Source organism: Bos javanicus, chromosome 3 (genome assembly GCF_032452875.1).
Source record: "Bos javanicus breed banteng chromosome 3, ARS-OSU_banteng_1.0, whole genome shotgun sequence".
NCBI classification, from domain to species: Eukaryota; Metazoa; Chordata; class Mammalia; order Artiodactyla; family Bovidae; genus Bos; species Bos javanicus.
The window spans coordinates 2,971,477-3,204,409 of NC_083870.1; the positions used below are offsets into that span (position 1 = coordinate 2,971,477).

General features: G+C 41.9%; 2 protein-coding genes and 3 long non-coding RNA genes across 11 annotated transcripts; 2 read left to right on the plus strand and 3 right to left on the minus strand.

The window, feature by feature from the left end:
* Positions 1–23,478: 23,478 nt before the first annotated feature.
* Positions 23,479–148,980, minus strand: UCK2 (uridine-cytidine kinase 2). 3 transcript variants are annotated; one of them, XM_061399690.1, is made up of 7 exons: positions 148,861–148,980; positions 45,564–45,723; positions 44,690–44,786; positions 37,463–37,605; positions 31,085–31,182; positions 29,009–29,057; positions 23,479–27,710 (listed from the first exon to the last, which is right to left on the minus strand). In XM_061399690.1, exons 1-7 carry the CDS (start codon positions 148,963–148,965, stop codon positions 27,571–27,573), a joined length of 792 nt encoding a protein of 263 aa, XP_061255674.1. In that variant the 5' UTR covers positions 148,966–148,980; the 3' UTR covers positions 23,479–27,570. The 3 variants fall into 3 exon arrangements, with proteins under 3 accessions (XP_061255674.1, XP_061255684.1, XP_061255667.1); XM_061399700.1 differs by lacking the exon at positions 148,861–148,980 and adding an exon at positions 101,260–101,358; XM_061399683.1 differs by lacking the exon at positions 148,861–148,980 and adding an exon at positions 100,647–101,249.
* On the minus strand, positions 90,503–99,225 carry LOC133237567 (uncharacterized). The gene is made up of 2 exons (XR_009733249.1): positions 92,981–99,225; positions 90,503–91,734 (listed from the first exon to the last, which is right to left on the minus strand). It is a non-coding gene; the product is annotated as an uncharacterized LOC133237567 (long non-coding RNA).
* Positions 101,730–146,178, plus strand: LOC133237557 (uncharacterized). Of its 5 annotated transcripts, XR_009733244.1 has the most exons (6): positions 101,730–101,817; positions 102,830–102,924; positions 104,172–104,285; positions 106,956–107,158; positions 144,162–144,302; positions 145,973–146,178. It is a non-coding gene; the product is annotated as an uncharacterized LOC133237557 (long non-coding RNA). The 5 variants fall into 5 exon arrangements; XR_009733245.1 differs by lacking the exon at positions 144,162–144,302; XR_009733246.1 differs by lacking the exons at positions 144,162–144,302; positions 145,973–146,178 and adding an exon at positions 108,734–109,006.
* Positions 110,183–148,384, minus strand: LOC133237563 (uncharacterized). The gene is made up of 5 exons (XR_009733247.1): positions 148,290–148,384; positions 146,947–147,036; positions 127,800–127,989; positions 118,762–118,995; positions 110,183–114,475 (listed from the first exon to the last, which is right to left on the minus strand). It is a non-coding gene; the product is annotated as an uncharacterized LOC133237563 (long non-coding RNA).
* Positions 148,459–204,327, plus strand: TMCO1 (transmembrane and coiled-coil domains 1). Its single transcript, XM_061399712.1, has 7 exons — positions 148,459–148,700; positions 149,114–149,191; positions 157,778–157,837; positions 165,940–165,986; positions 167,582–167,649; positions 184,333–184,477; positions 203,743–204,327. Exons 1-7 carry the CDS (start codon positions 148,631–148,633, stop codon positions 203,839–203,841), a joined length of 567 nt encoding a protein of 188 aa, XP_061255696.1. The 5' UTR covers positions 148,459–148,630; the 3' UTR covers positions 203,842–204,327.
* Positions 204,328–232,933: the final 28,606 nt, after the last annotated feature.

Sequence of the window (232,933 nt, forward strand, 5' to 3'; positions counted from 1 at the left end):
TCAGCACTGGGTTTGAGCTCCCTGCATCATATAGCAAATTCTCGCTGGCTATTTCACATCCAGTAATGCGTGTGACTCAGTGTTGCTCTCTCAGTTCGTCCCGCCCTCTGTTTCCCCCGCTGTGTCCACAAGCCTGTTCCCCATGTCTGCATCTCCACTGCTGCCCTGCAAACACGTTCATCAGTTCCATCTTTACAGATTCCATATATATCTGTTAATAAACAATCTTTTGTTTTTCTCTTCTGACTCACTCACTTCACTCTGTATAACAAGCTCTAGGTTCATCCACCTCATTAAAACTGACTCCAGTTCACTCCTTTAATGGCTGAGTAATATTCCACTGTATATATGTTCCACAACTTCTCTATCCGTTCATCTGTCGTTGGATGTCTAGGTTGCTTGCATGTCCTGGCTATTGTAAATAGTGCTGTTATTAACTCTGCACATGTATCGAAGTTCACAGGGTACGTGCATCTTTTTCTCTGTTGTTCATTTTTCTGTGTTGGGCCTTTGTTGTGGCATGTGAGACCTTCACTGTCTCGTGGGAGATCCTTCACTGCAGCATGCACGAGGCTCGTGTGAGCAAAGGCTTAGTCGCGTGTGAGATCTTAGTTTCCTGACCAGAGATCCAACCCATGTCCCTTGCATTACAAGGCAAATTCCTAACCACTCTACCACCAGGGAAGTCCCCATGCATCTTTTTGAATTATGGTTTTCTCAGAGTAAATGCCCAGTAGTGTGTTTGCTGGATCATATGGTAGTTTTATTCCTAGTTTTTTAAGGAATGTCCGTACTGTTCTCCATAGTGGCTGTATCAATTTACATTCACATCAACAGTGCAAGAGGGTTCCCTTTTCTCCACATTTTCTCCAGCATTTATTGTTTGTAGATTTTTTGATGATGACATTCTGACTGGTAGGAGGTGATACCTCATTGTAGTTTTGATTTGCATTTCTCTGGATGAAGCACAAGCTGGAATCAAGATTGCTGGGAGAAATATCAATAACCTCAGATATGCAGATGACACCACCCTTATGGCAGAAAGCAAAGAAGAACTAAAGAGCCTCTTGATGAAAGTGAAAGGAGAGTGAAAAAGTTGGCTTAAAACTCAACACTCAGAAAACAAAGATCATGGCATCTGGTCCCATCACATCAAGGCAAATAGATGGGCCAACAGTGTAAACAGTGTCAGACTTTATTTTTTAGGGCTCCAAAATCACTACAGATGGTGACGGCAGCCATGAAATTAAAAAGATGCTTGCTCCTTGGAAGAAAAGCTATGACCAACCTAGACAGCATATTAAAAAGCAGAGACACTAACGTTGCCAACAAAGGTCCATCTAGTCAAAGCTATGGTTTTTCCAGTAATCATGTATAGATATGAGAATTGGACTATGAAGAAAGCTGAGCACCAAAGAATTGATGCTTTTGAACTGTGGTGTTGGAGAAGACTCTTGAGAGTCCCTTGGACAGTGAGGCTATCCAATCAGTCCATCCTAAAGGAAATCAGTCATGAATATTCATTGGAAGGACTGATGCTGAAGCTGAAACTCCAATACTTTGGCCACCTGATGCAAAGAACTGACTCCTTGAAAAGACCCTGATGCTGGGAAATATAGAAGGTGGGAGGAGAAGGGGACAACAGAAGATGAGATGGTTGGATGGCATCACCAACTCAATGGACGTGAGTTTGAGTAAACTCCAGGAGTTGGTGATGAACAGGGAGACCTGGTGTGCTGCAGTCCATGGGGTTGCAAAGAGTTGGACATGACTGAGCGACTGAACTGACTGAATAATAAGCAATGTTGAGCATCTTTTCATGTGTTGGCTATCTGTATGTCTTCTTTGGAGAAATCTCTGTTTAGGTCTTCTGCACATTTTTTGCTTGGTTGTTTGCTTTTCTAGTATTGAGCTTTTTGAGCTGCTTGTATATTTTGGAGATAAATCCTTTGTTAGTTGCTTTATTTGCAATTATTTTCTCCCATTCTAAAGGCTGTCTTTTCATCTGGTTTATAGTTTCCTTTGGTTTCCTTAAGTTTAATTAGGTCCCACTTGTTTATTATTGGTTTTATTTTCTAGGAAATGGGTCAAAGAGGATCTTGCTGCAATTTATGTGAAAAAGCATATTGCCTTTGTTTTCCTCTAAGAGTTTTATGGTATCTGGCCTTACATTTAGGTCTTTGATCCATTTTGAGCTTATCTTAGTGTATGGTGTTAGGAAATGTTCTCATTTCATTCTTTTACCTGTAGCTGTCTAATTTTCCCAGCACCACTTATTGAAGAGACTATCTTTTCACCATTGTATATTCTTGCCTCCTTTATCAAAGGTAAGGTGCCCATAGGTGTATGGGTTTATCTCTTGGCTTTCAGTCTTGTTCCATTGATCTATATTTGTGTTTTGTGCCAGTACCATACTGTCTTGATGACTGTAGCTTTGTAGTATAGTCTGAAATCAGGAAGGTTGATTCCTCCAGCTCTTTTTCTTTCTCAAGTTTGCTTTGGCTATTTGGGGTCTTTTGTGTTTCCATACAAATTGTAAAATTTTTTGTTCTTGTTTGGTGAAAAATGTCATTGGTAATTTGAAAGGGATTGAATTGTATTTTAGATTGCTTTTGGCAGTATAGTCATTTTCACAGTATTGATTCTTCTAATCCAAAAATATGGTATATCTCTCCACCTGTGTGTCATCTTTGACTTCTTTCATCAGTGTCTTATAGTTTTCTGCATATAAGTCTTTTGTCTCCTTTGGTAGGTTTATTCCTAGGTATTTTATTCTTTTTATTGTAATAGTGAACAGGATGGTTTCCTTAATTTCTCTTTCTGACTTTTTATTGTTAGTGTATAGAAATGCAGAGTACCTTCGACTGCAAGGAGATCCAATCAGTCCATCCTGAAAGAGATCAGCCCTGGGATTTCTTTGGAAGGAATGATGCTAAAGCTGAAACTCCAGTATTTTGGCCACCTCATGTGAAGAGTTGACTCATTGGAAAAGGCTCTGATGCTGGGAGGGATTGGGGGCAGGAGGAGAAGGGGACGACAGAGAATGAGATGGCTGGATGGCATCACTGACTTGATGGACGTGAGTCTGAGTGAACTCTTGGAGTTGGTGATGGACAGGGAGGCCTGGCGTGCTGCAATTCACAGGGTTGCAAAGAATCGGACACGACTGAGCGACTGAACTGAACTGAACTGGCTGATAGAAATGCAAGGGATTTCTGTGTGTTAATTTTTAAATTTTTTTAAATTTTAAGTTTTTTTAAATAAAATAAAACAAAATCAGTTCAATTGGTAGAGAACCTGGATTGAATTTGTGATCAGTGAAGCTAACAAATCCCTCCTGCATTCATGCATGGCACTTTGGGCCAAAGGATGTACCATTTTTAATTTCCAAGAATCACTTGGGAGACCCGAGGCAGGTGTGATTCTTATCTGTTACAGAAGAGGAGCTGAGGCCCAAAGAGGTTAGGAATCCTGCCTAAGCGCACACCACAAGCAAGTTGCACAGCTGGGTTCTGAACCCAAGTTAGTTGATTGCAAAGCCCAGGTTCTTACTACCAGCTCACAGGGGAGACACTTTCTTGCCACTGGAAGCAGAGGCACTGGATAATGATCTTGACCAATGGGTAATGTGTCCAGTTTTCAGGGCAATTTCTCATGCATTATCTCATTTTATTCATTCAACTATTTAACAAATATGTGTTGAGCATACCTGTATGCTGGACAATCGGCTGAGGGTATGGCAAGAAGCAACCCAAAGTCCCTGCCCACAAAAAGCATACATTCTAGTGAAGAGACAGACCTCAAAGAATTATCCATAGAAAGAAAGACAGGTAGGTAGATCTAGGCCTAGCCATAGACAATCTCAATGAAAACACGGAATCAGGATTAAAGGATAGACAGAGAGTCTAGGATGGCAGCTCTGAGTGTCACATGCAGTAAAGACTCAAAGTAAGTGAGAGAATGTGAGCATCAGAGGAAGGGCATTCCAGGCAGAAGGAACAGCCAATGCAAATTTCTCGAGAAGGCAGTAGTACAGTGATCAAGGACTAGTAATAGGACACTGTGACTGCAAAAGAGCAAGAAGGAGGGTGGTAGGAGGTGAGGTCTTACAGCTGGGGAGGTGGAGAAGGGAACATGTAGCCTTACTAGTCACAAGAAACACTCTGGATGTTTTTTCTTAAATGTGTTGGAATCTGGGAGATTATGGAGGGATTATGGGCCAAGTGAGTGGCTTGATTTGATTTAAATTCTTAAAACCACAACTGCAGCTGTTATGGTGAGAACAGGTTCTAAAGGGTAAGAAGTAAGAATGGAAGCAGAATCATAGTCCACTTATAAAACTAGAATATTCCATCTGACAAATGAGATTGGAGATGCTGGGAAGTGTTTGGATTCTAAATCTATTGCAAAGGTGGAATCAACAGGACTGGGATTCTCACAACTCACTTGTGAAGGCAACAGGGTGGGTTTTATCTGAACAAGCAGAAAAGGAACCCAAAGCCTAGAGCAGGGAAGGGAGGATGAGTGTGCACACAGGAAGTGACGGGTTCATGAGAGCTGAGCCCCCCCTGGAAGCAGCTCCCTGACCCCGCCAGGGACCTCTGCATCAGAGGTATCAGAGCAACCACGATGTCCCTCTGGAAGCCCAGTAACCAGCCTCAGGCTGTCCTTGGTCCCCATCCCTCCCCCATTAAGCTGGTAGGCCAGATGCACCATCTAATGCTTGCTGCGTATTTTTCAAGTGACATTTCCTCAACAGTGAAAACGCCGCATGCCACGTTAATGCAAGATGATAGAGCAAAGGCCCAAGGCTGGGGGAGGCGCTTCAGTGCCCTCACAGTCCGGGAGCCACACTATGTGTCACACCAACAAGCTGGTGATGCTTCATTTCAACTCATGTTTCTGAGCATTTGCTTGCCAAGTGTTGGCTGGGGGACACTGTGCTTGTAGCCTGGTGGTAGCAAGAGAGGTTGGGGGACACAGGAGAAAGAGCAAAGGATGACTCCAGGAGTAAGGGAAAGGGCCAAGAAGAGAGTGCCCTGAACAGGACTAGGGGGACAACAGTGTGTGGGCAGAGGCACCCAGGTGTGCAGAGGCTTGGGCCCCAAGAGTCCTGTGCAGGGGGGCTCTGTGGAGCCTGAACAGTGGGAGCAGAAACAACTCATTCTTCCTGAGCAATGTTCCAGGCAAGCCCTGCACAAAGAGCTTAAAGGTCGCTTGGTCCTCCCTACAGTAGGAAGCAGCCCCATTGTAAGGGGTGAGGAAATAGGCTCAGAGAGTTTAAGTGACTTGACCAACCAAGATTACTTACTAAAAAGTAAAATTTAAATTTAAAAAAAAAATTTATTGAAGTGTAACACACATACAGAAAAGAGTACAAATCCTAAATGTTACAAAACAGAAAAAACAGACTCACAGACTTCGAAAACAAATTTATGGTTAGCAAAGGGGAAAATGGGAGGGGGGATAAATCAGGAGTTTGGGATTAACATACATACACTACTATATTTAAAATAAATAACCAAAATGGACATACTATAAAGCACAGGGAACTCTACTCGATATTCTGTAATAAGCTAGATGGGAAAAAGAATTTGAAAAAGAATAGATATTTGTATATGTATAACTGAATCACTTTGCTATACACCTGAAACTAACACATTGTAAATCAACTATGCTCCAATATAAAATTAAAAATTAAATTAAAAAATTTAAAAACTTGTTGAAGAATAACACAATTTGAAAAGATTACAAATCCTAAGTATGCTGCTGCTGCTGCTAAGTCGCTTCAGTCGTCTCCGACTCTGTGCGACCCCATAGACGGCAGCCCACCAGGCTCCCCCGTCCCTGGAATTCTCCAGGCAAGAACACTGGAGTGGGTTGCCATTTCCTTCTCCAACGCATGAAACTGAAAGTGAAGTCGCTCAGTCATGTCCGACTCCTAGCGACCCCATGGACTGCAGCCTACCAGGCTCCTCCATCCATGGGATTCTCCAGGCAAGAGTACTGGAGTGGGGTGCCATTGCCTTCTCCGAATCCTAAGTATATAGGTAGATAAATCATCACAAAGAGACTACACCCAAGTTACCACCAGTCAGGTCAAGAAACCAAATCTCACCCTTCTGAAGTCCCTCTCCAGCCCCTTCCCCAAACTTTCCTTTCCCTTCTTCCCAAAGGTAAGCACTCTGCTGACTTCTGACTCCACAGATTCATTTTCAGAGTTGAGATTTACACCCAGGTTCGTGGGAATCCCGAGGCCAGGGTTTTTAGTGGCTGCAGGCATACGCAGAAGGACTTTCCCGGTCTGGCTGGGTCTGTACACCATCACCAGGACTGTTTTCCTCAGCCACATCCCATCCTGTGCCAATCTTCTTGCAGGGTCATTGGTGTCACCAGAGGACAGGGGACAGCTCCCACACGTTGTTTTTAAAATAGACTCTGGTGGCAAAAAAAAAAACAAGCTGAGAATCCCCACAGGGGCTGGGGCAGAAAAATAACTATGGTGAGTGTGTTCCTTGATGGGACAGGAAGGTAACTATGGTGACATGTCTCCAGGCTGTCCCCTTCCCTTGACTCTGGGAGCTGCCTGCCTCCAGCCCAGAGTCCCTCCCCGGGCTCGGCGATAGGATCTGCAACTAGACTGTAGGTCAGTGAGGTTCCCCATATCCCATCTTCAGGAACACATGATCTAACAAGTCTGTCCTTTAGGAAAGAGCAAACCAACAGCCCTGAGTGGTGTCCTTGAATGGATTTAACCATATTCTCAAAGCTAAGAGTTTTATTTTGAGAAACATGAAGAAATCTATACAGTCACTGCAAAATAGAAAGACTCCAGTTTGTCAATAGGACATTATGACACACTCTCCGTTCCCCCATCGAGCCCCCTAGTCTATGTTCTGGTACAAAAACAAAAAGAAGCATAAACTTTGCTGAGACAGTGATCAGCTCGGGTTCTTCTGAAACCCTGAGTAACACAGCTCTGACTCATGCCCTGCCCCTTCACCCCCAATCATATTTTGGCCAAGTCCTTAATGCAGAATTCTGTGGTCCACTCACTCTTGACAAATCTTACTTTTTGTGTGTCCTTTCACTAAGAACCAGATCAACCCCTGACTGTCTCAGGCAGCACCCATCAAGGCCCTGCTCCCCTTCCCTGGCCATCCTGACTGGAGTACTGCTGGATGGAATCAGTCTAGTGAAGGACTATTTCTCCCTGTGAAGCCATGGTGAGTTCCGGGAGGAGCCACCTGAAGGGAGACAGGCAAGACACAGAGCTGAGTAAAGTAAAAAGACTGCAGATGGCGTTGGAAAGGGCAGTGAGAAAGAACTTTAACGTGCAGTTGTAATGGATACTGTCCCAAACGGGGGTGTCCTTGGGAACATGAGGCCTAGGTCAGGGGGCCGAGGTAACTGTTTCCTGGTTGGGCGAGCAGGGGCCTCCGAGGGGCTGGGTGAGTGGAGAGCAGCAGAGCACTTGTCAGGCTATGCAGTGGGGGAGAGTGGGGGCAGTCCCTGCCAAACGCTGGCAAGAACCCAGCCTTGGGGACGCAGGACACAAAGGAGGCAGCAGAGTGTAAGGCGCAGAATTGAAGCTCTGCAATCAGGAAAACACAGGTTCCAACTCCAGCACCTCTGCGCACGGCCAACTTAGCATAAGTTACTTAGCCTCTCCTAAACCTCAGTTCCCTTATGGAAAGTGGGGTAATCTGATCCACGTCGTAGAAGTTAAGTGAGATTGAAAACAAAATGATGTATTCAGGTGACAGACATGTGGTAGAGGCTAGGTACGTGGTTGATGAATGAAAAGATTAGGAGAAATTTCAATTTCGCCCCCAGTGGAATTGTGAAGCCTAGCACATTGGAGAAAGGAAGGAGATGGTGTGACTGTAGAATGTCATGGCCAACACACACACTCACTCACACCTAAATGTCTGCATGGAAATCTCATTTTAACTAAAGTTTTAAAAACACTGATTGTGATCAAATGGATTCACACGTTGTTTTTAAAATAGACTCTGGTGGCAAAAAAAAAAACAAGCTGAGAATCCCTACAGGGGCTGGGGCAGAAAAATAACTATGGTGAGTGTGTTCCTTGATGGGACAGGAAGGTAACTATGGTGACATGTCTCCAGGCTGTCCCCTTCCCTTGAATCATGGGAAGATACCTGGTGTCTCCCATCAGGACTTGATCCCCTTCCTTCTATAGTGAGTGGGATAGGAAAACCGTCACTAGCCTTTATCACTACTGCTGCTGCTGCTAACTCACTTCAGTCGTGTCCGACTCTGTGCGACCCCATAGACAGCAGTCTACCAGGCTCCCCCATCCCTGGGATTCCCCAGGCAAGAACACTGAAGTGGGTTGCCATTTCCTTCTCCAATGCATGCAAGTGAAAAGTGAAAGTGAAGTCGCTCAGTCGTGTCCGACCCTCAGCGACCCCATGGACTGCAGCCTTCCATGTTCCTCCGTCCAAGGGATTTTCCAGGCAAGAGTGCTGGAGTGGGGTGCCATTGCCTTCTGCCTTGAAAAGGGACAGTGGCTTTTCCTCTTGAGAGCTTGTTTCAGGGGATAGGACGGCATCACACTCCACATACACAGCCCTACCCCACCCTCGATGTCATTTTCTTCAAGGCCCCTGCCTAGGGAAGGAAAAGAGACCCTCTCCCCAGGCTGAGGCAGACCCCTCCCACAGCACCTGAAATAGGAACTCCTGCCGCAGAAGACCCCCTTTCTTGGACCAGGCTGCACCAGGTCCGGGAATCATTAGGGGCTTAGCCCAGCACTTCAATGACACTGCTATCTCCTTAGCTCTGAATCAGCTGGTACACATTAACCAGTGTTGGGCCTCCTCTTCCAGAAGAGTTTACATTCTAATCCATCCAACCAATGCCCAAGTGGACCTAACTTTTCCTGAAAGAATTTTAGAGAATGCTGTATGAACAATGATTTTAATGCCTCCTAAGTCTATGGCACTTATGAATTTTTAAAGCATTGTAACATTTATTACTTCACTTAAGTGTGACACAACTCCGGGAGATGGTAAGGACCAGTACTGTTGTTTGGTTGCTAAGTCATGACAACTTTTTGCAACCTCATGGATTGTAGCACGCCGGGCTTCCTTATCGTTTGCTCAATCTCCCAGAGTTTGCTCAAATTCATGTCTATTGAGTCGGTGATGCCATCCAATCATCTCATTCTCTGTTGGACCGGTATTATGCTCCCTAAACAAGACTGAGGCTTAGAGAACAGTTAATCCAGGGTCACATAACTAGTCAACAGCAAAGCAAGGCCTAGGAAGAAAACCTGATGGGAACAACAAGATATATAACATGAAACAACTGTGTGAAGACGTTGGGTGAAACTGGGAGGGGGTGACCCACTACCAGAGGCTTCCGTCTCATAAACTGACCAGCCTGAATCCTGAAAGGAAAAGATCAGTGGTTCTTCCTTCTTGAGACTCCTTGGGTGTAATTTGAATCAATCAACTCTGTGTCTATACATGAGTGACTACTGGCCATTTATGAGATTCCCAAAAGCAGAAAAGGATTGGCAAAGTATCTGGCACGTGACAGATGTTCGATGTTTTTGAATTAGCTGTCTTTCAGTTGTTCTGAAAATTAAAGCCGGACTTGTGTGTTGTGGCTCATTCTCGCCATCTAGTGGCCAATTCTAAGAGCAATAGAACAGACGGAGCTGAGCTCCCCTAGCCAATCTGCAAGATGAAACCAGTCAATCCTAAAGGAAATCAACCCTGAATATACGTTTGGTCTTTCCCAGGCTCAAGCAGTAGAGAACCTGCCTGCAATGCAGGAGACACAGGTTCGATCTCTGTGTCAGGAAGATCTCCTGGAGAACTAAATGGCAACCCACTCCAGTATTCTTGCCTGGAGAATCCCATCTACAGTCTGTAGTGTCGCAAAGAGTTGGACACAACTGAGCAACTAACAATTCAAAAATTCAGGGCCAGTGCTAGCATGAGATGCACACACATTTTTAAAGTGTCATGGAAATCTGAGCTTTTCCTGACCAGAAGAGTGGGCTGTAGCCTAGGTGTGGCTGTGCTGCCAGATTGGCTTGTTGCTATTGTTCAGATGCTAAGTCCTGTCCTACTCTTTGCAACCCTATGGACTATCTCCTGGAATTTGCTGTCTTTCACTGTCTCTTGGAGTTTGCTCAAATTCATGTCCATTGGGTTGGTGTTGCAATCTAACCATCTCATCCTCTGCCACTCCCTTCTCCTTTTGCCTTCAATCTTTCCCAGCATCAGTGTCTTTTCCAATGAGCTGGCTCTTCATATCAGGTGGCCAAAGTATTGGAGCTTCAGCGCAGTATCAGTTCTTCCAATGTAAACACACATGGGTGCTCAGTCAAGTCTGACTCTTTTGCGGCTCTATGGGCTATAACCCACCAGGATCCTCTGTCTATGGGATTTTCAAAGCAAGAATACTAGAGTAGGTTGCCATTTCCTCCTACAAGGCATCTTCCCAACCCAGAGATCAAACCCACGTCTCCTGTGTCTTCTGCGTTGCAGGCAGAGTCTTTAAAAATATGTGTGTATCCCATGGCAGCACTGGCCCTAGCTCCAAAACAAAAGTCAAATAAATAGCCAACTACTGAGAATCAATTATGTGGACAAGTGTTGATACTATGCAGGAGCACATGAAGATACGAGAAAGGCACATTTCCAGCTCCTTTAATTCCACACCCTAGACATCCCAGCACCCTCACATGCTTAGAACAATGGAAGTTTTAGAACTCCAGGTAAAATTCGGTCCTGTAGACAAAGCGAAATTTTTTTCTGGAGAAAAAACATTTGAAAAGATCAATAGGATACTTTCATATTCAGAAAAATAGAAAACTCTCTTGTTATAAAATACTAGAAATTCTAGATAAAATACAAATATATATATATATATATATATATATATATATATATATATAACTTAATGCATAGTTGAATACATAAGAAAATTACAATTTTTTACAGTGGCCATGAATAGAAACTGAAAATATAAGGATAAGACACTGAAGAAAATCAATAAACAGATTTGTAATAAAGTGAAATAGTTTTCTAAAAGCTAAAAATATGGTCAGCAAGGGAATTCTCTGGTGGTCCAGTGCTTAGAACTCTGTGCTTCCACTGCAGGGGGCACAGGTTCTATGCCTGGTTGGGGAACTAAGATCCTCATTGATGCACGGAGGTGGTCTAAATAAATAAATAAAAATATGGTCAACAAAGTTAAAAACTCAATGGGTAGGTTTTAGACAGCAGAATAGATCTGAGACCCTTTGCAAAATTGTAGTTAAAAAGAAGAAAAATAGAATGGGAGCAAGAGACTCAGAGGAAAGAATAAAAGGTCCTAATATATGTAACTACAGATCCAGAGGGAGAAAGGTGAGGGGCACGTTAGGAAAGATAGTAGCTATGAACTTTCCAGAAAGTATGACACACATAGATCTTGCCGATCAGGGAGCACAAGTAGGATAAATGAAAATAGATCCACATCTCAATACTTCAAGGTGAACTGCAGAACATCACAGACGAAAAGAAGCTATTCATTAAAAAATATATATATAGCAGAAAAATATGCTCAAAATGTTGAGAAGAAATATACGGCTAAATTATCTTTCAAAAGTGAACGTAAAATGGAAAGTAAAATAGACGTTTTCCAACAAAGAGCATACCACTAACACCCTTTGTAAAAGTATTGCTAAAGGGTGCACTTTAGGGAAAAAATTTAATCTGGAACTAAGAAGAACAATGCAAAATGAAATAGTGAACAAAGGCATCAATAAAACTCAGTGAATATAAAACAAGCGCTGACAGCATAAAAAAGTAATGATTTTTAAATAAAATAAATGATTATTTAGGGGGTATAAAAGCAAGGTGGACGTAATAGAAAAGATCTGAAAAAGAATACATACATACATATATATCTATGGGCTCCCCTAGCGGCTCAGACGCAAAGAATCCACCTGCAATGCAGGAGATGAAAGGTGGATCCCTGGGTGGGGAAGATCCTCTGGAGAAGGAAATAGCAACCCACTCAGTATTCTTGCCTGGGAAATCGCATGGACAGAGGAGCCTGGTGGGCTACAGTCCATGGGGTTTCAAGAGTCAGACATGAATTAGTGGCTAAACTATTACCACTAACATATATAAATATACATATGTTTTGAATCACTTTGCCTTACATTTGAAACATTGTAAATCCGCTGCACTTCAATAAAATACTTAAAAATAAACATTAAAAAAATTGTTTTTATTCAAAAGTGAGGTGAAGAGCTTCCCTGATGGCTCAGTGGTAAAGAATCCACCTGCCAATGCAGGAGACACAAGTTCAATCCCTGCTCCGGGAAAGTCCCACATGCTGTGGAGCAACTAAGCCGGTGAGCCACAACTATTGAGCCTGTGCTCTAGAAGCCAGGACCTGCAACTACTGGAGCCCTTGTGCCCTGGAGCCCGTGCTCCACGAGAGAAGCCACCACGGTGAGAAGCCCAGGCACCGCAAAAGAGTAGCCCCTGCTTGCCGCAACTAGAGAAAAGCCCTCGAAGCAACGAAGACCCAGCACAGACAAAGATAAAATGAAATAATAAATGAATAAAATTATTTTTTTAAAGCAAGATAGAAATAAAACTCTTAGCAATACTAACATGTAAGTTGGACTGTGCGGAGTTATTCATAAAACTCTCTAAAGCTCTTATACTGTTTGATAGAAGATTAGAGATTTTTTTCCATTTTAAAAGATAATCACCAAAGTAAGAAAAATATGATTTCCAAACCTGTAGAGATGCTGAAAGACAATACAGAAATTTTAAGAACTTTTCATTAAATATTGTAGATGGAATCAGTTTTATTTCTGTTCCCTCCTGAAAATACTCTAAAAATAGTATCAACATTAATAAGTGAGTTTAGCAAGGTGGCAAGATAAAAGATCAGTACACAAAAATCAATTCTATTTCTATGTGCTGGCAACAAACAATAGGAAATCAGAATTAAAAAAAATACTTCGGGGACTTCCCTGATGGTCCAGTGGCTAAGACTCCATGCTATTAAACCAAGGAGCCCAGGTTCAATCCCCTGATCAAGAAACTAGATCCCACATGCTGCAGCTAAGAGCCAGTGCAACCAAATAAATTTTTTAAAATACTATGTAAAAAAGCACCAACAATTATGAAATACAAAGGAAAAAAATCTGATAAAAGTGTATAAAATCTGTAAACTGAAAACTACAAAGTATTGCTAAGAGAAATCAAAGAAGACCAAAATAAGTAGAGATATATACCTTGCTCATAGATCATGATGACATATTTAAGATCATTTAAAAATCAAAATGAATAACTGTGGTTCAGGCATTCAAAATGGAGCCAGATGGCCACTGTGGATGTGGTTTCAGTCATGTTCTTGCACCACTGAGAACTTAAATTTTCTGAATTGTATTAAACTCAAGAACCACCAGTCCTTTTCAAAACAGTATCTGCTATCAACTTCCAAATGCAACCTTGTAACTGTGTGATGGTTCTAGATCCTAATAATTTCTTGTTTAACAAGTTCCCTTACTTCTTACCAGTGGCCGATCCTAATTCTTAAAAAGCAATTTATATAACTTTGCGGTTTTTGCCTATATTTACCTCCCCCGTTTTGTAGTTCATAGAACACAATTCAAGTGCTTCTTGAATTTGCATCTCCCAGGCTATAGTCCTCAGCTTGGCTCAGATAAAACTCTTTTCTATTCCTATTATAGATTGTTTATTGATGATTTATTGACAGTAGAAAGATACAATGTTGTTAAGATATCAATTCTCTCCCAATTAATCTAAGTATTCAATGCCATCCCAAATAAAGTTCCAGCAGGACTTTTTGTAGAAATTGACAAGTTGACTCTAAAATTCATATAGAAATGCAAAGGACTAGAATAACCAAATCAATTTTGAAAAAGAACAAAATTGAATGGCTTATACAACCTCATTTTAACACATTATAAAGCTAGAGTAATCGAGACAATGTAGTACTGCCATCAGATAGATAAATACATCAGTGGAGCAGAGTCCAGGAACAGAACCACAAATATATACAACTGATTCTTTGCAAAAATGCAGACAATTCAATGAAGCACTGTCCCCTCAACAACGCTGCTGTTGAAAACTAGCTGCCACACGTAAAATAATGAACTTCCATCTCTACCTCACACCATACACAAATATGAACTCTAAATGGATCACAGACCTAAATGTAAAACCTAAAATTGTAAAACCTGAAGACAACCCAGGAGGAAATGTGACATTTGATTATGCAAAAATTTCTTAGATGTGATACCAAAAGCAATTTTGACTAAAAATTTGATAATCAGACCATCAGATTTTTCAACATTTGGCACATGGAATGACACTGTCATAGGAAAACAGAAAGACAAGTCAAAGAGTGGGAGAAAATACAACTGACCCATGAATGACATGGGGGTTGGGGCACCAACCCCCCACACAGTTGAAAATCCATGGATCACCTGATAGTCAGCCTTCCATATACAGTGTTGTGCATCTGTGGATTCAACCAACTTGGGAATCTTGTGATACCTTAGCATGTATTTATGGGGGGAAATCCATGCGTAAGTGGACCAGCACAGCTCAAATCCATGTTGTTCAAGGGTCAACTCAACTCACAAAGAACATATTTGAAAAGGATGTGTATACAAAATATTCAATTTATTTAATTCTAGAAAATACACAGTAAGTAGTCTATATTGAGAAAGTCTAGGAGGAAGCGCTTCCCCGATAGCTCAGTTGGTAAAGAATTCGCCTGCAATGCAGCAGATCCTGCTTGGATTCCTGGGTTGGGAAGATCCCCTGGAGAAGAGATAGGCTTCCCACTCCAGTATTCTTGGGCTTCCCCTGTGGCTCAGCTGGTAAAGAATCCACCTGCAATGCAGGAGACCTGGGTTTGATCCCTGGGTTGGGAAGATCCCCTGGAGAAGGGAATGGCTACCCACTCCAGTATTCTGGCCTAGAGAATTCCATGGACTACTGCCCATGCGGTCGCAAGGAGTCGAGCACGACTGAGTGATTTTTCACTTTCACTTTCAGAGAATATATTGGATATATATGGATATATTTACTATCTCGAATGTGATAATGGTTTCACAAGAATATACATGTCAAAATCTATCTAATTGTAAACTTTATGTGCAGTTTATTGTATGTCAATTATACCTTCGTAAAGCTCTGTTTAAAAAAAAATTTTTTTTTAATTAACAGCTGTCATTTATCTAGAGCTCGGCATGCTTGGTTGTTTTTCTGGTTGTATTATGTTTGCATGTTTCTATTTTATTCAGAGTAGGAACGACTCAGCTAAAAGATCACACTTCCCAATCTCCCTAGGTGGTAGATATAGACATAGATTAAGTTCCGGCCAATGAGATGTTGGCGGTATATTCTACCATGGTGCACTTCTGAACAGTCTTTCTTAACAATAACCCGTGCCTTACGTCCCTGGTGGCTCAGACGGTAAAGCGTCTGTTTACAATGCGGGAGACCCGGGTTCGATCCCCGAGTTGGGAAGATCCCCTGGAGAAGGAAATGGCAATCCACTCCAGGACTATTGCCTGGAAAATCCCATGGACAGAGGAACCAGGTAGGCTACAGTCCATGGGGTCGCAAAAAGTCGGACACGACTGAGTGACATCACTTTCACTTTCTTTCTTGTCCTCTCTGTGGAAGGCAGACTTGCTGACTAGTCCAGCAGACTTCTTGGAACACAAAATGATCTTCATGAGAAAAATAGACTACCTTGATTAAAGTTAATTATTTGGGGCATGTTTAGTTTTCTGTTGTTGTTGTTATATTCAGCTGAACCTAATCCTGATAGAGACTCTTTCAATGATGCTTAGCATAGTGGAGCTACTTCGCCGACTTTGGAAAGGTTAGATCTTGTGACAGGTTGACACTTTGTAACCAGAGGTAAAGAAACAGACATTGTCTTCATGCTTCCTGCAGACTCGCAGACACTGTCCCAGAGGCATTCTCTCCAAGTGGCTGACACAGCTTTCACTCCATGAATCCACTCTGCTGTTTCCATCTGCTCTCAACCTCCTTTCCAGAGAAGGCAATGGCACCCCACTCCAGTACTCTTGCCTGGAAAATCCCATGGACGGAGGAGCCTGGTAGGCTGCAGCTCATGGGGTCGCTAAGAGTTGGGCACGACTGAGCGACTTCCCTTTCACTTTTCACTTTCATGCATTGGAGAAGGAAATGGCAACCCACTCCAGGGATCTTGCCTGGAGAATCCCAGGGACGGGGGAGCCTGGTGGGCTGCCGTCTATGGGGTTGCACAGAGTCAGACACGACTGAAGCGACTTAGCAGCTGCAGCAGCAACCTCTTTTCTGGCTATGTACAACAGCTTATTTTCCTCACCTGCAATTGGTCTGAGTCCAACTTGATCATTTCTTAATACTACTTTGGGCCAGTTACACTTTCCACTGAAAACAAATAACACATTTTATGTTGGACAGCTTTTATTGCTCTAATTCATGTTATAGCTATTATTTCACGTTATAGCTATACTTTCACATGATCTACTAAGCCATTATGTTGAGGAGGGCAGAGAGGCCTGGCAGGAGAAGCAATATGACTTGCCAGCATCCCAAGGAAAGAGTGGACAGAACCTCAGACCAGACGAGGTTCCCTGACTCTGTACCCATCCTGCTCTGCACGCAGAGCTCTCCACCTTTATTTGTTTATTCCTCCCTTTTAAAAAATTTGTCAGACACATTCTGTTGCAGAACTATGCCGCCTCAAGCACTGGGGATCCTAAGTGTAGCCAGACATGCTCTTGGCTCTCAACGAGCTCCCCCAAGCAGGAGACAACTTTTTACACATGCAGACAGCATGGAGGATGAGCGTGACTGAGCTGTGGTTTATGACAATTCATTGGTGTCTACATAGTGACTAAGCTGCGGTTTAAGACAATTCTCTAGTATCTTCCCTTGTCTGTTTTTAGTAAAGAACCAGAAGATTCTAGGATTTCCCCCTTTTCTCCTTTCATTATCAGTCATTTCCACCTTCTATTTCATAATCATCACCTTTGAACCTCCATGGGATAAACGGATTTTTTTAAATATGTTCCCCAGCTATTCACGATTATCTCAAAGATTTTGCCTTTCCATACTACTTATTGACAGTTTTCTTTTTATTTCCCATTCATTTCTGAATTGGTCATTTCATCTTCATCCATTGCTTAACCAGCATATGTTCTTCCTGCTGTGAGGTGACCACCGCCCCGCCCCCCCGCAACCATTTCTGACATCACCAAATTCCCCTTCACTCCCGCATGATTTTCTCTCATTAGCTGTTTTTCTGGCCTTCTTCACTAGGCTTTTGGAGAAAGCACTGGCAACTCTTGGGCCTCTCTTTAAGAACTCAAGGCCTTTGGAACTCAGGGCTGGAAAAAAATGTAACCTTTCCTGTAGGGCAACTTGATGGCAGACTTCCCACTAGACCAGGGCCTAACACAGCCTGGCTCTCTAGCTAACTAACCAGGACCTTGGGCAGATTGCTTCCTCTCTGGGCCCCAGGACCCATTTTGGTAAAAGAAGATTTTATTGGAGCCCCTACCTGGCACAGACACAATGTAATTCTAAATATACTGACTTGTGCTGTCCAATAGGCAGCCATTAGCAAGGCCACTGAGGCCTTGAAATGTGTCCAGTCCAAATTAAAATGTGTCCCAAGTGTGCAATAGACACTGGATAACAGATGATATGAAAAAATATATATAGATTACACATTGAAATAATAGTAATTTGGATATACTAGGTTAATAAAGGAGAGGGCAATGGCACCCCACTCCAGTACTCTTGCCTGGAAAATCCCATGGATGGAGAAGCCTGGAAGGCTGCAGTCCATGGGGTCGCTGAGGGTCAGACATGACTGAGCGACTTCACTTTCACTTTTCACTTTCATGCATTGGAGAAGGAAATGGCAACCCACTCCAGTGTTCTTGCCTGGAGAATCTCAGGGACAGGGGACCCTGGTGGGCTGCTGTCTATGGGGTCACACAGAGTTGGACACGACTGAAGTGACTCAGCAGCAGCAGCAGGTTAATAAAATATGTTAAAATCAATGTCACCTTCTTCTTACTGTTTTAAATGTGGTTCCAAACACATTTTCAATTATACTGGGGTTGCTTATTGTGTGTCCACTGGCCAGCACCCAGATAGCTGTCACACAAGAAGCCCAGCACCATGGCTGGAGCCTGACTCACCCAAGACACGTAGTAATAGTACCTTAGTCACCAGGTGACCTGGAAGATATGGATCTAGACCAGGGTTTCCCAGTCTGAGGATTAAGGACAGAAGCCTTGGGCAGAATCCAGGTGGTCTATGAACTTTATTTGTATTTATTCGGCTGTGCCAGGTCTTACTTGTGGAATGAGGGACCTTTAGTTGCAGCAAATGAACTCAGTTGCAGCATGTGGGATCTAGCTCTCTGGCCAGGAATATAGTTCCCTGCATTCATTGAAAGCACAGAGTCTTAACCACTGGACCTCGGGGGAAGTTCCCTAAACTTTAAAATTTACATCTTTATTTTCACTAGTCTCTACCTGAAATTTTACCATTTCCTTCCATTATGAGTGTAGGCAACAAGCCACTGGAATATTAGCCGTACTTGTTTCTCAGCAGTAAAAATCAAAGTTATTTTCCTAACGCTTTACAGTTGTTGTGGGATTTCAAAATACCACTTAATTTCATCACTACAACACCATTGTGGTAGTTATAAGACCTGCCACTGGACCTTATTATCGGGTGTGTTAATAAAGAAGCACATTTAATACTGTACCATAGATTTGCTTTTATATTTTGGTAAATATGTCTCGGTATAATTTATTTTCTTAAATGTTTTTTGGATGCTATTTCATATGCATAAAAACATTATTATTCTGAGAAGTGGTCCTTAGACTGCTAGAGGGGTCCATGGTGTGCACACGCACACACACACACACACACACACACACAAAGACTAAAAACCCAGTCAAGGAAGACAAGCCATTTTCATTGGCAGGGGTACCGGCAGGCAGAGTGTAAGGGGAACCCCCACCATGAAGGGGCTGCCAGGACAACCTATGCTGCCCCTTGGAGACGCCTGGTGCCCTCAGTGTCTGCCCCACGGACGCTTCAGTTACAGAACAAGAGAGCATAGTATCGGTTCCCTCCGGTTTGGTGCAAGGACGTTTTGATAGTCGCCATTTTGCGGTCCTAAAGAGCAGACCATCAAGTATTTGAATCCATTTTAGGTCACTAAATGATTGTACAACAGACATCCTTCCTATTCCATCCCTAATCTGTCTCCCATCTCAGAGCCTCACACTGGGGTCAGGGTGAACAAGACGCCCAGGAATGGGAGGGTTTACTTAGCATGGACATCGTCACCCTGCTCACTTAATTTAAATGCAGAGCACATCATGAGAAACACTGGTATGGACAAAGCACAAGCTGGAATCAAGACTGCCGAGAGAAATATTAATATCAATAACCTCAGATATGCAGGTGACACCACACTTTTGGCAGAAAGCGAAGAAGAACTAAAAACTAAACTCTTGGTGAAAGTGAAAGAGAGTGCAACAGTTGGCTTAAAACTCAACACCCAGAAAACTAAGATCATGGCATCTAGTCCCATCACTTCATGGTAAATAGATGGGGAAAGAGTGGAAACAGTGAAAGACTATATTGGGGGGCTCCAAAATCACTGTAGATGGTGACTGCAGCCGTGAAATTAAAAGACACTTGCTCCTTGGAAAAGCTATGACCAACCTAGACAGCATATTAAAAAGCAGAGACATTACTTTACCAACAAAGGTCCATTCAGTCACTGACTGACTGAACTGTTACTTAGCAGGCAAGCAGGCACAGCATGCAATGTTCTTAGCCCCAGGGCTGGGGTGGGCTAAGGGTCTGAACCCTTTTGGGTTGGTCTGTGCATGACAATAATCCTGTTTTGGTTTTGCTAAACCCTCCTCTGGCAACTAGCCTGAGGGCAGGGCTCTGACAAAAGCTACAGAGAAATATGGTTGAGGGATTCTTCCCCATCAGCCAACTTCTCCCAGGTACCCTGAGCTACTAAGAAAAGGCCTTCGAGGAACTCGGCTGCACCCATGGAGCTCAACTACTAAGTGTATAAAGACAGTTGCCCCTCGCAGGACACCATATGCCCAGGCAGTCCTGCCTCTGTGAACCAGCTCTCATTCAACACAGAGCAAAGCAGGGGCCCTTATCCCTACAGCACAGCTTGCCCTACACCACACAGCCGTTACGTAAAGCAGCCAACATTTAAGCTAAATCCGTCAACTCCAGAGTGATTTCCCCCAACAGGCTACCTGAAACCAAACAACACTGAAATCAATGGGCAGAAGGTGGAAGCCCTTTTACAGAACTCAGCTGACCTCCAACTAACCAAATGCAATTTTTAAAAGAGGCTTGATTTTGTCTCCTCCTTCTCCTGTTCTCCAAGCCAGGCCCTGCTTCCTGTAGCTGCCAAAAAGAATCAGTCCAGTAGCAGCACCTCCACTTCTGCTACCAACACTGCCCTGGAGAAGCCCTAAAAGAAAAAGGGGCTTTTGCTTCCAATCCCAAGTCAAATCCACTGCAGACCTACAGCCCAGTAGTGGGATCTGGAGCCAGGCATTTTGCCTATGGGCCCTAGGTTCCTCATCTGTGGAATGAAGGGATTGGACTTCAATGGATGTGAAAGTTGGACTATAAAGAAAGCTGAGCGCCGAAGAATTGATGCTTTTGAACTGTGGTGTTAAAGACTCTTGAGTCCCTTGGGCTGCAAGGAGATCCAACCAGTCCATCCTAAAGGAGATCAGTCCTGGGTTTTCATTGGAAGGACTGATGTTGAAGCTGAAACTCCAATACTTTGGCCACCTGATGCAAAGAGCTGACTAATTGGAAAAGACCCTGATGCTGGAAAAGATTGAAGGCAGGAGGAGAAGGGCACAACAGAGGATGAGATGGTTGGATGGCATCACCGACCCAATGGACATGAGTCTGGGTGGGCTCCAAGAGTTGGTGATGGACAGGGAGGCCTGGCGTGCTGCACTCCATAGAGTCACAAAGAGTCAGACACAACTGAGCGACTGAACTGAACTGAGTGATGATGGCCAACTTTGGGAAACACCACAGTAGATTGTAGCAATAGAGAAACTAACAAGTAGGAGCTGATGCTCCTGTCTCCCTAGTGAAGACTTTATTTAATAAAGATCTTCCAGACAAAAAAAAAGTCTAGATTTCTAGGCCCTGACAGCTCTCATAAAGAGCACGAGTCCAACAACCCAAGGCCATCTCCTGGTGAGAAATGAGTTCTACCACTAGATGGCAGACGTGTGCCAGGCAGCCTCATCCTACAGCTTGACCCACTTCCTAGCTTCCTCTGTAAAACTGGAGCAGGACCACATTGCTTACATACTTGGCAGGACTGAAGACTGGTAAAGTCCCAGGAGTTATCATCAAAGTCAGGAATTTCAGGAACCTGAAAAGAGTACATGGTGCACAGGGCACGCACTGATAAAGAGGAATCTGGAAACATCCTCAACTCTAATGCCCTTGGTGAGAGCCTCCTGGGCCTGTCAGATAAAACCCCATGTGACACATGAGCCTGTAAGGAGAGGTTAGGCTGGCTTTCCCTGGCCCAGGGCAGTCAGCACTCAACTGTGGTGAAGGCCACTTCATCCTCACTCAGCAACACACCATGGGCACCTCATTGTAAAAGGGCATGCCAAGCATAGATTGCCCTGTATGAAAAATCAGTTTACGTAACGCACAATTTCACATTCTCCCGTCCATTCATTCGAGGAGATATGTCTGGATAAATCTTTGCTGTTGTTTTGTTGCTAAGTCGTGTCTGACTCTTTGTGACCCCATGGACTGTAGCCCTCCAGGTTCCTCTGTCCGTGGGATTTCCCAGGCAAGAATACTGGAGTGAGTTACCATTTTCTTCTCCAGGGGATCTTCCCAGCCCTGGGATCAAACCCCGTGTCTCCTGCATTGACAGGTGAATTCTTTACCATTGGGCCACCAGGGAAGCCCCGGATAAATCTTTAGTCCTGGCTCAAACTGATTCCACTGGCTAATTTGTTGTTTCAGTTCATGGTTTATTGAGAAGATAAACCATGGATAGTTAACTTCATGTTGGGTTTTAGCAAATGTGTCTCAACTGTTTTAAACTGCCCTCAGCACCAGATGATGACAGAAATTGATCTCTGTGATCCCCTCCTCTCAAAGCTACCGTCCCACATCCTAGGTCTCCTTCCTCACCTCTCATCTGTAGATCTTTTATGCAGGTCCTAACAGGTTTCTTTCAATCTGAGTCGAGGTGGTTTGACTCCAGCAGCACTTACTCACTCATCAAACTAGTGAGTCCAGGCTGTGGAGCAGCAGGTGGCTCAAAGGACATTGTGACAGATGGGTGCGGAGGCAAAGCGAATGGCTCAAGAGCTCCACTAGCCTGCACCACTGCCCCTCCAGTTATAAGGAAGCAGAAAATGAGCAAAGTCCCAAGCAAAGCATCCAGCTCCAGACATGGTACACAGATCGGGGAGATGTGAATGCAATGCACAGAGAAAACTGGATTACAGCTAAAGTGATTGTAAAACCATGGCTCACAAGGTCTTCATCTGCCCGCAGATAATCACCAAGCTTGATAACACACACCTATGTGTGATTTAAAAACATACCAGCCTTCTGGGACGGATTCCTCTGAAATTCAAGTTCTTTTGGACCCAAACTCCTCCGTGGGTTTGCTCTGTCCTTGGGACAAGTGGCTGGAAATAGCAGGGCCACTCTGCACGCAGATGAGGGTCATGTAGTGCCTGGGGACAGCGGGTGAAGGGACACGAGAAGGTGGGGGGCGAGGGGGGGCTGGGGTGCTACAAAGAGGGCAAAAGCCAATCATTTTAATTATTTTAAGATCTCTGGTGGTGGGTGGCCTAGATCTTTTAATATTGAGGTCGATGGTTATCTGCATTGATTGTATGACTATACACTAAATAGATATAGTCACTTAAGGTAATCACACACATGGATGTATGTGTATTCAGCTTGAAGTTGTTCATTGTTATAATGCCAAGTTTCCTCCAGCCAATAAGGGTTTAGAATGTTTTGTTTTGGCTTTTATTATTAAAGTTGAGGAAGGGACAGCAAAGGGAGGGGAGGGAGGGAAGACACTGCACAAACTGGATGACCTCAAAGGAAGCAGAGCCAGCTAGAGCTAGAGAACAGAAGCCTCCCAGGGACATTGGCCTGGCTTTCAGAGATGGAGCAGAAGTGCACGCATGGAGGCCTGCAGCGCAGCAGAGGATGGGGAAGCTTAGCGACAACAGGCTGGTGCCCATATCCAGCCAGCGAAGGCCTAGAGGGCTACCCTCCCGTCACCCGCTGGCCTCAGTCACTGTTCCTCCTGCACAAGCACCACAAAGAAGGCAAGAGTGGGTTCTTTTCTGTTCAGTCTTTATTTACAGCAAAGTACAGAGTATGTGGTCATTTAAGTAAGTGCTAACAAGTAAGTGCAGGGCAGTAGAAGGAAAAGGGGAAAGTGCAAGCATCTGAAAGACCAAAAAAAAAAGGCCTATGTCTCTATTTACCTACTCACCCTGTGCCTGAGGCAGGACCAGCCAGGCACTCACCACCTCTATGGGTGGCGGAACACTGCCTTGAAGCCAGCCCGCTGCCTGAGGAGGGCCACAGAAGGCGCAGAGACCAAGCTCAAGGCGGGGACTCAGCTCCAGACTCGCCCTGACGGTTTCCCGAGCATGCTCGTCTCACTCTCATCTGCTGGGACACAGACTTTGCCCCTCTACCCTCAGGTCAGGGGGAAGGGCAGGAGTGGCAGAGAAGCCAGCCCTCTCCCGAAGCCCAGCCCTGAGACCCGGAACCACCCTTGCCTGCCTCACCCACGTGGTCATTGACAGGCAGCTGGGAGACTCCAGGGTAGAGGAGAACATTTCCCTGCAAGAGGCTACTAGTTCCTGCCAATGGCTCTGGGCCCTGGAGCAGGTCAAGTTGCTAAATTAGGAACGCCGCACAACAGCAGCAAAGGAGGTGATGCACCAACCAGCTGGGCTCCGGCCCCTGCTGCACACAAGCCTGATCTCAGAGCCTCCCAAGAGGCTGGCATCCCACCCTGAGCACCACGACAAGCGTCCACGCCAGCCCAGAGAGGCAGCAAGCCAAAGTCCTTGACCGTCCAGCAGCCAAGACCACAGTGGGTTGTTGCGGTTCACAGGCTCTGAAGGGTGAACTGGAGACTTCTGCGGTACCCTCCAGGGCCTGTTCTTCACAGACCATCGCTTCTCGAGGGCCCACCCTATCCACTCCAAAACCGATGACGCCTGAGGTAACAACACTGCATCTTCCTTACACACACTCCCAGCTCTCTGCTCCTGTTGGTTCCAGGGTGGCAGAAGTTCCATTAGCGTGAAGGCGTGTGGGACCAGGACTTCCCACGACACAGCGCCTGTTGCCTAAGCACATGGTTCTTGGACAACACCTGCACAGCGGGAGAAGCAGGCGCCACCGGGCGTCTCTGAAGGCAAGAGACCCCCATGCGTACACTACCAACACTGCCCTACGCCGCTCATCCGCGTTGCCTCCCCAGACAGTGAACAGTATCCATTTCTGGCCTAATAATTATATCCGATGCTCCAGCAAAAACAGAGATCCAGTGGGCTTCCCTGGTGGCTCAGAGGGTAAAGTGTCTGCCTGCAATGCAGGAGACCCAGGTTCGATCCCTGGGTTGGGAAGATCCCCTGGAGAAGGAAATGGCAACCCACTCCAGTATTCCTGCCTGGAGAATCCCATGGACAGAGGAGCCTGGCAGGCTACAGTCCACGGGGTCGCAAAGAGTTGGACACAATTGAGCAACTTCACTTTCTTTCTAGTGGCTCTTAAAATACCAATTCCAGGATTTGCTGCATAGAAAGATCAAGTTCAAATAGATACCCAGTTGGCTAAATGCTGGGGTCCCCACAGGGTAGAGCTTCCTATCCCCTCCTTGCCCCAGACTTTCTGTGTCACAGAACCAGAGGAGTCATTAGCATGGCCAGCGAGCCCCCAGCCAAGAGGCCAAGATATCAAGAGGTGGGGCTTCCCTGGTGGCTCACACAGTATAGAATCTGCCTGCAGTGCAGAAGACCCAGGTTCAAACCCTGGGTCTGGAAAATGCCCTGCAAAAGGGAATGGCTACTCACTCCAGTAGTCTCACCTGGAGAACTCCATGGACAGAGGAGCCTGGTGGGCTACAGTCCATTGGATGGCAAAGACTCAGACACCACTGAAGGACTAACACTCTGACTTCACCAAGAGGCAGGGCAGCCTGAGAACTGTTTCCTACCAAGGACAGGGCTACTCGGAGACCCTGGAGGCTTGGTCCCAACACCACGAGTGGATGAAAAAGCAGCTAAGTAAGTCAAGGCTCAGAGATGAGAAGACTCCATCTTCCAAGGCAGTAGGATAGACAGCCAAGGCACTGAATGGTTTGGCACCTGGGAGCTTCAAGTAAAGTTGAGCGTGCTACCCACCCAGGGGCCAAGGCTCCCCGAGACAGGGAGCGGCTGCCCCTGAACACAGACAGGCCCCAACAAAGCAGGAGGCCCTTGGGTCCTCAGGATCCTAACCCAGGCCTGCCATCCACCCTTCACCTCAGAACTACACAAGGCATGACTGGAAAGATAATCAATACTGGTTTGGAAATGCGCACTTCAGAACTCAGCCAACCCACGGGGCACTGGCCTTCAGAACAGGCACCTTGGGGGCCTTCCCTTGCTCCAACTCAGCAGTTGCTACTCTCAGGGGCTCCTTCCAGAGCCTATAGTCCAGTCTCCTGAAGGTCTCAGGGGTGGCAAAGCCCTGCTGCGGATTAGGTTTGACTTTCAGACAGAGCCCAACAGAGTTAGAGTCAAATGGAGTCCAGAAAAGGGGAAGCAAACTGGGTGAGGCTGAGCCTACAGGAACAATTCAATGTGACTGCAGTTAATGGTGTTGGATTTATCAGAATGGCTCCAAGGGGCTACAAAAGCAATGGAAAGAAAAGGGATCCCAAAATGTTTCAGGCTGTGGCAGCCACAAGGGTAGCCTATCGAGCTACCTAAGGGCGATAGAGTAAGGGCGTAGCCTATCGAGCACTGAGATGGTCAGACGCCGAGATTAAAAGGTTCTGGCTCTTCTGCAGTTAAAAGATGAGGCTTTAGAACAGTATACTCACAGCTCCTCCATCTTACTAGGTCCCCTGCTTCCTCTAGCCCTCCCCACCAAGAATCTTCAGGAATCTGTACTGCTTCCAAAGAAGGAAGTCTCCACCAAGAGGGAGCCTCAGGGAAAGCTAGAATTCTCCACCCCAAATGTTTTCAGCCTAAGACTCCAACTTGTAATTTAAAAACGCTACTCTTCCTCCCCGCCTCTGTGCCCAGCGGCCAGGTGACGTGGCTGCATGGTAAATAAGTAAATCGGCGTGGCCATGATACTGCCTGTCATGGCCCCTGCTGTCTTCACCACGCTGCAAATCCCTCAGGGTGGGGAAGAAACGCTACAGCTCCCTATACAGCTGAGCTCTCTGGCTGCCCTGGGAGGGGCTGGCTGCCAGGAGAGGTCCTCAACCAAAGTACAGGCTGCTAGGGTCCACTGTGCACCCCACAATCTGGGGGAAAGCCTGAGGACTATCATTGTGACCTCCCTGGAAGACGTCAGCATCTCAGATGCTACGATAGGCACAGTCCCTCTTTCCCCACTCTGTCAGGAAGCAACCCCATCGCATCCCCACCAGGGAAGGAGAGAGAAGCCGCTCTGGTTTTCAGAAGTGGGTGAGTAAGGAAGGAAATAGCGAGCTGCCTGAGCAGCCAGGGGTGGGGTGGGGGCAAGAAGAAAACACAGAAGACTCGTTCCCCTCTGTGGGCTTCTTCCCTGAGTTTTTTAATTGAGGTCTTGCCTAATTTCAACTCAGAAAAAAAAGAGAGAGAGAGAGAAGAAAAATAAAAGAGGATCTCTTATCCACATTATCCTAAAGCTCCAGCTCCAAGAAGGTAGCATCTGGCAGGGGAGGTGATCAAAGGTCCCAAACTCCACTTCCAGTGAGTCGCACAGACGCGGAGAGCCACGAGTCCCGAGCCTCCCTTCCAAGGCCACCTGAGCCTGCCCCACCAGGCACACGCTGGGTACCAGGCCTCCGGTGAAACCCCAGGTCCAGCCCCAACACACTCAAGGACAGGCCCTCCTGCAGAATACTTACGGCAAACAGCTGTACAGTATTTGTACATTTACACAAAAATAGATCCTTTTATATATATATATGTATTTATAACTGGTTACACGTTGGACTCATAATTAGGCATCACCAGTAGTAGTTGGCACAGTTTGTCATTTAAGCTCAGGGTCAACTTCTGTTTCATTTCGTCGCTCCAAAGTACCAAAAAAAAACAAAAAAAGGCATTTCATCTCCACGGTGTTTTCTTAAATACAGCAATGTCACAGGAAGCCACGTGTATAGATGCACAGTGCCTCCTGCCCCTCCTCCGGCCCTTTGGAGGCGGGGTCAGTGCGGCCGGCTGCTGGACTCCGAGGCCTGCCTCTTGCGGGAAGGGGTGTAGCCGTTGAGATAGCCATTGGTCTGTCGTTTGGAGAGCCCCCCGTTCAGGATGTCCTGGATGTGCTGCACGATGAGGTTGATGGCCACTGTGGAGCAGAGAAGGGCAGAGTGTCAGGGGCACATGGGGGTGGGGGCGGGGCTGCGGGTCTGTTTGGGTGGAGGGCACACAGGAACCGGAGATGAAAAACCGCTCCAGGAAGCCGGCTCTGCTGCTTGCGGGAAGTCACCCGAACTCCCCAGACCTCTATGGGGGCTAATATAACCCCACAGCAGAGTTCTCAGAGTAGGACAACCCGGGACACAGTAAACCCTGAATGTGAGGCTTCTCATCAGGATGCGATCAGAGGCAAGAACTGGATGGAAGCAATCAACCCAAATTCTGCAGATATGAGGACTGGTCTTTGTTCTGACACCATTTCACCAGGGAACCTACCAGCTCCCCACCCCAAAGACAGGGAACCCCACAGAAGGCCCTCTCCTCCAAAGGTAAGACTGGACTCTCCTTCCTTAGCCTTAGAAATAAATCATATGCTTCAAGCACATGATCAATGTTAACATCACCAAAAACAAGACAAACATCAAGTGCTTTCTGGGGTGATGCCCCAAGAACATGGCCCCCCCAGGGTATTCTCCACGTTGTATGAGCTGAAGCCAACCATGAGGACACAAAGGCAAACCCAAGCTGAGGGCTGTTCAATAAAAACAACGGGCCTGTACTCCTCAAAAATGTAGCGTCACAAAAAAACAAAGGCTGAGGAAGGTTAAAGGAGTCAATATTAAGTGTCCTGGATGTGACGAGTGCACTGTGGCTTGAATGAAGTGAAATTTTCATTGCTGAGACTAACTCCCAAATGGCTCAGCAAAAAAATTACCTTTTTAAACAGAGGAAAACTGAAATAAATTATAAAGAGAATAGGAAAACAGGGTCTCCCAATTCGACTCTGCCCCATTACGCCTAAATCCAGAGATATTCCTACTTTCTAGACAAGGCAAAGCTAATGCATAAGTACACAGTGGTAAAAATCCTTCCCACCCCAGGAAAAGCTACTTTGAGCTTTCTAAATGAAATTAAGAAGGAACTCTGCTTTTACTAAAAAACGGCCTTAGATACAAGGTGCCCAGGTATCACTGGGAACAGCAGCAGAAGGTATCCACCGCCAGAGGAGCAGGAACAAGTTCGCGTCTGTCCCCGCTGATGTACACGCATAAGCACAGCGGCCTGTCCTTGAGGCCAGGTGTGTAGGTATGAATCCCTTTCTGGCTGCAGCAGCGGCCGGGGCCTCAGCCACACCTACATAGCCTTGTTTGGTTACCACATCCTATCCAAAGTATAACTGACAAAGGGAGGAGTCGTGCCCATGCATGGCACCCCACGAGGACTCACCGAGATTATCTGCACCTCTAGGAATGATCACGTCAGCATACTTCTTTGTCTGTAGAGAAAGATATTTATAACACATTAGATGGATTGCAATGCGTTAAAGAGGAAAGCTGGCCCAAGCCCTTCTCCAAGGGAATGTGGAGAAAGGGCCAGCCTTCACCTACTAATCCCAGAGGGCAATAATCTGTCACTTCCAATGTAATATATTTTATCCCCTTTATCTAATTTGTAATAGATCAGCTTTTTCCTGAGTTCTCATTAACATTTAACACTTGTTCAGCTTACAACCTGTACAATGAACATGGTCTTGGAAACTAAATATATAACTGCCTCTTCACCACTATGAAAAGCCTCAATTCATAACACCCAGACTTAGGAAGAAGCAGTTCACCTTGGACTTCAACAGTTTGTCTAGTCGGAAAAAGTAAGTCCCACTGATGACCATTTTCTTCAGCTCGGTTATGACACAGTCTTAAAAAAAGAAAAAATAAAGCGCACAGTTTTTGGGTTTTTTGGTTTACTAAGACTTGGTGAACCATTTTACACACTACTGTGTCCTGGTGAGGCTGTGTAAACAATGCCTTAGGCCATGGGTCGGTACCCTGCACCATGTCCATACTACAGCTGTGGAAGGCCAGAGGCCCAGCGTGAACTAGGCAGACGATGTATCAGGCCCAAGCTCACACAGACTGAGCTGCTCTTTCCTGAGCTGAGTGGCTGCACAGTGGGAGCTAGTAGAAACAACCTAGAAAATACTTACTTAAAATTCTGAGTTCTACTACAACAAAGTTAAACAGCAGAAAGTTGGCAGTAAACTCTAATCTATGTCCAAAAAGAATACTTTGTATTTTTATTATTAAGCTAGAAAGAACAGAGAGGTCCTCAGATGGATGGGTAGAACTTCAGAGCACCACAGCCACCTCTGCCCCCTCCCCAGAAACCTAATCCTGTGACCCAGGCCTCTCCAGGGAATGAGCAGGGCATCAGGGTTACTCAGGCTGACTCACACAGCCCGCCTGGTTCCGGATCTGAAACAAAAGTCAAGTCGGTTTTGAAGCAAAACCTACTAACATACTTGAAGAAACAAAGACAGCTTGGGATCTTATTTTTCCAGTACAGAAGAAAGAAGTTAATTATTAACATTAAGAGAAGTAGAAAAATCCCCACCCTACACTACTTCCCAATAGCCCCACACGAGCCAGTCTCCCTAAAGGCATCAGCCAAGATCTGGCGAAGACCCAGCCTCTCTCACACTCTCAGGACTGAACTCTAAATTCTCAAGGAGTGAGAACATGGTTTAGCCAACGTGAAAAAGATGTATGAGGAGGTATGAGTCTCCTGAGCTGAAACTCTTTCCAAAGCTAGGTTCTCTCCCATGCCTTCCTCTTTCACACCCCACCACTCTACCTCTTGCCCCTGACAGCCTTCCCCAAACTTTCACCTTACTTTCCTCAGGAAGCTGGGGTGCTTCCTAGGCTGAGGGCTGATTCACTAAAAGCTGAACACTGCCCAGTCCCTACTCTTCCTTCTCTGAAAGTCATCTCACTAGAGAGTTCCCAGCTCATGGGGAGGCCTGACGAGCCTGGGCTAGGGTAGACATACAGGAAGCCTGCTCCTCCATGGTACACCTCCCCAAGGGGAACTTACATAGGGACAAGCTCAAAATAGGGCTCAAAGGTGGTGGCAGAAGAGATTCAGAAGGGAAGACTCTGCAGCTGAGGTCTCGTGCACCAACATGCCAACCGTCACAAATCTTCTGAAGACCCAAGTGGTCAAGTCTGTGCTTGGATACGATGCCTCCTTAATAAAATGCCTCCCCATGAGCTCACCAAGTGAGAAGTGTACAGCTTGCAGGAATATGGGACAGCAAGATCCTGAAGGACCACCCCGAAAAAGAGTGGCAGGGCAGAGCCCCGTGGTAGGAGGCAAAGCACCAGAGACTGCCCTTTCTTAGGACTCGACAGAGGAGCAGTCAGAGGAGCGAGTGAGATCCTGGCCGGGGAGCTCAACTGACAGACCTTTATTTGTTTCATTACATTTTAAAGACTAAATTCAATGAAAAACAAGAACACAACTCACTGGCAAGCAGAATTCCTCAAAGGCAGGCTTGACGAATGTAATGTACTGAGATAAAATCTGCTCAAGGTCCCTCCCTCTTTCGCTGATGTCCCTTAATACTAGAAGAGAAGGAAAAACAAGAATCAAGAAAACGGTGCATGAGTCAACACATGTCCGCCCTTCGCGAGGCTAATCAGGATCATACAAGCTCCACGAGGACTCTGGATGATTCACATGCCGGATTCCTGAGAGATCAAGAGCCGGTCAGCAGCAGCTTTGGGGAAAAACAAGTTGCATTTTCAAGTCTTACTACAGTCAAATTCAGCTATGGCAAAACACTCTCTGAAATAAAAGGTTTCCGGGAAAGGCCATTAGTCTTCTCATTTCAAGCAACACTTGCCCCAAATAAAACTTCATTGTGAACCCTCCCAAAAAGGTAGGACAAACTCATAACAGGAAGGAGACTGGGCCGAGAGAAGTGGTGGGGCTTCCTGGCAAAAGGGGCAGGTTGCCAGGAGACGTCTCCTTTGCCCATCCTCATCCGATTACCCTTGCACGCACTCACCTGTGTTCAGGCTGGCAACCCTCTGTGGATGAGCCACCTCTGTCTGCCTGGCTCCCGTCCACACTGGGCCCCCCCCCCCACCGGGTGGAAGTATGGCAGAGGGCCCAGCTGCGGTCAGCCACACCTGCCCACCTCAAGCACAGAGAAGACCACTAAGAAAAGATGAGAAAACTATGGTGTCAGAAACCATGGGCCAGAGCTGTGAAGCAGCCCAGAGGGACCCAAACTTATCATCTTCCACCTTCTTCCTCCTTGAGGGTGGGGGGTGCTTTTAACAGAGTCTTTTGTCAAAGCACAGAAAAGAGACCAGAATCCTGGTTCTGCCTCCCTGGGCCTGAGTTTCTCCCAAACTCAGCAAGTGAGTTTGATTCCCATATCAAAAGCAACCCCTCCCTACAAATGTTTTCAGTCGTGGCTATTAAAATCTTTCCTCCCACCCCCAGAAGGGTATCAATTTATCTACAATCATTTGCAGTGGACACTTGGCTCCTCTCAATCACTTGTCAAGTAATCGTTTCAGCATGGGATGAAACTCACTGTAAACAAACACAGGGAACACTTGTGAGTGCACTGCTGGAAAGTTGTGTCTGTAAATAATTCTGTGGACACGTATGCACGCACACAGGAACACACGCACGTGGGGAGGGGCGGGAAACAGAGCTTCTGCGGTTACAGTACAGGCTGGCGTGAAGTCTGTAAGATCAGAAGGCTAGAAAACTGTCAGGAAGACCCCATTCCAGAAACCCAGGTAATACACTGCTACCACCACTGACTTCCAGCTCCGCGATTCACAAGGGTCTTCCCCCCATGGGCCCTGCTAATAAAATGGTTGGTTGGTCCCTAACTTGTCAGGATTTGCCTCACAAACCCAGCTGCCTGCATGCCCAGCCCAGCCAGGAAATGGTCTTCTCGGGCATTTGGACATGGGGCCCTGCTCCAGCTGATGCCGCTGCTCTGTCAGGGACATTCGGCGGCCAAGTAGAAGCTCCAACAGCTGCCACGTGGCTCAGCCCCACGGGCCTCCAGAGTGCGGGCCTGTGGGCCAAGGGGCTGAGCTCACCAAAACACACAGCTCCAGAGCAGAGGAGCCCGTGTGGCCTCCAGCTCTTCACATGTCTCCAGATAAAGCCCAAAGGAAAAAGGAAGTCAGACCAAAAGGGCATCAGAGCTGGGGGGGAAAAAAAAGCAAGCACATGCCTGCACTTCAGCAGCTTTGACTCAAAACCGTATAAGAGCTTGATGTCGGATTTGTTTTGCAAGACATGCATTTCCCACAATTGCTGACAGCCTCAGCACCGTGCAAATCTCCATCCTCCCCACAGGACACACACGCACGAACTCTCCCCTTTCACAGTGCTCTGCCGCCGCCCTCAGCCCACGTCTGCAGCTCTCCTGTGCCTTGCGGACCTAGAGCATCACCTGTCATGTCACAGGAGTGAGGAACAGGAGGGGAGAGAGCAGGTGGAGCAGGTGAATCACACCTGCCTCTGCTCTGGAGCCCAAAGCTGCTTCTGGCCCCATCATCTAGAGTGATGGGGGCAAAACTGACCCTATTTGAATCCTGACCCCATTAACTACTACCTTTGTGGCCTCAGACAAAAAGCTCATTTTTCTTAAGTGTAAAGCAGAGACCACAATAGCAGCTTGTCTCACAAAGCTGCCACTTAGGAAGACTGGAGATATGCATAAGATTCTTCAGCACCATGACTGGCACGTGGTGTGCGTTCAGTAAGCCTAAGAGGCACGCTCATGACGCTGACCGGACCTGAGGAAGCTCCAGGAGATGGATGGCTCCCTGATAAAGCAGACCATCAGGAGGACACGAGCTGGGAACTCAGCTAAGCAGGCTGGACCCGGTGGGAGGTGGGGGGTGCAGTCCCGGGAGCAGCTGGGAAGGAGGGGGTGGGGCTTCAGTGCGGAGGGGAGGGCAGACACGTGGAAAGACAGGATGGCGGGGGGAAACAGGCAGACGGGAGGAGACGTCCCGCAGCTTCCACGCTGGAACAGGAGACGGCAGGGGGTCAGAGCGCCGTCCAGACACATGAACACGCAAAACAGAAGGCTTCGCCCACCTCTGCTCCCAAGAGCCTCCCATCCAATTACCACCTTAGACAGACGGCACCCCTCCTTGAGCCCGGGACAACTTGGGACCAGCTAGTTCACTACTCTGAAGTGCCCTCCTCCTCAGAGTCAGGAAAGGTAACCAAGCCAACCACTGAATCAGAACAAGGTCTTGGCACAAACCGGAAACTCCAGAGACTCAAAGCCGTCTCTGACCCCGGCACACTTGCTGCGCCGGGACAGGTCACCTAAGAGCGCCCTGCCGGGTGAAGGGCAGGAAACTCCAGGCCTGCTCTTCCCTGCCTGGCTTCCGCTCAGCCCTTCCAAATCAGCCTGTGCTGCTTCTGGTCAGCCAGAGCCAAGAACCAAATGCAGAAGGACCAGAATAAACACAGTTCCTCCACGGTTGTCAATTCCCTTTAAAGATCAGTTGAGGAGATGTGTTATTCTAGTAAAAGAACCAACTGCCTATGTCAAGGCTCAGTGAAGCCCTAATTCTGTGTAAGCTGGAGAGAGGGCCGTGGCAGGCGGGCCTGAGGCCAGCGGTCCCAGGGCCCACTGCAGGCCCTCTCTGGTCCTGGTCCAAGGGTAGGTTACACTCACACGGAGGGGAGGCATGGCAGGCTTTGCTGGGAGGAGACCAATCCCCTAGACATCAAGGGGCCCCCTGGGAAGGAAGGAAGTCCTTCCAAAGGCTGTGAGACTCCCTCCCTTCCACATGAGGGTCAACCTGGAGTGTGCCCGGGAGGATGTGACCCACAGACAGTAAGACCATGGCACTCAAGTCCCCAGGAATGTTCTGCTCCCCAGCTCCTGACTAATCCTCCTTCCCTCTCCCTTACCCCTACCCCGCCCCAGCCCACAAAGCATGTTCCCCGGCCCTACAGAGACAGAGAGTGAGTTTGTAGAAACAGCATTTGGGAAGCCCCACTAGACCAGCAGAAGGGTAACTCGGCAGTGGGTGACATGACAGGACGCAGGTCTGAAAGAAGGCAGTGAGCTGCCGCAGGGGAGGCAAGGGGTGCAGAACTGGCCCTGAGAAACCCCAGCAGAGGCTCTCCTCCATGTCACGGAAGGATCCTAGGATCAGGTCTTACCTAATCTATCCCAGAATTATCCATCTAAATCAGACGTGTCACACCACAAAATGTGGTTCCAATTTCCACATTTTTGTACTCACTTCTCTCTCTCAGGCATCACTCCATCCCCTGGGACGTTAGTACCACCTGCTGGACTAATGAGAGGACATGTCTACTGAGGTTCTGACAAGTCCTGACAGAACACTAGGGAAAACAGAACATCAGCTACCCTCTCAAACGAAGCAGGTTTCTGATCTGCCACGTTGACATTTATCCGCTAAAGCCGTCACCAGGCATTGCCTCTCACGGCACAACTATCCTAGGAGTACTAACCAGTCATTACATGATCCACCAGTAGGAAAGTAAGGTGCAAACTGATTAGAACACAGCCTGCTCCAAGTCACACATCGACTAAACAGTGAAAAGTGAAAGAAACTGCAAGTGTCAGTCGCTCAGTTGTGTCCAACTCCTTGCGACCCATGGACTGTAGCCCGCCAGGCTCTTCTGTCCACGGGATTCTCCAGGCAAGAATACTGGAGTGGGTTGCCATTCCCTTCTTCAGGGGATCTAAATGGTGAAACCAGAATTAAAATAAAGTCCAGTTCATCTGACTCCCATTTTCCCCCAGTGATGCCTCCCAAATCTGGCAAGCTAACATGGATATCCGAGCAGATGAGCTGGGAGTAGAGCAGCCTAGGCAGGACCTGGATTCATGCATGAAGTTATAAACCAGACCCTGGGATCAGGTGCATAAGAGATTCTCAGGCTCTAGTCTCAATTATCTGTCAAAAAAGACCATGTAATCCTTATCTGGCCTGTGTCATGACCCTAAAAAACAGGACTGTTTCCTTCATATTACCTATTAAAAAAAAAAATTGCCTAGGAGGTCACCAAAGTCACAAAGCTAGGGGGAGGCTCTGCTGGGACTAGAATTCTCTTCATTCCATCGGATTACCCTTCCCGCATGCCACCTGGGAGGCGAAGTACAGCTTCCCTGACTTGCAGAGTATGAATCCTATTACTTCTCAGGAGGGCAAATCCCAGGGACTCATTTCTCTAGACTCTGCCCTTTCCACTTACAGTCCTTGTGATAAGCACACTAAATTGGATAAACACCAAATTTGTTTCATGAACTGGAAAAGGGAAAACTTCACACACTTTGAGGTTGGAAGGCTTTGGGTTGGGGCTTACGAAATCTGAATCTGCCACTGACTTGCTCTGTGACTAAGGGCTAAGCCTGGAGTATCCTGTGTCCCTCCTCCTCCAAATGATGGGGACTCAAACCTTAGTCACCCTTCATGCCTCCCTTCAGTCACTTCCACCGCACTGCCTAGGCTGTGTCCTGTCGGCTCCAACTCTGCTGGGTTCCCCATCTCTCCTCAGTGGTTCATGCCCCAAGATGCCACCCACAGACCTCAGCCCTCCCTGTCATCCAGATCAGAAAACAGTCCTAACCAGCCACAGTGTCTATTTTTGCAGCGAGTGCCTTCTCGGGTTGCCTACACCATCAGCCCACCACATCCACGTCCAGACTCCACTTCCCCCACAAGCCCTCTGGAGCTCTTTGCTCTGAGCCCCAGGGCTGAGTCCATGGACTCTGCTTCCCCCACAAGGCCTCCCGAGCTCTCTGCTCTATATCCCAAGGTGAGTCCACAGGCCCCACTTCCCCCCACAAGGCCTCCCAAGCTCTCTGCTCTTCGTCCCAGGGTGAGTCTACAGGCCCTGCTTCCCCCACAAAGCCTCCTGAGCTCTCTGCTCTGTGCCCCAGGGCTGAGTCCATGGGCTCTGCTTTCCCCACAAGGCCTCCCAAGCTCTCTGCTCTACGCCCCAAGGTAAGTCCACAGGCCCCACTTCCCCGACAAGGCCTCCCGAGCTCTCTGCTCTATGCCCCAAGGTGAGTCCACAGGCCCCACTTCCCCCACAAAGCCTCCCGAGCTCTCTGCTCTGTGCCCCAGGGTGAGTTCACAGGCCCCGCTTCCCCCACGAGGCCTCTTGATTTCTCTGCTCTGTGCCCCAGGGCTGAGTCCACAGGCTCCACCTCCCCCACGAGGCCTCCCAACCTCTCTGCTCTGCGCCCCAGGGCTGAGTCCACAGGCTCCGCTTCCCCCACAAGGCCTCCCAAGTTCTCTGCTCTGCGCCCCAGGGCTGAGTCCACATGCTCCACCTCCCCCACGAGGCCTCCCAACCTCTCTGCTCTGTGCCCCAGGGTGAGTCCACAGGCTCCACCTCCCTGCCAACAAGCACTTCAGTGTCTTCCGCACACGCTCAAGGTGTTCAGAGGGAACAACCAACTGTGCTCCTGAGCTGGCTGGACAGAGTGACCAAAGCTTCACAGAACTTTCTGGACAGCAAAGGGCAACCGGAATGGGCAGATGGGACCAGCTGCCCAGAGCTGCCAGCAGAGGGTGTTCCTGCCCCAAGATGTGCTACAGTGAGTCCCCATCTTGACTGGACACCTATGGGGAAGTCATAGGGAACTAAGCACTTAGCCAAACTTCTCCCCAGCAAAACCAGAAGGTAAACTTATTTCATGTCTGTGACCTCACAAACCTTTAACAAAACAGTGAGTGAAACTAATCCCTTCTCAAATGTCACTTGGGCAGCAGGATGTCCCTGGGGCAAGGCTGACTGGCCTGGGCTGGGCCCCAGGGGCACGAGGCCACCGATGCGCTGTTGGCAGCTTCTGGGACGCACCTCTGCGGGAGAGCCGGGTGTCCGCATCTGTGTCCACAAAAAGCTTCATCTGGAACAGGTCTCGCACTTCCTGGGAGTAGAAGGCCAGGATCCCTTCGAAGAGCACCACGTCTGCGGGGTAGACAGTAACCGTCTCCTCCTTCCTGCAAACCAGAGGGCAGAAGAAGGGCTAGGTCAGGTGGGAGCAGCAGGGGAGGGGGAGTCTGGAGTTCCGTCCCCTGGACTGAAAGCGGGCTGAAAGGGTTTAAGCATAGCCTCACAGAGCGCTGGGACCACTATGACCTAAGAATGAGCGCCAGTGCGGCTGGGCCAAGGCCTCCTGTAACCAGCTCTTTGGAGCTTTCACTGTAAAACAGAAACAGCAGGCCTACATCCCTTTCCTTGGAATAAAAAAAAACCTGCTGCTAAATGAAGAATAAAGACAGACAAAAGGAGACGTGTGCACTTTCCCCCCACCCCCCCGGAGGCATCCCTAGGAATGCTCTGAGTCCTGTCATGTATGGAGCCTCACACTCTGAACTTTCAAAAACAGAAATTCAGTTTTCTCCCAAGAAGCCCATCCCGTGCCCCTCCATGCTGAGGCAGCTGGGAGGAAGACAGAAGGGGCCCAGGGAAAGGTGCGGATAAGAAAGCTTTAGACAAGAGACTGGGAAGGGGAAGGGTCTCTGTGGAAGGAGGAAACAGCCCCAGACCTGCCTGCTTTGGCTCTCTTCCTCATCAGCAAAGCAGAGACACACAGTCATCCATCTACCCGCAGGGTTGGGAAGCCCAAGGCAGAGAGATACTAATGTAAACATGACTTCTCAAAAGCCGGGGCAGTGAAAACAGGTGGAGGGGCCTGATGGCGCCTAGCTCTGCCCTGCCTCAACTTTCACTGTACAGTTTTATCTTTTGCTTCTGTCCTAAAACCACATTGCACCTCATTTCAAAATTCACTGGAAGAAAAGTAAGGATACCACTGAAGGTTTACCACTGACCCTGACTGGCAGAGCAGCAAACATTTGTGAAGAAAACCAAATATTTATTTCAAAAGCTCCTTAAGATGATAGGTTTTATTTGGCAAATATAGGGAAGTCAGTAGCAGCTGCCCGCTAAGGAGGAACTTCCTTCCCATAAACATGCTTTGATTCTTTACTGGCTCAGTTCCTTGGGCTCGGGTCTAAATTTTAAGGGAGCACTGCTGGAGCAGCTACCAAGGTAGCAGAACATGGAGCATAAAAGACGGCAGAAAAGGGCCAGGTTAGAGCAGTTAGGAGACTCTAGAACAGTGGTGTAACTCTTGATGCACAAAGAATCAACTGGGGAGCTTTTAAAAATATTTATTCCTGGACCCTACTCCCCTGGGGCTCTGATTTCATTAGTCTAGGGTGTAGCTAGGGCATCAGTACTTTTTAAAAGCTCCCCAGGTATTTCTTTCTCTTTTTTAAGTCATGAAACTTTATTTACTTAACAGCAGAGGTTTGCAGTATATTGAGCAGATAAAAATACCAAGAGAAATTGCATCCACATTCATATTGGAGATACTTCTAACTTCTTTATTTTAGAAACTGACAGATAAAGAAGGAAATGGAAAGTCTGAATAACACAATTAACAAAAATATGTGGTTTGAGCATACACACGACTTTGTACAAAACTTTGAAATACAACTGCAGCAGGCACAAAAATTAACTGTCAGGCCACAGTGGAATATTAATCAATTCCAAAAAGCAGAACTCACTTGTACTTTTGTTTTTTATCTATCCTGTTTGGGATTGTACGGCATGAAATCTATGGATTTGATTTCATTAGTTCTGAAATAAAATTAAGCTGGTATCTCTTCAGATATTGTCTTTATTCTCTTCACTTTCCTCTGATTAAATATTTTTCAGGTCTGAACTATCTTCCACGTCTCTTAATCTCTTTTGTTTTTTTGTTTTTTCTGTCTTTTTCTTTCTTCATCCATTAAGGCATTCATGCATTAATGGAGGATTTCTTCAGATCAATCCTCTATTGTCTGAATTGAGTTTTTTTTTTTTTTTTCCATTTGGCTGCTAATACATCGACTGAGTTTGAAAATTTTGCCATTGTGTTTCCCATTTCTAGAAGTAATTTCTTTTCTCATACTTATACATTATTTTTTTAAAATTTACATTTGCTTCTTCCAATTTTATTAAGATATAAAGCACTGCATAAGTTTAAGGTATACACATAATGATTTGACTTGTATTATGAAATGATAACTGTAATGGGGTTAGTGAACATCCATCATCTCATATAAAACAAGTATCGAAGAAATAGAAAAAAAATTTTGTGATGAGAACTCTTAGGATTTACTCTTAACGGCTTTCACCCAGAACGTACAGCAGTGTTATCTATATTGTATTGTACATTACATCCCTAGTTCTTATTTATCTTTACAAGCTGGAGCATGGACCTTTTGATGATCTTCATCTAATTCTCCCTCCTTCACAAACCCTATCTCCTCGTTCCCCAACCCCCTATGGCGGTAGCAATAATCTCTTTTTCTATTAGTTAGTCAGTTTGTTTTTCTGCAGTATAATCAAGCTACAATACTATGTCAGTTGCTGGCACACAACACAGTGATTTGATATTTCTATACATTTCAAAATCATTACCATGGTAAGTCTAGTTATCACCTGTCACCACACAAAGATATTGTTATTGAGTAAATTCCCTACACCGTACACTTCATACCTGTGATTCATTTATTTGGTAGCTGAAAATTTGTACCTCTTAACCTCCCTGACTATTTCTCTTTCCCTACTCCCTTAACTTCTGGCAACTACCAGTTTGTTCTCTGTACCTATCAACTCTTATCTGTTTTCTTGTTTGTTCATTTGTTTTGTTTTGAGACTCTACATAATACATAAAATCATACAGTATTTGTCTTTGGCTGATTGATTTCACTGGCGTAATACCCTCTAGGTCCACCAATGTTGTCACAAATGGCAAGATTTCAGTCTTTTCCCCAGCTATGTCTGCAGCCAGGGTTGAGACATATCAGTCTCTGGGATAATGTCAGGTACTGGAAAACAGTGCCCACTGTGGTTCAGGATAAGGGACCAAACTGGGCAGAATTTAGAAGCAAGATGGACAGAAAAAGAGATCAACAAGTGAGTGAAATAATGAGTAGTCTCTAGACAGCTGGCCTAGGCCAAGAAGAGGGCGGAAAGGCTCTGCTGGGAAACAAAGAATATGTGTTTTCCTGGGATTTCTAGGGTTCCATCTGGAAAACACACACACTGTGCTTACACAGACTGACACTGTCTGGCAGTGCTGATCGGCTTGCCTAACGGATAAAGACTAAAAAGACTGTTGACTGTTTCAATTCAGTCATGCCTCTTCAATCCTGGGACAGTAAGGAGAACAGAACTGCATGCCCCATGGGTGGTGCTCCCGGAAGCTGGAATCAATCACTTCCCTAATCTACATGAAGGTCTGGGTGGGAGAAAATTTTGAAGCAGTTTAGAGCTAAAAGCAACATTTATTGAGCAACTACTAGCCCAAGATGGAGAAGGCAATGGCACCCCACTCCAGTACTCTTGCCTGGAAAATCCCATGGACGGAGGAGCCTGGTAGGCGGCAGTCCATGAGGTCTCGAAGAGTCGGACACGACTGAGTGACTTCACTTTCACTTTTCCCTTTCATGCATTGGAGAAGGAAATGGCAACCCACTCCAGTGCTCTTGCCTGGAGAATCCCAGGGACGGGGGAGCCTGGTAGGCCACCGTCTATGGGGTCACACAGAGTCGGACACGACTGAAGCGACTTAGCACTAGCCCAAGATGTGCCAGAAGCCACATACGGCGCAAGGTCCTGTTTAGGAGTTTGGAGATGGGCTGTGAGGTTCACATAAGAAACCTGGAGTATTAGAGCATTTAGGATAACCTAGCACAACCTTCTCACTTGAGAATTATTCCTTACAGTAAAGAAGGGGAAGATCAGAGAAAGGTATTCACAGAGAATAGGAGACTTCTCAGTTTTCGCCCGACATTCATTTGTAGTCATCACAAAAAACCCAAGGCTGGAACGGGATCAGTTAACCCTGAGTGGCTGGGTCCCTCACAAGTGGCCCTTGAGAGCTGGGGGACTGTTGGGGTCTTAGATGGTCACAAAGCCTCAAAGAAGAGTTGGACTCTGGGCCACTAAAGAACAGGATTTTAAAATAAAAGATATGAGAGCAGAATTAGGAGAAAAAAGTAAAACATGTCTGGATGTGCAACTCTGTGGGGTTTTTTGTTACTCCGTGAACTTGACGGAGCCCATGCCAAGAAGATACTCATCTTCACCTCTTGCACCTGACTACACTGGTCAGGCCTGAACTCCTCCCAGCTCCCCTCACTCCACTCCCTTCCATCGGGCCCTTATCGGTGTCTCACCTGGGCCACTCCAAAGGGCTTCATAAACAGCACTGTGCATCTTCTTTTCCTGCCACAAGAATGACCTCTCCACTCCTACATAATAGCCGTCTTTGGCTCCCTACCCCCAACACATTTGCACCCTGGCTCCAAGGTCTGTGCCCTTCCTGATCTGAGGCCTATCTACCTCCCAGCCTCCTCCACCTCCTGCCACTCTCCCCACATACCGACCCCCTTCCCTCCATACCCAACCCACTGCAATCTCCCACCAAGCTTGCCCCTGAAATGCCTCCCTACCCATCACCTTGGAGATCCCTTTCCCCATAACTTCTCATGCTTTTCAATACACAGTTTAAGTATCACTTCCTATACACGTACCTGCTCTAACTACTCCAGCCTCCTTCTTCCTTTACATCCCTCCACGGGCCTGTGCCTTAGCTGTCAGGCTGCAGGTTAATTCTGTAGTAGTGCCCCACCCTAGACCTGAAAAGGGGGTGGGCTTGACTGTCTCTTGTCATCACCAATCTCTGCTAAGGCTGCTGCTGCTGCTGCTAAGTCGCTTCAGTCGTGTCCGACTCTGGGCGACCCCATAGACGGCAGCCCACGAGGCTCCTCCATCCCTGGGATTCTCCAGGCAAGAACGCTGGAGTGGGTAGAAACTACAATTTCCAGAATCTCTTTCCCTAAATGGTCCCAGCTACTTTGCCAAAGGAAAACTTAGAAGATGAAAGTGAAACAAAATCTAAAATTTTTAGGAGATCATAACAGCTAGACAAGGAAACTGTGGACACTCCACACAGAGGCTGTGGGGACTTCCCTGGGGGTCCAGTGGCTAAGACTCCACACTCTGGATGCCCCCCTGAATCCTTGGTCAGGGAACTAGATCCCACATACTGTGACTAAGAACCTGGTACAGCCAGGAAAAAAAAAGGCTGTGGGCCCAGATGCAGCAGATTCATGGACTTGGCATGAACACAGTTTCTCTTCCAGGGGCCTAGTCTGCCATCAGTGGGAACTGACTTCTCTGATTCTCCACCTGCAGCCTCCCAGATCCTCACTCTCCCAGCCCCTCATTATTTATGTTAGTTCCAATTTCTATCTAAACATCCCTCTATTCCTGCACAGTCTGTAGAGGCAGATACAGGAGGCGTATCTTGTTCTTTGAATGTCAGTAGAACTGGGTTCATAATAGGAAGTGCTTCCATAGATACCAGAGAGGTATGAAGGTGAGCACCAAAGCAGCTGGACTTGCCATCACAATGTGCTATCTCTTTTCTCCTCCTCCAACCAAACCTCTGCCACACCCTCAAGTTCTGAGAAAGTTCCAGAGAGCAGCACAGAATGTGTGAGCTAAACTGCATTAAAAGCTGAGATGTGTCCTAAAGGAACACACAGAGAGATAAAGATCGGGCTTTTAAATGGAGAAGCAGACATAGAGAATAGACTTATGGACATGGGGAGAGGGGAGGCGAGGGCGAGATGTATAGAGAGAGTAACATGGAAACTTACATTACCATATGTAAAACAGATAGCCAACGGGAATTTGCTGTATGTCTCAGGGAACTCAAACAGGGGCTCTGTATCAACCTAGAGGGGTGAGATGGGAAGGGACGTTCAAGAGGGAGGGGACCTATGGCTGATCCAGTGTTGATTCACACTGATGACAGAAAACAACAAAATTCTGTAAAATAATTATCCTTTGATTAAAAAATAATTAAACAAGATTAGGTTTTTAATCATAGAAATATTTGGTAGTAACAGTTGCACAAGATCTAATTTCCCATTTAAGGGGGGAAAAAAAAAAAAAAACTCAAGACAGATCAAGATAAAGGAACTAGGAAAGAAAATGAAAAGTGGGAGGGAGAAACTTTCAAAAACACAGCCCAGAGCTGAAAGCAACACTTACTGAGCCATCACTAAGCCCAGGATATGAAGCAGCTGTACATGGCCTAACACACCACTTGGGAGTGTCAGCTGTGCCTGGGAGGCCTCAAAGTAAGCAGAGAGCCCTGGGCAGCTCTGAAGGAGCTCTAGGCCAGCAGGAAGGAAATCCTCCAGAAGCCCCTTTTCACTGCTCAGAGCGGAGGAGGCTGTGATGAAGTCAACCCACTCCTCTATTGATCAGGAGTATTACTGCTGTTGCTCAGATGCTCAGTGTCCAACTCTTGGCGGCCCCACGGACTGCAGCACGCCAGGCTTCCCTGTCCTTCACTATCTCCCAGAGTGTGCTCATACCCATATCCTTTGAGTCGGTGAGGCCATCCAACCATCTCATCCTGTCGCCCCCTCTCCTCCAGCCCTCAATCTTTCCCAGCATCAGACAGAATCTTTTCCAATGAGTCAGCTCTTTGGATCGTATGGTCAAATTATCAGAGTTTCAGCTTCAAACAGAAGCATGGAAACTGACAAATGGAAGGACAAATCTGACCTGACTGAGAAGATCCCTAGAGGGCCTAGTCCTGGTGACTTCAGGACTCTCACAGCTCTCCACACAGCCCAATCCGAAGTGAACCAGAGAGCAGAAGTAACAGCTTCCTTGTTCTTCTTCCCGTTCTTCCTCCACTCTGCCTCGCTTTTTATTCTAGGAACATCTTGGGCATGTGAATAAAGATGAATGTGCAGTCCCTCACCTGAGCTCAAAATCACAGATGCGTCCTTCAGGGTAACAAAATAGGATGATCATGATCGGACTGTTCCAGGAACCACCTGGAACTGTTGGAATTCCTGACCTGTGTATCTGCGGACACCCTGACGTCACTGCCCCACCACAGACAGGATGCAGTGGGCACCAGGCGGCGGGAGGGGCCAGGAGACTGGCACTTCCGAGGAGCAGCAGGCAGCAATCCCCAGCCCAGAACAGCTCACTTACCGGGAATGGGAAACAAAGTCGTACACGGGAATCTGGACAGTTTTCCCTTCCGTGATTTCTTTGAGTGTCTTGAAGATGAGTTCATTGTCAAAGGCATCTGAAGGAAATCAAACTGTTAAGATGTTTGCTAACTGTAAAATGATTTCTCCTATAATGATGAACAGGCATCCCTTTAAGCCTGTTTTCTACCCATATATGCATCACACCCTAGATAAGCATCCCCTCTCCCCAAAAAAGTCTAATTTCAACCCAAAGCAGGATGCAAACTCCCTACTTTCAAACCAAAATGTGTGAGTTCTGAGAACTAGAAGTGGGTTCTTTTCTTTTGCCTTAATGTCCCATCCCTGGCCTGTATCTCTCTAAACCCAGCATACGAAAGATACCTCACGACTAGGTGAGGGCAGCAGGCACTACAGCAGCTTTGACTCAACTGAAAGAACCCTAAACCAGCTTAAGAGGCAGCGTGCTGACCTGGGACTGTCAGGGCACTGGACCCTCAGTCTCCCTTTCTGCCTTTGGGTGAGTTTAACGCACAAGCCGCATACACCCACATGCCAGGCGGTGGCAGGAGGCGGGGCCACAGGCTGTGTAGACCAGAGGAGGCAGGAGAACCAGCTGTCTGGCCTGTGTCTGTCCCGCCCTGAGTCATGGGTTTTTCCAAGAGTCACCCTTGTTTAGACACAGACTCAATCAGTATTTAAGGAGGCAAGCATTGCAGAAGCCACAGCAGAAGCCCTTCTTTACTATGAGCCCACAGCAAGCCTGCAAGGTACCCAAGAGTCCTCCATTCAATGACTAGGAAACAGACTCAGAGAGGTTAAGCCACTTCTTCAATCAACACCTCCACATAGGCCCTTTCAATGCCCCAGCTCACCTGGGTGATCAAAGTTGAACTGGCCCTTCAGGGCTTTGGCCTTCTGCTCTGAAGTGAGGGCGCGGTAGAAGCTGTCCTGGCTCAGGATGACCACCTGCTTCTGGCGATAGTCCACCTCGTTCTGCCCCAGAAGCTGCACGATCTTAGCACAGACGGAAGACTGCAAGGAGAGAAGAGAGCAGTGCAGACCACAGGGTGAGGCCCAGTCACCGAGCTGACTGTGTGTGTCCCGAGCAAGGGCCTTTGCAAGGAAGAATGCAAAGGCTACCACCACGGATGATGGAGTAGGGGAAGGGAGGATATGTCTGCTGAGAAGGAATTCAGGGGGCCCAGAAGTCTCTTCCTCCCCCATTCCTTAACACAAATTACTATGCTGAAGTATCCACAGTGATGACGTGGGGACGATGGCAGTAATCTCTGCTTCTATTTCATAAAGCCTTCCCCAAAGCCGCAAATAAAAGGTGATGCTATTTTATCCTTTACTGCCACCCTAGTATAGATACACAAAAAAGACAGCAGAAATTAGGGAAAGGGCACAGAGATGATGTGCTGATGGGCCAAAGGGCTGCTGGGTCATGAAATGACTGAGCATTTTCAAGACATCTCAGCCCTTACACATCTCTTTATATCAAAGGAATCTCAGCTGGTTGGCAGTGAGGCCAAGGCCTTGGCTTCCCTCCTACTTCAGTCTTTCGCTCTGGCCTACAGCCACAGTACACAAGGCAACCTTCTCACAGATGTATGCCCCCACTTATAGAGCTGCAGACATAAACATCACCAATACTGCAAACAGTAGGGCATCCTAATTAAGAGGAGGGACACCAGCTCCCAGTGAACTTGAACCTACATACTTGTAATACACATATCTGACTTCTTTTCTCTTCAGTGAACACACACTCTTTGTAAAAGGAAAAGTATAAAAACAAGTGCATTCAAAAGAATGAGATATTCGGGACTTCCCTGGCAGTCCAGTGCATAAGATTTTGCCTTCCAACGCAGGAAGTGTGGGTTTGATCCCTGGTCAGGGAACTAAGATTCTACGTGCCTTGTGGCCAGGAAAACAAACAACAAAAAAAACCCATAAAACAGGAGCAATATTGTAAAAAATTCAGTAAAGAATTTTAGGGCTTCCTTGGTGGTTCAGTGGTCTGCCTGCCTCTTACCATGTTCGATCCCTGGTCCAGGAAGATCCCACATGCTGCGGAACAACTAAGCCCCTAGGCCATAACTACTGAGCCATGCACACTGCAACAAAGCCTCCCCACTCACCACAACTAGAGAAAGCCCACACACAGCAACGAAGATTTAGTGCAGCTAAAATTTCTTTAAAAAATGAAACAAAAATTTTTTAAAGAATTTTTAAATGGTCCACATCAATAAAGATCTTTTTAAAAATGAGATAGTGAAGGACTGTATTTATCAAATAACTGACTTCTTCCTCATTTGCTACAAAGATTAACTGAAAAATAAGAATGTCTACATCACAAAACCTCTAGAAGATGTAATGGAAGTCCCCTTATGGAACTGGCTGACCTGATTATAAGCGATGAAACAATGAGCACAGTTGAAAGATGAAAGAAGGAGAGGTTTCTTGGGCTCACCCTTAGAAATCTTACAGTTGAGACTATTTTACCAATTCATTTTAACAGGGAAAAGCCAGGGAACTTTTAACTAAAAGTTACAATTCATATGAGGAATGTATTCGATTCGTCCAAGCATAAGGAAAACTCGCTATTCCTGTTGTACTACTCAATGTAAATCAAAACTATTTTGCACAGTATGTCCTGTTGTATAAGTTGTGAAACATACTGGCATTTTATAAGGATCTGTGGGAGAATAATATTTTGGCTCAACTGTTAGAAAGTTATTTTACTTTGACATTTTTGCATATTAATACACAGATAAAACATTTAAACTACTTAGGATTTTTGGAACGACAGATGTGCCACACAAAAAAAATCATAGGAAGATATGAAGCTTGCACATGACTTAAACTAGATTCAAAAATGAAAATGCTGTAACAAACCAAGGGTTCTATGCGGTTAAAAACTTTTTAGGTTTTTATAGTTGTATAGGTCCATAATTTTCTTTTCCTAGCTTCCATCTGCTTCTTGTATCATAAAGCTATGAGTGGGGAACGCTTATACCTGCAGTTTTCACTAGTAAATAGAATTCCTTCTAGAAGTCCAAAGAACTGGGGCTTTCCTGGTAGCTCAATGGTGAAGAATCCACCTGCCAATGCAGAAGACACAGGTTTGATCCCTGATCTGGGGAGATTCCACATGCCTCAGAGCAAATAAGCCCGAGCGCTACAACTCCTGAGCCTGTGCTCTAGACCTCATACACCTCAGCTACTGAAGCCCACGTGCCTGGAGCCCGTACCCTGCAACATGAGGCGCCACTGCAATGAGCAGGCTGTGCACCACAAACAGTGAGCAGCCCCCGCTTGCCACAACTAGAGAAAAGCCCACTCAGCAACAAAGACCCAGCATAGCCAAGAATAAATACATAAATAAAAAATTTTTAAAAGAAAGTCAGCGGGAGGAAGTGAGACAAATTTGGAGTTTGGGGTTAACATATACACGCCACTATATATGAAGTAGATAAACAATAAGGATTTACTGTATAGCACAGGAAACTACAGTATCTTGTAAAACCTACAGAGGAAAAGAATCTGGAAAACAGAAGTATAACTGAATCATTTTGCTGCACACCTGAAGCTAACACAACACTGCAAATCAACTATACTCCAAAAAAAACAGGTAATCAGAAGTTTCAAGGCAAGGCTCCCTTGGTGGCTCCTTCCTTACTTCCCTGGAATAAGGTGGTAAAGAACCCACCTGACAATGCAGAAAACACAGGGTTCCATCCCTGGTCCAGGAAGATCCCACCTGCAACCGAGTCCCTGCGCCTCAACTATTGAGCCTGTGCTCTAGAGCCCGGGCGTTGCAACTATGGAGCCCACGTGCCGCAGCAAGTGAAGCCTGCACGCCTACAGCCCACACTTCAGAACAGAAGTCACCACACAGCTCCACTGTAGGAGAGCAGCCTCACTTCCTAAAACTAGAGAAAAGCCTGTGCAGCAACAAAGACCCAGCAGAGCCAAAAACAAATAAGTAAATAAACAAAATTAGTTTTTTTAAGTACTAAAAAAAGAGAGAGAAAGAAAGTTCCAAGGTATACGAAACCCTTTATCGTTCAGGAGATAAATACCACTGCATGAACGAGCAAAGAAACACCAGCCTCTAAGTTAATCTACATTTTTCTAGTATTTTCTTCTCCTTGAAACTTTTGTTAAAAATGGGCCCAGAATATCTAGATAACTGCTGAATCAGGGAGAGGTTCATTGTATTATTCTGTCTTCTGGCGCTTAGGTCTGAATCTTTACACAATCAGAAGGAAGAAGTGCTACAGAGGACTTCTGCAATGAGTAAATACTTAAGTCCCTCCTTTTATGTCTTCTTCACTTTTAATTTCCCTTTTCTCCAATCCTGCCCTCTTCAAAAGGATGAAATGGAGCTGCAAGGTGTCTTCTTCTCTTAGGAAAGGGTTTGAGATAGGAAAAAAATTAATGACTAGGGCCTGGAGAAGGGAAAGTCTACCCACTCCAGTATACTGGCCTGGAGAATTCCATGGACTGTATGGGGTCGCAAAGAGTTGGACAGGACTGAGCGACCGACTTTCACTTTCTCCAGTACTCTTGCCTGGAAAATCCCATGGATGGAGGAGCCTGGTGGGCTGCAGTCCATGAGGTCCATAAGAGTTGGACACGACTGAGCGACTTCACTTTCACTTTTCACTTGCATGCATTGGAGAAGGAAATGGCAGCCCGCTCCAGTGTTCTTGCCTGGAGAATCCCAAGGACGGGGGAGCCTGGTGGGCTGCCGTCTATGAGGTCACACAGAGCCGGACACGACTGAAGTGACTTAGCAGCAGTAGCAGGGCTTGAGAAGAAGGCAAGCAATCATGAGCTTCTAGAATGCTAAAAATGGGAGATGGTACAACTGCTGTGGTGAGCTAAGACTTATTAATAACTATAGTTACAAAAACACAAGTACCATATGATGCCACTTACATGAGGTATCTAGAGTAGTCAGATTCATAGAAAGTAGAATGGAGACGGCCAGGGGCTCGGGGGAGTTGCATAATGGATATAATTTATTACAGGATGAAACAGTTCTGGAGATTGGGGCCCAAAGCAAATATACTTAACATTACTGAACTATATGCTTAAATATTATTTTTAAGACAGTAAATTTTATGCTATTAGGTTGGTGCAAAAGTGGTTTTGCATTGCTGAAAATGTGGTTTTGCATTGCTGAACTTTGCTTTTTGATATTGGAATACATTCTTAAATGCAGTTATGTTATATATTATTTTAATGCACATTTCTCCATTTTTACGCTACAGGAATAAACAAACTTATTTCTTGTTGGCTAATATGTGTTAATTATAATGGTTCCTATTTTCATTCATAATGATGTGTTTGACCCTAGTTATAATGATTTAAAATTCACTTCCTAAAACTGCAATTACTTTTGTACCAACCTAATATGTATGTTTTATCACAATTAAAAATAATAATTCATATAAGAAGAATGTGCCTTTAGAGGTAGTTTCTTCCTATGTGCTAGTTTCGTGATGTGTGCTCAGTTGTGCTGGAATCTTTGTGACCCCATGGACTGAAGCCTGCCAGGCTCCTCTGTCCATGGGATTTCCCAGGCAAGAATACTGGAGTGGGTTGCCATTTCCTCCTCCAGGGGATCTTCCCAACCCAGGGACGGAACCCAAGTCTCTTGTGCCTCCTGCACTGGCAGGCGGATTCTTTACCACTGAGCCCCCAGGGAAGCCCACACTGGGCTCAGTATTTTTAAATCATTCCATTTCCTATTACAACTTTGTATGCTGGCCGTTATTATTATACCCGCTCGGTGCAGACTGAGGTGAAGAGAGGCACAGCCCAAGGCCAGCTGCAGGGGAGCCAGGACTCTCACCAGGAGCCCCACTCTGGACCTACTTACTCTACTTTCAGCTAAACCTCACCAGCAAACTGGCACTGCTCATGGAGCTGGGAGGAAACTTAGTTGCACATAGTGCAATGTATCCTGAACAGACTCTGTCCCTGCCACTTTTAGCAGGCTATTTTAGCGGGGGCGGTGGGCGGCGGGGGGGGGGGGGGGGGGGTTGGTTTGCAGGGACACACAATATAAAGTCAGCTTAGGGTTGCTGTCTGAATACAAAATTAAGATCAATATGAGGTTACTTTTAGAAAAAGAAAAAAGATTAAATGGAAGAATCAGTGAAGATAATTTACAATTTCTTCACTACTATGCCATTTTGAAGATATTATCTCACTTAATTCTTTTACAAAAGATATAGTTTTATCTTTTTTTCCACCTTAATGAGGAAACTGAAGCTTAGAGATTTCAATTAAGCCAAACAACTTGCTCAAAGGTCATGGAGCTGAATCTCAAGCCTAACTGCAGATCTTCTAACTGCAAAGGCACAATTATTTTCACTATTCTAGAACTGAAGCAGCTTTGGCATCACCCCCAATATTCTATATAAATTTACTCCACTTCCAGAGAACAGGGAGGGAACTACTTAGACATGTAATACTGTTTTGTCACACTGTATCATTAAAGTCAACTTTCACAGAATATCAAAAAGAAGCTAAAAAGCACACACACACACACATATTCAAGGTATTTAGTCTTAAGGATTGTGCTCAAAGAATCCAGCCAGTAATGTTGGGGGGCCTAGAAAATTCTTCGAAGAAAAGTCTATAGGATTAAGTCTCACAAACAGCTACTCCGGTGATAGAGAACCACTCACAATGCCTTTCAGATTCCTTCCTGTGCTGTAGTTTCTAGAACATGCCAACCCTGGACTTCATCATTAGGCCAGTGCTCAGATGTGCTGACCAGTGTGGCAGTCTCTCTTCCCAGAGACACCTCTCACTCGGGAAGCCCCAGGAGAGCTCAGTCACCAGCGAACCAATGGACCCTTCCAGCTAGTGGTTTCCAACAGGGCGGCTATTGGGTCCTCACTGGTTCCCATTTTGCTCCAAGCAGTACAGCGATTTCCTAAATTGATTCTCACAGAGGAGGGGGCTCAGATAGCCTAGACACTAAGATGGTGTCTAGAAATGTCTAGTGTGTCTGTGTCTTCCAAGATCTTCCTTAAGATCCTCTGGTCCAACCCCAATACTGCCCAGTGAGGAAAACAGAGCAGAAGAACCGCCAACCACTCCAACACACAACCTGGAAGAAGCCCCAGCTGGTCAGCTCAGAGCAACTCAGGTCAGCACTGCAAGGGCTTCGGGCTGGTATGTCCTCAGGAGACGGGGTAGGTATTTCTCAAGGCAACTTTACAGGAGAGTGCAGGATTCCGTCAAGCTGTCTGTGCTGCTCAGAGGAAGCTGCGTCATCATGAGAGAGAGCTCAGATGGAGGAAAGTCTAGCACTGTCACGGCCTGGGGCTTACAGCGGCCAGCCAGCTCCAGGTGAGGCGCCTGTGGCATCTCTCCCTCCCAGCCCTTCAGGATGGGTTGTGGATATCAGTTAATACCTGCTCTGACGGCACCATCCAGCAGCTAAGAGTGCAAGAAGACCCTATCTAACTCCTTCACTCTGGGACTGCGTATAAGTCACCTCAATAAATCTTGACAGAAGCTCTCCCTGTCACTATCATTAAGTAAGAAACACACCACTAACCTATATGGTGTCCAGCATGCCCCCAGACATTACATCACTCCTTTGAAGGCAGGGGTTCCTCTCCATGCAGCTCAGAAGCTCTAATTCACAAGTATGAGAAAACCAAAGCCCCAGTAATCTGCCCTGAGACAGAACAAAGCTCAAACCTGCTGACTCAATTCCTGGTCAAACCATCTATGCGGAAGCAATAGGGAGGCGCCACTCAATGCTTCTGTAAGGCCAACCAACCGTGGGGCCATGGATGACCCCAGAACACATGCACTGCTAAGTTGGTTCTGCTAGCTCCCATACAGTTATACACAAACACAAACAACTAAGATCTGAACCAGAAACTCACTAAGTTGCTATATAACACAATAACTAAGAGCTCCTGGAGCACAGCGACCAGTTGTGACTCGGCTTTTATTCCAGGGCTTGGCAGGCCTTGGCACCTGGCAGGCTCACTCAAATCTGGTTAGATGAATGACCACAGGGAATGTCTGAATCAAGCAGAGTACCTTTTTCTTTTCCCTTCAGATCTGGAGTTTCAAATATATAGTTTGCCCTGTTCATCCTTAGCATCAGTCTTGACTCCATGCTGTAGTACATAACATACTCAGAGATAACTAGTTGTGTAACCAAATATCAGTCCCTGAGTTTTAGCTGAGCACATGACCACATTTCCCAGCTTCCCTTATAGCTTGTGATTGTACTAAGTTCTGACCAATTAGACAAGTAGAGGTGTGAAGCAGAAGCTTCTGGAATCTCCTGAAAGGATAAGGGTCACCTTTTGACTCTCTCCTTCCTTTTGGCTAGAAGAAAACTTGACGGCTGGAGCTCAAGCAGCCACTTTGTAAAATCATTATCATGCTAACTAAGGTAGTGGGGCAGCTAAATAAAGGAGCCACAGACTCCAGATCATAGAAGTAATACAGTAATGAGGTAAATTATCTTGTTTAAACCCTACTGTTTGAAGTTTTCCATCACTTTCAACTTAAATAATACTAATGTCAACACCCACATATCCAGTATATCTTAGTGCAAATGTTCTCTGGAAAGCTATGGTAATTCTCCTGTCCTGGGGCAAGAGGGTGCCTTATTCATCACAATTTGCCACAAGCATCCCCTCAACCAAATAATTTCTTTGTATTAAAAGGTGAGGTGGGAACATTTGCCTCGACCAGTGTCCCAGACCACTGGGTACATTTCTGCCACCTGCTAGCCTCTCTCTGTGTATTCACCCTGATGTGTCAGAGTAGTATCATCCCCATCTTTCAGAACCTTGCTTGTGCTGCAGGCCAAGCTCTCCACAGAGGAAGCCATGACTGGTAGGGGTAAAATCAGATTATAAACAGCACTAAATGAAAAACTTCCCAGAATAGAAACTCTTGGTTTTAATTCCTGATTTGTGTTGGTAGTAGAAAGGTAGTCCAGCCTAGAAAACCCCAGGTGTTAGCCTGCACCTGAGAAAAACTCTGGTTGATCAACAGTCAGCGATATAAACATATTCCCAGGACTTTTCAGTGAACTCGGGATCCAAGCTCTACTCCTAGCAAAGACATTTAAAATAATTCACGTCTAGGTTTGTAGAATTATAGTTGGCTCTGTTCTCTTTGGAGTCATGAACCCTGACAGAGAGACTCCCTCAAAGAATACTTACTCGTGAAACTAAACTGGTTCAGAATCAACTGAGGGATGACGAACAACAGTGAACATCCAAACGCCAGGGGCTGTTCTAAGGAGTTTACATTTACTACGCTATTTAATCTTCAAATCAATTTCATGAGGTGCACGTTCTTCTTATGCCCATTTAACAGAAGAAATGGAGGCACAGAGGGGTAGATTAAGTGACGTGGCCCAAGATCAGATGCCAAGAGAGCAGCTGAGCTGGTCTTCAAACTCACGCAGGCTGGCTTCAGGATGCCAGACCTCAGCAACCACACACACCACCTGCCTTGCCACTGTGTCAGAAGGGGCCGCGGACCTCTTCTCGTGAGAGACACAGTGCAGTGGCCACAGTGTATAATACAGGAGCTGCTGGGAACGAACACTCTCAGCAAGGCTCGGTAATTTCCTTTCCTTGGGCTCTGCAAAGCACAGGCTTGCTGGACTTCCTTAGAAGTTAGTTTTCCTGAGAAATATTTTACTAGGAAAACAGTAAGACAAGTCACTTCTGATCCACACTCTGCTGTACATGTGAAACTAACACAAAATTGTAAAATAACTATATTTTTTCCTATTTCTATATCCTATTTTCTATTAGGAAATAAAATATTTCCTACATTTTTCCTATATAGAGAAAACTCTATATTTCCCTATTTTTCAATAGGAAAAAAAACAGGAGAGGGACTGCTGCCCATGGTCCTTATGTGAAGCCAAGTTCCACTTTAATCCACAGCCTGGTGGCAGGTATTAACCTGCCACCAACACAGGTGAAACATTAGGCAAGAGACGGGGCCCGTGCGCAAGCGGTGATGCGGGCCTCAGCGCTGGCCGACACTCATTCAGTACAAAACAGTGGCTGACTTCAACCTCCTGTGCTGATTTTGAGCCTGAATATAAAATCTGTGGACACTTCTTTGTATTCCCCACAGGACATACACAAAAGACACCACCTCCACTCTCCCCTCCCCCCCCAAAATTGAATGCATCTCGGCTGATTGCTGGCTTTGATGAATTTGCTCCTCGTGAAGCCCTCTGCAAAAGACAGAAGCCAAGAAGGGGAGTGCTGGAGGGTCAGCTCCCACTGCCTCGTGGATACACGTGAAGCTGGATCTCTTTCCTTCCCCTTTTACTTGAGGGGTAGGAGATAAGCAAGGAGGGTAAAACCCAGACGACCGAACTCCCTGTTCGAGGGAAAAACAAGCACATCCTTGGACAAGGTGTACCAAAACCTTTGTACAGTTTGGCTTACGAAGCAAGGATAATATGCCTGTTGCAAAAATTATGGCCCAAGACTTGAAGTCCTTCTGGAGAGAAGCACAAAAAGAAAGGCGACTCCCTTCTGTTCTTAGAAAAGTGAACGGATACAGGCAAGCACAATGTGCCAGTGGGATCCCCGGCTGGATCTCTGCAAATTGAAGCCCACACATGAGTAAACATTTAACAAGGACTTAACAGCACAAGAGTGCTTTGTTGTACGAAGTATACTTGAGTTAACTCTTCCTTTCCAGCAGTCCTTATCCAAATTGTGGAAAACCACAAGTTAGACTATCTGGCTCTCAAAAGATTGCTTCTTCAATTTTCTCTTTAAGTTTCCTCCAGCACCCCTGTCTAACTGCAGCACAGCAGGGGGAGGAAACCGAAAGTGTGTGCCAGGCACCCACTTCCCCTTCTTTTTGGAAAGGCTCTTTCACTGTCCTCGAAAACCCAACTTCCTATTCATCCCTCACAGCCTCTGAAGAAAGGGCTTCAAATCTGTTAAGAGATTCAACTTCCTCAAGTTGTCCTTTCCAGATTTTGACGTACTTATCATTCATCAGCCACCTCCTTGGTCACCAAACTCCTCTGAAATCCAAAAACAAGTTAATAAATAAAAGAATTGTTACAGACCATGTTACTCTGAAAAGGAGTATAGTGAAGGGACTTCCCTGGTGGTCCAGGGATTAAGAATCCACCTGCCAACGCAGGGGGCGCGGATTCGATCTCTGATCCAGGAAGATTCCACACGCAGTGGGGCAACTAAGCCTGGAGCCACAACTGCTAAAGCCTGTGCTCTAGAGCCGGTGCTCCAGGAGAGAAGTCACCACAGTGAGGAGCCTGAACGCCTCAGCCAGAACGTAGCCCCCACTTCCTGCAACGAGGGAACGCCGGCATGAGTGCTGAAGACCTAGCGCAGCCAAAAGTAAGAAATTAACTTAAAAACTAAAAATAATTTTAAAAAAGAAAAGAAGTGTAAGTGGCTCATCTCCCCAGGAAAACAATTTGACACTTTCTTTAAAGACTAAACATGCATCAACCATATGATCTTGCAATTGTACTCCTTCCTGGGCATTTATCCCAGAGAAATGAAAACATGTTCACACAAAGACATGTACACATATGTTCACAGAAGCTTCAGTCCTAACAGTCAGAAGTTGGAAATCACCCAGATGTTCTCCAGTAGGTGAACGCTTAAACAAACTGGTGTACCCACACGACAGAGCACCACTGAATAATGAAAAGGAATGAACGTCTACCCGTAGCAATCTCCAGAGAATTATGCTAGGGCGGAAAAAAGGCAATCTCAAAAGGCTACGGAACGTATGCTTCCATTTATATTAACATTCTAGCAACGACAAAATTATGGAAATGGAGAAAGTTCCTGGTTGACAGGGATGAGGGATGAGGCAGAAGGGCAGTGGTGGGAGAAAGCAGGGATGGCTAATAATGGGCAACACTGAGGAGGGATCCTGTGGTGATGAAATGTTCCGTGTTTTCACTTTATCCATGTCAGTGCCCTGTAAGATCCTACAAGATCCTACCACTGGGGAAACTGAGTAAAGGGTACATGGGATCTGTATTATTTTTTTACAACTGTAGTATGAATCTACAGTTATCTCTCACAAAAACTTTATTTATTAAAAAAAAAAAAAATCAATGACCATCCATCTTTTGTGATTCAACTACTGCCATGGGTTGAATTGTGATCCCCCAAAAGCTATGACCATGTCCTAACCCCTGGAATCTCAGAATGCGAGACCTTATTTGGAATAAAGTTCTTTGCAAATGCAACTGAGACTGCGGATCTCAAGATGACGCCATCCTTGGAACGGAGGAACCCTAAACCCAGTGACAAGTGTCCTTGTAACAAAGAGAAAAGAAAGAAACAGACGTGAGGGGATGCCAAATGAAGATGAAGCTAGAGACTGGAGAGATGAGAGAAGCTGGAGACTGAGGAACTCCACCAGAACTAGGAGAGAAGCATGCACCAGATTCTCCTGCAGAAGGAACCAAGGCTGTCTAACATCTATATTTTGGACTTCTGGCCTCCAGAAATACAAGAGAATAAATTTCCATTGTTTTAAACCACCAACTTTGTGATGATTTGTTACTGCAGCCCTAGGAAACTAATACATTTGACATTTTTCAATGAGTGGGTTCAATTTCTCTCTTTTTTTAAATCACAGAAAATATGAGCAAGTCCTTAACTTCTATTTATGTATATTCCTGGACATAATTTTTCCCGCCTCCCCTGCAGAGGATATAGGCCGTAAGGACATGTATCATTTCACTCTACAATCTTTTCTGCGGTGTTTTCCCTGGTATTTTGTTTGTTCTAACTATAAACTATTACTAGGTGGCATATAGGAGTGTCCACTCATCAAATATCCTGGTTAATAATTATCATACGTGCTAAACAGGCTCAATCAACTTTCAAAGGTTCCTTAAAAGAAGCCATACTGACTAACAGGCTAAGTCTACTGTTTCCTTGGTAACTAAGAATTTGCTTTTAGATCTTGCAATGTGCTTCAGGGTCTTCAAAATGAGTAGTAATTACTAGGCTGAAGATACACAAAAAGTACTGTTTTGTATCTTGAGAGAAATACCCTAAGCTTCTGGCTTCTGAGCAGGCCAAGATGGACAAAAACTACCCATTAACCATGAAGTTTTAAGAAGGTGGAAAATGGATCTTTTGAATCAGGCTTGATTTCTGACTGTACCGCACCAGTTATGTTCAGAAAACGTGACCTCTTAGACCGTAACTATCCCTGCAGTACACGGTGGGACTGACAGCCATTCCGCAAGTGGGCTGCAGGGGTTATCAAGTTAGTGTACACAGCAGTGGCTAACAGAAAATGCATGCTCAATAAAAATTATTCTTGTCTCTAAATCTCCTTAAACTTTCATTTATATATATTTATACAAATATGTTAAATGGATAACCAACAAGGACCTACTGTATAGCACAGGGGACTCAGCTCAAAGTTATGTGGCAGCCTGGATGGGAGGGGAGTTTGGAGGAGAATGGATATGTGTATATGTATCACTAAGTACAGGAAACTATCACAACATTATTAACTGGCTATACTTCAATATAAAATTAAAAGTTTTAAAAAATAAAAAACAAAATCTGAGCTGAAATTCCGGGTTATATTTTCTCTGCTTTTAGTTTTTAATCTTGTTTTTTTTTTTTTTTTGTACCTACTTATTTCTATTACCCTTTTCTAGGCAGTTAGGTTTTTAAGAGGCAATATCTATGGTACATAGTACAAGATCTAAAAGGTATGAAACAGCAGAATGTGATTCGCCTTTTTCCCACCCCACATCCAACCACCTTTGACTTCCTTGAAAACTGTTTTCAGTGTTCATATACATCGTTTGAGAAGTGGTCATGTCACATAAAAACATAAGCGTGTACAATTCCTAAAAAAAAAAAAAAAAAACCAGTATAATGCAATGCTGTGTGTACCTTCATTTACTCATATATCTTGAAGATTTTCCCAGTGCATTTAAGGCCACTTCCTTTACAAGTACATACATTCCACTGTAAGAAGGAATTGCAGCTAGTCTTCCACTGATAAGGATTTTAATTGTGCTCAACTTTTTCTAAAACAAGCACTCTGTATGGCCATACGTATATACCTGTGAGAAATGGGATATTTCCTGCCATACCAGTAAACAAAGAATGTTACAGTCCCCAGCAATTACAGCCACAGATGGTGAGCTGGTGACCCCTGAGGGAACTCAGGAAGGAAAGAATACCTGCCATCCAGCAGTCATCAGACTGCTGCCACTACCTACAGTGAGTCCTGAGGAAACTGAAGGCGTGAAAACAGGGTAATGAGGGACATATCAAAGGAATGGCTTCAGTGAGCCCAGATTCTTGCATCTTCCCATACACAGAAAAGCACTACATCCGTTAACTTGGGATTCCTGGTTTTCTTTCACTAACAACCATCTTTTGGGACTGTGCTGGTAGTGCAGTGGAGAAGAATCTGCCTGCCAATGCAGGGGACGCAGGTTAGATCCCTAGTCCAGGAAGACTCCATAGACCAACGAAGCCCACGCACCACAACCACTGGTCCTGTGTTCCAGAGCCCAAGAGCCACAACCACTGTGCCCACGTGCTGCGACCACGGAGCCGCAACTACTGAGCCCACGCTCCAGAGCTCGAAAACCGCAACTACCGAAGCCCACGCACCTAGCACCTACGCTCTGCAATGAGAGAAGCCACTTCAATGAGAAGCCTGTGCATCCCAACCAAGAACAGACGCTGCTCATCACAATGAGAGAAAGCCCAAGTGCAGCGACAAAGACCCAGTACAGCCAAAAATAAATAACATCATCTTTTGATACTTTTTGCAACTCTGTTGTTGCAAAACTTCTATATAACAGGGATCTTCTTTCGCTGCCTCAGCGCAGCTCTCTCAGGGTTACTTGAGATGCTGCTTCCCAGGCTCGAAGTCCTAAATATTCCCACAGGATAAAACAAAATATTCCCATGGGATAAAACATACTCGTCAACTTTTAAGTTGTGAATACTTTTTTTAAGCCAACAACTATCAGATTAATTTCTGCTACTGGATCTGCTAGGCAAAGAATCTGTATTTTTTAATTTCCATACATAAGCCCAGATAACCCCCACCATCAATGATTTACATACACCTATTTACTCATATCTGAAATTCTAACTTAATCCTCTCTGCTGCTGCTGCTGCTAAGTCGTTTCAGTTGTGTCCAACTCTGTGCGACCCCATAAACGGCAACCCACCAGGCTCCCCCGTCCCTGAGATTCTCCAGGCAAGAACACTGGAGTGGGTTGCCATTTCCTTCTCCAATGCATGAAAGGAAAAGTGAAAATGAAGTCGCTCAGTCGTGCCCGACTCTTAGTGACCCCCTCTCTACCTATTTAATTTACATTTCTATTTCATATGAGGCAAAGCATCATAAGCCTTCTGTTATTCTTTTTCTGAAAACTGTCTGTTGATATCTTATCCTCACTCTCTGTTAAGTTGCTGGTCTTTTCTCATTGAAAAGACCTTGATTTCTATTCAGAAAACGGACTCATTTCTCATTTGTATCACAAATATCCTTTCCAGTGAACTGCTGTTTTCCTTTAAAAAATGTGATGTTTCCTAAAGAAATTTTTTATTTGTATAGTTAAATTGACTAGCTTTCTAAAAACTTTTATCATGTTCTACTTTAAAAAGTTGCATCTATGGGGATTCCCAGGTGGCTCAGTGGTAAAGAATCTGTCTGCAATGCAGGAGACGCCCCAAGACACCACTTCTATTCCTGGGTCAGGAAGATGTTCTCACGCAGAAATGTATAGTAAACTCTCCCATATTTTATTCTTCTCAGGTATCCTTTCTTTCTCTTCAACTCCTAAGATGGAACCAGCTCAAAGGAGGACCACAAGAGGGCACCAGTCCAGCGGCTCTCTGAACCCTGAAGCTGCAGGCCAGACACCCAGGGCACACCCAGGGCAACAACGGAAAGGAAATGAGATCTAACCAAGTGGGTTGTAAGGAACTTCCTGTGCTCATACAAAGAGCTACAGAAAAACCTGCAGCTGTGTCCCTCTGGAATTCATCCTGAAAGACACAGAAGATCTGTTTTCAACCCTCTGGCCCACAGCTGCACACATGGTGAGATCAGACTTGAGCTGTGGCACAACTTCTAGGGCAAAAATCTGCAGCAGGTTTAGAGTCCATCAGAGATCAAGGCCATGTGTAAAGTGACCTTTCTTTCAAACACAAGGTATGTCTTCCCACCTCACACAGGGTATTCCATTAAAAGTGTGAAATCCTGTTTCTTCTCTACTGGGTCAAACAGCTAATGTAAGTACACACATCCTCACAAAAAAACCCCTCCACAAACTAATGGGGAATTTCAGGCCAAACAAACCTCCTATAAAGAACACATATATAACTAAAAATAGAAGATTAAGAAGCACATTAAATATCATGTATTCTCAAGTTATTTTTTTTTAATTTACTTAAATTGGGAGAAAATTGCTTTACGATATCGTGTTGGTTTCTGCCATACAACAATGCAAATCAGTCATAATTTTATATTTATATATATATATATACACAAAAAGGCAAAATGGTTGTCTGACGAGGCCTTACAAATAGCTGAGAAAAGAAAATAAGCGAAAGGCAAAGGACAAAAGGAAAGATTTGAATGCAGAGTTCCAAAGAACAGCGAGGAGAGAAAAGAAAGCCTTCCTCGGTGATCAATGCAAAGAAATAGAGGAAAACAATAGAATGGGAAAGACTAGAGATCTCTTCAAGAAAATTAGAGATACCAAGGGAACATTTCATGCAAAGATGAGCACAATAAAGAACAGAAATGGTATGGACCTAACAGAAGCAGAAGATATTAAGAAGAGGTGGCAAGAATACACAGAAGAACTATACGAAAAAGATCTTCATGACCCAGATAATCATGATGGTGTGATCACTCACCACAAACAAAGTGATCACTACAAAGCTAGTGGAGGTGATGGAATTCCAGTTGAGCTATTTCAAATCCTAAAAGATGACGCTGTGAAAAGTGCTGCACTCAATATGCTAGCAAATTTGGAAAACTCAACAGTGGCCACAGGACTGGAAAAAGTCAGTTTTCATTCCAATCCCAAAGAAAGGCAATGCCAAAGAATGCTCAAACTACCGCACAATTGCTCTCATCTCACACGCTAGCAAAGTAATGCTCAAAATTCTCCAAGCCAGGCTTCAACAATATGTGAATCGTGAACTTCCAGATGTTCCAGCTGGTTTTAGAAAAGGCAGAGGAACCAGAGATCAGATTGCCAACATTAGCTGGATCATGGAAAAAGCAAGAGAGTTCCAGAAAAATATCTACTTCTGCTTTATTGACTACGCCAAAGCCTTTGACTGTGTGGATCACAATAAACTGGAAAATTCTGAAAGAGGTGAGAACACCAGAGCACCTTAGTGGCCTCCTGAGAAATCTGTATGCAAGTCAAGAAACAACAGTTAGAACTGGACATGAAACAACAGACTGGTTCCAAATCAGGAAAGGAGTACGTCAAGGCTGTATATTGTCATCCTGCTTATTTAACTTATATGCACAGTACGTCATGCAAAACGCCAAGCTGGATGAAGCACAAGCTGGAATCAGGACTGCTGGGAGAAATATCAATAACCTCAGATGTGCAGATGACACCACCCTTACAACAGAAAGCAAAGAACTAGAATCTCTTGATGAGAGTGAAGAGAGGAAAGTGAAAAAGCTGGCTTAAAACTCAACATTCAGAAAACTAAGATTATGGTATCCAGTCCCATCATTTCATGGCAAATAGATGGGGAAACAATGGAAACAGGGACAGACTTTATATTTTTGGACTTCAAAATCACTGCAGATGGTGACTGCAGCCATGAAATTAAAAGATGCTTGCTCCTTACTACAAAAGCTATGACCAATCTAGACAGCATATTAAAAAGCAGAGACATTACTTTGGCAACAAAGGTCCGTCTAGTCAAAGTGATGGCTTTTCCAGTAGTCATATATGGATGTGAGAGTTGGACCATAAAGAAAGCTGAGCGCCGAAGAATTGATACTTTTGAACTGTGGTGTTGGAGAAGACTCTTGAGAGTCCCTTGGACTGCAAGGAGATCCAACCAGTCCATCCTAAAGGAAATCAGTTCTGAATATTCATTGGAAGAACTGATGCTGAAGCTGAAACTCCAATATTTTTTCACCTGATGTGAAGAACCGACATATTGGAAAAGATCCTGATGCTGGGAAAGATCGAAGGCGGGAGAAGGGGATGACAGAGGATGAGATGGTTGGATGGCATCACCAACGCAACAGACATGAGTTTGAGTAGGCTCCGGGAGTTGGTGATGGACAGGGAGGCCTGGCGTGTTGCAGTCCATGGGGTCGCAAAGAGTTGGACACAACTGAGGGACTGAACTGAACTGGTATATATCCCCTCCCTCTTGAGCCGCTCTCCGCTTCCCCCGTCCCACCCATCTAGGTCATCACAGATAGCCGGCTGGGCTCCCTGTGTTATACAGCAACGACTCATGAGCACTCCACTTTACACGTGATAGTGTATCTATGTCGATGTCACCCCACTCTCTCCCTCCCACACTGTGTCCACAAGTCCATTCTCTCCATTTGCATCCCCGTTCCATCCCTGCAATAGGTTCATCAATACTATTTTTCTAGATTCTATATATATGTGTTGATACATATTTATTTTTCTTTCTGACTTACATCACTCTGTATAACAGGCTCTAGGTTCATCCACCTCACTAGAACTGACCACTGTTATTAAGCCCCACATCTTTCTTGCCCGTCCGTCTGCCGATGGACGTCTAGGTTGCTCCCAGGTCCTAGCTCTTGGAAACAATGCTCCTGTGAACACTGGGGTGCATGCATGTGTGCTCAGTTGCTCGGTGGTGTCTGACTCTTTGCGACCCCAAGAGTCTGCTCTGCCCGTGGATTTTTCAGGCAAGAACACTGGAGTGGCTTTACATGTGTTTTTTCAATTATGGTTTTCTCAAAGTATACGCCCAGTAGTGGGATTGCTGGGTCATATGGTAGCTTCATTCCTAGTTTTTAAGGAATGTCTATACTGTTCTTCATAGCGGCTGTACCAATTCCCAACAACAGTGCAAGAGCGGTCCCTTTTCTCTGCATCCTCTCTAGGATTTACCGTCTGTAGATTTTTTTGATTATTGTCATTCTGACTGGTGTGAAGTGATACCTCATTGTAGTTTTGATTTGCATTTCTCCGATGATTAGTGATGATAATCTCCTTCTCTTTCCCCCTTTCTCAATTGAAATAGCTCCTGCAGATACCCAGGAAACTGCACAGAAGTTCCCTCAGGGAAGCCTCCTGGAGTGTGCTCCCTCACCAAAATGCAGTGAGAGGCTTGAATCACTTCCTCCCAGATCATTCAAACAGAACCTTCTTGCCAGAGACCGTGACTCAGTAACTCCTGTGAGTTGCAGCTAAGCATCTTCTTTCCTATGATAAAATTATCTTTCAACTAACTGTATTAAAACGAAGATGTATAATCCTACCTTATACAATATACCAAAATTAACTCTAAATGGAACCAAGGCCTAAACCTAAGATTTGATATGACAAATCCAAAACTCTTTCAAGAAAACAAAGGAGGAAAGCATCCTGACACTGGATTCAGCAAAGATTTTTTTGGACATGATATCAAAACCACAAGCATCAAGACAAAAAAAATAAGATGGACTTCATCAAAGGTAAAACCTTTTGAGCATCAAAGGACACTATCAACAGAGTAAAAAAGCAGCCTAAGGAATGAGAGAAAATGTTCGCAAATCACATATCTGATTAGAGATTGGTACCCAGAATACACTAAGAACTCTTACAACAAAAACCAGGAGGGAGGAGGGTTCAGGATGGGGAACACATGTATACCTGTGGCGGATTCATTTTGATATTTGGCAAAACTAATACAATTATGTAAAGTTTAAAAATAAAATAAAATTTAAAAAAAAAAGACAAAAACCAATTAAAAATTGATCAAGAACTTTCCTAGTGGGCCAGTGGTTTAAGAATCCACCTGCCAATTCAAGGGACATGGCTTCAACCTGGTCCAGGAAGAAGCCACATGCCCAAGTTTCACGACGACGGAAGCTCACACGCTCTAGGGCCCAAGGCCGTAACAAGAGCAGCCACCTCAGGGAGAATCCTGCACATCCCCATGAAGAACAGCCCCTGCTCACCACAGTTAGAGCAAGTTTGCACACAGCACCGAAGATACAGCTCAGCCAAATAATAAACAAATAAATAAAACTGGTGGGGGGGGGAGTGAGATATCAATAAAAAAATTTCATAAAAAAAAGATCAAGAATCAAACAGACACTTCTCCTAAGATTATATGTGTGCCCAATAAGCGTGTGAAAAGATGCTCAACATGACTAATCATTAGGGAGTGATGCCTCTTCACACCCATTAGGAAGGCTATTAGCAGAAGAAAATAACAAGGGTTGACAAGGATGTGGAGGCAGTGGTGCCCTGTGCACTGCTGTAAACTGCAGTGAAGGACTGCAAAACAGGGCAACCACTGTGGAAGACAGCACAGTAATGTCTCAAAAACTAAACACAGAATTGCCAGAAGATCCAGCATTCCAGGTCTAAATATATACCCAGAAGAACTGAAAGCAAGGAACAGATATTTGTACATTCATGTTCAAAGCGCACTATTCACAATAGCCACAAAGTGGAAGCAATCAAAGTATCTATCGATGGATGAACGGATAAACAAAATGTGATGCTATATTACTACACAATGGAGTATCTGTTTACCCTTAAGAAGGGAGGCAATTATGACACATGCTACAACATGGATGAACCTTAATTCCTGGAGGAATTAAGCCAAATGAAACAAACCAATCACAAAAGACAAATACCATACGATTCACTTATGACATACTTAGAGTGGTAGTGGTCTCCATGGGCTGGCTGCTGCTGCTGCTGCTAAGTCACGTCAGTCGTGTTCGACTCTGTGCGACCCCATAGACGGCAGCCCACCAGGCTCCCCCGTCCCTGGGATTCTCCAGGCAAGATCACTGGAGTGGGTTGCCATTTCCTTCTCCATTGCGTGAAAGTGAAAAGTGAAAGTGAAGTCGCTCAGTCGTGTCCGACTCATAGCGACCCCATGGACAGCCCTACCAGGCTCCTCCATCCATGGGATTTTCCAGGCAAGAGTACTGGAGTGGCTTGCCATTGCCTTCTCCATCCATGGGCTGGAGGTAAAGGGAAATGAGGAGTTATTGTTAAACAGGTACAGAGTTTTAAGCTGGAGAAGGTTAAAAAGTTCTGGAGATGAATGGCGGTAATGGGTGAACAACAATGTGAATGTATTTAATGCCACAGAACTGTTCACTTTAAAATGCTTCAAAGGCAAATATTATGTTACGTGTATTTAACCACAATAAAAACTTATCTACTTATATTACTAATCTCTTATCGTCAAACTACATAAATTATGGGCAAGGGTCTGAGCTCTTTCATCTTTATACACCTATCCCAGTGCCAAGCCCTCAATAAAAGTATACTGAGTCGAAGTCACATTTCTCAAGTAGAGTCTAAAACCAGGATGTTTTCCAGGTTCAGAGTACTGAAAGGTAACCCCTGAAACCTTGAAGCGGAACACACACACACCATATCACATCACCCTTTTCTCAGTTTCAGACATCAATTCTCTCACCAACAAATATTTAACAAAAAATAAAAATCAACAGCTTGCATTGCTATTTATCAACTTAAAGCCAAGCTCTTGCATGCGTGCTAAGTCGCTTCAGTGTCTGCCTCTTTGTGACCCTATGGACCACAGTCCGCCAGGCTCCTCTGACCATGGGATACTCCAGGCAAGAATACTGGAGTGGGTGGCCATGCCTCCTCCAGGGGATCTCCCAGACCCAGCGATCAAACCCCTGTCTCTTATGTCTCTTGCATTGGCAGGTGGGTTCTTTAACACTAGCGCCACTTGGGAAGCCCACTTAATTCCCAGTACATCCTAAAAACACAGTATATACTCCAATCTTGCAGAGTTAATGTTCTCTTCCAGGAAGATTTGAAAGATTGCGCCTAGAAAGTGCCCTTCCCCCCTCCTCCTCCTTTTTTCCCTCTCCCTACTCCCCATACGAGCTAACCAGTTTTCTGCAACCCTTCCTCAGCTTCCAGCCACACACCAAGTCCTATGAAGAAAGCCTGGATTACTGAAAAAGGATAGATCTTTCTGCTAAGGAGGTGGGAAGCAGCAGGCTTGGTCTCAGACCTATATAAAAGCAAAAATCTTGGCACTGAGTCCTGCCACCACTGGTGGAAGTAAGTCTGATGAGATGCGTGCTCTATAATTAGTTTTTATGGCTGCTGTTACCCGAGTTAACCACCCACTTGCTTTTCCAAGTTCTTTCACAGGGTCTTTGGTTATGAATTCATTTGTACCATTTTTTTTGATTCTGTATGTAAGTTACATCATATGTCTTTCTTTGTCTGACTTACTCCACTTAATATGATAATCCTGCTATATTTAGAATGGATAACAAGCAAGGACCTACTGTTAATCAGGAAACTCTGCTCAATATTCTATAACAACCTAATGGAGAAAGAATTTGAAAAAGAATAGATGCATGTATGTATAATAAGTAAATAAAACAATATAGGTCTCTCTTTTCACATGAAAAAATAAGGAATATATAAATTAGGGTTGTTTTCAAGAAAGACCTTATCCCACCCCATCCCCCAAAATTGCAAGAGTTTTTTTCTAGCTCTTTCTTCTGAGGCGCTCACCATGCCTGCCCGGGAAAGCTTACAACATTGCTGTCCCAGCAGCACTGCATCTGGGCCCCAGCTGTCTTGAGAAACTACTCTCAGTGGCACCAACAGCAAGCACGAAGGACCCCGCTCCCGGTTTGCCAAGATATGAAAAACGTTCATCCTTTTAACCTGTAATTCAACCTGAAGGAATTTACCCTAAGGAAATAATCAAAGTGGAATGCAAAACTTGTAAAGATGTTCATCACTGCAAAAAAGTTGATGACAACCTACTTAGTCAACAATGAGGGGGGTGGGTTTATTAAATAAATCCTGGAACACTGCACATACAATATAATACAGGTACCAAGCCATGTTTGCAAAAAATAAATTTGGTAATATGGGAAAATTCTCAGGATACGTTAAGTTTTAAACAGCTATGTTTTTCTCAATTTTGTCCAAAACCAAAATAAGTTCCATGGACATATATATTAAATTCAGAAAGAAATTTAATAGTTTAAACAATGGTTAGGGGTGGATGAAGCAAATACAAAACACTTTTCTTCTTCCTTATACAGTTTTACTTATTTTTATACATTAAATGATAAATTTCAAGCAGAACCCATAAACATAAAATGACATTTGTTTCTGAAATGTTACTTTGAAAAATCTGTCTATTTATTTTGGAAAGATTGCTAAAAGGAAAAGTTGTACACTCTGGTAAGGTTTACAATCCATTATCACTAGGACAGGTAGACATGGAAAAAATCCTATGGTTTCCTATTCTCATTTGGCACCCTGAATCTGTCCTTCAAAAAAGCCAAAGAATGCACAAAAACAGGAGGCAGATCCAGGACCCAGAAATGAGGGGTCACTTACCTGGTTGTTGGAAAAATAAAGGAGGAACTATTAAAAAATAAAAGACACCACTTTTTATAAGGTGATTGCTGTATTTCACAAATACATAATGTAACTGATGTACACCATATAAACTTTCTACAGACACTCAGAACTTAGTCTTTATTACAGACCAAACCGGTTTGCAAACCAGCAATTAGGAAGCATAAGATGATCTCTATGATCCTACTACTAATACTCTGAATTTCTAAACACTCTGTTGGAAGTCATTCAGGCTCAACCATACTACAATTGAATCCAAAACTAATTTCAAGCATGCTTTTTTAGCATCTGGTTCCAATGACTTCCCTTTAACCCACAAAAGGTCCTGGCTTTCTGGTTTCCTTCTTTACAAAATACCCTACAAACAATCCCCAAACTTACACACACACACACACACACTGCCACCAAAAAGTTCACTGGCTGTGCAAAAGTAAAACACATTTTTCCATATAAATAAGTGAGGACTGCGTTCCCAGTATAGTTTCTATTGTCATTTAACCTAACTGATGATCTCCCTACAAATAAGAAAAAGCACTGCTGCTGCAATTCTAAACTTGAGTGAAGAAGGCCAGTGCAGCTGAGCGCCTGCTGGCGCCTGAGGGCACAGACCCATGCTTCTGGGGCTTTGCTCTTCATGCCTCTCACAGCAAAGGGCCAACGTGACTGGTTCTCCAATACTCAGTCTGGCCATAGGTCTCCAGAGGTCCCTACTCCAAACCTCTCTGCCTCACTAGCTTTCTGTGTGCCCCCAGAGATGAGCCCTCAAGTGCATAAACCCCTCTCAGGGTCAATCTGCAAAGCACATCTCTAGCACAGGAGGGAGCGCGCTCTAGATGGAGGTCCCAACGGCCACGCAGTTCTTGCCTCGGGGCCCAAAGGCTCACACATAATTACATGTTTCCCAAGTTCCAGATCTGGCTGAGGGCAGCTGAGAACCAGACAGTAAAATTATCTCTAAGTAGCCACATGCCTAGCAAGGTCCCGGATTTAGATAAAACTCTGCTTCTTCTACACAGGGAAATCCTCAATTATAGTTATTTACTCTTTCTTTTTACCCACAAAACTGAGAAGCTTCCCTTCCAGAATTCAGTTCAAAGGGATAGTAACAATTGCTGAGTGCCTCTGTGTGGTACTATTTTACTCTCACTTAAGCCTGTAAGTGCCTTGTCAAGGCCACTGGCAATGACTCGGCCCATGACCTGAAACTCGACCCCATCTGGTGGCTCTCAAGTCCGAGGTGGGCAGAGTGGGTGCCAGGAGCCCCAGCCAGCTGAGTGTACTATTAAGGTAGTTAAAAAAAAAAAAAAAAAACAGCTGACACAAGTCTCGGACTGCAGCAGCTCCATTCACGAACTGCTCCTGATGCAAACAAAGGATGCTGGAGATTTTGTCCCCTAAAATTAAGTTTTCCCAAAGTGTTGGTACTTACCTGGGTTTCTCTGAAATGTGCCAACCTCGAGGTCTGGGGGAGGGTGGTGCTGGCGTTTTTACTCCAGAGGACCCCATACTCCTACTAGGCATGACAAGGCACCACGCCCTGAGCAGCGGTGATGCGGCCAGGCTAGAGTCCTACGTTCACTCAGCCGCACCTGCTCACAGTTGCAGCAAGCTAATCTTCGGTCTTCCCTGTGGCACATGAGATCTTTAGTGGGGGCACAGGGGGTCTAGTCTCCTGACCAGGGATCGAACATGGTCCCCCCACACTGAGAGCACAGAGTCTTAGTCACCGACCAGCAGGGAAGTCTCGGCCCTACAGGGGCCGTCAATGCGGACGCAGCCCTCCTGGCCCTTGCTGCCTTAGCACGGGCAACCTCAAGCTTCCCTGAGTATTAGTGAAGCAGCAAGAAGAGACACTACAGAGACAGGTGACAGGACGAACGTCTGAGGATTATACCGTCAGAGATCACTCAGTAGGAAGGGAAGACAGAGCGAGAGACTACGCATATGAATAAAGAGACCAAGAACAGCACACACCCCAGTATCTAGTAAGGATTTCCACCGAGGCTGACAAGAGGACTTTATGGCTTCCTCTTCTATAAGCAAGAGCTTTCAAGGGGGAACATTAAAGAATAAAAAAAATGAGGAGGGTCTCTATCAGAACTCTCTCTCGAGGGCCATTCAATAATCAATCAGTTTAATGAAAATGATAACATAATTTACTGAAATTTAAAAGTAGCTTCAGGAAATTGGGATGTATTTCCTTGGAGGCAGAAGAGCACAGTGAGGAGAAAATAGGCTTGCTTGCAGATCTGAGTTTGAATCCGGATGTGGATGGCTGACCTTGAGCAAAAGCACTCACTTTCTTTAGCCTCAGTTTCTTCATCCACAAGATGGTCAGGTAGGAGACACCTATCTTATAGGAATGTATAAGCATTCAATAAACCAGAGCTAATTCATTTTACTGGTGATAAGACACAACTATACTTGACAAGTTCCTTTCTTTTTTTAAAAACAAAAGGAGTTTTAAGCACTTACTCTGCCTGGTAAAGTATGGGGCATTTATGGAAAATCATGTAGAGCTTATCATCACAATCCCAAGGATATTAACAAGGGATATTGGATAAGATTCGATTTTAGATAAGATTAAGAATTTACTCTACATAAACATCATGTGTAATTGTAGGGAGGTGAGCTAGAGACCTCTGGTCATAGTCCTCCTTTTAATAACACTGAGAAAACTTTAACAGAGCAAGAGACAGCTCAATGGCGGTGGTGTCACAGCCTTAACTTCAGGAAGGAGGGGGACAAAGGTGGGGGAAAGAATGACTAAGAAGTGGATCCTGAAAGGCAGGTGGTTAACACAGCAGACAGTGGCCCAGGGCAAACATCTCAATCCTGCGAGCACAGCAGGAAAACCTGGAGTTAAGGCACAGAAAGGCTTCAGATCAAAGTCCAGTGCTTCCTTGGTACTGGTGAGGTTTTCCTACTGCTGATGTGATGGTGATGTAAGCTGACCCAAACCTAGGAGTGACGAATCCAGACAGCCCTGGCCCCACACCGCAACCTACATGGAGGCTGGGGGGAGGGGGAGGGGAGAGCTACTGTCAAAGGCAAGACAAGGTGGGCAGGGAAGGCAGTGTTCACAAGAGAGGGTGAGGGACCTTCCCCCAGATTTGAGTTTGAAAAGGACTTTCTCCTTCACTCCAGTTGATCCTGCTAACAGGTGCGATTTGGGTCTGAAATGCAGGGGGAGGCTTGAATATAGAGATTTATATAGATTTCATTACAGTCCTCCAATCACTGTGTCATAAATGTCACAACCCTGTGAACTGCCTTCTCTTTCTCAGCGTTCAAACCAAAAGGCAGGGAGTTAGCGCCAGCATCTCTATGAGCTTGTAGAACGGGATTTGCAATGGACACTGCTAGTTCAGCAGATTCTGTGATGCGTCCAGACACTTCTGCTTCAAGGCCTGGTGTAACCTTCCTGGACTCGGCCTTTCCCTCCAGGGACAAGTTCCCAGGCCTATCAGAGCAGCTGCTGCTGGCTCGTTCATCTGGCAGCAAAAACCAGCTAACGTAGGCAAGACCGCCAAGGGGGCAGACTGAGGAACCGCAGCTGCCTTCTGCACGACACCCAGGGCCGCACTGCCAGGCCCGCCGACACCTGCGGCAGGCACAGGGCATGTAGGAGAGGTGTACAGACCCACGAGCAAAGCCCTGGGTCCACCCCGTACTTGCTGAGCAACTTCGGGCAGGCTGCTTAACCTCGCTGAGTCTCCACTCCCTCCCCTAAAACAGAGGACCAGAACCTCCCATCTCAGGATAAAAGTGAATGGCAGCTTTTCATCCTTCGGTGCATCCTGCATGCTGCCTAGAAAGCTCAACGATGCTGGTGGTGGCCCCCACACCAGCCTCATGCACACACCTCATGTGCCCACCCGAAGATTTTTTTTGCGATGGTCTGTCCTCTGCCCATTCACCTTCCTCACTTTCTCAGAGTGCTGATTCTAGAGGCCAAGACCCTCAGAACTCCTCCCGTACGCTCTCCCCAACCCCCAGGGTACACACACGCACAGGGACAGAGCTGGCCTGCTGAGAGGGTGTCTAATGTGTTAGTCACTCAGTCGTGTCTGACTCTTTGCAACCCCATGGACTGTAGCCCACCAGGCTCCTCTGTCCATGGAATTCTCCAGGCAAGAATACTGGAGTGGGTTGCCTTTCCCTTCAACAGGGGATCTTCCCAACCCACGGATCAAACCTGGGTCTCCTGGATTGCGGAGGGATTCTTTACCATCTGAGTCACCAGAGAAGCCCTGGTGTAACCCTTTAATGTGGGAGACTGACATTGACAGTCCAAGAAAAGGGCTGGGAGAGGGGGGTTAAAAAAGGAGGAAGGAAAGGGAGACAGGACAGTCAGACAACAGCCAGAGCAGCAGGTAAAGGACATGTGGGGTACACTGGCAATGGGACATCACTCAGACGCCTCCGCTTGGCACAAAGAGCTGCCAAGCTGGCGCCGACCGGCTGCTCCTGCCACGTACCGGGCATGAGCACACACTGCTGTTCCCAGCCCTCCAGTTCTGTCTGTAACACCACCCTGCAGGTGTCCCCCGACCGTTCCAATCTGGCAAACTCTTGCTCGTCTTTCCTGCTTCAGCACAGCCATCGTCCCCGCCTTCTCCAACTCCCCAGCCCGCATTGACGTCTCCCTCTGGACGTTTCCAACGTACTCTGCACTCCACACTATGTCACTTACCAAACTGCACTGCCTGCCGTCACTTGCATTTTATCTGTCTTCTCCTGTTCCCTTACTCATCTTTGCTGGCCAGATACAAGGGACTCAATAGGTTCTCAAATGGCTGAATAAACTGATGACTCAGGTGGCACTCAGTACCATAGCTTGCCTCCTGCTCTGTATACCCATGGCTGATTCATGTTGATATCCAACAGAAAACAAAATTCTATAAAGCAATAATCCTTCAATTAGAAAAATAAATCCCTAGGTGAGCCCAAAGCTGAAGAGTTAGGAAGGTTAACAGTTAAATCACCACCTGGGCAATTAAACCAAGAGTAGAATGGTTAAAAAGAAGAAAAGTTTTGTTAAACTCAGTGCCTTTAAAGATCATTACAAGTTACTCAGGGGGAAAAAATTGAAAAAAAGACAACAAACAAAACTCACCTAACACCTAAAATGCCAGGTATTAGGGACACAAGACATTGTTGGCTGAAAGAGTATCAGATGGCACCTAGTACTCCTAGTTGCCCACCCCTCTTATGGAGCCTGATTAGCTTAGAAGAAACCGGGTTTCAAAGGCAAGATTCAAGTGCTAGCTATGCCATCTACTAGCTGAGCAAGCTTCTGAGCCCTAGTTTTATCATGTGTTGTATGCAGGACAGGTACCTGTTTTATAGACAATTTAACGCACTGTTTAGAACACATAATGGGGCTTCCCAGGTGATGCTAGTGGTGGGAGAAAAAAAAAAATCCGCCTCCCAAGGCAGGAGACATGAGACACCGGTTCAGTCCCTGGGTCAGGAAGATCCACTGGAGAAGGGCATGGCAACCCACTCCGGTATTCTTGCCATGGATCAGGAGCCTGGCAGGCTACAGTCTACAGAGTCACAAAGAGTAGGACACAACTGAATTGACTTTGCACGCAGAACATATAATACCCTCTACACTAAAAAACACCCATCGCTTTATCATGGAGAGTTCTTCAGGGTTTTAAAAACATTTTCATATTTCACATTTTATTTTCATTGGCTCCTGGATGCTATAGTCAGAGTAGCTTCCTTTCCACTTTATAGAGATAATCAAACATCTGGGGATACAGTCAGCCTGTACCACAGCATACCAGAGGCTGAGCAGACTGCAGATTCAGAGCATTTTGACCTCTCTGCTCTGTGGATCTTCCCAGGAAGCAGAGTTCCAAGCCTCTCCCAACCAGGCTGGCTCTGGGAGGCTGCACAACGCCCTCTCCCACCCCCGCTGCCCCACTCTGCTCTCACCACATTCCATGTTCTACATTATGGGGTGGGGGCGGAGGGGGGGCGGTGGGGGGGAGGCACGGGGTCCCTGCCTCCACACACCAGTCTCAGACCCCAGCACATCATCCAAAGCAAGTCTCAAACAGCACATGTTCTACCACCCCACAGGTGTTCAGACATCTTCAGAAATCCTGGGGTATGCCAATTCTGCTGACAGAGGTCACATGAGTCCCAGTCAAGACAGAAGGCCCTTGTGACAGAAAACACAAAGACTGGGCAGTGACTGAGCCCGTATGTGAGCACAGTTTTACTTCCCACCACAGCGGATTCTGCGTCGACTGAGAGGCATTCAACTGTGAGCTGTTCTGAAACAAGATGCGAGGAAGTATGATCTGCTGCTGTGTGTAAGTGCCTCATAGGAGGTCATCTTTGCTGCCAAGTAAATGGAGATTCAGAGGGACTAGAAACAGGCGTCTATGAAATGAGTTCAGAAAGCCTGACTCACTGGAGCTCACCTTTACACACTGAGGCCCACGATTCATGGAAAGAGGTCCTGAAGAGAGCTAGCTAGACCCTACATCATTCCAGAGATAAATACCTAGCAAACTATTAATTATACCTTCAGAAGAGACTTACATGACTTTTCAAACCCAGTTAAAATCTTTTCAACCATGTCTTTCTAAAGGAGGCTCCAATAAGTGCTGAGGATCTAAGTATAAAGGAAAGAATTTGGGGGCTAAAATAAAGCAAGTAAGGTATTATTTATAGACTCAAAAAGATATGGCACAGCCAAAAAAAAAAAGAAAAGAAAAAAATATGGTGAAGTAAGAGCTGTGGATGCAGGGAGCTGCTTCAGGATGAATAGCTGAACAAAAATCAGGACATCAACAGAGCATAATACAGATTTCTTTTTTTTTTTTTAAATCTATAAAGATTCAAAAAACACATCTTAAAAAAAAAAGAGAGAAAGGAGGGTGAGTTAGCAATGTACAGTTTAAGAGGCGGGGTGGGGGCTGGGGGAGGGGACACAGCTACACCAGTTGGAATGGCCACAGGGCCTCACACCAGCAGTCGGTTCTCTGGTGGCCCCTAGAGCTCCCACACTCAGGACGGGGACCCAGATATTCACATGACATGTAACTCACACAACGGAAGGGGCCACTTGGGAGAAAAGAAACTAGCGCCAGGGACCCTGGGAGGAGCACAGCCTGGGGAACAAGTCTTCAAGAGGGAGACCTCGCTTTGATATTTGAGAGATCTCTGACTCAAAATCACAAGAGCTGTACCGGCTTGAGTTTGATTCTCATCATCCTCTAAGAGGACTTTTCAGAATGTCCCACTTAAGCCAGACTGTACCAGGTATCCAGTTTGGGCACTGAAGTCTTCCCTGAAAACCACACTCAGATCCAGGAAAACAAAAACCAGGGGCACAAAACAAAAGCTTCCGTCCAAACATTCAAAAGGAAACTAAGACAAAGGAAAGAGCCTGAGAATCTGCGTGCTTATGAAGCCAGGAGACAAAAAAATAAACCAGAGAGAACCATCCTCACAACGCTTCCCCCAGGGGATGACTTAATCTCAGATACAGGTGTGCTGGGTCAGCTCCAAAAATAAGACACATCACAGAGGGAACAGAATCTTGGGTTTACCTTCCCTAAAACTTGGTACTACATGACCTGGAAGGGACTTTTAGGGCTAAATTCCTAAGCAAGGAAAGTGTATATTTGGAGATATGGAGCAATCTCAGATTCTTTTCCTGGCTTTCCATACTGTTTCTGGGTCATGGCAGTCACACCTCTCACCTGTTAATCCAGTCCATCTCTCTGAATAATGAGTGTTCATAATTATACCTATTTGATATGGAAGAGGGCTTCCCTGGTGGCTCAATCGTTTAAAAAAAAATCTGCCTGCAATGCAGATGAGATTCAATCCTTGGGTCGGGAAGATCCCCTGGGGAAGGAAACAGCAATCCACTCCAGTATTCTTGCCTGGGAAATCCCATGGACAAAGAAGTGTGGTGGGCAAATTCCATGGGATCACCAGGACTCAGATGCAACTTAACAACTAAATCACCACCACCACCATGATATAAAAAATGACCGACCAAGTTACAGACATTTATGATTTACCAGTAACTATTCAGAAAAACCTGGTAAAGGTTGGATGAAAAATGTTGAGGAAGGCATCAGCTCAAGAACAGAAGGGCAAGAACTACTGTGAACCCACACCTACTGTGTAGCCCTCTGCTACTCACTCCAAGAGACATGCTTTTCCAGCTAAAACCAGCTTTTCCTGTGTTTACAAACCCTCACTACAATCACCCAACAAAACTGGTCACTAACCTCCAACACAAAAAGGTTAGAGCTAAAGATGAGAAAAGTAGAAATGAATCTCGTGTTTCTCTCTCAACACTGGATCTGACCATTCTGTATAAAACAGTAATTAGTACCAGACCACTGGCTTCCTCCTCTCTCCACCTCACCACCGCCATCGCCCTGCGCCTTCCCCTCTACATCTCAGAGGTCAGGATCCCTTTAGGACTGCTTCATTAACTGCAACTCCAGAGAAAAATTCTGCTTTGGTTGTGGTTTTTCCCCACTCCTCTCCTAGATCCAGAACCCACAATTTCACCATGTGCTATACAAAGAGAATGTTTTGTCTCCAGCTGGGATTCTCAGAGCAGAGGCACCACACTGCCTGACCTCCTCTGTCTGGTTCGTTGGTAAACACTTGAGATCCACAAGACCACAACTCCAGCTTTGTCCTTTTTCTCCGCCCCTGCCCCCACGCTGGGCACACTGTACCAGTAGAGGTAAATCAACACGGACATTCCATCTACGAGAATCTGCCTCGCCGTTCTATGGAGCGCCCTTGAAGACGCAGCTTTCCCCACTATCATTCGTATTTCCTTTTCACAGTCGTGTTACTTATCTGTCTTTTCCCACACTGGGCTCATTTCATTCCGCATCCACCTAGGCAGTCCCAACTTGTATTGTACAAGTCCCAACTTGCACAATACAGGCAGACCCACTGTATTTTCTGAAGCCTAAGGCTAAGGCAGCTAGCAACAAGAGCTGACAGACCCACAGACATCCATGTCTGCTCCAAGTTCCCAGTCTATCTAAAACCCAGCATTTCTTCTAAAAGTTTAACCTCTACCAATTCTTTCTCAGATTCCAGTATGGTCATACAAACAAACGAGGTAAAACTAAACAGCTGAGGAGAAATAAGCAAGTCACAAAATAATTCTGAACAGCCAGCAACCGTATGACAACCTTTAACTTCGTAAGCAAGACCAAATTGACAAGAACCTAGTCATTTTTTTTCAACTCAGCAGAGCACTCAAAAAATCCAGTAACACCCAACACTCTCAAACATGATCCCACAACGCAGTATGAACAAAGTCTATATGATCATAATAATACGAAACTCTAAATGTCGCTCTAACCAAAATGATACACTTAACTATGTTAGAAGAGACACAGGGAAAGGTTAAGTGTTAGCTAAAACCTCACAATCTACAAGAGGAAGTCAATAAAGCACACTCAATATTGAGAGGGGAGAAAAGCAGAAAATATCAGTGAAAATGTGATTTTTTCAAACAGCAAAATAATCAAAGGAATTGGAAGTGCTTGTCTGTGGGGAGATGGGATGGAGTGGAGGAAGGACTTATTTGGGGTTATGAGCTTTGCTGCAGGGGTAGTTACCCTCATTGCCATGGTCACCATCATCTCCCTAAGAGCTAACACTTACTGGCTGTTCACTATACACCAGGTAACATTTCAGTGGCTTGCTCTGTATTGTTACTGCATGTGTTATTTCACCTCTTTCGAGAGGTACCATTTTGGTGCCCATTTTACAGATGAGGAAAATGAGGCACAGCAAGCAACTCTGCCCAAGACCACTGCTCTAGGTAGCAGCAGAGCTAAGGCAGGGCTATTTGTCTTATATATCAAACGCATTTTTTTAACTTTTACCACAGTAATATACAGGTTAAATTTTCAATCAGATACCTGCACACAAGCAGCAGCATTTGGAAATAAAAATAGCCAGTTAACTGTGAGGGTGTGTGCTATTTCCAGTCTACATGATAGAAGGCTCAGATGGGGACAAAAGCAGGCACGACACTGCTATCACACCAAAACGGTTGTTTAACCTGAACAGGTGCCCCCTGTACACAGGCCGAGTCCACACATTCCCTCAATCAGTGAGAACCTCTGTGCCCTAATGAGGAAAAGTCCAAAATACCCTCTCTGAAGTTTTACTCACACACACCTCATTTTCTCAGACTAGGAAATATACTTCTAATCTCTAAATGAAGTCAGCCTCCAGGATCCCTGTAGCCAGAGAATGAGTGTGTGTTAATACCCATATCAAAAAGGGCTTTTTGTGTCCTCACACTTGATTGGGAGAAGGCAATGGCACCCCACTCCACTACTCTTGCCTGGAAAATCCCATGGACGGAGGAGCCTGATGGGCTGCAGGCCATGCGGTCACGAAGAGTCGGACACGACTGAGCGACTTCACTTTCACTTTCATGCATTGGAGAAGGAAATGGCAACCCACTCCAGTGTCCTTGCCTGGAGAATCCCAGGGATGGCGGAACCTGGTGGGCTGCCATCTATGAGGTCGCACAGAGTCGGACACGACTGAAGTGACTTAGCAACTTAGCAGCACACTTGATTCTAGAAAGCTCCTCCAGCAAAATATGCACACTTAACAAGATGCTACATAGTTTAAGAAATTGATGGTCTTCTGGCAGCTGACCCCATGCTCACCTAAGAGTCCCTATCCCACAGGGAAACCCTCTGCTCCCACTGGAGGGGAACAGAAGGAAAGATAAGAATCACTTCTCAAACATTATTATAAAATGTTATTACACAAAGAAAAAATAATTTTAATTTTTAAAAAATGCATTTGGCTGTTCTGGGTCTTAGTTGCAGCATGCAAGATCTTCAGTTTTTGTTGCAGCAGGCAGGCTCTCAGTTGTGGCATGTGGGATCTAGTTCTCTGAGCAGGGATCCAACACTGGCCCCCTGCATTGGGAGTGTGGAGTCTTAGCCCCTGGACCAGTAGGGAAGTCCCACAAAGAAAATTTTAAGCAGTCTTTCTCATCAGCACCAACTATAGGAACTGGGAAAAGATCAGAGTCAGTAACCACACACTCAAAACTCCAAGTACATATGCATGCTAAGTTGCTTCAGTTGTGCCCGACTCTGCGACTCCATGGACTATAGCCTGCCAGGCTCCTCTGTCCATGGGATTTTCCAGGTAAGAGTAGGTTGCTGTGGCCTTCTCCAGGGGATCTTCCCGACCCAGGTATCAAACCTGCATCTCTTATGTCTCCTGCATTGGGGGGGGTTCTTTACCACTAGCGCCACCTGCGAAGCCCCTTCCAAGTAGGTAAACCCTCAGAATTTAGCACCATTAATTTTCTTTACAGGGATGACAACTCGCAGTAAGAACCAACAGAAAGTAGGTGACAGCAGCCATCTGGAGGAGCACTCCTATCCCCAGGATATTGCTGATGAAGCTAAACTGTCCCCCACATCTCAAGGAAACTAACATTTAGGTAAAATAAAAATCTCAGTCCTGTCCATTCTTTCATAGCTTAGACAATGTCACATCTCAAGGGACAGAGTCCCCAAGTGGTTGTGGAGGAATAGAAATGTTTCCCAAGACGGTAATGTTTATGTAAAAGGACTTTGTCTATGAATACTGTATGCTTATAATTGAAAAGAAAACGCTTTTTGAGGAAAACAACCAAATTGCCCTGTAGAAGGGTGCTGAAAAAATACTTCATTCTTACTTTTTGTTTGGTATATTTCATGTTCATTCCATGCACCAGTGCAGAGCATCATGCTGGGAGCTGCAAGAAGCAAGCCGCCTGCCCTATAGAGCTTATACTGAGATTCAGCAGAGCAGAGTAGGGTTTGGGACACTGGAGTCAGGGGTGTGTGCGTGTGTGTGTGAGAGAGAGAGAGAGAGAGAGACACTGGAGTCAGAGGTGTGTGCACGTGTGTGTGAGAGAGAGAGAGACATTGGAGTCAGGGGTGTGTGTATGTATGTATGTGTGTGTGTGTGTGAGAGAGAGAGAGAGAGATACTGGAGTCAGGGTGCATGTGTGCACACGGCTCAGTCACGTCTGACTCTTTGCGACCCCATAAACTGTAGCCCACCAGGCTCCTCTGTCTATGGAATTTTCTAGGCAAGAATACTGGAGTGGGTTGCCATTTCCAACTCTAGTAGGAATCTTCCCAACCCAGGGATCAAACCCTCATCTCTTGTATCTCCTACATTGACAGGAGGATTCTTTACCACTGAGCCACCAGACATGCTTCTTGGATTTAAATGTCATTCCCACCATATACTGTTTATGCACTTAAGACTTACTTAACTACTCTGTACTATAAGCTCCTCACCTGGAAATCAGGGATAATTACAGTAACTTACCTTTCAGGGCTCTTAAAAGGATTAAAGGAGTTAATACATATATGACACTTGGAACACACATAGTCAGTGCTCAGAAAAATATTCCCTATTATTTGTAAAAGTGTTTTGAAAAGAAATTGATAAGAAACACACATACAAATAATTTCAGATAGTATTAAGTGATATAAGGAAAATAAAATAAGGTAGTACAATAGAGTGACTGCAGGCACTCCAACATGTCATGTCAATGTCTTACAAGAGCATGTGTTACTTTTGATTAAGAAAAAAAGAAGTGACAAAAGATAAGTTTGTTCTTTCTAAGAAATTATAAGACTGTGCCACCCTCAAAATACTTGAGCCCAACAATTTGAAACTGAAATATCTACCTAAGAGCACAGAGAAAAGTAATGGCTTTTTCCTATAAATACAGAGTTCATTTAAAGCTGAATTTCTTTTCCAGGTCACGTATAGTAACTTTTGACATGCACTAGTAGCTCTTGGATTCACAAGATCACAGTTTTGCACACTAGTGCTATGTTCCAAAACCTCAGTGCACAGTCCATCTGCCGTCCCAATGCGTGCTCTTCTCCCTTCACAGCTCAACACTCATGTGGCAGGCAGAGCAGGGGGTCGGCCAGATGCAATGTCAACAAGCATGGCTCCTGCTAGTACAGGTCCTACATTAGTCTAACGTTCAGCTCTGCAGAGAACAAGTACCATGAAGATCAACCAGGAATTATATATATATATATATGCAAGATTAACTTTTCAGACCTCAAATTCTGATGTTAGAATGAAAAAAAAATTTACCCAGATAAATCCATACAATAACTTAACGTTATCAGATCAGATCAGATCGGTTGCTCAGTCGTGTCCGACTTTTTGCGACCCCATGAATCACAGCACGCCAGGCCTCCCTGTCCATCACCAACTCCCGGAGTTCACTCAGACTCACGTCCATTGAGTCAGTGATGCCATCCAGCCATCTCATCCTCTGTCATCCCCTTCTCCTCCTGCCCCCAATCCCTCCCAGCATCAGAGTCTTTTCCAATGAGTCAACTCTTCACATGAGGTGGCCAAAGTACTGGAGTTTCAGCTTTAGCATCATTCCTTCCAAAGAAATCCCAGGGCTGATCTCCTTCAGAATGGACTGGTTGGATCTGCTTGCAGTCCAAGGGGCTCTCAAGAGTCTTCTCCAACACCACAGTTCAAAAGCATCAATTCTTCGGTGCTCAGCCTTCTGTGTTCACAGTCCAACTCTCACATCCATACATGACCACAGGAAAAACCATAGCCTTGACTAGACAAACCTTTGTTGGCAAAGTAATGTCTCTGCTTTTGAATATGCTATCTAGGTTGGTCATAACTTTCCTTCCAAGGAGTAAGTGTCTTTTAATTTCATGGCTGCAGTCACCATCTGTAGTGATTTTGGAGCCCAGAAAAATAAAGTCTGACACTGTTTCCACTGTTTCCCCATCTATTTCGCATGATATTGTCACCCTGTTTATTTAACTTATATGCAGAGTACATCATGAGAAACTTAATGTTATACTCATGGCCAAAAAGGGGGGGGGGGGGGGACGGGACTCATTATATTCACTCAAGTATTTTGAGTACCTATGACCTCCTAGGCACAGATAGGTAAATAGAGATGAAAGACATTGCTCGGTCTGCTGGTGGCTGGTGGTTCAAGATGACGGAGTAGAAGAACATGTGCTCATCTTCTTCTTCGAGAGTACCAAAATTGCAACTAGCTGTTGAACAACCATCAACAGGAGGATGCTGGAACCCACCGAAAAAAGATACCCCAAGTTCAACGACAAAGAAGAAGCCACAACAAGATGGGAGGAGGTACAATCATGATAAAATCAAACCCCATACACGTCAGGTAGGTGACCCACAAACTGGAGAACAATAATACCTAAGACGATCTCCTATTGTTGTGAAGGTTCTGAGCCTGGGGATCCGGCAAAGGGACTAGGAACCCCAGAGAACCTGTCTTTGAAGGCCAGTGGGACTTGATTACAGGTTTTCCACAGGACGGGGGACAGCGAACACCATGCTAGAGGGAGGAGAACGGAGGATAGGAACCTCAATTCAGAGCACAGTAGACAGAGAACACCTCCTTTTGAAGAGAACAGACCAAAGTGGAGGGGACAACAGAAGCAGCCACACATCCAGAAATATGGTGGTGAGCTCTCTGAGATCTGGGAACTGGAAGCTGATGACTGGGTAGGAAAGGACAGGCATGGTCTATGGGGAGACACAAAGTAAGGCTGGAAAGACTAAGCCATAAGCTTAGGTGGGAGGGAATCCTGGCAGCAAGGCTGAAGGCAAAGAAGAGCCACACACTAAGCATTGTGGGGGAGTGACAAGCATGACCCCTCCTGGAAACTGGAAAAGGCCAGTTTTCATTCCAATCTCAAAGAAAGGCAATGTCAAAGAATGTTAAAACCAGCACACAAGTGCACTCATCTCACAAGTTAGCAAAGTAAGGCTGAAAAATCTCCAAGCTAGGCTTCAACAGTACATGAACTGAGAACTTCCAGGCGTTCAGGCTGGATTTAGAAAAGGCAAGAGAGTTCCAGAAAAACATCTATTTCTGCTTCATTGACTATACTAAAGCCATTGACTATACGGATCAAAACAAAGTGTGGAAAATTCAGGAGATGGGAATACCAGACCACCTGACCTGCCTCCTGAGAAATCTGTATACAGGTCAAGAAACAATTAGAACCAGACATGGAACAACAGACTGATTCAAAATCGGGAAAGGAGTACATTAAGGTGGTTTATTGTCACCCTCCTTATTTAACACATGCAGAGTACAACATGCAAAATGCCAGGATGGAGGAAGCACAAGCTGGAATCAAGAGTGACAGGAAAAATATCAACAGCCTCAGATATACAGATGACAGCACCCTTATGGCAGAAAGCAAAGAAGAACTAAAGAGCCTCTTGATGAAAGTGAAAGAGGAGAGTGAAAAAGCTGACTTAAAACTAAACATTTAGAAAATTAAGATCATGGCATCCGGTCCCATTACTTCATGGCAAACAGATGGGGAAACAATGGAAACAGGGACAGACTTCATTTTTCTGGGCTCCAAAATCACTGCAGATGGTAACTGCAGCCATGAAATTAAAAGATACTTGCTCCTTGGAAGAAAAGCTATGACAAACCTAGACAGCATATTAAATAGCAGAGACACTCCTTTGGCCACAAAGGTCCGTCTAGTCAAAGCTATGGTTTTTCCAATGGTCACATATGAATGTGAGAGTTGGACCATAAAGAAAGCTGAGTGCCAAAGAATTGATGCTTTTGAACTGTGGTGTTGGAGAAGACTCTTGAGAGTCCCTTGGACTTCAAGGAGATCAAATAAGGCAATCCTAAAGGAAATCAGTCCTGAATATACATTGGAAAGACTGATCCTGAAGCTGAAGGTCCAATACTTTGGCCACCTGATGCAAAGAACTGATTCCCTGGAAAAGACCCTGATGCTGGGAAAGACTGAGGGCAGGAGAAGACGGGGACGACAGAGGATGAGATGGTCAGATGGCATCACCAACTCGATGGCCATGAGTTTGAGCAAGCTCTGGGAGTTGATGATGGAAAGCGAAGCCTGGGGTGCTACAGTCCATGGGGTCACAAAGGGTTGGACAAGACTGAGCAACTGAACTGAACTGAGGCATGACCCCTCCAGCAACAATGTGCAGAATGTTTTGAAAGAAGTCCCAGATTGGCTGCTGGGACATCTGCCACTGGAGAGTTATCCAAGCAAGAAACAATAGATGCAGGGGAGGAGCTGTGCTGTACTTGGTCGCTCAGTTGTGTCTGATTCGTTGTGACCCCATGGACTGTAGCCTACCAAGCTTCTCTGTCCATGGGGGTTCTCCAGGCAAGAATAATGAAGTGGGTTCCATACCCTCCTCCGTGGGATCTTCCCAAACCAGGGATCAAATCCAGGTCTCCCGCATTACAGGCAGATTCTTTACCACCTGAGCTATCAGAGAAGCCTGCAGGGAAGGAGGGGAGGTGGGTAAATCCAAGAGAAATTCAGCAAGTAGAACTGCTGGGACCCTGGGAGTCTGGACGGATGTAAGGGGATGGAGGAGGCTGGAGAGTGAGAGAAAGGACACACGGTTGCTGTCCTTGGCATTCATGTGGAGAGAAAATACTGGTAGTGCAGCCTGTGAGTGGAAGCAGATGAGGTTCTAGTTCTGAATAAATTTAGTTCAGGACCATCAGTGGGCAATGCCCAGGAGACAGCTGCATAAGTGAGAAAGGAACCCAGGAATAGGCTCAGGGCAAGAAATCACTTGGGAATCACCAACAAATGGAGGATACAGGATATGCAGAGCGTGAAAACCAGTGAGCCAAGAGGGGGTTCTAATGCATAACACACTCACAGGCAGAAAAACCCTCAGAGGTGACTGAGGAAGGACAGTGACACACGGAGAAAACAAGCCTGCCTAGAGAGGTGAAGTCAAAAAACTTACCAGAGGAAATGGTCATGGTTAAATGTTACAGAAAAGTAAACCAAGGAATCAACAGCTTTAATGGATGCAGGGACTAGGGGATTACTGGCAACTTTAGCAAGAACAGCTTTACCATAGCCATTAACACTCTCCAGCTCCTCAGAACCTCTGACAATACTTACTGACTGTACTATTTACTTGGCACTTGGCACACCTTCAATAATCAGACTAAGTCCTTTCTGTGCAAGAGGCTAGAATGGATAACCTACATTCCAGGACCCTGGAATCTAGAGGTCAGGTCTTGGATGGACTGAGGTATCAAGCTGAGTGAAATAAATCCGACAGAAAAAGACGTATATCCTCTGTTATCACTTATATGCAGAATCTGAAAAATAAAATAAGTGAGTGAATATAACAACAACAACAAACAAACAGACTCATAGATATGGAGGACAAAACAGCGGTTACCAGTGGGGGTAGGTAAGGGAGGAGGGGCAAGATAGGGATAGAGGATTAAGAGGTACCAACTACTATGTATAAGATAAATAGGCTACAAGGATATATTGCACAGCACAAGGATTATAGCCAATATTTTATAGTAACTATAAATGAGAGTATCATCTACAAAAAACTTGAATCGCTATGTTGTATACTTGAAACTAATATAATATTGTAAATCAACTATATCTCTTAAAGACATGGGAAAAGAAAATCAGAGGTCTAACAGCTGACTGCAAGAGGGTGACCACCACCGGAGAAGAGTACAGGGAGTACCTTTAGTTGGGTTGAGAAGACATTTGCTAAACACCTGCCACATGTTTGGGCGTTAGGTCAGCACTGGTGAGTAAGACCCAGACATGTAAGCCCACTGAGGCCATGGGCTTTATCTAATTACTGCCGTATGCATAGCATTTACCTGCATGCCTGGCACTGTGTCAAAAGGTAATCAATGTTTACAGAACGAACCAGTGAATGGAAACATGAGCTTTTCTCTCAGAGGAAGACAGAGTCTCAAAAGCTGCAGTGGTGTATTTACATATGTGTAAAGCTAAGTCGCTCCACTCGTGTCTGACTCTGTGCGACCCCATAGACGGCAGCCCACCAGGCTCCCCTGTCCCTGGGATTCTCCAGGCAAGAACACTGGAGGGGGGTGGCATTTCCTTCTATAATGCATGAAAGTGAAAAGTGAAAGTGAAGTCGCTCAGTCGGGTCTGACCCTTAGCGACCCCATGGACTGCAGCCCACCAGGCTCCTCCATTCATGAGATTTTCCAGGCAAGAGTACTGGAGTGGGGTGCCATTGCCTTCTCCGGCTCCCATCCCTAACTACCCTTTATAAAATAAGTCCACTTCTTCAGAGAAAAGGGCCGCCACAGGAATTCCCTGGCAGTCCATGGTTAAGACTCCTCACTTCCACTGCCGAGTGGCAGGCTCCATCCTGGTTGGGGAACTAAAATCCTACAAATTTGGGCCAAACCAAAAAAAGAAAAGAAAGTAAAGGTTCACCTTAACAACTACAGAACAGAATCACTAAAGCCACCAGCAAGCTGGTGATGAGAAAAAGAACACTGAAAGGCCAATATCCGATTAGTCGTGGCCTCAAGGAACCAGCATCACAGTTAGCAAGTGAAGTCACACACCATTGCTGCCAGTACCGCCAGCCCAGACAGCACCAGGCTCCCGTGTTCATGGTGCTGTGCTGTCGGAAGGGGCAGCGTGACGGCCAAAGAGCCTGCAGCGACAGCACAGCTGCCGCAGAGTGCGAACCACAGTGCAGGCGGGCAAGGATGGCCGCTGCGAACCTCCTGTCGTGGGTATACTTCTGCGCCTTCTCGTGGAATTCTAGCAACTCTCCAAACTAGACAGCATTTCCTTTTCACAGACATAGAAAGGGGTTCAGAAGAAACAGATGAAGGGTGATAGACCTGGGGTCTTAACACAAGCAGGACTCAAAGGCCATGGAGCCATCTGAACCTACAAGAGTTCTACTTCAGTCCTTGCTGGAATGAGACATCACAAAGCTTTGATTCTATCACGTCAACAAGACCTGCAAAAGGAGCCTTGTGCCAGGTTGGGGATTTAGCCTTTCTCAGATGTCCAGAACACAAACTTCTCCACTTCAAGCATGATGTCTCCCGATCTTGTCCCTCCAGAACCCAAATGGTCAATCCAGCACAGCCTCTGGCTTACGTCATCCAGAGGCAGACGAGGAGGGCTCCACTTGCATCACCTTCCAGAAGAGTACTCACTGCCTCTTATTCAACTACGATGTATCACTCAAGAGTCTGAACCTTATGCTTTCAAACGCTTACTTTCTCTACAGAGCGGGTAGAGGAAAATGAAACCAGTGACTAGTCAAAATGGCATGTTTTACAATCCAAATGTCCACTGACAGATGAATAGATGTATGTGCTATGTGTGGTGTATATATATATAAAATATACACACACAGCGGAATACTACTCAGTCATAAAAGAATAATGCCACTTGCAACAACATGAATGGACCTAGACATTAGCCTACTAAGTGAAATAAACCAGAAAGATAAAGATGAACATCACATGATATCACTTTTATGTGGAATCTAAAATAGAACATAAACAAAGTCATCAACGAAACAGAAACAGGCTTACAGATACAGAAAACGGAATTGTGGTGGCAGAGGCGGGAAGGTAAGGATGGATTGGGAGTTTGAGATTAGTGGATGCAAACTATTATAACTGAATGGATAAACAACAGGTCTGACTGTGTAGCACAGGGAACTATATTCAATATTCTGTGATAAACCATAATGGAAAAGAATATGAAAAAGAATGTATGTGTGCGTGTCTGTATATAGTCACAAAGTCACGTCCGACTCTCTGCGACCCCATGGGCTGTAGCCCACCAGGCTCCTCTGTCCCTGGGATTCTCCAGGCAAGAGCACTGGAGTGGACTGCCATTTTCTTCCTGACTCAGGCATTGAACCCAAGTCTCCTGGCTTGGCAGACAGAGTCTTTACCAGAGCCACCAGGGAAGCCCATATATATCTGTATATATTATCTGTATATATAACTGAATCATTTTGCTGTACAGCAGAAATAAATACAACATTGTAATCAACTATACCTCAATAAAAAACGTGTTTTACCTCAATAGAAAAATCAACAGATCCCCAGGAGATTCGGCCCATTTGAAACAGCAGTCTCCTCACCAAATGCAACTTTCGTAGAAATTCTGGAGACAGTGTCCACAGACAACCAATACACCAGACAACAGAGACAGACCCTCAGAAATCCTCCACTGAAATAAAGGGCGGTCACATCACAGCTGCTCTGACAAATGCCAGGCTGGTTTCAAAGCACCTGTTGGTAGAGGTGCCAACTCATGAGCCACACAGATAGGCAGGCAACCTGTGGCCCAGCGGTCTGCCCTGGCTTCCCAGTTCTGTTCCTGCTCAGAACTACTTCTTAGTATCAGCCCCTATAGTAAATTTACTAGAATAATAAAGACTGTAACTGTTTCAGTTTACAAAGAATCTGCACTTCTTTTGTCAAAAAAAGAAAACATTTTAAATGGCAACATCTCAGATCTCAACCTGGCTGTTTCACAGCAGAAACTCAAGTATACATATAATCATCTGTGTTGATGAAGAGAACACTAATAACCCCAAAGGGATAACACAAAATTACACATATGGCTATGGGCCGTTTCTTTCATGTCAAATCTCTCTATTTCAGAATGTTGCCTACAGGCCGCCCTAAATTCAGAAGAACCCAAAAAGCTACTTACAGTGTTTTCTCATCCTATGGCTCTACTCAGCACTTCACCAACTCCACTCCATGCTCCAAAAGGCCTACATTCAGATGAATGCAAGGTGCCTAAAGCAAAGATAGTTTTTCCCAAAAGACAATGCATCTACCTCCCTCTAAGATAATAACTGTGGTTTAAAAGATCTAGCATTTTAGCATTTCTTGAGTTTAAGATCTAGTTTATATCAATAAGCATTTCATTAAAATTAGGAGGTATCGCTAGTAAGACTTGACAGTAAAGTACTAAGGTTGATTTTATATATATATATATATATTATATATATATATTTAATTAAACAGGGCTTCCCTTGTGGCTCAGCTGGTAAAGAATCCGCCTGCAATGCAGGAGACCTGGGTTCGATCCCTGGGTTGGGAAGATCCCCTGGAGAAGGGAAAGGCTACCCAATCCAGTATTCTGGCCTGGAGAATTCCATGGACTGTATAGTCCATGGGTTACAAAGAGTTGGACACGACTGAGCAACTTTCCTTCCTTCCTTCCCTCCTTCTTAAACAGGCACCTAAGCCATCTACCATGTACAATGATACTGAGCTGAGCAATGCGCCTACCATCCAATCCTAGTGAAGAGATGCCCAAGAAGAGGAAGCACAAATGTCACCAGCAAAGGAACAATGATCTCCTAGCAACAGCCAAAGCAACTAGGTTAAGGCCTGAAAACTAGTATTGGAAGCGATAACTGAGCAATGGACTGGAAAAATCCAATTCAGGTGGAAAATACACATTGCCCCAGGACCTACTGACCTGGAAAAATCTAGTTTCAGGTGGATGCTGGCAAGTGGCGAGAGACATCAGTCTTTCAGAACCCCATCTAAAGATTACAGATGCTTATGCAGGTTCGGAGTTGAGGATTCGAGGAGTACCTCATCTGGGAAACGATTATAGGATACTCAAGGCAAGTTGCAGAATTGTGACATGCTACGTTCTGACAGGACCCTCGAACGTACCTAAGAAGTAACTGGCAAAGCTGGACTGGAGCCCAAGTTTCCTAAATCAGTGGCCACGAGGGGTGACTTGAAGTACTAGTACCAACACTGTGAACTGAATGACCTAACTAGGGGGCAACAGATCCTTTTACAATCCGGAGGTTTCCAGTTTTCTGCTCTCAACAAAATTAAAGGGAGCTAAGTGTTGAGTTAGTTGATTCATAAAGTCACATCAGGTTTCGACATATAATTTAAAAGATTACAAACTAAGTGGCCAGGGCAGGAATACAGTCACAGATGTGGAGAATGGATTTGTGGGCAGGGGTGTGGGGTGAGTTGAGAGTGGCACTGACATGTATACACCACCATGTGCCATACACAGCTAGTAGGGAGCTGCTGCACAGCGTGCGGAGCTCAGCTCTGCGTTCTGTTGAGACCTAGAAGGCTGGGACGCTGTGGGGGAAGCAGAAAGGAGGCTCAAGAGGAAGGGAATATATGTATATGTACAAGGGATTTATGTTGTTTTACAGCAGAAACTTCTGTAAAGACTGTCAGTTTAAAGACTGTTCTGTCAGTCTTTAAACTGACACAACAGTGTAAAGCAACTCCACTCCAGTTAAAAATAAAAATAATAAGTGAACCTGATATAACAAAAGTTCTTCTGATCCTATCTACTTCTGTCAACAAGGTTTCTCAAATTTTACATCTATGCAAATGAAAAATCTTATTATCGCATTAAGTAGTAATCATTCCCCAATACATGAAATAATTCAGTGCTGGAGTTCCATTTGTCTCAAGTTACTTTCCAACATAATTCTACCTTTCATGTTTAATTACTTATCCAAAACATATGCCTACTTGTTGTGATTAATTTATGTTAATAACCATACTGACACAAACCAAAAGAAATTAACACTGAAGAGACTTATGAGGATAGAAAATAAAAAATCATTCCCATCACTCCATATTTTTGTTGCAGAAGGATGACAGAATGATCAATAAAAGATTTTCAAGTATAAAAATAAATTAACATTTTGTGGAGGAAGTGGAACTGAAATATCATTTCAAGGAGAAAAAAATGAAAAATTAACATTTGTGATTCAATGAAAAGCCTAGTCATGTATTTTTTAAATGGACGACAATAGGTCAACTTATAACAGTATTTAGAGCCCACTAGATTCATTTTGGAGAAGGAAATGGCACCCCACTCCAGTACTCTTGCCTAGAAAATCCCATGGATGGAGGAGCCTGGTAGGCTGCAGTCCATGGGGTCCCTAAGAGTCAGACATGACTGAGTGACTTCACTTTCACTTTTCACTTTCATTCATTGGAAAAGGAAATGGCAACCCACTCCAGTGTTCTTGCCTGGAGAATCCCAGGGGCAGGACAGCCTGGTGGGCTGACGTCTATGGGGTCACACAGAGTTGGACAAGAAGTGACTTAGCAGCAGTAGCAGATTCATTTGAAAAGAATGAGATAATTGTTATTTTAAAACATCAATATTTACAATATATCAGAAATTACATGATTTGCTACTCATGTGATGAAAAACCATGTGATGGGGATAAAGAATTCTCCAAAATTAGCAGAAATGTATGCAAACATTTAAAGGCCATAGTCCAAAACCAGGGGTCAACACTCTTAGCATCCTGGTTCCCTACAAGCTCCCTGTGCCAACGTGCACAGAGCAGAGACAGGGCTTACCCTGAAGAGATGACTCTAGAGACACCTGCAGAACTCTGGACTTCCTTCAAGACAGGCAGGCAAACAAGAGGATGTTTGCTGAGATATGATGCAACAGCTCTTCAGCTGAGGGGAGTGAAGAGGAGGGGAAGGGAGCGGAGATATCAGACCAGACAGCATACTTACAGTGATTAAAGTGATTAAACAAATAAAGACGCACAGCTCAACTTCAAGGACGCATACAAATATTCTTATGCTTCCATGTGTGTACTAGACAAAAAGTCATACCTTACTGAAGCTCTACAAAAAGGTGCCACAAGTCATACAAAAGGCCAAGTGGTAGAATCTTCTGTCACCATTATTGTGAAAATGAGTGCTCAACCAAAATGAATGTGGGACCACACAGGATGGGACTAAAACGCACGGCTGGACATCCTAGGGCACTCGAGGTTACTATGTAGGGCACTCAAGGTTACTACAGAAGTATGAGTGGTTCAGAGATACTCTTGACACTTTTCCTGCAGTTTCACACAGGGTATCCATGTGAAAATAGCTGCTTTTTATTAATAAGGAAATGGCAACCCACTCCAGTGTTCTTGGCTGGAGAATCCCAGGGACGGGGGAGCCTGGTGGGCTGCCAGAGTTGGACACGACCGAAGCGACTTAGCAGTAGCAGCATGGTTCTTTTATTAATAAAAGAACCACTTCCCTGGTGGTGCAGTGACTAAGAATCCAGGCTTGATCTCTAGTCAGGAAACTAAGATTCCATTCGCCTCTGAACAACTCCTAGTGGCTCAGATGGTAGAGTCTGCCTGCAGTGTGGGAGACCCAACTTCGATCCCTGGGCCAGAAAGATCTCCTGGAGAAGGAAATGGCAACCCACTCCAGCATTCCTGCCTGGAAAATCCCATGGACAGAGTAGCCTGGTGGGCTACAGTCCATAGGGTTACAAAGAGTCCGACACGACTGAGCCACTTCACTCTCTCTCTCTCTCTGAACACCTCAGTTCGTGCACCCCCATGCACTGCAAGGAAGATCTTGCATGCTGCAACTAAGACCCAAGGCAGCCAAATAAATAAATTTTTTAAAATTTTTATTTTTTTCTTTTAAAAGGAACCCTATGCTCTGAAAAGATCATTTTTAATAGCCAGGTGCCAATGCAAATTGATCTTTTTCAGTATTATCATCCTCTCCCATCATCATTCAAAACTCTCAAAGCATACATGATTCGTTTTAGAACCAATGTCCCCAGGACGTCCCTGTGAGGACTCTGTGCTTCCACTGTAGGGGGCCTGTGTTCACTCCCTGGCAGGGGAGCTAAGATCCCACAGGCCACACAGCATGGACGAAAGAAAAAATAGAAAAATCATACCTAATCAGAGTTCTGTTTACACGAGGCCTGAAAGTCCACCGTTTTATACGATTCTTTCTAGTTCTCCAGTTAAATAGTGCACTGATGGTACTTCTGTGACTGTAAATGCTTTGCCTTCTGAGTCAACTCTCCTGTTAGACTTTACTGAATGCTGATGAGTCTGTTCTGTTAACACCTGACGATTTTTATACCTCTTACTTTGTCTTTTAGAAAGTCTGTCTTTTGGGACTCCCCTGGTGGTCCAGTGGCTAAGACTCTGATCTCTCAATGCTGGGGCCCTAGGTTTGATTCCTGGTTGGGGAACTAGATCCCACATGCCACAACTAAGACCCTGTGCAGCCAAATAAATAAATAAAAATAAATATTAAAAAAAAAAGAAAGTCTGTCTTTTCTTTATTATCTTCATGTAAACTTTTCAGTGTATTTGGAAATATTTCACTTTCAAAATAAGTTTTTGATTTGCTGTCGAAAGAAAATGAATACATGTATTAAAATCAAATTAACAAATTAAATATTAAAAATAATACTTTGTGCAACTATAAAACTCATAAATAGAAACTTGTAAAACCTTTAAATAATTCCAAATGAGGGTTTTCAGTGGGTTTTGAATCCACTAGTTGAAAAAAAATAAATAAATGGAGCACCTTGGTTTGCAAAAACAGCTGATGGACAACAAAGAAGATGAAAATTTCCTAGCTATAATTGGCGGATGGGACTCTCATGATTAGATAAATACTACAAATGATGAGTTTCTTGTACCTGGATCATTTTGGGCAATAACTTTTTCAAATACAGTCATTAAATCAAGATTTGAGAGACTTATTAACAGAACCAAACCTTCAGCCTTATATAATCACTAAGAGTAATATCACCAAAATCATGAATCATCACATTTAAGTAAGGTTTTTAAAAATCAAACATTCAGTAAGAACCAAAAGGCTTTATACTGTTAAAGAAGCCACATTTTTAAGTGTATATCTCATCTTTCTTATCATTCCATAATCCCTATTTTTGTTTTGAATTCTATTAATTATACTGACATGATTTACATATACAGGTAGATGTACTTCATAACATAATCAAATGCTTTAATGATAAATCAGCTTATTGATAAAAAGTTTGCTGGACAAGAAAGCACATACATATATACATACACACACACAGATTATACCCTCGAACTTTAAAAAATTGAGACACACGTCTAAAAAATCTTAGGGATCTTAAGCAAATCCAACAGCACCATCTCTACAACCTGTCTCCATCACAACATCTCATGAGAATAAGACTCAACAAAGAAATAGTATCAATGAAAAGACACAATCAAAAAATGGGAGGAAGAAAAAGATAAAGTATTACAAAAATGTTTGAGACAAAAAAAAAAAAAAAAAATGGGTAGAAAACCTAAACAGACATTTCTCCAAAGATACAGAAACAGCCAACAGGTACGTGAAAACATGTTCAACATTGCTAATTATCAGAGAAATGTAAATCAAAATGGCCACCATAAAAAAGTCTACAAATTACAAGTGCTGGGGAGGGCATGGGGAAAGGGGAACCCTCCTACACTATTGGTGGGTACTTAAAAATTTTTTTTTAAACAGTATCAGGCAGAAGATCTAAGCAAATGCTATAGGTATGGTGAGCTGGAGCTAGGTGACCAGACAGCATGCATCAGGAACACACTTCAGAGACTTTCCAACAGGAAGTAAAGGAAGCAACAGCAAGCAGCATGCCCTGTTGTCTGGGCTTCATTCTAATAGGCATGTGCTGGACGCGCTAGTGCAATGAACAAGAGGAGAATTTCAGTCAGAGCAAACAGCAAATGTGAAGAGCCCCGGGTGTCAAGGTGGTAGGGAGCCCGATGGACCAAGCCAGGAGTCTGGCCAGAATCAAGAACAAAGAGAACAGCGGCAGGAGAGCAGCAGGGCCAGATCATGCCAGACCTCTCCGGCAGCAGCTTGGGGTAGTACAAAGCAGACAATGTCAGCTCTATTTCTCACAGCAGGACTTCAATCCCATGATTCTAGAAGCACCTGATGGAGGGACGGTATGGAATAAATGATCTGGTTGGATGGGGATGGCTGCTGAAGTTCTAAGAACCCAGGTCCAGGGAGCATTCCAGGGCGCTCCAAAAGCAGATGCTGACTCATGGTCAAGCCAAGCTGACAGCTCCCACCTCTGAAGGGACTGCAATGTCCTCTCTTGGGCTGTATTATTCATACACTGTCCAACTGACCTGCCTTAAAATACCACTGAGGGCTAGTCTCTGCTGGCAAAGAAAGTCCAAAACAGGAATAGGTTTAGTAAAGGAAAAACCTGGATTCCTATCTGGCTTCTGTCACTGACTAGCTACATGACCTCTCCCATTGTTACCCATCAATGGGGAAGATACCTGCCCCACTTCAAAGGGAAGAGACAATCAAATGCTTTAATGCTAAATTGTCTGGCTGGTAAAAGCTGTTTAAGCAGTTTTAAACTATCCTGACAGAGACTTTCTCTCATATTTTCTTATTTCCTGAGTTCCTCTCAAGTCCAAGCACTTGATACAGTATTCTACACAATGACATTCAGCAAATATTCATTTAGCACACATTAAACAAATACTAGACTCTCAATAAGCAATACCAATGAGTCCTAACTCAAGTTCAGGTGGGCTTTATATTGTCTAGTCATTGCAACACAAATAGGACAATTAAATATGGTTTCAACTGTGGCCTCAAAAGCCTATTTCAAATAGTCATGAATGAAAAGAATAAAAGGCTAATTATAAATTATGGTTTGCCTCAGTCCAACAAATGCTGAATGACAATGCTGTATAAAACACTGCAACAGGCATTAAAGCAAAAATAAATGAGTTGCTCTTACAGAACTTTTATTATAGTGAGGGAAGCAGTCAACAAATAACTCCAGCAACTGGGGGCTTCCCTGGTGGCTCAATGGTAAACAATCTGCCTGCTAATGCAGGAGATATGGGTTAGATCCCTGGCTTTGGAAGATCTTGTGGAGAAAGAAATGGCAACCCTCTCCAGTATTCTTGGGCTTCCCAACTGGTGCTAGTGGTAAAGAAGCCGCCTGCCAATGCAGTAGGCCTAAAAGACAAGAGTTCAATCCCCGGGTCAGGAAGATTCCCTGGAAAAGGGAATGGCAACCCACTCCAGTATTCTTGCCTGGAGAATTCCAGGGACAGAGGAGCCTATCAGTCCACAGGGTCTCAGAGAGTCATGCACAACTTAGCAACTAAACAACAATGGCAAAATGTGGTGAAACTACAGAAGCATTAGAGATAAAAAATAATTCTGATTAAGGATATGGATAACAAGGTTCCCTGGGGAAAGTATTAACCTAAATGAAGCCTTAAAAGGATTATAGGCCATTCCAGGGAAAAGACCAGGAGCAAAAGTAGAACTGAAAGCAAGGGAGGTTCAAAAGGGTGAGGATATATGTATACCTATGGCTGATTCATGTTGAGCTTTGACAGAAAACAGCAAAGTTCTGTAAAGCAATTATCCTCTGATAAATAATGAATTTTTTAAAAAAGTATAACTGAAAGCAGTTCCACAGATGTGTGGTGTATATTTGGGTGTGGGGAAGCAGGACAAGAGTAGAAAAATAAAGTCTGGGGCCACATCTTGGGGGCAGGGAACTGTGCAATGTGCTGAAATACCAGACTTGTAGTCTGGGTGATGGAGACGCATCCAAGGTTTCCCAGAAGAGTGACGCAGTCAGAGCTAAGCTAAAGAAGACCTCTCTGAGGATAGTGCAGAAAAAGAAACTATTTAAATGGCCGAGGAAGAAGCCACAGGGCAGTAAACAGCAAAAATGAAGAGAACAGGGAATGGCAGCTAAAGTCAAGGGTATATATGCAGGTAAAGAAATTTAAACTGTCATTTTCCCCGCCAACCACGGTTACTTATTGCTCTCTAGACCTGTCCTTTAAGAGGAAATGTGAGAATCTGGTCTTTAACAAACATTTAGATTATTTTCTCAACCCACCACAATTTTAGATGAGTTTTTAGCGGTGATTTGTCATGTCAGCCCAGTAAAGCTTACTCTAGTGTTCTAACTCATCTTCATTTGTAAAACAAACTTTTAAAATGTGATAATATGGAGCAGCAATCACTATTTTTGCCTTCCACAACCAAAATAATTTAGGCTAAGATAAAATACTTGCAACTCAGGGCAGCCACAACACTTAGACAAATTAGAGCTCTCCAGAGAAGCTAAACAGGGAGTTGTTTTCTCTTATCAAGCAGGGGCGGAGAAGGCAATGGCACCCTACTCCAGTACTCTTGCCTGGAAAATCCCATGGACGGAGGAGCCTGAAAGGCTACAGTCCATGGGGTCTCGAAGAGTCGGACACGACTGAGCGACTTCACTTTCACTTTTCACTTTTATGCATTGGAGAAGGAAATGGCAACCCACTCCAGTGATCTTGCCTGGAGAATCCCAGGGATGGGGGAGCCTGGTGGGCTGCCGTCTATGGGGTTGCACAGAGTCGGACACGACTGACTCGACTTAGCAGCAGCAGCAGCAGCATAAAGCAGGGGAGAGAGCAGTGAAGATCTACACTATGCAGCCAATGTGCATTTCCATTTCCTTTTGGGTCAGGCACCTCTGAAACCATTCTATAGCTGTTTCCAAGTAGCCCCTTTCCAGGTTGAAGGTGTAAACTTGTGTTCTGCAGGCATGCCTTAGTCAAGTCTTCTTAAACAAGAACAATGGCTAGGACAGAGCAGTACCTATCTAGTTCTGGCTCCACCACTAAATATATGATCTGAATTCATTACTTCCCTCATCCATCAGTGATGAGATGAAGTGCTGGACTCCAGGACCTCTGAGGTTTCTTCTGGCTCTAAAACTGTCATTTTCTGTTGATGCCCTTGGACCCTTTCAGTTCAGTTCAGTCACTCAGTCGTGTCCGACTCTTTGCGACCCCATGAATCACATTACCACAGGCCTCCCTGTCCATCACCATCTTCCAGAGTTCACTCAAACTCACGTCCATTGAGTTGGTAATGCCATCCAGCCATCTCATTCTCTGTCGTCCCGTTCTCCTCCTGCCCCCAATCCCTCCCAGCATCAGGGTCTTTTCCAATGAGTCAGCTCTTTGCATCAGGTGGCCAAAGTACTGGAGTTTCAGCTTCAGCATCAGTCCTTCCAATGAACACCCAGGACTGATCTCCTTTAGGATGGACTGGTTGGATCTCCTTGCAGTCCAAGGGACTCTCAAGAGTCTTCTCCAACACCATAGTTCAAAAGCATCGATTCTTTGGCGATCAGCTTTCTTCACAGTCCAACTCTGGCATCCACACATGACCACCGGAAAAACCATAGCCTTGACTAGACGACCTTTATTGGCAAAGTAATGTCTCTGCTTTTCAATATGCTATCTAGGTTGGACCCTTTGCCTTCTCCCAAATTCCTTTAACAAGCCCAGAGCAAATACCCAGGAAGTAGAGTATCAACCTTGCTTCCAGAGCCCCCTGTACTAAAATGTTCAGGCTTGAGACCCCCAAACGAGGTCCAATCTGTTGATGGGGACCATCCTTTAAACAAAAACAAACCCCCCCACCCCCCAGCAAAAACAAAAACTCAAACTCCTTGGAAGAGAGACGCTAAGGACTGGAACAGAGAATCATGACAATAATTGCCACAAACTGACTACAACACAAAATTTTTAAAATCCAATGCTCCTTGGGACTTTTTTAGTAATAAAAAAATTATAAAATAACTCTAAACAATGACAAACTACTTGTGATTGCCCAAAAGGTACAACATGCTTTAAAAATTGCATGAGAGATTTCCTGGCAGTCCAGTGGTTAAGACTCCACATGCTGCCAATGCAGGGACTGCATGCTTGATCTCTACTGAGAGAACTAAAATCCCACATGCCACTTGACACAGCCAAAGATTTAAAACTGTGTGAAAACAGACCCTTTTTGGGGAGTATTTTCTTCCTTGATTAGAAACAGGGACAAAAGAGAGCTCCCTTAAGAGCTCTTTACTAGTTCGTACCTGACACCTTACCAAAATAACACTTACCTATATACTGATATCAACTGAGAACAGGTGATCATTCAGGACACAAAAATAAGAAGGGAGTTATTTCACCTTTCAGATTTCAATTTCTACCTCTGTAGTAACTAAATTATTTAGTTGATTACTAAGGTCATTTTGTTTCTAAATGCTATACTCATATGTCAGTTTGTCTCCCTATCCCTAGGAGGGCTGGATCTCAGGTCAATATTTGAGTCCAGCTATATACCCCACGTCTCCCAACTATACTCCAGTACTTTCGCCACCTCATGCCAAGAGTTGACTCATTGGAAAAGACTGATGCTGGGAGGGATTGGGGGCAGGAGGAGAAGGGGACGACAGAGGATGAGATGGCTGGATGGCATCACAGACTCGATGAACTTGAGTCTGAATGAACTCTGGCAGTTGGTGATGGACAGGGAGGCCTGGCGTGCTGCGATTCATGGGGTCGCAAAGAGTCGGACACGACTGAGCGACTGTACTGAACTGAACTGACACCCTACGTCGGCTTCCCTGGTGGCTCAGACGGTAAAGAATCTGCTTTCAATGCAGGACACCCAGGTTCGATCCCTGGGTTGGGAAAATCCCTGGAGAAGGGAATGCCAACCCACTCCAGTATTTTTGCCTGGAGAGTTCCATGGACAGAGGAGCCTGGCGGGCTCCAACCCATGGAGTCGCAAAGAGTCGGACACGACTGAGCGACTAACACACACATACACACATACACACGCCAGGTATTGTGCTAAAAGCGCTGGGAATACAGCCATCAACAACAAAAAAGAAGCCGCGCGACACGAATATGCTCGGGGGGTGGGGGATGGAGTGCTGGTTCTAATGTAACAGGTAAACTTCCTAAAAGAACTGGCATCCTGGTTTGGCTTTGGCGTAACATGGAAAAAATTTCAAAATTAAAAAAGGCATTCAACCAGGGGCAAATTCAACAAACTTCTGGGCCCTAAAGCAGGCAGATTTCCTAACCCTGGGAGCTACGGGTGAAATTAACTAATCAATAAAGAAGTTCCACAGCGCCAGCTGCCGCGTCTGGGCCACACGCGCCGAACTAGTTCAGACCTGGAGGGAAACGTGTAAAACCAAAATGGAGGAGGGGCTCCGGCAGAGTCAGATCCGGAGCGAAAACCTCGTGGCTCTCCTCTCATGGCGCCAACCAGCCTTCCTGCTCCGCTCTCCCCAACCCTAGGAGGCATCATCTCGCCTAGCCAGACCCAGCGCGCAGCACCCATGTCTCGCAGGCTCCCCTTGAGTCCGTGCGCCGAATCAACTTGGAGATTGTTAAACAGTAGGGGAAACAAGTAGCCACCTTAAAGGAAGGGGAGCAAAGAAAGAAACATCTGTGAGGACTCCACCCTTCTCCACCTGCAGAAAAAGCCGGGGGTAAAGCTACGAAAAGCATATCCCTAGCTTTGCTGATAAAACAATAAAGCAGGCTGCTAGAAGGGTCAGACACCCAGAGGATGACCACTTTCCGCGGATCCAAGACGCCTACGGCCCCAGACATCTAAGAGCCCGGGGCCAGTACAACTTTCTCATTGAAGATGACCGCGTTTCCTCTTAAAACCAGAGAGGGAGAGAAAGAGAAAAGCCCTTGGTATGATCATTACACTGATGTCACCTTGCTTATTTGGCTCTCAGGATTTTTCCCGGAAACCCCTGCAATCCCCGGCCCCGGCATCCAGTCCAAGCGGGGCTCCTCTTCTTCCCCTGGACGCTGCCTCGTGCTTTCTCGCAGCCCTCCGGATAGGGCTACGCGGCTCGCTCCGCCCTTGGCACCGGGGCTGCGCCGCTGGGCGAGCGCATCAACGCCAGGACAGGGGAAGACGGGTGTACCGGGGGTTCGTAGAGGACCCTGCTTAAAGCCCTCTCCCCCACGTCGGACTTGCAAAACAATAAGCATCCGTTTTCTCTGCCCCTCCCCCACAGGACCCCGGCCACGAGTCACTGCCGCCCGGGGAGCGTGCCAGCCCTGCGATCGGTAGCCGGGGTACCTCTGGAACCTCGGGTGGCCCGAGTCCCCACCCGCCCGTCCCCCGCAGCGGCGCCCGTAGTCCGCGCAGGGAGGTCTCGGCACTGGAGCGCTGCCAGGAGCGGAGGCGCGCGGGCCACGCGGTGGCTGCAGCAACTGACACGGCCCGCGGCCGCCGGCCACACGCGCCGCCGCGGGGCCGGGACCCGGGAGGTGACCTGAAAGGAGGGGGAGAGAGCGCGGCCCCGGGGCCCCGCTGTACCTTGCCGCTGGCCGTGCCCCCGCTGACGCCGATCAGGAAGGGCTCGCCGCCGTTGGGCTGCTGGTGGTTTTGCAGGGTCTGCTCGCTGTCCCCGGCCATGGCTCGCGCGGCCCCTCCTCCCGCTGCCTGTGCGAACCGACGCACGCTCCCCGCCCGCGCCCGCGCCGGGCTCCCTCTGCTTCCCGCAGCCGCCACTGGGCGCTGCCCAGGCCAAGGCTGCCGCCGCTCCCAGCTCGGAGCCCGGTGCTGCCTTTCCCTAAGGAGCGCAGAGCCTTCCTCTGCCCGCTGCGGCCGTCCCGGTTTACATCCCAGGCAGAGGTCAGCGTGATGCTGCTGCTCCAATCCGGGCGGGCAGCGCACTGCTATTCGCCGAGGCGGCGGCGGCGAGGCGTCTGGCCCCCGCCTCCGCCCCTCCCGGGCCCCGCCGCCACCGCCCGAGGTCTCTAGGAAAGGTGTGAGCCCGACCCTCCTTCCTACCCACCCGGTTAACCCTATCAGCGAAGACGGCCTGCCGAGGACCAAAGGAGAAGAAAGGAGCCTTCTGCGTGTTTTAATTGGGTATGCCCCCACCTATTTCAAAAGGGATAAAAAGCTAAAAGGGCAGATCAAATAATAGAGAGGATGCCTCAGGTTTGAGAAGCAAAATCAGAACAAGCTTGAAAGAGTAAGATGAAACAAAGGGTTAATGTCATTTATCCATTGTCCAGACTAAAAACTTGTGTTCCGAAAATGAAAATTTTTCCCCCTCCCGTTTGCCAAAATAATATTTCAGCCTCTGGCTTTAAATATTTCCTCTTTTGGGAATCTCCAAACACCATCCTCTAACTTAACAGGCGACTTTCTGTAGCCCTTCTTCCGAAAGAAAGATAATTTGAGGGGGCTCTGAGGAACGCCCTCCCTCCCGACATCAATGCCCTTTCTAACCATAGTTTGAAATCCCAAACACGGAGGTTCCTGTGGAGTTAGGGCTGTGGAAGCGTTAAAACAATGCATGTCGATTTATTAGTACCTTTAAGTGAACCGGTTTAGGTGGGCAATTAGGTACTTGGTTACAAAAGACAGTAGCTGCTGGTGACCAAGAGTGGGGCCACCTCTGGAACCAGATTTCTGTATTAGCTGCAGTTCCCTGAGCAAGTCACTCAATCTCCCTTGCTCAATGTTCTCATCTGTTAAATGGGAATAATGGCAATTACATGCTAGGATTATTGTATTAAAATGAACTTTTATATTTAAAGTGTTTAACAGAGGGCCTGACACAGGTGCAAGCCTTTCTATAAAGGTGCTGTGAGAAAAGGCCCCAAAAGGGCTGAAACTGGACAAAGAGCCTTTGCTGAAGCACAGGAAAGAGAGAGAGGACTAGACTAGCCAGTTCCAACCTCTGCTCCCTTGAACCCAGGACTGGCATCAGTGAGCTCCAGGCCCTACCATCTAAAGAAGAACTCAAGTCTATTGCATTCTCTTTCAAAACTTAGTAAATTATCTTAAATTCAGAATTACTTTGAAAAAATTACTAAAGAAAATTAAGAGTATTAGAAAAAAACATACTCTTTTCACTTTTTAAATATTTCAGGTTACCATCCCCAACCAAACTCCACAGAAGCTCAGACAAGAAACTAACCTGGGGAGAGCAGCTTCCTGGAACCCAGAGGCAGGCATTTGAGAGAGGTTAGCCTTATCAGATTGCTGAGGGGTGGGTGGGTTTTGGCTGATTTGTAAATCTGCTTCTTCTCCTACAAGTTCTTCCCTTAGTGAAAAGATAATGATCTTTTAGGATTATGGCAGAGCTTTTCAGAGGCAAGAAAGGCCAACTGAAATTTGGAACTTGATGGACTCATAGCTAAGGGGATATTAGGTAATTGAGAGAAAGAAGAATAATAAAACAATGCCACATTCTCCATGAACTTTTCCCAAATTCCCATCTTCTTTATCATTCCAATAACTTTTTTCTACAACATTTTAATCATAAAAATTTTCAAACTTAAAGTTGAAAGATTTTACAGTAAAGACTGATATAGCCACCACCTAGATTCTCCTGTTAACATTGTATTATACTTGCTTTATCACATCTATACATTGTACCTTTTGTTTCCCTTTCTTAAGTGACTTACTACAAACTGGTTTACACATTTCTTGCTTTGTTTGTCTGTCTTTATTTTCTATCCTAGCACCTAAAACAGTTTCTGACACATAGCCTTAGGGAGTAAAGAGACACCATACTTCATTTCTACATTCTTAAGGCCCACAGAACAGAATAACTGCGGGTAGGAGGCACTCACACAATACATGTTTGTTGAGTACTGGATGAATGAATGAACAAATATGAAAGAGGTAAGAAAATGTGCTGTGCTGTACTTAGTCGCTCGGTTGTGTCCGACTCTTTGTGACCCCATGGACCCCAGGAGCCTGTCAGGCTCCTCTGTCCATGGGGATTCTCCAAGCAAGAATACTGGAGTGGATTGCCATGCCCTCCTCCAGGGGATCTTCCCAACCCAGGGGTCGAACCCAGGTCTCCCACATTGCAGACAGATTTTTTACCAGCTGAACTACCAGGGAAGCCCAAATACCAACAAGTAAATATCACTTCCACCATTTTGGAAGAAAATGTGGTTTTCCCTAGATTGCATTTATGTGGTTACTATTATTTCTGAATGTTCTGTTTTCCTGTCATTCCAAGTAACTGTCTACCTCTAATCCTAGTATGTGCATCTGTTAACTAGTGGAACTAACTCCTTAACTGAGCTAACTCATTACACTTATCTGCACCCTGTTTAATAATAATAATATTTGACATGAGTTAATATACATAAAAGTGCTCTGAAAAAAACAAAAGCTATCTATAAAGGCCTAATCCAGCTGCTCTCTGCACTCCCTGTTTTCACTTTGCTATTTTCTTTTTTTCTGTTTGTCCCTAGGGCAGGCTCACCTACACAGAAGGAAGTTCCCCTGTCCATTTAAATTATTAAAAATATTCTCAGCACTGGTGACCTCAACAAGGACTTCTGCATCTTTGCTTTCTATAAAGCAAGGTAGGCTGTCTGTGCTATTCCCTGTGCTGTGTCATCCTCTCTCGGGAGCCTGGTCACCAAATCCCACAGCTTAGGATGTTCAAATCACGTTTGAGCCTCCTGCAGCAATTACACTGCAGATTCTGGATTAAGTGATTTCCAGATGCCCTCCTTCCCCTCCCACTAAGAAGAAAAAAAAAAAAAAAATCAAATGTTTTCAATAAAATCCAGAGCTAGAACAGATGCACAGGAATACATTTTCTTGGTATCTGTGAGAATTTTCTCATACGTACAGAGATTCAGTCTGATCAAGTTCTGGCCTAGTTAACATTTGGGAATGAAATCAGCATGAATGTGCAACTACAGCTGTAGCTAAAGAAGAAGAAAAGAACTTGCTACTGACAGTCCTTTGCCTCCCTTATATCCTTAGCTACAGTTCTGAGCTAGACAAGCAACCTTACATTTTGCCTCCAATTGACAAATGCTACCACCAGGTGCTTCACACACCATAGCTGGTTCTCTAATTGCTTATCACATTTCCCAACCAGAAAAAAATGTTCTCACACTTCAGTATGTCTTCTGCAGCATGTTAGTTCCCTGTTATGCCTTTCTATTTACCTCCTATCTTTTATTAATCAGCAATTACTTTGACAGGTCATAAGTACTGTTCTAAGATGACCAGATGATATGAAAGCTCCCCAATATCTGGCTTTGTAATCTTTAGTTCAGTTCAGTCGCTCAGTTGTGTCCAGCTCTTTGCGACCCCATGGACTGCAGCATGCTAGGCTTCCCTGTCCATCACCAAATCCCAGAGCTTGCTCAAACTCATGGCCACCAAGTCAGTGATGCCATCCAACCATCCTATCGTCTGTGATCTTAATCAGTCACATTCTCAGATAGATACTGTTAGGCTGCAGGACATAGCAGTCTTAGAGCAGCATCAGCAGCCTCTGAAGGCAAATCCATGGTCCCCACCCCAGAAGTAGTAAACCTGAAACTTCGTGGGCCAGGCAATTTGTCTTTCTTAAACTGTACACATAATTCAAGTGCTTACCAAAGTTTGAGCACTCCTGATTTAGTGGAAAGAAGACAGTGTGAGCTCTAGTTAGAAAAGCGCAGTTTACATCCTTGCTTTGTTACTTACTCATTTTATAACCTTTAGCAAGTTACCTTCTACACACCTCAGTTTCTTTAACTGTTAAATGGTACCTGGCTCATAGGATGGTTGTAAAAAATAATAAAAATATTATCAGTATACATATAATGATTGTTAAGTATCATTTCTCTTTCCCTCCTATTTCTGTCACAAGTCTCTAACTATTGCAAGAGTCACACCATTAGAGATTAGGCGTTCCAAAGGTAAGGACTTCTAATCCCTGTGGACACTTTAAACTCAAATGAAAAAGATAATGTCCAAAATAAGTAACTCTACATGTAGTGCTTGCCTGCAGTTGGAGAAGTTGGGGATAAATGGAGAGTGGCGGCTAATGGGTCTGGGATCTCTTTTTAGAGTAAAGGGAATGTTCTGAAATTGTCTGGTGGTTGTGCAACTTTTGCATAAGAACCTTTTAATCATATAAGATGGTGAATTATATGGTATGTAAGTTGTATCTCAGTAGAGCAATTTCAAAAAATAGGTCTCAACCTGCAGTCTAGGAGGGGAAAGAAGTTTTGCAGAATTGGTAACAGAAATAACAAAGGCACAGGGGAAAAAAAAGACAGAACTAAAAAGACAATGTTAGGGGATTTTGTAACCTAAAAAACAGTGCCCAGATGCAAGTCATTAATTTTTTTATATTCAGTATACTGATTTTTGCACATATGCCCTTCCCCTTCCTCAGAAAGATAATAGTCGTACAAGGGCCCTTAAACTTTAGTTGGCCTAACTTCAGAAATCCCACATGTCCCTAGAACTCTTCCCAGACTTTGAAAAAGTTAACATACAAATTTTAGTCCTATAGCGATTTATTTTCTCTCCCTACCTTATAACATGATTTGTTAGTGTGATTCTATGAAAATAAAGTCAGTTCAGTTGTCTTGCCCAGCAAGCTTGCAGCATCCTTGTTTTGTTCACACTGTGTTCTAAGCCATTTACCTTTATTCTGTTCCCAGTTCTTATCCCAGACCTGTATCTGACCCTGTGCTTCTTTGCCTATCACCAGACCACCTTGCCCATCCCACTTTTCTGCAGTGACTTCCTTCACCTTCCTCAATTAGCTCCGAGGTCACTTTCTCTGTAAATAGTCTACTTCTACCCCTCCCCCTTCACCCTAGGGCTGATGCTTTGTCCATTACACCATAATGGACATTATGGTTGGTGATGTACAGTGCTGGGACTAGGGTGACACAAGGGTGTCAAAATGCAAGGAGGCTCTGACTCTCGGATGGAGCAAGTGCTAGAGTAGCTGTGCTGTGCTTAGTCGCTCAGTCGTGTCCAACTCTCTGCAGCCCCGTGGACTGCAGCCCACCAGGCTGCTCTGTCCATGGGGATTCTCCAGGCAAGAATACTGGAGTGGGTTGCCATGCCTTCCTCCAGGAGATCTTCCCGACTCAGGGATCAAACCCGGGTCTCCTGCATTGCGGGCAGATTCTTTCCTGTCTTGAGCCACCAGGGAAGCTAGTGTAGGGTGGGCCTTAAAAAGGAGTCTTCCATATGTGTTTGTTCTAAATGTCTTCTTTGTCTCTCTCTAGTCCCAGCCCTAGTAACTGTCAACAGGAGAAGCAGAAGATGGTACAGCTGATGGCATCAATCTCAGAGGAGTAGCTACATTTAGACTGGTGGCCACGGATGGCAGGTCTGACTGTCCTGGAGGTGATGCTGAGGTGCCAGTTTGTGTTGGAGGCTAAATGAGATTGCAGATTTAGCAGATTAGTTTTTGCTCGGTGTTCAAATGGTATGTTGCTGAAAAGTTACTTCGGTATCTCAAAGCAAACTCTCCCCAGATCATTAGGAGAGAAAATTAATTCAACTCTGCTTCATAATGAAATTACAGCTGTTCCTGGTGGCAGAGAGGCCTAAAGGTTTGAGTGATAGAACCTAGTGTTTCAGAAATATTTTTAGTCAGAGACTGAGAAAACTAAAAAAAGCAACAGATTCCCCAGGCACACACACACACACTCACAAGTAGAATTTTGAGTGTAATTTACTTAGGTCTGACACAGCCTGCTGGCCAGGGGAGGTGGTGGGAGTAAGGGCAGCTTCAGAGGAGAGCACCCACTGCCAGCAGAATGGAAGTGTTAGCTCTTTTTAAGGAATCTGGGTCACCTCTGCCAGCACAGAGGGCCCAGGGGCATGGTGTTTGCAAAGACAGTATCCTCAAAGGCACCTATCCAGATGTCCCCACCCATATCTTAGGATCTTAGGTGTTTACCACCAAGACCCTGACATCTTTCTACCGGTCCTGCCTTGGCTGACCAACACAAGCTCAGTTTTGAGCTCTAAGCCTGTATTCAGCCGGCTGAAATGACATGCACTATCCCAACTTGCTGGCAGTAGGGACATTAATTAGCTGGGGCTCTTGGTCAGTTATGTTGCTTGCAGGCTGAGTTCTTTGAGGTGCTTCTCGTGGTCACCATATATGGAGAGCAAAGTCTTAAAATCTCTGATTAAAATTGTTGAATTATCAATTTTCCCTTTCAGTTACGTCACTTTTTGCTGCATGTATTTTAGGACTCTTTTGTTAAGTATGTATACATTTATGAGGGGTCAGCTCCATTATGAAATGTCCCTGCTTATCTCTCAGAATATTCTATGTCCTAAAGCCAATTCTGTCTGACATTAATAAGCCACTCCGCCTCTCTTATGATTACTGATTGCATGGTATATCGGTTTCCATCTTTTAACTTATTTGTATCTGTGAATCTAACGTGTATGTCTTATGAACTGTATATACTTGGATCTTGCTTTTTTATATAGCCTGACAATCTGTAGTAGATCTAACAGTATAGTATAATAAGTCTGCTAGTAACATCTCCTCTCAGTTTTTGCTTATCTGGTAATATCTTTATTTCAATTTCCTTTTCAAAGAATGGTTTTATTGGATATAGAATTCTTGGTTAAGAGCATGGTACTTTGTCCCTGGCCCTTTTAATATGTCATTCTACTGTCTTTCTGGACTTCATTATTTCTAGTGAGAACTTAGCTATTAATTGTTGTCCCCCTAAATATGATGAGTCATTTTCCCTTGCTGCTTTCAAGATTTTTCTCTTTGCCTTTGGTTTTCAGAAATTTGCCTCATGTCGAGGTGTGGTTCTCTTTTATCCTGTTGAAATTTCATTGAGTTTTAGGATTTGTAAGTTAAGGTTTTTCATGAAATTTCGGATGTTTTTTGGCCAGTTTCTTGAAAATATGTTTTCTTCTCCTTTCTCCCTCCCCATTTTGGGACTCCCATTAAAGCTGGAATACTTGACTCCACGGTTTCCAAGACTCTGTTTAATTTGCTTCAATCCTCTTTTTTCTCTGTCCTTAGGTGTGGACAATTTCTATTAGTCTGTCTTCAACTTCACCAATTATTTCTCCTGTCATCTCCGATCTGCTGTTGAAACCATGTAATGAATTTTTCATTTGAGTTATTATACTTTTCAAATCTAGGATTTCCATTTGGTTCTTCTTAATACTATTTTCCTATTGAGATTTGCTTTGTGTTGATTCATTGTTAGCATTTCTAAAGTTATTTGAACAAATTTATAATGGCTGCCTTGGAGTGTTTCTCTGCTAAAAGTAAAAGCTGGGTCTGTTCCTAGTTTCTTCTTTTTTTTTTGTTTGTTTTTCTTGTATATGCGTATAACTTTCCTAGGTCTTTTTGCATGTCTAGTAATTTTTTATTTTAAAAAACTGGAAATTTTAGATAATATATTTTAGCTACTCTGAGTTCCATTTTATATTTCTGATGGTTATTGGATTTTTCATTTTTTGTTTAATAAGATGCTTAAACTGCAGACTCCATTTCCCTGATGTACAGCCTCCTGTCTCTGCTGTTATATTTATTTTTAATTAATTAGTTTTTTTCTTTTGGCCTAACCCTGTGGCATGTGAGATCTTAGTTCCCTGACCAGGGATCGAACCCACACTTCATGCATTGGAAGACACAGTCTTAACCACTGTGCCGCTGGGAAAGTCCTTCTGCTGTTTTATTTTTGCTTGTTAGTTTGCTGTGTTTGCTCAGCCTGGCTCCCTAGTGATTTCCTCTATGACTAATTGCTTAGTGGTCAGTCAATGCTTTGGGCAAAGGTTGTACTCAAATACCTTGAGCCAGTTAGGCTCTGCTGATTGATATGTGTGGATTATGGAATGCATTCAAAGCTTCAGCCTGTACTCAAGTCTCCCTCATCTTTTAGTTTTTGCTGGATTCTCCAAGGTCTGTTGGATCTCTTCTATACATGTGTAGTGTCCCAGTCAGCCTAGAGGGTGAGCAGCTTATCTCAGCTCTTCTATCCCTGCTTCAATTCCAGGATTGCCCTGTTAAATTTCTGGCTGCTTCACCACTTGCTCCGAACCTGAACCTTATCTTCAAGCTGCAGGGATGCTTGAAGCATTTTCCCTTGTGTCCAACTAAAGTGAAAGTGAAGTCGCTCAGTCGTGTCCGACTCTTTGCGACCCCATGGACTGTAGCCTACCAGGCTCCTCCGTCTATGGGATTCTCCAGGCAAGAGTACTGAAGAGGGTTGCCATTTCCTTCTCCAGGGGATCTTCCCGACCCAAGGGTCAAACCCAAGTATCCCGCATAGCAGGCAGATGCTTTACTTTCTGAGCCACCAGGGAAGCCCTGACTGAGTCCAGCTAAGTCCACTACTTGTTACTGGTGAGGTTTGTAGGACTGTGGTCCCTACACTGAATAGGGTCTGACTCCTCTTGCCAATATGAGATTCTCTTGCAAAATTGAAAACTGTCCAGTGAAATAAAACACAGCAAGATAAAATTCCAGGCTCTGAAACTTTATTCAGGGAATTCTACCAAACATTCAAAGGAGAGTTAACACCAAGATTTCACAGACTACCAAAGAGAAAAAAAAAGATGGAACATTTAACAATTCATTTTATGTGACCAGCAAGAAATTTAACACCAAAACCTGACAACACAGGACAAGAATGGAAAATTAAAGGGTTTTTGTATAAGCATATAGTCTCTCCTATAAGCATAGTAAGTAAAAATCCTAAATAAAAATCACAATTTTAAATATGCATGCTATGCTAAGTTGCTTCAGTTGTGTCTGACTCTGTAAGACCCTGTGGACTGTAGCCCTCCAGGCTCCTCCGTCCATGGGATTCTCCAGGCAAGAATACTGGAGCGGGTCGCCATGCCCTCCTTCAGGGGATCTTCCTGACCCAGGGATCGAACCTTGTGTCTCTTAATGTCTCCTGCACTGGCAGGCACTAGCGCCACCTGGGAAGCCCAATTTTAAATATATCAACACATAAAAGAATAGTCTATCACAAACAAGGTTTATTTTAAAAATGTAAGGTTAGTTTAATATTGGAAAAATCTATACCTTCAATGTTCTAGATCTGGCTCAAAAACGATGTGCAGAGAGCAGTGTATATTTAGATATGGATAAATCCTGCAATAAGAAGAGTTAGTGTCCTTCATTACCTATCTCTGTGAAATGAACTCTTTCTTTAATATCCTGCAGCAGTATTTCCCAAAATATGTGCCTTGGAACAGTGGTTTTGGGAGGAAAAGAGGTGTTGGAAACAAGTAAGTTTGGAAAAACCTGTGTACTATCCTCTGTTCCCACTTTAACTTCTAGGCGGGAGTGACAGGGCACATTAGCATATTAAACACCCTGAGAAATACTGCAATAAAGAAACTCACTTATGTTTGTTGAAGCCAGTGCTTTACCAAAGTGCAGAATCCTTTTCTTGGTATGCCTATTACTAAAAGGCAGAGCCAATATTTTGTGGAGCTCCAAGTGCTAGTAACCAAGAGTCCACACAGCAAATTATCTCTTACAAAGAACAGTATTTTGCTAGCTTGAAAGAGGCTGTAAGAGACCTATTCACACTAAGAAAGATATCTATTTACTTCAGCTATTAGATATCACATATTTAATGTTATTAATATTTATTATAATTGTTTTCTAGCTTAGGTGATAGATGTTTAGTGTATAAAAATCAATGAAGAAAATTTTTATATAGAATACTGAAGTTCTCTTTAATTACTCCCTTAGAGATAATTGTTATTATCAGTTTAGTGTTATTATTCAGTTTTTAATATTCATATTTTTTGCAAAGCTTTTTTTAGAATAATTGCCCACTAGCAGAAGAGTTCATCAGTTTCTGCTAATGAAAAATAGACATATCAATACCTCTAAGCTTTCAAATAAATATGAAAATATCAGAGTTTTTAAAAATATGTACAAGGGACTTCTCTGGTGGTCCAGTGATTAAGAATCTGCCTTGAGATGTGGGGAACCCAGGTTTGATCCCTGGTCTCAGAACTAAGATCCCACATGCTGCAGAGCAACTAAGCCTGCACACCGCAACTGTAGGAGGCCACGCTCCACAACGAAGGATCCTGCACGATGCAGTCAAGATCCCACATGCCACAACTGAGACCTGATGCAGCCAGATGTATATATATATATACACAAAATATGCATGAAAGAGTACTAAAGTACAGGGACTTCCCTGGTGATCCAGCAGCTAAGACTCCACACTCCCAACGTATGGGGCCCAGGTTCTATTCCTGGTTGAGGAACGAGATCCCACATGCCAAAATGAAAATTGAAGATCTTGCATGCCACAACTAAGACCCAGTACAGCCAAACAAATAACACTAAATATTTTAAAATGTTAAATGTAAAAGGGAAGATAAAAGAAGGAAAAAACCCTCAGGAGAGGAAAGCTGAACACTATGACATCTGATTAACTTTAAGGAAGACGTGGAACACACCAAAGATGGGAAACAAACTGGGATAATTTATTTCTTTTTGGATACACAAAACACATTTTTGAATGTTCCGACAGTTTCATAACAAACAGTTTTCACTATGGCTATTATAAATCAAGGCATACTTACACAGGAAAGTATTCACAGACATAAAATTAGTTTAGCAGACAAGAGAAAATGGATAAAAGACATGAGTAGTTGACAGTTATGACTGATGGAGAGAAGGTGTCTCTCATTCACAATAATCCAGGATTTGGAATGAAATGAAGGTCAACAGAGGAAGAACTCCAAGTCAGTGTCAGCCTGTTGGCAGCTGGAGCGCCACTGTCGCCAAGGGAGACAACTAGGCACTCACTGTCCCTTCTCCATTGGTGACGTTTCCAGGGATCAGGTGGGAGTTGAAATGACAAGAGAAAGGGTTTTGTAAATAAGGCCATAGGAATTATCACACTGCTCAGTCTTCTGGATCATCTGATTCATCGCCACCTCTGACAGTGTCACCCAGGCCTATTCTGTGGAAGGGTCTCATTTTCTTCTGTATTGCAACTTCCAAAGTTTCAGGTCCAGTCCACACAATTATTTTCCTTTAACCTCTCAGGCTGAAATATCAGAACATTTATATCCTATTCTTCCAGTTGTCAGATTAGTTTCATGTCCTCCTGCGGTTCTTCTCCAGCTTTAGCGTATCTTTCCTCTGGTGTGGACACAGAGCTATGTACAGTATTCTGGATGAGAACTCTTCTGTTTCTTTTACAATGCCCTTCCTAATGACCTCACATTGGTGTTGCTCTCTGTGGCTAAAGAACCATGCTAATCTGGACTACCATGTTCAAAGAACAAAAGGATTGCCTATGACACCCCACTGGCTTGCTTGCCTTGGTTTAGGCGGAAAAGAGATCTAGACCAACAAGTCAGGAGACCTGGCACACAGTCTGGTATTACCAGTAATGAGCTATGTCACCTTGTAAGTTATTTAAATTTTATTGCTTATCATTTATTCACATATAAAATGAAAGGATTGACTTTTAGATGCTCTTTAGTTCCCTCCCAGCTCTGAATTTATATAATTATGATATGTAGCTTGAGCTTCCCTGGTGGCTCAGATGGTAAAGCGTCTGCCTGCAGTGCGGGAGGCCCGGGTTTGATCCTTGGGTTGGGAAGATCCCCTGGAGAAGGAAATGGCAACCCACTCCAGTACTCTTGCCTGGAAAATCCCACGGACTGAGGAGCCTGGTGGGCTACAGTCCTTGGGCTCGAAAAGAATCGGACACAACTGAGGGAGCTTATCTACCATTATTCTCTACATTGTTACACCTCATAGGAATTTTTAGTAGTATATTTGTATCTTGGCATTTCACGTACTGCAGTTGGCTATACTACAAATGTAAATATCTCACCTTAAAACCTCAAATCTTAAAAAAAAAAAAAAAACTCAAATCTTAATGAAACATATACCTCTGCATCAGTGTGTAAGGAACCATATCCATAGTGCATTTCAAAACCCCAACCTTTTATTTTCTTGTTCTAAATCACAATTCTAATGGCCATCATCAAAAAATCTACAAACAATAAATGCTGGAGAGTGTGTGGAAAAGACTTACACTGTTTGTGGGAATGTAAATTGGTTCAGCCACTATGGAGAACAGTATGGAGGTTCCTTAAAAAAACAAAAATAAGCTGTCATATAATGCACTCCTGGGCATATATCTGGAGAAAACCATAATTCAAAAAGATATATGCACCCCAGTGTTCACTGCAGCACTACTTCCAATAGCCTGGACATGGAAGCAACCTCAATGTCCATCAACAGTGGAGTGGATACAAAAGATGTAATACAGATATACAATGGAATATTACTCAAGTCATAAAAAGGGGAATGAAATTGGGTCATTTGCAGAGGTGGTGGATGGATCTAGAGAGTGTCATACATAGTGAAGTAAGCCAGATAAAGACAACTATCATCTGATACTGCTTATATGTGGAATCTAAAAAAAATTATGGTTATGGTGGGGAGGAGGGAAGTGGAGAGATAAATTGAGAGATCAGGACTGACATATACACATTCAGTTCAGTCACTCAGTCGTGTCCAACTCTTTGCAATCCCACAGACTGCAGCATGCCAGGCTTCCCCGTCCATCACGATCTCCCAGAGCTTGCTCAAACTCATGTCCATCGAGTTGGTGATGCCATCCAACCATCTCATCCTCTGTTGTCCCCTTCTCCTCCTGCCTTCAATCTTTTCCAGCATCAGGGTCTTTTCCAATGAGTCAGTTCTGTGCCAAAGTATTGGAGCTTCAGCTTCAGCATCAGAACTAAAGAGCCTCTTTATGAAAGTGAAAGAAGAGAGTGAAAAAGTTAGCTTAAAATTCAATACTCAAAAAACTAAGATCAGGGCATCCAATCCCATAGCAAATAAATGGAGAAACAATGGAAACAGTAAGAGTCTTTATTTTGGAGGGCTCCAAAATCACTGCAGATGGTGACTGCAGCTATGAAATTAAAAGACACTTGCTCCTTAGAAGAAAAGGTATGACTAACCTAGACAGCATATTCAAAAGCAGAGACATTACTTTTCCAACAAAGGTCCATCTAGTCAAAGCTATGGTTTTTCCAGTAGTCATGTATAGATGTGAGAGTTGCACTATAAAGAAAGCTAAGCACCAAAGAATTGATGCTTTTGAACTGTGGTATTGGAGAAGACTCTTGAAAGTCCCTTGGACTGCAAAGAGATCAAACCAGTCAGTCCTAAAGGAAATCAGTCCTGAATATTCACTGGAAGGACTGATGCTGAAGCTGAAGCTCCAATACTTTGGCCGCCTGATGTGAAGAATGACTCACTGGAAAAGACCCTGATGCTGGGAAAAATTGAAGGCAGGAGGAGAAGGGGACAACAGAGGATGAGATGGTTGGATGGCATCACCAACTCGATGTACATGAGTTTGAACAAACTCCGGGAGATCGTGATGGATAGGGAAGCCTGGCATGCTGCAGTCCATGCGGTTGCAAAGAGTTGGACATGACTGAGCAACTGAACTGAATAACTGATTCAATCTGCTGTACACCTGAAACTAACCACCCAACGTTGTAAATCAACTGTACTCTAATAAAACGTTTTTTTAAAATCACAACTCCATTCATTTATACATTCTTTTTTTTTTTAATGTTAAGTTCTTGTAATTTGCCAGTAAGACAGATATTATTTCTGTTCTTATTGAGCTTACAATCTAAAGACTGGTACGGGTACTTGAACACGCTATGACAAGAAAATGTGATCCTATGGAAAACACTAGGGAATATTTAGCAGAGACATCTAACCACATCCCAAAGCAACCTCAAGTTTTTAAAATAACCTTTGACTTCACTATTTGAAACTTTGAACATTTAAACAAATTACATCTGCAGCTCTAATTGTTTTTTTTTAAATTACAGATTTATTTGCTCGGTGGCACATGGGATCTTCCTGGATCAGCGATCAAACCAATGTCTCCTGCATTGGCAGGCAGGTTCTTAACCACTGAGCTACCAGGGAAGGCCCCAGTTCTCCTTTATTTAAGATAAAGTAACTTAACTAAAAACATTAGAAATTCTCCTTTCCCTAAAAAAGTACATTCAGACACCTCCATATCAATAACATCTTACAACCCAGGAGAATATTTTCCAAATGGCTTTAATAGTAGCTTATTTATTAGTTGATAAACAACCCTGCAATTTTCCTAAGTTTCTAAGTACTGTGCAAAACTGGCCCGCCATAGGTGAAATAAACCCAATATAATTTATGCATTGTTTACAGAAATGTTTCAGCTGTATTCTACATGGGATGCCCCACAAATGAGTGTAATACATTTGTTACAAAGGAACATAATTGGCCAACACAGACAATAGTCTTTTGTGTATTAAGACCATAAAGCTTCACTGTTGTTATTGTTGAGTATTTTTAATCTTAAATGTAATAGTTTTGACTTTTATTATTTCTCCATTATAAAAGTAATATAGAATTATAGTCAAATTAGAAACTCTTAAGTGAGTATAAAGAAAACAATCACCCTTAAAGTCCCAGTCAGATATAACTCACATTAACAGTTTAGTGTATAACCTGCTACCTGGTTTTTCCCCTCTTTTCTTTACTTTCTAAAAGGGACTTCAACTGTACAAATTTGAAATAATCAAAACTCTTACTTTGTAACACATTCTCATCATTGACTCTCTTCATTATTTATTTAATAAGCTACTAAATATTTGCCACTGTATGCAAGACCTGCAGTGTGCTGTGCTATGCACAGTCGTGTCTGACTCCCTGCAACACCATGGCCTGTAGCCAACCAGGTTCCTCTGTCCATGGGATTTCCCAGGTAAGAATACTGGAGTGGGTTGCCATTTCCTTCTCCAGGGGAATCTTCCTGACCCAGGGATTGAATCTGTGTTTCTGGTGTCTCCTGCCTTGGCAGGCGGATTCTTTACCACTGCACCACCTGGGATATCTAGAATAGAGACAACAAATGACAGGTTATTGTCAATATTCTAGATGTTTTTCTATGCATTATATGTATGTAGAACTTTTTTAAAAGTGGTCCTTTCTAGTCAAGATCTCATCAGTCTAGTATCTACAATTAAGAGACTGAAGTGAGAAGCAAAGATTGTCCTAACACATATTTACCAATGAACTAATAGCATTCAATGTAACCGATAAACATCTGTATCATTTGAAGTACTGAACAGTATTCTACTGCACAAATTTGTTACAATTTATTTAACAGTCTGCTTTTTTAACATTTAGATACTGTTTTTTAAATTAGGTAAGAATATGAAAACACCCTTAAATATACTTCTTGACCCATATCTTGACCCATCTATCTGATTATTTCCTCTAGTTGGATCAAAGGGTATGCACATTTTTAGGGCCTTTGATACAACCTGCTAAATTGCTTTTAAAGTTTAAACTAATTTAGCCTCCAGTGACCTCACTAGGAAAGGAAGGCTCCAGATGCCAGAAGACCTCAGGCAGCTGGAAGTTGGTGGCATAAATACAACAATCAGACCTGAGGATGAGTAGGGCACTGACAAAGTATACTATGCTTTAGGAAGAAATCATATATGCAACATTTAATTTGAATATTTTAGCATATTTTTTAGGTTATATATGCAAGAATACTGTAAAATCCATGATGGAAAAAAAGCCACAGAAACAAAACTTTGTGTGGCCAGAGGTCTAGTTCAGTTCAGTCACTTAGTCATATCCAACTCTTTGCGACCCCATGAATCACAGCACGCCAGGCCTCCCTGTCCATCACCAACTGCCGGAGTTCACTCAAACTCATGTCTATCAAGTCGGTGATGCCATCCAGCCATCTAATCCTCTGTCGTCCCCTTCTGCTCCTGCCCCCAATCCCTCCCAGCATCAGAGTCTTTTCCAATGAGTCAACTCTTTGTATGAGGTGGCCAAAGTACTGGAGTTTCAGCTTCAGCATCAATCCTTCCAATGAACACCAAGGACTGATCTCCTTTAGGATGGACTGGTTGGATCTCCTTGCAGTCCAAGGGACTCTCAAGAGTCTTCTTCAACACCACAGTTCAAAAGCATCAATTCTTCGGCACTCAGCCTTCTTCACAGTCCAACTCTCACGTCCATACATGACCACTGGAAAAACCACAGCCTTGACTAGACGAACCATTGTTGGCAAAGTAATGTCTCTGCTTTTGAATATGCTATCTAGGTTGGTCATAACTTTCCTTCCAAGGAGTAAGCGTCTTTTAATTTCATGGCTGCAGTCACCATCTGCAGTGATTTTGGAGCCTACAAAAATAAAGTCTGACACTGTTTCCACTGTTTCCCTATCTATCTGCCATGAAGTGATAGGACCGGATGTCATGATCTTGGTTTTCTGAATGTTGAGCTTTAAGCCAACTTTATCACTCTTAGTCAACATGGAAATCAGATTGATTATATTCTTTGCAGCCAAAGATGGAGAAGCTCTATACAGTCAGCAAAAACAAGACTGGGAGCTGACTGTGGCTCAGATCATGAACTCCTTATTGCCAAATTCAGACTTAAATTGAAGAAAGTGGGGAAAACCACTAGACCATTCAGATATGATCTAAATCAAATTCCTTATGATTATACACTGGAAGTGAGAAATAGATTTAAGGGACTAGATCTGATAGAGTGCCTGATGAACTTCATGACATTGTATAGGAGACAGGGATCAAGACCATCCCCATGGAAAAGAAACACAAAAAAGCAAAATGGCTGTCTGGGGAGGCCTTACAAATAGCTGTGAAAAGAAGAGAAGTGAAAAGCAAAGGACAAAAGGAAAGATATAAGCATCTGAATGCAGAGTTCCAAAGAATAGCAAGGAAAGATAAAAAAATCTTCCTCAGTGATCAATGCAAAGAAATAGAGGAAAACACCAGAATGGGAAAGACTAGAGATCTCTTCAAGAAAATTAGAGATACCAAGGGAATATTTCATGCAAAGATTGGCTCGATAAAGGACAGAAATGGTATGGACCTAACAGAAGCAGAAGATATTAAGAAGAGGTGGGAAGAATACACAGAAGAACTGTACAAGAAGAGCTTCACGACCCAGATAATCACGATGGTGTGATCACTCACCTAGAGCCAGACGTCCTGGAATGTGAAGTCAAGTGGGCCTTAGGAAGCATCACTACAAACAAAGCTAGTGGAGGTGATGGCATTCCAGTTGAACTATTTCAAATCCTGAAAGATGATGCTGTGAAAGTGATGCACTCAATATGCCAGCAAATTTGGAAAACTCAGCAGTGGCCACAGGACTGAAAAAGGTCAGTTTTCATTCCAATCCCAAAGAAAGGCCAGAGGTCTAAGTTTCTGTCAAAAACCAAATTATATGATGAATAAGTGGAAATATTTTTTAAAAATAAAAAGTATAACTATTAAATCCTATCCAATTTTTATATGTCTGTAACCAGTCCTGGGTGTTCATTGGAAGGACTGATGCTGAGGCTGAAACTCCAATACTTTGGCCACCTCATGCGAAGAGTTGATTCATTGGAAAAGACCCTGATGCTGGCAGTGATTGGAGGCAGGAGGAAAAGGGGACGACAGAGGATGAGATGGCTGGATGGCATCACCAACTCAATGCACATGAGTTTGAGTGAACTCCGGGAGTTGGTGATGGACAGGGAGGCCTGGTGTGCTACGGTTCATGGGGTCGCAAACAGTCGGACACAACTGAGCGACTGAACTGAACTGAACCCTTTAGGCCAACTTGAAATGTATAATGTGTAAAGCTTCAGGCAGATGAAGACCTAGAAAAAATATTTTTTAAACCCTTACATGCTTCTATATATACATGTAACAAACTCATATTAAATATTTTTCTAACATGAATTTAGTAATAATCCCACATTATTCCAGTCCTCCTGCTTACCATTTATTTTGGTTTTAGAAATGGTAAAAAATTTATCAAGTTATATATATATATATATACATATATATATATATATGTATATATATATATATACACACACACACACAAGCAACATACACATGTTTATACATTCACAAAGTAAAAAAATAAGCAATAAAAAGTATACAATAAAAAATAAATCTTATGTGTGTTCCTAATGTTACTATCCAAAGGCAGTCACTCTTAATGGTTTCTTACATATCCTTAAGACTGTCTATGCACATATCAAACACACAGACAAAAAATGTGTGTGTGTTCTCTCTCCAATTAAAAAAAAACAAAAACATATGGTACAAATTGTTCTACATTTTGTATTTATCACTGTATCTTAGAAACTATTCCATATTACTACAGAGGTATCTGCCACATAAAAAAAAATTTTTTTTTAATTAAAAGCACAGAACAAAACATTTTCAGGGCTTAGGGGAAATTACTTTTGAGGAAGGCTCAGTAGATACTGTGAGATTACTGTAATAAGAAAAAGTTGAAGGAGACATTCATTTATTCATTCCTTCACTTACTCATTCACTATGATTCACTCATTCACTTACTCATTCACTTACTCATTCACTATGACTCATTCACTATGATTCCTTCACTTACTCATTCATTACCTGCATACAAATTTCTCAAGAGACAGATCTGGTGGTCTGGTATTCCCATCTCTTTCACAATTTTCCACAGTTTATCGTGATCCACACAGCCAAAGGCTTTGGCATAGTCAAGTAAGACGGTAGGTGTTGCAAGAGGGCATCAGAGGGCAAACACACTGAAACCATACTCACAGAAAACTAGTCAATCTAATCACACTAGGACCACAGCCTTGTCTAACTCAGTGTTAAGCATTCATGGGTACTATTTCATATAAAACTTACCACAACCCTATTACATGCCTGCAGGGGGTTTTTATTAGTCAAGCCTTCATTAAAAGTCCCCACAGTTGAGAGATTGAGCAAAAGTTGCCTTGCTATATATTTACCAGTAAATCAGTCACTTATAAAATTAGTCATTAGATATCCTTCCTTACATAACATCTTTCTGTTCCTATTAGCCTGTTTGAAAATTCACTCCAAACGGTTTTCAAAATGAAATTGCAAATTTCTTGCAAAAGATGTAGGACTTTCATGAAGTTTTGGAAAGTAATAGTGGAGAATTGCTCAGATTACAAGCAAAACCACAGATGAAAATAAGAATGTTGTGGAAATATACTAGTTAATAATTGAAGATGAGAAATTCCAAAAGGGTAGTGGCATTTCACAAGAAAATGATTTGAATGGAAAAGAAAAGTAAAATATGTGTTTTATGTATCATGGTGGTGGTGGTGGTGGTGGTGGTGGTGGTTTAGTCGCTAAGTCGTGTCTGACTCTTGCGATCCCATGGACTGTGGCCCACCAGGCTCCTCTGTCCATGGGATTTTCGAGGTAACCTAAGGCAAACCCTATAGCAGATATACAAAAGATAACAGTGGTACCAATAAGCATAGGACTATGGAAAATCATCAAATCAAAAGGAAGAGAGCAAAAGAAGAAGAAGAAAGGAACAAAGAAATTACAAACAGCCAGAAAACAATTAACAAAATGCCAACAGTAAGTCCACACCTAAACCAATAATTACTTTAAATATAAAAGACTAAATTATCTAATGAAAAGACATAGAATGTCTTGGGGCTCCCCCGGCAGTCCAGTGGTTAAGACTCCACGCTTCCACTGCAGGGGCCACAGGTTTCATTGCTGGTTGGGGAACTAAGATCCCGCATGCTAAAAGATGCAGTCCCCTGCCTCGTAAAGACACAGAGTGTCTGAATGGAATTAAAAAAACAAGACCCAACTATATGCTGCCTATAAGAGATTCACTGAAGCTCTAAGGAAACAGACTAAGAGTGAAGAGATGGGAAAATGTATTCTTTGTAAATGGAAACCAAAAGAAAGCAGGAGTAAGCTATACTTCCACTGGAGGAGGAAATGGCAACCCATTCCAGTATGCTTGCCTGAAAAATCCTCATGGACAGAGGAGCCCGGCAGGCTACAATCCATAAGGTCACAGAGTCGGGCACGACTGGGCAACTGAGCACAAGTACAAAGCTCTATTTCAATCAGATAAAACAGACTTTAAGGCAAAGACGTGTAGGAAGAAAAAAGGAAGGTCATTATATAGTGATAAAGGGGTCAATCGAAAACAGGATGTAACATTTGTAAATATTTATGCATCCAAAATAGGAGGAGCACCTAAATATATAAAGCAAATACTGTCAGACCTGGAAGAAATAACAACATAATAATAGTAAAATAATCCTTTTCAACAATGGATAGGTAATCCAGACAGAAAGTCAATAAGGAAACACTGCATTTCCTACATTAGACCAGATGCCTTTACTAACGAATTCTACCAAACATTTAAAGAAGAATTAATATCAATCCTTCTCAAACCTTTCCAAAAAAACAGAAAAAGAGGGAACAGTTCCAAATTCATTTAATGAGGCTAACATTACCCTGATACCAAAATCAGACACAGATGCTACAAGAAAAGAAAATTACAGATCAATATCCCTGATAAACATAGATGCAAAAATCCTCAACAAAATATTGGCAAATCAAATTTAACAATCTACTAACAGGACCATATACCATAATGAAGTGAGATTTATTCCAGGGATGTAAGGATGACTCATAATCTGCAAATCAATCAATTTGCTATACCTCATTAACAAAATGGAGGATAAACATTATACGATCATGTAGAAAAAGCATTTACAAAATTCAACATCCGTTTATGATAAAAAACTTCGAGAAAAGTCGGTGTGGAAGGAATGTACTTCAACAAAGTAAAGGTCACTAAGATAAACTTCCGGCTAACATCATCAGTTCAGTTCAGTTAAGTTGCTCAGTCGTGTCTGACTCTTTGCAACCCCATGAATCACAGCACGCCAGGCTGCCCTGTCCATCACCAACTCCCGGAGTTCACTCAAACTCACGTCCATCAAATCAGTGATGCCATCCAGCCAACTCATCCTCTGTCGTCCCCTTCTCCTCCTGCCCCCAATCCCTCCCAGCATCAGTCTTTTCCAATGAGTCAACTCTTGGCATGAGGTGGCCAAAGTATTGGAGTTTCAGCTTTAGCATCATTCCTTCCAAAAAACACCCAGGACCAATCTCCTTTAGAATGGAGTGGTTGGATCTCCTTGCAGTCCAAGGGACTCTCAAGAGTCTTCTCCAACACCACAGTTCAAAAGCATCAATTCTTCGGTGCTCAGCTTTCTTCACAGTCCAAATTTCACATCCATACATGACCACAGGAAAAACCATAGCCTTGACTAGACCGGCCTTTGTTGGCAAAGTGATGTCTCAGCTTTTCAATATGCTGTCTAGGTTGGTCATAACTTTCCTTCCAAGGAGTAAGCGTTTTTTAATTTCATGGCTGCAGTCACCATCTGCAGTGATTTTGGAGCCCCCAAAAATAAAGTCTGACACTGTTTCCACTGTTTCCCCATCTTTTTCCCATGAAGTGATGGGACCAGATGCCATGATCTTGGTTTTCTGAATGTTGAGCTTTAAGCCAACTTTTTCACTCTCCACTTTCACTTTCATCAAGAGGCTTTTGAGTTCCTCTTCACTTTCTGCCATAAGGGTGGTGTCATCTGCATATCTGAGGTTATTGATATTTCTCCCGGCAATCTTGATTCCCACTTGTGCTTCTTCCAGCCCAGCGTTTCTCATGATGTACTCTGCATAGAAGTTAAATAAGCAGGGTGACAATATACAGCCTTGACGTATTCCTTTTCCTATTTGGAACCAGTCTGTTGTTCCACGTCCAGTTCTAACTGTTGCTTCCTGACCTGCATATAGGTTTCTCAAGAGGCAGGTCAGGTGGTCTGGTATTCCCATCTCTTTCAGAATTTTCCACAGTTTATTGTGATCCACACAGTCAAAGGCTTTGGCATAGTCAATAAAGCAGAAATAGATGGTTTTCTGGAACTTCTTGCTTTTTTGATGATCCAGCAGATGTTGGCAATTTGGTCTCTGGTTCCTCTGCCTTTTCTAAAACCAGCTTGAACATCAGGAAGTTCATGGTTCACATATTGCTGAAGCCTGGCTTGGAAAATTTTGAGCATTACTTTACTAGCATGTGAGATGAGTGCAATTGTGTGGCAGTTTGAGCATTCTTTGGCATTGCCTTTCTCTGGGATTGGAATGAAAACTGACCTTTTCCAGTCCTGTGGCCACTGCTGAGTTTTCCAAATTTGCTGGCATATTGAGTGTATCACTTTCACAGCATCATCTTTCAGGATTTGAAATAGCTCAACTGGAATGCCATCACCTCCACTAGCTTTGTTCATAGTGATGCTCTCTAAAGCCCACTTGACTTCACATTCCAGGATGTCTGGCTCTAGGTGAGTGATCACACCATCGTGATTATCTTGGTTGTGAAGATCTTTTTTGTACAGTTCTTCTGTGTATTCCTGCCACCTCTTCTTAATATCTACTGCTTCTGTTAGGTCCATACCATTTCTGTCTTTTATCCAGCCCATCTTTGCATGAAATGTTCCCTTGCTATCTCTAATTTTCTTGAAGAGATCTCTAGCTTTCCCATTCTGTTGTTTTCTTCTATTTCTTTGCATTGGTCGCTGAGGAAGGCTTTCTTATCTCTTCCTGCTATTCTTTGGAACTCTACATTCAGATGCTTATATCTTTCCTTTTGTCCTTTGCTTTTCACTTCTCTTCTTTTCACAGCTATTTGTAAGGCCTCCTCAGACAGTCATTTTGCTTTTTTGTGTTTCTTTTCCATGGGGATGGTCTTGATCCCTGTCTCCTGTACAATGTCACAAACCTCCGACCATAGTTCATTAGGCACTCTATCTGTCAGATCTAGTCCCTTAAATCTATTTCTCACTTCCATCATACTTGATGGCAAAAAGCTGAAAGCTTTTACTTTAAGATCAGAAACAAGCAAAGGATGCTTACTCTTGTTACTTTTACTCAACATAGTACTGGAAGTCCCAGCCAGAGCAGTTAGGCAAGAAAAACAAAGAAAAGGCATTCAAAATGGAAAGGAATATGTAAAAATGTCTTTACTTGCAGATGACATAATATTATATATAGAAACCCTCAAGGACTCTAACGAAAATTATTAGAATTAATAAATGAATTCATCAAAGTTGCAGGATACAAACTCCATATGTAAGCATTAATTGTATTAAAAACACTGACAATGAGCTATACAAAACAGAAAATAACAAAACAACACCACTTAGTTTCATCAAAAGAAAATATCCAAGAATAAATTTAACCAAAGAAATAAAAGGTCTGTATACTAAAAACTATAAAATGTTGATGAAAGAAATAAATGGAAAGTTTTTCTGTGCTCACAGATTGGGAGAATTAATATTCTTAAAATGTTCTTCATACTACTTAAAGAAATCTCAAATTCAGTGCAATCCCTACAGAATTTCAATGACATTTTTTGTAGAAATAGAATGAACAATTCTAAAATTCATACGTAATTACAAAAGACCCCAAACAGCCAAAACAAAATTGAGAAAGAACAAAGCTGTATTACATATTCTGATTTTAAACTATATTACAAAATTATAGTAACCTAAACAGTATCATTTTGTTATAAAAACAGACACATAGCTCAAAGGGACAAAATAGAGCCCAGAAATAAATTCATGCATATTTGGTTAATTAATTTACAACAAAGGAACCAAGAATATACAATGGGGGAAAATAGTCTCTTCAATAAATGGTGTTGGGAAAGCTGGACAAGAATGAAATCAATGAATGAAATTGGACAAGAATGAAATTGGACCCCTATCTACCATTATACACCAAAATCAATTCAAAATGGATTAAAGACTAGAGTGTAAGACCAGAAATCATAAAGTTCCTAGCAAAAAGCATAGGGAGTAAGCACTCTGACATCAGTCTTGGTGATGATTTTTTGGATTTGTCACCAAAAGCAGAGGTAACAAAAGCAAAAATAAACAAGCGAGACTACATCTAACCAAAGGAAAGGAAACAAGCAGTACGCAATGCCCACTTATGAAATGTGAGAAAATATTTGCAAATCATGCATTTGATAAAGGATTAATATCCAAAATATATAAAGAACACACAATTCAACAAAAAACTATCAAACAATCTAATTAAAAGCATACAGAAGAACTGAATAGATAATTTTTTAAAGACACAAAAAAGACAAGTATATGAAAAGGTGTTCAGTATCAGTAATCATCAGTTCAGTGCAGTTCAGTCACTCAGTCGTGTCCAGCTGTTTGCAACCCCGTGAATCACAGCACGCCAGGCCTCCCTGTCCATCACCAACTCCCGGAGTTCACTCAAACTCACGTCCATCGAGTCAGTGATGCCATCCAGCCATCTCATCCTCTGTTGTCCCCTTCTCCTCCTGCCCCCAATCCCTCCCAACATCAGAGTCTTTTCCAATGAGTCAGCTCTTTGCATGAGGTGGCCAAAGTACTGGAGTTTCAGCTTCAGCATCATTCCCTCCAAAGAAATACCAGGGCTGATCTCCTTCACAATGGACTGGTTGGATCTCCTTGCAAGGGACTCTCAAGAGTCTTCTCCAACACCACAGTTCAAAAGCATCAGTTCTTCGGCACTCAGCCTTCTTCACAGTCCAACTCTCACATCCATACATGACCACAGGAAAAACCATAGCCTTGACTAGACGAACCTTTGTTGGCAAAGTAATGCCTCTGCTTTTCAATATGCTATCTAGGTTGGTCATAACTTTCCTTCTAAGGAGTAAGCGTCTTTTAATTTCATGGCTGCAGTCACCATCTGCAGTGATTTTGGAGCCCAGAAAAATAAAGTCTGACACTGTTTCCACTGTTTCCCCATCTATTTCCCATGAAGTGATGGGACCAGATGCCATGACCTTCGTTTTCTGAATGTTGAGCTTTAAGCCAACTTTTTCACTCTCCACTTTCACTTTGGGAAATGCAAATCAAAACCACAATGAAATATCACCTTACACTTGTTAAAATGGTTATCAAACCAACAAGTGGTGGTGAGGATGCAGAGAAATGAGAATATTTGTACACTGTGGGTGGGACTGCAAATTTGTGCAGCCAGTATGGAAAATAACACAGAGGTTGCTCAAACAATAAAACTAGAACTACCATATGACCTAGCCATCCTACTTCTGGATATATATCCAAATGAAATTAAAATAGGATATCAAAGATACACCTGTTGACTTATATGTCATTGCAGCATTATTCTCAATAGTCAAAATATGGAAACAGCCTAAGTGTCCATAAATAGACGAATGAATAGAGCATGGATAAAGAATATGTAGCATGGACTTTACTGGTAGTCCAGTGGTAAGAATCTGCCTGCCAATGCAGGGGACATGGGTTCGATCCTTGGTATGGGAAGATTCCAGACACAGTAACTAAGTCTGTGTGCCACAACTATTGAGCCCAAGCTCTAGAACCTGCGGACTGTAACTACAGAAGCCTGTGCACCTAAAGCCCATGCTCCACAGAGAGAAGCCACTGCAGGGAGAAGCCCATGCACAGCAACTTACAGAGTAGCACCAACTCGCCCCAACCAGAGCAAGCCCTCAGGCAGCAAGGAAGACCCAACACAGCCTAAATAAATAAGTTTTAAAATGATGTGGCATATATATACACACACACAGAGTCCAGTTCAGTCACTCAGTCCTGTCCAACTCTATGCACTGCAGCACATCAAGCTTCCCTGTCCATCACCAACTCCCGGAGCTTGCAAACTCATGTACATCATGTCAGTGATGTCACCCAACCATCTCATCCTCTGTCGTCACCTTCTCCTCCTGCCCTCAATCTTTCCCAGCATTAGGGTCTTTTCCAATGAGTCAATTCTTTGCATCAGGTGGCCAAAATATTGACGCTTCAGCATCAGTCCTTCCAATGAAGATTCAGGACTGATTTCCTTTAGGACTGACTGGTTTGATCTCCTTGCAGTCCAAGGGACTCTCAAGAGTCTTCTCCAACATCACTGTTGAAAAGCATCAATTCTTTGGCGCTCAGCTTTCTATATGATCTATCTCTCACATCCATACATGACTACACAGTGAACTATTACTCAGTTGTGAGAAAGAAGGAAATCATTTTATTCGTGAGAATGTGGGTAGACTTTGAGGACATTGTGCTAAGTGAAATCTATCAGACAGAAAAAGACAAATACTGTATTGTTCTCACTTATCTCTGTGTTGGGAAGATCCTCTGGAGAAGGAAATGGCTATCCACTCCAGTATTCTTGCCTGGGAAATCCCATGGACAGAGGAGCCTTGCAGGCTACAGTCCACATGGTCACAAAGAGTTAGATGTGACTGTGTTTTCCAACACCATCTGCTCCCTCTGTGTCTCATGTATCACTTATATGTGGAATCTTTAAAAAAAAAAAAAGAAACACGGAGAAGCTGAGTAAAGAAAAGTTGTTATCAGGGCCTGAGGGTGGGGAAAATAGAGACAGGTTAGTAAAAGTATACAAATTTTTAGCTATAAGATTAATAAAGTCTGAGGATCAAACGTAAAACATGGTGACTATAGCTGGTAACTGGTTTAAAAAAAAACTTCAAGTAAATTTTAAAATTAATTGGTTTTATTTAATATAAGGCAATTCATGAATTGGATAGGATCCCATCTAGCAACTAATGGGCTTCCCAGGTGGTGCAGTGGTAAAGAATCTGCCTGCCAAGCAGGAGTCACGAGAGACGCAGGCTTGATCCCTGGATTGGGAAGGTGCCCTAGAGAAGGAAATGGCAACCCATTACAGTATTCTTGCCTGGAAAATCTGGCAGCCTACAGTCCACAGGGTCTCAAAGTATCAGATATGACTGAACACCAGCACTGACCTGGCTCTGGCTGCCTCTTGAACATCATCTCTCCCCAGTGGGGTGGGGTTATTCTGAAGGATACAGTGCAAGAAAAGAAGAAAAAAAAAGAAGCCATCTAGCAACTAAAAGAGTGTTTTGAGGAGTTGTATGAAATGGAGGGTTACAAGGCAGCAGGCAGCCTTGGAAGGTTATAGGCAGCAGGAGAGTGGGGCAAGAAGGTATTAGCAAAAGAACCGAAAACATTGTTTCAGTCCAGGCTACCTTTTTGGGTGGGTGGGGAAGGAAACAGCAGGAGTCTTTATCCTGTAATTTCAGACCAACTGTTTTAAAGGTCACATTTCTGTGAATGCTGAAACTGCAATTACAGACATACCTCAGAGATATTGTGTGCTCAGTTCCAGACCACCACAATAAAGCAAATATTGCAATAAAGTGAGTCACATGAAACTTTTGCTTATCCAGTGTACATAAAAGTTAGGTTTACACTATACCATAGTCTATTAAGGGCTTCCCTAGTGGGTCAGATGGTAAAGAATCTGCCTGCAATGAGGGAGACCTGGGTTCGATCCCAGAGCTGGGAAGATCCCCTGGAGGAGGGCATGGCAACCCATTCCAGTATTCTTACCTGGAGAATCCCTATGAACAGAGGAGCCTGGTGGCTACAGTCTACGGAGTCACAAAGAGTCAGACACAACTGAGCGACTAAGCACATAGTCTGTTAAGCGTGCAATAACATTATGTCTAAAAAAAATGTATCTGTGTTATTCATTCAATCATGTCCAACTCTTTGCAACCCCATGGACTATAGCCCACCAGGCTCCTCTGTCCACGGAATTCTTCAGGCAAGAATACTGGAGTGGGTAGCCATTCCCTTTTCCAGGGAATCTTCCTTACCCAGGGATCAAACCTGGGTCTTCTGTATTGCAGGCAGATTCGTCACCATCTGAGCCACTGGGGACACGAGGTTTCCACAAACCAATTGTCAAAATCAAAGCACAATAACATAAAGTACAACAAAATGAGGTATGCCTGTTTCAAATTAAAGAAAAACAGTCAATGTAAAAGTTGTGAGTTGACTTTTATTCAGGGACTTTACAGAGCACTATTGCCCAGGAGATAGCCTCTCAGTAATTCTGTGGGGACTACTCCAAAGACATAGGGGAGGAGCCATTAAATATATGATTTGGGGGGCCTGGGAAATAAATACATGTTGACAAACATATTTTGGGTAAAAGATGACTGCTAATTACAAAGAACAGATATCTCAAGTTAATAATTTTGATGCTTTTCTGTGTATGGGAAGTTTCAAGAACTGAGGGTCATTAAAATTCTTCCTTAAATATGGATCTTAGTTATCTATAGGCCCAAAGCAGAAAATGTTTTATGCTGTTTCCCTCACCCCATTCCGGCCCCTTCAAAGAGTGTACAGATGGCAGGCAACCTCATTGAGTTGCAACTTAACCCTTTCATAAATGGGGTGATGAGCCACAATCTTTGTTCTCTTTGTTTATACTTAAAAGTCTTGGATTGCTGCCTTGGGGAAAAATGACTCCATTTTGGGCCTTTTTAACTTGATGCTGTATTGCACAATCAAAATTTGCTTTGAAAGTAGAATTTAAATGTTCTCAACACACACATGCACACAAAAAAATATGTGAGGTGATGGATATGTTAACTATCTAGATGAAGGGAATCATTCAAAATGTGCATATATATCAAATCACTACAATGTACACTTTAAATATCTTATGATTTCATTTGTCAGTGATACCTCAATAAAGGTGAAAGTCTTTCGAAAAGTAAAATATCTTTCAAAAATGACCCTCTGGGGACACAGCAGCAAACTTGGGCAGGTATTCCTTTTCCAGACTATATGTAAAAATGCCATAGTAGAAAGAAGGATGTTGATAGGTTCCAGAACTTTACATAATTGCTCTAAGAAAAGCCTAGGGGAGAAAAAATTGTGTTAGCAGTTCTTGAATAGGAAGAAATGACAATCTGAATATGTAAGAGGGCCAGTATCATGAAAGTAGATATTCTAGGTAAGAATTGTGATTTTTTTCTTTCCTTCTCACATTGTTTACCCAAAATGGTTCCCTAAAAGTTGATTTGAATAAGTTTATCACATAATGCCAAATTCCTTTCAATGCTGTTGTACAATTTTGCATTACCATCTGCAATATATGACAGTATTTGATAATTCACAGCCATGCTAACAGAGTGTGTTGTCAAATTCTTCGATTTCTGATGGATGAGATTTGAGAAATGGTGTTCAATATTGTTTTAAACTTTCTCTTATTGTGAGTAAGCGTGATTATCCTTTCATTTGTTTAAAAGATATTGTCTTTATGAACCGTGTATTGTGATTTTTTTCCATTTTCGTCATGGTTTGGCTCTCATTTTCTGTTTTTTATTTAAATCAACCCTTTGTCTGTGGCACAACTGCAATTATTGTCTTTTAGTTTTCATTTGTCTTTTGCTATGTCTGTAGCAATTTTTGCCATGCAAAAAAATTTTTTTTAAATCCTTAAGTACTTAAATGTATCAGTCTTTTAACTATCATTTCTTCTGATTTGGCTTAATAGTTAAGAACAGATTTCTCTTCTCTAGTTCAAAAGAAATTCATCTCGGTTTCTTCTGGTGTTTGTATGTTTTCATGTTTTTTGATTTTAGATCTCAAACCTATTTTGCTAATAATGCTTTCAAGTCTTTTATAGTCTTATTGATTTTCTATCTACTTGTAGCAAACTATAATTGTAGACTTATCTATTTTTCTTTTCTAGACTGTCAGCTTTTATTTCATGTATTTTGAAGCTCTGACAAGTGCATATACATTGAAGACTGTTATGTCTTTATGTTGAAATGATCTTTCTGTTATTATGAAATGTCTTCTTTACCCCTGGTAATATACTTGCCCTAAAGTTTACTTTGTCTCATATTAATACAGTTCACCTTTCTTAAGAGTAATGTTTGCATATTTTTTAACATGAATTTAAGAATATATTATATTCTTCCATATATAAATTTGTGTTAATATATTTCATTGGTTTTTTTTTTTAAGCCAGTATGAAAATCTCTGCCTTTCCATTTTGATGTTTAGACCATTTATATTTAGTGTAATTTTCCATATGGTAAGGTTTAAATCTAACATTTTACTATTTTGTATTTTTCTGATGTGTTCATTCTCTCCTTTTTTTTGTCTTTTCCTTTTTCTTTAATCAATTTTTAAATTCTATTTAATTTCCATTCTGGCTTATTAGCTGTATTTTTGTATTAGTTTTTTAATGGTTGATCTGGAGTTTACAACTGCATCTTTAACTTATACTCTATCTTCAAATACTATTGTGGTGGTGGTGGTTTAGTAGCTAAGTTGTGTCCAACTCTTGTGACCCCATGGACTGTAGCCCACCAGGCTCCTCTGTCCATGGGATTGTCCAGGCAAGAATACTGGAGTGGATTGCCATTTCCTTCTCCAGGGGATCTTCCCGACCCAGGAATCAAACCCGGGTCTCCTGCATTGCAGGCAGATTCTTTACCAACTGAACTATGAGGGAAGCCCCAACACTATTATACTATATGATAAAATGTTAAAATCATACAAGAGTATACTTACATTTCTCCCATACATCCTTTGTTGCTGTTCTTGTCATACATTTCACTTTTATACAAGTTATTAACTTCAGGTTACTATTGTTGTTCAGTTGCTAAGTCACGTACCACTGTTTGTGACCCCATGGACTACAGCACACCAGGCCTTCCTGTCCCTCACTATCACCCAGACTTTGCCCAAGTTCATGTCCACTGAGTCAGTGATGCTATCCAACCATCTCATCCTCTGTCACTCTCTTCTTTTGCCTTCAGTCTTTCTCAGCATCAAGGTCTTTTCCAATGAGTCAGCTCTTTGCATAATGTGGCCAATGTATTGGAGTTTCAGCATCAGTCCTTTTAATGAATATTCAGGGTTGATTTTCTTTAGGATTGAATGGTTTGCTCTCCTTAACTTCCAAGGGACTCTCAAGAGTCTTCTCCAGCACTACAGTTTGAAAGCATCAATTCTTTGGTGTTCAGCCTTCTTTATGGTCCAACTTTCATATTTATACATGACTACTGAAAAGACCATAGCTTTCACTATGCAGACCTCTGTCAGGAAAGCAATATCTCTGCTTTTTAATAAACTGTCTAGGTGTATCACACCTTTCCTTCCAAGAAGCAGTTCAGTTCAGTTGCTTATTTGTGTCCAACTCTTTGTGACCCTATAGACTTCAGTATGCCAGGCTTCTCTGTCCATCATCAACTCCCAGAGTTTACTCAAACTCATGGCCACTGAGTCGGTGATGCCATCCAACCACCTCATCCTCTGTCATTGCCTTCTCCTTCCACCTTCAATCCTTCCCAGCATCAGGGTCTTTTCAAATGAGTCAGGTCTTCGCATCAGGTGACCAAAGTACTACAGTTTCAGCTTCAGCATCAGTCCTTTCATTGAATATTCAGAACTGATTTCCTTTAGGATGGAGGATTGGATCTCCTTGCACTCCAAGGGACTCTCAAGAGTCTCCTATAATACCACAGTTCAAAAGCATCAATTCTTCAGCACTCAGCTTTCTTTATAGTCCAACTCTCACATCCATATACTGGAAAAACTATAGCTTTGACTAGATGGACTTTTTTTGGCAAAGTAATGTCTCTGCTTTTTAATATGCTGCCTGGGCTGGTCATAACTTTTCTTCCAAGGAGTAAGCGTCTTTTAATTTCATGGCTGTAATCACCATCTGCAGTGATTTTGGAGCCCCCAAAATGAAGTCTGTCCCTATTTCCATTGTTTCCCCATCTATTTGCCATGAAATGATGGGACCAGATGCCATGATCTTAGTTTTATGAATGTTGAGTTTTAAGCCAACTTTTTAACTCTCCTTTTTCACTTTCATCAAGAGGCTTTTTAGTTCCTCTTCACTTATGATGCCATAAGGGTGGTGTCATCTGCATACCTGAGGTTATTGATATTTCTGCCAGCAGTCTTGATTCCAGCTTGTGCTTCATCCAGCCTGGCATTTCTCATGATGTACTCTGCATATAAGTTAAATAAGCAGGGTGACAATATACAGCCTTGACATACTCCTTTTCCTATTTGGAACCAGTCTGTTGTTCCTTGTCCAGTTCTAACTGTTGCTTCCTGACCTGTATACAGGTTTCTCGGGTGGCAGTTCAGGTAGTCTGGTATTCCCATCTCTTGAAGAATTTTCCAGGTTGTTGTGATCCACACAGTCAAAGGCTTTGGCATAGTCAATAAAGCAAAAGTAGATGTTTTTTCTGGAACTCTATTGCTTTTTTGATGATCCAGCAGATGTTGGCAATTTGATCTTCTGCGTCTTCTAAATCTAGCTTGAACATCTGAAAGTTCACAGTTCACGTACTGTTGAAGCCTGGCTTGGAGAATTTGGAGCATTACTTTACTAGCACGTGAGATGAGTGCAATTATGCAGTAGTTTGAGCATTCTTTGACATTGCCTTTCTTTGGGATTGGAATGAAAACTGACCTTTTCCAGTCCTGTGGCCACTGCTGAGTTTTCCAAATTTGCTGGGCATATTCTGTGCAGCACTTTCACAGCACCATCTTTTAGGATTTTAAATAGCCCAACTGGAATTCCATCACATCCACTAGCTTTTTTGTAGTGGAGCAAGTACCTTCTAATTTCATGGCTGCAGTCACCATCTGCAGTGATTTTGGAGCCCAAGAAGAGAAAATCTCTCACTGCTTTATTTATGAAAATCAGTATATTTACTGGGTTTATTATTTCTGGCACCTTCATTCCTTTGTATAAATCCAGCTTTTAATCTTGTATCATTCTCTTTCAGCCTGGAGTAATACTTCTTTTACTGTAGTAAAATATGTTAGTGACCATTTATCTCAGATTTGTCTGAAAATATCTTTATTTTACCTTAATTTTGAAGAATATTTTTGTTACAGGAAGAATCAGTTATTTTCAGCATATTAAAAATATTCTATGATCTGACTTGCTTAGGTTCTAATGAGAAAGTTGCTGTCATTTTATTTTTGTTTCTTTGTGTATAATGTGTATTTTTGTTCCTCTTATTGCTTTTCAATTTTCTCTTTTATCAGTGCTTTTCACCAATGCAACTGTAATGTGCCTTGATGTGCCTTTTTCTTTAACTTATCCTATTTGGCATCAATTGAGATACTTGGATCTAGGGAGGTAGTTAAAAACGTATAAAACAGTGTTATATCTGAATTGCAAGAAGCTAGGAAAGACTGAATATGCTAAACAGAGACATGGAAGATATAGAAAAAAGATCAAAAATCAAACTCATAGGAATGAAACACACAGTATAAAAGAGACAGTACATTAGGTATTATAGAAGACTGATTAGTGAATTTAAAGCACTAGAAAACATCCCAAATGAAACACAGGGAAGAGATGAAATCTACCACAAACTACTTTAAGTTTCTGAGAACTAAAAGGTGAACTTATTGAATAAAAATAAGATGAGCTACAATGTGATGAAAGATGTGAGAAAGATTCTACAAAGGGAATGGAATAAGGGTGTAGCAAATGAGATTAAAAAGACTGCAAAGAGCATACAAGACCAAGCTGAGTTTATAAAACAAGATTTTTATGGATGTATTTTCCCATCAGCCACACTAGAAACACCAAAATAATTTTTGCCATTTCTCCTTTCTCTATTCCCTAAGCCATGCTAAGTTAGTCCCATTAATAACCTTCCTGGTTTCTAGTAGTCATCATTCTTTTCACTGACACCCTAGTTCTGGCTTTTTTGTTTGTCTAGATGTCAGTATGGTCTTCAAATTAATCTGCCTTCCGTTCTGAATTGTGTTGCCAAATTCTTTTTCCTAAGGCACCAGTTTGATCATATCACTTTTTTTTTTTTTTGCTCTAAAATCTTCAAAGGATCTGCTGTCTTCTGAATAAAAATTTGGACTATGTTTCACCTGCAATTCAAAGTCCTACTTATTTCTCTAGCTTTTTATAAGTCTTATGGTATGCCTGTACTAAATTATCTGGAAATAATTCTAACAAACCTTCATTTTATTGCCTCTTACTTTGTCATTAATGAAAACAGTTACTGAGAATATTCAATGTAGTATTTTTGAAAAAATATATTTATTTATTTACTAATGGCTGTGCCAGGTCTCAGCTGCAGCACACTGGATCTTTGATCTTGTTGCAGCATGCAGGATCTTTTAGTTGTAGCATTTGAACTCTTAGTTGCAACATGTGGGATATAGTTCCCTGACCAGGGATTGAATCTGGGCCCCCTGTGTTGGGAGCATGGAGTCTTAGCTACTGGACCACCAGGGAAGTCCCTACAATGTGACATTAATCTAAATGCCAGGGATAAAGTCACTTTCTTTCAACCTAGTTTCATGGAAATCTGATCAACTTCATACAAATCCATATAATGAAGTTTCTGAACTTTCAAAGTTGAAGATCAGACCTAAATAAAAGTAAAATCACTATGGTAGATTCATTTAGGAAGTTTTATGTGAAACAGCCAACTGGCCTCTCTGTTGAAAACATTATGGAATGAATTATTTGCATGAGACTCAAGAGAGAACCCTGAGACACAAAAATGTATGAGAATCATATTGAAATGAATGAAAAAGTTTTAATTTGTCCCGTACAGAACAATTTCCCTCTGTCTGGGAAAGGATGAATGACCTATACCACAAGAATGGAAAGTTAAAATTTCCCTGTGCTTTGGTGGAATGCTTTTGTGTGTAGAATATGTATTTCATCTCTGTGACAAATATTTTTGTGTATCTACTAATATGCCCTATACTAAATGCACAGGTAAATGAGATCCTAAAAATGGCCTGGACTCAGAGAAATGAAGCTATGAACATTAATAGCATTGTTTATGGTATTTATGTTTCTCCGTGAATAAAACCCATGACTTTGTGGTAGCAAAGTGAATTACTAAGGTGGGTATGAGTCTAAGTAGTGAGTGCGAGTGAATTATTGGCCAATAGTCTATTATAGGGATACTGAGTGAGCGTGACAATGTGTATTCATAAAGGGAAAAGTCACCTCATATTTTAAAGTCTTCTATTAAGATGGCCCAGAGTCACACATCAGAAAAGGAATGTGGATTAGTTTAGGTATTCAAGCATTTTCAAAGGCCTCGTCTAATTCTTAGGATTATAGAAGTTTATTGTCAAAACTGAATTTTTTGTATTTTCCTCTCTTAAAAGGCTACCCAGACACTCTGTCACGCTTGTCAAAATAAAGGTTAAAATTCTGAGACTGGACTTCCCTTGTGGTTCAGTGGTTAAGAACCCAGTAGCCAAATTGAGCCATGGTCTGGGAAGATCCCACATGCCATGGGGCAAGTAAGCTGGTGCACCACAAGTACTGAGGCAGTGTGCCCGGAGCCCAAGTTCTGTATGAAGAGAAAGAAAGTGAAAGTGAAGTCGTGTCCGACGCTTTGTGACCCCATGGACTGTAGCCTACCAGGCTCCCCCCTCCATGGGATTCTCCAGGCAAGAGTACTGGAGTGGGTTGCCATTTCCTTCTCCAGGGGATATTCCTGACCCAGGGATCAAACCCGGGTCTCCCACATTCCAGACAGACACTTTAACCTCTGAGCCACCAGGGAAGCCCTGGTGATCAAGAGAAGCCACTGTGATAAGAAGCCCACACACCCTAGTGCAACTGTGTCATGCCCCCTCACCTCAACTAGAGAAAGCCTGCATGCAACAAAAAGGACTCAGTGCAGCCAAAATAAATAAATAAATAAAAATAAAAACATTCAGAGATATTTACCATGAAATCAATGAAAGAAACTTAAGCTTTTGGGATCCTCACTTGCACTGGTTCCTTTTAAATAAGGAAGTATTCACTTTTGAAGAAGTGAATACTACTGTAATTCTATATTTTTCCTTTTAAAAGACCCCAAGAATTGTAAAAGCTTTAGAGCTCTCCACCCCCCGCCCCCCTCTCTCTCTCTCTCTCTCTATATATATATATATAGGGCTTCCCTTGTGTCTCAACTGGTAAAGATTCTAACCACAATATGGGAGATCTGGGTTTGATCCCTGACTTGGGAAGATACCTTGGAGAACGGAAAGGCTACCTACTCCAGTATTCTGGCCTGGAGAGTTCCATGGACTGTATAATCCATGGGGTCACAAAGAGTCAGAGACTACTGAGTGACTTTCACTTCCCTAGGTCTCAGTATACCTAGAAATGTCTCTGGTATAAACCTCAGAATTCTTAGAACTTTAGAATTCTTGTTCACCTCATTTTATTTAATTCTAAGAATTAATATTTCATCCTTCAAAACTCTCTTGGATTTTTCTTCTCTTGTCAGTTTCTGCTGATTACTATGCAATTTAGTTCAGGGCATCTTCACTTGAAAAATTGTATCATGATGATAGCCTCATAGTTGGTTTTACTGACTGCAACTCTCCTCCAAATAAATCTATCCTTTGTAAAGTTGGCAGACTAATCTTCTTAAAAAGAAACAGAGATTATTTTGCAAAATTCCCATCCAAACTCAAGATATTTTGGTGTCTTTCCACTATCACGGCTCTTTTACACTTGAGATATTTAAATGCTCAGGCAAAAGTGTGGCAGTCAATCAGAGGGTACTTGAAGCCACATAAGAAATGCGAAATTTTTCTAGAGTGTCATTTTTACTTGATAGCAAGTAGTTTAAAAGATTACTCCCCCCTCCTGTTCTTCAACAATATCAAGCAGATATACAGTTAAATGCAAAAAAGAAAAATACTTTTAAGCTCAGATGCACAGAATTAGATTTACTATTATTCTTGGCTCCTGACACATTCTCACCAATTGTTCGTTCAAGGCTAGAACCTTCATTCATTCTGTCAACTACAAATTGGCACTTACCAAGAGCATCACCAATGCCTGAACAATAAGGCATTTGCCATCTGCCTCTACTGAGATTGAACCCCACTGCTATAGCTGTTGACCTTCAACAACCCCTGAGGGAATTCAGGGTGGAGTGAGGCGCTCTGTGCTCCAGGAAATCTGGTGGGACAGGTCTTTAGATAGTTGGATGTTTTTAGGAACAGATTTTATGATCTCAGTCCTTGCATCTCCTCCCTTCATGGTGACATCAGACCCTCAAGACTAACAAAAAACCTTTTGTAAATTGAGGGCTTCATGGTATTGAACTCCCCTTTCACCAAAACCTTATATATTGACTTTCTCCCACTGCCACTTTGGAACAGTCTCTCAGAGCTATCTGAGATGCTGCCTCCTGGGCTACAGTCCTCTTTTTGCCCCAAATAAAACTTAACTCATAACTCTCAAGTTGCACATCTTTTTTTTAGTCAACAATTCTTTCATTTAAAATAATACAACAGGACTTTCTTGGTGGTCCAGTGATTAGGAATCCACCTACCAATGCAGGGGCATGGGTTTAATCCCTGGTCTGGGAAATTTCCACTTGCTGAGAGGCAACTAAGCCTCTGTAGCACAACTAGTGAAGTCTGTGTGCCATAGAACCTGTGCTCCACAACACGAGAAGCCACCACACTGAGAAGCCCACTCACTGCAGCTAGGCAGTAGCCCCTACTCAAGGCAATGAGAATGCCCATGCACAGCAATGAAGATCCAGTGTAGCCAAAAATTAATTACTTAAAAAAATACCCATGAAATTACCAACATGAAAACTAGCACATGAATTTACATTTACATTCACCTCTTTGACCTTCCATTGCATCATCCAGTCGCTCAGTCATGTCCGACTCTTTGCGACCCCATGGACTGTAGCCTACCAGGCTCCTCCGTCCATGGAATTTTCCAGGCAAGAGTACTGGAGTGGGTTGCCATTTCCTTCTCCAGGGGATCTTCCCGACTCAGGGATCGAACCCAGGTCTCCCACACTGCAGGCAGACACTTTACCATCTGAGCCACCAGGGAAGCCCCCCTATTCAAGGTACCACTATCTAAATCATCATTCTCCAAGATGGCAGAGTAGAAGGACATGCACTTATCTCCTCCTGTGAGAGCACCAAAATCACAATTAGCTGTTGAACATTCAACAGAAGGACTGTGGAACAAACAAAAAAAAAGATGTGATGTGAAAGTCGCTCAGTCATGTCCAACTCTTTGTGACGCCATGGACTATACAGTCCACGGAATTCTCCATACCAGAATACTGGAGTGGGTAGCTGTTCCCTTCTCCAGGGGCTCCTTCCAACCCAGGAATTGAACCAGGGTCTCCTGCATTGCAGGGGATTCTTTACCAATTGAGCTATCAGTGAAGCCACCTGCCCCCGCCCCCCCCACCCCAAAAAGGTAAAAAGACAAAGAAGAAGCCGCAGTGAGATGGTAGGAGGGGTACAACTGCGATAAAATCAAATCTCATACCTGCAAGGTGGGTGACCCACAAACTGGAGAACAATAATACCAAAGAAGTTCTCCCACTGTTGTGAAGGTTCTGAACCCGACAGCAGGCTTTCCAGCCTGGGGATCCAACAAAGGGACTGGGAATCCCCACAGAATCCCCACCTTCAAGGCCATCGGTATTTGACTATAGGACTTCCACAGGACTGGGAAAAACAGAGACTCCATTCTTGAAGGGCACAAACAAAATCTTGCACACACCAAGACCCAGAAGAAAGGAGCAGTTACCCCCAGGAGACTGAACTAAAATTATCTGCTAGTGTTGAACCATCTCCTGTGGAGGCGGGATCAGCAGGGGCCACCACAGGGATGCAGGGACTGGCAGCACCTGTCTGGGAATATCTCAGTTGGAGGTTCCTCTTGGAGGTTGCCATTAATCCTACCTTAGATCCCTGGGCTGGGTTGCCTCAGGCCAAACAACTACCAGGGAGGGAGTATGACCCCACCCATCAAGCAGGTAATTGGATTAAAGCTTAACTGAGCAAGGCCCTGCCCACCAGAGCAAGATCCAGTTTTTCCCACCATCAGTCCCTCCCATAAGGAAGCTTACACAAGCCTCTTAGCTTCCTCCATCAGAGGGCAGACAGAAGAAGCAAGAAGAACCACAGTCCCACAAAAATCACATTATAGAAAGTTAATGAGTATGGAAGAGCAGAAAGTTATGCCCCAGATGAAGGGACAAGATAAAACCCCAGAAAAAACAATAAAAAAAAAACCAACTTAAACAACTAAAAAACAACTAAATTCAGGATCTCAGGAAAATAGAGATGAATAATACACTAGAAGGAATAAACAGAATTACTGAGGCAGAAGAATGGATAAATGACCTCGAGGACAGGATGGTGGAAATCACTGCTGCAGAGCAGAATATAGAGAAAAGAACACCCTGAGAGACCTCTGAGACAACATTAAGTGCACCAACGTTCACATTATAGGGGTCCCAGAACGTGAAGAGAGAGAGAAAGGACTTGAGAAAATATTTGAGGAGATAATAGATGAAATTTCCATAACATGGGAAAGGAAATAGTCGACCAAGTTGCGGAAGCACAGTGGAAATACCTAAAGAGGAACACATCAAGACAGATAGTAATCAAACTGACAAAAAGACAAAGATAAAATATTAAAAGCAACAAGGGAAAAGTGACAAATAACATACCAGGAAACTCCCACCAGGCTATCAGCTCATTTCTCAACACAAACTCTAAGCCAGAAGGGAATGGCATGATACATTTAAACCAATTAAAGGGAAGAATATACAACCAAGACTACTATACCCAGTAAGACTCTCCTTCAGATTTGAAAGCTTTTCAGACAAGCAAAAGTTAAGAGAATTTAGCACCAAAAAACCAGCTTTACAACAAATGATAAAGGAAATTCTCTAGGTAGGAAACACAAAAGGGAAAGACCTACAGAAAATAAACCCAAAACAGTTAAGAAAATGGTAATAGGATCATACATATAGATAATTACCTTAAATGTAAATGGATTAAATGCACCAACCAAAAGAGTCTGGCTGGGCAGATATAGAATGTATATTAGATATATGTGTGTGCATGCTAAGTCACTTCAGTCATGTTCAACTCTTTGCAACCCTACAGACTGTAGCCCACCAGGCTCCTCTGTCCATGAGATTTTCCAGGCAAGAATACTGGAGTGGATTGCCATGCTCTCCTCCAGGGGATCATCCTAATTCAGGGATCGAACCCACTTCCCTTATGTCTCTTACACTGGCAGGCGGGTTCTTCGCCACTAGCACCACCTGGGAAGCCCCAGTAGTTATATGTGCATGTATGCAATTCCACTTACCACATCACTTGCTTGACCCCCAAACTGTATTACATACATTGTTTTATACTGTTAGGTTAATTGTAATGATCTTTTATTTTTTGTCTACTGATTGTGAAAACTGATAAATATTTTTTACTATTGTGATTATGTAACTATTACTCACTTAATACCATTGTAGCATGACTGGTCAACAGAAAAATAATAGAACTCTATATCACCAAAACTACTATTTAATAGAAAAACCTGTAATCACTTTTTAAAATCCTGATGCATATCCTAGTTATCTTGGAATTTTTTGAAAAATACAAACACCCAGGTATTGTTGTACTTTCTCCAGAGCTCCAGGTATCTTTCTAATGAGCATCCATGTTTAAAAACAACTGTACTATATGATGATCTTTTACTTTATCTAGTTTGCTTCACTTTTTCTATTTCATATTCAGTGCTCCCATTTCAATTAGTTTTTTTCAAATTTCTCCATCTCCTTTTTTTTTGGATGTCCTTTCTCAAGCCTTTATCAAGCATGGTAGCTTGATATATATTTATATATATATATATATATATATATATATATATATATATATATATATTTTGTATATATATATTTTTTGTATATATATTTTCAGTTCAGTTCAGTCACTCAGTCGTGTCTGACTCTTTGCGAACCAGTGGACTGCAGCACATACATATAATATGTATAATATATATATATTTTAGAGAACTTATGAAATTTTGCCTAATTGAAACATTTATGACATTTTGATTCCACTTATTTGACTTAGTATGAAAAGAATGCTAGATTTCTAATTTAAAAAATATGCAACAAGCAATAAAGGTTTACAGTATAGCACAGGGAACTCTAGTCAATATCTTGTAATAACCTATAATGGAAAATAATCTCAAAAATATATGTGTATATGTATAACCTTGCTGTGCATCTGAAACACTGTAGGTCAACTATACTTATAAAAAAAGTATATATTAAAAACAATCATTTTCCTGCTTTTCTTTTTATTATCACCTATATATACATGTATATATATATGAATATATATATACACACATATATATTCCTAAATAGTGTTGGGTGGGGATCTTCGAAGTTATTAACAATACAAAGTCTACTTCATGCTGTATATAATTCTTACATTCTTTTCACTCAATATCGTATTGCTAGGATTAATTAAGGCATGCTTGTGTGCATGCTCAGTTGCTTCAGTTGTGTCTGACCCTTTGCAACCCTATGGACCGTAGCCCATCAGCCTCCTCTGTCCATGGGATTCTTCAGGCAAGAATATTGGAGTGGGTTGCCATGCCCTCCTTCAGAAGATCTTTCTGACCCAGGAAATCAAACCCGCGCCTCCTGCACTGCAGATTTTTTACCTACTGAGCCAACTGGAAAGCCCATTATTAAGGACTGTAACTGTAGTACTGTAAAATCTAGAGTATATATCCTAATTTATCTATCCTCTATTTGTATATGGGCATTGGGGTTATTTTTAGATTCTGATATTAAAGAGAATGCTCATATGAATAATCTTATATATATGCTGGTACTTGTTCAAGTTTCTTTTGGGTATATACCCAGGAGCAAAATGGTAGGTCATGGGGTACGCAAATGTTTATCTCTACAGGGTAATGACAAACTTTTGGAGGGGATGGTACCAATTTACACTCCCACAAGGATCAAAAGACTCTGCTGATCCATATCCTCTAGATATGGTCCAATTAACAAAGTCTTTTAAAATTTATGGTACCATATGCACAATATCAAGCCTACCTTTTTAACTGTGTCTTAGGGTACAGTTCCCCCTTCATGGATAACAGCTTTGACATGTTGAAGAGGCTTGCGTAACTCAATGAAGCTATTAGCCATGCCGTGCAGGGCCACCCTAGACAAATGGGTTATAGTGAAGAGTTCTGACAAATCATGGTCTACTGCAGGAGGAAATGGCAACCCACTCCAATATTCTTGCCATGAGAACCCCACTGACAGTATGAAAAGGCAAAAAGATATGACAGTGGAGCAATTACTAATAGCTCCAGAAAGAATGAAGTGGCTAAAAAAAAAAACAAAAGCCAAAAACCATGAAGCAGATACACTGAGTTGTGGATGTGTCTCAAGTGGATACAACATTCAGTTGTGGATGTGTCCAGTGGTGAAAGTAAATTCCAATGCTATAAAGAACAATACTGCATAGGAACCTACAATGTTAGGTCCATGAATCAAGGTAAATTGGAATGGTCAAGCAGATGATAAGACTGAGCACTGACATCTTAGGAATCAGTAAAGTAAAATGGATGGGAATGGGTAAATTTAATTCAGATGATCATTATGTATACTACTATGGGTAAGAATCCCTTAGAAGGAATGGAGTAACCCTCTTAGTCAACAAGAGTCCAATTCATTCATATTGCTATACAACAATCAGCCACCACATCCATCTTCAGAACTTTTCATCTTCCCAAACTGAAATTCTGTGCCTATTAAACAATAACTCTTCTCTCTCTCCTCTTCCCAGTCCTGATCATCCACCATTCTACTTTCTGTGTCTTTGGACTGGCAACTCTAAGCACCTCATACTGGAATCACACAGTATTTATCCTTTTGTGACTGGCTTATTTCACTCAGCATAATGTCTTCCAGGCTCATCTATGTTGCAGTATGTATTAGAATGTTCTTTTTAAGACTTAATAATTATATATATATATATGTATATATATATAAGGGAAGTGTAAGTATATATGTAAGTATAAGGGAAGAAGAGAAAACTGGAGTTTGGGTGAAAGAACTGCATAGATTCAGTTTGGAATATCCACATGAAAATGCCTAGTTGGCAGTTAGATACTAGGTCTGAGAATCAGAAAAAAAATTTCCACTACCAGTGGATAGATGGTAACTGCTATTGAAGAAAGCAAGGTCACCAGGAAAATGAATAGAATGAGAAAAAGCTAGTCCAAGGATTATGTGCTAGGTGGTTTAATAAGAACCAATATTAGTAATAGTTAACACTTACTATGAACTTTCTAGGAGCCAAGTACTATTTTAAATACTTTACTAACATAATTTAAAAAAAAACCCTTTGGACTAAGGTGCTATTATTATTATATCATTTAAGGAAACCAAGGGACAGTGCAGTGAAATAATTTGCCTAAAAGTGCACATCTACTTGAGTGGTGAAGCTAAGACTTGAAGACAGGTAGCCTGACTCCAGAACTTTGCCCCTAGCCTTATATAAACCTCATAGTAATTCTGCAAAGTAGATATTTTTACCTCCATTTCACATATTAAAAAAAAAAAAAGAGGCTCAGAGAAATTAAATTCACTTCCTAGAATAATACAGGTTGCATGAGGTAGGGTTACAGTTTAAACCTAAAGACCATATTCTTTCATACCTCAGTTAAGAGAAGTGATTTAATTTCTCTCATAATCTTTTACAATGCTGAGCCTAGTAGTAAATATAATTATTACTAATAATAATGTAAGAACACTGAAGTTTAGCTCCCACTTACCTTTCATAGAAAGTTACTTGAGGTTGTACCACAACTTAAAAAAAAAAAGTATAAACTAAGGCAGAAGATGTTGGTTCAGGAAATAGTGACTCCTATCCTAGAGAAGAGTGAGAGGAAGTCCCAGGACATAAGCCTTGTAATAATCATAGAAATTAAGAGCAGTACAGTGACTTTTTGGAGTGGTCTTCAGGGACAAAACTTTGAAACCTAAAAATCAGTACAACTGAGTGCTTAAAGACATGATAAATGAATCTGGTAGCATGCAATAAAGATGTCATTGAATTGCCTCTAGCACTGTTCTTCAGCAAAAGGGTCACATCATTGCCCTAGAGAGGGCTTTCCAGGTGGCACTGGTGGTAAAGAATCCACCTGCCAATGCAGTAGACATAAAAGACAAGAGTTCGATCCCCTGGTCAGGAAGATACCCTGGAGAAGGGAATGGCAACCACTTCAGTATTCTTGCCTGGAGAATTCCATGGACAGAGGAGTCTGTCAGGCTCCTATGCATCCATTGGGTAGCAAAGAGCTGGACATGACTCAGCAACTAGCATACACAGAGAAGGAAATGTTATCCCAACAGTAGACAGTTTTGTAGTAAATATTAACTGAGGAATAAATTAAAGGCTTTTTATTACATTTTAACACCTCTGGATGAAATGCAGCTTACAATCATGATTTTCTTAGTTATTTTCTTTCTTAGTAGTACATAAAATAGCATGTTGGACTTGATCAAATGTGTGTGCCACAGTTTTATATGTTTTATAATATACTTTAATCTTCATAATGGTTTCATGTAGTTGATGCTATTACTATTTTACAGGTAAGGAAACTGAGGCTCAAAGATGTTAATATGTTCAAGGACTGCTGTCAATTAAGTGGAAAAGCAAGTACTACAAACCAGGTATGGGGAATTCCCTGGCGGTTCAGTGATTAGGATTCAGTGCTTTAACTGCCTGGCCCCAGGTTTGATCAGCAAGTCTTGTGGCATGATGGCAAAAAAAGAAAAAAAAAAAGACAGAAAGGAAATCAAGAGAGAAAACCAAGTCTAACTTCAAAAGTCATGCTCTGTTGTACCTCAACATTTACCATGCGTGATACAAAGCTGAATAAAAACCATCCAAGTTGAACAGTTCAAATGAGATGAAGCTTTTCCAGCTCCTCCAGAAAGAGCCAATCTTGCCCTCATCTGTGCTTGTAACATTTTATGAACATCTCTGTGAATGTAAAATGTCACTTGCCATATCAGCAAACACATGATGCTGCAGCCATCAAGCCATCAGCCACTATTGAGCCCAGGGGGAGCTCAGGAAAGAGACAAACAGGCTGCCCACCACCAAGCTGTCAGCCACTGCAATGGTGCACCCTGAGGGGATTCAGGAAGGAGTTAGGAAAAAAAAAAACACAACAACTGGACCTAGATCGTTAAGGTGCATATCGAAAGAATAACTTCAATAAGCCCAGACTCTTGCATCTTCCCATATATGGCTAAATTCATTAACTTGAGATGTCTGGTTTTTCTTTAATTAGCAGTGATCACTTGACTTCCAACCTGGTTTTTGTTGTAAAAACTCCTCCTGGCTCCTCCCATACCCCTTTGGATCAGTCCCTCAGAGCTCCTTGGCTGCCTTCAGGGCCTAAGGCCTCAGAAAGACTTCTGAACAAAAATGTTAACTCCCAACTTTGAGGTTGTAAGGTGGTTTTTGTTGGTTTTTTTTTTTTCAATCAACACCTCTCTTATATCTTATTATAACATGTAACTTCCAAGGAGGTCAGAAATAGTATCTTGATAATTACCGTTTCCAATCACTGTAGTGTCTACCAGTGATCCTCACACATGTAGAAGCTCAATGTCGTTAAAAGGAAACAGGATGTCTGCCACTAAGTCTAAAGAGGAGACAAGAAATGCATATATAAGAAATAAAGGCCAAATACAGTTGTTACAGGGAAATTATAAATAAAGTGCATTGGTGTTTAGGAGAAAAGAACAAAGAATAGAAAGTACAAGTTAAGGGGAGATAGTTCAGCCAGATTCCCGATTTTCATACACACTCACACAGACATAATCAGTCTGGAAAAGCTGAAAAGGCTTAAACTAAGCTGCTAAGACAACTTCTTTCTTCAACCGTTTTTCCTGTATTTCAGGTGGATTCTTTACTTTCTGAGCCACCAGGGGAGCCCTTTAATGAGTTACCAGCATTTATAGATTAGAACATTTAAAATTTCACATAACTCAGGATTTGGGGATTTTCTTGAAAAATGGGAAGATACTGGAAACTGGGTGCTCATTCTCCAAGGTAAATTGGTTACATGCATCAATGGTTCCTTTCAGATCAAGTTCCTGCTCCCTTACTCATCGTAGTACCTCCCACCATTTTCTTAAGCCCACCCTGTGTAATGGTGTTTATTTGAGAGTACGTTATCAGTTCAGTCGCTCAGTCGAGTCCAACTCTTTGCGACCCCATGAACCGCAGCACGCCAGGCCTCCCTGTCCATCACCAAGTCCCGGAGTCCACCCAAACCCATGTCCATTGAGTCGGTGATGCCATCCAACCATCTCATCCTCCGTCGTCCCCTTCTCCTCCTGCCCTCAGTCTTTCCCAGTATCAGGGTCTTTTCAAATGAGTCAGCTTTTCGCATCAGGTGGCCAAAGTATTGGAGTTTCATGAGTGTATGAATGACCACCTCCTAAGACATGCCACTCACTGCTCTACTACACACCAGGTATTTTCAAGGACTGCGTCTTTGCCTTTCTTCAAAACACTGACTCCTCTTAGCCACTGCTTCAATTCCTTTTATTAGCTCCTTCTGACCACCTGCTGAACCAGGTCACCGCAGCATTCTGATCACACTTCTGTAAAAGTTCTAATCACATCGTATGCACAAGTTTCTCTCCTTTGCTAGGATGGGAGTGCCTGAAAGCCAGCGGCCCGGAGCTCATTGATGTTCGCGCTTCCAGCCCCAAATCCGTGACGTGGAACCTAAACAGAGTTTAAGTACGTGTGTTTGGAAGCCAATTTCCCCACTTTAGGCAAACCGAAACTAAACTATCTACTCGGCTTTAAATGTGGGACTGAGACAGAAACACGGACGAGCAGACGAGTCAAAAACCGCACACTCGGGGCGAGAGGAAAGAGCACCTCAGCACCGCACTAGCAGACGTTACCAGACAAAGTCCCGCCGCTACAGTAGTCTCAAGCACACCAGGTCCAATTCTCGCGAGGTTGGGCCTGAAAGCCAGCTCATCCGCCCCAGAAACTTGGAGCGCGGTTTCCGCAGGATTCTCGCGGCAACAGGGCACGCCAGAATGGGCACTTCCGGCGCTGCGCCCAGGAAGCGGAAGTGAGGCTTCCTATCTGTCAGAGTCGGTGTGTTACTCCGCGGTCCTGAAATCTAGGAAAATCGTTTTCGCTCCGCTTCTCCTGGCTGTCAAGGGCTTCCCCCGTGCAGGGTGGGAGTGCAGAGAGTGAACCGTCGCGAGATGAGCACGATGTTCGCAGACACGCTGCTCATCGTTTTTATCTCCGTGTGCACCGCTCTGCTTGCCGAGGGTGAGAGCAGCTAGTTTTTTTGACGTGTGATCAGACCCCGAGGGAAGGGAAGGATCCTAGGCCCCGGGTCCCTCGAGCCTCCAAGAGAGAGGTCACGAGCCTTGCTTCCTTTGGTGGCGGTGGGGATGCGTCTCATGTACTCTACTTCAGGGAATCTTACCTTCAGGAGTGTGAGAGAATCCAGTGTGGAATCCATTGCCAGGTTTCTCCGGTCCAGAGTAGATTTCATTTGCGTGTTTGTGGCGACAACTTCGAGTCGTGTCATGGTTGTTTTGGTTGAACATCAGTTGTTAAGCACTAGTGAATATAAGGCAAAAAGTCAAAATCCATTCTTATCTAACAGTAACCACTAATAAGGGTTTTGTTACGGTTACAAACATTTCTTTATTAGCATTCTGCTTTTAATGTTTCAGGTATAACTTGGGTCCTGGTTTACAGGACAGACAAGTACAAGAGACTGAAGGCAGAAGTGGAAAAACAGAGTAAAAAATGTAAGTATGCCAACATCCTTTAGAAACAAGTCAGGTTTACTGAAGTGCATGTTCACAGGACGTATTTTAGGAGCACCAACGGTTATAAAATTTTATAGGAGTAGGTGAATCCGACTTGAAGTCTATTTAGAAATATAAGACTTTTGTGCAAAATATGTACTACAAACAGCAGAGCAACTCACGGGAGTCGTACTTGTTATGTGTTTTGGCAGTTCTAAAGAAGATATCCTGTTCAGTTGTGAGGGGCCATTGAAGCCTTTGTGATGCAGATAGCTTTGGAGTCCTTCTTGGGTAGTTAGAATTTGGACAGAGCATGACATGGGGAAGGAATTCCAGGCAAAGAAGATAGCATATGTGCAAAAAATATGGAAATTTTAACTCCTAAGGTGTGTCTGGAGAACATTAGGTCATTATGATTGGTGTCAAAGTTAAATGGTGTCTTTAGGGATAAGCCCAATTTTCTGTTGGATCTGATGGTTGAAGGAATATTTGAGAAAAGGGTTAAGAGCAAGTTGAGTTGTTTTTGAAATAAAACAGGAATTCCACAGGATACAGCTGAGGGAGCTGCTAGAGGTATAATATGGGTGGTTCCTTATAGGTTTGGTCTGGTTTTCAGTCTTCTGTCTTATAAAGATTAACTTTCACATCTTAACTTTCTGTATTCCATAACTTTTCTGTATGTATTCATAGGAGTTTGAAGTCTTCTTTCTTACAACATGCCATTTCTAATATCCACATAGCAACTATTTGTGTAAATATTATAGTATAAATATTTTTCTCCCTTTGTAAAAAAAGGAGATTGAGACTCAGAAAGGTTAAATGACATGTTAATGTCTCAGAGCAAACAAAGAATTAGAAACCAAATCCAAACCATCACCGACACAATGGACATGGGTTTGGGTGGACTCCAGGAGTTGGTGATGGACAGGGAGGCCTGGCGTGCTGCAGTTCATGGGGTCGCAAAGAGTCAGACTTGACTGAGCGACCGAACTGAACTGATGTCAGTTCTATTTCCAGTTTTTTAAGGAATCTCCACACTGTTCTCCATAGTGGCTGTACTAGTTTGCGTTCCCACCAACAGTGTTAGGGGGGTTCCCTTTTCTCCACACTCTCTCCAGCATTTATCGTTTGTAGACTTTTTGATAGCAGCCATTCTGACTGGTGTGTGTACTCACTCTTTTAATAAACTCATTTATGTGCTCTATTTGCCATGGACCTCCAAATATATGTCTTTAGTCATTTATCCTTAATGCCAGATTCAGATATCCAATTATCAACTTGTTAATTCTACTGAAATGTCTAATAATCATCTTAAACCCAACCTGTCCAAATTGAACTCTTGTTACTCACTTCTAAGCCTGTTATGTATGTAACCTTCACAATCTTGGTCATTGGTAATACTGTCCCTCCAGTTGTTCAGGACATAATCCTCCTGTTGTTATCTGTAACTTTTCTCTCACAGCCACATCCAGTACTGTTGGCCTGTCTTCAGATATATCCACAGCCTAACCACTTTACATCATTTCCACTGCTAACTACCAGAGTCTAAGCTGCCATCATTCTTTGCATGAATTATTATGATAGCCTCGAACAAATGTTCCTGTTTCCCTGTGTCTATTCCCAAGATAGCAACCAGGATAATCCTTTCTTGTACTATATCAGTTCATGTCCCTCCTCTACTCATAACTCTATGATGGTGTCCCATTTGACTCAGAGGGAAAAAAACACAAAGTTTTGGCAGAGGTCCCAAGTTACAGCTCTGAGCTTCTTTCCCTCTCACTCACTGTGCTCCACTCTCACTGACCTGTTGCTGTTCCTCACTACACGTCAGCCTCACTCCTGTGTCAAGACCTTTCTAATGGCTGTGCCCTCTACCTAGGATGTTCTTCCCTATCAAATCTTACCTAACCCTCATGTGTGCTTAGTCACTGAGTCATGCCCAACTCTTTGCAACCCCATGGACTGTATGCTGCCAGGCTCCTCTGTCCATGGGGATTCTCCAGGCAAGAATACTAGAGTGGGTTGCCATGCCCTCCTCCAGGGGATCTTCCCAACCCAGGGATCGAACCCACGTCTCCCTCATTGCAGGTGGATTCTTTACCAGCTAAGCCACCAGGGAAACCCAAGAATACTGGAGTGGGTAGCCTATCCCCTCTCCAGGGGATCCTCCTGACCCAGGAATTGAAGTGGAGTCTTCTGCATGGCAGGCAGATTCTTTACCAGCTGAGGTTCCAGGGAAGCCCATATCTTCATATCTTCTTTAAATCTTTGTTTAGAGCTCACCTCAGTGAGTCTTAACTTGGCCACCCTATTTAAAACTGCAGTCAGCTTACCTCCTCTACCACTGCTACTTATCTCCTTTATCCTGCTCTGTTTTGTTTTGAGTCATCTGCTAGAATGACACTTCACTGGAGCAGGATGCTTTTATTTATTTATTTTTAATCGTTTTTGCGTACTGATTTATCCTGTACTCCTAGAACAGTAGTTGGCACATGCTCAATGTCTAATAAATATTTGTTGATTCAGATACTTTTTTCTGTCACCCTGTATGTGCAGTCCATTCTCAAGCCCTGATACTTTATTGTCCTCCTGAATTGTTTTCAGTCTTTCCACATCTCTTCATTTCCACCATCACCCAGTCTAAACTTCCATCAAGTTTAATTTAGTCTACTGTGACAGCCTCCTCATTGGTCTACCTGCTGCTGCTCAAATTTCCTCCATACAGAAACACCTGGAGTAATTTTTCAAAACACAAATCTAATTATGTTACTTTTCCTTCTTAAAACACTCAATTTTTTCCCATTGCTTTGAGGACAAAGGTGTGTCCTGCAAAGTCCAGCATGATCATATGCCTCCCTGTCTCCTCTCTGACCACATTTGTATCATGTTTTTCCCTACTCTTTCTCTAGCCGTCGTCTGAAGCAATTTTGCTTTTTTCCTACTATGCAGTTGGGCTTTTGCACTGCTTTTTTCTCTGGAATAATTTTCCTTTCTCATTTTGTATAATGAACTCCTACTCATTCTTCAGATCTCAAAGCCTTATTTAGTCTCCCCTATCATGATCCCTAATTTATACAGCTCCTTCTCCTTAAAGAATTTCTCATAATTATAATTTTGTCTGTGTATGATTATTATTGTTTGAATAATGTCCTCTCCCCAAATAAACTATAATTTCTATGACAGTAAAGGCCATTATATCTCTAGTACACACAGTGCCTGACATAGATTTGATACTGATAGATTACGGTGAACAATGTTGGGATTTGTGATCTCTGAAGACGATTTAGCTTCAGGACCAGGGACCAGCTTGATCACTCAAGAGCTTTTGTGTAGGAGTTTTATTAAAGTATAAAAGGGACAGAGAAAGGTTCTGACATAGACATCAGAAGGGGGATGGAGAGTGCCCCCACTCACTACTAGTCTTATCAAGGCCTTATATACTTTTACCAGACCCACTCTCGCAACATACATCTTAAATTAACAAGATTAGAGCTAACAATAGAAAGGTCTTACCAGACCCACTCCCACAATATACATTTTAAGATAACAAGGTTAGTCAGAAGGTTCTTGTTAAGGAGAAACATGTCCTCATTGTTATATTGACTAAGACAAAGCAACTAGAAAAAAATGTTTGTCCTTTTCTCCTCCTTGAGAACCCTGGACCTCTTCCTCCTTGAGGGCCCCAGATTCCTTATCAACCTACCTAAGGATTAGCTCTCTCAATGCTTGATAAAAGTGTGTTGAATATATTAAAGAATAAACTATTTCTGTAACATAACACCACATATATTCTTTGTGAGAAATTGTTCTGCTCTGATCATAAACTAGTTAGCCAGCATGTAGTAGCATCCATAGACAAATTTCTTCATGTCATATGTATCATGGAGTAGTCTTATGAAATATAAAACACATTTAACTTTGAATTTGTTTAGATAAATATGCTCATTCCTTAAATACTTATATGAACATGAATTTACTCTAGATTTTGGGCTTTCTTAGTGTCCACAATTAATTACCTTGTTTATAGTAGTTATCTGTATTATAAACATTGTCTCCTTCACCTGACACCTAAATTCAAAGTAGTATAGTTGCCAGGCAAAGCTTCCATAGTTGTATTTTTTAATGTGATTGACTAATGTTCTTCCTTTGAAGATAAGTATAAGATAGGTTGACAGTGATTCGAAAGTCTCTTGGTGTTTTTTTATGGTCTTATGTCCTCTACTTTATAAAAACTCAGTGAGCATGCACAGACATAGAAAACAAATTTATAGTTACCAAAGGGGAAGGGTAGGGGAGGAGTAAATGAAGAGTTTGGGATTAGAAGTATATATAAAATAGATAAACAACAAGGTCCTAGTGTATAGCATAGGAAACTGTTCAATATCTTGTAGTAAACTGTAATTGAAAAGAATCTGAAAAAGAAGTGAATCACTTTGCTGCATATCAGAAATTCACACAGCATTGTAAATCAACTACACTTCAATTTAAAAAAAAAAAACACAAAAACTCAGTGAGCATGTATTATTTTCATTTATACAATCAGTTGAAACTTATGATTGCTTGCTCTTTATAGAGTTTACCGTGAAGAGTGCAGTATAGAATGAAGGGGCGTAGATACCTTTCTCTAGATATTCGTAACAGGAAGAAATAAGATAAATTCCCTCTTTGAGCAAATGTCTTAATTGCAAACATAAGCCATTCTGACATTCTGTGTTCAAAATTTGGTATGCATCAAGGCAAGAAAAGTTTGTAGAGCCCAGGTATAGAACTTGTACAAAACTATGATTGGCATGTCATAGGATCTGGTAGAAAAGGTAGACAACATGCATGAACAGATGGGGATTTTCAGGAGATGGAAACTATAAGAAAGAATCACATGGAAATAGCAGTAATAAAAGCATATTCCAGTAGTCATGTATGGATGTGAGAGTTGGACCATAAAAAAAGCTGAGCATTGAAGAATTGATGCTTTTGAAATGTGATTGTTGGAGAAGACTCTTGAGAGTCCCTTGGACTGCAAGGAGATCAAACCAGTCAGTCCCAAAGGAAATCAGTCCTGAATACTCATTGGAAGGACTGATGCTAAAGCTGAAATTCTAATACTTTGGCCACCTGATTCAAAGAACTGACTCATTGGAAAAGACCCTGATGCTGGGAAAGATTGAAGGCAGGTGGAGAAGGGGACGACAGGGTATGAGATGGTTGAATGGCATCCGCAAACTCGATGGACATGAGTTTGAGCAAGCTCCAGGAGTTGATGGACAGGGAGGCCTGGCGTGCTTCAGTCTATGAGGTCGCAAAGAGTCGGACACAAATGAGTGACTGGATTGAACTGGACATAAAGGATCCTTTGAGGAAATTACCAGATACACAAGGTCTTAACATTTTTATCTCAGCAAACTACTGGAAAATACACTACATCAAAGCAAATGAATAAACCAAAAAAAGAAGAAGATATAAACTCCAGGAAATAGAAGCACCAACACAGGATCCCAGTAAAGGGAATCCCCTGGACAATGGTGAAGGCAGATTTAGATCTGACATGCTTAAGAATGTCAGCTTTGCACCATGCTAAGCTTGTTAGAAGATGCTAGGAGAACTTCTTTAGAAAAACTTATAATTCCTAATGATCTGATTTTATATTGGAAAGATGCAGACAGCTAGCCAAGAATTTGGGGCTGAATTAGTGATAAGTATGGAGACAACCGAGAAGAAGGCAATGGCAACCCACTCCAGTACTCTGCCTGGAAAATCCCATAGATGGAGGAGCCTGGTAGGCTGCAGTCCATGGGGTCGCTAAGAGTCGGACACGACTGAGTGACTTCACTTTCACTTTTCACTTTCATGCATTGGAGAAGGAAATGGCAACCCACTCCAGTGTTCTTGCCTGGAGAATCCCAGGCACGGGGGAGCCTGGTGGGCTGCCGTCTATGAGGTCTCACAGAGTCGGACACGACTGAAGCGACTTAGCAGTAGCAAGTGTATTTTCACACATTTCAAACAAATCAATAGTAATAAACCAAACTGAAGGGAGGCCTTGCTGTTTCATCTGCTCTTTTTCTGTAATTAAGTGGTTTCACATTTTGAGCACAGACTCAAAATGTAAAAGAATAAAATAATTAAAATCTAAAAAAAAAAAAGGTTTGTTGCGCTTTTGAGGAATATGAAATATAAAGAGATTTGAATCACAGATTCAAGTCTCATCTTGTGCAGATCTGATCTTAGGCATTATTTGGAGAATACTGATGTTATCTAGAAACCTGTGCTACTGTGGTGGACATCCTTGTTGAAAGATGCTTTCTTAAAGGTACCAAGTTGTTTGATTGAGGTGGTCTCTAGATGACTATGCTCTAAATATCAGTAAGTCTTTTTTCATTGTTTTACTTTTATAATATAGACTAATGAAAGAACACTTCAATAAATGAGAAAGATTAAAGTACTATATGTAATTGGATTCTTGTAACAAAATTATTTGAGAACATTTACTAAGTACAAATTATTGTAAAGTATGAAGAATTTCTTTGGTTTACAGTGAAACATGAAAAGGTTTTAGAGTAATTTATAAACTGTTTGACAACTCTGGAATTCAGAATGCAGTAATACCAGGTCATAGGCAAAAATCTGTTTCATAGTAGACATCTTTTTTTTTTTGGTCAACTCTGATATCTCCATTTCTTAGAGTTTCTTTGTAACTTCATGAAGTTAAAAAAAAACATTGTATTATCCCTGGAAAAGATTTATCTAGTCTTAATCCATTGTGCCAGAACATCAGGTAATGTTCATAATATCATCTTATGTTTCTGTTTTCTAGCCTTCTGATATCCCCACCTTCCCCCCCCCCCCCCCCCCCCGGTTTTTATGTAGCCATGGTTAAATGCCAAGTAGTAGTTGTGTTATAGTCCTTCTGGGATGGGGAGAAATATTTTTTGTTTCTGTAACATCTTGTAGAATATGACTCTTTCCTTTTGTGATCTCAAACTAGGAGTTCATTCTAAATCTCTGTCTTTCTCTCCCTATATATGTCATCTTTTATCTTTTTATCTACCTGGAATAGTACCTATCACTTAGGCATCCAATGTGTATATTTACACACACACTCAGATTTTATTTTAGTCAGAATTTTACCATTTTATTTGTAATAGTGGAGTTAAATTGAATTTTACATCTCTGATAAAGGAGTAACACCAATTTTGCTTTTAAAATTCAAGCAGCATACTTAATATAGTAAGGGAAAGATTTCTACCTGCAATTCTCTTTAATGAACTTTTAGAAATAATACATATTCTGTACCATGTTCTAGTAAAGGAAGTATACTAAGATTATATAAGAAGCTGCTGCTGCTGCTAAGTCACTTCAGTCGTGTCCGACTCTGTGTGACCCCATAGATGGCAGCCCACCAGGCTCTCCCTTCCCTGGGATTCTCCAGGCAAGAACACTGGAGTGGGTTGCCATTTCCTTCTTCAATGCATGAAAGTGAAAAGTGAAAGTGAAGTCACCCTACCAGGCTCCTCCATCCATGGGATTTTCCAGGCAAGAGTACTGAAGTGGGGTGCCATTGCAAATAATGTAAATAAAGGTTTTACTGTGTATATTGCTAGTCCGTTCATAGGTGGTTCTTCTCCAGGGAATCTTCCTGACCCAGGGATGGAACCTCGGTCTCCTGCATTGCAGGCAAATTGATTACCATCTGAGCCACTAGGAAAGCTCCATAGGTGATTAAATATGTTACATTGTTCTTCTTCCAAAACTCACTCTTACTCTATCCTCATATTAATTGAAAAGTCTCAGGAAATGTTCATCTTAGCTGTTTTGACTCCTGATCTTCCTACCCTGTGCATTCTATACTGTAATTGTTATTTGATTATGTGCCCTCACTAGATTGCTTTTTAGATGACAAGGATCATGTTTATCTTTTTATCTACCTAGAATGGAGCCTATTACTTTGGCAGATAATAACTGAATGAATGAATGCCCATTTTCTATAATGAATTTGAGACTGGAACTACAATTAATCACCTGAGGAAGCAGAATTTTAAATTGTGCTTGAAAGTGAAGTAGCTCAGTCGTGTCCCACTCTTTCTGACCCCGTGGACTGTAGCCTACCAGGCTCCTTCCTCCATGGGATTCTCCAGGCAAGAATACTGGAGTGGATTGCCATTTCCTTCTCCAGGGGATCTTCCCGACCCAGGGATCAAATTGGCGTCTCCCGCATTTCAGGCAGACGCTTTAACCTCTGAGCCACCAGGGAAGCAGAATTTTAAATTGTGCTTAGATACTGTCTAAGGCAGTCTCAGCTAATGGCCTGAAAATCATCTCAGTTTTGATCATGACTGTCTTTATGAAGTCTTTTTTGGGTATTTGATTAATGATGCTTACAATGTTGCTGTTACATTCTTAGAATATTGTGTCTACCTTTTACTGTCAGCAGGTGTGGGAGCACGCCAGTTAACTTAATCACAACCACCATCAAAGCCAATGTGTAATTTTCTTGTAAGCTGCTTTCAGTGGTTCAGCTGTGATAAAATATAGTCTTTGTTTCTTGAGTGTAATGCATAATTAATTTTTATGATGTCATTATGTTTACAGTGGAAAAGAAGAAGGAAACAATAACAGAGTCAGCTGGTCGACAACAAAAAAAGAAAATTGGTAAGATGAGTTATTAGTATATACAATATTAAGGTTTTCTTGGAAAAATAAATTCTTAGATAATGAAAATATAAGAAATTTTTTTTTGTTTTTTCAAAAAATGTTTGGCTGTGCTGGTTCTTTGTTGCTGCACAGGCTTCTTTCTAGTTGCAGCAAGCAGGCGCAGGGGCTCCTCTCGAGTTGCAGTGTGTGGGCCTCTCGTGGTGGTGGTTTCTCTTGTGAAGCACAGGCTCTAGGGCATGTGGGCTTTTTTTTTTAAATAAAGTTTTCAATAGTGATAACTCATGTTTGTATAGTTTTACAGTCACGAGAGCACTTGCATACGTTATCTTGCATGCATGTGTGCTAAGTCACGTCAGTCATATCCAACTCTGTACGACCCTGTGGACTGCAGCCTGCCAGCCTCCTCTGTCCAAGGGATTCTCCAAGCAAGAATACTGGAGTGGGTTGCCATGCCCTCCTTCAGGGAATGACCCAGGAATCGAATCTGTGTCTCATGACTAACCTGCATTGGCAGTCAGGTTCTTTACTGCTAGTGCCGCCTGGGAAGCCTTGTACATTATCTTACTTGATTCTTTCTACCATATTGTAGGACAAGTTCAAGCACTTCCTTATTTTTGCTCTTAGCTTTGAAATTTCAATTTAGTAAAATGATGTTGACAATCATGGCTTTTGAACTTGGCTGAAGGTTCTTGGCATAGTTTGTAAAAGTGTTTTGTTTTTCTTATCTGAGATGATTATTTTCAGTTAAGTCTGAGTTACATGTGTTTATTGTTGCCATGACTTCCTTACTGAGAATTGACTGGTGATGGAAACCCACCAACACGTAGGAAATTTTCTGCTGAATAATTTTACCTACTCTGCAAAATAATTGTTTTTGGCTTTTCAGTGTAATTTGAATTTAATTACAGAATGTAATTCTGTTCCAAAAAGACAATTTATAAATGGCTATATATAATTTGTATTTGTACTTTATGACGCTTCCTGATTCTAAAATCAGGAAAAAATTGTTGTGAAATTGTGTATTTGGATCAAAAACTATGTCTCTATACCTGGATCATTGCTGTTAAATCCTGGAAGATTACTCTACCAGGCTTGACTATACCAGTGTCCTTTACTAGTTATTGTTGTTGTTTAATCACTAAGTTGAGTCTGATTCTGCAACCCCATAGACTGTAGCCTGCTAGGCTTTTCTGTCCATGGGATTTCCCAGGTAAGAATACTAGAGCGGGTTGCCAGTTCCTTCTCCGGGATCTTCCCGACCCAGAGATCGAACCTGCATTGGGAGACAGATTCTTTACCACTGAGCCACCAGGGAAGCCCAGTTTCCTGTTCTGGTTAAAGCTTCTCAACTTAGTGTAGGGATATTAGATGTGTTCTTAATGGCCTGATCATTCAGTTCCATGGCAAAATGCTATTGTACATATACTCTGTATGGGTATACCAGTGTACTACTCTGTATACCCAGTCACTCTGGTAGGCGTTGAAGCACCAAAGTAGAAAAATAATTCTGTCTTTTAAGAGATCTAAAGAGGGAAAACAAACCAATGCAGTATAATACATATTTTTTAGAGATACATTCTGAGTGTCATAAAAGTAAAGAGAAAGGATATTCAAACCAATCTAGGGGATCAAGTTTTCTTGGAGATAATGCTTTAAGTTGAATCTCAAAGCTTTAGTGTGTATTAACTAAGTAAAAATATAAATAAATAAAATACTGGTCAGTTGGCCCATCTGCAAAACCCTGAAGTAAGCCTTTACATATTTTTTAACTCTTTTGACAATGGTATGTGGTAGTGAACAGTGTTACTTCATTTTTAGTGATGAGAAAATTGAGGTTAAGTAACTTGCTCTTGGTCAATCAGTGGTATGGTGCAATTAAGTCAGTGGTAGAGAAGGGATTTGAACCTGTACATTCATAATTTTAGAATCCACATTTTTAAGTCTTGTATATTCTTGGCAGGATAGGCATATGCAAAAGCATAGAGCAGTCAAATAGCAAGGTATATACCTGGAACTATAAATAGTGTACTATAACAAATAAAAAAAGGTATGTGTAACATACAAGCAGACAAGCCTAGAGAAATGAGTAGTGCCTAGTCCATAAAGGTCCTTATAAATTAAACTCAGGTAAGGAGGTTAACATATGTAGAAAGGAAATTAGACAGGTGTGAAATTACATTTTAAGGAAGACAAATCTGGCAATATTTGGAGGATAAACCAGAGAGGGGATCATTCTGGAGGTAGGAAAGTTATGAGATTTTTCAGGTATCCTTGGCATACAAATGGCATAGCAAGAACCTGAACAGTGGTACTGGGACTGGAGTAGGTGGTACATATTCAAAGAATTTAGGCAAGTAGATGTAACACAACTTGATGACCTTTTAGATGTAAGGTATGTAGAGAAAAATGAGTCTAGGAAGAAGCCTGGATTTCTGATTAGAACAAGAAATATTGGAAGAGTAGCAGATTGGGATAAGGAAGAAGAGAGGATGATTTCAGTTTTGAACATGTTGGATTTGTTGTGCCTGTGTGACAATAGGGTGGAAATATTTGGTACACCATTGGATGTATGGTTTGGAGCTGGCAGAGAGGTAAAGGCTACAAATAGAGTTTCTTTCTTTATTACTTTTGAAAGTTTATTTAGTTTTTGTCTGTGCTGGGTCTTCATTGCTATTCAAGGGCTTTCTCTAGTTGCAGCGAACATGGGCTACTCTTCATTGCAGTGCGCAGGCTTCTCATTGAGGTGACTTCTCTTACTGCAGAGCACAGGCTCTAGGCACACAGACTTCAGGGGTTGCAGTGCACAGGCTCAGTGATTGTGGCTCGAAGGGCTCTAGAGTGTAGGCTCAGTAGTTGTGGTGCATGCTCTGTGACATATGGGGTTTTCCTGGACCAGGAATTGAACCTCGAACCCTTGTCCCCCACATTGGCTGGCAGATTCTGAACCACTAGATCACCAGGGATATTATCGTTCAGTCACTAAATCGTGTCTGACTCTTTGTGACCCTGTGGACTGCAGCATGCCATGCTTCCCTGTCCTTCAGTATCTTCTGGAGTTTGCTCGAACTCTTGTCCATTCAGTCTGTGATACCATCCAACCATCTCATCCTTTGGACCACCAGGGAAGCACCTACAAATAGAGTTTAGCATCATATGATTATAAACTATAGTAGTTTGATCCCTGGGTTAGGAAGATACCCTCGAGGAGGGAATGGCTACCTAGTCCAGTATTCTTGTCTGGAGAATCCTGTGGTCAAAGGAGCCTGGTGGGTTACAGTCCATAGGGTCGCAGAGAGTTGGACATGACTGAAGCGAGTTAGTATGCGTCACACACACACATAGTGATGAGGGGACTATAAAGAGGGATATTGCTGCTTTGAAAGAAGGGAGTTTTTAGTAAAAGGGGAAAGGTCAGCACATTCAGTGTTTCAGAAAATCAAAATGTCATTGATATCACTTAGGTGATGCTCTTAGATTGTGGTCTTAGGTAGAGCCATTAATTTGAAACTGAGGTGTCTGAAGACTATATTTTTCATTCTTAATTTCAGGAGCAGATATTTTGGTTATTTTATGTTTCCCTCTCATAGCAGATAAACTACTTTTGATGTATTTTATTTAGCTCTTTGGCTATAGTAAGCTATCTCAAGTAATAAGGAATTTAAGGGTATATGTGGTCAAGAACTCAGGAAAAGCTGAACTAACTGGTTACAGGAAGGCAAGAACTGTGTTAAAGCAATTCCTGCAGACAGAGCAAGCCCTAGGATAAGCCAGACATTGGGCTCACTATACGTTTATAGTACCTTTCCCTCTTCTGGTATGCAGTGCTTCCTAGGATTTAATTTTTGCGTGCACCTAACTTTGGCTTGTATCCTGCAGTGCTTTCTATATAGTATTGCTCGTACATGGTCTCTAGACCACCCATATCAGTTTTGCTTGAGATACTTGTTAAAATGAAGGGTTCTGAGTCTTTGTCGTTGTTCAGTTGCTCAGTTGTGTCCAACTCTTTGTACTCCATGGACTGCAGCACACCAGGCCTCCCTGTCCTTCACCATCTCCCAGAGCTTGCTCAAACTCATGTCCATTGAGTCCGTGATACCATCCAACCATGTACTCCTCTGTCGTCCCCTTCTCCTGCCTTCAATCTTTCCCAGAATCAGGGTCTTTTCCAATGAGTTGGCTCTTCACATCAGGTGAACAGAGTATTGAGTCTGAGTCTTACTCCTAGGTTTTACTGAATCAGGAGTTCTAATCCAGTGTCTAAGACTGTATTGTCCAATTATGCACCCTCTAGCTACCTTTGACGTTTAAATTTTAAATTAATTGAAATTAAATGAAGTTGAAATTTTAGGACCTCAGTCACACTGGTCATATTTCATTGCTCAGTAGCTATATGTAGCTATATTGATAGCACAGATATAAGATACTTTTATAATTGTAGAAAGTTCTTGAGAATAGTATTGCTTAAGGAGTCAAGATTTTCCAAAGGAGGTGACATAAGAGCTGAGGCTTAAAAATTGAGTTATAGGCTAGCCAGGAAAGGATTTGATGGGATAGGATGAAATAGTCTAGGTAGAAGTAGGGTAGCCAATCATTCCAGTTTGTTTCACCCAAGGAGTTTCTTGGGATGTGAGATTTTCAGAGCTAAAACTGGAACAATCTAGGAAAGCTGGGACACTTGGTCACCCAAGGTCAAAGGAACTTTATGCACAAAGATGCTGAATCAAGAGAAAATCATCATATATAAAGGAACTTTGGTGATGTAAGAACATAAAAATTTATGGGAGTGGTCAGAAATGTGGCTTCAGAAGGAAACAAGAGCCAGATACAGGACTTGCAAGTGATATTGAAACATCATCTTGGGACTTCTCTGGTGGTCCAGTTCCTCTGGACTCTGCACTTCCACTACAGGGGATAAGGGTTTGATCTCTGGTCAGGGAACTAAGATCCCACATGCTGCATGACACAGCCCCCCCCCAAAAAAAGAGAAAGAAACAAACATGATCTTATAGGGATAAAAAGCCAGGGAAGGATTTTAAGCTGGCGAGTATCATGATCTTGTTCAGTTTGCCTTTTCGGTAGATCTGATATGCGTTTATGTGGAACGTGAATTTGAGGAGACAAGTGTGAAGACAGTGAGGTCTGTTAGGAGGTTTGAAAGTAATATAGGTAAGAAATGTTGGAAACCCTAACTAAGGAAGTGATAGTAAGGAGGAGGGGAGGCGGTAGATTTCATAAGTATGAGGAATAATTAATAGAACTGGGTGTTTGATTGAAGATAGAGTAGGAAGTCAAGGATGTGCAGGTTTCTAGCACAGAAGCTTTTCTATACCTTGCTTTTCATGTCTCAGTGGCAGTCCTTTTCCACTTCTACTTGTTCTTTGCCTGTTTAACTTCTAGTCATCTCTTACCCCAGTCCTCAAACCCCCAGTTTTAAAATGTCTTATTATATTGTAAGAGAGCTGCTCAATAGAAAAGGAGCTCTAGCCCTTGAGATACACCTTAGCTCCATCCCATTTTGTTCATTTTCTTCCATATATCTTCACTTTCAACTCTTTCCTGCTTGTATCCTTTCCTCCATGGAGAACAAACTGGGTAGGAACTGTTTAAGACAAAGAGTCATGTATTCATCTCACCCATGTGTTGTTTGAAAACTGCGGTCCAGTCTGCAGTCCCTGTAGGCCTGTTTTTCTTCCTTCCTTTCTTTCACCTGCCTGAACCTGCCAGCCCTCATACCACTTTAATATATTCCAATTGTATGTTTTTGTATTTTAGAGGGTTTTTTAATATTTTTATTTCATAATATTCTTGTGAGGGTATGAATTGGTGTGTGTTTTGATCATTCATTTACCCCTAGTACCCAGAAAAGTGCTTGGCATGTAGTAGGTAATCAGTAAGTATTTGTTGAGTGAATTAATCCTGGTGATAAAAATACATGATCAAAGAAAGCAGTAGCATGGTATATATAGAGATCATTGGATTAGAGGTTGGGAAACTTGGATTCTAGTCCTGGCTTTGCCATAAAATGCCTGTATGGGCTCTGAGAAGTCACTTCTCCTTTTCTGGACCTCAGTTTCTTCATCAGCACAGCAATAAAGTCCAATATGTTGATGGAAAACTCAGCAGTGGCCACAGGACTAGAAAAAGTCAGTTTTCATTCGAGTCCTAAAGAAGGGCAGTACTAAAGAATGTTCAAGCTACCGTGCAATTGCTCTCATTTCACATGCTAGGCAGATAATGCTCAAAATCCTTCAAGCTAGGCTTCAGCAGTACATGAACCGAGAACCTCTAGATGTACAAGCTGGATTTAGAAAAGGCAGAGGAACCAACGATCATATTGCCAACATCTGTTAGGTCATAGAAAAAGCAAGAGAATTCCAGAAAAACATCTATTTCTGCTTCATTGACTACATTAAAGACTTTTACTTTGTGGATCACAACAAACAGTGGAAAATTCTTCAAGAGACAGGAATACCAGACCACCATACCTGTCTCTTGAGAAACCTATATTCAGGACAAGAAGCAATAGTTAGAACTGGACATAGAACAACAGACTGGTTCAAAAGTGGGAAAGGAGCACCTCAAGACTGTATATTGTCACCCTGCTTATTTAACTTATATGCAGAGTACATCATGTGAAATGCCAGGCTAGATTACTCACAAGCTGGAATCAAAGATTGCTGGGAGAGATATCAACGACTTCAGATATGCAGATGATACTACCCAAATGGCAGGAAACAAAGAGGAACTAAAGAGCCTCTTGATGAAGGTGAAAGAGGGGAGTGAAAAAGCAGGATTAAAACTCAACATTCAGAAAACTAAGATCATGGCATCTGGTCCCATCACTTTATGACAAATTGATGGGGAAACAATAGAAAGAGGGACAGATTTTCTTTTCTTGGGCTCCAAAATCACTGCAGATGGTGACTGCAGCCATGAAATTAAAAAAAACACTTGCTTCTTGGAAGGAAAACTATGACAAACCTAGGAAATATATTGAAAAGCAGAGACATCACTTTGCCGACAGAGGTCCGTATAGTCAAAGCTATGGTTTTTCCAGTGGTCATGCTTGGATATGAGAGTTGGACCATAAAGAAGGCTGAGAGTCGAAGCTTTAATGCTTTTGGATTGTGGTGGTTCTCGAGAGAAGACTCTTAAGAATCCCTTGGACAGCAAGGAGATCAAACCAGTCAATCCTAAGAGATATCAGCCCCGAACATTCATTAGAAAGACTGATGCTTAAGCAGAATCTCCAGTAGTTTGGCCACCTGATTCGAAGAGCTGACTCATTGGACAAGACCCTGATGTTGGGAAAGATTGAGGGCAAGAGGAGGAGGGGACGACAGAAAGATGAGATGCTTGGATGACATCACTAACTCAATGAACATGAATTTGAGCAAACTCCAGGTGGTAGTGGAGGACAGGGAAACCTGGTGTGCTGCAGTTCTGGGGTTGCAAAAAATGGTACACATCTTAGCAACTGAACAACAACATTGTTCATGGGATACAGTAGATAAGAGCATTAATGTGTAGCTGAAACTTCTTTAGCAGTTTAGATTTGGTGTATATAACAATTTTCTTGAAATATATGTCAAATTTCCTAGCTTTCCAAGTGACTTAAATATGAAAGTATGCTTATTTTTAGCTTCATTTGACTGTAAGATGAAACAAGCTGAACCTAACTTTATCTTAATTGGCTTTTAATTTTTAGATGCTATGCTCTCTTAAACTGAAAAAGTGGGAAAGAAACTTGAGATGGGTAATTAATATTTGAAATCTAAGTATAGTCATTATGATTATACCTCCCATTGATGTAATAATAATATTATATCTCAATGTACAGAGTTGAAACACTTAATACCAGAGGTAATTTTAAAAATTAAACTTTAAAGATTTTTATTTATTTAAATTGAACTATTTTAGTGCTCTCCTGCACTTGAATTTTCTGTTAGTACAAAGTATATGGTATTCCAAGTATTCAGCTTATCTTATTAAGTGATAACTGAGACAGAAACATTGTTGTAGTCACCAGTCAGTGACAGTTTAACATCTGCTTCCTGCTCAGCGCTGTGTATATTAACCAGTTCATTAATTCCTTGCAGAGCGGCAAGAAGAGAAACTGAAGAATAACAACAGAGATCTGTCAATGGTAAGAGTCCTAAATATAACTTCATGATAAACCGCATGTTTTTCAGCAAAAGACCATGATTTGCATCAAGTACATTGCACTTACCTTTTCAGAAATTTATAGTTATGCATGCTATAAATAATATAATGGGTGTTCCTAGACCAAATAGAAGTGAAAATGTGCTACAGGGCTGAAGCTTCATGTTGGTAATATGAATAGCTTCTTTTTTAAGGGTATCTTGAGGTCATTTTCACGCAGTTTTTTTTTTTTTTTTTAGCTTCTCCCTTATGTTTTCAAATGAAGTCATTTATTTTCTTTTTCTTCCTTATGTTATTACTGAATCTTTGGCTTTTGGTGACCTGGTAATCCTATTATAAGAGTTGGAACATCATAGATGGCCTTTATTCTTTAAGAGGCCTTTTGTTCTGAAGGTCAGGCATATCATAAAGTGTAAGGAAAAGTGATTTTATTAGCAATTTACTCATTTATAAAGAGTAGAGTTTGTTCAAGCATGTCTTTAGGTATGCGAATATATGCATAGGTAGGCATAGGTAGGCGAATTATATGGCTTGACTAATTTTTCTGCCTAATTTCTGTATATTCATCACAAGACACCTAAACTGTGCAACAGTTACTGTTTGCTTACCGAGAGACCTTTGCTATATTATTTTATCTTCTGTTTCTTAAAACTTTTTTTTTTTTAAATATTTATTTATTTATTTGTTTATTTGGCTGTCAGGTCTTAGTTTGCATCACATGGGCTCTTTCATCGCAATTCACAGACTCTCTAGTTGCATACAGGCTTAGTTGCTCCATGGCATGTGGGTATCTTAATTCCCCACCCAGGGATTGAACTTGCATCCCCTGCATTGCAAGGTGGATTCTTAACTACTGGACCACCAGAGCAGTGCCTTGAAATTCTTTTTAAGAAAGTTTATAGTTTAGAAGTATATTTTTTTGAAAATAGCTTTTCTGTTGTCATAGTTACTCCACGTTCAAGAGACCAAATTTGAAAACTGCAGAAAGAAGAGAGAAAACTTTCTGATAAACTGTTAGTCATGTCTTTATGATCTTTTGTTTATTTATACTTTTATGGCACATGTAATTAAGAAAGTAGCTAGCCTCAAGAAACAAAATACCTTATATACTTGAACATGTAATCGTTTTTTCACTTGATCGAGAGGTAGAGGTTGGTAGTCCCGGGCTGGTGTGGCAGCACAGTAGTGTCACTAAAGACTCCAGTTAGTCTTCCTTAGCTTATGGTGGTTTGGTTGTTTGATGTTGCTTTACTGTCAGGAATTACGTTTTTCATTCCGGACAAGAAGTATGGGCAGAAGGCCTAAAGGGATGCTAACCAAGTTAGCTCCTTTTAAAATTCTGGTTAGTACTTGGACTTGTCACCTGTTGGCCAGAATTAGGTCATGTGGCCACTCCAGTACGCTTCATCAGAAGGTGACAAGGAGAAGGGGCCTTGGAGGTGGAGGGTGGGTTAGACAACAGACAGTTTTTTGCCAAGGAGCACCTTTTAAAAATGATATGACATCAAAATTTGGGGGGATATGCTTTAGTAGTGTTTTCCTTTAGTGTGAAGTGACAATTTGTTGATCTCCTTACAGGTTCGAATGAAATCCATGTTTGCAATTGGCTTTTGTTTTACTGCCTTAATGGGAATGTTTAATTCCATGTGAGTATCCTTTTCTATGGCTTTATCTAACTTGCTCTGTGTCGACAATTAACTTTTTTGTAATATTTTGATATTTCATATTTACAGAAAAGTTATAGGACTAGTATATCCATTAACCAGGTTCACAATTGTTAACATTTTTCCTCATTTGCTTTCTTTTTTTGTTTCTCTAGATCATAAATATTTGTGCTCATTCATATATTATTTGTATATTTTTCTGAATCTTGCAGAAGTTTGATGTGGATTTCATACCCCTTTATTCATAACTACTAAAAGTATGTGTTACCTAAGAACATGGACATTCTCTTGTCCTCAATCCAGTTGTCAAAATTCAGGCAAATTTAATTTTGTTAGAATACAATTATATGGTAACTTTTTCACCCTCTTGATTTTGAGGATATCTTCTTATGTATAAAGTGAAGACTAAGCTATTATGAGGCCTCTAAAAAGAGTTTAGTACGTCCCTTGGGTTTTTAAGTTCCTTACTAGCAAACTGCTTCCAAATGAAGGTAGTCAGTCATTCAGAGATATTTTGACTTTTAAAATAATCTTTACAACTGTAATCTTGTTTAACGATAAGGTAAGTTACTGTTTTCTAAACTAACATATAGCAGGCCTGAATGATTATGGGACTGATTTTGACAGAAGCTGGGAAAATAGCCAAAGATGACAAGCAGTCATTTATTACCTTTGAAAGCTCACCGGGGCTATCCCACACGTACTAGGATTGTCCTCTTACTCTTGCTTCTCTTCCCCCACTCCCTGCTTCATTTCTGTCTCTCCCTTCCCTTGTACTCATCCCCCCAACGCTAGTCTGTTCTCTTCACACCTGTTAAGTACCTACTTTGTGCCAGGAATTGTGCTAGGTATCAGAATATAACAAATAAGATGTGTTTCCTGCCCTCAATAGTATCAAAATTTTATGGAAAGGAAAGACCGATAAATCAATACATTAATGGATGTTACCAGACGTGTGTATGTGAAGTATAGTAGGGGGAAAAGGGGGACTGGTTAGGTGAGAGACGAAAGGAAATGTCCAAAATTATTTCAATACAAAATTTCCACTTAACTAGTGATTTTGAAAAGGATCTTTGGAAGATTAAATAACTTGCCCATAGTTATGAAGTCTCATAATTTCTAACTTATGAGAAAGTTAGAAAGTCTCATAGTTTCTAACTTAATAGAAATTAGAAGTCTCATAATTTCTAACTTATAGAAATTTAAATCTCATAATTACAGAAGTCTCATAATTTCTAATTTATAACTCTAATCTCAGTATTCTTTTTCACTGCTATGCTTTCTCTTCTTTCTTGGATATATTTCACCATGGATTACCAGTCAAACCAAACACTGAAAGAGTTTATAGTAAACTAGCAAGCTTAAAGTTATGACCAACCTAGACAGCATGTTAAAAAACAGAGACATTACTTTACCAACAAAGGTCTGTCTAGTCAAGGCTATGGTTTTTCCAGTGGTCATGTGTGGATGTGAGAGTTGGACTATAAAGAAGGCTGAGCACAGAAGATTTGATGCTTTTGAACTGTGGTGTTGGAGAAGACTCTTGAGAGTCCCTTGGACTGCAAGGAGATCCAACCAGTCCATCCTAAAGGAGATGAGTCCTGGATGTTCATTGGAAGGACTGATGTTGAAGCTGAAACTTCAGTACTTTGGCCACCTGATGCGAAGAGCTGACTCACTTGCAAAGACCCTGATGCTGGGAAAGATTGAAGGTGGGAGGAGAAGGGGACGACAGAGGATGAGATGGTTGGATGGCATCACCGACTCAATGGACATGGGTTTGGTTGGACTCTGGGAGTTGGTGATGGACAGGGAGGCCTGGCGTTCTGTGGTTCATGGGGTCGCAAAGAGTCAGACACGACACTGAGCGACTGAACTGAACTGAACTGAGGAAGCTTAACTAGTAAGTTAACTAGTAAACTGTGTGGATCACAACAAACTGGAAAATTCTTAAAGAGATAGGAATATCAGACCATCTTACCTGACTCCTGAGAAGCCTGTATGCAGGTCAAGAAGCAACAGTTAGAACCAGACATCGAACAATGGACTGGTTCAAAATTGGGAAAGGAGTACATCAAGGCTGTATATTGTCACCCTGCTTATTTAACTTATATGCAGAGTACATCATGCAAAATGCTGGATGATTCACAAGCTAGAATCAAGATTGCTGGGAGAAATATCAATAACTTCAGATATGCAGATGAAACCACCCTTACGACAGAAAGTAGGAACTAAAGAGCCTCTTGATGAAGGTAAAAGGGGAGAGTGAAGAAGCTGACTTAGAAGTCAACATTCAGAAAGCTAATATCATGGCATCTGGTCTCATCACTTCATGGCAAATAGATGGGGAAACAATGGAAACAGTGACAGCTTTTATTTTCTTGGGCTCCAAAATTACTTCAGATAGTGAATACAGACATGAAATTAAAAGATGCTTCCTCTTAGGAAGAAAAGACAAACCTCGACAATATATTAAAACTCAGAAACATTACTTTGCCAATAAAGTTCTATATAGTCAAAGCTATGGTTTTTCCAGTGGTCATGTATGGATGTGGGAGTTGAACCATAAAGGTGGCTGAGTGCAAGAAGAATTGATACTTTTGAAATGTGGTGTTGGAGAAGACTTGAGAATGAGTCCCTTGTACTTCAAGGAGATCAAACCAGTCAATCCTAAAAGAAATCAGTACTGAATATTCTTTGGAATCACATGAATATAATGCTATATTATAATCATGTGATTCCCTTTCTTACTGTTATTTGTGAACATATTGTGGTGTGAAAGGCTGATCTATGGAAGGGACATCTGCTTCAAATATATATATATATATATATTTAATATTTATGTGTTTGGCTGTGTTGGGTCTTAGTTGCAGCGTATGGGATCTTCACTGTGTCGTGTGGGATGTTCTGTTACAGCACATGGACTCTCTAGTTGTGGCACACATGGGCTCAGCATTTGGGATGCACAGACTTAGTTGCCCTTTGGCATATGGGATCTTAGTTCTCCCCACCAAGGATTGAACCCATGTGCCCTGCATTTCACAGGGGATTCTTTTTTTGTTTGTTTCTTTGTTTTGAAATTTTTACAATGTTGTATTGGTTTCTAACATACAACAATGAGTGAACTGAAGTCGCTTAGTCATATCTGACTCTTTGCGACCCCATGGACTGTAGCCTACCAGGCTCCTCCGTCTATGAGATTTTCCAGGCAAGAATACTGGAGTGAGTTGCCATTTCCTTCTCCAGGAGATCTTCCCAACCCAGGGATTGAACCCTGGTCTCCCGCATTTGAGAGAATGCGGGACAATGATGAGAATCAGCCATAATTAGACACATATTGCCTTCCTCTTAAGCCTCCCTACCCTCCCCCAGTCCCAGCCCTCTACGTCATCATAGAGCTCCAGGCTGGGCTTCCTGTGTTATACAGCAGCTTCTTACCAGCCATCCACTTTACATGTGATAGTGTATATATGTCGATGTTACTTGTCTCCATTCGTCTCACTCTCTCCCTCCTGCACTGTGTCCACAAGTCCATTGTCTGCATCTCTGTCTCCATTCCATCCCGGCAAAGAAGTTAATCAATACTATTGTTCTAGATTCCATGTATATCTGTTAATGTGTGATATTAGTTTTTCTCTTTCTGACTTCTGTCACTCTGTGTAACAGACTCTTAGGTTCATCCACCTCACTAGAACTGACTCAAGTTCGTTCTTTTTTATGGCTGAGTAATATTCCATTGAATATATGTACCAAATCTTCTTTATACATTCATATATCAGTAGACATCTAGGTTATTTCTATGTCCTGGCAATAATATTGTAAATAGTGCTGCAGTAAACATTAGGGTACATGTGTCTTTTAGAATTGTGGTTTTCTCAGGGTATATGCCCGGTAGTGGGATTGCATGGTCATATGGTAGTTCTGTTTTTAGTTTTTTAAGGAACCTTGTACTGTTCTCCATAATGAGTGTATCAGTTTACATTCCCGCCAACAGTGCAGGAGGGTTCCCTTTTCTCCATGTCCTCTTCAGCATTTATTCTTTGTAGATTTTTTGATGATGGCCATTCTGCCTGGTGTGAGGTGATACCACATTGTAGTTTTGGTTTGTATATCTCAAATAGTTCCTGATATCGAGCATCCTTTCATGTGTTTATTGCCATGTGTTTGTCTTTTTTGGAGAAGTGTCTGTTTAGGTCTTCTGCCCACTTTTTGATTGGGCTATTTGTTTTCTTGATATTGAGCTGTATGAGCTGCTTATATATTCTGGAGATTAATCTTTGTCAGTTGCTTTATTTGCAGTTATTTTTGAGGGTTGTCTTTTAATCTTGTTTATTGTTTCCTTGACTGTGCAGAAGCTTTTAAGTTTCATTAGGTCCCACTTGTTTATTTTTATTTTTATTTCCATTACTAGGAGACGGATCAAAGGGGATCTTCCTGTGATTTATGTCAGAGTGTATTGCCTACATTTTCCTCTAAGAATTTTATAGTTTCTGGACTTACATTTAAGTTTTTAATCCATTTTGACTTTATTTATGTGTATGGTGTTAGGAAGTGTTCTAGTTTCATTCTTTTACATGTAGCTGTCCATTTTTCCCTTATTGAAGAGGCTGTCTTTTATCCATTATATTTTCTTGCCTCTTTTGTCAAAGATAAGGTGCCCAGAGGTGCGTGGGTTTGTCTCTGGGCTTTCTGTCTTGTTCCATTGGTCTGTATATCCATTTTTGTGCCAGTACCATACTGTCTAGATGACTATAGCTTTGTAGTAAAGTCTCAAGTCAGGAAAGTTGATTCCTCCAGCTCCATTTTTCATTCTCAAGATTTCTTTGACTATTCAAGATCTTTTGTGTTTCCATATATCAGCAGTGGCCACAGATTGGAAAAGGTCAGTTTTCATTCCTATCCTAAAGAAGAGCAGTGCCCAAGAATGTTACAACTGCTGCACGTTTGCACTCATTTCACCTGCTAGCAAGGTAATGCTCAGAATGCTTGAAGGATTTTGAAGGCTTCAACAGTACATAAACTGAGAACTTCCACATGTACAAGCTGGATTTAGAAAAGCCAGAGGAACCAGAGATCAAATTGCCAACATCCATTGGATCATAGAAAAAGCAAGAGAATTCCAGAAAAACATCTACTTCTGCTTCATTGACTATGTTAAAGACTTACTTTGTGGATCATGACAAACTGTGGAAAATTCTCAAAGAGATAGGAATACCAGACCACCTTACCTGCTTCCTGAAAAACCTATGTGCAGGACAAGAAGCAACAATTAGAACTGAACATGGAGCAACCGACTGGTTCCAAATTGGGAAAGGAGTATGTCAAGGCTGTATATTGTCACCCTGTTTATTTAACTTATATGCAGAGTACATCATGTGAAATGCCAGCTAGATAACTCACAAGCTGGAATCAAGATTGCTGGAAGAAATAGCAACAACCTGAGATATGCAGATGATGCTACCCAAATGGCAAAAAGCAAAGAGTAACTAACCAAAGAGCCCCTTGATGAAGGTGAAAGAAGAGAGTGAAAAGGCAGGGTTAAAACTCAGCATTCATAAAACTAAGATCACAGCATCCGGTCCTATCACTTCATGGCAAATAGATGGGGGAAAGTGTAAACAGTGAGAGACTTTATTTTCTTGGGCTCCAAAATCACTGTGGCTGGTGACTACAGCCATGAAATTAAAAAATGTTTTCTCCTTGGAAGTAAAGCTATAGTAAACCTAGACAGCATATTAGAAGGCAGAGACATCACTTTGCCAACAAAGGTCCATATAGTCAAAGCTATGGTTTTTCCAGTAGTCATGTATGGATGTGAGAGTTGGACTGTATAGAAGGCTGAACGTGGAAGAATTGATTCTTTTGAACTGTTGTGCTGGAGAAGACTCTTGAGACTCCCTTAGACATCAAGGAGATCAAACCACTCAATCCTAAAGTAAATCAACCCTGAACATTCGTTAGAAAGACTGATGCTGAAGCTGAAGCTCCAATAGTTTGGCCACCTGATGGGAAGAGCTGACTCAATGGAAAAGACCCTGATGCTGAGGAAGATTGAAGGCAGGAGGAGAAGGGGACGACAGAGGATGAGATGGTTGGATGGCATCACTGACTCGATGGACATGCGTTTGGGTGGACTCCAGGAGTTAGTGATGGACAGGGAGGCATGGTGTGCTGTGGTTCATGGGGTTGCAAAGAGTCGGACATGACTGAGCGACTGAACCGAACTGAACTGATGCTCCAAACAATGAGAGTTTTAGTTCTTTTCCTATCTATATTCCTTTTATTTATTTTTCTTCTCTGATTGCCATGGTTAGGACTTCCAGAACTATGCTGACAAATAGTGATGAGAGAGGGCACCCTTTTTCCTGATCTTAGAAGAAATGCTTTCAGATTTTCACCATTGGGAATAATGTTTGCTGTATGGTTGTCATATATGGCCTTTATTATTTTGAGATAGAGTCCTTCTAGGCCTAATCTAAAGAGATTTTTTTTTTTAAATCATAAATGGGTGTTTAATTTTGTTGAAAGCTTTCTCTGCATCTGTTGAGATGATCGTATGGTTTTTATCTTTCAGTTTGTTAATGTGGTGTATCACATTGATTGATTTGCATATATTGAAGAATCCTTGCATACCTGGGGTAAACCCCACTTGATCCTGGTATATGATCCTTTTAATCTGTTGTTGGATTCTGTTTGCTAGAATTTTGTTGAAGATTTTTGCATCTATGTTCATATTGCCTGTTGTTTTCTTTTTTGGTGGTATCTTTGTCTTGTTTTAGTATCAGGGTGATGGTGGCCTCATAGAATGAATTTGGGAGTTTTCCTTCCTCTGCAGTTTTCCGGAAGAGTTTGAGCAAGATAGATGTTAGCTCTTCTCTAAATGTTTGGTAGAATTCACCTGTGAAGCCATTTGGCTCTGGGCTTCTGTTTGTTGGAAGATTTTTTATCACGGTTTCAATTTCAGTGCTTGTAATTGGTCATTTATGATTTCTGTTTCTTCTGAGTTCAGTTTTGGAAGGTTGTACTTTTCTAAGAACTTGTCCATTTCTTCCAGGTTGTCTGTTTTATTGGCATATAGTTCCTCTTAGTAGCCTCTTATGATCCTTTGTATTTCTGCATTGTCTGTTGTAACATCTTCTTTTTCATTTCTAATTTTATTGACTTAAGTGTTCTCCCTTTTCTTCTTGATGAGTCTGGCTAGTGGCTTGTCCATTTTGTTTATTTTCTCGAAGTTATTGTAGTTTTATTGATCTTTGCTATTTTCTTCATTTTTTTCCCATTTATTTCTGCTCTGATATTTATGATTTTTTTCCTTCTACTATCTTTGGGGGTTTTTTGTCCTTCTTTTTCTAGTTACTTTAGGTGTAAGATCAGGTTGTTGATTTGATATTTTTCTCCTTTCTTGAGGTAGGTTTGTATTACTATAAACTTCCCTCTTAAAACTGCTTTTGCTGCATCCTCTAGGTTGGTAAAGAATCCTCTTGTAATGCAGGAGACGCTGGTTTGATTCCTGGGTCAGGAAGATCCACTGGAGAAGGGATAGGCCACCCACTCCAGTATCGTTGGGCTTCCCTTGTGGCTCAACTGGTAAAAAATGTGCCTGCAATGTGAGAGATCTGGGTTCGATCCCTGGGTTGGGAAAATCCTCAGGAGAAGAGAAAGGCCACCGACTCCAGTATTCTAGCCTAGAGAATTCCGTGGACTGTATTATCCATGGGATCAAAGAGTCGGACACAACTGAGCAACTTTCACTAGGTTTTGGATTGTCATATTTTCATTGTCATTTGTTTCTAGGGATTTTATAAATTTTCTTTTAGTGTCTTCAGTGACCTCTTGGTTATTTGAGAAGCGTGTTGTTTAGCCTCCTTGTATTTGTGGGTTTTTTACAGGTTTTTTTCCCTGTAGTTGATATCTAGTCTCATAGCATTGTGGTCAGAAAAGATGCTTGATAGGATTTCAGTTTTCTTAAATTTACCAAGGCTTGATTTGTGACCCAAGCTGTGCTCTGTCCTGGAGAATGTTCTTTGTTCAGTTGAGAAAAAAAGTGGATTCTGCTGTTTTGGGATGAAGTGTCCTAAAGATATCAATTAGGGCCATCTGGTATAATGTGTACTTTAAGGCTTTTGTTATTAATTTTCTGTGTAGATGATCTGTCCTTTGGTGTAAGTGGGGTGTTAAAATCCCCAACTATTATTGTTTTACTCTCAATTTCCCCTTTTATGGTTGTTAGCATTTGCCTTTTGTATTGAGGTGCTCCTATATTATATGCATAAATATTTATAATTGTTGTATCTTCTTGGATTTATCACTTCAAAGTGGATTCTTAACCATTGGACCGTCAGGGAAGTCCCTCCAATGTATTTTTCTCCTAATGTCATATTTTTCCTCCAAAATGGAATCTCTTAGTGCATTTTTTCTCTTATTATTGAATAGGTTCTTACTGGAAGAATTCCAATAGAGTATAATTGTGTAAAATATAAAGTAAAAATCACTCTGCCTTCGTGAAATGTCCTTTCCAGCCTTGTATTTTTTCAGTATATATACAAACATTTAGATATTTGTATGTATTAATTTTTATAACCCAAAATGGCTGTTGTGTAGTCTGCTGTAGTTACCTGTGGTAATTGTTAATTTTTATTAATTTTTTAAAACGTGTACTTGTTTGGCCATGTCAGGCGTCAGCTGTAGTATGTCGGACCCTCACTGCGTCACGCGCACTCTCTCACTATGGTGCGCGGACTCTCTAGTTGTGGTGTGCAGGCTCCAGAGCACGTGGGCTCAGTAGTTGTGGGGCATGTGCTTAGTTGCTCTGTGGGATCTTAGCTCTCAACCAGGGATCTGAACACTCATCCCCTGCCTTGCACTGCAGATTCTTAACCACTAGACCACCAGGGAAGTCCCCCTGCGGTCGTCTTTCAAAATACAGTACACGTGAACTTTGCATATCATTTTTATTGCCTGTAAGTATTCCATTGAATGGATGTACCCTTACCTATATAATCTTCTATACATCTTCACACAGAATTTTCACAGGTAGTATATACACCGGTATGCTTATACTTATTTTTTCCCCATGTATATCCTACAACTATTGCTTGGGTAAAGTTTTGATAGAAATTTTCTCCAGAATGTTGCTTTTTGTTTGGCTGTGCTTTGTGCTGTTGGGGAATCTCAGTTCCCCAACCAGAAATTGAACCTGGACCCATGGCAGTGAAAGCATAGAGCCCTAACCACTGGACCACCAGGAAATTCCCCTAGAAAAGTTTTTATTAATTTATGTTTTTAGATTACTGTCCTCTGGGCTTGTGAATGGTTCTTTCTGTATATATTTGTCATCACTAGAAATTATGTATCTGTTTAATATTTGTAAATCTAATAGTTGAAAAATAATATGTTTTTTTAATTTGCAATTTCTGGTGATGTTTAGCATCTTTTCATTTATTTATTATGCTTTTACTATTTCTAAATTTCTAGTTCATGTTCTTCCCCTTATTTTCTTTTTATAAGAAGTCTTTACATATTAAGACTCTTCTTTACATATTAAACTCTCCTTTTGAAGATACATGGAAAATATTTATTTTTATGTCACTTTTCTGTTGTATAAATAGTACCTTTCTTATACCCGATTATATAGTTTTTTCTTTTTTATATTTAAATAAATTTTGTTTCATCTGTAATTTATTTTGGTGTTTAGTTTCCAACTTTACCAAGCTCTTTGCTGTTGTCAGTACTAAGCAGGGAGTAAATAATTTGTTTTCCCTGATGATTTGAAATGACTAGTTTATATCACGTAGCTTCTAAAGCTTATGCTGTAGATCTTAACCAGGAATGTACATCAGAGCCAAAGAATTTTGGTTCCAAAATTCTAAAACAAGGATTTTCTTAGGCTAGTGAGACACAAATACTTCTAAAAAATTCACACAATATAGAATAATATAGAATAAAAAGTGAAAGTAAACCCAAATGAGTTGAAAACTTATGTCCACCCAGAAACTTTGACACAGCTTTATTGATAATTGTCATAACTTGGAAGCAATCAGTTTATAAATGGATAAACTGTGGGAATATCCATACAATAGAATATTATTCATTGCTAAAGAGAAATAGGCTATTGGCCATGTGAAGACATGAAGAACCTTAAATGCATACTATTAAGTGAAATAAATCAATCTGAAAAGGCTACATACTATATGATTGCAACTACATGACATTATAGAAAAGATAAAACTATGGAGATAGTAGTAAAACGATCAGTGGTTGCCAGGAATCAGGTATGAGGGAGGGAATAAGCAGAGCACAGAGGATTTTTTTTTAGTGTAAAACTATTCTGTGTGATACTTAATGGTGATACATTTTGCTGTACATTTATTAAAACCCAAGAATGGTTCTTGCCTGGTCATTCAGTGACTAAGACTCCACACTCCCAGTGCAGGGGGCCTGGTTCAGTCGCTGGTCAGGGAACTAGATCCTGCATGCCAGCACTAAAGATTCTTCATGCCACAGTGAAGACCCAGAACAGCCAAATAAGTAAATAAGTGCTAAAAAAAGAAAGAAACAAGAGTGAGCCCTAATGTAAACTATGGAGTTTGGGTAATAGTGAAGTACCATCGTAACTTATCAGTTGGCAGTTATGAATAATACTTCCTTTTTCCAGCTTTATTGAGATATATAATTGACATATAGAATACTATGTACGTTTAAGATGTATAGAGTGATAGTTTGATGCATACATTGGTGCATATATTGCAAAATGATTACCAAATAAGATTAGTTAACAAATCCTTCACATAAATATCAGTTTGTTGTGGTGGTGGTAAGACTAATTAAGATTTACTGTCTTAGCAAATTTCAAGTATATAGTACAATAATATTAAATATAATTACTATTCTGTACATATATATTTCTCATGTCTAGGATTGTGAGCACCTAGAAGTTAAAGGCTGTAACTATTTTTATAGGCCCTCATGTGAAATGAAAAGTCTAATGCATATTTTGGGACTTCCCCAGTATAAGACTTTGTTTTTCAGTGCAGGGGATGTGAGTTCGATCCCTGGTTGGGAAACTAAGAGCCCACATGCCTTGCAGCCAAAAAAACCCAAAACATAAACAATATTGTAACAAACTCAGTAAAAACTTTAAAAATGGTCCACATCAAAAAAAGTCTTAAAGGTCTAGTACATATTTTGATTGTACTGAACAATCACTGTTCTTTAGCATAATTTCTCTTAGTTTCACCTTGATCATCTGTTTATTGTAGAATGGAATATATTACCTGTAATACCCATTTTCATCTTAAAATGTGTTGATAAGAAAAAAGCCTCAGCTTAGACTGTATGGGAAGGACTTGAGCTCCTAGATTGCCAGAGAAGCAATAGGAGGCACTGTATTTAATTATTATCAATTATTTATTTCTATTTAATTTCTCTTCTGGATTATTTCCATACAGTCAAAACATTATAATCTTAGAGAAGCAATCTTTAAAGTCATTTAACACATTACTTCTCTGTTAGTACAGAAATCCCTCCAATAATACCTCTAGCAGATAATTTTCCATCCTCTTTTTAATTATTTTCAACAGTGAGGAGCTTGATGGTTTCTAACATAATATAGTTTATCAGTAGTATGTAGGGTTTGAAAATGGTTCTTTTTATTGGGCCGAAATACACCTTCTTATTCTGTTCATAAGTAGTGGTCCTTCCCTTTGGAATTGCAGAGAGTAAGTACACTTGGAGAGATAATCAACCTATTATAAGCCATGTCTCTCTCTGTACTTTTTCTTTCTCTCCCCAACTCTTTTCATTATTAGGCTAGACACCAATTCACTTAGCTATTCCTGTAGCAAGCTTCCAATCTCCTGAAAAACTTAATTTGAAGGGTTTTTTTTTTTTTTATTCATTTTATTCATTTTTGTGGCTGGTCTAAAGTCTCATACTGTTTCTCTCACCTCCTATCCTCTGGCAACCACCAATCTATTTCTCTAAGAGTTAAGCTTTTTTTAGATTCCACATATAAGTGATGTCATACAGTATTTGTCTTTCTCTGTCAGACGTGTACACAGTATATATATACATGTATAGATGTGTGTGTGTGTGTGTGTGTGTATATATATATATATATACATTTCCTTTATCCATTCATCTGTTGGTGGCACTTAGGTAGTTTCCATATCTTGGTTATTATGAATACTACTGCAGTGACATGGGAGTACAGATCTCTTTGAGATAGTAGTTTATTTCCATTTCTTTGGCTAAATAGCTGTAAATGGGATTTCTGAATCATATGGTAGTTCTGTTTTTAATTTTTTGAGGAACATTCATGGTGTTTTTCATAGTGGCTGTACCAATTTACATTCCCACAAACAGTGCCCAGCATTTGTTATCTCTTGTCCTTTTGGTAATAGTCATTCTAACAAGTGAGAGATGAAATCGCGTGGCTTTAGTTTGCATTTCCCTGATGGTTAGTCGTGTTGATCATCTTTTCATGTACTTCTTAGCCATTTGTATGTCTTTTTCAGGAAAATGCCTATTCAGATCCTCTGCCCTCATTTTAATTGGACTATTTGGAAGAGTTTTGCTACTGTACAGATCCTTATATAATTTGGATACTAACTCTTTAACAGATCCATGGTTTACAGATATTTTCTCTTATTCCATGGTTTGCATTTTCATGTTGTTGTTTCACTGGCTGAGCGGAAGCTTTTTTGTCTGATGTGGTCACATTTGTTGAGTTTTGTTGCTTGTGCTTTTGGTGTCATACCCAAAAAATCTTTGCCAAGAGCTGTGTCAAGGAGCTTTTTCCCAATGTTTCCTTCTAGAAGTTTCATGGTTTCATATCTCATGTTTAAATTCTTAATCCATTTTGAGTTAATTTTTGTGGGTGGTTTTTGATAGGGGTCTGGTGTTATTCTTTTGTGTGTGAATATCCAGTTTACCCAGCATCATCTACTGAAGAGACTGTTCTTCTCTCCTTGAGAATTCTTTGCTCCCTTGTCAAATACTAGTTGACAGGGTTTATTTCTGGGCTCTTCATTCTGTCCCAGTGGTCCACATGTCTGTCTTTATGCCAGTGTCATATTTGTGTGGTGACTGCACATTTGAAATCGAAGTTTGATGCCTCCAGCTTTCTCAAGACTGCTTTGCCTATTCAAGCTCTTTTGTGATTCCCTATGGGTTTTAGTATTAATTTTTCTATTTTTGTAAAAAGTAGAATTTTGATAAGAGATTATATTGGATCTAGGGATACTTTGGATAGTATGGACATGTTTTTTCTTTTTAATATTTATTTATTTATTTATTCTGCTGGTTGGATCTTTGTTGGGGGTGCTCAGGCTAAGTAGTTGTAGTGCACAGGCTTAGTTCCCCTGTAACACATGGGCTCTTAGTTCCCCAACCAGGGGTCAAACCCATAGCCCTCACATTGAAAGGCAGATTCTTAATCACTGGACTACCAGGGAAGTCCCAGTATGGACATTTTAACAATATTATATCTTCCAATCTGTGAACATGGATATCTTTCCATATATTTGTGTCATCTTCAGTTTATCAGTGTCTTACAGTTTTTAGCGTTATCTTTCACTTCCTTGATTAACTTTGATTAAATAAGTTAATTACATTAATAATGCTGTTGTAAATGGGATTTTGTGTGTGTGTGTAGGGCTTCCCTGATAGCTCAGTTGGTAAAGAATCCACCTGCAATGCAGGAGACCCCAGTTTGATTCTTGGATCTGGAAGATCCTCTGCAGAAGTGATAGGCTACTCACTCTAGTATCCTTGGGCTTCCCTTGTGGCTCAGCTGGTAAAGAATCCACCTGCAATGCGGAAGACCTGGGTTTGATCCCTGGGTTGGGAAGATCCCTTGGAGAAGGGAATGGCTACCCACTCCAGTATTCTGGCATGGAGAATTCCATGGTCTGTATAGTCCATGGGGTCACAAAGAGTTGGACACGACTGAGCAACTTTCACTTCACATAGACGTGCAACTGATTTTTTTAGGTTGATTTCTGTCTTGAAACTTTACTGAATTCATTTATTAGTTGTAAAAGGTTTTCATTTTGGCTACAATTTCAAATTAAAAATAACAAGAAATAAAATGACTATAGAAGGTGAATTTGGGTGTGCATATGTTAGCAATAAGAAGGATAAACATTTTTGTCTATATTTATTTCAGCCCTGCTTCTTACAGTTAACTCTATAGAAAAATAGTAGAGTGTCATATGTAGAACCAGCATACTGTAAACAGCATATATATAACAAGGAAATATCGCAACAACTATATATCATACTTCTTATGAGTAAATGGGAATATCTCCTCCTGGAAAAGTTATTTCTTTTGTTTTGCTTTTATGAGTTTAGTAGACAAGAATGATTACTTCTTATGGATCTTTCAATATTTTTTGTCATATCCAAGTAACAGCACTTTATGGTTGAGCCCTTTCCCTATGTAAATATATACTAGGAAGGCAGTTCAAAGTAGTAAGTGTATAATCATATATATTTATAGAATGTGTCTATTTCATTCTGTTCTATTTTCTGTGGAGTTCAGCTATGTATGAAGCTTGCAATATTTATATTTTATAATATTTATACATTTATAAATATATAGAAATATTATATATTTGTAAAGCTCTGGCGCCTCAAAACTGCTGGTTGGATCTTTGTTGGGGTGCTCAGGCTAAGTAGTTGTAGTGCACAGGCTTAGTTCTCTGGCGCCTCAAAACTCACAAGTTTATATGGATGGATATTTAGGAATTTTTTTTCTCCAAAGGAAATGATAGTAATGCTACCTCTCTTTTCCCCCTCCCTCTATAGAAACATTCTAAATACCAAGCATTTTTTTTTTTAAGGGAATATTCTTGGACTTCCCTGGTGGTATGGTGTGTAAGAACCTGCCTGTCAGTGCAGGGGACACAGGTTGGATCCCTGGTCTGGGAAGATTCCACATACCGCAGAGCAACTGTACCCATACACCACAACTACTGAACCTGCATTCTAGAGCCCATGCTTCACAACTGCTGAGCCAGGTGCTGCAGTTACTGAAGTCTGCGTCCAGCTCTGTGCTCCACAGCAAGAGCAGTCACCGCAATGAGAAGCCCATGTGTCACACCAGAGACTAGCCTCTGCTCACCACAGCTAGAGGAAGTTCACAGGCAGCAATGAAGACCTAGCACAACCAAAGATGAATAAGATAAATACATATTTTCTAAAAGCAAATGTTCTAGACATTTTAACTGGAAGTAGAGACTTTATTTGGATAATTTAACTGATGGCGGTCATATACTTTTCTAATACTGTGAAGTATCACTATCCTTAATCACATTAATTTTATAATTCTCTTTGTCTGATTATACAACTTATTGAAAAGTACAAAAAAAGCTCATATCCCCAGCACCTCAAAATAAACAGTGATATGTACTTCTTCTAGCTTTTTTATAAGCTTTTCCTCTTTTCAAAACATCTTTCTTTTCTGTTTTAGAAAAAATAAAAGGAATTAATTTCAAATATTAGAAGTATGTTAAAAGTTATAGAACAGTCTTTTGGACTCTGTGGGCGAGGGAGAGGGTGGGATGATTTGGGAGAATGGCATTGAAACAGGTATAATATCATATAAGAAATGAATCGCCAGTCCAGGTTTGATGCAGGATACAGGATCCTTGGGGCTGGTGCACTGGGATGATCCAGATGGATGGTATGGGGAGGGAGGTGGGAGGGGGGTTCAAGATGGGGAGCATGTGTACACCTGTGGAGGATTCATGTTGATGTATGGCAAAACCAATACAATATTGTAAAGTAATTAACCTCCAATTAAAATAAATAAATTTAAATTTAAAAAAATAAAGTTTTATTAAAACAAAAAAGTTATCTCAGAATATTATGTATACTATTTTTCATTCACCACTGTGTACATTCCATGAATTTCATGTTTAAGGTGTATACTGGGAATCTTTGACTCTTAGAAAAGAGAATTCTTAAAATCTTATTGATCTTATGGTTTAGAACAGTGCTTCTCAAAAGTATGGTTTGGGGAATGCTGGCAGTTTCAGACTTTTAGGAGGTCCTTGAGGTACAAATTATTGTAATAATTCTAAGATTTTTTTCCTTGCCTTCTTCACTTTCATTCTCTCATGAATGTATGGTGGAATTTTCCAAAGGCTTCATAGGGTGTATAATATTGTAACAGCCCAAGTAATGAAGCAGCTATGACGTTGAGGGGGAGGAAGGAAGAAGCCTTTCTTCTTGGTGAATTCTTTTTTTGTATGGAAAATAATGTTATTTTCCATAAAAATACTTGTGTTAACATATACTGAGTATTACTGTCTTTTAAATGATTTGACAAATATTTTAAAATTTCTCAGTTTTAATTTATTAAATAGTAATATTGATAATAGATGAAACCTCTAAATAAAACCTTTTTGGAGTCCTCAATACTTTTTCAGCATGTTAAATATCCTGATATTGAAAAAACTAAGAATCTCTAGTTTAGAAAAAGATTAATGGGAAAAAAAATCTCCTTATATCCTTATACTACAGATATATTTTTAGAATATCACCATTTCTTGGTTTTTTAGAGATCAAGAGACTTAAAGTTCTGTTTCTGTCCCAGATTCTCTCCGGAACTAAGTTTGTCAGCCTTCTGAAAATAACAGTCCTCTGTTCTTTCCTCTTTAGATTTGATGGCAGAGTGGTGGCAAAGCTGCCTTTCACCCCCCTGTCCTACATCCAGGGACTGTCTCACCGAAATCTGCTCGGGGATGACACCACAGACTGTTCCTTCATCTTCCTGTATATTCTCTGTACCATGTCAATTCGACAGGTGAGTGCCCACATCATCTGTTTCATATGTACATCCTTTCTTGCTCTCACACCCTAAATTAATGCCTATTTCTGTAATACTGGAAGTGTCTACCTGTTGCTACTGAGATCTTTCAGTTGCTTGTTTCAGAATTCCAGCATATCATCTGAAACTGTTTTAAATGTATATAGTTTAGATCCCCGATCCTTAGGGATGGAAAGTGGTCATAAAGTCAAACGTGGTTTTCATCTCATTTTGAAGAGTGCTCTCAAGTTTCTTCTTTATTGCAGCTATCTAAGGGTAGAAAAGTAAAGAGTGGACTTTGCCTTCCCACTATCATTACTTCTTTATTATTCACCAGTGCCTTTTGGCTCTTCAGGAACACAAGTAAACAATAATTTGGTGACTTTAAGTTAGTCACAGTTGAGGTAAAGTCTGCATTGTAGAGTTTACATTCAGGCAACACGATGATCGGATATTCTTAGTGAAAAAGAGTGAGAACTAAGTCAGATAGTATTGTGAGAGCCTGGAAGAGAGACTTAGCATTCAGTTAGTGGCAGATGATTCAGGCAGCAAGGTTGAAACAATAAAGTGGTTTTTGAGATGGGACTTTAAAAAATAAGAGAGGTTAAAGTCTCTTGCTCTAGAACTCTTCATATTTCAGGGCATTATTCAGTATTTGAACATACTGTCATTCAGTAGGCATTATATTGGGGAGGTTGGCACATGCAAGTATGAACATGATTATTTCAATGTTTGTTGCATAAATGATCCAGAGTTGTTTTTCTTCTTCCTCTGAATATTGTCTGCAGCAGCAGGTTTTTGATTGGTCTGACGTGTGAATCAGTAGGAAATGGAATTCTAATTAGAAGTTCACAAAGATCTTCATGATCTTAGCACTTAATGCTCTCCCTACCTCATCTCTCACCTCATCCAGCACTCCAGCCATTCTGACGTATCTGGCAGTTTTCATTCTCCACTCACCCAGACTTGCTTTTTGTGAATACTCTTTCTTCTGTTTGGATGTTTCCCACCTTCTTCTTTTGCATGTTAAATGCAACCAAGTATTCAGGCTTCTTGGAATCATTTTCTGATACTTACTGCTTCTGAAGGATAGATGTGAGGGGGACATGACCACATGCAGAAATAACAGAAAACTATTAGAGTAGTCTAGTAAAAAATCACTTTGTTCTAAATTATTACAGTGCTGAAATGATTGAAGAGGGGACAAAGTTGAGAAATAGAGGTAAGCTAGCAGAACTTAATGCTTGATTCAATGTGAGAAAGAAGAAACTAAGGTGACTTCAGCATTATGGCTTTGGTGACCAAATGGAGGATGTGAAAAGAAGAAAGAGAAGTAGGTTGGTAGGAAGATGCTGTTCGAGTTGTCTGTGGGGCAGTTAAGTGAGTGTGTCCAGCAGGAAGCTGTATTCTTGTGGTGGTGTTCAGTCACTCTGTCGTGTCTGACTCTTTGTGACCCCATGGACTGCAAGCACAGTGGGCTCCTCTGTCCTTCACTATCTCCCAGACTTGCTCAAACGCATGTCCATTGAGTCGGTAATGCCATCCAACCACCTCATCCTGTGTCGCTCCCTTCTCTTCCTGCCCACAGTCTTTCCCAGCATCTTGTGTAACTGAGGTGTGTACTACATCTTTTGAAATGCTTTAGCATTTTGGCTTATCCAAGGTAAAACCCAAGACAGTGACAACATGATTCTTTTTGTTGGTTTAATAGAGGTCATTGATAACTAGAATACTGCTCTTAAACGTGATTAAGAATGAGATATTAAAATTATAACTAGAGACAAAATATTAATGTGAAGTCAAGTGGGCCTTACGAAGCATCACTACGAACAAAGCTAGTGGAGGTGATGGAATTCCAGTTGAGCTATTTCAAATCCTGAAAGATGATGCTGTGAAAGTGCTGCACTCAATATGCCAGCAAATTTGGAAAACTCAGCTGTGGCCACAGGATTGTAAAAGGTCAGTTTTCATTCCAGTCCCAAAGAAAGGCAATGCCAAAGAATGCTCAAACTACTACACAATTGGACATCTCACACACTAGTAAAGTAATGCTCAAAATTCTCCAAGCCAGACTTCAGCAATACATGAACCGTGAACTTCCAGATGTTCAAGCTGGTTTTAGAAAAGGCAAAGGAAGCCGAGATCAAATTGCCAACATCCGTTGGATCATTGAAAAAGCAAGAGAGTTCCAGAAAATCATTTATTTCTGCTTTATTGACTATGCCAAAGCCTTTGACTGTGTGGATCACAATAAACTGTGGAAAATTCTGAAAGAGATGGGAATATCAGACCATCTCACCTGCCTCTTGAGAAATCTGTATGCAGGTCAGGAAGCAACAGTTAGAACTGGACGTGGAACAACAGACTGGTTCCAAATAGGGAAAGGAGTACATCAAGGCTGTATATTGTCACCCTGCTTATTTAACTTATATGCAGAGTACATCATGAGAAACGCTGGGCTGGAAGAAGCACAAGCGGGAATCAAGATGCTGGGAGAAATATCAATAACCTCAGATATGCAGATGACACCACCCTTATGGCAGAAAGTGAAGAGGAACTAAAAAGCCTCTTGATTAAAGTGAAACAAGAGAGTGAAAAAGTTGGCTTAAAGCTCAACATTCAGAAAACGAAGGTCATGGCATCTGGTCCCATCACTTCATGGGAAATAGATGGGGAAACAGTGGAAACAGTGTCAGACTTTATTTTTGGGGGGCTCCAAAATCACTGCAGATGGTGACTGCAGCCATGAAATTAAAAGACGCTTACTCTTTGAAAGAAAAGTTATGACGAACCTAGATAGCATATTGAAAAGCAGAGACATTACTTTGCCAACAAAGATCCATTTAGTCAAGGCTATGGTTTTTCCAATGGTCATGTATGGATGTGAAATTTGGACTGTGAAGAAAGCTGAGCACCGAAGAATTGATGCTTTTGAACTGTGGTGTTGGAGAAGACTCTTGAGAGTCCCTTGGACTGCAAGGAGATCCAACCACTCCATTCTAAAGGAGATCAGCCCTGGGTGTTCTTTGGAAGGAATGACGCTAAAGCTGAAACTCCAGTACTTTGGCCACCTCATGCGAAGAGTTGACTCATTGGAAAAGACTTTGATGCTGGGAGGGATTGGGGGCAGGAGGAAAAGGGGATGACTGAGAATGAGATGGCTGGATGGCATCACCAACTCTATGGACGTGAGTCTGAGTGAACTCCAGGAGTTGGTGATGGACAGGGCGACCTGGTGTGCTGTGATTCATGTGGTCGCAAAGAGTCGGACACGACTGAGCGACTGAACTGAACATGAATCTGCCACGGGTGTACACGTGTTCCCCATCCTGAACCCTCCTCCCACCTCCCTCCCCGTACCATCCCTCTGGGTCATCCCAGTGCACCAGCCCCAACCATCCTGTATCCTACATCAAACCTGGACTGCGCTGGGGTTTTGTTGCCATGTGGGCCTCTATGTAATTGCAGCGAGCAGGGGCTACTCTTCATCGCATTGTGCAGGCTTCTTAACTGCAGTGGCGTCTCTTTTTGCAGAGCACAGGCTTTAGGGCATGCAGGCTTCAGTAGTTGTGGCACGTGGGTTCAATGGTTGCAGTTCCTGGGCTCTAGAGCATAGGCCCAATAGTTGTGGCACTCAGTTTGAGTTTTGTTCTGCCACCTATGGGATCTTCCCAGACCAGGGATCCAACCTGTGTCTCCTGCATTGGCAAGCGAATTCTTTACCACTAAGCCACCAAGGAAGGCCAGGGTTTTTTTTTTTTTTTTTTTTGGCCATCTCTCGAGGTTTCTGGGATCTCAGTTCCCTGGCCAGGGATTAAACTCAGGCCACATCAGTGAAATACAGAATCTTAACCACTAGGCCACCAGGAAACTCACAGTAGTTGTTGTTGTTCAGTCACTCAGTCGTGTCTGACTCTTTGCAACCCCATGGACGGCAGCATGCCAGGCTTCCCCGTCCTTCACCATTTCCCAGAGCTTACCCAAATTCATGTCTATCGAGTCGGTGATGCCGTCCAACCATCCTTGGTCATCCCTTTCTCCTCCTGCCTTCAACCTTTCCCAACATCAGGGTCTTTTCTAATGACTTGACTCTTCTCATCAGGTGGCCAACATATGGGAACTTCAGCTTCAGCATCAGTCCCTCCAGTGAATATTTAGGACTGATTTCCTTTAGGATTGACTGGCTTGATCTTGCAGTCCAAGGGACTCTCAGGAGTCTTCTCCAGCATCACAGTTCAAAAGCATCAGTTCTTCAGCATTCAGCCTTCTTTGTGGTCCAACTCTCACATCCATATATGACTACTGGAAAAATCATAGCTTTGACTATACAGACCTTTGTCAGTAATGTAATGTCTCCACTTTTTAACATGCTGTCTAGACTTCCCTGGTACCTCAGCTGGTAAAGAATGCACCTACAATGCGGGAGACCCTGGTTCAATTCCTGGATCAGAAAGATCCACTGGAGAAGGGATAGGATACCCACTCCAATATTCTTGGGCTTCTTTGTAGCTCAGTTGGTTAAGAATCTGCCTGCAGTGAGGGAGACCTGAGTTAGATCCCTGGGTTGGGAAGATCCCTAGGAGAAGGAAATGTCTACCCACTCCAGTATTCTGGCCTGGAGAATCTCATGGACTGTGTAGTCCACGGGGTCACAAACAAAGTCGAACAGGACTGAGAACCTTTCACTTCGCTTAGGTTTGTCATAGCTTTTCTTCCGAGGAGCAAGCGTCTTTTAATTTCAGGCTGCAGTCATCAGCCGCAGTGATTTTGGAGCCCAAGAAAATAAAGTCATCACCGTTTCCATTGTTTCCCCATCTATTTTGCCATGAGGTGATGGGACTGGATGCCATGATCTTAGTTTTTTGAATGTTGAGTTTTAAGCCAGCTTTTTCAGTCTCCTCTTTAACCCTCATCAACAGGCTCTTTCGTTCCTCTTTGCTTTCTGTTATGAGGGTGGTGTCATCTGCATATCTGAGGGTATTGATGTTTCTCTTGGCAATCTTAATTCCAGCTTGTACTTCATCTAGCCTGGCATTTTGCATGATGTTCTCTGCATATAAGTTAAACAAGCAGGGTGACAGTATACAGCCTTGACATACTTCTTTCCCAATTTTGAACCAGTCCGTTGCTCCATGTCCAATTATAACTGTTGCTTCTTGACTGCTTACAGGTTTCTCAAGAGGCAGGTAAGGTGGTCTGGTATTCCTGTGTCTTTAAGAATTTTCCACAGTTTGTTGTGATCCACACAGTCAAAGGTTTAGCATAGTCAGTGAAGCAGAAGTAGATATTTTTCTGGAATTCTATTGCTTTCTCTATGATCCAACAGATGTTGGCAATTTGATCTCTGCTTCCTCTGCCTTTTCTAAATCCAGCTTGAACATATGGAATTTCTCAGTTCACGTACTGTTGAAGCCTAGCTTGGAGAATTTTGAGCATTACTTTGCTAACAGGTGAAATGAGTGCAGTTGTGCAGTAGTTTGAGCATTCTTTGGCATTGCCTTTCTTTGGGATTGGAGTGAAAACTGACCTTTTCCAGTCCTGTGGCCACTGCTGAGTTTTCCAAGTTTGCTGGCATATTGAGTGCAGCACTTTAACAGCATCATCTTTGAAGTTTTAAAATAGCTCAACTGGAATTCCATCACCTTCACTAGCTTTGTTCATAGTGATGCTTCCTTCCTAAGGACCACTTGACTTTGTACTCCAGGATGTCTGACTCTATGTCAGTGATCATACCATCGTGGTTATCTGGGTCATGAAAATCTTTTTCGTATAGTTCTGTGTATTCTTGCAACCTCTTCTTAATATCTTCTGCTTCTGTTAGGTCCATACCATTTCTTTTCTTTATTGTGCCCATCTTTGCATGAAATGTTCCCTTGGTATCTCTAATTTTCTTGAGGAGATCTCTAGTTTTTCCCATTCTGATATTTTCCTCTATTTCTTCATATTATTCACTTAGGAAGGCTTTCTTATCTCTCCTTGCTATTCTTTGGAACTTAGCATTCATATGGTATGTCTTTCCTTTTCTCCTTTGCCTTTCACTGCTCTTCTTTTCCCAGTTATTTGTAAGGCCTTCTCAGAAAACCATTTTGCCTGTTTGCATTTGTACTGCTAGCTGGACTTCATTACCTAGAAATCACCATCTGAAAACTGTAGCATTTTCTTAAGTGAAATAAATGTTAAGAATGATTGTTGAGAAAGTTCAGCTCAAGCTAGTCTTTAAACTGCTTTCAGTTATTTCAGAAATTCTGGTGAGGTATATGTGTAGCAGTTAATTTCATGAGGTCATTTACCATGGTAGTCAGCAAACTTTGTATTTACTCACTACTTTGTATGGGTCTAGGTGACGAATATTTTTGTATTTACTTTTCAGACCATACAATTTTTATCACAGCAACTCAACTCTGCTATTATAATATGAATACAGCCCTAGACAATATGTAAAGGAACAAGTGGGGCTATGTTCCAACAAAACCTTATTTACAAAAACAGGCAACAGTGTTCAGGCAGACTTTTGCAAACTCTTCCATTGTGTTATGAAAACAGCCCTAGAAAATAAGTAAGTGAATGAGTGTTGCTGTATTCCAGTGGAACTTTATTTCTAAAAACAGGCGATAGAGCAGCCAACCACGCTACTCCGAGAACCAAGAGTTGGTAATACGTGCTATAAAGTTAGAGTATCTACAGATACTAGACTGGTAGAGCTTAATGAAGTAATTGCTTACTGAATACTCCAAAAAGAGTGGGAGGCGAGAATGGGCAGCCAAAAAAAAAAAAAAAAACCTCAATATTTCTTTTCAGCCAAGGAGAATGTATGTTCATACTTTTAATTTCTGTTTGTCCAGTTCTCTGCACTGATATTAATAAGAGAAAAGTATATAGAGCTATCGGAGAAGGTAATGGCAGCCCACTCCAGTACTCTTGCCTGGAAAATCCCATGGACGGAGGAGCCTGGTAGGCTGCAGTCCATGAGGTCGCTAACAGTCGGAGACGACTGAGCGACTTCACTTTCAGTTTTCACTTTAATGCATTGGAGAAGGAAATGGCAACCCACTCCAGTATTCTTGCCTGGAGAATCCCAGGGACAGAGGAGCCTGGTGGGCTGCCGTCTATGGGGTTGCACAGAGTCGGACACGACTGAAGCGACTTAGCAGCAGCAGCAGCAGCATATAGAGCTATAGTATAGGTATTCTGAGATATTAAAAATCTTTTAAAAATCCCTAAAATGACCTACTTTTATAATTTTTATCTTATTAGCTGCCAAAAGTTTCTATATTCCTTTCCCCACTTCTTAGTATGTAACAGGAGGATTATGAACTTATATCCAGTCTGAAATAGTTCAGTATTTGACGTTTTTCAGTGGAATATATGCTTCTTTCTTTTAATTAAAATCCTTATTCACTTGCTCTTTCCATATTTTCTTTTGTTGTTTTATTTGCTCTTTAGGATCTTAGGTTATATAAGATTTGACTTTGTAGATGCCTGTGAAACAAGCCATCATAAAATATGAGGCTTTCAGAGTATAGAATACAATTCCCTCAATGAGACCATTCTTAGGCAAAGAAATAGGCCATTTAATTTCAGATATATACTGTAGCATAAAGTAGTTTTGAGAGAACATAATGAATTGTTTTTGTGTTGAGGTTGTTAAATTGATTAAGTGATGAGGAAACTAACACAGAATGATTCAAATTTCTATAGTGGTTGGTCATACTCTGCCTTACACTACAAGATTTTTTAATTTGTTTTTGTCTACTTGTAATTTTCATTTATGTTATCCTTTCCTCCCCAATTCTTTTAAGGTAGAGATTTTTTAATTTCCTGTATATACCTTAAAGAATCTATATAGAGTACATAGTATGCACCTAAAAGGCATGTGTGAAACAAAACAGTAGATACTATACCCAAATATAAACTTATAAACTTGGCAAATTGAGGTTATACCACTTTTTACTCCCTATCGCTATGTGTGAAAATTCATAATTGCCCCCAACCTCCAGTAGAAATTGTCAAACTTTGGCGTTTTTACTGTGTATTAGGTAAAAATTGCTATCTCATTGTAGTTTTAATTTGCATTTGGATTGAGCATCTCTATTTGTCTAAGAGCTACTCATGTATTTTTTTCTTTCTTTGGTAGGTGGGACACTGTGTATGCTTTTTGCCTATTTCACTATTGGGTCATTTTCTTAGTTTTTAGCTCTTAGGGAGTTTAGCCCTGAGTGCTCTAAGTTACTAATAATTTTTGCAAACTGTTGTTTGTGTTTCAGTTTTACTTAGTATGGTTTTTGCCATGCAAAATTTTATTTGCTGGAGTTTTTTTTTTTTTCTTATTAGTCTTTTATTAAAGTTATACAGAAATTCATCTTTGTTTTCTACCACTATCTGTTAGTTTCTTATATAGTCATGGCTCAGTCCATTTGGAGTTAATACTGGCATACCTCATTTATTCTTTCTTTTCTCTTTTGTTCTTTGCCAACTTTTGTGTGATTTTTATGAGGAAAAACGTGAAAATATGGATTCATTTGAGATCAAAGTTTGCCTCCCCGTTTTTTTCAAAGACCAAGAAGCTAGAGGGTCGGAAGATGCAGTGTGGTGAATGATAATTCTTGAATTTGATGTGTATTTGAATAGGGTGAATCCCTGTCAAATTATTAATTAATATTTTCTCTTTGAAATTTGAACATCTGTGTTTGACTAGGGATGCTCCTCCTTTCTTCACACCTAGTGTAGATAATCAGGTCTTTTGGATTTGGGTGCCATAGGATGGGTTAAACAATGTTGTCTGAGATCCTCGAGTAAAAGAGTATGAAGGAGTGGGTCAGAACATACATGTCATACTTGGAGAGTCTCAAGGTTTAAATTTGTCAGTGTGACTGCCCCTGGTAGCAGTTTTCCCAAGGAAAATGCAGTGCTCTCTTATGCCCAGAAACTACTTTCTGATTTCCTGTACTCAGTAATTCCAGTACTTTTAATCTTTTTCATTTATTGTGGTAAAATAAATATCACTTAAAATACACTGCTTTAACCATTTAAATTGTTCATTTCTTTGACATTAAGTACATTGCGTGTTGTTGTACAACCATCACCACTATCCATTTCTAGAATTTTTTCATCTTCCCAAACTGAAAATCTGTGCCCATTAAACACTAAATCTCCATTATCCTCTGCCCTCAGTCCCTGGCAACCACCATTCTAATGTCTATCTCTGTGATTTTTGACTGTTCATGTTTGTGAATTTGCCCTCATAAATGTAGAATCATACTTAAGTCCTTTTGTAACTGAAATGTTTTCAGGGTTCATCCATATTGTAGCATATGTGAGAATTTACTTCCTTTTTAAGAGTGAACAAACTTTCCAATGTATGTGTATACCGTTTTTTTATCTATTCATTTGCCAAAGGCCTGCTTCTGCCTTTTGGCTGTTGTGAGAAATGCTACTGTGGACACAGGTATATAATGTCCGAGTTCTTGTTTCCGCTTCTTTTTCCTTTATACTCCACAGGTAGAACTGCCGTCACACTGCAATTCTGTGTTTAATTTTTCTGAGACATCAGCACACTGTTTTCCATAACTGGTCCCCATTTTCACCCAGCACTGTTAATCTGAAGTCTCAGTTTACCACCAGTTTGAGACCATAATCTTATGAAAGATTATGGCGTTTACGTATATCAGTTAATAACATCTCTACAGTGTTAACCAGAATCCACTTCCTTTACTGCGAGTGATAGTGTGATTGAATAGACTAGCTCTAGTCCCTTCATGACAATACCCCAAGGGTAGGAGTGTACTGACTGGTTAAAAGAGAGCATCACCTCAAGATCAACTGCAACAAACAAACAAAAACAACTGCTAACTTATATAGCATTGTCACACGATTATAATAACATCAGGGCTTCCCTTTACAATGTTGGCTCAGATTGTAAAGAAGCTGCCTGCAATGCAGAAGACCTGGGTTCAGTTCTTGGGTCAGGAAGGTCCCTGGAGGACTAAATAGCAATGTGCTTCAGTATTCCTGCCTGGAGAGTTCCATGGACAGAGAAGCTGGTGGGCTATAGTCCATGGGGGTCACAAAGAGTCAGACATGACTGAGCTACTAACACTTATCATAATAGGCCCCCTTATTATTATAGAGGTATAATATTAAGTTGAATAAGGATATCTATCTGCTTCGGTAATTTTTCCCTGTTTCCCAGGTTTGATTCCTGGGTCGGGAAGTATTCTGGCCTGAAGTGGGTAGCCTTTCCCTTCTCCAGGGGATCTTCCCAACCCAGGTATCAAACCCAGGTCTCCCGCATTGCAGGTGGATTCTTTAAGCCTAAGGAAATACAATATTTGGAGGTAAAACACCAAGGTTTGATTCTTATTGCCACTTACTAGCCTAATGTCCTTGGGAGTCATATAACCGCTCTGAGTCTCAATTTTCACGAAGATGAAATCAGGTTTAGGGTTTAGTGTGCAACCTCACCACATTATGATAATCAGATGCCAATGATATAGAAAGTTAGCTGTTATTCTTAAAGTGGTAGGTTTTTGTGTTTTGTTTTGTTTTTTTAACAAGTTAGCGCCTGCCCCTGCCCTTGGGATGTTTTTAAATTAGTGTTTGTTTCCCAGCCCAAGATAGGACTGGTTCTTTTCATAGATTAAAACATGGTGGTGATATGTCATATTAACTGAAAATAAATCTAATTACCTTTCCTTGTTTTATCTTTCTCCTTTTGTTTACTTCCTTAATGTGTGGTGATTAGTGATTAGCTGCCTTGACCTTCACATCACTGTTTCCTTTGTGTGAATTTGTAGCAGCGGAAATGGTAGGTCTGCCAGCTTTTATCAGAGGTGTTAAGTTAGTCCAGTGTAGTGACGGATTTTAAGAATAAAAGGAAATTTTCTTAATTCCTAAAATAAAAAACTTGCTTTTTTTTTCTTTTCTTATTATGAGTCAGTAATGGATTGAGTAAATGATCTCCTCTATAGAAAGTATTCTAAATCTTAGTGAAAATCCCAGCAAATTTACCTGGTAAACAGCTAAGGGAAAACGGGTCTCTTCTTATAAATGTATATGATAGTTAAAGCCATGACAGAATTCTCTTTACTTCAAAAGCAAAAAGAATTAATGTTTATGAGGAAAAGTACAAGAAAGAGTTTCTTATATTATTTTTCCTTTGTCACCCACATCTTAATGTATAACCATATGGATATATGGCTATGATCTGAAGAAATGTCAGTGAGAATTTGTCATTGTCTCCTTCAACAGGTATATGTGCTTAGGACAGGGATAAAAATAAGTAAGTTTAATTTTTTATCACACTTTTGGCCTCCGTAGGGCAAAGAATTTTGATATGGCTTGTATGTCTGTAAGGACAGGTTCTAATTATGTCATGTCAGTTTATCTTAAAGTCATCAAAATGGTAGATGCCTGCCATCTCCTGCATCTCATCATTAATTTATGTCACTTTATTTAAGGATTAGAACTTAGTTCATTAATTCCAGTATAGCTCATCTTTAAGCAAAGTATTTTCATTTGTAGTATTTAACTTTAAATCAGTTAGAGAATGCATTTTGTTTGAAAAGTGATAGGTAAGTACTAAGTGAGAACAGATTATTCAGGCATCATCTTAATCTGATCCCTTTGAATTGTTTCAGTGAGTTTAAGGCTTGATTTAGAATATTCCTGTCCTTGTTGAAGAATAATTCAAGTTCTTCACTATGCCAGGAATTCTTTGATGCTGAGATGCAAGAGCAAGGAGTGATTATCTCTACCCTTGTGAAACTCACAGTCTATGTGGGAAGACAGATCCATAAATAATAGCAGAATGTGATTGATAACTTTTGTGTATGTATACATATATAAAATGGTTTGGGAGGGGGGAAAGTGTGCTATGGAAGTGAAATCACTATAGGAATTAGTTCTGTGAAACTAAGATTTTATATAGGAGGGGCATTTAAATTGTATCTTGAAGGGTGAGTAAGAGTTTTCCAATTTTATCAGAATTTTCTTAGCATAGTTTGAGTAAAAACATGAAGGCTTGAAAGTATATAGTAAACATAGAGATCACCGAGACCAGAATTGTTGGTGAATGTCACTGCTTAATGTCTGTACTTCACAGCACACTGGTAAGTGACTTTTCCCTGTGTTTCTTTCCTTCTTTCTATGTGTTTCTTTTTCCTTTATTTATTGGCCCTGTTATGTGACTTATGGGCTCTAAGTTTCCTGGCCAGGGGTTGAACCCAGGCCCAAGCAGCGAAAGTGCCAGATCCTAACCACTGGACCATCAGGGAACTCCCTGTGTGTGTTTTTTGTAGTTTAAGTCTGCTGGCGACAGATTCTCTTACTCTTCATTTATCCCCAAATATTTGTTTATCTTTACTTTTGAAGGATATTTTCATAGGATATAGAATTCTGGATTGACTGCTTTTGTTTGTTTTAATCCTTTCAGCTTCAGGTTTATTTTCTTTTAATAGTGGCAACCCGTATTTATTACAGTTATATACAGTCGGATCTTATATTCTGAAACCTATACCTGATCACAAGAAAGAACACGTTTGTGGATGAGGCGGGGACAGACAGGAGAGCCTGGTCCTGGCTCCTGGTGGGGTGGGACATCTCCCTGGAGCGGCAGTGGGGCCGCAGCAAGTGAGCGGTCGGGAGCAGTGCGCCATCGCTTGTGGTGGTGACCAGGCCGGGGCTGGGACAAGCACACTCGGGCAGCATCGCCTGGGCAGGGCCTGGCTGGGGGGCCCGGGAGCTCTCACCCAGAGGGAAGCACAGGGCCGTCGCTTCTGAAATCAGGACAGTGTGGCCCCCGTGGCCACTGGTGAAACAGCTTCAGGTATTTCTGATAAGAAGACCTTTATGTCTTTGTATCCCTGTAGATAATAATAACTTTTCTCTGGCTGCTTTCAGATATTTTTCTTTAAGCTTGGTTTTTAGCAATTTGACTATTATGTACCTAAGGGTACTGTAATGTAACTTTTTGTTTTTTTGCTGTACTGGGCAGCTTAACAGGATCTTAGTTCCCCAACCAGGGCTTGAACCTGGGCCTCCATGGTGAAAGCATCAAATCCTAACTACTAGACCAGCAGGGAACCCCGCCCCCACAAGGGTATTTTTTTTTTTTTTTTTAATTATTCCTCTATAGCTTATGGCTTTTTTTTTTAATTTGGGAGAATTTCAGTGATTATTTCTTCACTTATTTTTTTCTGCCCCATTCTTTATCTCTTAATTCCATTTACTTATAGTCTGTTTAGTATTGTCCAATAGAAAACTGAGTCTATTCAATTATTTAGTCTTTTTCTGTCTGTTGTTTAGATAGGATAATTTCTTGTAATCTGTCTTCAAGTTCACAGACTCCTCTCTTCTATCTCTAATCTAAAAAAGGAGTTTCAACACTCCTCTTTTATCCCTAATCTGAGTTAACCCTAAGCTTGTCATAGTATTTTTTAGCTCCTGGATTTCCATTTAGTTATTTTTTAGTCTTTTTCCTTCCTTGCTGAAGTTTACTATTTGTTCATTTATTGTGAATGAATATATTTCTTTTATGTCCCCTGTCATGGTTAATTAGCTTCTTTAAAACCTTGCTTACAATTCCAAAGTTTGGATCATCTCAAGGTTGAACTCTGTTGCCTGTTTTCTTTTGTCTGGGTCATGTTTTCCTGTCTCTTGGTATGTCTCAATTTTGGATTGTATCATGTGCATTGTAAATGATAGGCTATAGAGAGTCTGTTGCTGCTGCTGCTAAGTCGCTTCAGTCGTGTCCAACTCTGTGCAACCCCAGAGACGGCAGCCCACCAGGCTCCCCCATCCCTGGGATTCTCCAGGCAAGAACACTGGAGTGGGCATAGAGAGTCTAGATTCTGTTATTCTTAACAGAGAGGGGTGTTTTTGTCTGTTTGTTTGTTTGTTTAAGTGGACAGTTAAGTTGGCTCCAAGGTTCAAAGCTTCAAACTCCAAGGTCTGTTTTCTTTGTGGTAGACATCTAGGAAATCTCAAGTTATTTTAGTCTTATTTGGTTGAAGGCAGTCTCTCCCATGAATAGCTTAAGAGTTAACCAGAGAATTGGGCGGAGTTTGCATGCTAAGTTGCTTCAGTCTTGTCTGACTCTTTGCAACCCCATGGACTAGCCCACCAGGCTCCTCCGTCCATGGGGTTTTCCAGGCAGGAATACTGGAGTAGGTTGCCGTTTCTTCTCCAGGGGATCTTCCTGACCCAGGGATCAAACCTGCATCGTGTATCTCCTGCACTGGCAGGCAGGATCTTTACCACTAGCGCCACCTGGGTAGAGTTTAGATGCAGAATTTTACAGGGCCCTGTTAACTCTATTTTCCAGGAATTTTTTTCAGTTGCTATGGTTTAGAAGGAAATGGCAACCCTCTCCAGTATCCTTGCCTGGAGAATTTCATGGACAGAGGAGCCTGGTGGGCTACAGTCCACGGGGTCACAAAGAGTTGGACGCGACAAAGTGACTAACACTTTCACATTCACGGTTGCCCAAAACTCTGTCCTTTGGTACTTCAAACTAGTAAGACTACAGTTTCATACTGAGTTTTCGATACCCCACATAGTGCCAGCTGGGTTCTACTATCTGTTATGAGATTTTAAAAGGATAGAACATCTATCATCTTACACAAAACTAAAATTCAGAACATTCTCCTTGACTGATTGAAATTGTCACTTGATCCTCTAATCTTCCCAAAAGAGATCCTATTTACAAAAGAGGCCTTTGGACAACCTAAGGAGAGAAAAATATTCATTCATTCAACTTTACAAAGGAAATGATGTTATTCTGGTGCAGATTTGATATACTTATCCTTTTAGAATTTTGATTTTCACCTTGCAAGATATGTGTTGAAGTCAGCAATATAATCTATTACAACATAACTGTGTTCAAGAATGTTAGAGTGCCACAGCCACACAGGACTGTGGCTTCTTTCAAGGTGCTTGGTGGGAAAATTTGATGGGCCCAACAAGGGGCTTCAGGTTCCCAAAACTATTTTATCAATTTTCTTTGTTGACTTTTTACATGAGATTTTGTTTAAAGAAAGGGTTCTGTGACTAAAGAGTCTAAAAATAATTGATCTAGTAAGCCGTCTTCTTTTAAACATAAGGAAAATTGAGATTTGGTACAATAAAAAGATATTGCGTATTGGGTTTTGTGTTTTTTTTTTGCATAATTTGCCAGTATTGGAAATCAAGTCTTCTGACTGTTACCCAGTACTCTTTCAGCTACGTAAGTGTTATACTGTCATTAAACATTTAATCTTTTTGTCATCCTCCTGAATAGCCTGGGACTATTGAATGTGAAAACCTGTGAAAATCCTGGGACTGTTGAATGGGGCCATTCAGGGTGTTTGGATTTACAGGCAGCATTATGCATAAAGTAAAGATTATGTTATGGGAACTTGATGAGAAATTGTAATCAATTGGAACGGAAGGTTGGTTGCGGGTGCCAGAGAAACTGACAAAGAGCAAAGTGAGGGTGGCTATGGCTTGAGTTATTTTAGCTAAATGACTAAGAAATAAAATTTAGCAGAATGTGTTTATTGCCAGTGACCTGTGTCTTCCCAAAATATCCAGTTAGCAACCAACAACTTCCTTTTCTTGATCACCAGTCCTTATCCTTTGCAGAGAGGAAGGAACGCAAATCCTGTAGTGGTATTTTTCTGAGTTTCCTGCCAAAAGAAGGCATGATTACGGGAAAATGGTTTTCCTTTGTTTTTCCCTTCTGACACACACTCTTCAGTTGTTACCCGATTACACAGGACTAGACAGAAATTCAAAATAATTTTTCCAAAAAATAACTTCCAAAGCATGACCACATCTTATATTTTGTATTTCTGTTAAGCAGTCTTCTGTATCATCTTCTTAATATATTGAAACTCTTATCTTTTAGCATAATGCATATTTCTAAACTGTATCTTGTAAGAAGGCCTGAAAAATTGGAGGAGAATTGAGAGACTATAGGAAAGCAGTCCGGTCGAGTTTAATGAATGAAGTTCTTGAAAGATATAAAGGAGAAAATATATATAAATGAACCTGCTATACAGTGTGAAGCTCAGTGAGCATTTATTGAGTTACAGCCTGACAGTTGGATCTCCTTTGTTTATCTGCATATAAGGATAGTATGTGTCACTGAGTTGCTGTGAGGATTAAATGAGAATGTACATGTGGAGTGCTTAGAACAATGCCTAGCACTTTGAGATAGCACCTATGGAGATATTTCTCATTTTAAATTATCCTGTTCAGCAATATTGTAAAAACTTGAAGACAAGGAATGAGAAAGTGATTTATAACTATTTTTAATACAATTATTATTTTTCCATATATTCTTAAGTCTTTATATGCATTTTCATAGACTCTTTTTTAGAGCAGTTTCAGGTTCACAGCCAAATTGAATGGACTGTACAGAGATTTCCTATGACTCCTTGTCCCCCAGTTGCACGTAGCCTCCTCTACTGTCAACACCTTACGAAAGAGTGGTACATTTCTTTACAGTCAGTAAACCTACATTGACACATCATCATTCAAAAGTCCATAATTTATATTAGTGTTCACTGTTGATGTTGTACATTCTATGGGTTTTGATTTATATGCACTTACTCACTTAACAATGTAATGTATTTTTTTCTTTTATAGTCTTATATAGTCTTCATAATTGTAAGTTTTTAACAGGTCAGGCCTGCTATAAGATTTTTCACTTCTAAGATAAATATCCTTTAGAGAGTTGTGGTTTAATAGAGGAAAACTGTGTCTGAGTTATAACCTCCATCTGCCCCAGCTTTCTCATCTCAAAACCAAGGATAACTAAGGACTGATGTCTAGTCCTTAAAACTATTCGCAAACTTAGAATTTATAGAAACATGGAATGTTGTTACTACTGTGGAGAGAACCATGGCCTCAAGCCGTGTTTTAGAGGAAAAGACTTCATAGACAGAGAAGCAGGGAACCTTTTTATCTAAGAAAAACTAGTCCATAAAATAAACCTTTTTTCTTTTTAAGGTAGAGAGGGGCTTCCCTGGTGGCTCAGTGGTAAAGAACTTGCCTGCCGATGTAGGAGACACGGGTTCGATGTGTGATCCAGGGAAGATCCCACATGCTGTGGGGCAGCTAAGCCCATGCACCCACAACTACTGAGCCTGTTCTGTAGCTGCCGGGAGCCAGGACTACTGAAGCCCACGTGCCCCGCAGCCTGTGCTCCGCAACGGGAGAAGCCACTGCAAGTGCGGTGAGAAGCCTGTGCGCCACAGCTAGAGGGCAGCCCTGAAAGTGAGAGTGTTAGACACTCAGTGGTGTCCAGCTCTTTGCGACCCCATGAATTGTAGCCCACCAGGCTCCTCTGTCCATGGAATTCTTCAGGCAAGAATACTGGCGTGAGTTGCCATTTCCTTCTCCAGGGGATCTTCCCGACCCAGGCTTCAAACCCAGGTCTCCTGCATTGCAGGCAGATTCTTTACCATCTGAGCCACCAGGGAAGCCCAGAGAGTAGCCCTGGCTCACTGCAACTAGAGAAATGCTCATATAGCAACAAAGACCCAGCACAGTCAAAAATAAATAAATAAGTAAACATTAAAAATAAAATATTGTGGGTTCAATTGTGAGAGGATAGGAATTCAAACTCATTTTTAGAATTTCACTAAAAGATAAAATTGCATATAGTAAATGCAGAACGTTGGTATTAAAATACAAATACTTGAGTAATGTACCACTGATAAACTTGATTTGGTATTTACAAAGGAAGTCTGAAATGAGATCCACGAGGAGAACAAAGCATAAACCTGCCTGGATATACATGAACTTCAGTCTTGGCTACTAAAGTGCCTTGTTTTAACGTTTCTGTTACTATCGTGGTCATTGCTGTTAGGGCTGTTTTCCATCTAGAACAGTGGCTTGTGTCCAGTAGTCATTTATGTTTTAAATTCATAATGAGATTGTCAACAGTCTACCCTTTCAGTCTGTGCTTTGAAATATTTCCTATTTTCCTTTTACTTGTCTTCTTTAAATCACAGTAAACCTAAATGATAAGGACTCTAAATGATAAGGACTCACTTAATTGACCCTTCTACAGAATAACTGAGCAAGAATACTTTGTACATTTTGTCTAGATTATATTAATGTATTTGTCAGCTAGACAGATGTGTTTATCAGTAGCGAATTCTGTAATGCCTTACTATTTTAGATTTTATCTTTAATTTCCCATCATGCCTTGCTTTGCTGGATACATTGTAGGTGGTCAGGAACTACTTACTGATTAAATAGGAGTGGCATTCTGTTATTTGGTCTTCTTACTGCTTTGTGCAGTGGATTTTTAAGGGGGGCATGAAGGAGCTACTTTTATTATGAAAGTAATATAAATATTCTCCAGCTTTACTGAGGAAAACTTACCTGAACTACTAATGGTTCTTTTTCTTCTTGTTTTTAGATTTGTTTTTATTATTTATTTCTCTATGGCCATGCTTTTAGGCTTGTGGGACTTTATCAATAATTTTGGACAGGCCTTTCTACTCTTCCAGGTTTTAATTGATTTCTCAAATATTAAATGAAGGAATTAGCAAGCATAACTAGATATCTTTAAGGTTTTTCCCTCTTACAAATGCTGTACAAAATCTTAACTGACCTTTACTTACCCCTCCAAATCCATTTACCTCTTTCCTCTACCTTTAAAGCAAACCAGTTCCTCCCTACATCACACCATCCACTCCTGATTGTTCTTTAGAGCTCCTGCACCTCTCTGCTCCCACTAGTTGAGTCCTTGTCCTTCAAGAGCCACATGTGTTTATTCCCAAACTGTTTGTGTTAGTTTTACTCATTGTTGTATTTATGTGATTTAATTTAATGTTATATTAACTGATGAAATCTGAATATAAAAATAATTTTTTTATGAGTTCTAGTTTCATAAAGTTGAGTTCCTAAAAAAAAAAAAAACCCAAAAAACTATTGAATTAGATTTAAGTGGGACAACTGAAAAAGATGAGGGGCTGTGCTAAAAATATAGGTGGATTCTGGACTCAGATCTCTTCGCAAGATTCTTAATTCTTTCACTTATTTGAAGACGTTGATACTGACTATTTCAGTTTTAGCTTCAGGTGTTGCAGTAATGACTGAATTCAGCTATAAGGCTCAGCAAAGGCAGAAAAATAACACAGTAGTAATCATTCTATTTTAGGTGATATCAGTACTTTTTATTTGTAAGGCTTCTCTTTATGAGATGTATTTTAAATACTTTTCTCTATATCTCATATTAAAACCCAGTTTTTATTCTGTTTCCTTCACAGAACATCCAGAAGATTCTTGGCCTTGCCCCTTCGCGAGCTGCCACAAAGCAGGCAGGTGGATTTCTTGGCCCTCCACCTCCTTCTGGGAAGTTCTCTTGAAATCAAGAAGAACCCTATATTTCTGTCATTCTTTTCAGATATTCAAATCAGACCCAGCAACTATTTTACAGCAAGAGCCATAGGCAGCCTTAGCACTTGGGCTCATTTCTAGATTTGAGTTATTTTTAGGCTTTTTGGGGGGTATAATTTGAATAAGAATGGTACCTAACAAACGGGATAGTGCTTTTGGTTACAGATTAATTTTTTTTTAACAAGTGTGTTGATTAATTAAGCCCAGGTGATGTTTATGTAATGAGAAACAAATTCGTATTTTGCTTACATGAATATATCTGTGGGGTCAACTTTCAAGTATGTGCTGTGTGCCATGTATCTTGGAAGTTGGCTTTCCATGAGCATTTTGAGATCTGGAAGAAAAATTTAGTTTATGTAACTCTTAGTTGAAACTATATGTTGTGTGTGTGTGTGTTTTTTTTTTTTTAAGCGGAATACATGACCTGAGATCTAATAAAAGAGGCTAGAATTTTACTTATTTCATCTACAAGGAGACATCTGTTTTGATTTGCCATATTTCTAGATACATATTTTTAGTGATCTGAACGTAAGGGTAAACATTGGCCAGAAAGGGGCAATGCTGTTTTTGTTTTTATTCTTTTTCTCCCGTTCCCCTCACCATGGGGCAGTATTTGAGAGTAATATTTTATCACTCTTGCTTCATATGCTCAAATATAAAGTTGCCCTGTTATAGGAATTGGAAAGCAGAAAAGGAAAGGAAAGTAGTAACTCACAGGAGTATAACAGTGGAGCTCCTCAGCAGTTTCCTTCATACCCCAGTACAATCTGTTGGATTCTTGAGAAGATTCAAGTTGATCCCACTCTTAGCTCTCCCCCTGGAGGCAAGTTTATGGTTGCATGTGGTTAATTTGCAGAGCTTCTTTGTAGTCACAGTGGCCTTCAGTTCCTCTGTGCTTCTTTATAAAGGATGAGAGAATGCTTATACCATGATCTTCCTCCATGATCCGTGGAATTGGAAATCCTGTGTGGAGTGATAGCTCTAGTTACTAAAATATTTACATTGATCAGTAGTGTCCTCAGATGCACGTTTTCTACCAGTGAGAAAGTCACAGCTGGTAAACCAACATCAGACTTTTCAATTGCATAAAGTCCAGAAGACCGTGGGATAATATTTTCAAAGCTGGACAAAATAATTATCAACCTAGAATTTTATGTACAGCTAAACCATAAGTTTGGGGGCAAAACTGTGGACAGTATTTTGACAGCTACGGTATCCAAGATAGTTGAATTATTAAAGGATGTATTTTCAGACACACAAAAAAAATACCAGGAAAAAGGTGTGGGATATAAGCACAATGGTCAACACAGAAATTGATAAAATCTATGGATAAAGTTAAATGTTTCATGGATTATCTAGTTTAGGGATTATCTCAAGACAGCACCACAAGATTATACTGTTCTCACACTCATTTAACAGATGAAGAAACTGAGGCAAGAGAGGTTAAATAACTTGATCAGCATCACATAGCTAGTGAGTGGCAGAGTTAGGGTTTGAACCCAAGCAGTTAAAAGCCATCTAGCCCAAGCTCTCAAATGCTGTGTTGCATTATAACTTCCCCATATAGTATGTGGTGAGTCTCTTCCCATCACGTTACCTTATCTCCTCAGAAGATACGAGCTCCAAAGCTGGTGCTTTGTCTTCTTTTGTTCTTGTTTCCTTGAAGCCATCACATCCCATGGTGGGAGAGAGCACCGCAGGAACTCATTAGATGCAGATGAAATGTAGCAGAAATCTGTTTCAGAAAAGGGGGCTTCCCTGGTGGCTCAGACAGTTAAAGAATCCACCTACCAATACAGGAGACACAGGGGATGCAGCTTTGATCTCTGGGTTTGGAAGATCCCCTGGTGAAGGAGAGAGCAACCCCCTCTAGTATTCTTGCCTGGAGAATTCCATGGACAGAGGAGCCTGGCGGGTTATGGTCCATGGGGTTGCAGAGGAGTTGGACATAACGGAGCGACTAACACCTATCAAAAAAGCTGCCTGATAATGGATGGTGATGACTTCTAATGGTCTTTTCTCCATATCACTAACTGTTCCAGGCAAAATAAAAATTAAAAAGGTGATAGTGAAGGAAATGATGATCATAAAAACAATGATGACAAATGATGGAATATCTAAAATAAAACATAAAATGATAAGAAACCACCCTCAAAATTCTGCCATCACCTGGAAAAATGAAAATATATAGTTCATCTTACCACTCACCCTCTTAGGTTTTGAAGCTGATGCTTTCTGGGCAGATTTCTAATGGATGTTGAGGTTTTTAATAAATTTCAGTGGAAGAGGATAAATAAGACGGAGAAATAAAAAGGGAGAAGGAAGGAAGAGAAATAACATCTACTCACCCTATTCCTAAAAGGAAGCAGTAACAACGATGTATACACTGGAAACAAAGCTGTTACATCACAGGAATGTAAATTCAAGGAGATTTTAAGGGCTACTGGAGCCTTGCTGTTGTGGTTTTTTTTTTTTTTTTCCTTAGTTACTTGCCCCGAAAAATTTTTAAGACTAGCCATTTGGATGACTCTAAATCCAGACCGTCACCAAGTTAATGGAGATGACATTCGTGGCCAATCTTAGGTCTACCCTTGCTTGCTTCTGTTTTTCTTACATTATTCTAAAACAAATCCTAGGCATTGTATTTTTTACTCAGATATTTCAAGGCTTTAAAAAATATCTATCTACATTTATATCTCTGTATCTCAGTACCATTTTCACACTTTAAAAATTTAGCACTTCCTTGATAGGATAAATGTTAAAGTTTTTTACATTTGTTTTTTTTTTTTAATCTGGAGCAAATATTAGATTGCCATATTGTAGTTGGTTGATAAGTGTTGTAAATCTCTTCTATTGTAGTGATTCTCAAACTAGAATACATTAGAATCACCTGGAAGTCTTGTTAAACCACAGTCCCCTGAGCCCCACTGCAGAGTTTCTGAATAGAGCTTGAGAATTTGCACTTCTAAAAAATTCCAAGGTGACGTTGATATTGGCTGGTTTAAAGTCCACTCACATTTTACTTCCCCACCATCTCTCTTTCATTTCCTGCTTTGCAATTTTTAAATAAATATGCTTAGAGAATTTTAATAGTGTTGGGAAATACTTATACGATAATATATGGGAAAGAATCGTTAAAATAATAAAATATATCTTCAGTTCAGTTCAGTTGAGTCGCTCAGTCGTGTCCGACTCTTTGCAACCCCATGAACCCCAGCACACCAGGCCTCCCTGTCCATCACCAACTGCCAGAGTCCCCCCAAACCCATGTCCATTGAGTCGGTGATGCCATCCAACCATCTCATCCTCCGTCGTCCCCTTCTCCTCCTGCCTGCAATCTTTCCCAGCATCAGGGTCTTTTCAAATGAGTCAGCTCTTCGCATCAGGTGGCCAAAGTATTGGAGTTTCAGCTTCAACATCAGTCCTTCCAGTGAACACCCAGGACTGATCTCCTTTAGGATGGACTGGTTGGATCTCCTTGCAGTCCAAGGGACTCCCAAGAGTCTTCGCCAACACCACAGTTCAAAAGCATCAATTCTTCGGCACTCAGCTTTCTTTATAGCCTAACTCTCACATCCATACATGACCACTGGAAAAACCATAGCCTTGACTAGATGGACCTTTGTTGACAAAGTAATATCTCTGCTTTTTAATGTGCTGTTTAGGTTGGTCATATCTTTCCTTCCAAGGAGTAAGTGTCTTTTATTTTCATGGCTGCAGTCACCATCTGTAGTGATTTTGGAGCCCAGAAAAATAAAATCAGCCACTGTTTCCACTGTTTCCCCATCTATTAGCCATGAAGTGATAGGACCGGATGCTGTGATCTTAGTTTTCTGAATGTTGAGCTTTAAGCCAACTTTTTCATTCTCCTTTTTCACTTTCATCAAGAGGCTCTTTAATTCTTCACTTTCTGCCATAAGGGTGGTGTCATCTGCATATCTGAGGCTATTGATATTTCTCCTGGCAATCTTGATTCCAGATTGTACTTCATCCAGCCTGGCATTTCTTATGATGTAATCTGCATATAAGTTAAATAAGCAGGGTACAATATACAGCCTTGACGTATATTTTTCCTTTTCCTATTTGGAACCAGTCTGTTGTTCCATGTCCAGTTCTAACTGTTGCTTCCTGACCTGCATACAGGTTTCTCAAGAGACAGGTCAGGTGGTCTGGTATTCCCATCTCCTTCAGAATTTTGCACAGTTTATTGTGATCCACACATTCTATTTCTGCTTTATTGACTATGCCAAAGCCTGTGACTGTGTAGATCACAATATTTTCACTACATTTAATTAAAATGATAAAAATAAATTGAAACCCACCTATATGTCCTTGAATACTTCTCCTAAGAGTTACCTGTGGTATCTCTTAGAAATTAAGTTAGTTACCTGTGGAACATACCATAGTTTTCAGATTCAGTCACTTGCTCATTCATTCTTTGCTATTTCCTGAACTGAACTGAAATTTTTTAGGAAAAGCAGAATAAGTGCGTGATTATCTAGTTTTTAAAATAAAGAGCTGTTTAATCTTCCAGGGGTGAACAAGATGTGTGTGTGTGTGTGTGTGTGTGTGTGCAATTCACAGGTTTAGACATACTTGCTTCACTTCACTGAAGTTATTTTTCTTATGGATGCTCAAATTGTCCTATTTTTGGCTAGTGAGAGGCTTTTTAAATTGGCTTCTGGGGCCGTTTGACGACCTTAGTTTTCGTTGGTGGCATCCTTGCTAAGGGATAGGATGTTTCAGTATCACCTCACATTTCCTGCCTGACTGGAAGACAATGCTTTCTTCAGGGAGGCCTGTTTCTTTTTAATGGGGAATGGTATTTGGAGAATGCAAAGCGTTAAAGATTCTCCTAGAGACTGGGTTACTAGGTTTCTAGGCCTTTTTTGTAGACTAAGATAGGTAATATGTTTTGTATTTTAAGATAAAATACATCATGAGTTTATGCCAATATTCTATGTCTCACTTAAATTCAGGGCCACAGAGTTTTCCCTTATTTTCTTTGACCTATGTCTTTTAATTCTCATGCTAAGAATACCAGTTTTCATTGCTAAAAATGATGGAATACCATATAATTAGTCATTAGCATAACCCACAATATCCACCCAAAAGTCTCAGAGTATCAATACCAATGTTACTATCAATCAACAATACAATTACTGAAAAATAATTGAAGTTTTTTTGTGGTGAGGGGATTCTTTAAAATACATCCCACTGTTGCAGGTTACTGAGGTTTCAAGTTATAGAAATAGTTTCTTTTTTCAGTTTCTCATTCATGTCTTCCCTGGTGGCTCAAACGATAAAGAATCTGCCTGCAATGTGGGAGACCTTGGTTCAGTCCCTGGGTCGGGAAGATCCCTTGGAGAAGGGTATGGCTACCAACTCCAGTATTCTTGCCTGGAGAATTGCATGGGTCGAGCCTGGTGGGCTACAGTCCATGGGGTGGAAGAGAGCTGGATGTGCCTGAGTGACTGATGCTTTCACTTTTCCATGTCCTCATCACTGTCCCCTCAATTTCTCTGAAACAGCCTCCCAGCTAGTCTCCATTATTCAGGTCTCTCCTGGTTCTGTTCCATCATTTGCCCTGTAAAGGCAAATAACCTTTCTAAAATATAAACCTAATTATTTTGCTTTTCCAAGGAGAATTGTCCACTTGCTCCCAGTAGCCTGTAAGTAAACTCAAGCTATTTAGCATAGGAAATCATCCTGTCCTGGATCTCCAGGCTGTCTCACCCCGAGGATCAACCCCTCTCCTATTCCTTTCTTGCCTATATCCTAGGCTCTGGTCAAGCAGATTTATTTTTTAAATTCTGCATTTTTCACATTCTTTTAAAACTTTTTACTACCTTTCTTTTCTCTGCCTGGAATGTTCTTCCTTTTATTGGCCTGATTTTCTCATGTTTTCTTCTCAACTCTGCTTAAGCATCTCTTCCTCCTAAAGGTTTTCTCTGGTCTCTATGTGGCCATATTAGGTTTCTTTTCCCTGTATCTCTTTGAACATTTCATATACAAGTCACTGATAAAAAATGGGCAAATTTCATGAAGGTTAATTACTTTACAGAATTTTGTTGTTTTCTGTCAAACATTGACTAGAATCTGTTGTAGGTGCACCCATTAACCTTCAGTTAAATAATAAATTTAAAAAAAATTTTTTTAAGAAAAAAAAAGGGCAAATCTCTTACTTTCAATGGCCTCATCTAAAAAATGAGATGAGTCCTCCAACTAAAACTCTCATGTCTACCATCGCTTCTCTGAATCTTCAGCTAGATTCTCTTCGTTCCCTCTGAAAAGCCTGCTGGCTGGTGCCCACAGCACACTGGATGCTGTCAGCTGTGCTTATGCACTTTAGCTCTTGTCAGGGAATTGTAAAACATTACTCGTTTTACTTGTTAACTTTATATATGTTGACTGAGTATTATGTAAATTAATGAAATATGAAGCAAAAAAGAGAATTGTGTCCATGAAAACTAATTTGAATGGTTTGAAATGAATCAGTAAAAGCAAATTGCCAAAAATAATTGCTTTGACTTAACATATGGGTAAAATTGCAGGAACTAAAAAAGAAGTAATAGAAGTTTAGAAAGATTCAGGACTCATTAATTCTTAGTGTTTTATTTAGTCCATACCTCACTTTAAACGTACCAAGACTGGAAATGAGGTGATGCATTTTTTAAAATATTTATTTTATTTATTTGGCTGCACTGGGTCTTAGTTGTGGCATATGCTGTCTAGTTCCCCGACCAGAGACGAAACCTGGGCCCCCTGCACTGGGAGCATGGAGTCTTAGCCACTGGGCCACCACGGAAGTCCCCAGAGGCAATACATTTTGGTCTTATAAACATTTTAAGAATGCCTAACCACAAAACATGGAGTTTTCATTATCACAAATTCTGCTTTGGGACTTCCCTGGCAGTCCAGCAGTAAGACTCTGCACTTTGACTTCATGGGGCTTGGGTTCAATTCCTGGTTGAGGAACTGAGATCCTGCTTGCCACATAGCATGGCCAAAAAAACAAAACAGAAAAATAAATTAATTTTAAAAGACAGATTTTGTTTCAGTTCTTCCAATATTTGAAAGCTTTGAGTTGTGGATGTTTGATTTTATTGTTTTATTGCTATAAAATATTCATGAAAAACAAAGAAGAGGTTTCTTTGAAATAAATGAGCCAATCATGATGAATCAAACAAGAGGTGATACATTATAGGTTTGGTATATACAAAAAATAATAATAATAATGAGACTCCAAGCAATAGACTCGCATTCAGGGAAAAGGCCTTGGCTCTGTATCAAAAGTAAAGAGGTATATATGTGTTATAAGTTAAAATAAAAGTTTCTGAAATACATAAGAATTTTTTTTTTCATGATTCTGTAATTAACTTTTTATATCAACCTACAGATTACTGGTTCTAGTCACATCAGCCACGTGGGTTTTTCCCTCACACTGTTTCTGATGGATTATATAAAGCAACTGACTTTATGCCTGGCATATTAAAAATATTTGATCTTCAAACACAGCAATCCTATAAGGTAGACAGGATATCTTTTTATTATCTGGATTTTATATGTGACAAATCAGGTTATGAGATGTTATGGTGTTTCCAAGATCACAATAAGTGGCAGAACCAGGAAGAACCTTAGGCTTCAGGATCCACACTCTTTCAGAGTATGGATACTCCTTCATACTCTCAGCCTACAGAGCACCCAGTAGGCTGACTCCACTGGATCTACAATATAAGACTGCTGAGCTGGAATCCTGCTGGACTTGTACCCTGTATGCAAAATGTCTTCATGTAAAGCAAGCTGGGCTTTCCAGGGAGTATTATTTAAGTGACTATCACTATCTCTTTTCCCTCTATTTTTAAAAACCTTTCCCATATTCCTATTTCACCATCTGAATGGTACATATTGATAAGACTTTGTGAATCTTAGAAGAAATTTTTAAATTATTAAATCAATTAGGAAATTGCCCAGCTGTCACAGATGAATATGGAAGAGGATAAATGTAAGTCTAAGATACAGTTAGTTTTGTTTTTTAATTTCAAAATTGCTTTTAAATTTTTTTAATTTTTTAAATGTATTTTACTGAAGTAGTTGATGTACAAGGTGTTATTATCTGATGCATAGCAAAGTGATTCAGTTATACAAATATATACACTCTTTTTCATATTCTTTTCCATTGTGGCTTATCACAGAGATGATATTTTGAATGGTTGCTTTCTGCAGATGGGAAGCTAAACACATACTTAAATTCAGAAAATTATATTTGGATCCATGGCCTTGTGAACATAATCAAGGGCCTGTTTTATACACGTGATTTTTAGGTTTGTAATTAATGCTGCAACCATTTGCTGAAAAAAGTCATTGATCATAAATAGAGACCATACCAAGAAGGTTGAAAAAGCCTGAAACCTGCTTGAGCTGGTGACAGACTATTACATTCTAGAGGAAATTTCACATTTTTAAGCAAAATAAGATGATAACTTTAGAGCAGTGATTTTGAAAAATTTTTTGACCACAATCCATGGTGAGGAATACCATTATGCAACCCATACACTGAGGTTTCATGAAACAGTGTTTACCTCCTATATGCTCTTTGATGATTTCATACTGTTTCATTTTTCAAAAACATTGGTTACATTCTTTAAATGCAATTCTGCTCTTTTTTGGTAACACTGCTCCAAGAATACTCAGATATAAACAGTAAAGTTAGCTTGGGCAGGAAAATGGAAATTCCACTGGCTTCCCTATTTCCATTTATATCCCTTGACTCAGGGGTGATATTTAAAATATAAAAATGCCATTTAAAAAGCTTGCTGAAGAGATCCCTCTAAAATTCTGTTTGTTCTCCATGTCCACATCAGTTTTTCTATTTAATCTATAAAAATACTGTATGTGCAAAAAATTTGGGTCTCAATCTATTAATTTTTACCACCACTAGAAGGTGGTACCAGGAAGTTTGAAGAAGGAAACAAAAAACAAACAAGAAAACCAAAAAAAAACAAGACACAGAGAAAGCAAGATCTTTTTAGAAGTTGAATTAAGAAATTTGGCTGAAGCCAAATTTGGGGCAATAGAGAAGAACACTGCTCAAATTAGATATTGTTGGACTCATCTAAGACTTTCTGACTATATTATGTTAATCAGTAATTGGGTCTCTAAAATGAAGAACAATCAAGTTCCTGGAAAGACTATGGCCAAAGTATGAGTTCGTTCCTCAGATATGCTGGGATGATGGGATGACACTTGGAAGGTGAGAAAACAGAGGAACCTGAAATTAATGTCAAGACATAATTATATACATTCATTCACCCACCCACCAAGCACACAAACAGCACCATCTTTTTGCAAGACTGGGAACAGTGGCTACAAAGGTGAGGTGAGTAGGATTTTATGTTCAAACAACTGACAATTTGTGACCACCATATCAGCTACCTTATCTAACAAAAGAGGATGATAATTCCTTCAGTGGGCTGCTGCTCACAAAACCGTTACAGAGATGAAATGAGGAGTAGATATATACTTGGTAAACGATAAGGGAACATTAATAAAAAATCATTAAGTAAAATGGTCATTTGTTTTATTTCTATAGACACTAAGCAATCATTTGACAATTTGTTTTTCTTCCCCTGTAATCATCAACTTGTAATATAACTCTAGATTTCTGGAGTTAATTTGCCTAAAAGTTGTAACTGTATTTAGTGAAATCTTGCTGATAAATAGCACTAGACTTGTGGATGAACAAATTTCATTTCCTTTTAATCTTGGTTGTACCCCATATCCGTAGGATAATTAAAAATCTTATCTTCCAATAAAAAATGATAATAAACCAATTTCTTGCTTATCTCAGTAGATAGGATTTATTGATACACAATAAAACACCCAGCAGTCTTCAAAATAAAGTACTATTAGATCTGCTGTCAAAAAAGTACATGACTACAGATAGAGAGGTCATAATCTGTATAACTCTGGTAATACTCAATCCTTAAAGGTTCTAACAATGTGGATATCACCTCCCAAAGGTGATTTTTGTCAGTCACATCAGAGCAACTCAACAGCACCAGGGGGGTGCAGGGATTAATAATACATAGTATCCTCTAGAAGCAAGGATGAATAACACTAATGACTGTGGTGTATATTGCAATAGAGGTAGCTACATGGAGAGGAGACCATTGATTCTGTTTGAGGGAACAGGTTAGCAAAAAGTAGTAAAGCAAAAGCCCTGCCTTCAAAGAGCTTACAGTACCGGTGGGGTAGCATTTGATTGACTCAACCAAGCACGGCAAGCGGAGACAAACATAATGTGCTACAGGACATAGAGGACGCCTAACACAGCTAAAGTCAGGGTTCTGAAAGAGGCGATAAGAACCAAATTCTGGAGTCATTAGTAGAGTTGGCTGGTAAACAATTGGAAGGAAAACCACTGGAGACTGAAAAAATAATGTACAAGTAAGGAAGGAAGCAAGAAAGAGTAGGCAGTTGGGTGACTGAAGCCTTGGGGATGCCCAGGGAACTGGCAAGCCATGAAGCGAATTCCTGACCAGTTAAGGGTTTAGTTTGGAAGCTCTAAGCCACTGAGTGGTGGAAAAAAAAAAAAAAAAAATCTGCCTGCCAATGCAGGAGACGTGGGTTCAATCCCTGGGTTGGGAAGATCGCCTGGAGTAAGAAATGACAACCCACTCTGGTATTTTTGCCTGGGAAATCCATGGACAGAGGAGCCTGGCAGCCTGCAGGCCACGGGGTTGCAAAGAGTCAGGCATGACTGAGCAACAAGCACAACTAAACACAAGCCATCGATTACAAGAAGAATTTTCATGATCAGATTTCCATTTTAAGCTCACTCTGGTACAGGGTGAAGAGAGATTAAGAAGAGAAAGCCTGTGAACAAGTTAGGAAGACATCCATTCCTCTCTGCTGCTGCTAAGTCACTTCAGTCGTGTCCGACTCTGTGCGACCCCATAGACGGCAGCCCTCCAGGCTCCCCCGCTCCTGGGATTCTCCAGGCAAGAACACTGGAGTGGGTTGCCATTGCCTTCTCCTCTCATGTGTATTAAATACCTACTGTGGGCCAGGACACTGTGGTTATCAAAAACATACATGGTTATACTTTCATGGAGTTCTATCCTAATGGGGTCAGTAGGTGTCAAAAGAATACCTATTTACAAAATATGCACGCACTGAAGCATGCTCAGTTGCTTCAGTCATATCCGACTCTTGCGACCCTTTGGACAGTAGCCCACGGGGCTCCTCTGTCCATGAGATTCTCCAGGCAGGAATACTGGAGCGGGTTGCCATTTTCCTCTCCATTACAAAATGTAAGTATTCTAAATAATCACTGTGATAAAGTAGGACAGTGCGACCATGGTCCATCTCTGCTGTTGCTCATGCCTAACATTCCTTCTTCCTTCTCACAATTTTCTTTGGGGAACCATACCTTCCCGACTCCCTGTGATATGTCAGTCACATTGTTCCTTCTTCCTAAAAGGTGGGTGCGTAACCAGGGTTAGCCAATTAGAATGCTGTGTCCTCCTGGCCCAGGGCATAGGCTCCAGGTGGGGCATGTGGACAAACAAAACCAAGCAGTATATACTCTGGTATTGAATATGTGGTGCTAGAAAGGAGACAGCCTCTTATTATTTAGGATCAATGGCTTGAACCATCTTTCCTCATAAATGTAGAGAACCAGAGACTGCATCCAATAAACTTATGGAAATAGAGCAGAGAGAGAGAGAAAGAAAAAAACAAACAACGGCTTTGGCAATGTTATTTGGGCCTCTGTATCTAACTATGCCTAAAGCTTTGAACTTTCCAGCTACACTGAAGGGAATACAGGAGGAAGAGGCTCATGCTTTGGAGAGAAAGTGAGTCCAACTTTAGACGAAAAGGATGGAAGAAGTTTGGGCAGCTAGGCTAGCTGGGAATGCCTAATAGGGTCTCGACGTGTGTTTCTGGTGCATAGAAGGGAAATCAAAGATGGAGCTGTGCATTCGGGTTACTGAAATACAAGTGAAAGGTGAACTCAAGTTCAGCTGTGAACTACAAGGAGAATCTACTGATTGAGAAAGAAGAACAAATACAGGGGAACATTGTCATTTACAGAAGAGACAGGCAAAGATGCCCTATACAAAATAATAAGGAGGAAACCCAGGAGGCCATCTGAAGATGATTCATCCGAAGATTAATAAGTTTTTAACAAGAAGACACTCTAGGTTCTCTCTCTCCTCACACCCAATCAACCAGCATATTCTGTTGGCCGTGCTTTTCTCATCACTTCTACCTAGATTGTAACAATGGTCTACCATTGCCTCTCCCAGGCTGTTTCATTAGCATCGCAGTGGGTCCGTTTGATTCCACTCTTCTGGTCTTAATACAGCAACAATGTGTGTTTCCTTTACAAAGTCAGCAGATCCTCTGTTTAAAGCCCTCCACTGTCTCCCTGTATTCGATGTCTAGGGCTGCCATAATGAAGTACCACAAACTTAGTGGCTTAACAACAGAAATGTATTGTGTCCCAGTTCTGGAGCCAAGAAGTCCAGGATCAAAGGGTCGGCAGGGCCATGTTCCCCTGAAGACACGAGGGAAGCACATGTTCTAAGACTTTCTCCTGACTCCTGGTAGTTCCTTGGCTTGTGGCAACGTAGCTCCTGTTTCACAAGGCCTCCTCTCTATGTGCCTATCTTGTCTTTGTGTCCAAATTTCTCTTTTTTTTTTTTTTAAAGGATACAGTCATATAGGATTAAAGTGAAAGTGTTAGTCACTCAGTCATGTCCGACTCTTTGACTCCATGGACCAGGCTCCTCTGTCCATGGAATTCTCCTGGCAAGAATACTGGAGTGGGTTGCCATTCCCTTCTCCAGGGGATCTTCCTGACCAGGGCCCACCCTAATGACGTCATTTTATTAATAACTGGGTATCTCTGTAGAGACCCTATCTTTAAATAAGGTCATATTCTCTTTTCCAGGGGACACAATTCAACCCATAACACTTCCCAACTCAGGGTTAAGTCCAAAGTCTTTGCAAAGATCCTACTGGACTCTACAAATGTGTCCTCCCCTCCTCTTCCCTCTCCCCAGCCCCACCACCTCTCCTTACTCTCTGACAGCTTCCCTTACTATTCTCTCTCTGTTATTCATTCCTATCCTAACAGAGGGCCTTCCAGACTGTTCTCTGTACACAGAGCACACTCTACCTCAGCCCCTTTGCACTTGCTTTCCCCTCTGTCTGAAAAAGTCTTCCCCCTAGTTTTCTGCATGCATTTCTTTATCACTTTCTTTCTTTCTTTTATTTCGTGGCTCAGAGATCATCTCGGTAAGCCCTTCTCTGGCCCCATTACTTAAAACACTCTACATTCAAATCATTCTCACACTCTATCGTATTTTGTGCTTCATATTTCTCCATACACCTTCTGATGCACCATAGCACTTTCTCTTAGCACATTCTGATGTACCATATAAGTTTCTTATTGATTTATTTTATTGCCCATCTCTTCCCACTAGACTATATGCTTCATGAACACAGGCATTTGGGACTATTTTATCACTAATGTATCTTCAGAACCTAGAACAATGACTGCTGCATGGTTGAGGCTTAATGAACACTTACTGAACAAATGAGTAAGTGGTTAATAGAGTCAAATGCCACACACAACAGTTGTCAATATGAAAACGTCAGAAGAACATCCATTGAATTTTGCAGGATGGAGATTATTAACACCTTGTCCAGAAACCAAATACAACATTGATAAGCAACTATCCTCCAATTAAAAATGACAGCATTATTCAAAGAGGCTTCAACAGAGTGGCAGGAGAGGACCGTGGATTAGGGAGTGAATGTGAGATGAAGGAGTAGAGACAGCAGGTGTACTGTTTTCCCATCAGCCTGGTTCTGAAGGAAGGAGATATACAGATCTGCAGCTAGACAGACACACGGCTAGGATGGAAGGGGACTGTTATTTTTAGATGAGAAGAACATGGATTTGTTTAAAGGCTGAAGTAACTCAAGTACTGGCTGAGCTCAGTGTGGCACGTGGGTCCGTGGATTGCCTGGAGCCACACGTCTGGGATGCTCCGCACTGCGCTCCTCAGAAGCAACCAGAATAGGGGAGAGGCAAGAGGGGCTCTGTGGGGCCAGCCCTGCTCGGCTTCTTCTACATCAGTGCTGAGGCTCCCATCTACCCACATGCGGAGAGCTGGGAAAGAGAAGCGGAGGGGACGGGAAGAGGGCACAGCCCTGGCTCGGGCTCAGCTCTGAAGCGGCACGGGAGCTTCACAGCCGCTTATCCATGTCCAGGAGCATCCCTGTTTTCACTGCTCCCTGGGTCCCACCCCCTAAGAACAAAAGGATACTCTTTCTCCTCTTTCCCTTTCTTCCCCTTCGCCCCTTTCTTTGACTTTCTGATAAACCTCTTCCTTGCTTAGACAAACTTATTTTCCATGCTGTTGGGAAAAAGAATAAAGGTCCTTATTGCATCAGGCCTTTTCTCTCTCTCTCCTTTTTTTCTTAATTGACGTGTAGCTGATTTACAATGTTGTGCTAGTTTCTGCTGTACAGAAAAGTGACTCAGTTATACACACATATGCATTCTTTATATTCTTTTCCATTTTGGTTTATCCCAGTAGTTGGGTATAGTGTCCTATGCTATACAGTAGGACTTTGTTATTTATCCATTCTAAATGTAATAGTCTGCATCTACCAACCCCAGATTCGAGGTCTGTCCCTCCTCATCCCCCTGGTCTCCTTGGCAACCACAGATCTGCTCTCTATGTCTGCGAGTCTCTTTCTGTTTTAGAGACAGGTTCACATGTGTCATGTTTTAGATCGGGCTTCCTTGGTGGCTCGGGCAACGGTAAAGAATCCACCTGCAATGCAAGAAATTCCTGGGAGCCTGGAAGATCCCCTGGAGAAGGGATTGGCCACTCACTCCACATCGTTGCCTGGAATATTCCATAGGCAGAGAAGCCTGGCAGGCTATAGTCCATGGGGTTGCAAAGAGTCAGACATGACTGAGCTAATAACAGTCTCATCATATGGTGTTTGTCTCTCTCTCTCTCTGACTTGTTTGATTTAGTTTGAGCATCTCTAGTTGCACTCATGTTGCCACAAATGGCATTATTTCATTCTTTTTATGGCTTAGTAATGTTCCATTGCATATATGTACCACATCTTGTTTATCTATTTATCTGTCCGTGGATATTTACATTGTTCTCATGTCTTGGATATTGTGAATAGCGCTTCTATGAACACAAGGGTGCGTGTATCTTTTTGAATTATAGTTTTGTCCAGGTATATGCCCAGGAGTGGGATTGCTGGTTCCTACAGTAGTTCTATTTTTAGTTCTCTGAGGAACTTCCACACTGTCTTTCGTAGTGGCTGCACCAACTTATATTCCTACGAACAGTGTAGGAGGGTTCCTTTTTCTCCATACCCTCTCCCGCATTTGTTATTGGCAGACTTTTCATGATGGCCGTTCGGACTGGAGGTGATACCTCTTTGTAGTTTTGATTTGCATTTCTTTAATAATTAGCAACATTGAACTCATCCCATGTGCCTGTTTGGCCATCTGTATGTCTTCTTTTGAGAATTGTCTATTAAGGTCTTCTGCTCATCTTTTGATTGAGTTGTTTTTTTGTTGTTGAATTGTATGAGCTGTTTGTATATTTTGGAGATTAAGCCCTTGTCAGTTGCATCATTACAAATAGTTTCTCCCACTCTGTGGGTTGTCTTTCTGTTTTTTTTTTTTTTTAATAGTTTCTTTTGCTTTGAAAAAGCTTGTAAGTTTGATTAGGTTCCATTTGTTTATTTTATTGCTTTTATTTCTATTGCCTTGGGAGACTGACTTAAGAAAATACTGGTATAGTTTATGTCAGAGAATGTTTTGTGTATGCTCTCTTCTAGGAGTTTTACAGTGTTATGTCTTATGCTTGTCTTTAACCTATTTTGAGTTTTATTTTTGTGCATGGTGTGAGGGTGTGTTCTAACTTTATTGATTTACATTAAGCTGTCCAACTTACATATTGGGGATTTTTTTAAGAGCTGGGAAATCTTTTCTCATTAGATTCCTGGCTTCTGTAGTGCTCATTGGCTGGATCTGGGTCACATTCTCACCCCCAAGCCCATCAGTGCCAAAGGGAATAAGACAATCCTTGTTGGCTTAGTCTACTCATGATTTGCCCTAGTTATGTGGCAAAGGAGTTAGACACTGGAACAAAATCCAGGATCTTTAAGCCTGGAAAAAGGGAGAAATGGCTTTGTGTGGGACACAAATAGTTAAGAATGTGGGTAATGATTCAGGGAGGCTATTCAAGGTAGAATTGGGCTGCCTGAGGGGGCAATGTGGCCCTAAATGGGTCATCAACTTCTCTTATTCTCTATCTTGCTATTTGCTGCCACCTGGTGCAAGGACGGCTTCCCAGGTGGCTCAAGGGTAAAGAATCTGTCTGCAATGCGGGAGACGTGGGTTTGATGCCTGGGTTGGGAAGACCCTCTGGAGAAGGAAATGGAAACCCACACCAGTATTCTTACCTAATAAATCCCATGGACAGAGGAGCCTGGCGTACTATAGTCCATAGGGTCACAGAGTCAGACATGACTGAGCGACTGAGCATAAACACAGATACAAAGATATTTCTTTCCATCTTGACCCAGAATCCAGCCTCGATTCTGGGGACTCCGGAAGATGCCACTTGGTGGTCAAGATTTGGAAAATGCAATAGATATTTGAATCTGTGGACTTCATTCCTGGATTCCTTCTTTGCTGTGTGTGTTTGCTTTTTCTACTTGTCTAACTTTATTCTTTCCACAGGCTTGTGTGTGTGTGCCACCTGGTGGTAAGAATGGGTTCTGCAGGCTCTGCAGAAGAATGAGTTGCTGTGTCCTTGGAGCCTCCTGGCCCCTCTACAGCAGAAGGGACCACACACTGAGAAGATTCAAGAATGGGTGCTCAAATAGGGCCAGTGGGAGGCTCCCTGTAGTTGAGCATGAAGGCATAGATCTCATAAATGCATGGCAAGTATGACCTTTTTCCCCCTCCTAAACTCTCCACCACTCCTCAAGCCTCTCAATGTGCTTCCAAGAAAAAAGAATAACAACAATACCCCCAAAAGACTTGTTCCTTCCTTGACTTGGTCACTTGACTTGGCTTGGTAAAATAGGAGAGAACGAGAGCAAGTGGACCCATAAAGTTTCCCCTTACCTACTGGCGGCCCGACCGTTGTTTCTTCTCTTATTGCCCATCTCTTTCCAGCCAAGCCCTTCTTCCTTCTGCTTCCCCTTTCCTGTTCATCGAATCCTCTGACGCCTTGCTCTTTGCTTAGACTTCGCTGCAGCCTCAATTTTATCACAGAATACCCCAGCCACGTTAACTAGAAACCTAACTTTCTCATGAAAGTCAAAGTGAAGTCGCTCAGTCGTGTCCGACTCTTTGCAGCCCCATGGACTGTAGCCTACCAGGCTCCTCCGTCCATGGGATTTTCCAGGCAATAAAACTGGAATGGTTTGCCATTTCCTTCTCCAGGGGATCTTCCCGACCCGGGGATCGAACCCAGGTCTCCCGCATTGTAGGCAGACGCTTTACTGTCTGAGCCACCAGGGAAGACTTTCTCATGAGGGAAATATAAATATGATTACATACATGCATTTGGTAATACATGGTAATTCACAACTCTCTTGAACAGAGGCTACGGTTTCCCTGACACTCCTATCTGAGAACCAAGGGATGGGATGATATGCTCTTAGCTTCCCGTTGCCATACCCTCTATTTTTCAAGAAGCCTGTCTTCTTTTCAGACTTATTAGTCTAATGTCTTATGTCACTTCTTAAAAAATAATTTTTCAAAAAAGAAACTAATATATTCACATAGTAAAACATCTAATATTTATAAAGATATAAAAATAGCAAAAGTCTATGCCTCTCTTCCCTATGTCTTCCTTCACCTTCGCTGCCTATTCCAAAATAACCACTGTTGACACTTGGATATCTGTGATGGTTTGTTTTATGTGTCAGCTTGGTTAGGCTATGACGCCCACTTGTTTGGATAAGGCACACCTAGATGTTGCTGTGCAGATACTTTTTAGATGTGATAAACATTGACAGTTAGTAGACTTTGAGTAAAGCAGATCATCCTCCATAATACGATTGGAGCCTCATGCAAACAGCTGAAGACAAAGAATCAGGTTTCCCAAATAAGAGGAAATTTTCCTTAAGATGACAACATAGAAACCCTGCCTGAGTTTCCAGCTTACTGCCCTGTGGAATTTGGTTTCAAGACTGCCACTTCAATCTTCAATTCTCTCTCTCTCTCTTTTTTTTAAGTATAGTTGATTTATAATGTTGTGTTAATTTCTGCTGTACAGGAAAGTGATTCAGTTATTCATACATATACACATTGTATTTCATATTATTTTCCATTATAGTTTATGCCACATCAACTCTTACCTGAATTATCAGCCTGCCCACCAGCCTAAGGACTTCAGTCTTGCCAGCCCCTTCATCCTCTGACCTAAGTCAGCTCCTTAAAATCTCTCTCTGCCTCACTTCATCTATAGAATTATAACCTTGATTCTGTTTTGTTAGGTAGTTAGAATAGGAAACAGGAGTCCAGAGTGGCGGTGGCTAAAAGACAAGGAAGGGAAAGCCCACAAAAATAGAACAGAGGAAGGTCCGAGGACCGGAGTGAGGACCTCAGGTGGAACAAACAGCACTCCTGGCTGACCCAATTTACACGGAGCAGGCCCAGGGGGAGGAAAAACATATAAAAAGAGGGGCCAAAGGGCCGGGGCTCTCTCTTCTCTTCGCGTCTTTTGGGTCAGCATGCCCTCACGCCTCGAGGATGTATTTTCCTGCTATTTTCTAAATAAAACTGAGCTGTAACACGGAGCTGTAGCACTGATCTGTCTAAGAGCTATAACACAGTCTATCCAAAAGCTGTGATGCGCCAAGGGCTTTAATGTCTGTCGCTTCAAATTTTTGTTGAGACGAGACAGAACCAAGGAGATTATACTCCCCTGACAGTTTCTAGGAAGAATCCTGACTAATAGAGTATCTGTGATGGGAATGGATACTTGTCTTCACAAATCCATATTTTGTTCTCCTAGGTAACCAATGACGAGTTGCAGTTTGGTGTGGCCATGCAGCTTAATTCTCCCCACTTAAGTGGGAAGACGAGTAATATGAATGACTTCCATGCCTGACCCATTACACCTCCTTGATCTGTGTCTTTTCTGAATGACTGGCCAGGCGACACAGAGGGCATCCTTGGAAACCATGTGTTGCAAATGGCATCCTGGGTCCTTCTATAACTGTAGGGACTCAAGTGCCCACCTCCTTGCATCTAGCCTCACAGATCTTAAACATTCTAACCTAAATACCCCTGGACTATTAGGTAAGTTGTAAATAAATTTCTATTGTGTTCAAGCTATTACATTTTGGATTTGTTTCATAAACTAATTTAGCATACGCTTCCCCAACCTTGGGTCAGATGGTAAAGAATCTGCCTGCAATGCGGGAGACCCAGGTTGGATCCCTGGGTTGGGAAGATCCCCTGGAGAAGGGAATGACAACCCACTCTAGTATTCTTGCCTGGAAAATCCCATGGAAAAAGAACCTGTCAGGTTACAGCCCATGGGGTCGCAAAGAGTTGGACATGACTGAGCGACTAACACACAATAGAGAAATCAGTACTTTGAAGTGGAGTGATAAACACCTAGGGAATTCCCTGGCAGTCCAGTGGTTAGGACTCCTTGATTTCACTGCCAAGGGCCAGGGTTTGATCCCTGGTCAGGTAACTAAAATGGTATGAGCTGCGCTGGTGTGACAAATAAAATAGAAAAATAAAAGACGGGCATTGGCTTAATAGATGCATAGCAGGAAGTTGGAGACTGGCATCACTGCCTGAGAATACAGGGGTTCCTCTTCTGCCATGGCAAAGCTTTTGATAGAACTGATGCTATGATAACTTGAAAGGCAGACACACTCCTTACAGTGCCAGTAGTGTGAGGGAAGGTGGTTGGAATTGTAACACTGAGCCATAACACTGATTTGTCTAAGAGCTATAACATGGTCCATTCGAGACCTGAGAGCTATAACACGGTCTGTCCAAGACCCGAGAGCTGTGACACGCTGAGGGGGCTTTAATGTCCATCACTCCAAGTCTCTGTTGTGACGAGACAAAAGCCGAAGACCATACACTTGCCTGACAGAATGATCCAGAATATATGAGTTGCCCAAAGGATTTAAATTTTTAAAAAATTGGAGTATAATTGATTTACAATGTTGTGTTAGTTTCAGGTGTACAGCACAATGATTAGGTTATATATTTTTTTTTTTCAGATTCTTTTCACTTATGGTTATTACAAAATATTGACTATAGTTCCTTATGCTATACAGTAGGTCCTTTTGGTTATCTATTTTATGTATAGTAGGGTGTTAACGATTAATTCAAGCTCATAATTTATATCTCCCTGCCCCCCTTTTCTCTTTGGTAACCATAAGTTTGTTATGTCTGTGGGTCTACTTCTGTTTTGTATATAAGTTCCTTTGTATCTTTTTTTTGGCTACAGTGTACAGCATGTGGGATCTTAGTTCCCCAGCTAGGGAGTCAATCAGGCCCCCTGCAGTGGAAGAATTGCAGAATCCTAACCACTAGATCACCAGGGAATTCCCTCTTTTTTGTTTTTTTTTAGATTCTACACATAGTGATATCATAATTATATGATAATCTGTATATCCATCCATGTTGCTACAAATGGCATTAATTCATCATTCTTTTTATGGTTGAATAGTATTCCATCCTATAAACATACTGCATCTTCTTTATCCATCCATCTCTGGACTCATGTTAACATTTAGCTTTCTTCTGTTTCTTGGCTATTGTGGATAGTGCTGCAATGAACACTGGGGCGCATGTACCTTTTGAAATGGTGATTTTCTCCATATATATGTCCAGAAGTAGGATTGCTGAATCACGTGGTAGCTCTTTTTGTTAGTTTTTAAAGGAAACGCCATGCTATTCTCCATAGTGCCTGCATTAATTTACATTCCCATCAACAGCATAGGAAAGTTCCTTTTTCTCAACACCCTCTCCAGCATTTATTATTTGTAATGCTGCTTCCTATTTTTATCTAGCATTACAAAATAGAAATGTGCTCACACCAGAATCTACTGGTTTGCAGGCAGAATAAGGGAATAAAGAACCTAGAAATTTTGGACCTTGTAGGTATTAATAAGCCAACTGCTTCAGAACCATAAATAGCAAGAGACAAGACTTGCTGCTTAGAAGCCACTCATTAAGACATCTAGTCAGACAAAAAGCTCATTTAAATTTGCAGTTCTTTCAGATGGTTTCAAGGCAACTACCATTAACTTGAGAAAAAGAAGCTTGGGGGCGAGGAAGCAACGTGCTGAAACGGATTAAGGACTCTGTCTAAGAACTCTGAGTATGGCCCCTGGGACATGGAACTGAATAAAAGCAGATAGATTAAATGCTTTGTAATAACAACACAAGAGATGACTCTACACATGGACATCACCAGATGGTCAATACCGAAATCAGATTGATTATTTTCTTTGCAGCGAAAGATGGAGAAGCTCTATAGAGTCAGCAAAAACAAGACCGGGAGCTGACCGTGACATGATTATGACTCAGATCATGAACTCCTTATTGAAAATTTAGACTTATATTGAAGAAAGTAGGGAAAACCACTAGACCATTCAGGTGTGACCTAAATCAAATCCCTTATGATTATACAATGGAAGTGAGAAATAGATTCAAGGCATTAAATCTGATAGACAGAGTGCCTGAAGAACTATGTGTTCAGTTCAGTTCAGTCGCTCAGTCATGTCCGACTCTTCGCGACCCCATGAATCCCAGCACGCCAGGCCTCCCTGTCCATCACCAACTCCTGGAGTTCACTCAGACTCACGTCCATCGAGTCAGTGATGCCATCCAGCCATGTCATCCTCTGTTGTCCCCTTATCCTCCTGCCCCCAATTCCTCCCAGCATCAGAGTCTTTTCCAATGAGTCAACTCTTTGTACAAGGTGGCCAAAGTCCTGGAGTTTCAGCTTCAGCATCATTCCTTGCAAAGAAATCCCAGGGCTGATCTCCTTCAGAATGGACTGGTTGGATCTCCTTGCAGTCCAAGGGACTCTCAAGAGTCTTCTCCAACACCACAGTTCAAAAGCATCAATTCTTCGGTTCTCAGCCTTCTTCACAGTCCCACTCTCACATCCATACACGACCACAGGAAAAACCATAGCCTTGATTAGATGGACCTTTGTTGGCAAAGTAATGTCTCTGCTTTTCAATATGCTATCTAGGTTGGTCATAACTTTCCTTCCAAGGAGTAAGCGTCTTTTAATTTCATGGCTGCAGTCACCATCTGCAGTGATTTTGGAGCCCAGAAAAATAAAGCCTGACGCTGTTTCCACTGTTTCCCCATCTATTTCCCATGAAGTAATGGGACCGGATGCCATGGTCTTCATTTTCTGAAGGTTGGGCTTTAAGCCAACTTTTTCACTCTCCTCTTTCACTTTCATCAAGAGGCTTTTTAGTTCCTCTTCACTTTCTGCCATAAGGGTGGTGTCATCTGCATATCTGAGGTTATTGATATTTCTCCCGGCAATCTTGATTCTAGCTTGTGTTTCTTCCAGTCCAGCGTTTCTTATGATGTACTCTGCATAGAAGTTAAATAAGCAGGGTGATAATATACAGCCTTGATGTACTCCTTTTCCTATTTGGAACCAGTCTGTTGTTCCATGTCCATTTCTAACTGTTGCTTCCTGACCTGCATACAGATTTCTCAAGAGGCAGGTCAGGTGGTCTGGTATTTCCATTTCTTTCAGAATTTTCCACAGTTTATTGTGATTCACACAGTCAAAGGCTTTGGCATAGTCAATAAAGCAGAAATAGATGGTTTTCTGGAACTCTCTTGCTTTTTCCATGATCCAACAGATGTTGGCAATTTGATCTCTGGTTCCTCTGCCTTTTCTAAAACCAGCTTGAACATCAGGAAGTTCATGGTTCATGTATTGCTGAAACCTGGCTTGGAGAATTTTGACCATTACTTTACTAGCATGTGAGATGAGTGCAATTGTGCGGTAGTTTGAGCATTCTTTGGCATTGCCTTTCTTTGGGAATGGAATGAAAACTGACCTTTTCCAGTCCGTGGCCACTGCTGACTTTTCCAAATTTGCTGGCATATTGAGTGTATCACTTTCACAGCATCATCTTTCAGGACTTGAAATAGCTCAACTGGAATTCCATCACCTCCACTAGCTTTGTTCGTAGTGATGCTTTTAAGGCCCACTTGACTTCACATTCCAGGATGTCTGGCTCTAGGTCAGTGATCACACCATCGTGATTATCTGGGTCGTGAAGATCTTTTTTGTACAGTCCTTCTGTGGATTCTTGCCACCTCTTCTTAATATCTTCTGCTTCTGTTAGGTCCATACCATTTCTGTCCTTTATCGAGCTCATCTTTGCATGAAATGTCCCCTTGGTATCTCTAATTTTCTTGAAGAGATCTCTAGTCTTTCCCATTCTGTTGTTTTCCTCTATTTCTTTGCATTGATCACTGAGGAAGGCTTTCTTATCTCTTCTTGCTATTCTTTGGAACTCTGTGTTCAGATGCTTATATCTTTCCTTTTCTCCTTTGCTTTTTGCTTCTCTTCTTTTCACAGCTATTTGTAAGGCCTCCTCAGACAGCCATTTTGCTTTTTTGCATTTCTTTTCCATGGGGATGGTCTTGATCCCTGTCTCCTGTACAATGTCACGAACCTCATTCCATTGTTCATCAGGCACTCTATCTATCAGATCTAGGCCCTTAAATCTATTTCTCACTTCCACTGTATAATCATAAGGGATTTGATTTAGGTCATACCTGAATGGTCTAGTGGTTGTCCCTACTTTCTTCAACTTAAGTCTGAATTTGGTAATAAGGAGTTTATGATCTGAGCCACAGTCAGCTCCTGGTCTTGTTTTTGTTGACTGTATAGAGCTTCTCCATCTTTGGCTGCAAAGAATATAATCAATCTGATTTCGGTGTTGACCATCTGGTGATGTCCATGTGTAGACTCTTCTCTTGTGTTGTTGGAAGAGGGTGTTTGCTATGACCAGTGCATTTTCTTGGCAAAACTCTATTAGTCTTTGCCCTGCTTCATTCCATATTCCAAGGCCAAATTTGCCTGTTACTCCAGGTGTTTCTTGACATCCTACTTTTGCATTCCAGTCCCCTATAATGAAAACGACATCTTTTTGGGGTGTTAGTTCTAAAAGGTCTTGTAGGTCTTCATAGAACCATTCAACTTCAGCTTCTTCAGCGTTACTGATTGGGGCATAGACTTGGATTACTGTGATATTGAATGGTTTGCCTTGGAAATGAAAAGAGATCATTCTGTCGTTTTTGAGATTGCATCCAAGTACTGCATTTCGGACTCTTTTGTTGACCATGATGGCTACTCCATTTCTTCTGAGGGATTCCTGCCTATTCTACCTATATATTCTATATATAGGTATATATGTATTCTATATATTCTACATACTCTAACTATGTGTTAAGTAGGTAGAATAGGGAAAAGGAGTCCAAAATGGAGATGGCTAAAAGACAAGGAAGGGAAAAGGCCGCAAAAATAGAACAAAAGAAGGTCCGAGGACCGGAGTGAGGACCTCAGGTAAAACAAACAACACTCCTGGCTGGCCCAATTTACATAGGACAGGCCCAGGGAGAGATAAACATATAAGTAGAGGAGCAAACGCTCTCTCTCTCTCTCTCCCACACACTGGGGCGCTCTTCTCCTCGTGTCTTTGGATCGACGTGCCCTCACACCTCGAAGATGGATTTTCCTGCTATCTTCTAAATAAAATAGAGCTGTAACACTGAGCTGTAACACTGATTTGTCTAAGGGCTATAACATGGTCCATTGGAGACCTGAGAGCTATAACACGGTCTATCCAAGACCTGAGAGCTGTGACACGCCGAGGGGGCTTCAATGTCCATCACTCCAAATCTTTGTTGTGATGAGACAAAGAACCGAGGAACATACACTCACATGACATATGGAAGGAGGTTCATGACATTTTATAAGAGGCCATGATCAAAACCATCCCCACAAAAAAGAAATGCAAAAGGGCAAAATAGTGGTCTGAGGAGGCCTCACAAATAGCTGAGAAAAGAAGAGAGGCGAAAGGCAAAGGAGAAAAGAAAAGATATACCCATATGAATGCAGAGTTCCAAAGAATAGCAAGAAGAGATAAGAAAGCCTTCCTCAGTGATCAGTGCAAAGAAATAGAGGAAAACAATAGAATGGGAAAGACTACGATCTCTTCCTTAAGTCTTTCTTAAGATTAAGAAAATTACAGATACCAATGGAATATTTCCTGCAAAGATGGGCTCAATAAAGAACAGAAATGGTATGGACCTAACAGAAGCAGAAGATATTAAGAGGAGGTGGCAAGAATACACACAAGAACTATATAAAAAAGATCTTCATGACCCAGATAACTACAATGGTGTGATCACTCACCTAGAGCCAGACATCTTGAAGAGTGAAGCCAAGTGGGCCTTAGGAAGCATCACGACAAACAAAGCTAGTGGAGGTGATGAAATTCCAGTTGTGCTATTTCAAATCCTAAAAGATGATGCTGTAAAAGTGCTGCACTCAATATGTCAGCAAATTGGGAAAACTCAGCAGTGGCCACAGAACTGGAAAAGGTCGGTTTTCATTCCAGTCCCAAAGAAAGTCAGTGCCAAAGAATGTTCAGACTATCACACAATTGCACTCATCTCACATGCTAGTAAAGTAATGCTGAAAATTCTCCAAGCTAGGCTTCAACAGTACCTGAACCAAGAACTTCCAGACATTCAAGCTGGATTTAGAAAAGTCAGAGGAACCAGAGATCAAATTACCAACATCCACTGGATCATAGAGAAAGTAAGAGAATTCCAGAAAAACATCTACTTCTGCTTCATTGACTATGCTAAAGCCTTTGACTGTGTGGATCACAACAAACTGTGGATAATTCTTCAAGAGATGAAAATACCAGACCACCTTACCTGCCTACTGAGAAATCTGTAGCAGGTCAAGAAGCAATAGTTAGAACTGGACATGGAACAACGGACTGCTTCCAATTGGGAAAGGAGTATGTCAAGGCTGCATATTGTCACCCTGCTTATTTAACTTATATGCAGAGTACATCATGCAAAATGCTGGGCTGGATGAAGCACAAGCTAGAATCAAGATTGCCGGGAGAAATATCAATAACCTCAGATATGCAGATGACACCACCCTTATGGCAGAAAGCAAAGAGGAACTAAAGAGCCTCTTGAAAGTGAAAGAGCTGGCTTAAGACTCAATGTTCCAAAAGCTAAGATTATGGCATCCAGTCCCATCACTTCATGGCAAATAGATGGGGCAACAATGGAAACAGTGAAAGACTTTATATGGGTTCCAAAATTACTGCAGATGGTGACTGCAGCCATGAAATTAAAAGATGCTTACTCCTTGGAAGAAAAGCTGTCACCAACCTAGACAGCATATTAAAAAGCAGAGATATTATTTTGCTGACAAAGATCCGTCTAGTCAAAGCTATGTTTTTTCCAGTAGTCAAGTATGGATGTAAGAGTTGGACTATAAAGAAAGCTGAGTGCTGAAGAATTGATGCTTTTGGACTGTGGTGCTAGAGAAGCCTCTTGAAAGTCCTTTGGACTGCAAGGAGATCGAACCAGTCAATCCTAAAGGAAATCAGTCCTGAATATTCTTTGGAAGGATTGATGCTGAACTGAAGCTCCAATACTTTGGCCACCTAATGCAAAAAACAGACTCATTGAAAAAGACCCTGATGCTGGGAAAGATTGAAGGCAGGAGGAGAAGGGGATGACAGAGGATGAGATGGTTGGATAGCATCACTGACTCAATGGACATGATTTTGAGCAAGCTCTGGGAATTGGTGATGGACAGGGAAGCCTGGCGTGCTACAGTCCATGGGATTGCAAAGTGTCACACATGATTGAGTGACTGAACTGAAAATTGTGAAGTGAGAGAATCCTGAAGAAACTGTGGAAAGCCTGGCCTAAAAAAGTTTTGTTAAAATAAACCCTCGGCTCCCTGATTGTGAAATAAGGCTGCAAAAGCTGAATAATCCTCAAAGAAGGACTCCGTAACACCTATTTTAGAACTTGTACTTATCACAGTTTCCTAGAATTTTAGTTAGGATGTGTGTTGATGTACTTTTATTAGTATTTCTTCTGTTAGAGCTTGATTGAACTTCTTGGATTGGAAAATTTATAATTTTCATGAAATTTAGAAAAATGTGAGACTTCTCACAAGTAAATAATCTGCCTACAGTGCAGGAGCCACAAGAGATGGGGGTTCAATCCCTGAGTAGGGAAGATCCCCTGGAAGAGGGAATGGCAACCCACTCCAGTATTCTTGCCTGGAGAATCGCTATGGACATAGGAGCCTGTTGTGCTATCGTCCATGGGATTGCAAAGAATCGGACACAACAGAAGCAACTTAGCACATACTGCACTCGAAGACTCCTTACTAGCTAAACTTTAAGTCTCATCTCCCAACTTGACTTCAAAACATTTTCCAAAGTGTTTATCAGTTGTCACTTGAAAAATCAGTGCTGCATTCAAATAAGATTGGGAAATCATAGGTTATTACATTGAACAAATTTGTTTCTTCAATTATTATTTTTTATTGAAGTACAATCAACTTAAAATATTACATTAGCTTCAGGTATACAGCAGAGTGATTCGATATTTCCCTACATTATAAAATGATCACCACTTTAAGACTGGTTACCATACAAAGTTATTGCAATATTATTGATTGTATTCCCTGTGTTGTATATTATACCCCTGTGACTCTTTTATTTTATAACTGGAAGTTTGTACTTCTAATCTCCCTCACTTGTTTTGAACAGATTTTTTTACTGCAGCACTTACTTGAGCTCTAAATGTGCTAATAATTATTGTTAATTTCCAGAAGAAGGGTATATTAAATAGAATCTTTTTTTTTTAATAAGGAACATCTTACAAAATCAGTGTTCCAAGAGTCATAATTTGGAAACAAATTTAGTTGTTTTGAGTGTGGTCCAAGGACCACATGAGTCACCTGCATCAGAATTGTCTGGATGCTTTTTGTGACATACAAGATGGTAGCTATGTCTCTGTATGTCTGAAGCTCCTCTATGAGAAGATAAGGGAGAGCGGTCTTTGAAAGAACATGGAGAAATTAACATGTGAGAGTGTCAGAGCAGAAGAACCGAGGGGGCCCCTTTCTAACACTTTAGGGCCACTGTATTATTGCTGCACTGTTTAGCATGTTCTATGATAGAGAAATAAATGTCTTTCTTACATAAGCATCTGCTATCTTTGCCTTTGATAATACAACCAAGCATGCTACTGCTGCTGCTGCTGCTTAGTCGCTTCAGTCGAGTCTATCTCTGTGCAACCCCGTGGACTGTAGTCTGCTCTTTGTCATGGGAGAATCTGTCCATGGGATTCTCCAGGCAAGAATACTGGAGTGGGTTGCCGTGCCCGCCTCCAGGGAATCTTCCTGATCCAGGGATCGAACTCTGGTCTTCTGCATTGCAGGCAGATTCTTTACCAGTGCCACCATGGAAGCCCAACCAAACATGAAAGCTAATTAATTCAGAGGTAAAGAGAATTAATTCAGAAGTAAAATTAATTCACAAAGTCACTTTGTGACTAATTATGGTGTGACTAACTCTATTGTTTATCATATGGAGTAGATTTCTCTGTTGTGCTTTCCTGCCAAAGTAAAAAAAAAAAAAAAAAAAAACACTTTCTTTTCAAAGTCTGTGTTACCTATTTGAACTTAAAACTCTTGTTTTAAACACTGATCTGGAAGAAGAAAGAAATGTAAACCTCATTATCTGTATAAAGTTTGACGTTTGGGAGATGTGTACCAGATAATCTAAGAAAGTTATAACATGCTCAGCTAGGAGATATTGATAAATAGATAAATAAATATATACTTCCCTGGTTGCTCAGACGGTAAACAATCTGCCTGCAATTTAGGAGAGCTGGGTTCCATCCCT

Bases quoted from the DNA above. Each gene is read 5' to 3' on its own strand.
- UCK2 (XM_061399683.1), bottom strand. From the start codon at position 100,928: ATGCTTATTGTTTTGCAAGTCCGACGTGGGGGAGAGGGCTTTAAGCAG. The intron at 37,606-44,689 runs GTAAGTGAGCTG...TCTGGTTTGCAG, and splicing joins GACTTTGTTTCCCATTCCCG to GAAGGAGGAGACGGTTACTG. The intron at 31,183-37,462 runs GTGCGTCCCAGA...CTTCTCTTCTAG, and splicing joins CACCCGGCTCTCCCGCAGAG to TATTAAGGGACATCAGCGAA.
- TMCO1 (XM_061399712.1), top strand. From the start codon at position 148,631: ATGAGCACGATGTTCGCAGACACGCTGCTCATCGTTTTTATCTCCGTG. The intron at 167,650-184,332 runs GTGAGTATCCTT...TTTCCTCTTTAG, and splicing joins ATGGGAATGTTTAATTCCAT to ATTTGATGGCAGAGTGGTGG. The intron at 184,478-203,742 runs GTGAGTGCCCAC...TTTCCTTCACAG, and splicing joins GTACCATGTCAATTCGACAG to AACATCCAGAAGATTCTTGG.